The sequence below is a fragment of the Vipera ursinii genome (genome assembly GCF_947247035.1).
Source record: "Vipera ursinii genome assembly, chromosome: 9".
NCBI classification, from domain to species: domain Eukaryota; kingdom Metazoa; phylum Chordata; class Lepidosauria; order Squamata; family Viperidae; genus Vipera; species Vipera ursinii.
The window spans coordinates 13,654,325-13,942,682 of NC_139523.1; the positions used below are offsets into that span (position 1 = coordinate 13,654,325).

General features: G+C 43.4%; 5 protein-coding genes and 1 long non-coding RNA gene across 12 annotated transcripts; all 6 read right to left on the minus strand.

Moving 5' to 3' along the window:
• Window positions 1–15: 15 nt before the first annotated feature.
• LOC310644659 lies at window positions 16–20,795 on the minus strand. 3 transcript variants are annotated; one of them, XR_014493335.1, is made up of 5 exons: window positions 20,709–20,795; window positions 17,143–17,248; window positions 5,243–5,363; window positions 4,327–4,430; window positions 16–235 (listed from the first exon to the last, which is right to left on the minus strand). It is a non-coding gene; the product is annotated as an uncharacterized lncRNA (long non-coding RNA). The 3 variants fall into 3 exon arrangements; XR_014493336.1 differs by lacking the exon at window positions 17,143–17,248 and having other exon boundaries at window positions 20,709–20,788; XR_014493337.1 differs by lacking the exons at window positions 17,143–17,248; window positions 20,709–20,795 and adding an exon at window positions 15,239–15,314.
• A 3,541-nt stretch (window positions 20,796–24,336) lies between these two features.
• TCEA3 (transcription elongation factor A3) lies at window positions 24,337–52,017 on the minus strand. 3 transcript variants are annotated; one of them, XM_083369952.1, is made up of 13 exons: window positions 51,412–52,010; window positions 46,257–46,319; window positions 44,033–44,138; window positions 43,218–43,341; window positions 40,471–40,542; window positions 35,250–35,306; window positions 33,764–33,844; window positions 33,296–33,373; window positions 31,661–31,821; window positions 30,501–30,563; window positions 29,494–29,642; window positions 28,104–28,322; window positions 24,337–26,258 (listed from the first exon to the last, which is right to left on the minus strand). In XM_083369952.1, exons 1-13 carry the CDS (start codon window positions 51,478–51,480, stop codon window positions 26,250–26,252), a joined length of 1,251 nt encoding a protein of 416 aa, XP_083226078.1. In that variant the 5' UTR covers window positions 51,481–52,010; the 3' UTR covers window positions 24,337–26,249. The 3 variants fall into 3 exon arrangements, with proteins under 3 accessions (XP_083226078.1, XP_083226079.1, XP_083226080.1); XM_083369953.1 differs by lacking the exon at window positions 24,337–26,258 and having other exon boundaries at window positions 28,226–28,353; window positions 51,412–52,017; XM_083369954.1 differs by lacking the exon at window positions 24,337–26,258 and having other exon boundaries at window positions 28,270–28,409; window positions 51,412–52,017.
• Window positions 52,018–57,331: 5,314 nt separating this feature from the next.
• ASAP3 (ArfGAP with SH3 domain, ankyrin repeat and PH domain 3) lies at window positions 57,332–139,450 on the minus strand. Of its 3 annotated transcripts, none has more exons than XM_083369848.1 (27): window positions 139,316–139,450; window positions 138,928–139,092; window positions 121,468–121,540; window positions 118,060–118,205; window positions 111,414–111,488; window positions 104,762–104,811; window positions 102,823–102,949; window positions 90,512–90,597; window positions 89,411–89,486; window positions 86,690–86,776; window positions 83,649–83,758; window positions 82,078–82,147; window positions 80,297–80,384; window positions 78,091–78,139; window positions 76,420–76,607; window positions 75,243–75,376; window positions 74,198–74,292; window positions 73,264–73,444; window positions 72,514–72,599; window positions 71,444–71,559; window positions 70,698–70,765; window positions 70,209–70,310; window positions 69,020–69,248; window positions 68,272–68,545; window positions 65,968–66,139; window positions 64,994–65,116; window positions 57,332–63,925 (listed from the first exon to the last, which is right to left on the minus strand). In XM_083369848.1, the coding sequence occupies exons 2-27, from the start codon at window positions 139,051–139,053 to the stop codon at window positions 63,851–63,853; spliced, it is 3,006 nt and encodes a 1,001-aa protein (XP_083225974.1). In that variant the 5' UTR covers window positions 139,054–139,092; window positions 139,316–139,450; the 3' UTR covers window positions 57,332–63,850. The 3 variants fall into 3 exon arrangements, with proteins under 3 accessions (XP_083225974.1, XP_083225975.1, XP_083225976.1); XM_083369849.1 differs by having other exon boundaries at window positions 73,282–73,462; XM_083369850.1 differs by having other exon boundaries at window positions 73,264–73,462; window positions 139,316–139,440.
• A 15,262-nt stretch (window positions 139,451–154,712) lies between these two features.
• On the minus strand, window positions 154,713–196,891 carry E2F2 (E2F transcription factor 2; the record flags this gene model as incomplete). The annotated part of the gene is made up of 7 exons (XM_083369869.1): window positions 154,713–155,005; window positions 157,168–157,315; window positions 157,863–157,972; window positions 158,817–158,998; window positions 161,681–161,900; window positions 163,787–163,892; window positions 196,607–196,891. 7 exons carry the CDS (start codon window positions 196,889–196,891, stop codon window positions 154,758–154,760), a joined length of 1,299 nt encoding a protein of 432 aa, XP_083225995.1. The 3' UTR covers window positions 154,713–154,757.
• A 1,277-nt stretch (window positions 196,892–198,168) lies between these two features.
• On the minus strand, window positions 198,169–224,334 carry CATSPER4 (cation channel sperm associated 4; the record flags this gene model as incomplete). The annotated part of the gene is made up of 17 exons (XM_083370110.1): window positions 198,169–198,391; window positions 202,613–202,699; window positions 203,384–203,424; window positions 203,515–203,589; window positions 205,050–205,097; window positions 206,679–206,711; window positions 208,036–208,110; window positions 209,189–209,351; window positions 211,965–212,179; window positions 212,400–212,592; window positions 214,781–214,914; window positions 216,234–216,354; window positions 217,282–217,379; window positions 219,100–219,201; window positions 220,443–220,586; window positions 223,543–223,626; window positions 224,308–224,334. The coding sequence occupies 17 exons, from the start codon at window positions 224,332–224,334 to the stop codon at window positions 198,169–198,171; spliced, it is 1,863 nt and encodes a 620-aa protein (XP_083226236.1).
• Window positions 224,335–264,459: 40,125 nt separating this feature from the next.
• Window positions 264,460–268,297, minus strand: ID3 (inhibitor of DNA binding 3). The gene is made up of 3 exons (XM_083369032.1): window positions 267,826–268,297; window positions 266,628–266,698; window positions 264,460–265,884 (listed from the first exon to the last, which is right to left on the minus strand). The coding sequence occupies exons 1-2, from the start codon at window positions 268,147–268,149 to the stop codon at window positions 266,639–266,641; spliced, it is 384 nt and encodes a 127-aa protein (XP_083225158.1). The 5' UTR covers window positions 268,150–268,297; the 3' UTR covers window positions 264,460–265,884; window positions 266,628–266,638.
• Between the last annotated feature and the right edge of the window lie 20,061 nt (window positions 268,298–288,358).

Below are 288,358 nucleotides of genomic sequence, written 5' to 3' on the forward strand. Positions count from 1 at the left end.
TAATGAGCCACAGACTCATTAATTCAGCTTCTTGCTTTAGCACACGGTCCAAGCTTGGCCAACACAAGTTCAATGGCAAGGCAAATGTGTGAAAAAATGTCTAAGCTTTTGGCTTATTAACACCACTGCTCCCAAGATGTCAGGTTGAGCTTTACTGCTTTGATTTCAAGTGACAGTTTGGCTGATTGATGCTTCTGGAGTTTTTGCCAACCCAAGACTTGTGTTTCATAGCTACCTGATAAAGAAGGGAAAGAAGTTTTTAAACATTTAGATGCTGACATGAGCAATTCTCTAGTTCATTTACTACGGTGTTATATTGCTAATGTTCTGTTATCTCAGCAAACTTTGAATGAAAGGACCTATAAATTGCTCCAGATGAAGTTCCTTCCCAGTAATTACAAAGAAACCTCAAAAACCAGGAGAATAGATGAGATCCACTTTGTTTTGAGGAGGTAGGGAAGTTGATGCCAATGAACATCTTAAGAGAATATCTTAGTCTTTCAGTAGAAGGGACTATTTGTAGCTCAGGGATGAACTGTGGAGTCCTTGGTGCTCTCTGAGGGCTGTTTTCTTGGAAATGTTTCATTACCCAACTAGGTAACAACATCAGTGCTAGGAGGGAGTGGGGGTTTGTGGAGTGGAAGAAGGAGAAGGAGAGAAGGTGGAGGTGAAGGAAGAGGACAGTAGGGTACTCTATGAGCTTGCTTGTTTTCTTGCAGACATTTCATTACCCAACTAGATAACAGCATCACCATTGATGTTTCCAAGAAAACAGCAAAGCTCAGAGAGCACCAACGACCAATTTATATTTTCAAATGCTGTTTAAAATTATTAAAATGTTATGAGGTTCCCAAATCTCATAGATCTTAGTATGCCTGCCTTAAATTTGGTGAAATCTTAGGCCAGAATACCAAAATCTTATCAGAATTGATGACATCATGAAATTTTGACCATGGAAATGAAAGCATTTTGTCTTGTTATTTTTATCCACAATCAGAAACTATCTGCATTGGTCCAGAAATCCATTGTTTTCAGATCAATGTTTATTAAAATCATTATTCAGAGCTGTAGAAAAGAAAAATAATATCCATCCATTCACATTTCAGTAAAATGTATATTGAGTTAAAATAATCAGTATAACTGGTGGTTCCTGGAATCCTAGGGGGATTTGTTAATGAGAAACGAAACCTTCTGTCTCCAGAAGATGAATATATATATATATATATATATATATATATATATATATATATATATATATATATATATATATATATATATATATATATATATATATATATATATATATATATATATATATATATATATATATATATATATATATTCACTCCTCTGCTTCTGTCTTGCATTAATCTCAGACATTACTTTAAAAAATGCATTCCCCCGCCAATTACAAAAAAAGGTAATTATTTCAATGTATCTTTTAAAAACCATTTTTTCCCAGAGTACACATCTTTAAATGAGTTTTTAAATAGCTGAAAACTACATTGGAATAACTGAGAAATCCAACAATAGGGAAAATGCAAAGGCTTAGAGACAAATTCTAATTTGCACCTAACTCTAGGTCTCATTCACAGAATAACAGAGTTGGAAGGGTCCTTAGAGGTCTTCTAGTCCAACCCACTGCTCAAGCAGTGGGTCCTTTGGAGAACAGGTTGACTCCCTCTTCTTTGTGGCAGCCCCTTAGATATTGGGACACTGTTACCATATCACCCCAGTCCTTCTTTTCATTAAACTAATCAAACCCAATTCCTGCAACCATTCTTCTAGACTAGCACTGATGATGTTACGTAGTTTGGGTCATGAAACGTCTGCAAGAAAACAAGCAAACCAAGGACCCCTCCTGTCAACCCGGAGCTACAAATATTCTCCTCTATTAGAACCGTTCTTCATATGTTTTAGCCACCAGACCCCTAATCATCTTCGTTGCTCTTCTCTGCATTCTTCCTAGAGTCTCTATTCTTTTCTATATCGTGGTGACCAAAACTGCATGCAAAAATCCAAATGTGATCTTACCAAGGCATTATAAAGTGGTATTCTCGGTCTCTCTCTGTGGGTATGTATGAGAATGAAGATGTGTGAGGCGAGCACGCCATGGACCACCTGCGCAATGATATAATGTGTTTGCCTGCCCTGTTCACCGCCCTGAGTCCTTCGGGAGAAGGGCGGTATAGAAATATTAATAAATTAAATTAAATTAAAATCCAAACAGATTGTCCAGCCCTAAGCTTAAAATATGCCTACGAATTCCCAGCAGTTTAAGTCCTCTACATCCAGGTTTCTTACGTTCTTTTTCAGGAGACTCCATTCCACTCCTGCTCCAATCACCGAGTTTTTCATCTCACCCAAGATACATTTAGCGTTTTTTACAGATACTGAACATTTTTATTAGGCTTATTTTGAAGGGGGGGAGGGAGAAAAAAGACGTTCAAGTAGCTCAAGGGCTCATTCACTCAAAGTTCAAGAGATTGCCTGATTAACCAGGATGGGGGAAGAGAGCTATGCGCCCTCCTCCATCTGCGCATTTCTTCTTCCCCCTGGCAACCTGAATTGCCTGTGCAGTGTTCGGAGTGTAGCCAGTGATGATACATATGCAAAATGACAAATGAGTTGCATGGCTTTTCTTAGGGGGAAAAGGAGCTTTGACCATGTCACTTTAGGCCATGAGCACATGCTAAGAAAGTCAAGTTGATGCCCTAGGATGAAACTTCTTGTGCTCACGTTTTAAGGGCTGGAGGTTGGGACTTCAGATTGTAACTGATCTAACTCTTGGCTCTAAAAAAGGAAGTTGTAAGAGCATGTCGAGGGACGCGGTGGCTCAGTGGGTTAGGACACTGAGCTTGTCGATCAGAAGGTCGGCAGTTTGGCGGGTCGAATCCCGAGTGCCGTGTAACAGAGTGAGACAAATGGATGTCGGAAACGACTAGCACACATGTGCGGGGGAACCTTTACCTTTACCTTAAGAGCATGTCTCGGAGAAGCGTGATCATACCTATAGTCCAGGGGTCTGCAACCTTGACAACTTGAAACTATGCTGGCTGAGGAATTCTGGGAGCTGAAGTCCACAAGTCTTAAAGTTGTCAAGGCTGCAGACCCCTAATCTAGTCAAACACCTCCAGGGGCAACGGGCTTCCCTCAAAGCTTTCAAATTTAGTCAAATGGACGAAGCAAGGTCACCACTATAATAGTTTTGTGAGCAGCTGTTCCTCCCTTATGCTCTTTCATTATTTTTCTCCTCTATCTGTGTGCCACCCCCGCCCACAAATATCTATGCTATCAAATGGAATAATAATAATAATAATAATAATAATAATAATAATAATAATAATAATAATAATAATAATAATGTTGGAAGGGACCTTGGAGGTTATCTAGTCCAACCCCCTGCTCAGGCAGGAAACCCTATACCATTTCAGACAAGTGGCTGTCCACTTTCTTCTTAAAAACTTCCAGTGTTGGAGCATTCACCGCTTCTGGAGGCAGGTTGTTCCACTGGTTGATTATTCTGTTAGGAAATTTCTCCTTAGTTCTAGGTTGCTTCTCTCTTTGGTTAGTTTCCATCCATTGCTTCTTGTCTGGCCTTCAGGCATTTTGGAGAATAGCTTGACTCCCTCTTCTTTGGGGCAGCCCCTCAAATATTGGAAGACTGCTATCATGTCACCCCCTCGTCCTTCTCTTCATTAAACTAAGGCAAAGGTAAAGGTTCCCCCGCACATGTGTGCTAGTCGTTTCCGACTCTAGGGGCCGGTGCTCATCTCCATTTCAAAGCCGAAGAGCCAGCGCTTGTCCGAGGATGTCTCCGTGGTCATGTGGCCAGCATGACTAGACGCCAAAGGCGCACGGAACGCTGTTACCTTCCCACTATAGTGGTTCCTATTTTTCTACTTGCATTTTTATGTGCTTTCGAACTGCTAGGTTGGCAGAAGCTGGGACGAGTAACAGGCGCTCACTCTGTCACGTGGCACTCAGGATTCGACCCGCCAAACTGCCGACCTTCTGATCGACAAGCTCAGTATCCTAACCCACTGAGCCACCGCGTCCCTCACTTCATTAAACTACACATACCCAATTCCAGCAACCATTCCTTATATGTTTTAGCCTCCAGTCTCTTGATCATCTTTGTTGCTCTTCTCTGCACTCTTTCTATAGTCTCAACATCTTTTGTACATTGTGACCAAAACTGGATGCAGTATTCCAAGTGTGGCCTTACAAGGCATTGTAAAGTGGTATTAATGATTCACGTGATCTTGATTCTATCCCTGCTTCCAGGGCTTACAATAGATTACAGGTAATCCTTCATTTACCCACCAGAATTGGGGCCAGAATTTCTGCTGCTATGCAAGACGGTTACGAGAGTCACGCCCGATGTGGCAGTCTTCTTTTTGCCCCAGTTGTTAAGCAGATCACTGCAGCTGTTCAGTGAATCATGTCGTCATTAAGCAAATCTAGCTTCTACATTTGATTCTGCTTGTCGGAACCCAGCTGGGAAGGTGGCAAAGGATGATCATGTGACCTTGGGGTTCTGCAACCATTGTAAATACATGCCGGTTGCCAAGTGTCCAAATTTTGATCATGTCACCATGGGGAGGCTGTGAGAGGTCATAGGTCATTTTTTTTCAGTGCTGTTGTAACTTCAAACTGTTGCTAAATTGTTTAGTCAATGACTTCCTGTATATGCATGGATGAATATCTATATCTATCTATATCTCTATATCCATATCTATCATCTATCTATAATTTATATCTCTATATCTATTATTTATCTATCATCTATCTATCATCTATCTATATCTCTATATCTATATCTATCATCTATCTACATCTATATCTATATCTATCATCTATCTACATCTATATCTACATCTATCTATCCAGATATATTTATCATCTATCTATCTACATCTATATGTATATCCATTCATTCATCCATCACATCAATCCATTCAGTGGTTTTATATATGGAATGAAAGTTTATCCCTCCTAGGGGAAATCTAATGCTTTGATTACCTTTTCTTTAAAATATGTGGAGGAAAAAGCGGGGGGGGGGGGAAGCTTCAATTTTTAAAGTCCTTGGATCCCATTGATCTTTCCCTGAATCAGACAAAATCCTTTTTTAATGTCATTGATTCTAAATGTAAATTTCTCCTTTTCCTAATGAACCCTGATATCCTGCCACTTTTAACTGTCTCAATCAATTAGGATGGGTCCTTCGTAAATTTCTTACTCCGACTGCTAAGACACTGGGGATGCTCCGTCTGTCTTGTCTGCTTGTTTTCTAGGCAGCATCTCTTCTCCTCCTTCCCCCAAGGTCGTCCACACATCCCATTTGCATGCTATTGGTAAATCTTGAACGAAGGCAGTAGAAAAAAAAGGGGTGTAATATGGACTTAGTATTTTTCTCCTGCCATTTTGGGTGTTAGAGAATCCAGTTCTTACACTATTTTAGCACCGGTACTAAACTAGTCAGCAACTACTAGACCCAAAGCTGCATACTGCCCAAAAAAAGTCTTCCTTTTTTTTTACAGCCTCTAGATACTGCGTTTTCCACTTTTTGAAACACACTGAAGAGTTACAGCGTTTGGCTTTTGAAGAGCAAAAATGTAAACCAACATTAGGCTTAATTCAAAAAGATAAGCAGAAGCAAAATATTTAGCCTTATCCCGCTTTAAAAAAAAATCCTAGGGGGAAAAAAAAATTAAAAAATGGCCTTGCCACCTTGGAGCAAATTGCCCCACCCACTCTGCAATCATCTTCTTCTTTACAAATCCTCAAGGCCCATGGAAGCCGTTATATGCCGCTAGCCAGTGTAGATATCTTGATTTAATTCACTGAATCTTCAAGCCTGGACTGACAACAGATTTACCTCTCTCTCTCTCTCTCTCTCTCTCTCTCTCTCTCTCTCTCTCTCTCTCTCTCTCTCTCTCTCTCTCTCTCGAGAGAGAGAGAGAGAGAGAGAGAGAGAGAGAGAGAGAGAGAGAGAGAGAGAGATTGTCTAGGTAAAGTGTTCCACTGCAGAACAAAAAAAGTATTCTGTAAATCAATACATAATAATGAAGGTAATAATTCCTATCTTGTCTGTCAGCTCACCAATAAATCCAAGGAAAAAAAAGGGAGGCTGGGGGAAGGAGGAAAGAAATGCCTCTGCAGCCAATGAATGCTGCCGTTGGGATTGAATTAGCATGTTTCACATCAAGAGTTTTCGTCTCGCCTTAATATTACAAAAGCACTTGTAAACTGTTCCTTGTTCTGCTTACACCCAGCAGAGACATTTGCTTGATTTAATACAGGGAGAAGAGTGAAGGGGAAAAAACACAAAAATGAGAAAAGTAAGGAGATGTGTGTGGAGAGGGTGAAAGCAAATATTTCAGATACACTCTCCTTTTTTTATTTAAATCGGAGTTTCTACAGAAGCCAAAAGCAGAGGACAGTAGGGGGACTAAGAACCACACACACACACCCAAATGTTGCAAAATTAAAATTATTGGGATTCCTATCACTGACCATGCTAGTTGTGGCTACTGGGAGATGTAGTTCAGCAGCATCCGGATCAGTGTTTATCAGTCTCAGCAACTTTTAAGACATGTGAACTTCAACTCCCAGAATTCCCTAGCTAGCATGGGGCTGAGGAATTCTGGGACTTGAAGGCCACACATCTTAAACTTGCTGAGATTGATAGAGGGGAAGGAAGGAAGGAAGGAAGGAAGGAAGGAAGGAAGGAAGGAAGGAAGGAAGGAAGGAAGGAAGGAAGGAAGGAAGGGGAAATGAACATTGGCCTTTGCCTTGGATAGGACTAGTAGTTTTGGCCTACAAACATCTAGACATTGCAGGCTCAAACATTCTTTGTTTTAGAAAAGGGAAAAAAATCTCCAGTAGTTTTAAAAAATAAGATGGATGATGCCATCTCAAAGGGGCCTTGCTCTTAATCACACCTTGTCACCTTTGTTTGTTCAACCTCCTCCTGGGACAGACTATCTCAACTTGAATTACAAACCTTCTTCCTCAATTAGGAAGTCCAAGATTAAACGTTTTGAAGCATCTCTCTAGAAAACTTCAGATATTAGCTGTTTTCCCTGATAGACAGATTGTGATAGGACATTTGATGGGGACTTGCTAATTTTTTTTAAAAAACTCTGTTGAAAAACTCTGTTGACCATCATCAAGCTAAGCTGGTTTTATCATTGCTTAACACGGTCATCAGCAAAGACTATGTGCTCATCTTGGTCAGCTTTAACCCTGGATTGCTTTCTGTGTCTCTGCAGAAATGAAGCCTATTAGATCAGTATATAATTCAACACAGTGTGCAAATTCAGAAACCGGGTTATTTCAGGGTATGTTGTATGCTATTCCAGGATTCCAACCCTCTCCCTTTTATTGGACCCAACTTGGCATCTCCAGATGTGTAAGGCTTGTCATGAGTATGAAGAATACCTTGAAGGACAGAAGGAAGATCCATTATGAAGGCAACTAGCAGACAATTGAAACTTAAGCCCAGGCCAAGAAAGTGGTTTATGAAAATGCTTCAGACAGCTCACCTCTTGAATTCACATGAAGAAAACTGCCTCCAGAAGTTGAGGGTGCTCCAACACTGGAGGTTTTTTAGAAGAGATTGGGCAACCATTTGTCTGAAATGGTATAGGGTTTCCTGCCTGAGCAGGGGGTTGGACTAGATGACCTCCAAGGTCCCTTCTAACTCTGTTATTCTATTATTATTATGTTAAAATTCCTTCTGCACCAGAGACAACTTCCTTGTGAATCTAATCGCATTTGGCCAAATAAAGCATTCAATTCAATTCAAAGAGAGGGAATAAGGGAAGCACATTTTTAAATTAGTAACCCCCTTGTTAAGTGAATCTGGCTTCCCTATTGGCTTTGCTTGCCAGAAGGTCGCAAAAGAGGATCACATGACTCTGGGACACTGCAAACGTTATAAATATGAGCCAGTTGCCAAATGTCTGAATGTAAATCACGTGACCACGGGGATGTTGCAGCAGTCTTAAAGAGTGAAAAATGGTCGTAAGTCACATTTTTTCCAGTGCCGTTGTAACTTTGACTGGTCACTAAATGAACTGTTATAAGTTGAGGACTACCTGTAAAAGGAGTTTTAGGTCTACACCGTGTCCGATTCTTAGTTTGGTCTACCTTCTAGGGCTGACAGAGCTGCAACTTCTAAAATATGCCAGTACAAGCAGTCTCGACACAGCTGGGAGCAGTGGTGTGCTGGAGCCAGCTTGTATCACCTCCTGAGAGCCAATTATTAAATTTTCTGGAGTTTTGTGAGCCTGTGGAGTGCTGAGCTGTGCCACAATTCCTGGCACGCCCATCAGCTGCTTGGTGGCTAGCAGAGGCAATTGCGCTGACAGCATCCATGAGGACTGGAGGCCTGTCTGGGAGGTATCAGGTTGGGGAAAGCTTTTCTCTCGAATAAAACAGTACTGACACATCTGAACCGATTCGGTAATACTAAATCAAATGCGGATGTTCCCTGAGGCTGCTTGTTCATTTGGTGAAATGCTGCTAGCCCAGAGTTCATTTAGCCTCACAATTCATGTTGATTGATTCTTTTTTTTTTCTGGGCTGCTGTTCATTTCCGCCACTTTCCCTCCTCTTTACTTTCCTCTTCTTACTCAAAAAGGCACAACAGGAAGGACAGGTACCACTGTGGGGAGGGGACCCCTCGTGGTTTCTCCCTCCCATTTAGCAGGCAGCTTCTGCTCCAGAGCTCCATCAGAAGAAACATTTCGTCCGGATCTCATATTTCAAGAATGCATTGGCTTAGGACTCTCCTCCACTGATTATTCCTGCCATCCTCAGAAAGTGCTCTGTCTCTGGCTGGAAATTATTTTTACCACCTCGGTTTCCAATTAATCCTTCTGTGGCTCTGCCCTTTTCATTCCTCAGTGCTCGGAAAGAATGTTTGCTTTCTTCCAAACAGCCCCCCTACCTTTTATTTCCTAACGCTGTTTTTATCTCTGTTGTAAATCAGACAGCTGTAAGGATAAACAGTTGGAGTTTATGCTAATACCCTTCTGATGATAATCAACCGTTCTCTGGCGGCAACAGAAATGGAAGGGCAGGAATCTCTGCTGCTCTAGCCAAGCCCCTGGGAAGCCACATCTACCTCCTTAGAAGACCTTAATGATGCCTCCAAGTAGATTCCATAACCATGTCTCCTGGGATCTCTTGCTTTTCTGCTAAATACTATTTGATGGTAACATTCCAGCTAAAAATACGATAGTACCACACAAACAACTCCAGATATGGAAGAAAACAGTAATAAAATCTCACCATCGCCGCAAACCGAGGAGGATAATTTCCATGATACCCATGGAACTGATGATGCAGAGAGAGACGTATGTCCTTCAAAGCAAAGCAGCATTCATAAAGCCTGTGGCTTCTACTAGTGAAGCAGCCATGTTGTTCTTTGGAAGAGCCTTGTCCAGTTTAATCAAATGCACCATACATGCCCAATGCAGGCACAGAAGTGTCTCATGGGCAGTGAAGTTGCCAGAGGAGACATTAAGGAGGCATCTCCATTTTGGAAGTAGCACCAGCTGACTAAAAAAGGCAGCAAGGAGTTTTGGAAGGAAACTTATACGGTTGTGATCTGAGAAAGAGATACTGCTTGTCTATAGGCCTTAGGATAGGGGTGTCCAACCTTGGCCAGTTTAAGACCTGTGGACTTCAACTCCTAGAATTCCACAGCCAACCATGAATTGAAGCCCACAAGTCTTTAAATTGCCAAGGTTGAACTTGGTTGCCTTAGAATTTCAGCCTATTACTACATTAATTAGAGTTTCCGGCACACACATTTACAGAAAAGTGGTTTTATTTATGAATCACTAAACACTAAAAGATGGAGGTGCCTAATCATTTTATATAATTTGTGCTATTTAATGAAACTTTCATTTCAGATGCATTCTTTTTAAATAAAATAAAATATCAGTAGGCTTTTTGCCCAGACTTGCTATGAGGCAGAGATGAACCCCACCACACACACACAAATGTCCCCCTCCCCAGCTGAAATAAGAAGTGCTAGAGTTTATCCATCTTAATTTACATTTCCACAAATGCCTTTCTGTGCCATCTTTTCTCATCTATGGAATTGCTGGGTGGTTAAATATTAATTTTCTTATATTATGCAAAATGTTTTTGAAAGCTTCTACTTTATTTTTAGTCAACATGCTGAATTTTGCAAAAGTCCAATTAGCTCCTTGTGACATGAAACCATCCCTCTCCTTCTGTTCCCATCTGTACCATTTTTCTGTGTTGGTAGCAAACTAGATGTTACAGCTAGTCCTTGACTTAAGACTGAAGTTACAAGCAACCAAAAATGGGGATTTTATGAAGTTCTGACAGTCAAAGTGCTTTGCAGTCCTCTGTAAGTGGTTTATAAAGTCAGCATATTGCCCCCGATTTGGCTTCTCATTTTACTGATCTTGGAAAGATGGAAGGCTGAGTCAACCTAGAGCTGGTCAGGATCAAACTCTTGGCAGTGAGCAGAGCTAGCCTACAATACTGCACCAATTCTAACCACTGCATCAATATGGCTCTATAACTTGAAACATGGTTGCAACTGTGGGAAGAAAGGAATAGCTAAGCTATTGGGAATTTAAGACACTGCAATATCTGGCTAGATTCCCAATTCCCAATGGCTAAAAGCATTACTTTCTTTCCCCTTATTTTTATTTTGTTAATTTATAACTGTCTTAGGTATAATAAACCAAACCTCAGAATGTATACAAATTCAGCAGTGGAAACAATGAAAAGTTGCACAGGCTGAACCCTTAAATGGGGCCAGATGTTTTCATGGGTTTCCAAGAGGGACCTATGATGGGAGATTTTTCAACTTCATGGTCACATAAAACTGCAAAATTGGGACACACAAGCTGCAGAAGGCTCTGATATTGTTCACCAGGATTCCAGCAGATGCTCCTTCAGTTCATTGAGTGGGACATATGTTGACATCCTATCCTGAAATACTACCTTCAAGATTGATAGCTGGCATTGGAGCAGTTCCAACTTTAATTAAAGGCATTTTTATTTAAGCCCTCTTGAGAGAAGTTCGTCTAGCTGCTAGAACACAGCAATCACTAATGCCTTTTTCTGAAATCCAGAGGGAGATATTCCATGCAGAAGCAGAGAAACCCAGAGGACCATCCTAAAAAATTGTAATGTGGGTTGGTGGCGAACCTATGGCACGCATGCCAGAGGGGGGCACTCAGACCCCTCTCTGTGGGTATGTGTGCTGTTGCCCCAACCTCACCTCCCCCCCGCAGCCCCCTCCTCACCAGTAGCCCCCCCGGAGGAGAGTCATCCCTGGGCACGGCCCACGCAGAGCAGCGCATTGAAGGACATGGCAGCCAGGCAGCAGGGAGAAGGCTCTGCCTTTGCACCCCGTCATGTGTACAAGATGCTGTGGGGTGCGGGTGGAGGGCATGGCTGCTATGGTGTTGCAGGGCCACCTGGGTGATCTGTGGCAGGTGGTGGAGGTGGTAGGTGGCTGGGCGGGGCGGGAGCGGGGGCAGAGCAGGTGGGTTGGGGGTGGGCTGGGGGGGCGGTGTTTGGACACTCAGTTTCTAAAAGGTTTGCCATCACTGGGATAGACTTACCATACACAGGATGCAATAATGTAAATGGCCATTGGGGGCAATAAAGAGTACTGGCCACCTAGAGGTTCTCCGAAGTACTGCAGCCCCTATAGAACACACCTTCAAGTAACCCGCTCCATTCTAACCAACTAACCAAATGTGTGGTCAACCAAGTTTAGATTGGTGCGTTTCACAACCGATATGGACCACCTTCTCCTTAACTGTGATGTGCATTATTCCATTTACATCAAAATGCTTTAATCCGGTTTTGTTTTGCTTACCGTACACAACTGCACAACCGGTAGTCCTCAACTTTTGATCACAACTGAGCTCAACATTTACGTTGCTAAATGGAACATCTTTTAAGTGAGCTTGCCCCATTTTACGCCCTTTCTTGCCCCAGCTGTTAAGTGAACCGTTGCATTTATTAAGTCAGTAACATGGTTGTTGAGTGGATCTGGATTCCTCATTGACTTTGCTGGTCAGAACGTTGCAAAAACTGATCAAATGACCCCAGGACACTGCTGCCGTCATAAATATGAACCACTTGCCAAGCATTTGAATGTTGATCCTGTGACCATGGGGACGCTGCAACAGTCGTGTGAAAAATGATCATAAGTCACTTTTTCCCCTGCCATTGTAACTTTGAACGGTCCCTAAATGAACTAAAGTCAAGGACTACCTGTATATTTACTTTCCACTCTGCCTTTCCAGCCAGCCAGAAGGATCAAGAGGGAGGATAGCCTTTTAGAAATCCGAAGGTGAGATAAAAGCCAACTGATTCACAGGTTCTCTGTAGGTGCATAAAAGCTAAAATCATCAGAAAGCAATTCAGGAGAGCAGGTGGCCACATTTCCCTCGCAGTCAAGGTCACCTGATTTACAGGTAGAGAATTATTTGCTGCAGTTTCTTCATGGGTTAGTTGAACTGGTGAGACATTATGATGGCCTTTCCCCCCCCCCAAACACGCCGTTTTACTGGGGTGACTTGCTTTCCACTTTATCTAAATATTTCTGATATTCATTTGCACTTACAGGTAGTCCTCGACTTACAGCCATTTGTTTAGTGTCCATTCGAAATCACCACACCACTGAAAAAAGTGCCTTAAGCCAGTCTTTGCACTTAAAACTGTTGCAGCATCCTCAGGATCACGTAATAGCATGATCAAAAATCGGATGCTTGGTAACCGGCATATATTTATCACAATTGCCCATCCTGGGATCATGTGACTGCCATCTGCAACCTTCCCAGCTGGCTTCTGACAAGCAAAGTCTATGGGAAAAGCCAGATTCAGTTAATGACCATGTGACTAACAACTAGTTTTTCACTTGAAGCCCGAGCCAAAATGGTTATAAAATCAGGACCGACTCACTTAAGAATCATCTTGCTTAGTAATGCAAATCTGGATCCCCGTGGTGGTCATAATCTCAAGGACTAGGTGGTTATATCACATTTGCAAAGCACAGAACCAAAAGTACAGGAGAATGACAAGAAAGTTCAGTGATGTTATTAGCTGAAAATTACTAGGGCCACTTGCTAACTGTAAGGCTGCAGTACAGCAATAGAAGAATGAAGTGATCAGAACAATCGCTTCCAACTGTTTATTACACGAATAAATTCTGTTTCATTCTCGCTAGACTTTCATTTCTTGAAGGTTAAAAACAAACCTCAACCACTTCAGTTTAATCCAGACCTGAATAAAAAGAATCAAGCTGTTCCATATGATTGTTATGATCTCTGGATGGGCTCAGCTGATTTCCTAGCCTACCTGAGCTGCAGGAAGCCACTCCTCACCAACACTCAAGAAAATGTTTTGGCAGGGGAGTTGTTGTTGTTGTTAGCTGCGAAGTTGTGTCCGACCCATCAAGACCCTATGGAAAATGTTCCTCCAGGACTTCCTGTCCTCTACCATCTTCTGGAGTCCATTTAAGCTCATGCCTACTGCTTCAGTGACTCCATCCAGCCACCTCATTCTCTGTCGTCCCCTTCTTCTATTGCCCTCGATCTTTCCCAGCATCAGGCTCTTCTCCAGTGAGTCCTTCCTTCTCATTAGGTGGCCAAAGTATTTGAGTTTTAGCTTCAGGATCAGGCCTTCTAAAGAGCAGTCAGGGTTGATCTCCTCTAGGACCGACCGGTTTGATCGCCTTGCAGTCCAAGGGACTCGCAGGAGTCTTCTCCAGCACCATAGCTCAAAGGCCTCAATTCTTTGGCGCTCAGCCTTTCTTATGGTCCAACTTTCACTGCCATACATTGCAACTGGGAAGACCATAGCCTTGACTATACGCACTTTTGTTGACAGGGTGATGTCTCTGCTTTTTAGTGTGCTGTCTAGATTTGCCATGGCTTTCCTCCCCAGGAACAAGCGTCTTTTAATTTCTTGGCTACAGTTCCCATCTACAGTGATCTTGGAGCCCAGGAAAATAATATCTGTCACTACCTCCTTCCCCATCTATTTGCCAGGAACGAAGAGGGCCAGATGTCATGATCTTGGTTTTCTTAATGTTAAGTTTCAACCCAACTTTTGCACTCTCCTTCTTCACCCGCAACAAGAGGCTCTTTAGTTCTTCTTCACTTTCTGCCATTAGAGTGGTATCATCTTCATATCTTAGGTTGTTGATATTTCTTCCAGCAATCTTAATTCCAACTTTTGATTCATCTAGCCCTGCTTTTCTCATGATGTGCTCTGCATTTAAGTTAAATAGGCAGGGCGACAGTATACAGCCTTGCCGGACTCCTTTCCCAATTTTGAACCAATCAGTGCTTCCGTGTCCAGTTCTCACTGTTGCTTCTTGGCCCACATATAGGTTTCTCAAGAGACAAATAAGATGGTCTGGTATGCCCATCTCTTTAAGGACTTGCCACAGTTTGTTATGATCCACACAATCAAAGGCTTTAGCATAGTCAATGAAGCAGAAGTAGATGTTTTTCTGGAACTCTCTAGCTTTCTCCATGATCCAGCGTATGTTGGCAATTTGATCTCTAGTTCCCTTGCCTCTTCGAAATCCTGCCTGTACTTCTGGTAGTTCTCAATCCACATACTGCTGGAGTCTAGCTCGTAGGATTTTAAACATAACTTTACTAGCATGAGAAATGAGTGCAATGGTGTGATAGTTTGAACATTCTTTGGCACTGCCTTTCTTTGGAATTTGAATGTTAACTGATCTTTTCCAATCCTGTGGCCACTGTTGAGTTTTCCAAATTTGCTGGCAAATTGAGTGTAACACTTTTACTGCATCGTCTTTTAAGATTTTGAATAGCTCAGCTGGAATACTGTCACCTCCACTAGCTTTGTTGTTGCTCAGCTTTTCTAAAGCCCACTTCACTTCACATTCTAGGATGTCTGGCTCGAGGTCAGTGACCACCTCATTGTGATTATCAGGGACGTTAAGCTCATTCTTGTATAGTTCTTCTGTGTAATTTTGCCACCTCTTCTTAATCTCTTCTGCCTCTGTTAGGTCCCTGCCATTTTGGTCCTTTATCATGCCCATTTTTGCATTGAATGTTCCCTTCATCTCTCCAATTTTCTTGAAAAGATCTCTAGTCCTCCCTATTCTATTGTTTTCTTCTATTTCTTTGCACTGTTCATTTAAGAAGGCATTTCTTCTGAGGGATTCTTGCCCACAGTAGTATACCTGATAGTCATCTGAATTAAATTCACCCATTCCTGTCCATTTTAGTTTGCTGATATCTAAGATGTCGATGTTCAGTCTTGTCATCTCTTGTTTGACCACGTCCAGCTTTCCTTGATTCATGGATCTTACATCCCAGGTTCCTATGGCGAAAAAATCTTTACAGCATCGGACTTTCCTTTCACCACCAGACACATCCACAGCTGAGCGTCCTTTCGACTTTGGCCCAGTCGCTTCATTCTTTCTGGTGCTACTAGTACTAGCCCTCTGCTCTTTCCCAGTAGCATATTGGACGCCTTCCGACCTGAGGGGCTCATCTTCCAGCGTCATATCGTTTTGCCTTTTGGTACTGTCCATAGGGTTTTCATGGCAAAGATACTGGAGTGGGTTGCCATTTTCTTCTCCAGTGGATCATGTTTTGTCAGAACTCTCTGCTATGACCTGTCCATCTTGGGTGGCCCTGCGCAGCATAGCTCATAGCTTCATTGAATTACGCAAGCCCCTTCACCACGACAAGGCAGTACTCCACGAAGTGGGGCAGGGGAGTAGGTCAGAGCAAAGATGGATAAAGTACAGCTGCCAGCATCTCTCATCAGTGGTCCATCTGGGATTGCAGGGAATTGTAGTTTCTGAGTGGCCACATGCATCTTATGTATTATTCTTGCACAGTGGGTCTGTGCATATAACTACAAGTCAACTGCTGCCTGGATGTGTCCCCGTAATTTTCTTGGCAAGATTTTGTAAGTGCTTTGCCACTTTCTCTTTCCTAGGGCCAAGAGTGTGTGACTGGCTCAAGGTCACCCAGCTGCCTTTGTGCCTATGGCGAGATTCGAACTTAGGGTATCCCAATTTGATGCTTTAACCACCAGACCAAAGTGGCTTTTGCATGGACAGTGTTTATGGTAAAAATCATCTGGATCTTTTTTAGAGGGAAGGCAGACCAAGGGGAAGCAGGACGACTGACTCCGAGGAGTTAGGGACAGGCTGTCAAATCAGAGCCACAAAATGTCAACTCAGCAGTGAAATTTTCAACCACTAAAAAAACATTCGTTTAGCTGACGTTCGTGCAAAATTACAAAAGCACTGAAAAGAAAGGACAGGACTATTTTTTTTTCCACCTTACAGTAATGATCCTTGCAGCGTATCTCTCTCTGGTCACACGTTCAAAATTCAGATGCCTGGTAATGGACAGTCCTATTTATGAGAGTTGCAGTGTCCCGGGGTCATGTGATCATCTTTTGTGAACCAACAAAGTCAGCGGGGAAGCCAGATTCACTTCACAGCCGCGTTACTAACTTGACTGCAGCCGTTCACTCAAGAACTGTGGCAAAGAGATTGTTGTGATTCAGGGTCAGCCTGTGGGTTCGGCAGTTGGGACGGATGACTCAGATGAGGGGGAGGAGGGGGGTGTTGAAGAACTTGCTGATGATGGCTTTGAGGCTCCGCAGAGCCCCCAGCCAGGCCCCTCCCACCTGGTGGAGACCCAGCTGTGTGAGCCTGACAGCGTGGATGAAGATGACCCACAGCTGGCCCTGTTCAAGGACGCCCGACGCAGGAGGCAGTCAAGTAGGAGTAAACAGAGGAAGGCAATGGGGCTTCTCGGAAGGAGGGAGAGAGAAGCCACGCCCTGAACTCTTTATAAAGGACTTGTGTGGGGAGGGCTGGTTTGCTGAAAGCAACCGCTCAGATAGTGTTTCAAAGCTCCTGTATCTTGGTTCGTGTCTTGTTTGTTTTTGTAATAAATTTGGCAGACCTCTTGCCGTCTGTAAAGGGGTTGCCTTTTCTGCAAGGCCGGTAGCAGGCTGGTACAGAACAGAGATGTCATAAAATCGGGCAACGTTCCCTTAACTGTCTTGCTTAACAACAGAAATGCTGGGCTCACTTCTGGCCGTAAGTCGAGGACTTACCTGTATTAAGAAGTTATTCCAAAGAGCTGTATTTTCCAACGAGAAGAGCAAGCTCCTGGTTCTGAGCCATGTTCTTGCCATCCTAATTTTGAACATCAGGAGGTACCTAAAAGACAGGTCTCTGAGGCAAACATTCCATCTGGCTGGCTGATTGAGTTTGGAATGAGATGCTGACACACGGCAGGAATTATTTTCCTGCCCTGTTAACCTCTCGGGCAGCTTGGCCTGGTGGCGAAGGCCACCTGAAAAAGCTAACAAACTTCCTTTCATTTGTGCGAGTTAGAATCACCAGCTTTATACCGTCTGTAGAATAAAATGCAAAATATTTCAGGGAAAACACTGCATTTAAAGCCGCAGCTGCTTCTGCCCAGCCCTTTGTAATGTTGATAAAAAACTACGGATAGGCTTACGGTTTTATGACCTGCCTTGAGAACAAGTGAACTGATTTACCACAGCTTCTTCGTTTGATTCCCTGCCTGAATCTCATTAGGCTGCAAACCTAAAATGAAAGGAAATGAGAGAATAAAGAATTCTAAGGGAGAATAAAGTCTACCGGCTGCCTTCATACCTTTCAACTAGCTGAGATATAAAGTTCTCAAGGTTGTATTGTCCAGTGTGCAAAGCTGGATGAGGGTGAGGCTAGCTTGCTTTGTGCCTTAGTGTAGCATATATTTTTTTTAAATTCCATTTATATCCCGCCCTTCTCCGAAGACTCAGGGCGGCTTACAAGCTTAGCAGTAGCCTTCATTCTATGTATATGCCTGCTTATTAGGGCTTTCACCCCCAAGCGGCATTATTACAAAGTCAGCTTATTGCCCCCAACAATCTGGGTCCTCATTTTACCTACCTGGGAAGGATGGAAGGCTGAGTCAACCTTAAGCCTGGTGGGACTCGAACCTGCACTAATTGCAGGCAGCTGGTGTTACTTAAGGAGGCATTAGCCCACTGCTCCACCAAGGCTCTATTGTGCAAATCCAATTAAGTGGCCCCTTAATGTATGGTGTCATCCTAGAAAATTGAGTTGATTTTTGTAAACATGTTGTAAAAGTACAGGCCAGGATAGCTACCAGAATCAGCCACCCTAATTTTCTAGAGAAAAATAAGGACTAGGGTTGACATGATAGCAATATTCCAGTTTTTGAGGGGCTGCCGCAAAGAAGAGGGGGTCAACTATTTTCCAAAGCAATGGATGGGAACTAATCAAGGAAAGAAGCAACCTGGAATTAAGGAAAAAACTTCCTGAAGGTGAGAACAATTAACCCGTGGAACAGCTTGCCTTCAGTAGCTGTGGATGCTTCATCACTGGAGGTTTTTTTAAAAAGAGATTGCACAGCCACTTGTCTCAATCTGTATAATAGGATCTCCTGCCCGAGCAGAGGGTTTGACTAGAAGATCTCCAAGGTCCCTTCCAGCTCTTTTCTGACTGATATGCTTGCAGTAGAAAAAAAAACCCAACACAATGACCCAATGCATTTAGGTTGTTATTAATGAAGTTATGCCATCAAGTCAGTGTCAATTCTCGGGGACCATAGATTTTCTCCACAATTATCTGCCCCTAACTTGGTCTTTCAAGTCTTCCAGTGATGAACCCACCACCTCTGTAACTAAGTCCATCCATTCTGCTGGTGATCACCCTCTTCATCTTTTCTCATCACCTTTCCCGGCATTGCAACCTTCCCCGCAGAGCTGGGTTTCCTCCCTAATGGATTTGGAGTATGATCGTTTGAGCTCAGTTGCTTGTGCTTGGAGTAAGAACTCCGTGTTGATTTGGATCGGATGTGGGATTTTTTTTTTAATTAATTTAGCAAAAATGACTCATAATAAAAAATCGAATTTGATGAGCAATTGCATTATTAAGTTTATATATAAATAAATTAACGATAGCACTTGCAGATAGATAGATAGATAGATAGATAGATAGATAGATAGATAGATAGATAGATAGGTAGGTAGGTAGGTAGGTAGGTAGGTAGGTAGGTAGGTAGGTAGGTAGGTAGATAGATAGATAGATAGATAGATAGATAGATAGATAGATAGATAGATAGAGAGATAGAGATAGAGAGATAGAGATATAGATATATAGATAGAGATAGAGATATACACACACACACACACACACACATACCATTGCCTCTCTACAATATGAGAATTCTCTGGAAACAGCAGAATTGCAATTACAAAACTAAGCAGTGAAGGGGGGCAAAGAGCTCTTCCGATGCTCGGCTACGAGTTGAACGGAGAACTTTATGGGGGTCAGCGGGTGCTAGGCAGATATCCGCCGCCCGTCCCCCCCCCCCAGGCCAAGTTTTCTCCTGCTCCGTTGGGCGAAATCGACAGCCGTGCCAACGTGCAGCGGCCCTCTATCGCCCTCTAGAGGCCAGAGCTGGGAGAGTTCCTTATGACGGAGGGAATGGCCAAAGGTCGGGGTCTCTGGGTGGGCGCAGGTAAAGCCAAACTGTTGGCCGGGGCGCTGTGGGGGAGGGATATGGGGCGAAAAAGCAGTGCTTCGCGAACCGGAAGGATACAGGCACTTCGCGCAACACTCGCATAACGGAGCGGGACTTAGGATTCTTCGTGCAAAATGAGAGAGCTGCTTGCAAACTTTAGCAGAGGATCCTGGTTAGTATAGCATGTGCTCTCCAAGATCGAACCCTACCATTTAAAATTCATGGGGGGAGGACGCCGTAATAGGTCAATGTTGGTTAATCTAAGGGAGATAAGTGGTTCCAAAATGTGAAAAGTAAAAATAAAATCGGGGCAAGGACAGGATTCAGGGCTTCAGCCCAACTGGGCTATGGTACTCTACAACTACAGTACTCCTTTGACAAAAGTAATAGAAGTTGGTCATTTCCAGACTAAAACCCCTGTCTCAGAGAACAGAACATCACATAAGCACGGATTCTGTGATCTATTGAAATGGAAGAAACTAAGACCTACCATCAAACTGGGATTCATTGCAGCCCCAACCAGTTTTTTGTAGGTAGGAGTTGAAGTATCTCATCTCTAGATTCTATCCCTGAATGCACGACTAAAGAGACCACACTTACTAGAGGACCAAGAGCAGACTTATTTTCAAGCACAAATCTTAATAGCGCTAGTATGGAACAAGGGAGATGCTTAGCCTGGCTACTTAATTAACTTGTTTTCTAGGTTCTTACAGTATGCATTGCCAAACCAACTTAACATGCAACACATGGAGTCACTAAAAGGCTATCCCAACTTTAATCAAACTCAACATGCCCCTGCCAACTTAGCCTGCTGGTAAACCCATATAAAGACAAATCAAGGCTTACAAAGTCAATGGCTGAGTTCACAAACACACTTAAGTCAGGGGGACTTCAAACTTGGCCCTTTGATGACTTGTGGACTTCAACTCCCAGAATTCCTCAGCCAGGAATTCTGGGAGTTGAAGTACTCAAGTCATCAAAGGGCCAAGTTTGAAGACTCCTGCACTAAGTCAAACCACTCACAGCTCATGATGGCTTAGTGTGGAGCACGAGTTCGTGTTTCCTCAAGATCAGCAGATTGTTCCTTCTACAAAAGGTTTCTCCAACCACAAGTCTTACCTTTCAGGGTGTCTGCAGAGAAATCCTCCTTTGACTTCATGTCGGGTAGCTCACATGGATATTCCATCTTGATGAAGTTTCTTCCAGGTAGAGAAGCAGTAAAGGAGCTGAACCAGAAATGGGGAAGGCATAAATTCTAAGCCTCCCTTTGACATGAGACCCAGGTGGGTGACTTTAGGCCAATCTCTCCCTCTCAATCTAACCCAGGGGTAGGCAACCTTGGCTCTTTTATGACTCGTGGACTTCAACTCCCAGAATCCCTGAGCCAGCACGGCTCAGCTTGGAAACCTCTCCCTTTCCCCTCAGCATGGCTGGCTCAGGAATCCTGGGAGTTGAAGTCCACGAGTCACAAAAGAGCCAAGGTTGCCTACCCCTGTCCTAACCCATCTTACAAAATTGTAATTGTGGGGACATAAATGGAAGGAGCATTGGGTATACCACCTTCAGTTTTATAAACTAGGCAGGATATGAGTCTAACCCAGTGTTTCTCAATCTTGGTAGCTTTAGATATGTGGACTTCAACCCCCAGAATTCCCCAGCCAGTCATGAGATGACAATTAGTTATATTTGCCCTAATATTATTAAAGTAGCCTAATTACCCTAGTTAAAAGGAACATGTGTTAACCAGGCAGACCAAAGGACATGAAAAATGTGTGAGTAATATGCTTGTAAATGTAAGAGCAATACTAGTTGATGTCCAATATTTTGCACCAACAAAGCCAAGTCAAAGTTCATTTGCAGGAAGCAAAGAATGAAATGGGGGAAAACTCAAGAGAAGGTACCCTTGGTTGCCCAACATTTTCAAAAACAGACCCAAATCCAAGTTGTACCTTCCCCATGTGCCTCTACTCACAGATCACATTGTTGCTGCAGTGTGTTAGAGCATCAACAGCTTTCTGCTGTTATCAGCAGTTGCATCTTTGATGAGGACCAAACTCAGAGTTATGTTCTTAGAGAGACACCAACCCCAGATTTATTAACTTATATGCCATCAAGTTGTTTCCAATTGCTAGTGGCTCCACAGTTTTTCTCTGTGATGTTCTGGTCCTAACCTGGTCCTTCAGCTCTTCCAATGGTGCCCCCATCATCATTTTAACTAGATCTGTCCACTTTGCTGCTAGTTGTCCTCTTCCTTCCTTCCTTCCTTCCTTCCTTCCTTCCTTCCTTCCTTCCTTCCTTCCTTCCTTCCATCTTTCCCAGCATTGCAGCCTTTTCCAGGGAGTTGGGTCTTTGCATAATTGCTGGAGCAGTGACAGGTGGTGCTAAGTTATGACACATTACACCAATGGAGGCACATTTGACAAGCTACTAGGAGACAAGAGGCCTTGAGGAACAGAATAAGCAAGCTGAGAGGAATACAAATTTTGTCCTTCATCAATGGTATTAAATTGACCCAAGGATGATTGCATTTATTTAGCCTATTAAGAGAAATATGGACATGGAATTTTCATTCTAACCTTTAGGTTTCACCAAATTGTCAAAACACTGCAGGTGTACATAGTGAAGTTTTACCAGGGTTCTCAAATGGATTAGAACCTAGGATTGGATTAGATTAGGATTGGTTCTCATATGGATTAGAACTAGGGGTTCTAGGTAATACAATTCTTAGTGCCTGTAACTTTTATTGCTGGCTCTCCCAACATTGTCTCCTGTCAGACTTCAAGATTTTCAGCTCCCAGAATTCTCAACAGTGGCTGGGTTAGTCCAAGGCAATTCTGGGATTTGGGGAATTGCTACTCTACAAGAGGTGAACTTTGCAGTCTGTTCCAGTTTTGAATGTAAAACCAGTGAATAAAAGAAACAATTAACTGAAAATTCAATTTTCCCTACAACGGAGGGAAATTTTACTTTCCCCATCCTCCCAAAACTTCACCCCATACTTTTTGAGTTGAAGCAACAGTGATGTCCTCCTTAGTTGCTTTCAGGAGACAGAACTTTGGTAATTAGAAGACTATTTTGTAACGATCTCAAGGCCCAATTGTTACAAGGATAAGCATGCAACAAAACTTGTAAAACAAAACAAACCCATTCACAAAATGGCTGTGTCTAACAGCCTCTCCCTGCTTGCTGCTTTCCTGCTACAAATTGCTGTAAGAGAAACACAGAAGTACTTTTTTTCCCCAAAAGGCAACTGGACTTTTTCAAATTCCAGTTGCCTTTTGAAAAAAGCACCTTTGGGATAATCATGACCTAATGACTGAGAGTCTCCATAGATATTTATTGCAAGAGAACTGACTTGACTTCTCTCTATAGGCTGAGCATTAAATCTTTGAGCTGCAACTCAACATATGGTCCTCATCCTTTGAGCCTCTCATTAATTTAGTCAGCTAATTCAATACTAGATTGGTGCCAAGATAAGGGTGAATGGAATTCAAGGGTAGGGCTTGGACCCTTTGTGGCAATGTGAGGACTCTAAGTTATCTCTGCCCCTCCCCCAGCTCTGCCTGCTCTTCTCCTACAATTACTCATTTGCTTGCCCAGTTTGTTGCAGCTCAACAGCAGAATCCCTGTTTTTTTATGGAAAAGGTTCCAGCATTTCAAGGTTGAGAAATACCTCTGCCTGAAACCTTAGGACAGGGGTCTCCAAACTTGGCTACTTGAAGACTTGTGGACTTCAACTCCCAGAATTCTGGAAATTGAAGTCCACAAGTCTTAAAGTGGCCAAGTTTGAAGACCCCTACCTTAGGAGCTCAAGCTGCCAAATAGCTGGTGTTTGATATTACATGGACCCAATCACTTTCCTTTGTTCTAAAGGGCCTTGAAAAGTTTGGAGTGGAGCAATAGTGAGGTACACAAATGGTTAAGCACTCCTGTCCAGATCTGATTCCAGTGTAAATTAAGCCAGAAAGTTGCTTACGTACATTTGCATGCAGCATTTAAGTAGTTCTCAACATCCAGTGGTTTTTTTTTTCATGTCTGCCCCTCTAGCTTAGCTTTATCTCTGGTTTCTTCCAAATTAAAAGGGAATTCTCAGCTGTAATATCACATCAGCATACCTTGAAGATAGAACCAAACCATTTTGTTGTTAATCATTAATCAGTGATTAATCACAAACAGTGGAATGACCTCCATCCAGAAGCTGTGGGTGCTTCAACACTGAAAGGTGTTAAAAAGAGACTGGGAAACCATTTGTCTGAAGTGGTATAGGGCAGTGGTTCCCAACCTTTCCTTTGCCACGGACCCCCTTTAAATACCTTTTGTGGCCATGGACCAGCAAGAATTAACTCAGAATTTACACCATAACATTTCTTCAAGCCTTTGCGGACCCTTTGTAATAACATTGTGCCCTTCCTAGGGGTCCACACACCACAGGTTGAGAACCATTGGTATAGGGCAGGGGTCAGCAACCTCGGCTCTTTTATGACTCGTGGACTTCAACTCCCAGAATTCTGGGAGTTGAAGTCCATAAAGTCATAAAAGAGCCGAGGTTGCCTACCCCTGGACTATAGGGCTTCCATCTTGAGCAGGGGATTGGACTAGGAGACCTCCAACATGCCTTCTAACTCTGTGGTTCTGTTGGAGTCCCTGACTTCAGAACCACAGATATCATAACACCTGTACAGATCCCTGTACCGATTGGAGCAACTGGCATAGGAATTCCCATGTCCCAGAATGGATAGAGCCACAATGACAGGTAAGCATCAGTTTACTTCTTTTCATTGAACATTTGGTTTGGACAAGTCTAGCACTTGCTCTATCTACATGGCACAAAGTCATTTGAAAATAAGAGAACAATAAAACATTAAAGTAACAAAAGAGGACATTCCTCATCGTGCAACAGCTGTACACATTTCGTTACTAGTCCTGTTTCTCCTAGGTAGAGGCAGGGCTTGAGCAAACTTGGACAGCCCAAACACTCTAAGCAGGATTCACCTGTTTGCTGAAAATCCTTGATAATTGCAATGGCAAATTTTTAACAGGGAACGTATCTGCCATTTTGAATGATTTTACATCCCCATTACATCTACTACTGCTTCTCAGACCTAGCTCCCTCCCTACAAAAATAAATGTCCATCTTACCCCAATTTAACTGACCCCTAGAAACAGGAATCCAGAATCCCCATGCTAACTAGGGTACTCTGCAAGCCCACATAGCAACTGAATGCCCAAGATGGAGAAGGCTGATAAGTAGATGAAACTAGCCACAGATCCACACGGATCCATTGATGGAGGATTCATAACTGCCTTATATCCAGTGACTGACATCCTTTTCTAAAAGAGGTATCGCAAGAACAGTTGCCTATTCAAAACTAGCTTCGCAGTGTTCTTAGATGACCCTGAATTTATCATGGCTAACTTCTTGTTATTTGCTTTTGCCTTTACAGGGACGAGGAACAGGAAGGGGACCAGCCGTGTCATCCCTTGCTTTACATGCAGTTTCAGCCGGTGCCTATCGTCTCATATAAAGGATTCCAGGAAAGCAGCTTTGGGAGAGTTTGGAGTGACAGTGCCAACACAAAAAGGTCAATGCTTTGATTTAGCCTCGGTGAAAGTCCACAGGATAGGAAACCAAACATTTTGGTAGCTGAGAGCATAGTCAGCAAATGGGAAGAGAAAATACCTGGGCTGGTGGTCTTTCCTTTAAAGGTCTCTCTTGCCCAAAATATGCACCCCAAACCTAACAAAATAAATAAAACAGGGGTTTCGGGGTCACTGTTGGGCCAAACAATGGGTGGAAATGCCAAGGGGATCAACCATTCCAGCCAATTAAAGGTCACACCTCTATGAACTTTGTAAGAGAGGCCATCTCTGGTAACATAGGAGAAGTCCAAGGCACGGGTCCTCAACCTTGGCAACTTTAAGACTTGTGGACTTCAACTCCCAGAATTCCTCAGCAATGCTGGCTGAGGAATTCTGGGAGTTGAAGTCCACAAGTCTTAAAAGTTGCCAAGGTTGAGGACCCCTGGTCTAGGGTATCTGACTCCAAATTACAGTCAGAACTGTGTCTATCCCATCCTTCCTTCTTCCCTTGCTGTTACAGATGCCGACTTTAAAGGTTACTTTCAATCTGCCTTAACAAACTATACTTTGTGATTTAAATAAACTGTTGATCCCCCAAGCGAGGCCTTCCAAATCCATGTTCTCATGACCTCAGAATCTTCCTCTGCTTTGGAGACTTCGCTAGACGTTGCCCGCGCAGGCACTGCCAAACCAATCTTTGCAGGCTTAAGAATGGAAAATTTACATTTCCTCAAACAAAAGCAGGGAGCAACCCACAATCTGTGGCTCAGTGTTAATGTCTGCCTTTGCATAATGTGACTGCAGAACACACACAGCCCTCCCGGTGAGGGGACCAAATATATCACCTGAAATAGTACAAAAGGCAGAATTCCATTTTAGTAGTTCATTCAAACCTACTGCGTTGTTTTTTTTTAAAGAGATATCTGATGAGAGGGGGTTGAAACGTCAGCATTTCAACCTTGCAGGCTGTTGTTCTTTCCTTGCTTTATTTCATCAGTGAACAGTTCAAAGGTTCTCTTATCTTTGGCTGCAACAGGTAGCAAACATCCTCATGTCACTGGCATATGGGTGCAAAGAGCATCAGCAGAACTGTAAAACAAAATGTTTTCTCTTTAATAATGCAGGAAATTGCGATCCAGTTGTTTTTCCACTCTGCACCAGAATACTAAATTCTGCACCAGCAGTTAACACAAATTGGGCATAAGCCAAGCTCCCGATGAAATAAGGAAGGTGTAGCACCATCACACGTAAGGAAACATAGTGCCAATAGAAGAGAATATTTGTTGCTCAGGGTTGAACTTGTGGGACCCTTGGTGCTCTCTGAGCTTTAGGGTTTTCTTTTTTATATATAAATATTTTATTAATTTTCTATTTTTACAAACAAGTGCTTAACAGACAACGTGTTGACTGGGTCTGTTCATAATTCTGTGGTACATAATAAGCTTCTTCTAACTAAATCCAATATTACACCATACAATATCTCCTCTCTTCTTCCAGTAATAAACATTTTTCCACATTAAGCAAATACAATTCTTACTGTTATTAATAGATACACAGTTATGTACAGTTTATGGTTTTCTTGCAGATGTTTCATTACCTAAATAGGTAACAACGGACGTTGTTGCCTAGTTTGGTAATAAAACATCTGCAAGAAAACCAGCAAATTCAGAGAGCACTAAAGACCTCAGAGAATGTTTGGGTGGAATTGTGGGCTTGTGTGATGATGCATCTCTTGGTGCCTCCTTCAAAGAGCTGCCTGTTTGTCTTGAGATTACACACTAACACAACAAGACACTTCAGAAGAGATGTGTGCGTGCTTTCCAATGCCGAGATATTTTGCTGGGATCGCACAGCCACTGCACACCCCATGGAAAAGGTGAAATTTCTGGAAGGCCTTACTACCTCCAAAGTGCCACTTCGCACTTTGTACAATGCAGACACAAAAAAGAACAGGGGTTGCGTTGCATTGGCACAGTGCTATTTGGGTCGCTTGCTCCCCCTTCCAGAACCTCTGAGTCTGGAGATGAATTACTGAATTTTTAAACTTTTTATCTATCAGATTTAGGGATTACTCATCTCACTTGGCTGGTGGGCAGTGGACAGCTAAAAGCATAAAAAAAACCATAAAAACATAGGTAATCCTCGACTTACACCACTTCACTTAGGGACCATTCGAAGTTACAACAGCACTGAAAAAAGTGACTTGTGACCATTTTTCACACTTAGCAACTGTGGCAGCATCCCAGTGGTCACATCATCAAAATTCAGTGACTTGGCAACTGACTCATATTTATGACGGTTGCAATGTCCCGGGGTCACGTGATCCCCTTTTGTGACCTTCTGACAAGCACAATCAATGGGGAAGCCAGATTCACTTAACAAGCCCATTACTAACTTAACAACTGCAGTGATTCACTTAACAACTTCCACTGTGGTGGCACAGTGGTTAGAATGCAGCACTGCAGGCTAATTCCACTGCCAACAGTTCGGCAGTTCGATTCTCACCGGCTCAAGGTTGACTCAGCCTTCCACTCTTCCGAGGTTGGTAAAATGAGGACCCAGATTGTTGGGGGCAATAGGCTGACTCTGTAAACCGCTTAGAGAGGGCTGTGAAGCAGTATATAAGTCTTAAGTGCTATTGCTATTGCTAACTGTGGCAAGAAAAGTTGGGAAAGGGGCAAAACTCACTTAACAAATGGCTCAGCAGCAGAAATGTTGGGCTTCATTGCGGTCATAAGTTGAGGACTGCCTGTACTGCTGCCCTTGGAGGTCTTCTGGCCAAAGGGAAGATGCATTACCTCAAATTTAGGGATTGCCCATCTCACTTCACTGAACAACTCTGGGCAGCGTACAGCGAAAAGCATAAAAACCATATAAAAATACTCAGGCGATGCTAATCATCTGCTTCAAGCATTTACTAGCAATTGTACAAACCTTCCAGCGATTGCCGCACTCATTGCAGAGCACAAAAGTCGTCATAGGCTCGTCGGCGCTTCGGGTTTGCACCTGATTGTAGGTGCAGTTCTTTTTCTTGCACTTTCCGCACTGGAAGAGGTCGGTGGCAGTACCCCCTGTCTTTGCCATCTGGTGCTCTCGGATAGCTTCTTGGGTCATGGCGTTTCTTAGCTCCTTCAGTTCATCACTCGCCATTTCCTGCAACGCACAGCAGCATTCACTGCACCAACTGCAGCAGCGCCCGTTTAGTTAGGCAGATGTCATCAGAGTTCAGTCTTGCTAGCCCTGTTCGGTTGCAAAGCTAGTGGGAGCACTGGCACACAAGGCTCTCAATTTGGTTTTAACCTTGGTTAGGAGTTTTTTTTGGGGGGGATGACTTTATCTGATAGGTGAACCTAGTTAGTGAGTTATGCAATCCAGAAAATGCTTAATTTAAAAAGCTTGAAAGCAGGGTAAGGACACAGCCACAAGTTGCTACTTTGAGTTGAGAGATTAAAAGACTTGGATCAACTGGGCAGTAGGAAAGACCAATGGCTGAGCTAACCCATAATGTAGCCTGTTTGGTTTTGGCTTCAATCAGTTGCTAAACTAATGGTTGTAAAGTCAAGGACTACATATATACAGGTAGTTCTCAACTTACAACAGTTTCTTCAGTGACCGTTCAAAGTTACAACCTTTGCAGGTTGCATGAGCATTTTGCAGAGTTACAACCTTTGCTTGGCAACTGGCTCATATTTATACGGTCCAGGGGTCATGTGACAAACAGAATCAATGGGGAAGCCAGATTCCCTTAACAACTGGGATTACTAACATAACAACTGCAGTGATTAATTTAACAACTGTGGCAAGAAAGGTCGTAAAATGGGACAAAACTCACTTAACAAATGTCTCACTTAACAGCAGAAATTTGGGGCTTAATTGTGGTCATAAATCAAGGACTACCAGTACCAGGGTTACACTATGCTATGCTGTGCTAATCTATTTAGCCAACGACCAGCATAAAACTTGCATAAACCCAGATATGCAATAACTGTTATATATCATTAAAACAGCTGCTATATTTACATTTAAAATGCAATTAAAGACATAAATTAAGGTAATCAAGCTTAACAAACAGATACATTTAAGATCTGATGTGCCAGATCTCGATGCAACAGACTTTGCACGCTATAAAGCCAATCACTGTGACATTATCCAGCTTTTGCAGAGCGACACCATCATTCAACCGAAGCAAACTGCCCTGGTGACATCCTCTCTCATTTAACAGACAATCAGACGTTTCCTCCCCCCACAACTGATTTGTTAAATTCAAATTTTATTTGTATTATACAGGCCAGAGAAAAACAATGTACCGCCTCTTTCTACTGACCTCTGCCGTCATCTTTGCAATTAGGGCTGGCAGGATGGTTCCACACAGCACGTTGCGGCGCAAGCCAGGATTCTTGGGGTCCTTCAGGTTGCTAATTCTGCTCCTCACTCGGTTTCGATATTTCATATCTGTGCTCTTCAGTTCTTGGTAGATATGTGGCAGCATTAAGGAATAATGTTTATTTTAGTCTGGACTAGTTAGCTTGGTCTGGTGATTAAAATACCAGGCAAGAAACCTGTTGTGCCTTAGGCGTGCAATTTGGCTGAGTGACTTTGGGCCAATCCCCAGGAGACGGTGAGTTCTAGTCCCACTTTAGGCATGAAAGCTGGCTGAGTGACTTTGGGCCATGCCCCCTCTCTCAGCCCAACCCACCTCACAGGGTTGCTGTTGTGGAGAAGAGGAGGAAAAATTATTAAGTATATTCTTTGTCTTGTGTTGCTGAAGGGATAATAAAGGTGAGTTAAAAACTAAATAAATATGTGGAAAATGAAGAGAACATGCAAAAAAAAAGCATATCTAGGAATTCTTGGGGTTATTTCTGCTTTCTCATCTCACCCTTCTGCTCCAAGGGGTTCCCCCCATCCCTGAAGGTTTTGATTTTTGTTTTTTTGGGGGGGTATTCCTGCAAACCTGGGATCTTGCTGCTTCCTCCATCTCCCACACAGACAGAACAATCCTGCCCAAAGCAGAGACTGAGGATTGCCATTAGGCCTAAAACCTAGCTATATCCTTATATATTCCCATTACTCTCATTTTTAACAGTGCCTAATTATATTTCCAGAAGAGCGCACTTTCTGTCTGAAGCAGTAGGCAATTAGTTGCCATACAAAATTTGGACCCATCTTTTTGTCCTCCAAACGTTTAGAAAAAAAAATTTAAGAAAACATCTCCTGAATTTATACAATTCAAATGGCTAAAGGCAACACCTGTCCAATCTTAGCATAAGCCTTTCCCAGTCTGATGCATTCGCCACCCATACTAATAACCAGCAGACCCAAATGTCAAAAAGATATGATCTTCAATCTCAGCTGCCATCTTATCACAGTTGACCCCAAATTCTTTGTAATCATCTTTGACGGTGATGAAGAAGAGAAAGAAATGAAGACGGGGACAGAAGAAAAAGAATTGTTCAGCACAACCAGATGAAATTCAGTTTTGTGTCCAACCCAAAAAATTGAACTTCTGTGCTTAGATCAGGAATGTCCAACCTTGGCATCTTTAAGATGTGTGGACTTCAACTCCCAAAATTCCCCAGCCAGCGAGTTAAAATCCACACATCTTAAAGTTGCCAAGGTCGGATACCCCTGACTTAGTTTAGAAAAAAATAAATGCATAAAATGAATAACTAGTGCAAGAGCAACAATAAAAAAATTATAATTTCCTAGAGAACACCTCTTAATATCAATAATGCAACAAACAGTAGCAGCAGCAGAAAATAATTGTTTACTTCTGAACGTGAATTTTTTAACTGTGGATTGTAGTTTCCACTCTATTTGAACCAGGAGCATTTTCAGGTTCTGATGCTTTCATTAAAATGGTAAGCAGCCAACATCCATAAGCTCTGTCCCTTCCACACCCACATTTAATGTCGTGACACACACCCAAAAGGGCAGAGCTTGCATTGTGATGCCTCCATGCGAATGCCTCTGGTTTGGACTCACTTTTTATTTTATTGTTGCTCTTCATTTTATCTTCTTTTACCGACTGTTTTTATTTCTCTGCATTGTCTTTTATTGTCCTTTCTTTGGAATCTCTATGTGCTGCTGCCACGTGATGTGGCACCATAAGTAAAATCGATTCTATTGGTATTATCAATCAACTCATGGCACAGAAGTTAGAATGCACTATTGCAGGCTGGCTCTGCTTACTGCTAGGAGTTCAATCCTGACCAGCTCAAGGTTAACTCAGCCTTCCATCCTTCCAGATTCACTTAACAAGCACATTACTAACTTAACAACTGCAGTGATTCACTTAACAACTTCCACCGTGGTGGCACAGTGGTTAGAATGCAGCACTGCAGGCTAATTCCGGCGCCAACAGTTCAGCAGTTCGATCCTGACCGGCTCAAGGTTGACTGAGCCTTCCACCCTTCCGAGGTTGGTAAAATGAGGACCCAGAAGTTAACTTCTGACCCTCCCACCACCCAGGATGTTTTTTCCCCCCTCACCATCCATTTTCAGGGCTGCAGAGACCATCTCAATACACTTGTCCCTAATGGAATCTCCGGTCAAGTAGCAGGAGGGCAAGAAGCAGACAGAAGTCCCAAATGTTGGCGTGACAGGGCTGGCAGGCATCCTGGGCACCTCACTTCGAGATCTGTCATTTGATCTGAGCAGGACATCAAGTGAGATTTTTGTTTTAAATGAAAAATGCTATCGCGACGACCACTTTAATATAGCCTCTAACCCAAGACAGAAGGCCATTTGGGATCATAGAAGTCGAGAGCAATCAAATGATTTTGACAGCCAAACTATGCTACTCACCTCTTCCTTCCCTAGCTGCAAAAATCCAATAGACAGACATCAGAAAGCTAATTATTTGCTTTTTTTCCTTGAACCTCAGGTTGAACAAGCCGGAGCCTCTGCTTAATGGCAGGGCCTGTCCCAAGTTCCAATCTGGCCTGCTACTTACACTGATGTGATTAATCGGCATGTTCATACAGCACGCTTAACCAATTAGGAAGATTTAAGAGATGTATTTGTACAACTTTATGACTCTGGTTAACATAGTTTTCAGTTCAATCTTTGGTGCTTAGCTTACAAATCCAGCCTGACTGGTTGCATTGGTAAACCCAGCAAAAGGGATAAATGAATCTCCGGATTACAAGCTTTGTATGAATGCAGCCAACTTTTTTCAAAGCCAGTATTGTATGAGATGAAAGCTATTTCTTTTGTCTCTCACACACAATATTAGAACTTCCCATGGAAAACTTGTGCAGAATTCATAAGAAGCAAAAAATGAAGGCTACACAAGAAGTCATATGCCAACAGCCACAGGGCATATCCTTTCACAAAAGGACAGTTCTCTGTTTGAACATGTGCTGTTTAAAAAGCTGCCAGTTCATATTCTGGCCTATGGGAAAACACCTATAAGGAGGAGCAGCCAGGGATCTTTAAGGAGTTTATCCTACATAAAAAACTGGCTATCAAACTGAATAGGTACTCAAATTATTTGTTCACATAATGAGATATTTCATGTTCCTTTTAAAGTATTGGTATTATTTTCAAACATAAATCTTTACCAGAACTGCGCACCTCATACCCTGCAAATATGCCTGCAATTCTCATGATTTATGACTGGGATAGTGGAAGTTGTAGTCAAAGATATATGCGAATTGCCCATCTCTTATACAAACTACATGTGAAGCCTTTTTCTGTCCACTCTAAACAGTTGCGGTGAAGTTGATGGCTTAAATGCCTTTCAAGAAATGTCAGATAAAAACATAGGGAAGACAGGAAGGCCTGGAGGAATGTTGTCCATGGGGTTGTGATGGGTCCCACACGACTTCGCAACTAACAACAACATGTCTATTAACAACTATTTGTTTTAGGGTGATATATGACACATCCAGTTCTAAAGCACTGTGACAGTGAACAGCAGCTCCTGCAGAAGCAACTGAAGAAGGGATATTGTCTGCACACTCCTTTGATTGATCTGTTAAACAATGCCAATTGGCAATTGGAGCCACTTAAATTTTTTGGTCCTGCTCCATTCTTATGCCTCAAGGTTTGGCTGTCCTCCTCCATGTAGCTAATTTGTTCTGTTTTTCCTTTGGTTTGGAACAGCCCCAGCCCAAAAATACCTTTCATCTTTGCTATCCTCTTTGCTTTTATGAGATCCAGGAGGTGAGGCTGCTGGGTTGGAGCTGGTAGAGGTTCTCCTAGAGTGGATACAGAGAGGTGTATCATAACAATTTCAGTTCAGGTCATGATAATTCAAAGCACAATTTTAGGTCTTTTTAAAAACAAAGATGCAGCACAGATTCTCTCCATGCCAACATATGTGATCTTATCTCCTCTAAGGTAGGAGTATAAAAAGAGTTATTCCATCAATTTATCAGTGGAACGACTTGCCTCCAGAAGTTGTGGATGCTCCAGCAATGGAAGTTTTTAAGAAGAGATTGGATGACCATTTAACTCAAATGGTATACATTTCCCTGCCTGAGCAGCGGGTTGGACTAGAAGACCTCCAAGATCCCTTCCAACTCTTGTTATTCTGTATCTTGCTAGATCAGTGCGACCAATGTAGCAGAATTAGCACAAGGGCTTACCTGTCAACTGACAGTATCTTGGGAGAGGAAGTAGAGGAACCAGCAGTAGAGCTGGAAGATCTTGAATCTTTGGAATCCCTCCTTTATCAGGGGAAAAAAAGGGGGATGAAGAATATTGGCAAAGATGCATACATCGTTAGACCTCCTTGCCATAAAACTGAGTCTAACTGAGCCTAACGTTGATAGGGCTCGCAACCTGGGCGTCCTCCTGGATTCACGGCTCAATTTTGAAGACCATATAGGAGCCGTGACCAGGGGGGCTTTTGCCCAGGTTCGCCTGGTGCGCCAGTTGCGGCCCTATCTGGACCGAGATGCCCTATGCACAGTCACTCATGCGCTCGTGACCTCCCGGTTAGACTACTGCAATGCTCTCTACATGGGGCTGCCCTTGAGGACCACTTGGAGGCTTCAGCTGGTGCAGAACGCGGCCGCGCGAGTTGTGATGGGAGTTTCCCGACACTCCCATGTAACACCTCTCCTCCACGAGCTGCATTGGCTTCCGGTTGCCCTCCGGGTGAGATTCAAGGTGCTGGTGATGACCTATAAAGCCCTAAATGGCATGGGTCCAGATTATCTCAGGGAGCACCTGCTGCCAGCATCAATCTCCCATCGTCCTGTGTGCTCTCACAGGGAGGGCCTCCTTAGGGTGCCGCCAGTCAGTGAGTGCCGGCAGGTTATCCCTAGGGGGAGGGCGTTCTCTGTGGGCACGCCTGCCCTGTGGAATGACCTGCCTGTGGAACTCCGGACCACCCCTGACCTTCGTTCATTTCGCCGGGACCTAAAAACCTGGTTGTTTGATTTAGCTGGCCTGGACTGAGGGGTTTTAAATTTTAAAATTTTAAATTAAATTTTAAATTTGGGCTAACGTTATTTAATTCTATTTTAATTTTAACTGTATTCTAACTTTTGTACTGTTTCAACTGTTTTTAACTTTGCCCTGTAAACCGCCCTGAGTCCTTCGGGAATAGGACGGTATAGAAATCTAATAAATAAATAAATAAACTCAGTTTACGACTGTAATGACTTATAACAGAAGTTCTGGTCCCCATAGTAGTCATAATTCAAGGGCTACCTGCATCCTGTCAGTCAGAAAGTGCTTTGCATGCAACACTCCTATTCGCTCCCTGAAAGCTAAGGATGCTGTGGGCTACCGCATTAAAACCCATTAATTCTGGTTACAACGGATGGGGAGGGCAGATGGCCATGTATATAGGATGCAACATCATTACTGCATAACGGGCCAGCCCTCATTTGTAGAAAGCTGCACTGCAATTACAAACTCATTTATAATGCAACATTTGCATACACAAACAACAAGAATCACGGGGGGCTTTTGTACTGATGGCGGTGGGGGGGTGCTCCATAGATATGAATTTGCCTGCAGTCATCTGAAGAACGGTTCTCCTTTTTTCCTTTCTATTTCTTTACATCTTTTAAGAACTTTCACTGGTCAAGGGAAGATCTCTCCAGAGCCCGGAAAACATACCTCTCTTTTTTGAGCTCCACGTGTGACTTTTGGGAAGTAGAAGCATCTTTGGGATCTCTGCATAGGGAGAACAAATGTTAGACTGTGTGACATCTTGACTCCACAATACTCAGAGGTGACATCTTGATGACATAATAAATAACTGCTGTCTCAGCTCTGTAATTCACGACCGTAAGTCATTCCTCAGTCAATTTTCTCTAAACAGGATAATTACAGAATATCTGTCTTCTAATGACAAACAAAACAAAACAAAACCACCCACTGAAGCATAAGATAAGGACACTCAAACTTTACAGATAATTCGTCGACTTGTAACCGGTCACCTAGCAACCATCTGAAGATACAACAGACCTCCCTGGGGGTATTTAAAATCAGGTTCCAAAATTCCGACGCCCCAGCAGTCGTGTGACCAGGTTCAGCTGCCAGCCTGCATTTGTTGCCCATTTGCAGCACCCCACAGTCACATGACCAGGTTGTCAAGATTGACTCGTAATGCACCTCTACTTGCAGCTTGGCAACAGAGACAACCTGGGGGGTGGGGGTGGGGAATACTTGGAATCTATTGGGAGCTGGGAGGGAGGTGAGGAATGTATGTGAGCCTTTGTCAGCCTGAGAAAATCCCAAGACTTCAAGGCCGTGCAGCGGGGACCTTCTGAAGGCACAGACTTTTCCCAAAACAAAGCGAACGTCCTGGATTGGTGGACGATTGACAGGGGGTGCCCCAAATGGGGAAAAGGGGAAATTAATTATGCTGTTTTTTTGCACGAAAACCTCAGCGCTGACTTCGCTTCTTCTGTGCCCATATGGATCTATCAATAAAGCTATACTCTTGGTAAAAAAAAATGTCCTAAGAGTGTTTCTTCCGCTGCATATGCCAATGGGACGGTTGACACAGGTTTTACAATGGCTTTGCCAAAACCCAGCATTTCCTTCCAGTTTTCAGCAAAACTGGCCATAGTGAACAATTGGTTCATTTAATGACCACGGCATTTGCTGGAAAAAAAAAGGTCACAAAATCAGGTCAGGTACGTGGGTGAGCCATTTTGCAACCGGGCTCCATTACAGTCATAAGTTGAGGACTACTTGCCGTGGTGGGATTCAGCCAGTTTGCACCACTTTGGCAGAACCAGTAGCTAATTTTTTGTTGCCCAGGACCAGAACAGACTTCCAGAAGCAGCATCCACACAGAGAACCGGTTGTTCACATGTTTGAATCCCACCACTGACTACTTGTATTTCTTCTTCTTGCTCAGCTTTCTCCAACCTGATTCCCAGAGCGAAGTAGATTTGAGTTACGTAAACTTGTCAATTGCAGGCTTCCTGTTTCAAGGAAAAGGCCCATTTTTCCACTGGTGTACAAGAAGGCTGTTAGAACAAAAATCACAACATCTCCACCTAAACGTACAAGGGGATTAATTGGTTCTAAGTGCAAAAGCTGAATTTGCTTCCCTGTCATCTCAGTCAGTCTTGCTTGGAAGACTTACTGTCAGTTTGAGGCAGCTGCCAAGGAACCTGAAAATAAACAGGGTTACAACTAGGATTCCCTGGGGGATTTCTAAACTAAACTTGTGGAAGTTTATATTAAGTTTATAAAGTATCTGAAGGACTGTCTTGTCTTGTCCTGTCCTGCCCTTTCATCCTGGGAAAGGCGGCTGGAGATTTCCCATCTACCTTCCCCATCCAAGCAGAGGCAATTATTTCTGTGTGGTTGTCCCTCCCTTCCTTTAGAAGAGCCCCTCCTTCAACAACACCAACTTTTCCCTTGTTTAGAAAACCCATTAAAACAATGCTGTTTAATAGATCTCCCAGGATGTGAAGGTTATCAGAGAGATTGAGAGTCTATTGTGAATTCTGATTTCTTTTTTAACAGAGTTTATGATCTGCCATTTAAGAAATGGAGGTAGTGACAGATTTTATTTTCCTGGGCTCCAAGATCACTGCAGATGGAGACTATAGTCAAGAAATTAAAAGACGCTCGCTCCTGGGGAGGAAAGCCATGGCAAATCTAGACAGCACACTAAAAAGCAGAGACATCACCCTGTCAACAAAAGTGCGTATAGTCAAGGCTATGGTCTTCCCAGTTGCAATATATGGCAGTGAATGTTGGACCATAAGAAAGGCTGAGCGCCAAAGAATTGAAGCCTTTGAACTCTGGTGCTGGAGAAGATTCCTGCGAGTCCCTTGGACTGCAAGGCGATCAAACCGGTCAGTCCTAGAGGAGATCAACCCTAGCTGCTCTTTAGAAGGCCAGATCCTGAAGTTGAAACTCAAATACTTTGGCCACCTAATGAGAAGGAAAGACTCACTGGAGAAGAGCCTAATGCTGGGAAAGGTTGAGGGCAAGAGAGGAAGGGGACGAGAGAGAATGAGGTGGCTGGATGGAGTCACTGAAGCAGTAGGCATGAGCTTAAATGGCTTTTTTTTCTGGATGTGGAAAGACACAATGAAAACTGCGTATGAATAAGGCAAAATAAGTAAGCCTGCCGGTAAAGTACCTGGAAGGGGGGGAGGAGGGAGAGAAACATTTCTCTAGAACTGAATGTGGAGTTTAAACTTTTATGAGGTTACAAGTCAAGTGAAATTGCTAAAAAAGGAGGCAATAAAACATACAAATAAATCAGAGAGCAGAGGCATTTTTTATCTTTTAAGCTCATATTTACAGAAGATCCTACACTTTGCTTAGAAAGGGCAATCTATATTATTTATGAGTTTGGGTAGTAAGGCAGCTGAGAGATGAACACCCCGTAAGCAAGAAATGTACTGAGTCTCTCTTAATTTTGAAGGCAGCTGTGGGCCAGCAATTTTTTTTAATACAACTGCCACTCAGTGAGGACCTATTAATGCCATCTCTCTCTGCCTCAATAAAGTGCCACACTTCAATAGATTGTTTCTGCCATTGCCAGAGAAGGAAGAGGAGATTAAAAGGTCAGGTGGATGTTATCACCTGGCACAGCACAAGGACAAAGCTGTTGTATGCTGCTTTTGTTAAGGAGAGGTAACTACCATACATGGCCAACAGATGGCAGCACCTCTCAAGGCAGCACCTGATATGAAAAAAGCTAAGCAGGGACAAATGTGGCTAGGGTTTGGATGTGTTATCCTGGGGCTAAAAGATAGACCAACTATTTTCAAACTGTATACTTGATGGCATTCCATGAGAGACAGGGAAGGAAGGAAGGAAGGAAGGAAGGAAGGAAGGAAGGAAGGAAGGAAGGAAGGAAGGAAGGAAGGAAGGAAGGAAGGAAGGAAGGAAGGAAGGAAGGAAGGAAGGAAGGAAGGAAATCAGTTGAACACTGTCAATATTCTATTATTAGAGCTTTGCCTGGGAATTCTTTTTTATACAAGTTTCCACATTCAGCTTAATATGCTATTTAATTAAAGAGTAAAATGATATACAAATGTAAATGTGTTGATTTATATAAAAAGCCATCACTGAATAAAAAAGGCACAAAATTAATCTGAAGGAGAAAAAATGAAACATTGAAGGAACAAAGAAGAAGGGAAGAGCCATTGGGATCTACATCTTGTACCACCAATTCTATTACAGAATTGAAGAATATTCAATAAAAATTGGCCTCTTTTTACTCAGCTATATATATATATCCATCAAAGCAGAAGATGTGCTGCAGACTTCACTTAATAAACTTTGGAGGAACTTCCCAAAGCCATCAGCTCAGCTCACCTCTATCATCTTTCAAGCCGTGAGTTAGCCAGAGTCCAGGGACAATATCTGACTCACTAGCACTGAAGTGGAAAGTGAAATTAAAGAGGCTCTCCGGCAAAATAAAACTGGCATTTCACCAAGGACAAACAAGATCAAGGGAGAGACATTTTTCATCTTAAGAAACCTAGAAGCTGACTCCTATCCTGAGATAAGAATGGCGCTGAAGGCCTAATAATATTCTTTTAATTCAAAAAGCTGGTAATTACTTTTAAAGCTGTAAACCAGAAGGCGATAATCTTTTACAGACTGGAAGCTACGTTTCAAAACTACTATTTGCAGCTGTAAAGACTGTAATATTATTGGATGAGCAGAAATATTTTGGCTTTTTGGGGCGGATTTGAGGAGAGGTAACTATGTCCATTGTGTTGAAAAATTTCAGTAATCCCAACTCATGGGGGGAGGGGTGTTAAGGAAAGTAGTACCTTTTTAAACATGTATCAGGCAAATGTTGGAAATGTAAACACAACATAGGTACATATTACCATATTTGGTGGACATGTGATAAGGCTAAAGCCTATTGGAGAAAAATACATGTTTGGCTAGAAAATATACTAGGAGAACATGTAGCATTTAATCCCGAATTATTTTTATTAGGTATATTAGCAGAAAAGACTGATAAACAAAATACATACTTGGTTCTACATATCATAACCGCAGCAAGAATAAGCTACGCACAATGCTGGAAAAATGAACAAGGACCATCAGAAGAAGAGCTAATAAAGAAGATATTGGAATGCGCAGAGATGGACAGACTAACTATGAGACTAAAAGACAAAGAAGTAACAGAATATTATGAAAGCTGGAATTTACTTTATAAATGGTTGGAAAAAAGAACCAAAGAGTGAGATTTGTATATGTATTAATGAATTATAAACTCAGTTCACACGTTGTTTGGAAAATTAACATATGTATGTAAAGAATAAAAATTATTTATATAGTACCTGGCCAGCAAATCTTGTCATTTCTTTCTTAAACGGATCTACCCGCTGTAAGGAAAGTTGGCAGAAAGGGAAATTCTTACTTTCTCCCCCACAGAAGCTTGCAAGTAGGGAAAAAAAGGTCTTTGGATATCCAGTGAGGAATCAAAATGCAGGTTCCAAATCATCAAGTACAATATCTGTACTATTCATTGTTAAGAGTATGCACCAAAAATAACAGTAGGAAACATACCCCTGCAAATGAAGAGATGCACTCATATTTATGTATTTCAGAAAGGAAAATAAGGCATATTTATAAGTAATAATGTAAACAGATCTCAGGTTACTTCCTGCCCTCCTGTTAGAAAAAAACATTTGCATCTTGAGGTTCAAGGATTGCTGTGGGAATTGTCTGATACACTCTTGAGTTGCAAAGACACATTCCTTACATCTTATCTATCAAACAGTCTCATTCATCTGAACACTTGATCTCTCCCCCACCTCAAAAAAAACCTCTTCCAGGTATATCTCATTCCTTTCACATCTTTTAAAATAATTACGTTTCCAATTGCAGAGCATACCTGTCTGGTTTGGAGACCAAGGAAGAACTACTCTTCAGCATGACTTCATGTGAGGTGGATTTATTCAGTTTCCTAGAAAGGAAAACTAGATGCATGATCAAAGAACAATTATCAACCTGTGGATGAGGTCAGAACTTAGGGATTGAACAATCTTGCTCTTCAACTTGAGAAATTCACACTTCTCTTCCAGGTGCCTCTGTGAAGCCGCAGGCTTTCAAGTTTTTCTCCCAAGGCTATAACAATAACTTATTGATCAAAACCAGAGAGTGCGCTTTCTGTCTGAATTCAGATAAATCAAGATTGGCAACGGTTCTATGTGACTTTGAACACTTGAAACTGTCAATCAACAAGCAAACAGAAATCAGCAATCTGCTCCACCACCAACCCTGGAAAAAAATCACCTTCACCCATTTTTGTGATTTTTTTTAAAAAAAATTATTGTGCAATGCCCTGCTTTTTTCCAATTCCCCCATCAACCATAATTTTCATTTAATCATAATATCACCATTTACTAACCAAAATTATCCAGTTCTGTTTTAAGGCGAGACAAAGACAAATATCCAGCTAACTGAGTTTTTTTGTTTTGTTTACTAAAACTGTAAGATCTAGCAGTCAGATGCAAAAGATAAGTGACATTTAGGAAAGCCTGCAATCCCCTACATCAATTCTCCCCATTTAGGGAGTCCATTTCAGCACAGCCCAATTCTAGAAATTTGATTTCTGCACCAGAATTGAGCTGGAGACTTTAAGTATTAGTTAAAGCACTCCATTTCTTATACGTGTTCTTTCTTTCATGGGTTTTAACAGTCTGACGTAGGTGGAAAAATATTTTGTGGTCAGAACTATCCAACAGTGAAGAGATTTATGATCCATTACAAATAACTCACAAATCTACTTGTAAAAGCTCTTCTGATTTCAAGAGGCTGTCTTTGCTGTGAAGGGGATGGATGCCCCCCACAACTGCAGACAACCCTGGGAAAGAATGAACTGCCCCAATTTGTGCCCTCCATGCACTCTGAATCAAACCCAAAGCAACGCTCATCCTTATGAAATGCCTTCTCTTAACCCCTTTCTACTTTAAGCAAGTATCTCTAAGCCTTGCTTCAGTGATTCCCCTCCACCTCAAAAGATGTCTCTTTTCCAGTCTGAGCAGTCCAGATACACTATAGCAAGTGTTTCTCATCCTCAACAATATTAAGATATGTGCACTAAAACTCCCAGAAAGCATGCTGGGTGGGTAATTCTGGGAGTTGACGTCCACACCTTAACATGGCTGCGGTCGAGAAATACTGCATTAGAATGCATATCCTGTAAAACACACTCCGTTGGGAACTGCGAATCTTCTATGTCAGAATATCTTTTCTTATCCAGTTAAACTCAATCCCAAGGCAGTCCTTGACTTACTATCACAACTGGGACCAGAACGTCCATTGCTAAGCAAGATAGGTGTATTAAGAAAGTTGTGCCTGATTTTATGACTCTTTTTGTCACAGTAATTAAACGAATCACTGCAGTTAGGGGAATTATGCATTCCTTAAGCAAATTCAGCTCACTCTATTTGATTTTGCTTATCTGGGAATATTGCAAATAATAATCACACGATTTTGAGTGACTGCAACCATCCATAAATACACACATCAGTATGACTGCCACATGCCTGAATTTTGATATTGTGACCGTGGGGATGCTGTGATGGTTTTAAATGCGAGAACCAGTTGTAAGTCACTTTTTCCAGTGCCGTTGTGACTTTGAACAGTCACTAAACAGATGGTTGTAAATTAAGGACTACCTATGTAAGTCAAGACTTAAGCATCCAGGCCAAAAGTACCTGAAAAGGTTAAATCATGGCAACTGGACCAAAGTTTATTAAACCGAGACATTTCGTTACTCATCCAAGTAACTTCTTCAGTCAAAATGATGATTTGGCCTAGATGCTTGAGTCTTCATTTACATATTGCAATACATTTTGGGGAGAAACCCATGCAGTTGGTATGGCAAGGATTACTACAGTCCAACAGTTCTCCGACTCTCTGCCTAACTAAATTTTTATTTTAACTGAAGAAGTTACTTGGATGAGTAACAAAATGTCTCTGTTTAATAAACTTTGGTCTAGTTGCCATGATTTAACATTTTTAGATACTGAAGGACTACCTGCATTCGATTCTGCTCTCTCAAGTTTACCCATCACAGATAGATAGGTAGGTAGATAGATAGGTAGGTAGATAGGTAGGTAGGTGAATGGATGATAGATAGATAGATAGATAGATAGATAGATAGATAGACAGACAGACAGACAGACAGACAGACAGACCTTTAATGTCATTTTTTTTACTTTGGGCACAATGGCACACATTAAAAATGAGATTTTGTTGCTTGCTCTCAAAGGTATGCACATACATAGCACACATTTAAACATGCTATATACAATATAGGTATAAACCTACACACTTACATATAAATAGTAATATGAATATTAATCATTGTCCATCTTGAATACATAGTGGAAAGAGGAAGCTTGAGAGTTCACAAGGTTAATGCTGTATGGAACGAAACTGTGGCTGAATCTAGACGTTCTGCTTCAGATACCACGAAGCCCCCTCCTCCCGGAAGGTAACAAGGAAAACAGGTCGTGAAGAGGATGTGTAGTGTCCCAGGCAATCTTGTGGATTGTATTGCAAAACAGTGTTATTCTAGCTATTCGTTGCATGACTGACAGATTTGTGTAAACAGCTTGAGTATGCCAATACCTGTCTTTCTGCTTTTCGTCAGGACTTTTGCAGACATCCACAGAGTTGGGAAGTGCCCCTTCAGCTTTCCAGCCGGAGAGAGCTTTATCTTTCTCTTTTTTCCCTTTTTGTGTCTCGGATGACTCTGAAAGAAAAAGGGGGCATTCAGGTAGAATTGTAGCCAACTGAACAGCATAAGGACACCACACAGTCACCATGAAAAGTACCACAGTCACCCAAGACCTTGGTATTCTTCCTTAGGTTGGATGGGTGAGGATCAAAAACTTTAAAGTAAATTTCTTGTCTTTGAGAACAGGGGGTTGCAATAAAAAATCTGACTCCCCAATACTAACTCCCTCCCCACGTTGTGCCATTACATGCCATTCTACCTGTCAAAGGGGGGAAAAAGTGGAATTAAGGGCAAATGTCACTTATTTCTAAATCCCTTCTTTCATACAATGATTTACATTTGTGCTATTTTTGTCCTGCATATTCACAGTTAAAAATAACAGGCAGGGGTGCAATACATTGAAAAACTAGTTGCAATAAATAAGGTTAAATTTTAAAAATAAGTTACACTATTTTTCAAAATTATTGTAGACAGATCATCTTTAAAAATATGTTACAGGTTATACCTAGTTTAAAAAAACGCCAGGATAAAAGGACCACCAAGGCAAACAAGAGGAAATGGGGCAGATTAAAGCAAACTGCAAAGCGATTTTGTATGTATCCAGGATGCCAGTCCATCATTCCCTTCACATCTAAGAATTCCCCAGATCTGCATTGGCTGGTTGGCATTTCTCATCACCCATCATAAAGAACAGCTGGATTCTTACCTAATAGCCTCTTCCAGTTTTTAATAAGAAGTTTAGCCAGAGCCACCACTTCCTTGTCTGAGCAATGCTTACGCACTGTGTTGACAGCCACACCGATTTTGGTGGTCTGAAACAAAGCAAAGAAGGATTTGCACTACTGGAATCTTTTGTGGGGAGAAGAATCTCAGTATCCCCATTTTCAAGTCATCGTTGCAAGGGATGCCAAGACAGAGAAGACCTTTCCCTGTTCAAGATGCTGCATTTCCTTAGTTCAGGGGTAGGCAACCTCGGCTCTTTTATGACTCATGGACTTCAACTCCCAGAATTCCTGAGTCAGCTGCTGACTCAGGAATTCTGGGAGTTGAAGTCCATGAGTCATAAAAGAGCCGAGGTTGCCTACCCCTGCCTTAGTTCTTCCTCACCTCCAATGAAAACAATGAAAAGTCATGTGTCCAATTTATTTATTTACTAGTTTGATCCATTTACAACCCCACCCTCAACTGCCAAAGTGGTGACAATGCATTAAAAAGATCCACATGTATCAAGGGGGGTAGTGGATTGTCAAAATCTGAACAATCGGGTGCAACTATTATGAAAAAGAGATGGGGGTTCATTTTGACATCATGCAGATTCTGGTGCTCCCTGGCAAATAGTCCTGACTGAAACCAAGCAAAAAGAAAATGATAAACTATTGAACAAAACCAGAACAACAAGAGTTGGAAGGGACCTTGGAGGTCTTCTAGTCCAACCCCCTCCTCAAGCAGGAGACCCTTTACCATTCCAGACAAGTGGCTGTCCAGTCTCCTCTTAAGAGCACTCACAACTTCTGGAGGTAAGTTATTTCACTGATTAATTGTTCTGTCAACAAATTTCTCCTTAGTTCTAGGTTGGTCCTCTCCTTGATTAGCTTCCATTCATTGCTTCTTATTCTGCCTTCTGCCTTTTCTAATCCTGGTAATAACCAGTATTACCACATTGGGTAATGGGGAGAAAACACCTTAAATAAACAAGGGTCAGACAAACTCTGACCCAATTCGTTGCCACATTTGAGAGATGTGATCTTCAAGGGAAGAAGGGACACAAAATAAGTGTTAACACTCTCCTCAGGTTTTCCAACCATCCACCAGACTAGAACTGAAGGATGGCTGATGGACATCAAACGCTGGATGGCACTGGATCACTTCTCTTCTCTTCGCCTCCCTCTCACGGCTGTTGAGAACACAAAGTAGATACGTGGAATGAGGAAGTCCCCCTGCACTGCCTCTGCAGTTCCTGCAGGAAAGCTAAAATTAACCTAACAGAGGCTGACGACAACCGTTAGAGATGCCTCTCTCCCAGGCTGATTTTGCTGCCAGTAATTTGCACTATCCTTACCACGGGCATATCAAGCATGTAACAGTGTGCTTAACAACCATGCAGTGGCAACAGGAAGTGCTGTAACTGCTGTCACTAAGTGGCACAGTAACATGACATCTTGCTTTACAACTGTGTTGCTTAGCAACAGAGTTGCTGGTCCCAATAGCCATTGTTAGGTGAAGACTGCCTGTTTTAGTGCTGAAACACTGTGGAATGCTTGGAGTTAAATGGGCCGTGAAAAAGGTTTCAATCTACATTTCCCAAGACAGGGGTCTTCAAACTTGGCCCTTTAATGACTTGTGGATTTCAACTCCCAGAATTCCTCAGCCAGGCACGCTGGCTGAGGAATTCTGGGAGTTGAAGTCCACAAGTCATCAAAGGGTCAAGTTTGAAGACCCCTGGTTTAGGTGATGCATCTTAACTGAGAAAGGGCCCTGCAGGTGAGGAATGAAGAAGTCCCTTAGCAACTGCATCCCTTGGCAACAGCCACCTCTTTGCTCGCTTGATTAATATTTTGAAGAGTCTTATAACTTAAAAAAAAATAGACACCAAGCTAGCATGCTGAGAAGCTCCAGCTTCTAGGCATTATATTTATTTCCTGCATGGCTTTAGACAGACGTCAAAAATAAAAATGGTGTTTGGCATCCTGGCTTCGATATTTCTTTTTATTCTTTAAATTCCAACAAAAAAATAATAACAATAGTGGTAATAAGTGTGTGTGTGTGTGTGTGTGTGTGTGTGTGTGTGTGTGTGTGTGATGCAAACAGATAGCTTCCAGGCTTAATGGGACATGCTGGCTGAGGAATTCTGGGAGTTGAAGTCCACAAGTCATCAAAGGGCCAAGTTTGAAGACCCCTGTCCCAAGAGAACAAAGCAACCCCAGCCTTACCTGCAGCAACTCAATGGTCATGGTGCAGCTATTCAATTTCTTCAACAAGTCCAGGGCACCTTCCTAAGAGGGGGAGTGGGCAGAAAGAGCACAGAAGGCATCATTTAGACTTCGTTTTCTGTTTTTCTATCTTTTTTTCATCCAGGGCAAGTCCTTTAAAGGTTCCATGAGAGCAAAACGTGCTAGCTTCTGAAGCAAAGAGAGGTCGCAAATGCTCTCGTAAAAACGCCTCCCATCTTGAATGCAGCCGGTCACAAAACATTCGCTTTTAATTTCATTTTTAGCCCACCTTTATTTTATAAGTAAGTCAAGGTGGTGAACATACGTAATACTTCTTCCTTCTCCTATTTTCCCCCAAAACAACCCTGTGTGGTGGATTGGGCTGAGAAAGAGAGGCTGGCCCAAAGTCACTCATTTGACAGCTCAATAGCGCCTCTAATGGTGGTGGTGGAAAACTCCTCTTCCATAGACTCCATCCAGCGAGGAATCCTCGGTGCTCTCTGAGCTTGGTTGTTTTCTTGCAGATGTTTCATTACCCAAACTGGTGCAGTCAGTGCACTGATGATGTTACTTAGCTTAGATCCGTGGTGGCACAACTATGGCATGCGTGCCACAGGTGGCACGCAGAGCCCTCTCTGTGGGCACGCGTGCTGTCGCTCCAGTCCTAGGCCTTCAGATGGGTTTTATAAAACCTTTTTGCCTTAGGCCTCTGCCGCCGTGTGCAAAAAAAAAAAAGGTTCAATCAATCAATTTCAACTTCTCGCAAAGTTGGAATTGATTGATTGAACTTTTTAGTCTCACCCAGTCTGCCGTTACCACCGCAGCCACGCCAACCCAATGGGCCACGCCTACCCAATGGGCCACGCCCACCCAATGGGCCACGCCCACCCGGCACCCAACGATACATAAGTGGGTTTTGGGTTGTAGTTTGGGCACTCGATCTCTAAAAGGTTTGCCATCACTGGTTCAGATAATGAAAAGTCTGCAAGAAAACAGCCAAGCTCAGAGACAGCCAAGGACCCCTCATTTTAACCCTGGGCTAGAGAAATTCTCCTTGTTTTTTTGTACTCCATCCTGTATTAAAACACCGTAAGTAAAAGAAGTGGTAAAAAGCTTTCATAAAGTACTGTATACATCCAGATATCTTTTCCGAGCCTGCTAGTAAGTAAGCTCTGTTTCAACAATATCATCTCCCATCTGAATGCCTTTGAGGGCTAAAGATAAATCCAATATATAATTTTGCCATCTGTCTCTTGCATAGATTTAATTCCCAGCAATTGCCAATCTTCTACTCATTTGGAAAGCTAAGGAAGAGCAGAAAGGAGGGGGGAGTGGAGGAGGAAAGAGAAAGAGAAAGAGAGAGAGAGAGTGATAAAACATATGCTTCTTTTTGTTCTTGTCTTCATGCTGTAATGTATGGATATCAGAAACGGAAGGGACATTACACTGGGCCATTTTGGTCACACGATGATCTAGAGCAGGGGTAGGCAACCTTGGCTCTTTTATGACTCATGGACTTCAACTCCCAGAATTTCTGAGCCAGCACAGCTGGCTCAGGAATTCTGGGACTTGAGGTCCATGAGTCATAAAAGAGCCAAGGTTGCCTACCCCTGATCTAGGGATAGGTAAAGTTTCCTCGGCTAAAGGCCACACATTATTCATTCATTCATGCCTCTGTACACCACCTACTCCATATTTCTATGGAGCACACAATAAAACCGTTAAAGCATCAAGAGACAAAACATTTAATACGTCGTCGTGTGCTTGCTAACTCCATCTCCTTGGTGGTGTAGAGTCAGCAAATGGTAGACCCCCGCAAATGGCTTCCCCACCAAGACTGGCTGGGGAAACCAAAAAATAGCCTGGAAGAAGGCAGTGGCACATTAAAAACCCAAAATGCAGTGGTGGGATTCAAGTATGTGAACAACCGGTTCTCTGTGTGGATGCCGCTTCCAGAAGTCCGTTCTGGGCCTGGGCAACAAAAAAAATCAGCTACCGGTTCTGCCGAAGTGGTGCAAACTGGCTGAATCCCACCACTTCCAATATGCATGTGTCCATGACATGATCAAGAGCCAAGCTTAACAGGACGAGATTTTTGTTTTTCTACAAAAAGCAAAATGGAATGAGAAACATTGACAACACTGCAGTTGGGACACGTTTCAAAAATGAGCAGCATGTTTGCTTTATTGTCATCCTTATCCCCTTTGGCTTATCCTTTTTATTCCAGAAACATATTGAAGCTGAAAGCTTGCAGCCTTTTCAAGATCCACTGGCTGTTGCTTAATATTGAAGAAAATTAGTGGCCTGTTTCACCCAGGCTGGCCTTCCCCAACTCAAAAGTTCTAGTCCTGCTCCAACATAGGACGTCCACCTTTGTAATTGAAGGAGATCTAGGAAAATAAGATTAAAGAAGTTGTTTGTAGTCCACCCAGGCTAGAACAAAGTTTGCAAGGGAAGTCAAACATTAACCTCCAAGTCTAATCTTGCTGTGGAGAATGCTCAGTGCTTTTCATGCTTACATTTCTGGGATTTAAAGGGCTAAAGCCTCCGATTCTAACCAAATGTGCTGCTTCTGCTGGCAAAAATATATCGTTCAGCTTAAATAGGTTTCTGGAGTAAATATCATAAACCACAGGGGATAAGGATGACAGTGAAGCAAAGATGATTCTCATTTTTGAAACGTGTCCCAATTAAGTGACTAGCCTTTTCACCTTTTTTAAAGCAGGGGCACCTTGCAAGAACAGAATAGCTGATAGAAGCAGCCCCCATGTAAGAATTATAAAATACTACAGGTGGACAAATTTTGTTCACTTGTCGAAGCATCAATTAGTCTTTTTTCTGCTTCCAGATTCAAGACTTCTTTTTAATTGAACCTTTGAAAATGCTCAATGTGAGCGTTTCAAGTCAGATGCTTTACCATTTTAATCTAGTATATGAATTATACATCTCTTTGGGGTTTCTGTACAGCATTGTTGTTGCTCTGTTAGGTCTGCATAGGTTCCAGAAGCCAAGGAACACATTTCAGGGAGGGGGCACCAAATGAGACAGACCACATCACATATATAGGAGAGAGTTGATTTTTGGAAAGGAACCGGATTTACTTTTTAAGTGTCATTTGTCTATTTGGGGATTTATTCTTTTTCATATGAAAAATGGTAGAAATTGTCTTGCATTTTCAACAATCATGCCTAGTGCGACTTCTGAGAGACCAAAAAGGAAAGATGAGGATCAGGTACAGTTCTTAAGCTACAATTAGCTTACTCTAGTTTAGGCAGTACAACAACAACAACATTGCTACCAGCAACAAAGTAACCACACTCACTATGAACAGAGGTTGGCCAGTTATAGAAGAGTGAGTCACTTTGGTCTAGTGCAGAGGTCTTCAAACTTGGCCCTTCTCTGACTTGTGGACTTCAACTCCCAGAATTCCTCAGCCAGCATGCCTGGCTGAGGAATTCTGGGAGTTGAAGTCCACGAGTCATAAAAGAGCCAAGGTTGCCTACCCCTGGTCTAGTGGTTAAGGCACCAGGGTAGAAAGCATGAGACCATGGGTTCAAGTCCCACCTTAGTCATGAAAGCTAGCTGGATGACTTTGGACCAGTCACTCTCTTTCAGCTCACCTCACCTCACAGGATTGTTGTTGTGGAGAAAATAGGAAGAGGAAGGTGTGACGGATATGTTTGCCCCCTTGACGTATTTGTAAAAATAATAAAGGCAAGATATAAACAAATACAAAAAATATCAATATCAGCAACAAAGTAACCATGAAAAGAGAGGTTGGGCAGTTGTAGAAGAGTTGGCCCTGGAATGGATTTGTTGAACCAACTTGAATACTGCCAGTGGAAAAGTCTACATACAGCCAAGGTCTGGCAAACATCTGATGAAGCTGAAGCATGTACTGTTGGAAGAAAAGCAGGACTGCCTCCTTCCTACCTGCTGGCTCAAATCAAAACAGATTTTGTAGCTTAATTATACACCTCTTAAGATCTTGTTCCCTTCTCAACCTCCAAGAGCCTTTAGCTGAGACCTTGAATGTGGTCAATAAATAATCTAGATTAACGTCATAGTTGCCAGTAAATATCTACTTGCCTCCAGATGTTGTGGGTGCTCCAACACTGGAGGTTTTTAAGAGGAGACTGGACAGCCATTTGTCTGAAATGGTATAGGGCAGGGGTAGGCAACCTTGGCTCTTTTATGACTCGTGGACTTCAACTCCCAGAATTCCTGAGCCGGCCATGCTGAGGCGAAAGGGAGAGGTTTCCAAGCTGAGCCATGCTGGCTCAGGAATTCTGGGAGTCGAAGTCCACGAGTCATAAAAGAGCCAAGGTTGCCTAGCCCTGGTATAGGGTTTCCGACTTGAGTTAGGGGGCTGGGCTAGAAGACCTCCCAGGTCCCCTTCCAACTCTGTTATTCTCTCATACTAGTAGGAGAAGGACTCTTCCTGCTTCACAAGGGTGCCATTGGCCCCTGGTGTCTTCCAAAATTTCAGGCTGGGTTGTGTCATGTTCTGTTTAAGAAATAGGGATGTGGGCCAAACCACCTTATTGAAAGCAGAGAGTGTACAGGGGCCCCTTCCCCTTTCCCCTCCTCCTCCTCCTCCTCCTCCCCTGGTATTTCTACTTCTCCCAGACTATCCCTGCCTTAGGAGCCCTGCCCAAAGATCAAATTTAAGAGCTCCAGCCTTTGCCAAGCACCTGTTCCCCCAAAGCCTTCCCTTCCTCCGTCAGGAGGGTCTGGGTCTCAACGTTGACTGCAACTCAGATGCGACTTCTGCTTGGTTACACACGGGGGGAATGGGGGGGGGAAAGAAAAAGCTGGAACTGAGAGGAAGTAGATAGAAGAGGTCACCGAGTGACTGGGTACTGACTTAGCCAAGGTTACATGAAGGTAACCCCCTTCTCCTTCCTCCCCTCCCCTCCCCCGCGCGTGTTGCAAGATGCACGCCTCTCTCTGCCTCCTGAACAGTTTGCAAACCCACCGAAAGCAGGAAGCGCTTGAAAACAACAACGGCGGATTACACAAACTCCAAAGCCTGCAAAAGCCCGCCGCGGTTGTGTAGCAAGCGAAAGCGCAACCTTAGCCGCCGCCGCCGCCGCCGCCACCCTCCCCGAGCCAACGCGGACACAAGGCGTGCAAACGCGAAGTTTTCGCTTACCGTGTTCTTCCTAGACACCATCTTCTCCAACTTTTTGGCCATCCGGATTAGCTCCTCCGCTTGCCCCATGGCTTCGGCCGTCTAAACGGGCGTCCAACAACGCTTATCCCCCTCCGCCCAGGTCCAGAGATACGTGTTGGTTGATGCACACGTATGGATCAAAACACAGCTCGGGGCGTTGGAGGGGGGGGAGAACGACCCGCCGCCGGGTCTGTTTTCATAACACGTCTTAAGGTTTCGGGGCTTCGATTTGTTTATTTAGGGAGGAAGGGGGGGGGAAGTGCTTGTGGCGTTAAAAAGAGGGTGGGGAGAAAAGAAAGGAAAAGTTTTTCGCGCTAACTAAACTACAAGTTGGACCAAGGGAAGAGAGAGCAGGAGAAAAGGGGGGAGTAGCGACCCAGGGACTTATAAACGACGGCCATGCAGTCGAAATACCACCCTGGGACTAGCTAAATATAGGAGCCAAGGATCAACTGGTGGAAGAAAAAAAATTGCAGGCAGGGCGAGATGGGCGGCGATTGAGACCACGTGCGAAGGGATGTGCTGAGCTCCACAGGGTGGGGTTAAAGCAGAGAGACCTTCCGGAGGAGCTGTTTCAGGGTTTGAAGGAGGCCCAGCTGCTTTGCGATGCTATTGACGCCCCTCCCTAAGGCAGGGGTCTTCAAACTTGGCCCTTTGGTGACTGCTGGACTTCAATTCCCAGAATTCCTCAGCCAGGCACGCCGGCTGAAGAATTCTGGGAGTTGAAGTCCACCAGTCACCAAAGGGCCAAGTTTGAAGACCCCTGCCCTAAGGCAGTGTTTCTCAAGTTTGGCAACTTGAAGATGGGTGGACTTCAACTCCCAGGCAACTCAGAAAAAAAAAAAACTCTGCCGGCTGGGGGGATTCTGGGAGTTGAAGTCCACACTCGTCTTCAAGTTGCCGAAGTTGAGAAACACCCGCCCTGAAGGGTAGGTCTTCCAGGTGACCTTTAAACTCCCATTCAGTGGAATGGGGGTCCCACACGGCTCCCCAAATCGGAAGTAAATTCCCTCGCCCCATTTTGAAGTTAAGTTATAGCCTGTTGTAGTACCAAGGGATCAAGTGCTGTGGCTTTGTGAGGTTTTGGTTTTGTTTGTTTTGGCCTCGGGTGTGTTAGCTAAAAGTTGTGTTATACAATCTTAGAAGGGAAATTGGCACCCGACTGGTAGCAATGGGTTGCTGATACGTTTTGACTGTCAACATTTGAATTGGATTTGGGGGAGGTGGGGAGAGAAAGAAGGAAAGATTAGTTTTGAACAATATTGTTCAAAGTGTGGAGTCATTCTGTTTATAACCTAATTTGACACACCCTGTTCTCTTAATTATTAAAGCTGAAGGTACATGTTTTGGTTGACTGTGCTGAACACGTGCATACTTTTCTGTTGTTAGTTCAGCACTATTTTAAAACCAAACAAAATATGGGGTTCATCAAGGCCTCTTTGACCTTTGGTCACTGTAGAGACACAATCTTGATCTCCCCTGGACAACAGCCTGCAACACTTTTAAGGACATTCTTTTGATTCCACCTATTCATCTTATCTGTCTTCCTCCCATTCCTTGCCAAATGTAATCCTTTTTTTAGTCTAGTATCCATTTGCATGACAGACTCAAGGTTTATACATTTCATCACTTCAAGAGCCAATCAATCCATGGTACTTTCAGTAATCAGGTCTGCATTCATTTGAGGATATCTCTACATCTCTTCATTTTCCTTGGCACTCTTTACAATACCACTGAAAAGGCTCTCAATAAAATTGTTATCTTCTGTTCATTGAAGTGCCCTTGTTCTTCATGATCTTGGCTCAGTCTGTGTCTCTTTTCCACCCGAGAATTCATCTCTTCTAACTTCTCCGGCACAGTAGCTTTTATCTCTTGTTCTCCTATCTTCATCAAAACGTTAAAAAGAAAACTTGTTTTTAAATGTTTTAAAAACATTAAAAATTAAGGGGAAGCAATTCCCCCCTTTCCACTGGAAGAATGAGGCTACAGCTTTGCTTCCCCACCTCATACCACAAAACCTTGGCCTCATTTTTCTGGTGATACCATCACTTCACAGGAAATGCCCCTGGGGTGCTCCAAGGTTTTATTTTAGGGGGGAAATGGGGTCACTTTTCAGTCATGAAGAGTTGGGACAATACAGTAAGTTCCAATTAAGAGGGTTTATTGCTCATGCCTATACAAAACAATTAAGTCAAAAGTTAGTATTAAATTGGTGATAAAAGAGAATCCACAAAATTGAAGAGGGGTTGGACTTAGACATTTGTAGAAATGTAAGGATTCTAGACTGATTACTTGCTTGACTCCATCTCTAAGCTCCGCCTGCTCTTCTCCTACATCCTTTGCATTATAATGTTGGAGGTGTATTTTGCCTCATCTGACAATGGCTCTATAGGGAAACACACAAATGAATTCTCCACAATATGATTCCTGACTGGGAATTATGAGAGGTACATTCAAAACTATTAATACAGAGCCAGCAGTATAAATATATTCCCCAAGGATTCCAGCCATGCCCACTCTCGCCAAAAGCAAGGAATGTCCTACCACACTCGATTGTCCAAAACTTTATAGCCAAGTGAGATCAATATGTCAAGAGTCGTGTTGTCTTTTCCTGTTCGCAAAGCCTTCAGTCTCTTAATACAAGGCTTTTCAACCTTTTCACCCATTGTACCACTTTTAGGATATGGCAACATCCGAGTACCACCAGTTTCCCAGCAAGGTGTCAAAAACTTGGTGACCAAAAAAAGGAAAAAAGTGACTTACAACAGTTCGCTTAGTGACTGTTCGAAGTTACAATGGCACTGAAAAAAGTGTCCTCCCAAGCCACAGCCGAGCAACACACCTGCCTGCCTGCCCGCCCGGCGGTGCTCTTCCTCCTGTCCAAGGTTTTCATTTTTATGAGCATTTCTGTTGAGGATTGGCAGCGGGGGTGGGGTAAATGGGGTGTTTGGTTTTTATTCCCCCCGTCTCCTGGGTGGTTGCAGCAGGTTTTGGTCACTTCACATGACCCTGGGACACTGTGACCGTCATAAATATGAATCAGTTGCCAAGCATCTGAATGTAAATCACAAGACCCTGGAGATGCTGCAACATTCCAGCGGATCGGTGCTTCTTCTGGGCTCAGAAGTGCCAGGATCAGTGCTGAGCTCCAGCTGGAGCCTGGCGCTGATCCTGGCGCTTCCGCTGAGCCCTGACAGCCCTGAAGAAGCACTGATCCTGGTGCTTCCGCTGAGCCCTGACAGCCCTGCAGCTCCAGCTGTCTCTCGCTCAGGCTTGTGCGGTGCTGCCACCGGTTCAGCTCATTCCCCTCCCCTGCTACCACTTTTCTAGGATGGTCACGTACCACCTGCCAGGTGCCAACGTACCACAGGTGGTACCAGTACCACTGGTTGAAAAGCCCTGTCTTAATAGACTTAAAATGGAAGATGTAATTCCTCTCTGATTACTTTGAAATGAAGGTAGAGTTCCAAAATCTTTTTCCATAAAAAAACAATACTTTTAGGATCCTGGAGAACTTTCTAGCTGATTAATTAACTGTATCTTTCAGTAGAGGTTACTACCCCATTATCAGAGAAGAGATTGGGCAGACCCACAATAACTGTATCATATGGAACCATAGTGTTCAATTTCTTCATTGCACTTCATTTAATAGTCAGGGCTCTGCTAATCTTCTCAATATCCTTCAGTTATCTTTCACACTTTTAAAGACAACACACCATTAACATCAACAGAAGCTCCCAAAGCATCACATTGATAAGTCAAAACAAAGACTTTTGAGCAGAAAAGGAAATGCAAGTGTAATAAATAATACTACACTTTTCTGGAAGTTTAAGAATAGTGTGGGAAACTGCAGCAACATGAAAATTTCACCAGCTCATATTAATGTAACTTGGAGTCATGTTTTGCATGCTTACAACAACAAAAGCATAGTGGTGAGTTATTTTACCTGGTGCATTTCTAGGTGTGGATGTTACCCTTAAAAGTTGTTGCCAGAATCCTCAGGGCTGGATTACTAGGAACAACACACACACACATACACACACACACAATCAAACATGCATACACACAGAGAAACTTCAGCAAATTGGCAACAGTCCATTATTTCTGTCTTTCCCAAACAGCCAAGTTTGTCTGGAAATCCTCATTTTTTCCCTCTCCAGAAGGAGCCCGTCTACAAAATACCATTGCAAGAAAGACGTTTGCATACATCTCAGAAGCAATAAAAACTGTTTTCTTTGGAAAAAAGAAAATATGCAACCTTTGGACCCCAAGGCCAAGTTAATGACATAAGAGATTGCACCTTCCTACCGTTCCTGTCTCTATGGCTCCTCCTAAGCCTCTGAAACATTCCCTCTCTAGTCTACATCCTGGAAGGAAGTTTGTCTGATTGGTTCACTCAACAGCCTTTATGACAGAGCTTCTCAATCTTGGCAGTTTCAAGATGTGTGGACCTCAATCTCCCAGAATGTAGGAGAAGTGACAGAGCCTGGAAGAGGAATCAGCCTGGAGTCCTTACGTTCCACTACTAAGCGATCCAAGTCCAGCCACCATTGAATTTGGTTAACTCTTTATGTAGTGCCAATTTAGTGAGATTAATGTCAGGGTGGGGCATTAAGTTCCAGTTAAGATGATTTATTGCTAATTAAACACAAGAATCTAGTCACATTGTCAATACTAACTTGGTGCAAAATAAGAGTTAACGGATTCCAGGGGATGCTGGTCGTGTTGCTTGTGGGAACATAACTACTCCAGACCCATTCCTCTCTTGACTCCGCCTCCAAGCTCAGCCTCTTTTTCTCCTACACCGAATTGTCCAGCCAGCATGCTGGGAGCTGAAGTTCAGGTGTCTTCAAGCTGTCAAGGTTTATCAGGTTAAATGCAAACCTTAACAGGCGGCCCACATTGCTAAGCTAGGTCTTACTAGGGATATACTGTACTTCAGATCCAAAGGTAAAAAGATCCAGGGGGAGGTGAGTGGGGAGAGAGAGCAGCTGTCAGGACTTCCTTAATTCAAAATGCCCGTTCCTGAGATCACATGCTAATCAGGTGAACCTATGCAAGTTGCACCTTCTTTAAGGAGGTATCTGTCCCAAAACACCTTTTCAACTTCAAATCCCACATGCTGAATGGGTGGGGGTGGGGTGACTTAGCACAAAGGGTTTATTGGTTTATTGTGCAGGCTGTGTGAATCCAGAAAGGGATTTAATTTAGTAACCAGAGTAAGGAAGGTTCTGAGATCCTTCAAATGGAAGACTGACAGAGGATGGCTTGGGGCCTTTTGAATGCAAAACAAACCACACCACTGGAATTATGGAGGACCTCCTTCCCAATGGGCAACCTGGATATTTCCCCAGAAGTCTTAATGTTCATCCTAGACATCTCTGGTACATATGCCCAGTGGTGGGATTCAAATATGTGAGCATCTGGTTCTCTGGATGCCACTTCTGGAAGTCCATTCTGGATCTGGGCAACAAAAAATTAGCTACCGGTTCTCCTGAACCGGTGCAAATTGGCTGAATCCCACCACTGCATATGCCCAAATGCTATTAGCTGTTTCCTAAAAGTATAAATCAGCCAGAGACACACTTTCTACATAGAACTGAGAAAGTAGAAATCCTGACTTCAAGCAGTGTTTTTGTTCCAAAACAGAAGTATTTAAATGCAATTAATTCAAATAGCTAAATAGATCAAACATCAGTGATTAAAAGTGAGTTCTGATCATTTACCCAGAAAGCTCTCTTTAAACTTGTGATTTATTTATTTTTTTGTGTATGTGAACATTGGGAACGTAGCTATTACTTGCTTATATTTATCTTCAATTTTATACAGAACCCAAGTTCAGATACAAAAATTTTGAATGAACCTTTGATAATGGACCACATAGCACCACCACTCTATATGTTTTTTAAAAACTTTATTAGAAATGAAGGACAAAAAGGCATTTTTGTTATGACACATTCAGCAATAAAAAAGAAAAAAATGTGACTTTTTTTTAAAAAATGCATTAATACCACAAAGTTGCTGTTTGTTGTAATTTGATTTTGCAACAAGAGATAATTGAGTCCAGCAAACCGATCATAGTACCAAAATCTCTTTTTCAAGAAAATCAATATTCTTGCAAGTTTCCAGTCTGAATAAATCTCGCACTATACATGAAGGAAATGAGACACCCTCGTTTTTAAGCATTTGCAACTAGTAAATATAGAGGTAAAAGCCCACAGCTGAATCAGAAAAACGACAATGCTAATTGTATTAACAATGTACTAAAAATCTGCCTTTCATTTTTTAAGTGTTCTTGCCTGTTGAAAAGGCTTCTGTTTCTTCTCATCATAGGAAAGCTGTTATTCATTCATTCATTCATTTTTGTTATTAATTTTTTATGCCACCCATCTCCCCTACAAAGTGACTCTATTCACGGGAGCAAAAAATATCAGGAAGAATCCAGTATCAACATTGCTGATTAACAAATCTTATTAAAAGACATAGGATTACATGAGTGCATGGAAGGTGATGCCTGATGAAGTCTGTTAGCCAGAAAAAGGGCTACCATTTTCCTTCTACCTTTTTCTTTATTTTTGGTTTGTTTCCCATGCAGAAATTATTGAGAATTTCTTTTGAATTTCTCAGGTATGTTTGAGCCGGCTTTGTGAGCGAGAATGCAACTATTGTTGAAACTGTTTCTTATAATATAGATTTGTACCATTCTGTAGCCTTCCTGGCTGCTCACCCTTCCCAAATCTGGGGAAAAAAATCTCACAGGACTTCTCTCCTGACGTCCTTCCTTGCGGCTGAATCGAAGTATGGTGCCAGAAGTGGGAATGAAATGAAGTAGACACTGGTGGGATTCAAATATGTGAACAACCGGTTCTTTGTGTGGATGCTGCTTCCGGAAGTCCATTTTGGGCCTGGGGCAACAAAAAATTAGCTACCGGTTCTGCCGAAGTGGTGCAAACTGGCTGAATCCCACCACTGGATGTAGACCACTGGCTCTCAACCTTTTCTTCACCATGGACCTCTTTTAAAAACCATTTGTGGCCATGGACCACCAAGACTTAATTCAAGATTTAAATCATAAGATTTCTTCAAGTCTTTGTGGACACTCTGTGACATCACAGCCTCCCACAAGGAGTCTGCGGACCGCAGGTTGAGAATCACTGATGTAGGAGATGATCAGGTTGAGGCGGTGTCAAATGTGTCATCAGTCATGAATCACTTCACACCCACAAAAGATCTAAGTCCAGCCCTCCTTGAATTCCTTCTACTCTTATCTCCCGCTAATTTCCCTTGGCTGTTGGTAGTTCAGATTCTTGTAGAGAGCTTAAGCTTGCAATAAATCTTTACACCGATTTGAACTGTCTGGATCTCTTGATTTTCCTGGTGCTCCATGACAGAAGGTATGTGGATGAAAACACACACAGCACCAGTCACACTGAACAATTGCCAGAATTGCATACTTTACCAAGGAAGAATTTGAGAAGTCCCTTTATCTTTCAAAGCACATTTTCTTTCCAGAAATTCCTACTAGATTGCAATACCTTTCAAAGGCTACTAGCAAATAAATCTCCGCAAAAGTGATGGGCAATCTTAAAACAGCTGTTGTCATGGTGCATTATTATTAAATGCTATTTGTAATCTGTAATTTTACTAATAAAGTAAAAGGAAACATATCTGACTCTTGGTAACATCCTAGACTTTTCTATATTATTTTCTCACAAGATGGAAGTGGTTTGCTATTATCTTTTTCCAGGACACTTTTTCCCCAAATTCACATCTAGTTAAGAACTCAGCGGTCTCCCATTAAAGTATTAACCTGGCCTGACTCTGCTTAGCTTCCAAGCCCAGACAAGATGAATCATGTGCTAAGATGAAAGTGTTTAGTTGACCACATATTTTAATGAATTGACACTGGCAAGCTAATGCCCTCCAGACATAAGGGATTAAAACAACTTAAATTCTCTCAATTCTTACTTAAATCTCTGACCACATTTAATCCACGCTTAATTGAAAATGATGGATTTAAATTCCTCAACGCTGGGAAATTAAAATATATCTCTGATCTAAACAGACAATAGTTGTAATTTTGGACAGCCTTATCTAGGAAAAGCAGTGAATATAGGAAGGTTGATTTTTTGATTCATAGTGTCGCTCAGTTACACTTTTGTCTCCAGGAATATTTATATGGGAATAAGGACAATTCAGGATCCAAGCACAAGGACATTTCATTAAGCCTCAAGATAATAGAATAACAAAGTTGGAAGGGACTTTGAAGTCTTCTAGTCCAATCCCCTGTTCAAGCAGGAGACACTATACCATTCCAAACAAATGGTTGTCCAATCTCTTCTTAAAAACCTCCAGTGTTGGAGCACCAACAACTTCTGGAGGTGAGCTATTCCACTGGTTAATTGTTCTCACGGTTAGGAAATTTCTCCTTAGTTCTAGGTTGCTTCTCTCCTCGATTAGTTTCCATCCATTGTTTCTTGTCTTGCCTTCTGGTGCTTTGGGAAATGACCCCCTGTTCTTTGTGGCAGGCCCTCAAATATGCAGTTGTCCTATTGTGGACTGCAGCTTCATCACAGCATTTGGAGCTAAAATGGCACTTCATGCTTGAGTATATTTAGTGGTGGTTTTTTCCCCCCTCTAAAATTGCTGAAGATAGCCAGAAGTCATTTTTAGAGCAAAACTAATGCTATTTGAGCTGCTACCCCAGATTGTGGAACAGAGAAAATCTGATAGAATGGGTAAAATGGGGCTTTCATTTTCCAGATAAATGCATGCTTTCAAATGTGCCGTGCTCTCATCAAAGGTTTCATCCCTCTGCTTTCATTAGCATGTTAGCAGGAGACAAGAAAATAACTGAACGTACAAATTCTATAATAAGCAGGAACGCTGATCTCAAGATAGCGAGAACCAAGGCTGCTGGTAAAAGTTACAGACCTCAAATATGGATGAACGTCTAATGCCATCCAATTGCACAACATGGCCATCTGACATTGTGTACAAGTCACAACTATAATCGGGGCTACACAATACAGGCAGGCCCTTGCCTTACCACCCCAACTGAGCCCAAAATTTCCATTGCTAAGTGAGACATTTGTTAAGTGAGTTCTGCCCCGCTTAACGATCTTTCTTGCCACAGTTGTTAAGTGACTTGCGGCAAGTGTTAAGTTAATAACACGGTTGTTAAGTGGCTTCCCCATTGACTTTGCTGGTCAGAAGGTTGCAAAAGGGGATCACGTGACTCCAGGCTGCTGCAACTCTTAATAAATATGAGTCAGTTGCCCAGCATCTAAATTTTGATCACACGACCATGGGGATGGTGCAACGGTTGTAAGCATGAAAAACAGTCTTAAGTGGCATTTTTCAGTGTTGTTGTAACTTCAAATGGTCACTAAACCAACTGTTGTTCAGTCGAGGACTGCCTGTAGAGCTATCATTCCTACAAGCAAAAGTCTTCTGCACCCAGAATTCATCCATATCTTTAAAAAAAGGGGGAAAAATCACCCACAGAATCCCAGATATATGATTAGGAGGGGTTAGGGTTAGGGTTGACTTCTCACCCACAGCAATTAGGAAGCCATGAAATGCCCCCAAAGGGAAATGTCATTTGTTATTTAAGAATCTTGCTTATAGCCAGCATCTCCTTCTCATTCCTCTTTCTTTAAAAGGACTAATGTTGTAAAAGAAACAAAAACTTTTAAGTAAACAGACTGAAAACCCAAAGCCAGCCTTTGTTATGTATGCTTTTTGTACTCAGACAGCCCTCTGCCTTTCGGCGTTAAAATATTTCTTCATAATTCTTTCTTCCTCTTATTAGTATGCACAAGTGCATTTCTCTCTAGGCTTTCATCTTTTGCCTGAAAATGTATCTGAACTGCTGGACATTTCTATATCACGATTAATTCTGCATGAACAAGAAAAATGGCAATTCCTCTTATTCATAGGACCTGAAGTAAATGGGGATTAAGTGGCACTGTTCTTAAGACACACCTTTCATCCATCGAATTTTCTATCCAGCCCATTTAACAATGTTCCTGATTATTGTTTGTTCAGGGAGAATGAAAAAAAAAACTTCAGTTGTTGCCATGGCTAAAAAAAAAAATTAAAATCATCTTTGTTGAGATCATGTTGTACCGTAAATTCAGCCTCTTTCTGTTTTAAAATCAGCAAGCATTCACTGTGTCACAGTATTTTTCTCTCTGTCTGACTCTTTTTAATTTTGCAAATTTCAAATAAACCTACAGGCTGGCTGGCTGATTTTGCAAAAAACCTGACACTGAAAGGTTTGCACAATCGTGAATGGAAAAAAAAACCCTATATGTAGATCGACTCTTTAAAACTGGTCAAACCAGACTGGGAAAATCCGACAGACAAATAGATTTGACCTCTTAAGGTTATATTAGAATTTTTTCATGACCACGTAGTCACTTTGCATGATGGCATATATTCCAGGACATTTGGTTAACATCTAAAGCTTTGGGTCAGCTGCACATGTTCAGAAGTAACATTTGGGGGGAAATACATACACCTGTTTTCATTACAAGGAGCCCTCAATTTACACCAATTCATTTAGTGACCATTCAAGTTACAACAGCACTGAAAAAAGTGACTTATGACCATTTTTCACACTTATGACCATTGCAGCATCCTCGTAGTCATATGGTCAAAATTCAGATGCTTGTCAACAGACTCACATTTATGACAGTTGCAGTGTCCTGGGGTCATGTGATCCCCTTTTGTGACCTTCTGACAAGCAGAGTCAAATGGGAAGCCACTTAACAACTGTATTATAACTTAACAACTGCAATGATTCACTTAACAACTGTGGCAAGGTCGTAAAATGGAGCAAAACTCAGTTAACAACTGTCTCACTTAGCAACAGAAATTTTGGGCTCAATTGTAGTTGTAAGTTGAGGACTATCTGCATCGGCATCCTTGTTTTTAAAAACAAAACTCTTAAAAAGTAATAGTAAAGTTTCACTTTAGTGATGGCACTGGAGAGGTAAATTTGGGTTATCATGCATGTTAGATGGATATTTCTTCATAGCTGGATTTCCCCTGATGGATTTTGTTTTCACTTAGCCAAAACTTTCCTGCCCTCTCCTTGAGCTCAGGGAGAAGTAGAGAAATCTACTTGAAGTTATATTCGGCATTTTATGAAAAAGGCTGAATTCAAATGAAGCGAGTTGCATTTCACTCCCAGTGGATTCAGAGAGGATGTGTCAGGACTCAACCCATAAATTTCATGGAAATCTACATTGTTTTATTTAATCTAGATCCAATCACGATGATGAAGCTTGGGATAGCAGTACTTTTTTTCTACATCAGCAAGACCATTGAAATGTTTCCAAATTTCTACCTATTGAAAACTGGGATTTTTATTGGCTCTTCGTGTCACAAGCCCCTTCAAATTCTAAACATATAAAGTTCAACACTGAGGAGATAAAATCATAGCTGAGGACTACAAGCAAGCTTGACGGTGCTGCCTCAAAGATTTTTTTGCAGATTTCTTAAATGGCCCCTTGTCCCTTTCAGGCACTAGTTGTTGCTTGCAGTATTTGCAAAACAACTTTGCGCAGCAGGGATTTTTTTACCCAGAAAGGTAGGTTGTTTTTTTTTAATGAAGTTGTTTAGAAAGACTTTGTTTAGAATTGTCCTAGAAGGGAGGCAAATTCTGATGAAACAAGGTGGCTTTACTCTGCTGAGTAGAGATCCATTTGGCTGGAGTTAATAACAACGTCAACCAGACGGAGACAAAATCCAGAATCTTCTATCGCAGGGAATCATTATTCTGCAATAGATGAATTATATTTCCCCATGAACAAGACACGAAGGTGACTCATACAACTGGAGCAAGGATTGCAGCAGCCCTTCCCAACCCCCAAGGCTTGCCAAACAATCTTCAGCATTGATTTCCCACCCACCCCCGCCCACCCTGCAAAAAAAAACAAACTACTTTCTAAATACTTCTGCTCCCTCATGGCTGTTGACATGGAAACTGAGAGTGGTATAAAACCAAGTGGTGCACTTGAGAACTTGGATCCATTCTTCCACGGCTCAAAGTGGGCACAGGACACATTGAATGAGATCCGATGGCAAGGAGTAGAGTCTCCACATTACACAACGAATGTCACATACTACCTCCCCCCCCCTGATTAAAAGGACAAAAAGTAGCCCATCGAGTCATATTGACATGTATGTCCTTTGTCCGTGGCCCCTCCCCTTTCTGTCTACAAAAATGAGCCTCAAAAGCCAGATTCCACCATTTCTTCCTAGCCACATTCTCATGGAACCGAATAAGGAAATGATATCCCATGGAAGACCAGCTTCTGTGGAGATCCAGCAAGCCTCCACACCTTGTCCATCTCCAGAGCAGATCATGCTGCCTCAATATTTTCAGAGAAGACCAATCTGAGTCCACTCAGTCTTGCAATGGTTGGACAAAGTTGGAAGGAAAGACACCTGTCCTTGTGCCATTACCTTCAATGAATCCAACCTGGAAGGAAAACATCTCATGAAAGTGAGAAGCTACAAATAAAAAACAGAAGCACGTTAGGCTCCAATCCCAGTTTCTTCCCAAAGGAAAAATGACAAGAACTTGGATGTGAAGCAATCCTGCTTCATTAGATCTGCAGCTGTGTAAAAGGTCTGCTCAAAATCTCTTTTTTTTGAACAGAGGACAAAGGCTTGGAAAAAGCAGGTGGTATCAAAGGCTTCCCTATTTCCAAAGAGGATTGTACACCTCAGTTCTCAGTTGCTCGGGGAGGTTTTGTTTCATCCTCTCGTTTCATTTATTATTGAGTTCACATTTTCCAAGCTGGCACCTTCTAGTTACATTGGGAATTCTAGTTCCAACACATCTGGAAGGTACCAAATTAGGATTGGTGGATCAAAGTCTAATAGAAAGGCTGAAGAGGGCCAAAGCTGGCAGGTTGTTTTCATTTGCCTAGTAAAATAATGGCTCTAACACAGACCCACCCCCTAAATGAGAATTTTGGTAAATTCTCCAGGAAAGCTGGAGAACCACTGTCGATTAGGTAAACCAGAAATCCACTTTGCAGGAAAGCTAAAACTATTTTTAATGAGTTTGGCTATTGCAAGAGAATCTTGCAAGCCTGATTGTGCTCAAGCGCCTCGACCATCTTATAGATTAGTGAATTAGGGATGTGCCACTTCCAAATGTAGTCTGGACCTTGAAATTGCATCCCCTTTTGCCTAGCCAACAGCTTGTGCATGTCTCTATCAAGGTCATTTTCTTTACTCTCTCTGCAGGTTGAATTTTGAGCTCTCCTTTCTCCCAAAGTGGCTCTTAAAAGTGAACTGCTCTACAGGTAAAGATAAAATGGAATTCTCCTACATTAAGTCAGGGACTGCGTGTAAGCAGGAGATCAATTTTGGAGGGGAAGATGAACCAAAACCACAATCTAGACTAGAACTTGAGTGTCCTCTGCAAGAATGCTTCCCAAGTGGTTTCCCTAAAGAACAAGCTTCTCCTTCTCTTCTGAAGCTGAAAGGAAAATTGCGCCCTCATCCTAACCCCCTGAGGCAAAGCAGCAAAACTCACCCAATTTTGTTCGTCTTCTTCCCGTGTTACTACAATGACTTCGCCCTTGGAGAAAGTCAACTCCCGGGCCTTGCCCCCTTTGCAGTCCGCCAAAGCCTTGACTCGCTTTAACCGTCCTTTGGCCTGTGAAGGGCAGAACGGCCATTATCAGTTTTATGACAAGATCCTTTGCTTCCCCAGATGGCTTTTACAGCTGAAGAGGCGCAGAGAGGTGACAGCCGTGCTGGGTGTAAACAAAGTTGCATGAGGACCAGCATGGGGCGTTCTCTGCCAGAATGAACCGTCACCAAATCTCTCTAAGTTGCTTTGATCACACAGGGCACCCACTTGGGCAATGTATGGACTTTAATTCCCAGAATTCCCCAGCCAGCATAAGCATCGCTGAAAATTCTGGGAGAAGTGGTCTAAGTCTTACTATAGGTGTAATTTTTTAAAAAAACAAAAAACCTGGCTCTCATTTTTGTCTTTTAAGCCCTCCCCCTCCTCCTCAATAATTTTGGCTATAAGGATACTCATAGTATTTTATATGCAGAGAGATAAATGAACAACAACAATTTTAGCTGGAGGAGTCATTACTTTAAAAATGGAAAACTGACACATCCTCATATGTGTCTAAATTGACAGGGAGGCCTTTCAGATCCTGGAACCGTAACACGAACGGGCATTCAAAGGCAATTGCTCTCGCTTGCCAGCACAGTATTACTCTACACCCGCTACGGTCTACAAAACACATGGTAGATTCATCACTGCCTCTTATTTTGAAACTTGGAGGAAGATGCCAACTACATCTCCCCCCGTCTTAGATCGCTGCCATCAGCTCTAAGGCTGAAATGGACACCTATCTATAACCAAGCTCAGATTGCTGCCCAGTAATACTATGGATAGCCTAATGCTAGAAAGGAGATCCCCAACTCCAGACCAGGCTGCTCAAGCTATAAAATATCACGACCTCTTGCTGTCTCTCCGCAACTCACTGGAGCAAATCTTCTTGGCGTTGGCACAGGCAGAGGCGTTGGCCCTGGCATTGCAGTCTTGCACAAAGGCCCTTCTTCTGGGCAACCGGGGCTCTGCGGGGAAAGCGGGGTGCCAGAAAATTTACCCATCGAGCTGCTACTAATCCGTCGATAGGACCTGGTACTCTCTGAGCTGTAGGAGAAAAGAAGCTGTCTCAGAAATCATTCCTGGTGGTGGGCAGTTTCTTCTCGTGTGACTGTCAAAAGGGAGACCTGTTCAGCATGTGGAATAGACTGCCTAAGCTCACGGTCCATCTCACCTTCATGGTAAGAGTGGCTTAAGGCTTCCTCAGAAGAATGACTCAATGGCCATTTCTCGGGGATGCTCCAGTGGTGGGTTCCTCCACTGAGCAGAAGGGTAGACGATCTCCGAGCTGCTTTCTAACCCTTCCATTCTCCAATAGTCACTTGGCCAAACACAACGATTGGGGTTCTTCTGTTGAGTTGAGCTGTAGCGTTTAATCTTGTTGCACGGAACGGGTCCCAGGATTTAAATTCAGACAGAATGCTATGCCCTAAGCACTGACTTCCAAGCCATGGGAGTCTGAACACCACGCAAGGAGCCACACTGTGGCTTAGCCTGACATAGGAATCCTGCCAAAGTGTGGTGAGCTCTAAGGAAGACATGCAGCGGATGGAATCAGGAAGTAGGAAGATCAGGGAAGACGTGAAACAGCAAGCCAGGAGCATGGTAGAATATGAAACACTTCAGTGGAACAAATCAGAAAATGCACAGCAAAGTATAAGAAACAGTCATTGCTGTTCAGCCTTGCCACTGTTATTACTGTTAACTGGATGGACAGGAGAGCTGCTTCATCACAGAGTGATGGTGTCCTCCATTTCTTCTTTTGCAACCCATTCCCATCATAAATCATCATTGCAGAAACCCCCAAACATTAAGAATTGATTCCTAGTTTGTTTTTCCTCATGTTCCTTTTCTTTCCTCAATCACTTTCCTTTTTAGGCTTGCTCAAAGATTTGGTCAAACGCCTATTTTGTTTCTCCTTGCCAATTTATCAGCAAAACCTAGAGGACAAAACCCACATCTGGTACAGATGTTACAATAATGAATGTGTGCAAGCAGGAAGAAGGGGGAGGATATCTTCTCCAGTTACAATTTTGAATTAATATCTAAACTAAAAATAAGTCCTACTTTTTTGAAGAGAGATATTATGCTTTTATAGATATGAATGCCTAGAAGGTGCAAGCCTAGATAGATATAATAGATACTATTAAAAGGAAGTAATATTAGAAATGACGCACGTGTGGCCTAATTTTGGATCTATTTATATATATAGCTTTTATAGTGGTGTTTGACTACAGCAAGCTGCCAGATTACTGAAGATTTTCTTCAGTGCCCCTCCTTTGCAAATACTGTAAAAATATTACAGCATGTTTGTTTATTTGAGGAATTAAATACTGGTCATCTTCATAGGGAAAACTATCATTGCGTCAAAAAAGGCAATGGATTCAAACATGTGAGCAACATATGAAGCTCCACACCTGGCCTGGATTCTCCACCAGCTAAATTCATGTGACACCTGATATGTAAGCAAAACAACCATGCTATGGAAGGCTTAATGCAATAGCCTGGTTCATGCGACATGCAGGGAAAATGGCTGGGTCGCAAACACAGAGAACTAGAAATTATTCTCTAAATTAGACAACTGCCAGACTACATACTGCACTAATTCATGGTCTGCTTACTCATTCTATATTCAATAAACTCCAGTTGCCTGCCTCCTTACTTGCTGAGCCACTAATGATGGTTTACAAACTGTAGTGGCTGGGTTCTCATTAGCCTAAACCATTACATGATTGGCTTGCTCTGGCTTAATCAGAGACAACAGAAGAAACCCAAGTCCTTCCATAGATTTCAGCTGAAAACTATACAAACATGGTAAACTGCTGCTAATAATAGCAGTAACAATTGCACTTAGACTTATCTACCACTCCACAGTGCTTTACAGCGCTCTCTGAGCAGTTTACAATGCCAGTGTATTGCCCCCAATAATCTGGGTCCTCATTTTACTGGCCTCAGAAGGATGGAAGGCTAAGTCAACCTTGAACCTGTCAGGATCGAACTCCACGTTATGGGCAGAGTTACCCTGCAGTACTGCATTCTAACCATTGCACCACCAGGGCTCAACTTACTAAGCTGCTCAACTTACAACTGATTGATTTTTATTTTATCAATGAGATGTACATGGCCATCCTTCTCACACACAACATGCAGCAATCTGGTCTGATAACTTCTGGTCTCACCTGAACCTGACTGGGGGCATTTGTCCTGGCTCAGGAGAGGTTCCAGGGGAAGGCTGCAGAGCTATCATCTGGACAGGTTCTGATCTTCGCCGTTGTGAGGCACCCTCGGCATCAGAGCAGGTTTCCCAATAGGCTGTGCCTTTGACTTCCATAGAGTTACGGAAGTTGGGTGATTGCCGGAATGGGCTGCCCTCCAACGCACTGGAGATGGTGGAAATGGATGAGTTCCAAATGTCGGGGCTGTCTGGTGAATGGGGTAGTAATTCAGAGGCATCTGGAAAGCAAAGGAAACAATCACTCATGGGAGCAGCAGCTCTAAATCCATGCTAGCTGGGGAATTCTGGGACTTGAAGTCCACAGGTCTTAAGGATGACAGGGATGGACATCCCTGCTTTAAATAGTTGCTTTATCCTGGCAATGAAGCCAGCCATTTGAAGAGTAATGGGGAATTTGTTGCCCATTGAGATTTCACGTATTATCACTTCACATCACTGGTCATTTGGACCCCAGTTCTTGAGCACTCTAGTTCAACCATACTTTCAAGATCATACATTTCTCAGCCCTGAACTGGAATATATCAGTCCAAATTCTTAATACGTATTGTAAAAAATCATTGAGTGTACAACCCGGAAGGATGCTACAAGCATACTGTTGGAATGAATGGGACAGCAATGCACAGCTTCACCCATGAAAAGAATAGCAAGCTTTGACATTTCCCTTGGTTGGCTTGCCAATATTTTTGCTTCACCTGGTTTTGGTTTGCTGCTCCCTTTGGGGGGCTTTTTGAGCGGCAATGGTGGTGGGGTCTTCTCGCTGGTTGAGTTTCGCTGACCAGACTGCAAAGGGATCACAATGGTCTCGTAGGTCTTGTTGCTAATATCCATGCCAGAGGAGCCCCACCGATTTGAAGAGAAGAGAGTGGGCTGGCCGGTGGTTGGAGATGGTGAAGACCCAAAAGATCGCTGCAGTGGGCTAATCTATGTGACAAAGCAGAAGATGTCATCAACACCTGTAGCCCTCTGTCACTTGCCCTGTATATCTCCTGCTTCTCCTTCATCCATTCCCAGCACTCTTATACCATCCAACCCTTCCCTAAAGAACTGAATCCAATAACTCTATGGCACTTGATACCCTCCAGGCTACTAAGACTGAAAATAAGGAAACAAATGAATAGGAATAGGGCAAACATGAAGGTTGGTGGGACATAAGCAAGCAGATACCAGAAAAACAAAGCTAAGAAGAACATGGTAGGATCAGGCCAAAGATCCATCTAATCCAACATCTCATTTTTCATTGTGACCAACTAGCCTAGGGTGAATCCAGGGAAAATATGAAGCCAAATACCCCACTGTTGCTTGACAGAGCAACAGGTGTGTCCTCTAAACTGGAGCTTGCAGAAAGTTGGGTAGAAGTAAGAAGACAAAAGAAATGCAGAGAGTTAGATGAGGAGAAGATGGGGACCTTATTACTGAAGCAAGTGTCAATCTGGCTAAGTTCTCACAACATGCTAAAGCAGGCCAGGTGCTGATGTCATCATCTTCTTTGTCTGATAAGATTTAGCAAATGCACTTGTACAATATACGGAGCTTGTTTAGGGGGAATCTTGGTGGCTTAGCTTGTGATGAAAAATCAAGCTTATTTGGTCATTTTATGGTTCAGTAGAAAATGGGTTAATTCAATCACCAGCTTAAGCACATTGAGGGAATGCAGCCAATGTGTTGAAGACCTCCATAAAATCCTTCCTTGTACAGCCTAAGGTCAACCAACCTTTTGGCGTTCCTTTTCACAGCCAGCTAGAGGAAGCTGAAGGAAGCTACAGACAAAGCTTTAATATCACTGCCATGTTTCTTGATAGAAAGGAAAACTGACACGGGACTGTCCCACCTGGAACATTATATGATGTGACACAAAAACAAATGGAGTTGTTATCCCAGCACCTTTTCATCTAGCTCATCTTCACTGTCATACGAGAACTCCTGAGAAGTTTCCCAGTCGTAGTCCACATGCATAGCCAACTTCCCAGCCTGGGCCTGCTCCAGCTATCACAAAAGGATAAAAGAACATCCTTGATCAGTTCATCATCTAAGAGGTTCTTCTATTTCTTCAAAGGTTATGATGTCATTCTCCAGGCTGACACCGTGCAGAGGAAATCCTCTGCCTTAGACAGCAGTCTGAGAAAAGCCCACCTCCTTTGGAGCTCCCATCCAGGGTCTGATTCCCCCAATATCTTGTTCTAACCATTCAATGACCTTGAGACTGGTTGCTCTCTCCAACATCTCACACTATGTACTCCTCAAACTGAGACCTTCCTGCTGTAGGAAAGTTGTCAGTGCAGCCTGGTCAAGAGGACGGCCATTGTGAAGTAACATTATCTGGAAGGCACAATTCTCCCACCTAAGGTCTTAGGCCCCCTTACCTCCACCTACCAAGTCTTTGCATTCAGCATTCTTGAGTCTTCTTGCCATATCTACAGGCGTTTCACCAGCTGCATTTACTGGAGAAGAACCAAAAAGACACACCAATCTGAATCTGGAGATTTTCAAACAATGTGCTCCACAAACAGCTGGGACAGGTGCATCATAATTCTGTGGGGTGTGTAGACATTTGCAGCTCATAGGGATTATCACATTAAGCTTATTATATATTTTAATGGAAATATGATGGTATTACATTCATCAAAGCCCAGCCACCCAACCTTCCTGTATTTGCCACCATATTCTTCAACTGATCAAAGAAAGCATTTCTTTTTAAAGAATCCCCAAACTTTTCCATGGAAAACAAAAACTTTTCTGAAACTACACTTCTACAAGATGTTGCAAAGGATAATATTCTCATCCAGCCTGCAAAATTCCATTGACAGGACCTAACCAGACAGGTATATTTTATTTTTATTCCAGTCCTGGCAATGGGCTCCAATCTTCTATCATGCTGAGAACAGTAGGCAGGTTTGGGGCCATAAAACAAGCTTGGCATACACAATTTATCCTCCAAGAAAGCAAGAATAAACAAGAAGCTCAGGAGGAAAATGTATGAGGGTTGCTTCTGGCCATCTGCCATCCAAGCTGGTTGCATCGCTCTGCCTTATGGTAGGATCGGCGGCAAAATCCTTGGCAATAAGACTCTGAAGTTACCAATCCTTCTCTCTCAGTTTCCAGCCAGGTGGACATCCTACCTGCATTTGTGGAAGCCTTCCCTTTCAGCAACAACTTGATGCAATTGGGCTGATTATACTGGACTCCATAATGTAAGGCTGTGTTCCCATCTATAGTGGGTCGATCCAGATTTCCCCTACGTACAGATAGATAGCAAAGTGGCAAATTTCAGGTTTTTTTTATATATATGCTTTTATTTAGTATCCTATTGATTTATTCATATTAATAAATTAACAAAGCTAAATATTACTTATTTAGTAAGATTGCTTTTATTTAGTATGTTATGATTTATATTGATTGCTTATTTAATATCTGATGACTATCACTGAGTGTTGTCTCTTTTGATTTACGATGATTGTATTTTATGATTATGGTCATAAGTTACCATGTTGCTTGTATGTACACTGAGAGCTTATGCATCAGAGACAAATTCCTTGTATGTCCAATCACACTTGGCCAATAAAGAATTATATTCTGTTCTGTTCTGTAAATCAGAGATCCCCAACCTTTTGGGCACCGGGCACCGGTTCCGTGGAGAGAGGTTTTTCCACAGACCGGAGGGTGCGTGGTTTTGTGTGCTGCCTGCATTCCGCAGATGGGGCTTTGCTTGTTTGTGCGGCCCGGATGCAGGCATGCCGCAGCTCGGTACTGGTCCATGGACCTAGGGTTGGGGACCCCTGCTGTAAATCATGGAAAACCTCAGTTCTTGAAAAGGACACAAGACACATTCTGCACAAGAGTTGTGCTTCCAAAGTGAAGTGCAAATAGAAACATAGCTTTCTTTGAACAACCACCCCTTTTCTCCCCAGCTCTGCCAGTGCAATCTTCCAATAGGATTTACAACTTATACCTCTGAAGGTTGCAAATAAATTTGGGGGGGGAGAAGGAATTAAAATGGGCAGCATCTATTGCAAACTGCATCAGCAGTCTAAATAAGTAGAGATGCTTGCTGCTTTGAAAGCATGTGGCCAGGGCTAGAAAGTTTAATTCTTTACTCTTCCCTCAACACAAATCATACTACGAGCAGAAGGAGACTTCCCAGAAGAGGCCCCAGAGTCCAGTAACAAGAATCCTTCAAACTAAGATTTACCCGTTCTGAATAATGAAATCCACCAACGGAAGGGAGGTTTTGTTGGCGTAGCGTACTGCCCAATGCAAGGCTGGTTCACCTTGTTCCTATTAGAAAAAAGAAGGAGAAACACCCTGCAAAACTTTCTACGATAAGAGGTCAAATTGAAATAAAAAGAAAACATGAACCACAGACATCTGAATTATATTACATCAAGTTGATAGCAATAGCAATAGCATTTAGACTTATATATACCGCTCCGTAGTGCTTTACAACACTCTCTGGGCAGTTTACAAAATCAGCACATTGCCCCCAACAATCTGGGTCCTCATTTTATTGATCTTGGAAGGATGGAACGCTGAGTCAAGCTTGAGCCCATCAGGATCGAACTCCAGACTGTGGGCAGAGTTGGTCTGCAATACCTCATTCTAACCACTGCACTACCGGGGCTCTTTAATATCCTAAGTTGATATTAAAGGAAAGCCTCAGAGGTGTCAGATGTGAGCTTTTGTTATAACACCTATGCCATACTGAGCATTAGCCAGATAAAACTGCAAAAAAATGAAGTTTATAAAAATAGCCATTATTAAAATCCAAACCCTCAGAAGATTCGGATCACTGTAGTGCCCAGGAACAATAAAACTTGCCTGCTTTCAAGATGAAAACTTTAATGTTAAAAAACAACAACAATCTAAATAAAAATCAGTTTCTCAAAGCAGCCATGTTTTTGCTAACTTCTGTTTCTTGGACCTCACGCTTTGTCCCACTTACCTGACCTTCAGGACTCACAAGAGGTTTGGACAGATCGTGGCCTTCAGCAAAAGCCTGGAGCAGTGCCAAGAGATCCCTGCTTCGGATAGCTTCCCAAACTCGGTAAGGATCTTCCTTTGTAGCTTTGTGGACATACTTGCGTTCCATATACTTTGCCATGATGAATTCCTTCCTGGTATTCCTGCATTTGGGAAAAGTTCTCCAAAAGTGTTTTTTTTTTAGACCTTAGAGCAGGGGTGGGGAACAATAGCCCTTTGATGACTTGTGGACTTCAACTCCCAGATTTCCTGAGCCAGCCATGTGAAGGAATGGATGTTATGTACAGAGCATCCATCATTAATTCTGATCTATGGCTAACAGGTTGCTAGATCTATGGCTAATAAGATAGTCTTGATAGACGACAGCTGGTAAAGCATTCAGCTGGGAAAGCAAAGGAGCAGATTTCTAAATATCAAGAGTTAAATTGCAAAGTCACACTTATTTGCTTATTTATTACATTTATATTTATTAAAATTGTGCACAGCTTGGGTAGCAAAATTCAAGTTTTCCTATTGGTAAAAGCAGATTTTTTGTGTGTGTGTGGTGGTGGTGGTGGAAATAAATGTAGGAAAAATAGCAAGACTAAGAATCTGGTGAATGTTTTTGCAGTTTTTCAAATTTCCCTGGATTCTTCTTTTTTAGAAACAAGGCTGTGCCCATGCTAGGCAAAACCACAGACCCAGGTCAGGACCTTGTTTATTGATTTATTTAGAGAACTCATGTGGCTGCCCATTCACTCTCAGTGGCTCTGAGTGACTTTACCCTTGTTTCTTCTTCTGGTATGCCAATAGAGATGGAGCCTAATCCTCTGTCCCAAGCTTGTCCTCATCAGATGTCTCCAAAGCCATCCCCCATCCCAACTCTGCCCCCCCAAACCAATGCCCATATCACTTACATATCGCTGCTCAAAGAAGGTTTGGGGCTGTTCTGGATTGGCAAGGTGGCTTCCATGACTTCATTAAACTTGGCATTTCCAATGCTGACTGCCAGCTGTGAGTGAGACAAGGGCATTGTGTCACTGGCAGGATGGAGAACCATTGTATCATATCAAGAGTCAAGAGCAGGGGTCTTCAAACTCGGCCCTTTTATGACTTGTGGACTCCAACTCCCAGAATTCCTTGGCCAGATACACTGGCTGAGGAATTCTGGGAGTTGAAGTTCACAAGTCATAAAAGGGCCAAGTTTGAAGACCCCTGGTCAAAAGCATCCACAAGCCATTTTGGACTATTTATTTATTTATTTATTTAATACTATTTCTATACCGCCCTTCTCCCGAAGGACTCAGGGCGGTGAACAGGGCAAGAATAAAAAATACAAATTACAAAAGTTAAAACAAGATTAAATAAATACTCACATACTAAAATACATCTTTAAAACCAAATAAAATAACACTTTATTGGACTAGCCAATAAAGTAAAAATGAAGGCAAGAGGCTGAGAATGAACACTTGGGGTGCTATTTTATACCCATCTCCATTTACAATCTAGAAGAAAGTTTGGCCAGTGTGGTAGAAGAAAATCATTACTATGGTTTGTCACATAATCTGCCAGATGTTCAGACTGAAATTGGCATTTTTCTCCATCTTTCGAGTTCTTCCAAAGGACCTGGGATAGGCAGATGTGGATGCTTGATAGTGTTAGAGATATCATCGCAGGATATAAGCTGTTCCAAGTAAAGCTACCTTTAATTATTATTATTATGGTTAGTTGCACAGTCAGCCAGATGTTTGGAAGGGATTTGTTGTTATTATTGCTGCCTTTTCTCAGGAGGTCAAAGTGAGATATTCTGGCTTGAAAGAGAATGACCAGTTCAAAAGTCAGTTTCCATGGTTGAGAGTGGACATAAACCTTGATCTCCTTCCCTTAAGTCCTTAACAACTATGGATAGTCCTCAAATAGCAGAAAGGACATGTTCTCTCCAATCTGAGAGTTAGCACTTACCAACAATTCCGATGTGCTGAGCACGTCTAGTGTCAAAGATTGGATGCGGGAATAGTGAACCCCTAACTCACGGTGAATCCCTGAGCACTCAATACATGTTAAGATGCCAAGGTTGGTGGAGAACCAGGTGGGATCTGCAAGACAACAACCCAGGAAGAAGCTGAGATATACACATAACAACACATCCTTCCCTTACTCATTCTGCAAACAGGCATTTCTTTCCCAGCTCAATGAAACACATAACATGCACCAGTTTTCTAATGCAGATGAGATGCTCTTCACAACCTATTGAGACATTCTGAAATTTGTCCTTTAAGCCTGCTGCAACAGTTGCAGTCTAGCATGCCCTTGGCCTGGATTCTACAGTTGTGCCATTTTCCATTCTCTCTCCCCTGCCCTTTACTACACTGAGCATTCTCTGCCCACTGATTTCCGGGTGATTTGTCAGTCAAATCATGTCAGGCCACCAGAGTGGTGGGGAAATTATCCTGCTCTCTCAAGCAGAATCTGAACTGATCCAATCTCAATCCAATCTCATCAGTCCCAAGTCCCCTAAATTTACAGGGAGTTCTCAACTTACAACCATCCATTTATAGTGACTATTCAGAGTTACAATGGACCTGAAAAAAGGGACTTGACCCATTTTCACACTTATGAACGTGGCAGCATCCCCACATTCATGTGATCAAAACTTGGGCACTTGGCAACTGGCATGTATCTGTGACGGTTTCCCTGTCCTGGAGTCATGTGATCATCCTTTGTAACCTTCCCAGCTGGCTTCCAGTAAGCAAATCAATGGGGGAAGCCAGATTCGCTCAATGGCTACACAACTCACCTAACAACTGAAGTGATTAACAACTATGGGGAAAAGGTCATAAAATGGGGCATAGCTCACACAACAACTTTCTCGCATAGCAGTGGAGATCTGGGCCTCAATTGCAATCTTAAGTCGAGGACTGACTGTAAGCAGTGGTGGGATTCAAATAGGACAGGTGAACAACCGGTTTGCTGTGTGGATGACACTTCCGGAATTCCGTTCTGGGCCTGGGCAACAAAAAATTAGCTACCGGTTCTGCCAAAGCGGTGCAAACCAGCTAAATCCCACCACTGCATGTAAGTGCTTGGGCACATGGGAGCCCTTGCACGAAAAAGGATGCAGTGGGGTGCTGCAACCCACCTGGAGCTCCACAGTCACAGCACCATTGATTTCCTGGCATGTTTTTCACTTCATCAATGATCAGCTTGGTGAGTTCTTGCAATCCGCTGTTGGCCATGCCTCCCGCTGAAGACACGGAACCTCCTGGGTCGCCCTGGAAAGCATTGCTAAGGGCTTCATCCTTACTGTTCTGCAGCACCGAAACCCACCTGTCCAATGGAAGAGAGCACCAACCAGGATGCAACTGATTGAATGAAGGAAGTCAACATCTATGATGCAAGTGTTTAATCCAAAGGCCACAATTCACATCAACGTATGTATTATGCGTGGGCTTGTACACAGTCGGCCAAAAAGGGATTTTGTCCCATGCTGTAATCAGCCACTTTGGAATGTCAGATCCCATAAATATAAGAACGGGTGGATGAGAGTCAAGTATTTACCTTCCTGAATTATTTGTCGTATTCCTTCTACAACAACAGCAAGCATATTAATTGTGCTTAATTGAATAAATTGCCTATATACTGTATATAGAACACTTACCCTATTCTTTGGAATTGACGTTTTTTAAAGTAAACGATAACTTATATGTAATTTTTTTTAACTCCTCAAACCTTACAAAATTGACTATGTATTTCCATCATATGTGTGCCATAGTATTATGCGCTCTTTCTATATAGTTGCATTATTGTTACCCTTCTGCTCTGTACTGTACGCTAAATAAATAAATAGCATGTATATTATCCCTGGCTGGTAAGTTAAGTTCCTTTTGGCCACATTCCCTCCCTGTGAAGTCATCAGAAGAGCATTACAAGGAAATGGACCTTGTCCTGCTTCATTATAATGTAAATACATTTCATGAAGAGCGCCAAAGAATTGAGGCCTTTGAACTATGGTGCTGGAGAAGACTCCTGCGAGTCCCTTAAATGGACTCCAGAAGATGGTAGAGGACAGGAAGGCCTGGAGGAACGTTGTCCATAGGGTCGCGATGGGTCGGACACGACTTCGCAACTAACAACAACACATTTCATGAAAGGCCTTGTCTTAGCAAGCTAAGCACATGTATTGGCATACCCACCAAATGTGTGGACTTCAGTTGACAAAGCTGGCATGGTGAATCCTAAGAATTTTGCGGGTTGAAGTCCATATGCCTGGAAAACCTCTAGGACAGCGTTTCTCAACTTTGGCAACTTTAAGCTGTGTGGATTTAAGCTCCCAGAATTTCCTAGCCAGCATTGCTGTTTAGACTTCAGCTACCAGAATGCTGCTGGGGAATTCTGGCAGTTGAAGTCCACACAGCTTAAAGTTGTCAAAGTCGAGCACAGCTTTCCCTGTGTCTCATCTCAGCTGCTGGATAACCTCCTCTATTTGGTAATGTCCGTGCTAGATTAGTTGTACCCCACCTTTACAGTGGCCTCTGCTATTGATAACTCCTTCCTGCAGTGACTTTATCAAGATATTTCACCCTTCCATCTGCCTTCGCTAGCCCATTGGCTTGCTCAATGAGTCTGCAAATTTGGCAGAAAGGAACTGTTGATTCTCTGTAGTGTCCAGGTCTTAAATTTATTACACAAATATAGTAGACATAAGTAAAGTAGAAGACATATTCCATTACTTCACTCCTCAAGTAATATTTCTAGTTCATGGCTTTCCCATTCAAAAATGTGACAAGAGACTGAGAATCCTTAAACTTACGCTATACAGTCCTGCTCTTCTTCTGTTTGGAAGTGGTATGTTCTATTGTCTGCAAAGAGAGAGAGAGAGAGAAGAGAAACAAGAGAATCCTTTCAAGATAAGAAATGGATAAGTAGCAGTGGTGGCACTTTAAAAAAATAATCTTTATTGTTAGCGAGAAAAGCTGGAGAGAGTACAGAGATAACATAATGAAAGAAATATTAAATATGCAAAGAAGTCTGCGCTGGTTTTCCCCCCCAGCTTTTTACACACACACACACACACACACACACACACACACACACACACACACACACAGTGGTGCATGGTTAATATGCCTGTCCTCTTCCCCATCAGCAACTGCAGAAAACCCAAAATTATGTTGTAAAAACTCAGCAGCAAAATTCCTTATTTTTGGCAGCATTATTTTGTATAGGCTTTAAATACGAATAGTTATAGGCCGGGGAGCTCTCCAGAGACCAAAACCCTTGCTTATTTATACTAAAGTATTCTTGAATCATGCAACAGGATTTTGGAAATTTTGCCTCTGAATTTTAGTTATACAATTTGAGGCTCTTCTGGGCACAGTCCAGAACTCTGTCCTAGGGATTCATACCTCATAAAAAAAATAACTATATCCAGAGGGTGCTTATTAATACAGAGGGTTTCCCGGTGACACTCTATACAGACTTTGAGGTAATTAAAAATAAAGACTATTGTCATTTTTTACATTTGATGTTGAAGAAGCTTCTTGAAAACACCAGGGATAGCCAAACAACCACATGGATCACACAGCACAAGCCAGAATTGTCACAAGGCTTTGATATGATAATTATGTGTTTGTCATGTTTTGGACACAATATTTGAAGACCTAACTCTCTGCAGCAGTCCATAAAGCTCAGAAAAGTGGAAGGAAAAAGAAAAAAAGGACAACGATGGATGGGTTCTATTGAATCAATGATGAGGACACCACTGGAAGAGCTGAAGAACCAGGCTGAGGCCAGGTGACCCTGGAGAAAATCTGTCTACATAATTGCTAAGAGCTGACACCAACATAATGCTGTGTATCTATTACAATCATATCAAACTGAAACATTTAAACTGAAAAGACTTTCTATTGACTCTATGGTTCATCAATGACTTAACTGAATGATGGAGCAAATTCTTATCCAATCTTCACAAATAGGAATAATTAACATGTTCCAACATTATCAAAACAAAGTTCTACATTTCAGGAAAGTATGTAATAGGACTTGAAATATGCACAGTGGTGTCTGCAAAAGAGGCAAGATGGTGGACATGGTAGAATGTTAGAAGTTATGTTTCTTTTGTGCGTGGACCGTTGACATTAACACATGTACCAAAGAGTGGGGCTTATCTGTGTCTCATCCATAAACATGCTTCTTTTTTACCTCTTCTTGGAAATGTTGATGGTTAGATAAATTGTAACCTAAGAATGGTTTGGCAGTGCAATGCAAGTGCAAAAAAAAAGTGATTTTAGGCACTGTTAATAACAACCTAGTCATGAGAATTAATTATTCCAGTAGTCAGTCAACAGAGCAAAACTCATGAGCAGTGTAGACAGAATGAGGACTGCTATTGGCAAATAGATCATAGTTCAGACATGTCAAACACAAGGCCCGGGGGCCGGATCCGGTCCGCAAAGTGGTTTCATGTGGCCCGCGAAGCCATCCTGGAAACAATGAGGGAATGGCCCAACTGCCTTGGCCCTGGCCCAGAGACCCTCCTCCTGCCAGAGACCCTCAGATCTGTCCCACTCCTGCCCAGGCCCCCATAGGCACCCTTGATGCGAACGATGTAGAGCTGGCCATGACCACCCAGTAGGCCATACACACTCTAGCCACGCCCACCCAGTAGGCCACGCCCACCCTGGCCATACCCACCCGGCCCCCTGAGGGCAACCGCAATGCTGATGCGGCCCTCAATGAAATTGAGTTTGACACCCCTGTGGTTACTCCTACATAGACTCTTGCATATGTTTCCCTGTAAAAAAAAAATCTCTACATTTTGTAGCCATGAGTAGGCGGCGATAACAATTTCTTTTCACTTTGATCTAGTTCCAATAATTTCAAATAACTGTCTCCAACCAATTTTAAACTTAACATGAAAGAAATGTGAGAAAAAGCATTCTATTCTGAGCTATTCCAGTACAAGATATTTAAAGAGGACAACGCAGCCCAAGTAATATGATAAAATATTTACTTACGGGTCACAAGATCAAACGATTTTTTATCCTCTGGATGAGGCCTCACTTGGCAAGTCAAGAGATTTAACTTTACTGGTGGACGGTTTATCTGTTCAAGAAAAGATGGGATGATGAACCAGTATCACCTGTCAAATACAAATATTCCAGGTAGTCCTCAACTTACTACCTCAGTTGAGGCCAACATTTCTGTTGCTAAGCAAGACATTTCTTCAGTGAATTTTGCTCCATTTTAGAAGCTTCCTTGCCACAGTTGTTAAGTAAATCAGTGTAGTTGTTATAATTTAGTAACATGGTTGTTAAGTGCATCTGGCTTCCCCATTGATTTTGTTTGTCAGAAGGCCACACAAGGGGATCACGTGACTCCGGGATACCGCAACTGTCCTAAATATGAGTCAGTTGCCAAGCTTCCGGATTTTGATCATGTGACCATGGAAATGCTGCAATGGTCGTAAGTGTGAAAAACAGTCATAAGTCACTTTTTCCAGTGCCGTTGTAACCTCGGTCACTGAATGAACTGCTGTAAGTTGAGGATTACCTGTGTTTCCTAATTTGTTTATCACATTCTTGGATTGAGTAATAATGGACAGATATTACCAATAAATCAAATTACAGACATTTACTATAATTCTATATTAAAGATATTTATTTGCCACATGGCACAGAAGGACACAGCCAGATGTACAGCAGACAATATAGTCAGATAAAGACTGAAAGACTGGAATTATAAAGGAGTTCACCAAAGTTCTCAGTGAATCAGTTTCTTAAAACCTGCCTGGAAGTTGCTATCGCATAAATATCTCAGTGGATTTGCGTGCAATTCCCAAGGTTTTTAAATACAATTTAAATAGCCATCTTTTCCACTTTTTATTCCATTTCTCTCTAAACTTTACTCATTCACTTTCAATTTTCATGAATGGCTGATTTTTCCCCCCCTAAAGTTTTGTAGCCAAGGCAAGCCAGATAGTCAGCAATGTTCATTTGCTACCATCTCTTCAGAGAAATCTACTTTGCAGGGATCCAGTCTTTCAGTGTCAAAGACAGCCATGATGGATTACATCTTTAAATTCCTCATGTGAGAAGACCTGGGGCTTACCACAGCACATTCCAAGAGAATATGATACATTCTCATTACAGAAAACAGTACTTTGCACCCTCCTTGGAGGCCACGATCAAATAAAAATGCAGGACCTTTTTCATTCCATTCTCGTTGGCTATGTTCAGGCAATAGGTTTAATCAGGTCATTATAAACAGAAATGTGCAAAAGCCCTCATTCTGGGAACAGAAAGTTCTGGAGAAATCTAGAATGTTCTGTTTATTTCCAGAACACACCGGAACCTCTTTCCAAACTACCGTATGCTGGGCTGGGGATAGTCATGTGGAATAGCTTATCCAGAAGGAAATGGAGTGTTCTGGACAAGCCTATCGGCTATGTTCATACAACAGACTTTTAGTTCTTTTGTCCAGTCTTAGCATCTTCTTTGCATCCACCCTGCTTGATTGATGCATGGTTCAATGTACTATGCAAAACCAAAACATGGATGACACCAGAGCCAGGTTAAGCATATGAAGAGATTAGTTTGAATATCTCCCAATGGTACATCAACACAAAGCAGAATAGAACAGAATAACAAAGTTGGACAGGACTTTGGAAGTCTTCTAGTCCACACAAACAGACCCCCGCTCAAGCAAGGGACCTTATATAATTTCTGACAAGTGGCTGTCCAGTCTCTTCTTAAAAGCCTTCAGTGATGGAGCAACTTCCACCCTCCACCCCACTTACTGTGCTGTGAGAAATAGTGAGACATCCGTATTTCACCCCACACTTTCTCTTCTGCCACACCTTCCGAATTCTAAGACAAGCAAAGAGGAAGGACAAATGAACACAATACTGACAATTAGCCTGTGTCAGAGGCCATCAAATGGACATGTTATAGTTCCTGTTTTTATAGATCTGGGTTTGCCACCCTCTGCTACCAGAACATCTTGTCAGGAATGAATCTGTCTGCCAGTCTACTACTAAAGGTATAGGCTGCCCAAATCTATCATGAAGCAAACAAGGTAGTGGTTAAAAAAAATGAGTAAAATGCTTTAGCACTGTAGAAGCCAAACAGGAATGTGCCAAGTATACCATTTAGAGAATTGAAATTTCCAGGAAACAGAAGGATGTTGGTTTTTTTTTTGGCCTTCCAGACAATGTTAGTCCTTGATGCTCTCTGAGCATGCTTGTTTTGTTGCAGACGTTTCATTACCCTAATTAGGTAACATCATCAGTGCTCATGTAGTTACCTGGTTTGGATAATGAAATATCTGCAAGAAAACAAGCAAGCTTAGAGAGCACCAAGGACCCCTCATGTCAACCCTGAGCTACAAATATTCTCCTTTATTAACGTCAGTCTGGCAATTCCAGGGCTGATCCAACATGATTCGTGGCGTCACAGACATGGTCTGGCAACAGCACGATCCAGGGGAAATAAATGAGATTCTAGTATTCCTGAAACAATTCCATTTCTGAAAACGATAGCTTTTGTACCCATCCTCACCTAACATTTTCATTGTAAGGCAAACTTTCCCGAGCAAAATATCATAGGCCTACTTTCTCAGATGTAAGAAATGGGATAGAACTAGATGACAATCCTTTTTGGGAGCTGTGCCTAAATCTCTAATTTCTGAAAGATGTTCTCTTGATGAGATGATGACAGCTTTGGGAAGAAGAACTGAGGGTGGGCAATCTACAGGTTGCCCTTGAAAGCAGGGGAAATGTTTGATCTCTCAGAAATAAATGGGTCAATTAAAATAAAACGTTGATAAGGCATTTTGGAAGATGCTGTCTTCCTTTCAATCCGTGGGCACTCCCATTTTATGTCAACTTCAGATCTCTGTTTCTGCAGAACATTGGCTAGTTTTCAGATCTGGGTCAACTTTATTTTATTTTCTAGCTCCCATGGTAGTTTATTTGAAATCAGAGCAAAGCCAGGGTTTCTTTACAAGTTTGCAGTCTGTGGGCAGTCCTTTCCTCCATTTGCAGCATAGATATAGATAGATAGATGGATGGATATATAGATACACAGAGAGACACAAAACCAAGCAAGTACACTTAGCATAAGTATGTGGTTTGGAGGGAAGAGAGTGGGTTGTAATCTGTTTATTTTATTTCCCTTTCAGGTGGTGAAGGAAAAAGGACATGTTTGTTCTCAAATATCTGTAGTGGTTCGGAAAAAGGTCATGATTCTTTGACACGTAACATCTTCCACTTGCACAGAAGGACTGGGAATAGAAATAACCGTGGCTTACACATGCCTGCTTCCACCCATCCCACCCTGTGATGCAGCACAAAGAACCCTGAGAACTTACCCATCACTTTTCTTATATAAGAAGCCAGACTTCTCAGTCCCGTACTGTTTATTGCCTTGATACTGATGGATGCTGTACCCACTGCCAGAGTTCTTTCTGTTGAGGTTCTCCTGAATGCAAGAGAAATAAATTTATTTCATAGGCTAACTTGGGCATCTCCCAACATTGTGTCAGCACTCTGAAGATTTCGATAAGAGTTATGGGTCCCCTGGCAAGATGGCTACCAGTGGCTCACAAATTCGTGCAACAGAGAATAATCCTGGTTTACCATCTTGCTATTTTAACCCATCCTTTATCCCAGCGTCTCTCAACCTGAACAACGTTTTAAGATTTGTGGACTTCAATTCCCAGTATTCCCCAGGCTAGTGTGGCTGGATGGAGAATTCTGGGAGTTGAAGTCCGTAAAAGTTGCTGTGGTTGAAAAATACTGCTTTAGCCTCACCTTCATAAATGCTCTCCATTATTCTGGCTTCTTGCTGTCCATTTTGGAATGCCAGGTAGATGCATTTACCCAAGAAAGCCTTGGGATATATGCAATTACTTATTTATTTATTTGTTAAGTTTATATGGCTGCTCATCTGATGAAAAAGTAACTTTGGGTGACATAATAAAATTCATAAAGCAACTAATATATAAAAAAGTTATTTTTTTAAAAAAAATAAAAACAGAAGGCCAAGAGGAAACAGGAGCTGTTAATAACAATGGAGCCACCTCATAGACCATCTCACTGGACCCCTGGAGACCCCAGACCTGATGGCATAACCAGGTTTTGAGTGAGTTCCAGAATATCAGCAAGGATGGAGCCAACCTCACTTCAGGGACAGAGGGATGACCCATAGGGCAGACACCACAGCAGAGGACACCTATCTTGTGAGACCCACCAAATGTAGCTTCCTAGCCAACAGGACCCATAGCATACCCCAGATCTGATCGGACAGGCTGATATAATTTGGGAGAAGGATCCCTCAAGCAATCCAACACATGCCATGATGGGCTTTTAAGATCAAAACCAGCACCTTGATTTGGACCTGGGAACATTTCTTTTATTTATTTTCTAAGAAAGCTAATAGAACTTATTTGAGTCCAAGCGACCTAGATAAAAATAAAGCTGGAAGTTGGCAAATAATTTCCTCTATTAAAAAAAATTAAATGTATTTTTAAAAGATCTCTAACATGCCAAGGAGCTAAGAACTGGTAGGCACCAAGGCAGAAGTCCATACTTCTGTTGGCACCCACTAGGTGCCACAGAACAGATCCTAGGCTATTTCATGGCATCTCGTGATGCAGCTGCTACTGCTCGAAATCCTTTTTTGAACTATTTGATGGCTTCCTTCCACATACCGGCAGGCCAAAGCAAGCTATTAGAAATCCAGTCTGGCAGACTGGACTTGTTTGAGCTGAAAAAAGATAACAAAATAAAAATATTCTTGGACAGTTTTATAGATGCGCAGCCTGTTAATTAGCATTGCTGAAAGAGCATACAAATCAGGGATGATGGGGAACAGTTGGATTCAAAAACACTCTTGTGTTTCTCCAAAAATAAAACCAGGTCTTATATTAATTTTTGCTCCAAAAGATGCATTAGGGCTTATAAAAGGTAAAGGTAAAGCTTCCCCCGCACATGCCTGCTAGTCGTTTCTGACTCTAGGGGCCGGTGCTCATCTCCGTTTCAAAGCCGAAGAGCCAGCGCTTGTCCGAGGACATCTCCGTGGTCATGTGGCCGGCATGACTAGACGCCAAAGGCGCACAGAACGCTGTTACCTTCCCACCGCAGTGGTCCCTATTTTTCTACTTGCATTTTTATGTGCTTTCGAACTGCTAGGTTGGCAGAAGCTGGGACGAGTAACAGGCGCTCACTCTGCTACGCGGCACTCAGGATTCGCCCCGCCAAACTGCCGACCTTCTGATCGACAAGCTCAGCATCCTAACCCACTGAGCCACCATGTCTCCTTAGGGCTTATATTCAGTACTAAATGTGTCTGTTTGGCTGATGATCTTAACTGGGGCTTATTTTGGGGGTGGGCCTTATATTACAAGCATCCTGAAAAATCATGCTTATTTTCCGGTTGGGTCTTATTTTGGGGAAAACACAGTATCTAAAAACAGGTTTTTTTTCAAACTTGGCAACTTTAAGATGCGTGGGCTTCAATTCCCAGAATTCTCCAGCCAGCTGAGTTCTTTGCTGAGCTGCCTGGGGAATGCTGGGAGTTGAAGTCCACACATCTGAAAAGTTGCCAGATTTGAAAAACTTTGAGCAACTAATCAATACATTTAACTTTCTGTGGTGTAGATGGATCCTAGAAATCAGAATTTAAATATTGAAAAACAAAGGATAAGAGAAATTCAGGGAAATTTCTTTGCTTTTCAGCTATTACACCCTTTTCTTTAGTCAATTCACAGACACACATATATCCACACACATCACACCACCCGGATCAACACTCCTGCATTCTGGTAGACCTCAACTTACGACCAAAATTGAGCCCAAAATTTCTGTTGCTAAGCGAGAGAGTAGTTATGTGAGTTTTGTCCCATTTTGCAACGTTTCTTGCCATAGTTTTTAAGTGAATCACTGCAGTTATTAAATTAGCAACAGTTGTTAAGAGACTCTCGCCCTCCCCACTGACTTTGCTTATCAGAAGATCACAAAAAGGGATCACATGACTTCAGGGCACTGCAACCATCACAAATATGAACCAGTTGCCAAGCTCCCGAATTTTGATCATGTGACCATGGGGATGCTGCAACGGTTGTAAGTGTGAAAAACGGTCATAAGTCCCTTTGTTCAGTGTCGTTGTAACTTCGAACAGAGGGAGCCAAAATGTAGGCAGTGCAATCAAACTGCAACACCCTGATTTAATGGAATAGATTAATATGCACAGTGCAGTGCTCAGACGATCCTTCAAAATGCACGACCAAATTTTTGCAAAAAAGCAAATCACGACCTCCATTGCAATTTGTCATAGACCCCAGAAGTCCTGATTAAGCAGACCCCCATTTCACCCTCTTCCTGCCCTCCCAAAGGACCCTTGAAGCTTTACCCCTTTGTTCTCCAGCTGCAGGATGCCTCGGAGAGAATCACGGATGCGAGTCAGCTGTTTTACCTCTTCTTCTTTAGCCTGACGAAGCTAAAAATAAGATTAGAAATGGCTAAGGATGAGCAAGTTGGAGCTATCCTATCACTCTAAGGCGCTCAAGCATCGCTCTCTTCAGAGACAAGATCACAGGATACAAAACAACATCAGGCCCTACAAGGAGCCAACGTACAGGTAGTCCTTGATTTATGACTACAACTGAGTTCAAAATTTCTCTTGGTAAGCAAGACAGTTCTTAAGTGAATTCTGCCCCATTTAACGATCTTTCTTGCCACAGTTGTTAAGTGAATCACTGCAGTTGTTAAGTTAGTAACACAGTGGTTAAGTGAATCTGGCTTCCCCGTTGACTTTGCTCGTCAGAAGGTCGCAAAAGGGGATGATCACGTGACCCCGGGACCCCGCAACCGTCACAAATACGAGTCAGTTGCCAAACGGCTGAACTTTGATCACCTGACCATGGGGATGCTGCAATGATCGTAAGTGTGAAAAATGGCCAGAAGTCCCTTTTTTCCAGTGCCATTCTAATTTTGAACGGTCACTAAACGAATTGTTGTCAGTCAAGGATTGTCTGTACATAGGTTCAGTAAATTTGGGGGAACAGAAAGTGGTTTGGAACAGAAAGTGGCTCACGTAACAGAAAAAAAATAAGGTTTCTTCCTCATTTGCCTGTATGGAAATTGATTTTTAGGTAGACAGCACCATCTACACCAGACATGTCAAACACAAGGCCCGGGGGGCAGATTCGGCCCGCGAAGTGGTTTGATGTGGCCCGCGAAGCCATCCTGGAAACAGTGAGGGAACGGCCCCCACTGCCTTGGCCCTGGCCCAGAGACCCTCCTTCTGCCAGAGACCCTCAGATCTGTCCCACTCCTGCCCAGGCCCCCATAGGCACCCTTGATGCAAACGATGTAGAGCTGGCCACGCCCACCCAGTAGGCCATACGCACTCTAGCCACACCCACCCAGTAGGCCACACCCACCCTGGCCATACCTACCCGGCCCCTTGAGGGCAACTGCAATGCTGATGCGGCCCTCAATGAAATTGAGTTTGACACCCCTGATCTACATAATGTGCCAATTAAATCATACTGTTCCCCCCTTCGCGTCATTCTTCCCCAGCTTCTCATCACTGCCAACCACCATTCTTAATTCTTCAGAAAGTGAGTCAGGTAGTAGAGAACTGTTCATCTTTCCAGATCTCCTTCGGTTTGAGGAAACAAAAATTGGTCTAGGGTTTTATTTCAAGAGAGACAAAAAATCCCAAAGAAATTATCCTGTGGGAATACAAGACAGGGCTTGTTTAGCGACAATTTTGGCAAGGGAAGTGCTTGGCTCTTCTCCTTTCCAAAGAATAGTCTTTTCCCCAACATTCTTGTAATATTCTTGGCTTGGATGAAATCTCAAAAGGAGACAGGAGGCAGGAGCCCCTTCCGTTGTATTTTCGGAGTTGCAATGCCCCTGTTAAAAGAAAAGCATCTTGTCCCTGGATAATTTCTTGTTCTGCAGTCGAAAATGCAGGGGAGAAATAATTCACACCAGCTTCTCCACTGGGCAGCTTGGTGGAGTATTTCAAGAACTCATTTGCAGTCAGACTGTTTCTCAACCTTGGCAAGTTGAAGGTGCATGGACTTCTCACATTCAGGGAATAGGCAGAAAAGAACAGAAAACCAAGTTCTGATGTGGGGTTTGAAAGAAACAAAGGTGACGCTTTCATAGAAGGAGCACCATGCATGGAGAGGAAACCCAGAAGAGAATGGAAAGGGTATAAGCATGGTGTTGAATGGGTCAGGCTAAGCATGGGGGGGGGATAGCAACAGCAATAAGTACTTAGACTTATATACCACTTCACAGTGTTTAACAGCCCTCTCTAAGCGGTTTACAGAATCAGCCTATTGCTCCCAATAATCTGGGTCCCCATTTTACTAACCTTGGAAGGATGGAAGGCTGAGTCAACCCTAAGCCCAGTGAGACTCAAACTGCCTAACTGCAGGTAGCCGGAAGTCAGCAGAACTGCATTCTAACCACTGCGCCACTACAGCTCGTGCAGCTAGTCCTCGACTTACGGCCAGAATTGAGCCCAACATTTCCATTGCTAAGCAAGACAATTGTTAAGTGAGTTTTGCCCCACTTTATGACCATTCTTGCCAAGTTGTTAACTGAATCACTTCAGTTGTTAAGTTAGTAACAGGGTTACTACATTCCGGTAAAGGTTCCCCAAGGATGGGTTCCAGCACGAATCTGAAAGCTCAGAAGACTAAACCGCTGATTCTGGTGACCGGCCCAGATTGGATCCTATCAACAGGGTTGTTAAATAAATCTGGCTTCCTCATTGACTTTGCTTGCCAGAAGGTCACAAGCGGGAAACACATGACCCTGGGATATTCCAACCGTCATAAATACATGCCAGTTGCCAAGGTCCAAATTTTGATCACCTGACCATAGGGATGCCACAATGGTTGTAAGTGTGAAAAATGGTCATAAGTCGCTTTTTTCCAGCACTACTGTAACTTCGAACAGTCACTGACTTACAAACTGTCATAAGTCAAGGACTACCTGTGCTTACTCAAAATCTAGCCACCCGGTTCTTTTCGTAGCTAAGAAAGCCATGCTTGCAAGTCAAGAGCTGAACGTGAGTTCGTAGCGAAGTGAAAATCCAGTGACAACTTACTGCATGTAAGGAGACGGCTAGTTTTTCGATGAACGGGTAGAGGTTCTGAGACGCCTTCCAGCCATCTTGGAAGAAACTGGAAACATTTTTAAATCAGCCGAGAAGTATTGAAAAGCCAAGGATGGAGAAGGAAAAAAAAAGAAAACGTGGAAAGGTTAGCTTATGGGCTGCCACAGAAGCAGGTGTTCAGCCACATTTCATATTGTTTGAAACAGCCTCGAGGACTTATTTATTTTATTTTATTTATTTATTTAGATTTATATACCACCCTTTCCCGAAGGACTCAGGGCGGTTTACAGGATATTTAAAAGAAAATCAATACAAAAGTTAAAACAAATTAAAGAAGATTAAATGAAACCCTGAGAGAAAATAAAAGCCCAGTTAAAATTAAAAATTTAAAATTCTCAGCCTGGGCCAGAGAGCTTGAAGAGCCAGGTCTTCAGGTCCCAGTGGAATGAACGGAGGTCGGGGGCAGTCCTAAGCTCCACGGGCAGCTGGTTCCAAAGGGCAGGCGCACCCACTGAGAAGGCCCTCCCCCTGGGTGTTACCCACCGGCAATCTTTAACCGGCGGCACCCTGAGAAGGCCCTCCCTGTGGGAGCGCACTGGACGAAGGGAGCTTGATGCTGGCAGCAGGTGTTCCCTCAAATATTCCGGACCCTCGCCATTTAGGGCTTTATAGGTCATCATCAGCACCTTGAATCTCACCCGGAGGGCAACCGAAAGCCAATGCAGCTCGCGGAGTAGAGGTGTTACACGGGAGTATCGGGAGACCCCCATCACGACTCACGCGGCTGCATTCTGCACCAGCTGAAGCCTCCGGGTGGTCCTCAAGGGCAGCCCCATGTAGAGAGCGTTGCAGTAGTCTTCTTGAGCTCTACTCAAGAAGCCCATCGAAAAGAGTCGTGCTGACAAACTGCAGACCCAACTCTGCAGTACGCTTACTTACACAGGAGCTGAAGAAGCTTCTTGGATGAGAAGCGAAACGTCTTCAAAGAAAAAACGAGGAAGTCCAGTTGCCTCGTAAAGAAGCATCTTTGACCTTGGATAACTATGACCTGGATGGCTGAGAATCTCCATCGACATTTAGCTATACACTTACTTATGTTGCGCATGATAAAACTTGATGAGACTCTGCAGAAAATCTGGCCCTTGCTTCATCTGGCATTCGTTGGCTTTCAGAAGATACTGGCCAAGAAAAAAGCAGATGAGAACAGCAAATTACAATCCAGTGACAACAGCTTCTTCAAAATGTCAATAAGTTGTTATTAAAAGAGCTACTCTGTGAGCCAATCTATCTGTTGTTCATTCACCATCTAGTTAGAAAGTAGAAGTTAAGAATAATTAGGGTTAGAAGAGACCCAGGAGGTCTTCTGGTCCAATCCCCTGACTGTCCAGTCTCTTCTCAAAAACCTCCAGTGATGGATCCCCCACTGATTAATTGTTCTCTGTCACATTTTTCAGTGCTGCTACAACTTTGAACAGTCACTAAACGAACTGCTGTAAGTTGAGGACTACCTGTGTCATGAACCACAATATAAGTACTTAGCCTGACCAAGATGCTGCCTTCATATCCTGCATCCTTTCCTGAAATAATTTCTCAGAAGTATGAACATAGAAATATCAGTTATACTGATATATGTAGTCCAGGATGAGTGTAGAAGTACCACTTAGGTTGAGTTTGTAGAACATACCACTGTTGTGATTCAGGGTCAGCCTGTGGGTTCGGCAGTTGGGTCGGACAATTCAGAGGAGGAGGAGGCGTTTGGAGAGCCTGCAGAGGACAGTTCTGAGGCTTCGCAGAGCTCTCAGCCAGGCCCCTCCCATCTGGTTACTACGCAGACCCAGCTGTGTGAGCCTGACAGTGTGGATGAAGATGACCCACAGCTGGCCCTGTTCAAGGACGCCCAACGCAGGAGGCAGTCAATCAGGAGTGAACAGAGGAAGGCAATGGGGCACCTCGGAAGGAGGCAGAGAGAAGCCACGCCTTGAACTGTTTAAAAGGGGAATGTGTGGGAGGGCTGGTTTGCTGAAGGCAACCGTTTGAATAGCTCCTGTTTTAGTGGTTCATATTTTGTTTTGCTCAGTTTGCTTTGTTTTGGATCTGTTTTGTGTAAATAAATTTGGCGGGCTTACTTCCAGCCTTTTGCCTTTTGTAAAGGGGTTGTCCCTGCCTTTTCTGCAGGGCCGGTAGTAGGCTGGAACAGAACAACCACACCTGTTGTTTTTTTTATCACTGCATACATTGTACTCCTTGGTTTCCAAAGGCTACGGACTACAATTCATTTTTATTGTATGTGTTTTTTTTAGAATGTAAAGTGCCAAGGGTCACTAGGAGTTGGGCATTTTTAAAATGGGTGTAAATAAGTAAACCAATAAACATTATGCAGATTTTTTTTCCCCTATGAGTTTTCATTCAGTTAGCAGTTAGATGCACAATCTTTTCTGCAGCTCCTTGGCTTCCCATGCTCCAATTAAATCCCAATGGAAAACATGGAAGGGTGGATTTTTACCTGGAGGTTCTTTAAGATTGCAAGGTTTTAGGTAACTAGGAAGATTTCAGAGCAGTGGAATGTCGTGTAACAAAAACGACTTCCTCAGTACCTCCACGCTTACACAAACTTTAGACAACCATCAAGACAAATGAAAAACCAAATCTGAGCATTAATGCGGAATGCACAGCATACAATGGATCAAAACTGCCCTTTGGTCTTTCACAAGGCTGGGATCCTTTTTCCCATGGTAAAATGCATTCTCACAGACACGTATCCATGGCAAAGAATCCATGCCCCATCTGGTCAGTTGAAACATGCCAAGTCTTGTGAGAAACCAGAGCCATTTTAGAGTCGGACACAGCCCATTGTGCTTTCCCACCACAACTATCACAACCTCTCTCCCTTCTTTAGAATGCAACCAAATGTTTCAGCTGGGGGGGGAGATGTCACAGGGGCACAGTGAAAAAGCACTCGGCAAAGCTTCTGCCAGATGCCCCCAAATGTTGCAGTGGGGGTCTTCCAGAAAACCTGACGAGCAAGACTCGGTGACATCCCACAGGGGGAAGTGTTGGGCTTTGAAAAAGCTTCAGAGTGTTTTCTGTACAGCAGAGCTTTACAAGCTAAGACAGCAACAATATTTATGTCTTTCCCTGTCTTCCTGCCAACAGTGTGAGTAAATAAGAGCCCAGAGAATTGGAGATTCAGAAATATTAGAGCCAGAGTAAGCCAAGCAAAAGGCTAAGGAAAAGGAGGGGTGTTTGGGAAACTGACTTATTAGCATGGACATTCAATAGCTCTCATCTGCATTCTACTGTAGCACTTAACTGGAGGAAGACCACAACAGTATAATTTTGTTTAAACTTAAAACATAATATGCGACTGAGTTCTTGGGGATTTAAAGCTGGGTGTATGCGTGCATGCATACAATTTCTCTGATTTGCAAAAGCAACCAGTGACCAGGCCAGCTCATCCATATTGCCCCAAATATGGCTTATTTTATTACTTATATATTACTATTGACATTAATGCTAAGCAGAGAATTTTCTCTGCATTTCTTTGAACCAGCTGTGTCCAATCCAGGGCCCATGGGCCACATGCAGCCCTGGACAGCTAGCAATGCGGCCCCACAAGATTGTAAACGTTTAACATTACGATGTGATTTATGTACATGAGCTATATATTTCATAAGCGGCCCAAGACAATTCCTCTTCAGTCAATGCAACCCAGATTGGGGCCCCACGCTTTACACAGTTCTCACTTTTCTGGATTGAAATAAATTTGCTCGCAACCTCTCGTTCTCAGGAGTAGAGAAATACAAAGCGTGTTCTTGCCCTTATTTAATAAAGAGGTGTGTACAAAATCCTGCTGCTCATTGTAACATCCCTGTCTCTGGTGTTCTGTGATCAATTTGGCTTCCGAATGAAGGCAAATATACATGTCCCTGGATAATGTTGCAGGATCCAATCTGGGTCGGTTACCAGGACCACAGAGGTTAAGTCTTCCGAGTTTTTGAATTTGTGCTGGAGCCGTCCTGGGGGAACTTCTCTCTTACCAGAATGTGTGCTTAGGGCTATTCTGTTCTATTCTTATTATATTCAGTACAAAGTCCGAAAGATGGGAAGATTAAACCTCTGGTCCCCGTGACATCCAGATTGGATCCTGCAATTTGGCTTCCAAATGTAAGAATTCAATCTCAAGGGCACACATCACAAAGGAACTCCATGGGGCTGCTTCCTTATTGGTGCCAAATAGGTAGTCCTTGACTTACAACGGGTAGTTTAGTGATGTTCAAAGTTACAAGGGACCCAGAAAAAGGTACTTAGCAACACAATTTCGAAGTTCTGCCACCCCTCCTCCACAGTCACGTGATGACATTTTGAGTCCTCAACAATAGAAGGGGTATTTATATACTGCTATATTTTATTTATTTGCCCATTAGCGGTATCATGCGGTCACTTGACCTCAATTTATTATGGTTTCTGGCCAAAAAAAAAAAAGCCCATTGCAGATAATGGCTCAGTTAAACACAGCATTTGCTTAACGACCACTTTGATTCACTTAACAACTGCTGTCCCAAAAATATGGTCAATCACGTGATGACTAGCTTAATGACTGGCAATACCTTAAAGACCATAATTCCAGTTATGGTCATAAGATGAGGCCTGCTTGTAGTTTTCATAAAAGCAAAATAGGAGAAAATATAAAAAATAAATTCAGAGAGATTTCCCAATTTGAAGGAGTATTTCAAAAGGTTGTTGGCACCCACCTTTAGCATATATGGCTAAAGGCTGAGGATTAATTTATTTTAATTGGGGTTTTATTTATACAGGGATAAATTTAATCTTTTTTAAACTTGGTTTTTAACTTTTGTATTTTTGGTTTTTAATTACCCTGTAAACTGCCCTGAGTCCTCCGGGAAAGGGCGGTATATAAATGTAATAAAATAAATAAATAAATAAATATAATATAATATATGTCATACCTTTTTGGTATATGGTTTTTTTTTCTCTCTCTCTCTCTCTCTGGTCCACAGGGAAAAAACTCTCTCCACGGAACCAGTCCCTGGTGTCCCGAAGGTTGGAGGCCACTGCTCTAGACCACTGTTTCATAACCTTGGCAATTTTAAGAGGTATGGACTTCAATTCCCAGAATTCCTCAGCCAGCTTGCGGAGTCCATACATCACAAAGTTGCCAAGACTGGGAAACATTGCTCTAGGCCAGGGGTCGGCAACCTCGGCTCTTTTATGACTCGTGGACTTCAACTCCCAGAATTCCTGAGCCAGCATAGCTGGCTCAGGAATTCTGGGAGTTGAAGTCCACGAGTCATAAAAGAGCTGAGGTTGCCGACCCCTGCTCTAGGCCAACCCTTTTTTATAGCAAGAGGAAATCCGGACTTTCCCACTGCCTCTTAAGATGATGACTCCTTTCCTGATTCTTGATGGGAGGCCAACCACAATTCATACTGTGCTTTATTTGGTTTTCACTTAGGGCACTGAATGCAATACATATTGAAGAATTCAATGATCCGTGGCTAACTGTTAACCAAACTGAGTTTTACCTCTATCACCAAGGCTAAAAAGCACACAGCTGAGCCAGATCACTCAACGCAACATGACACTTGTTCCTAGTTCCTCTTGAAACAGGATGTCATAGAGACATTGAGGAAAGCCAGGCCAGAAAGGAAGGGTGCAAAAAGTACACAATACAGCGCGACATGGGCCAACCAATGGCATGGCTTAACCTACCGCTTGCTTCCTACACTTAGAATGCTTCCTACAGTTAGAATGCAGTATTGCAGGCTAACTTACTGCCCACTGCCAGGAGTTCGTTCTTGACCGGCTCAGGGTTGACTCAGCCTTCCATCCTTCCAAGGTCGGTAAAATGAGGATCCAGATTGTTGGGGGGGCAATATGCTGACTCTGTGAACTGCTTAGAGAGGGCTGTAAAGCACTGTGAGGCGGTGTATAATTCTACGTGCAATTCCTAGTGCTATTATTATAATCATGGGAGCTGCCAAGCTAGAATCTGGTATTCCTTTACTTTACAGTAAGAGTTTTTACTCATTTTTACTCAGCTGCCCAGAGTCACCTTGTAGGGGAGAGGGTAGCATAAAAATGTAATAAACAAACAAAACAAACAAATGTAGTCTTCGACTTACGACCACAATTGAGCCCCAAATTTCTGCCACAGTCATTAAGTGAATCACTGCAGCTGATCAGTTAGTAACAGGACTTGGTGGAGCAGTGGGCTAATGCCTCCTTAAGTAACACCAGCTGCCTGCAATTAGTGCAGGTTCGCATCCCACCAGGCTCAAGGTTGACTCAGCCTTCCATCCTTCCGAGGTAGGTAAAATGAGGACCCAGATTGTTGGGGGCAATTAAGCTGACTTTGTAATAATGCCGCTTGGGGTGTGTGTGTGAAAGCCCTAATAAGCAGGCATAGACATAGAATGTAGGCTACTGCTAAGCTTGTAAGCCGCCCTGAGTCTTCGGAGAAGGGCGGGATATAAATGGAATTAAAATAAATAAATAAATAAATAAATAAATAAATAACAGGGTTGTTAAGTGAATCTGGCTCCCCCACTGACTTTGCTTGCAACGAAGATCGCAAAACCGTCATAAGTATGAGTCAATTGCCAAACGGCTGAATTTTGATCACCGGACCATGGGGATGCTGCAATGGTCATAAGTGTGAAAAATGGTCATAAGTCATTTTTTCCGGTTGGTCACTAAATGAAATGTTGTAAGTTTAGGGCTACCTGTAAGTAAATACATTTTCCTTCCTTGTTTAAAGAGCTAACCCTAAACCTGGCCTTAAAGCAGGCGTGTCCAACCTGTAACCCACAAGATAATAAAAATATCTTTAAAATGAAGCTTGCTATCTAAATACGTTAACTATATTATGTGCTTCATACGCCGCCGGAAACAATTGTCTTTTCACTCAATGTGGCCCAAGCAAGCCAAAAGGTTGGACTAAGCTTTAGTTGAACAGTAGGTGGCAGCACTCAACCAATCATATCTCAACTAAGCAAGTCAGGCCCTGATCTAGGTGACAGTCATTCAAAAAAGTCAGGATTACAGACTAGACCAAGTTTAGAGAAATGTGCTAAAAAAAGACAATGATAAACCATGTCTTTATTACCGCCAAGGAACATGTCTCCATGAAGTTATTAAAGTTAAGAAGATTTTACCTTATTTTTTCCAACCTACCATTCAATCTAGAATCCAAAACCAATGTGCCCGATGACTGGGAATATGGGGAAATATAGTTCTAACTCATTTAGCATATGCTACATGAAAGAAGGCTGATATACACCCTTCTCTTCAATGGCTGGATTCCATTAGAGTTCATGTATGACTTCTACTGGGGTGCCTCTCCCACTGCAAAAATCCAGCTGCCTTTGCACTCATCTAAGTCCTTTACCTGAGTTGGCCAGATCTAATCATTTGGGAGAGAGACAGCCAGTTCAGCGTAGTGGTTAAGACATCAGGCTAGAAACTAGGAGCTTATGAGTTTTAGCTCCATCATAGGCATGAGGTCAGCTGAGGGACCTTAAGCCAAGCCCTTTCACTCAGCCCTAGAAAGGAGGCAAACCACTTCTGGGGCAAAACTTCCCAAGGTGTCCAGGCAGTCTCTGAGAATTAAATGTGATTGAACTGGAGAGGGGAAAAATCATCTGGGGACTGGTATATTTGAGGAACCAGACCTTTTTTGCAAACATGTATAGGCTGGCAATTCTTGCCCAGTCAGATCTGGAGGGGTAAATGGCTGGGAAAAGCTGATGACATGAACAAAACAATCCAAGATTGAACTATTATCCTGATTTTTACAGGCAAAGCTGTCTGGAGGAATTAGCCCTATGAGATAGATCACTCAGCACACAGCCTTCCCAGATTTGCTGAGCTACAACTTCCAGGTGCTGATGTACTAGATTAGTAGTGGAAGGCTATTCCCAGAGAGAGAGGAACAAATGCCGGACTCCAAGAGAGATGCTGATCTCCTCTGAGTTCCCCTATCTGTTCTGCTAGTTGCAAGTGAATCCTTGAGTGCTTCCATGTGCTGTTATTTAACAGTGAAGCTATTCAAAGAGATGACTCACACTCTGGCCCAGCCCCAATCCTTCCATAGAACCCAGAAGAAGGAAAACACACACACACATACACAAATGGAAATCACCACCCGCCTGGCATCACAAAACTCTTTAACCCTATCTGGAACGCCCAACTCCTGCCAACGCTTCCCTAGCAGTCACAACTCTTTTACTTCTGTACAAAGTTGGATCCCTTACCTTGGCAGACTGAGTACCTCTTTAAAGCCAAAACATCCATTAAATCTGTATCAGGCAAACAGTACTGCAATGAGAATTGGGGTGGAATATCCCCCCTTTCTGTGATGAATACTATAAACCTTTATCACAAAAACACATCTGAAAACTGCATCCAACTATTTGTCACTTGCTGTGATAAAGGTAAAGGTAAAGACAAAGGTTTATGGTTCCCTTGGTTAAGAAACCACTTCCATGGTTATGTGGCCACTTCCAACCACTTCCACTTTCATGGTTATGTGGCCAGCATGGCTATATGCCAAGGCGCACGAAACACTGTTACTTTCTCACCAAAGTGGTACCTATTTATCTACTTGCATTTGCATGCTTTCAAACTGCTAGGTGGACACAAGTAACAGGAGCTCGCCCCATCGTGTGGCACTTGGGTCTCAAAACTGGGCTGCCAGCTTTCCAGTTGAGCAGCTCAGGATCTTTAAACACTGAGCCATCAAGCCCCCAGCTTGCTCTGATAATCATGTTAATAAGCTCTTCTCACATGAAGGACTACTACTAAACATATTCCACTCATAAATTATGCTTTCTAAAAACAGGGAGCACCTTCAGAATTGTGCGGAACCTGTATAAGAGTCTCTTCCTCCCACAGTCACTGAAACCACCATTTTGTGCTTTCCACAATGCATCATGAACGGCATTCTGGGAAATGGAAATTGGCCACTTCCTACAGCAAGACATTCTGAAAACTTCCCACAGGGTGGTAGGTTTGAATGTGGCAGATGCTGATGTGGGCATATCAGAAGACTACATTAAAGAGAAAGGTCCTTTCAGCTAAGATATTTCGGCATTGACTATGTCATTCTTTTGTCAATAGGGAGGGCAAAATGTTTTGAATTCCAAACACCCTACTTGGAGCACCAATCGCTCTGTTTCACTCTGTGCAAAATAGAGTGTTTTAATTATTCTGGAGGAGTTTTAAGCTGATTTTATAGCATTTTGAACCTGAAACTCTTCTAAAATGATCGAAAGAGTTTTTCAGGCTTGAAATCAGGTATTTCTGCCTCAAAGAGAGATTTTTTTCCAATTCAGATCCCTTCTTATTAAAAGGAGACCGCAAAAATTCTCTCACATTTTCTTTGACGTTTTCATAAATTCATTGGAGAATTCTTAAAAGCTGTTTGCATTCAGTTCTAGTTTTAAGTGTCTGCATAACTCTAGTGCAATTGTTTTTCTTCTTCTTCGCCCATTAACTAACGTATAGCTTTCACTGCTTTAAGTATTTCAAAACATTTTCCAACTTGCTTTAGAGAACTGGGGCATATTAAAAATAAAAGATATAGTAGTTTAGATTTCCCCTTTTTCCTTTCTGTTGTTTCTCTGTGTAAAGGTAAAGTTATAGGTTCCCCCACACATGCGTGCTAGTTGTTTCCGACTCTAGGGGCCAGTGCTCATCTCCATTTCAAAGCTGAAGAGCCAGCACTTGTCCGAGGACATCTCCGTGGTCATGTGGCCGGCATGACTAGACGCCAAAGGCGCACGGAACGCTGTTACCTTCCCACCGTAGTGGTCCCTATTTTTCTACTTGCATTTTTACGTGCTTTCGAACTGCAAGGTTGGCAGAAGCTGGGACAAGTAACAGGCGCTCACTCTGCTACGCGGCACTCGGGATTTGACCCGCCAAACTGCCAACCTTCTGATCGACAAGCTCAGCGCCCTAACCCACTGAGCCACTGCGTTCTATGCGACAGCCCCTCAAATACTGGAAGACTGCTATCAAGTTACCTGTAGTCCTTCTCTTTGTTAGAGTAGACATATCTATCGTGTTTTCCCCAAAATAAGACCCCTCCCCCCCAGAAAATAAGACCTAGTATGATTTTTCAGGGTGCTCGTAATATAAGCCCCGCCTCCAAAATAAGCCCCAGTTAAGATCATCAGCGAGACCGTCACATTTAGTACCGTATTTCCCTGAAAATAAGACCTAACCGGAAAATAAGCCCTCATGTGTCTTTTGGAGCAAAAATTAATATAAGACCTGGTCTTATTTTTGGGGAAACATGGTCATTCCCTCAATCATTCATCATATGGCTTAGCCTCTGGACCCTTAATCTCTGTACTCTTTCCAGTCTCAACATCATTTTCATATCGTGGTGACATTGAGTCTGATTCTCTCCAATATGAAATTCAGGGGCTGCACATGTACTCTGGGACATGTATTCTTGCCCCAATGAACACTGTAGTGCAGTGTTTTTCAACCTAAGCAAATTTAAGATGTGTGGACTTCAACTCCCAGAATTCCAGAGCCAGCATGCTGCTACAAATACAGATAATCCTCGACTTACAACAGTTCATTTAGTGACTGTTCAAAATTACAATGGCATTGAAAAAAGTGACTTATGGCCGTTTTTCACACTTATGGCCATTGCAGTACGACCATGGTTCATGTGATCAAAACTCAGCCTCTTGGCAACTGACTCATATTTATGACGGTTGCAGTGTTCCGAGTTCATGTGATTCCCTTTTGTGACTTTCTGACAAACAAAATCATTGGGGAAACCAGATTCACTTAACAACCATGTTACTAACTTAACAACCGCAGTGATTCACTTAACAACTGTGGCAAGAGAGGTCATAAAATGGGGCAAAATTCACTTAACAAATGTTTCACTTAGCAACATAAATTTTGGGCTTGATTGCAGTTGTAAGTCGAGGGCAATCTGTAGTCCTCACCTTACAACCACAATTGGGACTGGATTTCTGGTCTTAAGTCATTACAGTCCAATCCAGTACATTACTTACATCAAAACACATGATCGGATCCAGTTTTTTTAAACATTCTTTACAGCAGTCGTTAAGCAAATTACTCTGTTCATAATGTGAACCTTTTGCAAATGGACATTTCCTGCTGGAAACTAGCAAAAAAAAAATTGCAAATCATGGTTATATGACCATGGAACACTGCAACCGGTCATAAGGGTGAGTCATTTGCCAAGCAACTGAAATACAGCCAGTTGTCAAGATTCTTTAATCCCCAATTCCTGGAGGTAAAGCATATTGGAAAAAGAGCACATGAACCTTGCTTCCTTCATCATGTTTTGTAGCTAAGGGGTTTGGCTTGCTTGTAGCCAGAAACTGTGAACAAATATATAAATATAGCAAGTCCCTTTTCACAATAACTGCACCTACGTGCTGTAATGAATCTATTTTGTGTGCAATAGCTTGGGCAGCAAGCTGAACAAGTCTCAACGCATAGACCCAAGCAAGGTTTTGTAAACCACCAGGAAGTAGCCTTAATGTGCACAATATACAAAACACTCAGCCTATTACAACACACACACACACACACACACACACACACTCACACACAGGCTCCTTGGCCTATATCAAAGGCATTTTTTGGCAATAGTACAGATCAGGTGCTCCCCATAAGTACACACAAGTCATCTTGCTCTGCAAAGCAAACAGGATTTGCAGACTGCAATGGGGAAAGTCACGCCACAGCGGGGGAAAAAGGAATAAGATCGAGCTGTGTTGGCTGTAAGATCCAGTCCCCCAAATATTGGGTTCAGCTATTCAATCAAACGAGCTAATACACTTTTGGGAAACTGTGGCTTTATGCAACGGATTGGGAGAATGCCAGGAGCAAGCATGGAGTGTATGCACAGCAATCCGAAAATGTTTCCAGCTGTTTGAATTCTTTCCAACCAAGAAGGCCAATTTTCCATTAGCCTGATTTCATCTCCATCCTATACCAAATAACAGAATTGGAAGGGACCTTGTAGGGCATGTAGTCCAACCTCCCCCTCCCCCCTTATTCATCCTGCTGATTTTTGTTTCTCAGACTCCTCCTTTAGATTTTTTTTTAGATTTGTTTGTTTGTTAAGATTTTTGTTTTATATTTTTTTAGCTTTTTATGCAATTTTACTTTTGTAGATTTATGTTTTTAAATTCCTTGTACCTGGCCCTCCTTATGCTGCTTTCTGTAATAAAGATAGATTTTGATCATACGACCGTGAGGATGCTGCAACAGTCTTAAGTGCAAGAACTGCTCCTAAGTCACTTTTTCACTGGGGTTGTAACTTCGAATGGACACTAAATGAATGGTTGCAAGTTGAGGATTCACCTACACTCCAACCCTACTGAAGTTATATCAGCATTCAGGGCAAAAATAGAAACAGCAATATAGCACTTAGACTGATATACCACTCCATAGTTCTTTAAAGCCCTCTCTAAGCAGTTTAGCAAGTCAGCCCCCAACAATCTGGGTCCTCATTTTTATCTCGAGCTGGTCAGAATTGAACTGCTGGCAGTCGGCAGAATAAGGATGGGATGGGATGGGATGGGATGGGATGGGATGGGATGGGATGGGATGGGATGGGATGTGGAGTGGAGTGGAGTGGAGTGGAGTGGAGTGGAGTGGAGTGGAGTGGAATAGAATAGAATAGAATAGAATAGAATAGAATAGAATAGAATAGAATAGAATAGAATAGAATAGAATAGAATAGAATAGAATAGAATAGAATAGAATAGAATAGAATAGAATAGAATAGAATAGAATAGAATCTGGAAGGGACCTTGGAGGTCTTCTAGTCCAGCCCCCTGCTCAAGCAGGAGAACCTATACCATCTCAGAAAGGTGATTGTCCAGTCTCTTCTTAAAAATTTCCAGTGATTCTAACCACCATTCTGACCACTGCAACACCACAGCTCTTGGAATACTAGAGTTTCTCTAGTCATCTCTGAAAGCAAAATTAAAATAACTAATTAATTGCACATTGACTCTTTCATGACCACCAAAACCCACCACTTGAGGCAGCCAATCCCCTCTGCCTCAGAGTAGGGCCAGCCTTGTCTGCTCTGCTCCAAGTGTGACTCCTGACTTCTGGATGTGGCTGCCATACACAATGGGAGGAAATTCAGGCTAATGAAAAATTTCTTCCCATAGCTAACAGCTCAGCTGTTATGTGTGAACAAAAAAAAAATCACTGCAGGGTCACCAAAGTGTTAAACAAGTTTGTTGATGACTGTAAGCATGCAGAGGGGTTGCTTATTCCAAGGCAACGAAGTTATTTGCTGGGCCAAAAGTTTCTTTCCCCACCTTAGAGGGAAACTAAGGCACGGCTTAGAAGAAGCCATTTTTTACCTCGCACATCTGCAGCTGGAAAGTACGGCGTTCCTTCTGCAGGTCCTCCGTGATTTCCGTGGCTGAAGGTTCAGTCTGGATGACTCCAGATATCTTGGCTCGCTCCTTCTCCTTCTCCAGCTTTGCTCTAAGGCAACAGAGAATCCCAGCGGCAACATGATGGACAGATTCGGAATAATTTGTGAGGTACGAACGGTGTGCGGGGAATTCCACAGGTGGATGTTGCTGCAATCTGTCTGTACTCGTGGTCATATTTTAATACAGGTTGCAGTACGGGAAAAGGCCTTAGGTCTAGGGCGCACCGTGATCTACTTGGCTCAGTCCAGAACACGAGACACACTGGCAGCTGCTGCTAACTGGCTTTCTGGAATGGAGGCTTTTCCTCAAGCTGAGGCATTTTGCAACAATTACCTGCATTCTTCTGCTGAGCTCTATAGCTCAAAGAAGATTCCAGCTTTTTATAGGTAGTCCTTGCCCTGCAACCACAATTAGGACCAGAATTTCCATTGCTGAGCAAGGGGGTTGTTAAACAAGTCACAGTCGGTTTTACGACCATTTTTGCGATGGTTGTTAAGAGAATCGTGTAGTTGTTAAGTGAATCCACCTTCCCCATTGACTTTGTTCATCAGAAGCTGGCTGGGAAAGTCACAAATGGTGATCAGATGACCCCAGCATGCTGCAACCATCACAAATACACACCGGTCACCGAGTGCCTGAATTTTGACCACGTGGCCGTGGAGATGCTGCAACAGATGTAAATGTGAGAGCCGGTTGCAAGTCACTTTTTCAGTGTTATTGTAATTTCAAAAGGTCACTAAATAAATGGTTGCAAGTCTAGGACTGCCTGTACGCCTTAAAGAGTCAATTTCATCAGGAACCTAGGAAGCTGCCCATACCAAGCCAGACCTCCCACCCGTATTGTCCATACTGAGTTGCAGTATATATCTCAGGCTTTACGCAGATATTTTTCCCAGCTCATTTTCGAGATCCCAAGTTCAGCATGCAAATGATGCCTTCAATTTCGGCTATGCACTGATTTGGGTTCAAAAAGAAAAAGATGGTTAGCTGAGTGCCCTTTTGTGGGCATTCTCCTAGGCCAGAGGTCTCCAAAATTGGCAACTTTAAGACTTGTGGGACTTCAACTCCCAGAATTCCTCTGCAGTAGTTCTGGGAGTTGAAGTCCACAAGTCTTAAAGTTGCCAAGTTTGGAAACCCCTGGCCTAGACCAAGGGTAGGCAATCTTGGCTCTTTTATGACTCATGGACTTCAACTCCCAGAATTCCTCTGGAGGAGTTCTGGGAGTTGAAGTCCACAAGGCTTAAAGTTGCCAAATTTGGAAACCCCATTCAACCACTCCTTGCAGCAGGAGTGAGGATTGCGTGGCTGTCTTCCAGAACTGCAGTGCCATCCTGAGAAAATATGTGGCATTTGTTAGGCACAGAGGTACAACTTCTTAATAAAAAGTGTGTCTCCAGGAATTGCCCTGCAGCTGCAGAAGACAACATTGCAATCTCAGAAAAAGAAGCAGCTGCTTTAAGAAGTGACTGACAGGTATTAGGTGAGCTCCAAGTGCCCGTCAAAGCACTTTTTGCTTTTGGGATCCATAGCCCTTTACCACTACAGCCAGAAAGATACCGGACAGCCCAGAGGCACATTATAAAGCAGGAGTCACCAACCTTGACAACTTTAAGACTTGTGGACTTCAACTCCCAGAATTCCTCAGCCAGCTTTGCTGGCTGAGGAATTCTGGGAGTTAAAGTCCACAAGTCTTAAAGTTGCCAAGGTTGAGGAGCCCTGTTATAAAGGACACTCTGGTTGGCGGGTTGACCCAAATCTCACAAGCTCCCTTGTAGCTTGTCCACAACAAAACACTTTTGTTTAGGAGAAGATGGAGGGAGAAGCCCACTCCTGCCAGAGGCAGCAGGGGTTGGTTACTCACACTTTGGTCTCGTAATCCTTCCAAGCCTTTTCAATTTGCTTCCTGGAATCCTGCCCAGGGAAAGAGAAGAAAGCAGAAGGAATCAGCAAGAGAGTCACTGGAGGCTAAGAACACAAACACACAAGCACCCTTATCACTGGGCAAAGTTCCTCCTGACCCCAAAATCTGCAAACACATACTGTTTCCCTGCACTGAGGGCCAATATTCGAACCATCTCCATGGGGACTGGAGGCTGGAAATCTGGGTTTCTCAGGCATCTTCATAGCAATATAGCGTTTCAGGCTTACATTATAACAACAATAACAATAATAAAGTTGGAAGGGACCTTGGAGGTCATCTAGTCCAACCCCATGCTCAGGCCAGAAAGCCTGTACCATTCCAGACAAATGGCTGTCCAGTCATTCCTTAAAAACTTCCAGTGTTGGAGCATTCACAGCTTCTGGAGGCAGGTTGTTCCACTGATTAATTGTTCTAACTGTCAGGAAATTCCTCCTTGGTTCTAGGTTGCTTCTCTCTTTGGTTGGTTTCCATCCGTTGCTTCTTGTCCTGCCTTCAGGTGCTTTGGAGAATAGCTTGACTCCCTCTTCTTTGTGGCAACCCCTGAGATACTGGAACATTGCTATCATGTCACCCCTCGTCCTTCTCTTCATTAAACTAGACATACCCAGTTGAGATTATCTTCAATTAGGCGTTCCTCTGGAAGCAACTTGCATGTTTTTCTTTATTGCCTCCCCCCCCCCCCCCAATATGGTATCCACCAAAGCATTTATCCTAATTTTAAATTGCAGGAATTTTTCAGGTCAAGCATGGATAGGAATAATAATAAAAAAGAGCTGATCACAGAAAGGGCCAAAGGTGCTTCTTTTGTTTGTTCCGCTTGTGCTGAGGTGGGAGAAGTTCTCAGCATCTTTTGCACAATCCCAGAAAGAGATGTGACTGCTTTAATGAGTCATGCACAGCTGCTACAGTCACAGCCCCAGGTTTCAAAACACCTCTTTCTGAGTCAAACCTTTCAAAGCATTGCACAGCACTAATGCATAAAGTGTTATTTAATTGGAGTGCAATTTCTGAATATGAAGCTACATCCATCTACAGATGGAAGGCATTTAGTTTGGTCTCCCATCCAAGGAGTAGCCAGATTCATCCCTGCTTAGCTTTTGCGAGACCAGCTAGGGTAAGCTAGAAGATCATTCAACAACCAAGAAGGCAGGTTAGAAAATATTTCCAAGGAAAAAAATCAATCAGCTATAAGGTTTATCAGATGCCCTTTGGTGGATCAGGCCCATGGCCCATCCAGTATAGCATTCTGTGTCTCACCTACAATGGGATTATTATATAAATTTTATTCATAAAACATGAAATTCAGTCAACTGAACACTCAAATTGACTGGCACTAATGGTTGACACGGGTTGCTGCCAGCATCCTAGGTATCAACCAGTTATCTCCTTAAAATGTAAGATGTTCCGAGTAGCGCAGTTTTTTGTAGCTTTGCTGGAGTTATTGCAGGAAGCTGCAATTTCTTGATGTATTTTGCAAAGTTTTGGGACATAGTTCCCAGTGCCCCAATGACAATGGGTATCACTGTTACGCGTTTCATCCATAATCGTGCAGTTTCGATGGCCAGGTCGTGGTATTTCATAATTTTTCCAGTTCTTTTTCTTCAACTCTGGCATCTCCTGGTACAGCGATATCAATCAACTGTATGCTTCGGTTCTCTATGACTACAATATCTGGTGTGTTGTGTTCCAAATGGCGATCTGTCTGTATTCAGAAGTCCCACAGGATCTTCACCCTCTCATTCTCAACAACTTTTTCCACCCTATGTTCTCACAACTTTTCGGACACAGGCAAGTCGTATTATTATTATTATTATTATTATTATTATTATTATTATTATTATTATTATTGTTGTTGTTGTTGTTGTTGTTGTTGTTGTTGTTATATCCACAATAATGCGAAATCACCCCTGCTGTTTCTTTAGCTGGTGTTGGCCTCCATACAACTGAGTTCTTCTCAAGGATCTAGTGCACGTGCGGATCCATAAATTATTAATAAATAAATTATAAATTATTAATAAATAATAATAATAACAATGTGCCCTTTTGTAACCGACAGATGGAAATGTTGTCAGTGCACAGATTTTCGAAGTACCATTCAAGATTTTTTGCCATCAGTCTGTTTATGCATAAAGCAGGATTAGAACTCACAGTCTCCCAGTTTCCAGCCTGAATCCTTACCCATTACACCAAACTGGTTGTCACAGTGGGGAATAGCATGCATTTATTTATTATTACATTTATCTGATGCAATAGATAAATTATATTACATTTAGATTGAATTTAGATTCGGATTTGGAGTAAGATTAACATTAGGATTATTATTAAATTGACTACCAGATTTGTATCCCCAGCAATTAGAGACGAATGGGCCACTTACTATAAATCAAAAATCAAAGAAGAAAAGAACAAAGCAACCAGTGCTGTCTTCAGGGTACAGAAAGTCAAGGAAGTCAAATAGAACAGCAATAACAGCGTTCTCAAAGCTCTTTATCTCTTTTACATGCATTGCACATAAATTACAGAGTTTCAATCACACTCTCGCAGCCATTTATTGGACAGTTTTGACTACACTGACTGCAGGCTCTCCTGGAAACAACCTTACCCACCCCCATGCACTTCAAAATCTAAGGCTCTCCAGAATAATTCCATTTTTAATTATGCACGAAAAGCCAACAATGTAGGAGGCAATCAAATCTCCAGGGTGCAGTCATTCTACAACACAGGCACACCAAGAGGAAGACAAGGCCAGTTGACTTCCAGCCCTTTTGCCACGCCAAAGTGGGGAACTGCTAGCACATTTTCTCAGGACATACAAACCAGGCAGGTTAAAACTGGCTAGAGCAGAGGTCGCCAACCTTTTGGGCACCAGGCACCGGATCCGTGGAGAAAGGTTTTTCCGTGGACCGGAGAGTGCGTGGTTTTGTGTGCTGCCTGCATCCCACGGATGGGGCTTGCTTGTTTGTGCAGACCGGCTGCTGGCATGCCGTGGCCAGGTACTGGTCCACGGACCAAGGGTTGGGGACCCCTGGGCTAGAGCATTTGAAAAGCTCATAAATCTGGTTTAGAAAAGAGAATGAGAGACAGACAGAGAAACAGACAGAGCCCTTCCACTGTCACTTCCCAGAATTCAGCATTAAAGCAAGTTGCCCTTGACTCACTAGTTAGCAAAAGGGTAAAGATTTCCCTGTCCAGTTGTGTCCGACTTTAGGGAACAGTGCTCATCTCCATTTCAGCATTGTCCAAAGACATTTTCAGTGGTCATGTGGTCAGTGTGGCTATGTATGCCAAAGGCACGCTGAACCCTGTTACTTTCCCACGGAAGTGGTATCTATTTATCTACTTGCATTTGCATGATTTCAAACTGCTAGGTAGGCAGGAACCGGGGCAAGTAAAGGGAGCTCGTTGCACAGAGTTTGGATCTCGAACCTGGGCTGTCAGCTCTCCAGCTGACAAGCTCAACATCTTACATTGCTGAGCAACCCACTAGTTAACAAGCAACCTTTAATGCCGTCAGCCACCATATCCTGACACTTCGTGAATCTACCCACTCTCCTTTTAAAACCCAACAGGCTGCCTTTATCACAACAGACAGCAGTGAATGCTGCAATTTAATTATGAACTGAGTAAAAAGTATTTCCTTTAATGGTCGCGGGTCTCTCTGACATCTGCCAGCAGACTCCTGGAAAAGGGGTGGTCAGCGGAACACATTCAGGTATTGCCTCTTAAGTACCGTAGTGAGGTAAGCAGCCTTTTTAGATCTACTATTCCCCACCCAGCCTGCTTTGCTTAACCCATTGTGATCTGTTAAGTCTCACTGGTTGGCATCCCCCTAAACAAAACCCACAGCGCTACTAAAGAATGGGTTCCTTAGATGCAGCACACAGGGAACTATTTGATGTAAAGAAATGGCCTGTAGCAATGGGAAAAAAATCTTTCCCTCTGCCAGAAAATAAAACACCACAGAAGGGCCCGCAAAGAAAACAGAAAACTGAGTGAGCCTGTTTTACAGAACAACGCTGGTTTTCCTGTTTAGCCAGTTTACAATGGATTAGGCATCAGAGGAGAAGGCATAGAAACACAAAAAAGAAATGGAACAACCCGGAAGATTTGTGCTTGGTTTTTAACTGTGTGCACACAGCCATAGTGCAAACCCTAAAGAATCATGGTTCTGTAGATAAAGCAACTGTGTTATGCAACTGCAGAAGCTTGAAATGAAATGAAATGAAATAATGAAATGAAATGAAATGAAATAATGAAATGAAATGAAATGAAATGAAATGAAATGAAATGAAAAAAGCAAGTTACTGGTTGTCCGATATGAGATAATTCTGAGTTTGGAAAATCTCAGAATGGAATGGGAAGTTAACAAAACTTAGAGTAGAGCAAAGTTAGCATTTTCTATTACCCTGAAATAAGCCTCTATTCTTGGTCTATCTTATGTTGCAAGAGGTGTTGTAAGCATTTTTGCTAGCAGGAAAAAAAACAATCTTTCCACAAATTAACATACAAAGCAATGATGCAAATGGGTTGAGTAATTTATATCAGTTCCTACAAAGGTGCCACTTTCTAAATCAGAAGTCATGCATCCCTTCAATCCAAATTCCAGTTAAAGAAATAAACTTGCAGCCTGCCAAAGCTGCAGTATGGAATGAGGTAGCTATAAATAAACATTCTCCAGAGTTACTATGGCCACTTGCAACCTGCTTCTGAATATAAATACATAAATCAAAACATAAATAAATAATCATGCATATAGGAAAGTCCCACGGAGTTTAACAGAGTTTGATTCCCCCACAGAATTGCAGACGACAGCAAGCCTTACTAAACATGATATGATAGTTTTGTGCAGTTCAGCTCAATGGACACTGTCAGGATAATGATTTAAAGGCTAAACAGCTTATGTAATGATGTAATGTAACATAAGGTGGATGATGCAATAATAGGAATGACTTAGCAGGGTCTGTGTCTGTGCCTTTAAGAGTCTGAGTATGAAAGGGAAGGCTTTGCTGGAGTCTTTCTCTCTCTCGTGGTTTCCTCCTGTAATTGCTGTGTATTGGAATTTGCTGTTTCACCATGTGTATGTATTTTGTTCTGAGTGTATATTGTAGATAGTGTAATATAAACCACCATGTAATTACAAACCACTGTTTGCTGTATTTACTCCTGGGTTACCTCAGCGCAATAAGACTGTGCATGCTCTGACAGAGACCTCTTTACAGTGATTTAATTTTCCAAGTTTTTTTTAAAAAAAGGATCTTCCTTTTCCATGATATCAGAGGAACTGAAGAACTATCTGAATAGCATTTTTTTTTAAACGAAGCTAAGCCACAAGCCAAAAAAAACACAGGAACTCATACGCTACTGTTTGCAAATCATGGGTTTACCATGCAATGTGCTGCATAAATTAAAGCATCATAGTGAGTTCAATAAATCTTTGCATGAACCAAGGTTATCAGTTCAGGTAGTCCTCAACTTACCACCATAATGGACTCAAAAATTCTGTTCCTAAGTGAGACAGTTATCAAATGAATTTTGCCTTAATTTACCACCTTTCTTGCCACAGTTGTTAAGTGAATCACTGCAGTTGATGTTAGCAACATGGTTGTTAAGTGAATCTGGCTTCCCCATTGACCTTGCTAGTCAAAAAGTGATCATATGACCCCAGGGCACTGCAACCGTCATAAATATGAGTCAGTTGTCGAGCATCTCAATTTTGATCATGTGACCCCGGGGATGCCGCAAAGGTTGTAAGCGTGAAAATTGGACATAAGTCATTTTTTTTCAATGCCGTTGTAACTTTGAATGGTCACCAAATGAACTGTTGTAAGTCAAGGACTCCCTGTGTTGTTTTCTCCCATGGTGACTCACTGTAATCTCAGTTCATGACGAAACACAAGAAGGGTTAAGCATCTTGGGAGAATGTTGGGGAAGGAAACAAAAAAAGCCAAAATGGTGTCCACAACTCACCCCGCCCTTTTTTATATGTGTATTACAGTGCACATAAAGAGGAGCAGGACTTTGATAATGCAATTGCAGTCATCATCTCTTTTTTTGACAATCTACACACACACACACACACAAGCTACTAGGTAGTAGAGCATTAAGCCAACCATCTTTGGTCCAAGATACCTCAAAAATAGGCCATTTAGCATAGCAATAGCATTTAGGCTTATATACCACCCCATAGCAAAGCCCTCTCTGGGCACAGGCAGCACATTGCCCCCAACAATCTGGGTCCTCCGTTTTATGGACCTCAGAAGGATGGAAGGATGAGTCAACCTTGGCCCCCCTCAGGATCGAACTCCTAGCTGTGGGCAAAGTTTGCCTGCGCCACCAGTTCTCTCTCAAATATATGTCTGCCCAATTCCAAGCCTGCATTTCTCTATGTAAATCAGAGGTCCTCAACCTTTTGGGCACCAGGGACCAGTTCCATGGAGGAAGGTTTTTCCACGGGTGCAAATGGGGCTTTGCTTGTTTGTGCGGACCAGTTGCTGGCATGCCGTAGCCCAGTACTGATCCATGGACCCGGGGTTGGGGACCTCTGATGTAAATGATTCCCAATTCCTTAAGAGGGGAAAAAAATCAAACCTACCAGCCGGGTGTCCTTCAGCTGCCCTTTCAAAAGATTGTCCAGAGGAAAGGAGACTATATTGTTCAGATTCTGCACCTGGAAAAGACAAAAGAGGAGACTCACTTACACACCTCCAAGCAAAGAAAAAGCAATCATCACATCTTCCCAGGCACATCGGTATTTGTTACGGCCAGTTTGCAAATGGCTGAAAATAATCCCAGTTTGTAGGAAAAAAATTGACTGTTAAATTCAAAACGGCATTAAAAGCTACAGTCAGAAGAGCAGCAAAGAAAACTCTATGTAGCCTTTCTCAACTGCTTTGTATTTAAAATCATATCAATGAAATAAAGTACTGATCGTAACGACGGAAAGAGCGTGCAAATACTACAGGTAGACTTCAATTTGCAACCATTCATTGAGTGACGGTTTGAAGATGCTGCTGAAAACAAAAGATTCATGGCCAGTCCTCTCACACTTATAACCATTGCATCATCTCAAGATTTGTGCAATCATGATCTGGGTTCCTATTTACGATGGTTGCAGCATCCTTGGGGGGGGGGTATTTCACATAATTGCCATTTGCAACCTCCCCAGCTGGCTTCTGACAAGCAAAATCAATGGGGAAGCTGGCAGGGGAGGTCCCAAATGGCGACCCTGTGATTTCTCACATAAACGACCACACCATTTAAAGAAAAACTTTCCAGTTCCAGTTGTGGTCATAACAAAGGACAACCTGAATAGATTCCACCAAAGCTTTTGTGAATTTTGATGTCCCAAGATGAGAGGTGGGCCATAAGGCTTTTGCAGCCTCTTTTTCCTTTACGGCTAGAGAAGCTTTTCCCCTGTTCCAGAATTTTCAGGACGGCCTCAGAAGAATGTCGGCAGCTGAATCCTGCCGCAAACCATCTTTCCTCTTCAGCCATGCAAGCAATCAGCCCTTCCCCAAAGGCCACATTCTAAAACTGGGGTGGAGATTCCCAAAGCTCCAAATCAAAAGATGCCAAAAGGCAGAGAAATCCATTCGATTCAGCCAGAAGTCTGAAGAGCTGGGAGAGGAAACCACAACTGCAACATCCAAGTCTCCAGCTAACCTGCATGGGAAAGAAGGAATGGGTTTGGAACAGAAGAATTGGAATGGGGGGGGGAGCAAAGCCACATCATCTGAGCCCAGATGGCTGCCCCCCCTCTTTTTTTAAAAAAAAATGCCACCCACAGGCTTTGAAATAGACGGAAGCTGTGGGATAGTTTTGATCAGGTACAGATGTGCTAGAGACACTGCTAGGAAAATCAAAGCCTCCAGCTAAAAGTGGCTTTTTCTACTGAGCAAGGAAAACATAACAGACTGGGTATCCAAGAGGCATCAGCCATTTCATGAAAATGACACAAATGCTATAATGTGCAATGAGAGCTTATGCACCAGAGACAATTTCTTTGTGGGTCCGATCACACTTAGCCAATGTTCCATTCTATTCTAATGTGCAGCCTGAGGCCACAACATACAGTTCCCAACTTATGACCACAATTTGGACCAGTCTCACTGATGCTAAGCAAGATGGTCGTTCAGTGTGTTGCGCCTGATTTTACAACCCTTTCCCCATGGTTGTTAAGTGAAGCACAATAATTGTTAAGTGGATGAGGCGGTTATTAAGCAAATCCAGCTTCACCCATTGATTTTGCTTGTCAAAAGCCAGCTGGGAAGGACTCAGATGGCAATCACATGACCCCGGGATGGTGCAACCATCACAAATACATGCCAGTTGCCACGTGTCTGAATCATGTGACCTGGAAATGCTGTGAGGGTCATAAGTGTGAAAAATGGTCATAAATCCTTTTTTTCAATAACTTGGAACAGTCACCGAAGGAATAAGTTGAGGACTGCCTGTACTTGATATAATTCACACTTCCAACCAGGAAGCTCCAGCAGCTTCATATTAACTAAATAGACAACAGCAGCCTTTCCTAACCTCATGGGCTGCAGATGTCCTTCAGATGCAATTTCCATTACCTTCTTCCAGCAAAGTCAACAATCCTGCTGGTTAAGGATACTGACAGAGAAGAGCAACAAAGATGATCAGGGGACTGGAGGCTAAAACATATAAGGAACGGTTGCTGGAATTGGGTATGTCTAGTTTAATGAAGAGAAGGACGAGGGGGGACATGATAGCAGTGTTCCAATATCTCAGGGGCTGCCCCAAAGAAGAGGCAGTCAAGCTATTCTCCAAAGCGCCTAAAGGCAGGACAAGAAGCAATGGGTGGAAACTAATCAAGGAGAGAAGCAACCTAGAACTAAGGAGAAACTTCCTGACAGTTAGAACAATTAACCAGTGGAACAACCAGCCTCCAGTAGCGGTGAATGCTCCAACACTGGAGGTTTTTAAGAAGAGACTGAACAGCCATTCGTCCAAAATGGTATAGGGTTTCCTGCCTGAGCAGGGGTTGGACTAGATGACCTCCAAGGTACCTTCCAACATCATCATCATCATCATCATCCATCATCATCATCATCATTATTATTATTATTATTATTATTATTATTATTATTATTATTATTATTATTATTATTTAGTATCCCCCTTATTTTTATACCTTAAGGAGAAAAACTCCCCAACTCAGGATGGAGGTGGCTAGTAGAGGACCTCTTCATGCCTAACGGATTCATGTGTGTGGAAGAACTTCCCACAACTTACAACTTACAAAAATGAATCATTCAAGATCAGTTAAAAAGATGTGGAAATCACCCTGAAGCAACCCCCTATTTTTGAAGCCAGCCATCACAGACTGTAAACCATAATTAGGGCTTAGCGTAGCAGGAAGATTCCAGGCACGGATGATTCTTCAACAAGTCATGCTTCAAACAAACCATGGCTGGTTTACACATCACGCTAAGTCAACATTTGGGTTTTCAAGAGAGGATCTGCAAAGGTAGCCATTAAATGTGGCAAAGCATAACTAAATCCACCACCTAGCCATGGGGTTGGAAGGGATCATGGAGGTCTTCTGCTCCAAATCAGTAAGGATTTATTCCAGAAGCCAAAGTTAATCAAACCATGGCTTACAGCATAGCATGAGACCCGTTCAAGTCTTCTTCCCAAAATATGGACGGATGGGACATAGAGGTAGCAGAGAAGATGACTTCTCATATCTCTTGCGAGACTTTCAAAAACAGATATGGTACTTTGTTACCTAGGGTCAGAGTTAGTCATTTAATTTGTCTGGTTGCTTAAAAAACTCAAGGGGTTCGTAGTCCCCCGGATCTTTCTCTTCCTCTTTAAAATCCATTTGTTCTTGAGCTACCAGGGAGCTGTGGACATGGGTGATGGTGGTGCTAAAGGTAGCTTTGTTAGAGGCCCCTTCTGCCTGCCTGCTTTCCTCTTCCATTATCCCTTCCTTAGTGGCACCCATGGGCAGCAGGTGTTGCATGAAAGCACCTGCCATCAGTCAGCCTGTATTGCCACAGCCGCACCCCATTTGCAAAAGAAATAATTCGTTGAACTATGTGGCAAGCAGGAGAAGGTCTGTGAAGATTATCTGGGACACTACACCTCCTCTTCACGACCTTCTAGGAGGAGGGGGCTTCGTGGTATCTGAAGCAGAACATCCAGATTCAGCCATAGTTTCATTCCATACAGTATTAAACTTGTGAACTCTGAAGCTTCCTGCTTCTGTTACGTATATGTAGGGGTGGGGGTCTATACATATGTTGAGGTGGGTGTCATGTATGTGTTCACTTTGAGAGCGGGGCAACTAAATTTCATTTTTGATGTGTGCTGTTGACTCCACGGTAGTAAGAAAAAAAATGACAATAAAGGTTATCTATCTAAGATGTGGGAGGACAGCAGGCTCCGATGCCTGCCCAGTGGCCATGAAACTGGAAATGTGACATCACTCTGGACATTTCAGACTATTACTCCTCTTAAAAAGATGGGTGGTTGCTTTTTGTCTTGGATCAACTGTCCAGCAGGCCCTCATCTCTGGTCTGTGTGTGTGTGTGTGTGTGTGTGTGTGTGTGTGTGTGTATTTCTGGATCACAGGAATCCAGAAGCTGCTTTGCAGAGTGAGATTATTTATTCCATAAATAAGTTTAAATAAATAAATAAAGAGCAAAGCTACCTCTTCTCCAATCTGCCTCTGTGGTGCTTGGCTCTGGGGAAGCGTGCATTGCACAAGCTCCCCCACCACACACAACCAGTTCCTTTAAGATCAACATGATTTGCTTCACTCGTTCATCCCCCAAAGTAATTCCATTACATCAGCCTGTCCCAGCGGCTCAGCCACTGGTGCAGTATCTTGCAGACCCTGTCTGGCAGGGTCTAGGAAGAGAGGCTTCCCTGCCATTGCCCCCACCTTATGGAATATTCTTCCCCCAGAGGTGAGGGAGACCCCAATCTCCTGGCCTTCCCAAAAGGAGTTCAGACAGAGGCTCTGCAGCCTTATGTTCAGAAGCCCAGGGGAGCACACAGCCATAGGGCTGGTTCATTCCCTGAAAGCCCTCCCTTCGCCTTTTAAGTAATTTTAATCTCTTACCTCTTCTTAAAAGTTTTTTTTAAAAAAACAAAACCTTTATATACAGAAAGTCCTCAGCTTACAACCACAATTGAGCCGCAAATTTCCATTGCCAAGCAAGACAGTTATTAAGTGAATTTTGCCCCATTTAACAACCCTTTTTTTGCCAAGTGATTCATTGTTAAATGAATCACTTGTTAGTTTAGTAACATGGCTGTAAAGTGAATCTGGCTTCCCCATTGACTTTGCTTGTCGGAGGATTGCAAAAAAGGGGATCACATGACCCCTGGACCCTGCAACCGTCGTAATTTCCTACCGGTTGCCAAGCGTCCATTTTGATCATGTGACCACGGGGATGCTGCAGCAGTCGTGTGCAAAACGGTCCTAAGTCCCTTAGTTCAGGGCTCTCGTAATTTTGAACACTCCCTGAACAAAAGATTGCAAATCAAGGACTATCTGTATACTGTTTTATATTTTAACATTTTATTGTATACCGCCCAGAATCCAACTTTGTGGGAGTTGGGCAGTGCAGAAATATGAAAAATAAAAATCCAGATCAATGGCTGTTTCCCCAGAAATTGTATCCAGGTGTTTCCAGCAGCATGATGTTTCTACTTCCCACTACCACCCCAGCACCCAGTCCTGATTTTGAGAAATATTTAAGACTGTTATTGCAGGCCTCTCTTCAGGCGTAAAGTCCCAGCTGTATATTTGCAACGCCATTCATATTCTCTCTCTCTCTCTCTCTCTCTCTCTCTCTCTCTCTCTCTCTCTCTCTCTCTCTCTCTCTCTCTCTCTCTCTCTCTCTCTCTCTCTCTTAATATACTGTAGCTGTATTAGACATTTTCTATTCCTCTCTGTCTCTCTGTGTGTGTCTCTGTCTCTGTCTCTGTCTCTCTGTCTGTCTGTCTGTCTCTCTCTCATAATATATCTTTATTAGACATTTTACAAAAATACACATAAACAGGGAAGGAAAAACGAACCAAAAACAGGGATAAAAGAGTAGGCTACAAATGAGTCAACAAGGGATTTGCAAATATCATGGAGACTATAATTTTCTAGCATGCTGTGAATGATTGTGAATAACTGGATACATCATATCATTTCAAAAGCTTGACAACTGCTATTAAACTATGAGCAAAGCATAAATACCCGGAACCAAGGTCAGCATAGTATAAATCATAATTCTGTAAATTGCAATAAATCCTATCATACTACTAAAAGATGATTATTTGGGAAGCTTTATAACATTAAAATACAGGCTTCATGTGGAGAGAAACCCAAATGTTGGACACAGTACAAATGCAATTGCAATTCCATTCCTATGCAATTTCTTCAACCCCAAACCTCAGGCTTGGAAACTTTTCTTCTCTTCTTAGCAAAAATCCCAGAGAATACAGGGGGGTGAATTTGATAGGCTTAGCATAACTTGTCCTCTTCATCTCCAGATTTGCACCAAACTGGGCTGGGGACTTTTGACCTTGGTGCCCATGACTGCTATCCAGGCTGCTTAAAGACCTCTCCAGAGCAGAGTTTCTCAAACCTTAGCAACTTTAAGAAGTCTGGACTTCAACTGCCAGAATTCCCCAGCCAGCATGCTGCTGGGAGAATTCTGGGAGCTGAAGTCCAAACCTCAAGACTGAGAAACATCACTCCAGAGAGTTAGCCCCAGAAGGAGCGCATGGGTTTTCTGACGCAGGAAAGGCTCAACAAATGCTAAATTGTGCCCAGTTACTGAGCAGGAGGGCTGCACGTAACCCAATTAAACCCCAGAGACTTCCAGCTGTAAAGCAAATCTCCTCTTATCTTACTCCTTACCCTCCCATTCAACAGACCACCTTGAAGCAGCTTCTCGGTGATCCCTCGCTGGCAGTCGTTCAGCTCTGGGGAATTGGCAGCCTGCCAGGAAGGAAATGGTGCGTTTGGGATAGCAGCGGCCAAGCTAACATAGGAAACCGTTGCCCACAATGAGGCAGGCTTTTTCGTGACTGCCTCGGCAGGAATTAACCATCATCCTCGTTGCCTTCTAGAGACTTTGTCTTGGCTATGCTTACTACTTTTTAACTGGGGGAAGCTGTGCCCAGGGGCCTCCAGCTGACATTTGCATGTTTAAAAAATAAATAAATCAGCAAACCCACACTCCATGCCCAGCTCTGCCCCTTACCAGGTTTTTGAAAAGAGCCGTGACTTCCCTGGTGAAAACAGCAAGGTTGAGGAAGCCAGTGGAAAGTTCGTGATTGTTCTGAGATAGGTGGTTATTGCCAAAGTGCTCCAGAGTTTCGCTGTATTGTTCCTCATTCTCCACGTGAGCTGAGGGAATAATCAGGGCAGAGGAAAATAAAGGTGAGGATGGAAGATCTCGGCAACTCCGAGATCCTCCTCAGCAACGGCGTAAACATGAATTTAATGAATTGCAACAGAAGAGCCAGCCCATCGGTTTTTTTTACTATGGGTTGACCACCGCCCTTTTAGGGCAAGAAGTTCCTACTGGTGGAAACAAATGGCAATGCATAAATGGCTTGATTCCCTTTGCACAAATTGCTTGTTGGAATTCTTGCGAGTGTTTCTAGATAAGTCAGGGCTCTTCAAACTCGGCCCTTTTATGACTCATGGACTTGAACTCCCAGAATTCCTCAGCCAGCGTGCCTGGCTGAGGAATTCTGGGAGTTGAAGTCCATGAGTTATAAAAGGGCTGAGTTTGAAGACCCCCTGAGATAAGTGATCTGATAAAGCAGGGCTCTTCAAACTTGGCAACTTTAAGACTTGTGGACTTCAACTCCCAGAATTCCTCAGCCAGGGCTGGCTGAGGAATTCTGGGAGTTGAAGTCCACAAGTCTTAAAGTTGCCAAGTTTGAAGACCACTGTGATAAAGCAATCCCTTGGTATTTTAAAATAAGGCATACAAACTACAGAGAGTCCTCGACTTAGAAAGTTCATTTAGTGACAGTTCAAAGTTACAACAGCACTGAAAAATGTGACTTATGACCGTTTTTCCCAGTGACGACCTTTGCAGCATCCCGATCGTGTGATCAAAATTCAGACGTAAAATGGGGAACCAGATTCACTTAACAACCGGGTGACTAACTTATCAGCTGCAGTGATTCACCTCACAAATTGTGGCAAGAAAGGTCATAAAAGGGGGTAAAACTCCCTTAGCAAATGTCTCACTTCACAACAGAACTTTGGGGCTCAAATTATGGTCATAAACTGAGGACTACTTGTTATGTCTGAAAAGAGAGACTCTGAATCAACTCCTTGGTTTGCGATACCGACTTTGACTAGTGCAGGGGGCTTCAGAGTTGGCCCTTTGATGACTTGTGGACTTCAACTCCCAGAATTCCTCAGCCAGCGTGCCTGGCTGAGGAATTCTGGGAGTTGAAGTCCACAAGTCATAAAAGGCCCACGTTTGAAGACCCCCTGGGCTAGTGAATCATAGCAGACCAACATTGTTAGCCCTGAAGCGAGGCTAGGTATCGCAGGCCACTTATGAATCCAACCCCCAATTTAACGTAATCTGAGAGAACAAGCAGACATTCTTGGCTGCTGAGGAGGAAACCAGCTGTCAAGGAATGTTTATAAATGGTGTAGCCGCTGCAAGAAAAGCAGAAAAGTGTGAGGCGTCTAGAGAGGGGAGGCAATAAGCAAAAAGAAAAGGACCAGGGGAAGTCTGTGAGACGGAGAAGGGAGGTCCATTGGCTTTAGTTGAACCTCAGGGTGAATCAACATTTAATGGCAATATTTAGATCAGTGTTTTTCAAAGCTGACAACTTTAAGATGGGTGAACCTCAACTCCCTAATGGGGAATTCTGGGAGTTGATGTCTACATCTCTTAAGTATGAAAAACACCGATCTAATCGATGAGATACACATACTCCTTCGATGTTCCTTCTATAGAGCTATTCTGAAAAAAACATATCCTCCCCATAATTGATGGGTATCCTGGTCATTCGGAAAGTATTTATCTCCAGTGGCTGCTTAAGGACGAGCAGGCAGTGGCCACAGTGTCGATGGCTAGATTCTGCACAGCAGCATTGGGGATTCGCCAGAAACATCAACATTTTAGATCGTTTTAATAATCTTTTATAATAAATTTTATTACATCTTTTTATCCAGCACTGGACTACTATACTCAGCGTATTTTTATTGTCAGGTCAGTATGATTCAGTTTTTCTGAAGGTAGCTAGGTTTTGTTATACTGTCTGTAAAACTAGGCAGACCTTGGTCACCCACTGATTACATCAGACATGTCAAACACAAGGCCTGGGGACCGGATCCGGCCCACAAAGTGGTTTCATGCGGCCCACGAAGCCATCCTGGAAACAGTGAGGGAACGGCCCTCACTGCCTTGGCCCTGGCCCAGAGACCCTCCTCCTGCCAGAGACCCTCAGATCTGTCCCACTCCTGCCCAGGCCCCCATAGGCACCCTTGATGCCAACGATGTAGAGCTGGCCACGCCCACCCAGTAGGCCATACACACTCTAGCCACGCCCACCCAGTAGGCCACGCCCACCCTGGCCATACCCACCCAGCCCCTTGAGGGCAACCGCAATGCTGATGCGGCCCTCAATGAAATTGAGTTTGACACCCCTGGATTACATCATTAATTGTAATACATTGCTATGTCTTCTTGTGTTGGTACTGTTTAGTTTTGTTTTATTTGAATGTTTCTATGTTGCCCTTTGGCTGTAATAGTAAATGGATTGATTGAAATCAATTGATGCCTTTATAAGTCTTTGACTTGCAGCCATAATTCAGCCTGGAATTATGATCCTTAGGCAGGGCAGTTGTTAAGCAAGTACCACATAATCACATCCAATTTTACAATCTGTTCTGCAGCAATCATTAAACAAACAAAGTGATGGTTAAATGAACCCATTTTCCCCAATGGTTTTTTTTTTGGCTAGAAACCAGAACGAAATGCCAGAAATTAGTGAGAGAGGGGGAAAAAAATCACTATCGTGTAAACTCAGGATGTTGCAAAAGGCTGTAAACATAAAAGGTTTTACTTTAGAGATTCTGCTTGAGGGTATGAGAGTTGTAATTATTCTCCTCCTCCTTGGTGGGGGGCAGTTTTTGCCTAGGTCAGGGGTAGGCAACCTTGGCTCTTTTAAGACTCGTGGACACAGCACAGCTGGCTCAGGAATTCTGGGAGTTGAAGTCCACGAGTCACAAAAGAGCCAAGGTTGCCTACCCCTGGCCTAGGTCTTGTAGATGGCTTGGATCAGTGTTTTTCAACCTTGGCAATCTTCAGATGTGTGGACTTCAACTCCCAGAATTCCCCAGCCAGTATGGGACTTCTAGTGCAAGGTTAGGCAACCTCTGTTCTTTTATGCTGACTCAGGAATTCTGGGAGTTGAAGTCCATGAGTCATAAAAGAGCCGAGGTTGCCTACCCCTTTCCTAGTTGAAGTCCATACACTTCAAAGCAGCCAAGGTTAAGACACACTGGCTTTGGTGCATACAGCTTAACATACAACTGCTTTCAAACTTGTATCTACAAACCCACAACACGGGCGATCAGCCAGATGGCCTCTTTGGCTGATGCACCAGCTGATAAAAGAGCATTAACTTACTGAGCCCAGAAACATGAATCGCTTTCACATATTTCCTGATCCGCTGAAGAATGGCTTGGTCTCCATCCAAATTCTGAAATACAAAAAGGGGGGAAAAATTGCAAAAGCTTTTAAATGTTGGGCTAATGTAGCTGATTTAAGCCCCCTTTCAAAACAAAAACCAAAACCGTGATGTCCTTTGGAAAACTGTATGTCACAAGTATTCTCTTAACCAGTGGCAGAGTTTATACAAAATAAAACTTTGAACCACTCCAGCTGGTTAACGCAGCTGTGTGCACCTGTCACCAATTATGATTAATAATTGGCATAAAGGAGGTATAAACATTAACCTAGCCAGGATGATTGAATGTATGGCGACTTTGCATCAGCTGTAAAATATCTAGAACAGAAAGGGGCTGTTGTCTGCCCATCTTCAACCTCTCTGAGGACTTCTCCTTGACCATGGTAGAAAATTTGGGCGCTAAGCTACATAAACATTTAAAGACAGCTTTTTCACAGGGTTATTTCTAACCCAGACTTAAGAATCCCATCTGGCCTCATTTGTTTGTAATGCTGTTACCCATTCAAAAATTTTGGCATGAGATGGGATACATCCACCTCAAAATGAAATAGCAGACGAGTGCCTGGCTTAAATTTATGATGTGAGTCAATAAGCAAAGATTGCAGGGACAGATCTTAGAAGAATTCTAGGACCAACTTCAACCACAGAACAAGAGAGGGCAAGGCAAGGAAGGTCTACAGTTGCAAGAAAAAGTATGTGAACCCTTTGGGATTACGTGGAGTTTTGCATGAATTGGCCATAAAATGCGCTCTAAACGTCATGTAAGTCACAACAATAGAAAAACACAGTCTGCTTAAAATAATACTACACAAACATTAGCTGTTGTCATGTTTTAATTGAACATAAGATGGAAACATTCACAGTGCAGGGTGGAAAAAGTATGTGAACCTTTGGACTTAATAACTGGTTGACCCTCCTTTGGCAGCAATAACCCCAACCAAACGTTTCCTGTAGTTGCAGATCAGACCTGCACAAGGACTATACAGATAGTCCTTGACTTACAACCACTTGTTTAGTGATAGTTCAACAGCAGTCAAAAAAGTGACTTGCAACTGTTCTTTGCACTTATGACAGTCACAGCATCCCCCACAAGAACATGATCAAAAATTAGGCACTTGGCAACCAGTATAGCAACAACAAGAGCACTTAGATTTATATACCACTTCACAGTGCTTCACATCCCTAAGTGATTTACACAGTCAACCTATTGCCCCCAACAATCTGGGTCCTCATTTTACCAAACTCGGAAGGATGGAAGACTAAGTCAATCTTGAGCCGGTGAACTGCAGGCATCTGGCAGTCAGCAGAAGTAGCCTGCAGTACTGCATTCTAACCACTGTGCCACCTCAGTATGTATTTATGATGGTTGCAGCATCCTGGACTTGTGTGATCACCATTTGTGACCTTCCCAGCTGGCTTCCGACAAGCAAAGTTAATGGGGGAAGCCAGATTTGCTTAACGGCCACATGATTCATTTATCTGTGGTGATTCACTTAACAACCATGGTGTAAAAAGTCATATAATTCAGCATGGCTTAACAACTGTCATGCTCAGCCACTGAAATTCTCGTCTCAATGGTGGTCCTAACTCGAAGACTCCCTGTATGTAGCATTGACCCTGAGCTTTAAAAGGTTTTTGCCATTGCTCTAAACAACAACAGACACAAATGTACAAGCGACAGGAAAAAGATGGGAAAGGCTTGAATCAGCAAAGAGTTAATTGCAGTTTGGCGAAGCTTCAGTCGTGATAACAGTGCTGGAAAATACTTGAGGAGTGTAATCGTTGGCAGGAAAGGCAAGTCATTGTTTAGGGTCAAACAAGGGATAACATTTGCAGTGATGAATAAAAGAAAGACCGTTTTATCACTGTTGGGAAAGTCAGCTTGGAGAACTATCAGTTCTTTGACTGCCTCCTTTGATCCAATGAAATGTTAGCATTTTGCCTCCTGATTTTAGAAGTTGGTAGAGGTGCAAGGAAAAGGGGCACAATGGCTCAGCAGTTAAAAAGCTCGTCACCCCGTGATGGGGTGAACTCCTGTTCCTTGCCTCAGCTCCTAGCAGTTCGAAAGCATGCAAGTGTAAGTAGATAAATAGGTACCACTTCGGTGGGAAGATAACAGCATTCTGTGTGCCTCGGTGTATAATCATAGCAACTACATTACTACGTAAATGTCTTTGGACAATGCTGGCTCCCTCAGCTAAGAAACAGCGATGAGCACCGGGGTGGTGCTAAAGTCGGGCATGACTGGATGGGGGAAACATTTACATTTACCTTTACCTTTAGAGATGCAGGGTTAAAACTGGTGAAACCTATGGAATTCACTCATGAACCTGCCTCCTCTGGTTTAACTTATAACCATTCATTCAACAACTGTTCATAGTTATGATGGGGCTGGAAAAAAAGGGACTTATGGTCCATGCCCACAGCAATCTTACGGTCACAGGATCAAAATTTCGGCACTTGGCAACCAGCAGCATCCTAGGATCACGTGACTGCCATTGATGAACCTCTCCATGGGGCTTCTGACAAGCATAGGTCAGGAGGGGAAGCCTATTGCCCACCTGATTCACATGACGACTTTGGGGACTGGCTTAACGACTGTGGGAAAAAGGTTGTAGAATTGAGTGCAATTTACATTACCGCTTCGCTTAGTGATGGACATTCCGGTCCCAATTGTGGTGATAAGTTGAGGACTATCTGAATCTGGGATTTGGAGAATCCTGGAGGTTCTCACATTAATGGCTACCCCGGGCTTCACTAGAAGAATTTTAAAAATCCATGCCTTTGTGGCAAGGAGTCTCCTTCAATCTGAGCTGGGAATTCCATAGATGTGTCCATATCGTTCCTTGGCCATAGTAAACAGGCTGTTTTGCCACTGGCCTCTTCTGAAATGTTTTTCCCCTTCCCAATCAGATCTGTAACTTTGGATATTCCCTGGAGAACTCCCCACCCCACCCTCAAGTCCTACCCACACTTCTAGACAAAGCATTGGGTTGCAGGAGCTGTCCCATTAAGCCTGCTTGCAGAGTTGATCGTGATAACTGCATTTTTCACAAGAGAAATTCCTGGAAACTATCTGTTTGCATCACACATGCACACACACACACACACACACACACACTTATTATTACCACTATTATTATTCTTTTTGTTGCTGGAATTTAAAGAATAAAAAGAAATATCGAAGCCGGGATGCCAAACACCATTTTTATTCTTGACGTCTGTCTAAAGCCCTGCAGGAAATAAATATAACAGCTAGAGGCTGGAGCTTCTCAGCATGCTAGCTTGGTGTCTATTTTTTTTAAGTTATAAGACTCTTCAAAATATTAATCAAGCGAGCAATGAGGTGGCTGTTGCCAAGGGATGCAGTTGCTAAGGGACTTCTTCATTCCTCACCTGCAGGGCCCTTTCTCAGTTAAGATGCATCACCTAAACCAGGGGTCTTCAAACTTGGCCCTTTGATGACTTGTGGACTTCAACTCCCAGAATCCCTCAGCCAGCATGCCTGGCTGAGGAATTCTGGGAGTTGAAGTCCACAAGTCGTAAAAGGGCCAAGTTTGAAGACCCCTGACCTAAACTCTAACACCAGATTAAACTTAATGTGTGTTCTTCTGCACAAGCATTTACTCCAGTGTTTCTCAACCTTGGCAACTTTAAGGTATGTGGACTTCATCTTCCAGAATTCCCCAGGCAGCCAAACTGACTCCTCCAACTAGGAGGAGTCCAACTAGCAGGGTCTCTAGGCAGAGAAATCCTTTCCCCTCTGCTGCCAATTCTCTTTTGCCTGGGGCTGAACCTGGAATTCATTGCCTGCAAAAGATCAGAGAGGCTGTGAATTTGCCCCAAACTATCACAGTCAGACTCCAGTTTCTCCCATAGCTCACATGACAAGAGAGTTCACCTGGGCAAGTCAGACATGACAGCAGAAATCTTGGCATGCCTGATCTTGTTAAAGGAACTGCAGGCAAATCGTGGGAGGGGTGTCTCTCCCAGGTGGGTCATGTGCACAACAGAGACAGGCTGTCAGGCTGAGGGATTATTATTATTATACAGCAAGTGCTGCAAGAGGAATCAGACTAGAAGGAAGGAAACACATCATTGCAACACAGTGCAAAGCTTGCACTGCTGTTTATTCTCCTATTAGGAGAGTGCAGATAGTCCTTGACTTACATCCATTTGTTTAGCAGCCATTCAAAGTTATAATGCCAGTGACTTACAACCAGTCCTCGCACATACAAGCATGGCAGCATCCCCAGGGTCACATGATCAAACCTTGAGTGCTTGTCAAAGAGAATAGAGAGTAGAGTAGAGTAGAGTAGAGTAGAGTAGAGTAGAGTAGAGTAGAGTAGAGTAGAATAGAATAGAATAGAATAGAATAGAATAGAATAGAATAGAATAGAATAGAATAGAATAGAATAGAATAGAATAGAATAGAATATGGAAGGTCTTCTAGTCTAGCCCCCTGCTACCATCTCTGACAAGTGACTAGCCCCTTCTTAAAAATCTCCAGTAATGGAGCACCCACGATTTCTAGAGGCAAGCTGTTCCACTGGTTGATTAACCTCACTGTCAGGAAGTTTCTCCTTAATTCCAGGTTGCTTCTCTCCTTGACTAGTTTCCAACCATTGTTTCTCATCCTTCCCTCTTGTGCTTTGGAGAATAATTTGACCCTTTCTTCCTTGTGGCAGCCCCCGAGATATTGGAAAACTGCTATCATGTCTCCCCTATTTCTTCTTTTCTCTAGACTAGCCAAACCCAAGTCCTGCAGCCATTCTCCGTATGTTTTAGCCTCCAGGCCTTTGATCATCTTAGTTGCTCTTCTCTGAATTTTTCCCAAACTCTCAACATCTTTTGTGTGATATAGTGACCAAAATTGGCTGCAGTATTCCAGGTGTGGTCTTACTAGGGTTTTATAAAGCGGTAATAATACTTCGCGTGATTTTGATTCTATGCCTCTGTTTATACCCAGATTGTATTAGCTTTTTTGGCTGCTGCTGCACACTGCTGGCTCATAGTCAGATCCAATGCAGTGGAGCATCCCTGGGCACCCATCTCCAGACAAATGACTCAGCCCAAGAGATGAGATCCTGAATAAAGAAGAAAAGTAGACTCTTTTCAGAAAGAGAGAGAGAGGAAGGACATCTGCTCTGCAGCTGGAGATGTCCTTACAAAACCCCCTTTTCTCCAATTCTATTAGACCTACAGATCTTTCTGTGCAAGGATCCCATTTACACTTAGCATTCCAGAGGAGGCCTTGAAGCCCTTCCAATGGACTTTGCCAGCCAGCAAGAATCACAGTAAGCTTCAAAAAAGAGAGTCTCGTTGGAAGCATCTCTCTTTATTACATAATGGACACTAGTCAATCAATGGGTCCATTCTCCATCTTCTCATCTCAATAAAGTGGGTACCAGTTAGTACAGCATACACGCTGCCAATTGGCAAGGAAACCTGGCCCGAGAATGACAGCAATGTAATCTAAATTTAGGAGGAGCGTAATACATACTCACAAATAAACAAAAGGAAATCCTTGGGAGCAAGACAGAGACTGGCACACGCTTCTCAAGTGTGGGCAGTCTGGGGAGCTGCCATGCCAAGGAGTCCATAAACGGAAATAAGGCCAATCCATGATTATAAGCACCAGCTCCTGTCCAAGAATTACAAGATGCCAAGAATTTGCATGCCAGCTACACACTGTCCGGTCACTGGTTTTTCACCTCCAGGAATTTGAATCATCAAAAGGAAAAGCAAATATAGAAACTGTACTTTAAAGCCAGTTCAGAATACACCACCTTACTCAACTTGGCAACGCATCAAGAGACTTGGTGGAGCAGTGGGCTAATGCCTCCTTAAGTAACACCAGCTGCCTGCAATTAGTGCAGGTTCAAGTCCCACCAGGCTCAAGGTTGACTCAGCCTTCCATCCTTCTGAGGTAGGTAAAATGAGGACCCAGATTGTTGGGGGCAATAAGCTGACTTTGTAATAATGCCGCTTGGGGGGGGGGCGAAAGTCCTAATAAGCAGGCATATACATAGAATGAAGGTTATTGCTAAGCACATTGATTTGTGCTTTAGATTGTAAGCTGCCCTGAGTCTTCGGAGAAGGGCAGGATATAAATGGGATTAAAATAAATAAATAAATAAATAAATAAAATCTCTAGAGTCAGTTTGATGTAAGGCACCAGCTAGAAACCGGAAACCCTCTAAGTTCCCAGACACATTTTCCTCCCAGGAAGAATTAAGGCATGGAGGGAATTCTCCTTTCACACTTAGCAAGGCCCTGCTTCCCTCCAAAACATGAAGATTTCCTGTATATCAAGACATACTATAACTATTTCTCAGGGTACGTATGAATTTGCATCTGGACATTTCATGTAAAACAGGACCTCTTGGGGGGGGGTGTCATTCATTTTGTTTTTGGTGGGGAAATGGAGGTGGCATAAAAGTGGCTTTTTTCATGTTGCTTTTGCCACCATCACTATCCCATTAAAAAAAAACTAATCAGTATACAGTGCATTGGACCAAAGCAGGGGTCTTCAAACTTGGCCCTTTTATGACTTGTGGACTTCAATTCCCAGAATTCCTCAGCCAGGCACAATTCTGGGAGTTGAAGTCCACAAGTCATAAAAGGTCCAAGTTTGAAGACCTCTGGACCAAAGGAACAAGAATGTGGGCAGCTTCCCAAGAGGAGAAAGGAAAGAGATTCAGATAGTCTGAGGATTGCTAGTAAAACTTGATAGCCCAGAAGGTTATGAGGTCTTTTAACTTTATTGTTGGGGGTGGGGAGGAGAGAGAGAGAGACCTGGTAAATTTCCTAAACACTCTTCAGTCTTGGAATGTGCAGCATCCAGGATAAGAGCTTTGCCTCCAAACAAATCTAAGTTTAACCCACTAGGCCAATAGAAATTAATGTTTTAGTTCTAGTTCCTTCATTGGAAATGCCATTAAGTCATTCTGCAAAAGAGGATTTTGAAGAGGGATCCAAGTTAGGTTAATGTCCCTCAACTTTTTTTCATCTATTGTTCATTTTTACAATTAGGGTCAAATGGTTTATATCAGTGATGTCTAACCTTGGCAACTTTAAGCCCTATGGATTTCAACTCCCAAAATTATCCAGGCAGTATGGGTGGCTAGGTAATTCTGGAAGTTGAGGTCCACAGATCTTAAAGCTGCCAAAGTTGGACACCCCTGGCCTAAACTATAGAGCTATGGAAGAATCAAACTATTAGGAAGCACAGCCTATATTAGAAGTCCTGATGATCCATAAGCACCATACAATAGCCATATCAAATTGATCCCAGTATCGTAGAGGTCTTGTTTGTATGACATGCTTAAAGAGGTTCAAAAAGGGAAGAAGAATACAACAGCACTTAGATTTATATGCTGCTTCACAGTGCTTTACATCCCTCTCTAAGGGGTTTACAGAGTCAGCCTAGTGCCCCCAGCAATCTGGGTTCTCATTTTATCAACCTCAGAAGGATGGAAGGTTGAGTCAATCTTGAGTCAGTGAGAATCGAACTCCTGGCAGTCGGTAGAACTAGCCTGCAATACTGCATTCTAATCACTGCACCAACACAGCTCACCACGAATGTCATATAAATATCCTGATCCATTCAAAAGCAGGAATAAAAAAGGGTAGTTTTGACCCCAAATAGCTTCAGTCTTTGAGTGAAGCTTAAGTGTCTACAGTCAACCTTACCATGCAGACAAGGTTAAAGCTACCCCCAACAACAGGGTATCAGCAAGCTGTTTTTAGCACTTCTCCTGTGGTCACTTGTAATGAACCATAACTGGTTGAAGGCAGCCAAAGTGAGAAGAATAGCACAAAAACTCACAGTCAGATTAAAGTCAACATTTGTGTAGAAGAGTTTTCTTAATTAATTTAATTAATAATTTAATAATTTAATTTGTATACCGAAGGACTCAGGGCGGTGAACAGGGCAATACATAATAAAAAACAGAATACAAAAATTAAAAAGTGATTAAACCATTATGCCCGTAATAATTAATACATATTAAAATTAAAACTATTTATAAAAACCCAACCCCATCCCGTCAGACCAGGCCAGCTTGTTCGAAAAAAAAGGTTTTGAGATCGCGCCGGAAGGAGCGAAGGTCAGGGGCCATCCGGAGCTCAACCGGTAAGCGGTTCCAAAGGTCTGGCACGCCCACAGAGAACGCTCTCCCCCTGGGGGTCACCAATCGGCATTCTTTGATCGGAGGCACCCTGAGGAGGCCCTCTCTGTGGGAGCACACTGGACGGAGGGAAGTTGACGCCGGCCGCAGGTGTTGCCGTAGGTAATCCGGACCCATGCCATGAAGGGCTTTGTAAGTCATCACTAACACCTTGAACCTCACCCGGAGAGCAACCAGTAGCCAATGCAGCTCGCGGAGCAAAGGTGTAACATGGGAGTATCGGGAAAGCCCCAAGACAACTCGCGAGGCTGCATTCTGCACCAGTTGAAGTCTCCAGGTGGACCTCAAGGGCAGCCCCATGTAGAGAGCATTACAGTAGTCTAGACGAGAAGTCACGAGCACATGAGGGACTGTACGCAAGGCATCCCGGTCTAGATAGGGCCGCAACTGGCGCACCAGGCGGACCTGGGCAAAGGCCCCCCTAGTCACAGCTCCAATATGCTCTTCCAAAGAGAGCTGTGAATCTAGAAGGACCCCCAAGTTGCGAGCCCTATCTATTATGATGATCCCTTTGGAATTTAATTGAAATCTTGGAAGCCTGGGAGATATCCAAACACTTGCAATGAAGACACGATGTTCAGAAACTCCCCTCTTGGAACTATCAATAGAATAGAATATTTCTGGCTCAGGATGGAACTGTGAGTCCTTGGTACTCTCTGAGCTTGGCTGTTTTCTTGCAAATGTTCCATTACCAAACTAGATCATATCACCCATGCACTGATGATCTTACCTAGTTTGGTAATGAAATGGCTGCAAGAAAACAATCAAGCTTAGAGAGCACCAAGGTCCTTTCTTGAACTTCATCATAAGGTGAACACCAAACCATCTGCACTGGAGTTTAATGGAAACGTTTCCTCCTTCACTCAACACTTGCCCCATCCCCAAATATCCAAAAGCAATTTCTTTCCCATCAAAACTCAAGAAAATAGAATAGCAGACGACCTCTTTGGCATGCCCATAATCCTTATTAATGTTCATTCAATGTATCATGATCTCCTTCAGTTAATTGGCAGGTGCATCCAAAGAAAGCCCAGATCTTCCAACTTTCCTTCTTCTTCTTTTAGGGCCAATGCAGATTCAGAAAACAGAAAAGCAACAACAGAAGCATGTGATGTACCTCTCTGGGAATTGAAAGCAGGTAAGGACTCACCTGGTTTTTTTTTAAAGGGAACCAAGAGCCCAGGTTCTATGCAGGTAAGACAAGAGTCTTCCATTCTGAAATAAAGTATTTGATTGTCCCAAAATCTCACTCAGACTCAGTTTTCAATCAACACAATGAATAGGAGCTTTCATGATAAACAGAAATAAATATGTGCCCTGCCTCCTGCTTCTAATGAATCAAATCTTTATTATGGCTATAAAGCCAACAGGACAAGAAAAAAAATGGGGGACATATAGCAGAAGAAAAATTAATACAGAATTGCAGAATACACACAGTAATGCGAAATTGTGCAACCCCAGCTGAACAATGGTCAGGCAGGAGCAAAAAAAAGACAAAGTCACATGCTCGGCCAAGAAATTCTCTCCTGGTACATAATGTTAGTACTTGGGTAATATTTGTAGTACATTGAGAGCTGCCCAGAGTTGCTCTGGAGTCCAGCGGTACCAAAATAAAATTAAATAAATGTTCATTCAGAATGCCAAATGCCTGCTAGGCTCCCAGACTTTAACCAGCAAAAGCAAAGACCCTGTGTAGAAAGTTTCCCCTCTCCTTCAAACTGCCCCCTCCCCCTTGAAACAATGGCCTCTAAAACATGTTAAATTATTTTGGTGCAGGAGAGATCATAAGAAACAGGGTTTGCCCAGTGTCTTGAATATTCAACCACGCACAGAATCCTATTTCCAAACCAGAGACAGCAGGGTGGGACAATGGAGAGAAGGATTAATTAATTAATGACACTGGCAAGCATTGCAAACTTGAGGGAGTCTGTGTTGCAAACTTCATACAAATCTAAATCACAAGAAGATTTAGAGGAAAGCAACTTGCTTTTTCGGTATTATCTACTTCTTGGCAATTCCTGAAGTGCCCAGAAACTGTGCTGTCAAACAGTGGAAACTTTCTATCTGAAGAGCCAGAGGGGGTAAGGCCAATATTGGATCAGTTTTAACACAGCTGAGTAATTAAACATAAAAACACATAAAATCCTAGAAAATCCCAGGTCACCTGGAATCTTGCAAAACTCTCGCTGGCTCTGGTATTTGGTGACGGAATAAATATTTATCCCAGAAGTCAGTAAGTTTATCTGGCCACAGACATGTGGATTAAGGGCACCGTCTCAATGCCAAATATTGAGACTCTGAGCACTCAAAAGCTTTACCCTAAATACCAAACAATTAAAAAAGAATGTGAAATAGATTTAGTTGCTTCCTTTTCCTTAGCTCAACCTTCTGATTTCTTCAGCTGACAATTTCCAACACCTTTTCTGTGTTCTGCAAAACGCTGAATACTCTGAAATGGAACAGTGTGATAGGTAGGCATATCGGTGGCAAAGTGGAAAAACAGTCTGTGATACAAGACTTTAGATATGACTATTTTTATTCATATAGTACTACACATGGAAATAAATTGCTTTTATTCAGATACTGTCGATACGGAGGAAAACAGATCCCTGTTTCTCAATACAGGTAGTCCTTGACTTACAACAACTGAGACCAAAATTTCTGTTGCTAAGTGAGACATTTGTTGATTTTTGGCCCATTTTACAACCTTTCTTGCCACAGTTGTTAAGTGAATCATTGCAGATCTTGAGTTAATACAACAGTTGTTACCGGTAAGTAAATGTGGCTTCCCCCATGGAATTTGCTTGTCTTAGAAGGTTGCAAAAGATGATCACGTGACTCCAGAATATTGCAACCGTCATAAATATGAATCAGTCTGAATTTTTTTTTACATGATCATGGGGATCTGCAATGGTTGTAAATATGAAAAATGGTCATGTGTCAATTTTTTCAGTGGCAGTGCAACTTTGATTGGTCACTAAAGAAACCATTGTAAGTTGAGGATAACCTGTGTTACAAATAAAGGGATGTTGCAAAAGAATTCGCAGAGATCCTAATATGATTTCACTGGCTTGTGGCCCTATCTCAGGAAAATGTGCACATCTCATAAAATGATAAGTCTTAAAAAAAATGAATGCTATTATGCAAGAACTGGTAACTAGGTGCCCTACAGATGCTCTAAACTATAGCTCCCACAATCCTTTGCCATAGGTCATGTTGCCTGGAGCAAATGAGAGCTGAATCCATAATTTCCAAAGGGACATGACAGTGGAGATGCTGCAAAGGGAGAAGAGGACCAGTTGTAAATCGCTTTTTTTCAGTGGAATTTCAGTCATGACATAAATAGTTGTAAGTTGAGGACTGCATCCATGTGTATATAAACTCTTACCAGGAACAATTTGCCCTCCTGTTTAGAAACATCAAAGATGTGTTTTCCTTTTTGTTCCCTGGGGTATAAAAAAACTAAGCCCTTTACAAAAATCACCATTCTATTAATAAAGAGCCTTGGTGGAGCAGTGGGCTAATGCCTCCTTAAGTAACACCAGCTGCCTGCAATTAGTGCAGGTTCGCATCCCACCAGGCTCAAGTTTGACTCAGCCTTCCATCCTTCCCAGGTAGGTAAAATGAGGACCCAGATTGTTGGGGGCAATTAAGCTGACTTTGTAATAATGCCGCTTGGGGGGGTGTATGAAAGCCCTAACAAGCAGGCATATACATAGAATGAAGGTTACTGCTAAGCTTGTAAGCCGCCCTGAGTCTTCGGAGAAGGGCGGGATATAAAAGGAATTAAAATAAAAAAATAAATAAATAACCCAAAGGCAGAGTCGAGCAGGAGCAATTACTGAAACACAGCCACCAGAACAGGGATTGTTTCTAACACCAGAAGGAAATGGCAATTCAGTTCTTCCACTGGCCTATTCCAGCTCCTGTGTAAACGTAATGCACGTAATTTAAAGTAAACATTTGCAGCAAGAAAGCTGCAAGCTCAAGTGAAGATACTGCCACAATTTCAGACAGACCGGATGTTTTACACTCAAATTATTGCTAGAATGAAAAAGGAGAAGGGGAAATGCCATGGAGACCGTTTACTGAAGATGTCGAAACAGATGTTTCAAATGAAATCCAAGATTAAATGCTTGAGCACATTTATTGATTACATTCATATTCTACTTTTTCTTCCAGGTGCTCCGAGGGAGAGGGTAGTCCATGATGCTGCCATTTCCCTACTCTTTTGTCCTCTTCCACACAAACTTTATGGCGGGCTAAAATGAAAAATAGCAACAGCTGAATGCTAATCTCACTAGCATTTGGATAAGAGAAACTTAAGATTCAATTCTCACGTATTTCCCCCCCCCCCAAGCAATACTCAGCTGGGACAAGGAAAGTGAGTTTTATCAATGAAATTTTGTTCAAAGCCAAAGATGAATTTTGATGCAATACAACAGCTTTGCATTTATTAAGTGGCCAAGAGGTACCAGAATAATAAACAAAGTTGGAAGGGACCTGGGAGGTCTTCTAGTCCAGCCCCCTGCTCAAGCAGAAAACCCTGTACCATTCCAGACAAGTGGCTATCTAGTCTCTTCTTAAAAACCTTCAGTGATGAAGCACCCACAACTTCTGAAGGCAAACTGATCCAATGATTAATTGTTCTCACTGTCAGGAATTTTCTCCTTAGTTCTAGATGGGTTCTCTCCTTGATTAGTTTTCATCCATTGTTTCTTGTCTTGCCTTCTGGTGCTTTGTTTGGAAAAGTATGGGTTGATCCCCTCTCTTCTTTGTGGCAGCCCTTCAAATATTGGCACACTGCTATCATGTCACCCCTAGTCCTTCTTTTCACTAGACTAGACCAGGGCTAGGCAACCTTGGCTCTTTTATGACTCATGGACTTCAACTCCCAGAATTCCTGAGCCAGCCAAGTCCTGCAACTGTTCTCCATATGTTTTAGCCTCCAGGTGTGGATAAATGCCTTGCCTTCCATTACACAGCCCTTTCTCAATCTGCCTGCACCCTCCCTGCTTTTTCTATTTGTGTTAAGTTCCAGAGCAGGAAATGCCAAGGGAATTCCACCCACAAGGCCTTTTCAGACTGGGAAGTAGAAGCAGCCAGGGAGGCTGTAAAGTGGCAGACGCATCCTAGGGCAGACCCACATTTCCAATTCATCCCGAAGGCAGCACCCACACTCAGCATTCTTGGAAATATGTATGAAGTTACCCTCAATCCGCCTTCACCTCTAGGCCAGTCACTCCCCCTCAGCCCAATCCACTTGGCAGGTTTGTTATTGTGGGAAAAGTGAGAGGAGCAAGGCGTATTAGATGCGTTCCCCAGCTTGATTTATGAAAATAATAAAGGTGGAATATAAATAAACTTCTATTATTAAATAAACCTCTGTGGCGTTTGGTTTGCCTGCTGCAATTCAACCCTTTGTAAGCAAAGCTTTCCATTCCAATCAGCAAGTGTGCCTCTGATGAGAACTTCTCCCCTCCTCCTTCTCAGGGCCACTGATGGGACAATGCAACATGGAGATTTTTGGGTTTGTTTTAATCAAAGGAGAGCTAAAAGAATTTTGCCACTTTCCTTTCTAGCCCATAAAAAGAGAAAATGGTAAAAACTTCTTTCTTTTCTCTTTTTCTCTCTCCTCTTTCGTTCCCCCCCCCCCTCTCTCTCTCTCTTCCCCCTCAACCACCCATCCATCCAGACAGTTCCAACCCCCAAAGACTATGGTAAATCCAGTCCATACAGAATATCAAGCCATCGGTATGGTGAAAGCCAAGAAAAGGTTGGAAACTGATTTATTAAGGCAACTAACTTCATTTCCACCTAATTTATGCCCGGCTGATAAACAGCCAAGGTTACAAAGCAGAAATGCCCTAACGTTTTTTTCTCCTCTGGTAGTCCTTGACTTACAACAGTTCATTTAGTAAACATTCAGTTTACAATGGCACTGAAAAATAGTGACTTATCACCATTTTTCACATGACCGTTGCAGCATTCCCAGGGTCACGAGATCAAAATTCAGAAACTTGGCAACTGGTCCATATTTATGACGGTTGCCGTGTGCTGGTGTCATGTGATCCCCTTTTGTGACCTTCTGACCAGCAAAGTCAGTGGAGAAGCCAGACTCACTTAACAACCCTGTTACTCAATTAAAAACTGCAGAGACTCACTTAACAACTGTGGCAAGAAAGATCACAAAATGGGGCAAAACTCACAAATGTCTCGCGTAGCAACCAAAGTTTTGGGTTCCATTGTGATTGTAAGTGGAGGACTACCTGTACTATACCATCACCCTGCCTAACCCAAGGGTAGGCAACCTTGGCTCTTTTATGACTTGTGGACTTCAACTCCCAGAATTCCTGAGCCAGCCATGCTGAGGGGAAAGGGAGAGGTTTCCAAGCTGAGCCATGCTGGCTCAGGAATTCTGGGAGTTGAAGTCCGCGAGTCATAAAAGAGCCAAGGTTGCTTACCCCTGCTTAACCGCTCCGACCACCTACTAAACTCAAAAAAAAACCAACAAAAGGAATGTGATGGAAATTCTCAACCAGCCCGAGAAACTGGTAGACAAAGAAAAGCCCCTTTTGCAGAGGGAAAAACGTCCAAGAAATGGGAATTCTTATTTCAGCATTCTTATAAGCTGCGAGAGAATTGAAGGAAGGAATAATATGAACTTTGTAGCGAGAAAAAGGGAAAAACCGTCTCCTCCGTTCCTCCGCTGAGTCTAATAAGCCTCGTCAAATGCTGTTATGTGCTATGCAGGCAAACAAAAAGGCACCGTTTGCTAACTTGATGGAAATCAAAGAAAGGAAAGATGAGAGATAAGGAGAACAGACTGAATCAAATAAATTACAGGACCGCCTTTAGCAAAATACAAGTTGCAACTGGAAATAACTCAACTGGCAATTGATCTCTCCTCCATGCTGCTACCAGGCGTCAAATTTGATTCATTGGAATCTGGCTGATTATGACATCACCTCTTGTACCTATCACATCATTAAGCCCTGGCTAGCCTAACTTTCTCCCTTGTCCCTGGGATATAGCCCTTTTCTCACCTCCAAACCGTTAGTGAAACTGCCTTAAAACTTAAGAACCGCCTTGCGGCGAGATGGGCAGCAAGCAAATTTCATAAATTTAATAAGGTGAGCTACAAAAGTACTTTGTCCCCAATTCCATCATCACCCAATGGCATCTACATAAAATCAATTAAGCCTACCACCCATTACCTTGGAGTGAGTTCAGATGACCTCAGGGAATTGGGAACAGAGACAAGTAGGGGCAGAAAAACAATCCTAGCCAGGAATAGCAAGTGCCACGCTGGTGTTGCCTGCAGTAGATTTGATACAGGAGAGAACCGTGTAACGTTGACCAGTTCCAGAAAAGTCAGAGGAAAATATCATGCAGATGCACCAGGATTCTTGGGACCTTTTGTGAAGGACCAAAAATGAGAGCAGGTTTGGTCTTGGGGTTAAGGTCCCTGGCTAGAAAGCAGAAGGCTGTCTGTATTCAAGTCCCACCTTAGCCATGAAAGCCAGCTGGGACAGTCATTCTCTCTCAGCCCAACCCACCTCACAGGGCTGTTGTTGTGGGAAAAATAGGAGGAGGAAGGTGCGCTGGATATGTTTGCCACCTTGAGTTATTTGTAAAAACAATCAAGGCAAGATACAAATAAAACAAATGCAGTGGATGACACAATGCTAAACATGTCTCAAGCATCTCTCCATTTGTGGATCTTTGCACTCAGCCCCCCCTCCACAAACACACACACACACACATGACTTACTTCACTTTCACAGAGGACCAATGCACTGGGATAACAGAATTGGGAAAAGTTAACTTCTATGACAACGGACTACCCCCAATTTAAAGAATTTGTGATTAGATTATCACCTTACCTGAAACAGGGATTTAACTACAGGTAGCTGAATAAGCCCCAACAGACTACAAACCCATTTTAAATAAGCTCATGGCCTGGTCTACAACAGCAAAACAAACTATATCACTATGCAGCATGAGATGTAAATCCTGCAAGACAGATGAACTGCATGCACACCTTTCATAGGTTTCCTAGTTCAGCCCCAGGCCTAAAATCCAATTTCTATGAAGCTGAGAGTGTGAAGATCTCCTCAATGTACATTGCAATTACAGCAACCAGAATTTTTAGCAAGCAATCTTTTCCAGCAGACCAACTGGGAACTGTGGAGTTTAAAATCTAATGAGCTTAAAACAGAGCTCTTCAAACCTGGCAACTTTAAGGCTTGAGGACTCCCAGAATTCCCCAGCCAGCATGGGGAATTCTGGGAGTTGAAGTCCACAAGCCATAAAGTTGCCAAGGTTGGCCACCCCTGGTGTAGAGCCTTCTCCCCTGCATTTCAGCTTCATCTTCTCAATTATTTGTCCTCGGAAAGGGGAGCCCAACCTCAGTTAACTCAGCTGTGATGCCTTGCCAACTGGACAGGTGTTGCGTGGGCTCTGCACCACATGCAAAGCAGGATTTCTGACTTCCAGGTCTGAAACTCTTCCTTTACAGCTGGACTTGGGATGAAAGACATTAAAAGGTTGAGGAGGTGGGGGGAGGTTTAAGGCAGCTAAAAAAAGTTACAGGCCACGGAACATTGCCAGGTAAGAAACTTCACTCCTCTTTAACTTGGCCGGGGTCCCTAGAGAAAGCTGCCCCACGGTGAAGTTAACCGGGTTTCTGGAATTAAGCCAACGTTCCGGGGTTGCACGACTGCACCGAACCAGGCATTAACCATCTAAACGAGGTGGGGGTCAGCCAACCCGCTTAGGCTAAATTGTGGCTAGATCGTCTTTGGTTCGACAAGGCGGGGTGATCGTCTCTTCCCCCAGCAGACTTTTTTTTAAAAAAATAATAAAAAAAAAATTAAATTCCTATTAAGTGGCAGAGCGCTAAGGCGTCGAGTTAAGGCAAGGCGGCCGCAGAGCTGCTCACCTGCAAATACCTGCCCCACCGAACAAAGGGAAGGTGGCTTCCTTCCGGGTAAACAGGCTGGGGAATAAACACGGCAGCGGGTCAGGTGCGCACAGCCAGCAGAGCACCGCGCCTCGTTCCCAGCGCAAAAGGAAAGTTTTGGCAAAACAAGCGAAAGTGAACTTTCTCCCCCGGGGGCTGCTTCTGAGAGCGAGCAGCTTCCCCTTCTCGCATCTCCCACCCCACCCCACCCCACCCCACCCCCCCACCCCCGTCTCACTCACCTCTTCCAGCGCCCCCACCGCGCCCCGGCACTTCTGCATCTTGGCGGCGAAGCCGGACACCAGCGGCGAGCTGAGGTCCTCCGAAGTGACGGCCACGAACTCCGAGACGCTGAGCTGTTCGGGCATGTTGGGAGCGGAGCGTCGCCTCGGCGATCCGAGGAGCTTCTGCGCCCGAAGGGAAAAAAAAAAGGAGGTTTGGGGTGGGGTGGGGTGGGGTGGGTGGGGGGTTAGAGGAAGTCACCCAACGCTGGGGAGGGGGCGAAGCCGAGAGAGCATGAAGGAATCGGTGGGATTGGGAGCTGCTGGAAGTGGGGTGCGGTGTGTGTGTGTGTGGGGGGGGTCTCCCTCGGCGCGAGGAGCGTTGCAAAAAAAGGGAAACGAAGCCCACCTCCCCTTGTTTGGTTTGAGCTGTTGAGGAGACCCCAGCGGATCGCTTTCGCTTCACATCCCGCGCTCCGGCTCCGGTGTGCGATTGACTCGAAGCGCCTTTGGAAGTTACTCCCCTCCCTCCGCGCCTGCCTGTTCGGAAGACTTTCCTAGCGGTCACGTGAGTATACGGTTACGCCGCCCGAGCCGGAGAGCGCAACGTTTTGGACCCCCGCCCGTTAAAGGCAAAGTGCGTCCAGCTCCTTAGGTCCCGCTGTTCATTTCTCTCTTGACACACACAGACACACACACGCACACACACACACACAGCGTCTATCCACGTTCGCCCCACCTCCCCCATCGGAACGCATCCTCTCTCAAAACAGCGACGAGGGAATTTCCAGCTGTTTGTTTGCAAACTCGATTGCCATTTTGAAAGGCATCTCCCGGTGCAAAAAGCGGCGGGGAGGGTGGGGTGGCTCGATTGAAAGGGAAAACTGCCGAGGCTTTCAACTTCCTCGGAGCAAATCTTGCGCGGGACGGGGTGGGGTGGGGGGAAAGGGCATGCACGGTTGGGCCAGAGTAATCGACCCAGCAGTGGTTGAGCAGGCTCACTCTGGGGTATCCGTTTTTGGCTTTTCCAGGGTTTAGCTTGCTGTTCTTCTCTGCAGAAAATTTCCTTCAAGGGCCCTTGTGAAGGTGTCTGCGGTCGGTTTTGGGTTTTGGGTTTTGCAAGGAGGTTTTTCAAGGTAATTTCCGCACCTGTGACTTAATAGTCTCTGCATAGGATAGCCAGGCCATAGGATTCCCCAAGTGAAGTGCTGTAAAGTTAGGCTTGTTTGATCGACGCAACGACGACTGGAGGACTCGAGAAGGTGCAGAAAAACAGTTGAAAGTCTGGTGGCCCCTTTAGACGCGAACAAAAGAATCGCAGCATTGATTCTCATGGGCTGCGCGTTGCGCAGTAGACAGGCTGCGGCTGCAAAATTTAAGCCAGTTGCTGGAAGAGGTTGCTGGGATCATGATGCAAATTGTCTTGTTTATTCATGTGTAAATCCTAGGGAGTTCAATGGATTTACTCCCACATACTGCGTGGGGGGTGTCACATCAGCTGAACCCCGTCATTCAGAAGTAAAACTCACTGATTGGAGGAATCTCTTTAATGTCTAGTGCTGTGTTTCTCAACCTTGGCAACTTTAAGAAGTACGGACATCAGCATGCTGGCTGGGGAATTCTGGGAGTGGAAGTCCACACGTCTAAAAAGTTGCCAAGATTGAGAACTATTGAGGTGTTCAGTTCCTCCCATTTCCATTTTAAAGAGGTCATTGACTCATCCAACGCTGTAGCTGGAAAGATCATAGAGACTGCCTGGCCCAAACCCCCAGCCAGGGTAGGAATCCACAATAGCAGGGGGTCTTCAAACTTGGCCCTTTTATAACTTGTGGACTTCAACTCCCAGAATTCCTCAGCCAGAGGAATTCCAGGAGTTGAAGTCCACAAGTCATAAAAGGGCCAAGTTTGAAGACCCCTGACAATAGCATCTTCAACAGATGGTCATCTAGCTTCTGCTTATCTCCAGCAGAGACTACAGCCCCATCTTGTTCCTTGCTGGATGGCTTTTATCATTAGGAAACTCTTTCTGAAGTCCAAACAAGAATTGGTAGAGGACTGGTTTTACAAACAAGGAGAAAAGTTGATATCTTGCTAAGAGATCCTGCAGGAAAGGGATAAGACAGGACAAGATAACCTTTATTGTCATCTTTTTTACTGTGGGCACAATGGCACACATCAAAAATGAAATTTAGTTGCCCTCTCTCAAAGTGAACATACATGACACACACCTAAACATACAACATATGTATAAACCTACTACACCTGTACATATACATAACATATGAATATTAAACACTGTCCATCTTGAATACATAACGGAGGAAGCTTGAGAGTTCACAAGGTTGACGCTGTATAGAATGAAACTCTGGCTGAATCTGGATGTTCTGCTGCGGATACCACGAAGGTCCCTCCTCCCAGAAGGTAAAAAGGAAAACAGGTTGTGAAGAGGATGAGTAGCGTCCCAGACAATCTTACGGACCCTGCTCAAGCAACGCTTCTGTGCTATGTGCTGGATGGGAGGGAGGGAACTGCCAATGATCTTTTCGGCCATCCTCACCACTCTCTGCACCGCCTTCCTGTCCGAAGCAGTGATGCTTCCAAACCAGACTGTGATGCTTTATGACAGGATGCACAATAGGCAGGTTATCTAACTAAACCTCACAGGCCGTAGCAGCTGCCTTTGTAAAACATATACTGGTTTAGTCCTTTACTTATAACCTTTCATTTAGTGACCATTCAAAGTTATAACAGCACTGAAAAAAGAACGTGACCATTTTTCACACAACATTGCAGCATCCCCAGGGTCATGTGATCAAAATCTAGATGTTTGGCAGCTGACTCACATGACGGTCCCCAAGTCACATTTTTCAGTGGTCACTAAATGAACTGTTGTAAGTCGAGGACTACCAGTACTTTGGAGCAAGTAAACCTATGGGGCATAATGTTATCATGGCATAAGCACCGGGTATCAGGAAGGAATTTCTCAGCCTCAGTTTAATCCCATGCAAGGAAATAAATTACTTGGTCAATAGGTGGCTGAACACATTGATCAAGTCAATCCCAGATATTTCAAATAGAGTTTATCAAATAAAGTGCACAGGAATTCTGCCCTTGGAGTCTGCAAAATTTACAAAAATATAATATAGAATAGAAAAAATTAGAATAGAATTAGAATTAGAATTAGAATTAGAATAGAATAGAATAGAATAGAATAGAATAGAATAGAATAGAATAGAATAGAGCTGGAAGGGACCTTGGAGGTCTTCTAGTCCAGCCCCCTGCTCAAGCAGGTGAATGTCCAGCCTCTTCTTAAAAATCTCCAGTGATGGAGCGCCCACGATTTCTGGTGGTAAGCTGTTCCACTGGAGGCTAAATCTACCACCAAAGACAAATTGAGTGTCCAAGGCCCTAAAGGCTTCCTGTTCTTTAAGAAGTAGACAAACAAGGAAATGCTGGCTGATTTTTGCAGTATTGAGGTTGTTAAAATGTAACTGGCTAAATGCTTTCTTTATGAAACTTTCAAAAAATACCTGCGTTCTTTCCGAAGCTAAATAAATGTCCTGCACTCTGGACACTCTGTCCTGGGCAGGTATCTATTTTTTTTAAAGTTCTGTTTTACATCCTTGTCTCCTTCCTAATAATTGGTGGAATCTGTGGGTCCCAGTTTTGGGTGGGGAGAGGCAAGGGCTATTATACCCAGACCCCTTGGCAGGCAGGTTCTATATTATCCAAAGGAGTAAGTGGAATGGAAAAAAATGTTATTTAAATGAGAACTAAATATAATTAGCATTATTACTCTCCATGTCTGTAATTACCCTTATTTAAATTGTTAGCACGCATAGTTCATCTTGTTCTCTTCCTGCCACGGAAATTTTTTACAGCTTCGGAAGAACTTTGGTCGGCTCTGAGGGCTGCGCTCCCAAATTTGTGAGTACCCCACCAGCAGTTCTGGAGCCAAGGATTGTATGTGTGTCTAAGAGGCAAATTTGGTTCAGCCCTTTGTTTTGTTGCCAGCTGTTGAGGGGAAAACACCTGGCCTGACTGCTTCTGTCAACAGTGGCTGTGAATGGAGAAAGCAGCAGGCCACGAGAGAGTTCAAGGTAAAACATCAAGCGATGGTTCTTGCAAAACAAGGCATGGCTGACAGCATAAAGATAGATATTTCTTCAAGTTGAGTTTCTCCCGAGGACACACCCAGGCAGTCTGTTTGATAACAGTACGAAAGTGACTTGCCATTCTCTTCTTCCTGAGTGTTACAGGGAGTCCCTGATTTACGGCCACAACAGTCCAACGTTTCTTTTTCCTGAGCAGGACAGCTGCCTGCCATTAGTGCAGGTTCGAGTCCCACCAGGCTCAAGGTTGACTCAGCCTTCCATCCTTCCGAGGTAGGTAAAATGAGGACCCAGATTGTTGGGGGCAATTAAGCTGACTTTGTGATAATGCCGCTTGGGGGTGTGTGTGTGAAAGCCCTAATAAGCAGGCATATACATAGAATGAAGGCTACTGCTAAGCTGGTAAGCCGCCCTGAGTCTTCGGAGAAGGGTGGGATATAAATGGAATTAAAAATAAAAAATAAAATAATAAGCAGGCATATACATAGAATGAAGGCTACTGCTAAGCTTGTAAGCTGCCCTGAGTCTTCGGAGAAGGGTGGGATATAAATGGAATTAAAAATAAAAAATAAAATAATAAGCAGGCATATACATAGAATGAAGGCTACTGCTAAGCTTGTAAGCTGCCCTGAGTCTTCGGAGAAGGGTGGGATATAAATGGAATTAAAAATAAAAAATAAAATAATAAGCAGGCATATACATAGAATGAAGGCTACTGCTAAGCTTGTAAGCCGCCCTGAGTCTTCGGAGAAGGGCGGGATATAAATGGAATAAAAATTTAAAATAAATAAATAAATGAGTTTTGCCCCATTTTGCCACCTTACTCGCCACAGTTGTTAAGTGAATCGCTGCCGCTGTTACATTAGTAACACAGTTGTTTGTGAGTCTGGCTTCCACACTGACTTTGTCAGGTCGCAAAAAGTGATCACATGACCTCAGGACACTGCAACCGTGATAAATATGAGTCAGTTACCAACCTCTGAATTTTGATCATGTGACCGTGGGGATACTGCAATGACTGCTAGTGGGGAAAATGGTCATAAGTCACTTTTTTCAGTGCCATTGTAACTTCGAACGGTCCCTAAATGAACCGCTGTAAACTGAAAGTCCCACGGCCTCATGAAAAAGCATCTTGGGGACCTGGATGGCTGAGAATCTCCATAGACATTCACCAGACTATTTTGGAAATTCCCAGATCCGTGCTCGCACTGTCATTTCCTGCTGAGATTTTGGGCTCAGAGCAATTCTGCACAGATCTTGACTGGGCCCGTAGCCAGCATCTCAGGAGTGGCTCTGAACTTCAGACTGAAGCAGCCAAATTTAATCTGAGAATTCCTTGCTTTTCCCCTGCTCCCCACTCTTGCATGATGAAACCATCTGGAAAACTCAAAACGCTTCCATTTCTTTTGTCTATTTTGGTTAACCCTAAGCAAAAGCATCACCCAGCGATGGATTCGAGATGTGGTTTCCTCCCTAGACCAAGGATTGTTTTTGACATTCCACTGTATCTGAGTCAAAATGCCATCAACTCCTTTGCTCTGGTGTCATTGTGCCCAGCTTCCTGGGACCATTCCGGGAAAGATTCCCGGATGGAGGGAGCGTTGCAGCAAGCAGGGGATGTCTATGTGGATGTTGCAAGGCTAAAGGTTTGGGCAGGTTTGCTTGGCTTGGTCTCTCCTCAGCTGCCTGAAGATGCACTCCTGAGCAGAAGAATGTGAGAGGGTTGATACAAAAGGAAACATCTGATTTCATAACCATTATTTGTGGATGGTTTGCAGGAGGGCAACTGAAACAGTTGGCTGGCACTGGGAGCAAGAACATCTTCCCACCCAGCTTTTGTTCTCCACTCGCTATCCTGAGATTTCCCGTCAGCTTATCGGTTATGTCATTTTTCTCTCCGGTCCCTTGCAGGCCCTCCCCTCGTTTTGCAACGGGATGGTGACACGCCACTGTTGCAATAGCATCAGTGAGCCAAGACTGGTTTGACATGGCTGCAGTTCAACAACAACACTTGCAACGGAGACAAGAATTACTTCCTTGCTTTTATTTTATTTATTTTTATTTTATTTTAATTCCATTTATATCCCGCCCTTCTCCGAAGACTCAGGGCGGCTTACAAGCTCAGCAGTAGCCTTCATTCTATGTATATGCCTGCTTGTTAGGGCTTTCACACACACCCCCAAGCGGCATTATTACAAAGTCAGCTTAATTGCCCCCAACAATCTGGGTCCTCATTTTACCTACCTCGGAAGGATGGAAGGCTGAGTCAACCTTGAGCCTGGTGGGACTCGAACCTGCACTAATTGCAGGCAGCTGGTGTTACTTAAGGAGGCATTAGCCCACTGCTCCACCAAGGCTCTTCGCTGTTTCTCTCCTCTGCGCGTTCATTTTAACTTCATTTTCTCACCAAAAGTAAGCCCTTTGGTTTCTCAATTGCTCGGGGCAGAGATCCAGCGTTTGTATCCCATCAAGAGCCATGAGAATCCGTGGTTGATATTCATTCTGCTAGTCCTCGACTTGCAGCCATTCAAGAACCAAAAAGTTATGACCTTTGTAGCATCCTCATGGTCACGGGATCAAAATTCGGTTACTTGGCAACTGGCATGTATTTATGAGGGTTGCCGTGCTCCTAGGTCATGGGATCCCCTTTCGCAACCTTCTGACAAACAAAAGTCCACGAGGAAGCCAGATTAACAACCATGTTATTAAATTAACTGCAGTGGTTCACTTAACAACTGTGGTGAGAAAGGTCACCAAATGGGGCAAAACTCACGGCTCTCTTGCTTAGCAACAGAAATTGTGGCCTCAATTGTGGTTGTAAGTCAAGGACTACAGCTTTCTAGGAGTTATGTTCCTTTTTTTTTTCTCCCAGATCAGTGTGGTTCACATTTTTCCCCCTTTTCTGATCACAACAGCCCTGCAGGGAAGGCAAAGCCAAATGGCACCCACCAATTCCTTCTTCCACCCAGCTATTTTTCTCCCAACAAGTCACATTAGCCCAAATATTTTGTCTAGATTTTACCTTCCTTCCTTCTCTCCCTTCCTCAGCTTTGTTGTTCATCAGTGAATTCCGGTGGCATCCTTAGGACCAGCTGTAAGACCCCAACATTCCAAATTCTGGGTGGATTTCCTAATTTCTCATTCCTAATTCTGGCCTTGGGGGGGGGAAAAAGGCTTCTTGGTTAGGATCATATCCCCGCCAGTTTTTCCCTCATCTCTGCAGTCTGTGGTGGGTGGGGAAGAGAAAGAGCAGATCTCAATCTTTCATCTTCTGGCATGGTTAACAGAACATAATCCTCAGAGTTTCTCTCCTTTGCTGCTGCTAGTTTCCAGGAAAAAACACTTTATCTAAACCGACTAATTTTTTGCAGATGAATGAGATACCATTTGGGGAAACTAAGCAGGGAAGCCTAAATTCTGGGAAAGCAGTGAGGCACTCAAGATGAATTTACAGTAATTATAGGATTACCTAGCCCCCAATCCACTCCAAAATTCATATACAGATTCTACTACAACGAAAAAGGGGAGGGAAGGGAAGGGGGGAAAGAAAAGGAAAAGTTTTCTAAAAGTAGAGGATAAATCTTGGGTTAATGAAAACCCTAAATAAATGTAATAAAAATTACACTTCTTTTAACTTTTACCGACGGAATGGAGTAAACCAGTGTTTTTCAAAGCTGGCAATTTTAAGAAGTGTGGATGTCAACTCCCAGAATCCACCCATTTTTAAAGTTGCCAACTTTGAAAACACTGGATGAAATCAAGGGATGGCTACAGTGGCTGGGACCATATTTCCCCAAATTTTGGAGGATTAAAAAAAAGGTTAAAATAACTTTTAAATGGTAGAAGACCTGGTATTCAGTCCTTTATGGTTTACAAATGATTTTCAGAGGCACAAGCAAACTGATGGTCTCTGGAGGAAGGAAAAATAAAGATGACAGCAGTTTGGACCTACAGGCTACTCACTCCTGGGTTTAAAGGAATTATATATATGTGATGATGTTTAATGAGGACAAAAGCCAGTGCTGTGCAGCGCCAATCCATAATTTGCTGCGGTATCTTTTGTTTTGGAAAGTGCTTACAGTAAACAGCAATATTGCAATCAGCAGTGAATGACTGGACCAGCTTCCATCTCAGAAATTATCTTTGTGAGAGAGTTGTGTTAAGGTGACATCCAGGCTGCAGTTTTCTGAGCCACAAAAAGTACAGCGCAAGTATGAATGTTTATGACGGTTTACTTCCCTCATTCCAAAGTCCTTGAATCTTTAGCACAACCTGCGTGTGGCCTACAGCAAGGGAAGCACTGCAAAAAATCAATTGAAAGAAATTGCTGGCATTTATCCTTGTAAGCTGCCCGGAGTCACCGAGAGTGAGTTAGGTGGCCATATAAATTTTCACAAATAAATATTATAGTTATATTTTTATTCTGCCTTTTCCGATCAAATTAAAATATTGTTTTGCAGAAAGACAAATAGGGGATTCAGCAGGCTATGGAGAAGCATAAGAGATTGGACTGCTCCCTATCCAACTCTATTAAGAAAGCCAACAAGGGTCCTATCAAAAGTACATTTTTAATAACTCCCTTGCAGATTGATTGCTATTCCAGATTCTGCAATAAGCTGACATGTGGCTACGCTAAGGGACCTGTCTCCAACCACCTTTTATCCACCAGAATGCACTGGGATTCCCTGTTGTCCCTGCGGACTTTCTTAAGGAATTTAAGTAATGAGGGCTGTAGTCCCGTTTGTTTACTCTCTGCCTAGGAAACAAAGACAGGTGTGTAGTACAAGCATCTCAGTTTGTTTCCTGATAAATGGGTGTCTGTCAATTTTTCATAGGTAACTCATCTTATGGCATGCATTTTGTAACAACCATAGTTTCAAGGATGCTCAGATGTGGCCACTGGCTCATAAAAAGAGAGCCGATTGATCTTTGGGTCATGTAACTTAAAAACTAACAACCACCACAAAACAAATGTTTCTCAACGTAGTGTTGTAATTTGAGCCCAGAATTTTGGTCCTAAGTCATGGCAGTTGTTAAGCAGGTCACCACGTGACCACGGCTGATTTTCTGATCTTTTTTGTGGCAGTCGTTAAGTGAATGTGACAGTCGTGGCAGGAATGCAGCAGACGTAAAGCGAATGGTCATTAAGTGAATCCGTTATTTGAAGTGCTTTTTTTTGCTAGAAACCTGAAGTAAAGACTGGTTTTCAGAAAAAACAACAACCCTTCTTTATAAATTGCAGTCATGTAACCACAGGATGCTGCAAACAGCCATAAATATGGACCAGTTGCTAAGGGCACCAAAATGGGATCACGTGACCTGGGTGGGGTGGGGTGAAGATGTCAGAACTTCAAATCCAAGTGATAAGTAGCCTGGGGAGGTCTGTTGTAACTTTGAAGTCACTAAGTAACCAGCCGTAAGTCGAGGTCTACTTGTAAAGAAGAAGAGCTGCATACAGGAGACAATTCAGGATTAGTTTGTAAAGTTTGGGCATTTCAGTGTGGATTTCTCATGTCAAAATCCAGAATTTCCCCCATTGCATCAGATGGTTTGGCCAGGCTCTGGGGTGCTTAAAAACCTAGAACCATCCATTAGGAATAGGCCAGTCTCAGTTCAGCTCTACAATCCCAAATAAAGCATCTCCAACAAATGTTTTCTCCTGCGTGTTTGACTTTCACTGAAATGGAGTCCGCCATCTCTCCAGGTCACCGGTTCCACTGCCAAATTACTCTGGCTGTTCAGTTTTTTCCAACTTTTTTATTGGAATTTGCTTTGTAACTTAAATCCAGTATTCAGTCTCCTGCCTTCTGGGATGATAGGAAACAGACCTTTTGAGATTCTGCTAGCTAGACTTCATCATTTAGCAGTGCAATTCAAAACCGTCTTTGTAGCAGCTTTAAAATGTTTCCTCCTTCAGTCTGTCCCTCTCTGATCACTTTTGCTCATTTGACAGCCATGTACAGATAGTTCTCAACTTACGACCATAATTAATAAGGTTGGAAGGGACCTTGAAGGTCATCTAGTCCAACTCCCTGCTCAAGCAGGAAACCCTATACCATTTAAGACAAATGACTGTCCAGTTTCTTCTTAAAAACTTCCAGTGTTGAAGTATTCACAGCTTCTGGAGGCAGGGAGTTCCACTGGTTAATTGTTCTAACTGTCAGGAAGTTTCTCCTTAGTTCTAGGTTGCTTCTCTCCTTGATTAGTTTCCATCTGTTGCTTCTTGTCCTGCCTTCAGGCGCTTTGGAGAATAGCTTGACTCCCTCTTCTTTGTGGCAACCCCTGAGATATGGGAACACTGCTATCATGTCACCCTCTTCATTAAGCCTGGAATTAGTCTTGTCTTTATACTAGATGTTAAACCATGTGACCAGACCCTAACTTATCACATTTTCTGAGGAGTGTAAGAGAATCCATTATACCCAGGTGAACTTTTTTTTCTTTGCTGGAAACCAGAAATAAATGCATGAAATGTGACAAAAACATTGAAAATTGCTATCACATGACCACTGGATGCTACAGTGGCCATAAAGGTAAGCCAAGTTGTTAAGGGGCCCAGATGTGATTGTGTGATCGCGGTGTGTGGCTGTTGTAACTTTAAAATCAGGTCATTACATATCTTTTGAGGGGGCTTTGAATAGTCACTACGCAACCAGACATAAATTGAGGACTATCTGTAATGGCAGATCATATTAATGTATCCCTAAACTTTTCCAAAACAATTAGATTGAGCAGGGAGAGTATTACAGTTAATAAATTTACTAGTTGCCTCAATTGTTAAAGCAAATCTAGTAAACATTAAATAATATACATAAAAGATTAATAAGGTGAATGGCTTTGCTATCCTCCATCTATCTCCTTCATTCGAGTTAACAATGAGTAAGAATGATATTTGAGCAAAATATGAATACATAAATCGTATTGTTAAAGGAAGGTCAAGATCAAACAAGGAAATTATTTAAATAAGTAAACATGGCCCAAAGAAAGTATTTCAGGGAAATCCAAGAGTTTCCAGGAAAAATAGTGCATGGAAGATTAATTTCTGCATTAGCTCATGGAAGATGAAATTACAACAATCCAAGAGAAAAATAGAGAACAGAATAGAAAGAAAATATAGCATTATTTTTGCAGGAATCGTTTATTTTCCTTGACTGGAAGCATCATCTCCAAATACCAGATTGCTTTACTTCTAGAAAATAATTTGTATATATATATTGGCTATATATTGATCGTGTCCCTGGCTGCTCACATTGTGCCAAACTCCATATTGTTTAGCTTTGACATGTTTAACCCAGCCATTAAGGTTGATAAACACTGATTTATAGCCTAATAAGAGTCACTTTGGTCTACTAAGGCCAAGCCAAACATCACACACACAAAAAAAGCCTTAGAACACATTTTTAAATACTCTGGTTTCAAACAAAGCAAATAAAACCCACACGTGGCCGAACAAGCGTCAAAGATGGCTCCTGTTATAAATACAGTGCAACAATTATATACAACTTTTACAATTTTAAGACAAAACCCAGCAGTGTCGCTGGGTCGAATGTATTGGTAAGATTTTAAAGGTGGCTTGCACAAGAAATCTCTCCTGCGCACGCATGTGTAGAATTAAGACTGGAGCTGAGCTGCAATTCATTAAATACAAGCTCAACCCAGATTAAAACCTGTGTGAGAAAGTAGCAACAAAAAACTCTGCTAACAAAACAGCGGCATGATGAACTAATTATTCTATAAGCCTAGCTCCCAAAAACAGCCTTCCGCAAACCTCTGCTTTTATGGAGCAACAGCTCTTCAAATCCATTTGCTGTACATACAAATAATTTCATTGACGAAGAAATCCACAAAGACGTGTCTTCAAAAAGCTTATCAAATAGTAAAAAACACATAGCCCTTTGTTCAAAGAGAACACCAGCACCTCTCCCACCCACCCCCACACAGACACACACTTCCAACACTGTGTACAAGAGCCCAGAATTTAACTAAGATGAGCTACACGCTAAGACAATTAAGTAAATAACTGTAGCAGGGACCAGCCATTAGCTGAAATTGCTACCATCTCCAAACTACTACTTCTCTTTTTTTAAGCAGGGGTGGCACAGAATGGGACAGCTCGCCACAGGACAGTTCCAATTTAATGATATAAAATAATTTTTATTTTTGTCGTTCACATTTCAGTTTGTCCCTTCTTTGGCATCCTTTAGTTATTCTATTCCACTGTTTCTTCGATATTAGTGTAATTCTTGCTCCATGGCAAGTTGTCCCGCAGCAGTTAGCTGTAGCGAGTTGTCGTAGATCTGGGGTGACAGGTTATGAACCAAGGACAGAAATAGCATCGATACATGGAAGTGTGCTAAGGCTCACTCTTGGGTTGTGCAAGGCATCTGTGTCAAGAGGTATACTGTGTGCAATTCTAATGAGCATCTTCAGCCTGGCCAGCATAGCTTTAGCCACCTGGAACAAATCTGGGACACCTTTCCGCTATGGCACCTTCTGCTCCCTCGTTTCTTGCTTGAGCAAGAAAATTGAGAGCGGGTGTAGCCAGAAAAAACTACACTGGGTTTAAACTGGGGCTCTGAAAAATAAGGCAGAGAAGCTGTCTGTGAATGACCACCACCTACGTCGTGAACATGGACCCACTTCCTTGATAAATCACTACGTTTTGCACAAGAAAAGTGCAAAACTAATTTGGAATACAGGGTGTAATTCAGATTTTAAGAGCTCAGCTAAGGAAAAAGCACAGATTGAGGATTCCCCCCCCTTCCATAAGATAGGTGCCCGAAAACACTATACAGAATCTGACATCCACTTTTGAGTTTCTCACACTCACCCACGTGCATGCACAAACACACATTCATGCCTCTGGTTATTCACTACTGCAACAGCCTTCGTTCCAATTGAGATGAGATCTTTTTCCTACCGCAGCAAAGGAATTAATGTTTTGAGCCGCCCAACTATACATCTTTGCATGCAGAAGAAACAAGCATGTAAAAAAAAAGGCTAGGCTGCCATTTCATCCTGAAATCTAACTGTCCTCTGCACTAAGTTAAGATCTTCTGACTTCCTGAACAGATTACAGCCTAGATACAGGGTCCCAACTTGGCAATAAGCCAACTCTACATGATGATGTGGTTAAGGCAGACCAAAGGCCCCTTTAAAGCTAGGCTGAATTTGCTCAAGGAATTCAGTCTCATGAGTTGTGAAGAACAAAAAATCAAGGATGGGTCCAAACTGTGCAAGATTGATGGCTTAAGGATCAGACCTTAAGCCACAGGAAGATCCCTGGATCCATGTCATCTTCTATCTATTTAGCATCTGGGGTTACCCTCTATGCCAAAGGGGTCCAACCTTGGCAACTTCTAAGACTTGTGGACTTCAGCTCCCAGAATTCCCCATCCAGCATAATTCTGGGAGTTGACGTCCACAGGACTTAGAGTTACCAAGGTTGGACACCTCTACTCTACATGTTGATGAGAACAGAAACAACCCAAGTAACATTCTAGTTCCCTGAGAAAGGATGCATTTACTACAAATGGACATGTGTCAACCTAAGGCAGCTAGAAATGACAATTATACAGTTACTGGAAAAGACTTCCCCACCTTTTGATTTTTTTTCTCCCTTCCATCGTGCTATTTAAAGAAGACATGCATAACCGTTAACATCTCTTCCTTTTAAAAACCCAAGTCTAGAGCCGTTTTACCTTTCGTAGAAATAAATTAATTTTGAACTAAGTAGCCCCTTCCATCCAGCAGCAGCAAATATGCTGCCTAGCTCTGGATAAGAAAAAAATGCACTATAATTTTATTTAGAGTTGCAGGTATGTGACCTTATGGCAGGGAAACACGTATAGCCTGAGATCTTGAATAATGAATGTATTTTGGTAGACAACCACATTTGGTTATCTGATAGTTGCAGTCAAATCCAGTGTCATCAATACAGTGAAGCTCTGCTCCGAACAGTGGGGGGGAAAAATAAACAAGTATTGCTAAGGCACCAGCTTCAGAAGCAAAAGATCTGTAAGAGTACGGAAATTTTCAAACTGCAGGAAAAAATATGTGCAACTCCACCAGTAGTATAACATTCCCCTGTAAGATCACATCCGATCACATACTGTGAGGCAGAGGCTGCATTATTACACTCATTAGAATATATAAAATGGCGGATGGGTCACCATTTTTTGATAGAGAAAGACATACTTCAGAATTAAGGCTATGGTCAGGCTTAAGGGACAAACTCAAAACATCTGATCCGCTGAGATCCAAATCGTGGAGAAGTGGAGAATCACTACATCAGGTGGCATGGCTATCAAGGGGAACAAAGAGTTGAAGACTTGGACCCAACAAAGAATGAAGTTGGGTGATCAGGAACGGTCCAATTATGAGATAAACACAGCCAAGTCAAAAGACCAGACCTTTCTGGGGAAAGTGTGTTTGCATGAATTTAAAAATGTCCTCTTTTAACCTGACTCTTGGGAAAGAACGTAGCTGTCTTCTTAAACCAGGGGTAGGCAACCTTGGCTCTTTTATGACTCGTGGACTTCAACTCCCAGAATTCCTGAGCCAGCCATGCTGAGGGGAAAGGGAGAGGTTTCCAAGCTGAGCCATGCTGCATCAGGAAAATTCTGGGAGTTGAAGTCCATGAGTCACAAAAGAGCCAAGGTTACCTACCCCTGTTTAGACCTGTTTTTAGCAGAAAACAAATCAACCCCCTCTTGTTTTATTTATCCAGAGCTTGGGGCGCAACCATGATTATGACAAGCCAGGTGGTTAAATCTTCTCTTTTTCTTTCCTTTTTCAACAAATCCCTCTCCCTCACCAGGTGGACGGATGAGAAAGCCCCAAACATGCGGAGGATACCATATTGCCTCTGAGGTGGAAGGCAAGGCATTGTGAAGTTAGTTTCAAACCAGGCATGCTGGGATTTTCCGAAGTTCAGCTAGGGTAGTAAAATGTGGAATCCCCCCAGGTTCATTCTGCACTGAGCAGCCTCAGAGACATGTCTGGTTGACCTAGGCACGCTTAGATGGAGAACCTTGGCACCAGGCGGAGCTAGCCTATCTCCTTGTTCATTTCCCCCCAGAGGGATGGACTGTAATATTTATTGGGAAGTTCTTACCAAGAAGACAGCCACTTTCGACTTCCTGTTCCTGATCAGGAATCTTGCAAATCACTTCCTATTCCACGAGATTTATTTTTGGACTATCTAACTACGTCTTAAGTGCTTGGGTCGGAGTGTTTTGTGTGTGTGTGTGCGCGCGCGCATACAGATTTGTGGGTCCTCAGGGGGTGAAGAGTGCCTGAGATGGAGGCCTGAGACGTGTGGGCTCCAACAAGAAAATATACAACTGAATTAAGACTTCCTGGTTTCTCCAAGGCATTGGCAATTGTGCATGCAATTTCCCATTGGGCCTGATGGAAGAAAGAGTCTAAAATCTGATCCTCATCCGTTCCAAAAAGACAGACAAAATGCTAGGAGGAGGAAGAAAGGCGAGGCTTCCCCACAGCAGCCTATGGGGTGCTTTACTGCCCTGGGACCCATTCAAAATCCTTTGGGAAAGCCGTGAACGGGCAAGGATTTTCTACACTGAGGGAGAACGACTAAAGGAGGCAATCTTGCAAGCCGTTTTCCTTTGGACAAAATGCAAAAAGAAAAAGCCCAAAGCTTCGGAATCTGGATCTCAGTGTACACGCAGGATAGGTTACTGGTAACACCGCAGCAAGGGCCGGGGAGCTCTGGGTTCAATTTTTCAGCAAGTCCCCCAAGTCATAGGCATCAAACAAGTCACTTACACCCTCACCCTCCTCCAATCCCCATAGATAATCCTCTTGGTCAAGGGAAGGGGAAAAACTGACAAGGGGGCCTGGGTCGCCGTAGGCTGCAGAAGGGAGCTGGTCCTCCGTCTGCTGCAGGAGATGCTGAGGGGGCTCCAGGAGACCATCCTCTCCCTCCATCAGGCAGCTTGGCAGCTCCATCTTCACCAATTCCACTGGGGAAACAAGAGGAAGTCAAGATGCAACATGAGCATCGCAATAAATAAATAAAAATAAATAAATAAAAAGGTTGACTCAGCCTTCCATCCTTCCGAGGTAGGTAAAATGAGGACCCAGATTGTTGGGGGCAATTAAGCTGACTTTGTAATAATGCCGCTTGGGGTGTGTGTGAAAGCCCTAATAAGCAGGCATTTACATAGAATGAAGGCTACTGCTAAGCTTGTAAGCCGCCCTGAGTCTTCGGAGAAGGGCGGGATATAAATGGAATTAAAATAAAAAAATAAAATAAATAAAATAAATAAATAAAATGGGGGCAGAAACCACCAAATAAATGTCTCATTTAACAACATAAATTTTGGGCTCAATTGTGGTCATAGGTCGAGCACTGCCTGTACTAGAAATGCATTTTACATATAGGTGCAATTTTCTATCTGCCACAAACCATCAGCCGTTAGCTGCAACATCAGGGGAGGGCCTTCTCTGTGGTGAGCCGGCCCTTTGGAACCAGCTGCCTGTAGAGCTTAAGACTGCCCCTGACCTTCGCTCATTCCGCCGGGACCTGAAGACCTGGCTCTTCGAGGTTTCCGGCCTGGACTGAGAGTATTAACTGGGGTTTTAGTTGTATTTTAATTGGGGTTTTTATTTCAAGGTTAATGTAATCATTTTTATTGTTTTTAATTTTTGTAGTTTGCTGTATTGTTTTTAAAAACCTTGTGAACCGCCCCGAGTCCTACGGGAGAAGGGCGGTATATAAGTTTAATAAAATAAAATAAATAAATAGAGAGGGCAAGGCCAAGAGCTGGCACCCCTGGGCACCAAGTAACAGAATAACATAGTGGGAAGGGACCTTGGAGGTCTTCTAGTCCAACCCTCCGCTCAAGAAAAAAAACCCTAAACCATTTCAGACAAATGGCTGTCCAATCTCTTCTTAAAAACTTCCAGTGTTGGAGCACCCACCACTTCTAGGGGCAGGTTGTTCCACTGATCTATTGTTCTGACTGTCAGGAAGTTTCTCCTTAGTTCTAGGTTGCTTCTCTCCTTGACTAGTTTCCATCCGTTGCTTCTTGTCCTGCCTTCAGGCGCTTTGGAGAATAGCTGGACTCCCCTTTTCTTTGAGGCAGATCTGTGAATACTGGAACTTTTCTAAGTGTCGAAGTCCCAAGATGGAGCTCAACTGCTGAATTCCAGGATCTAGCAGGATCCACCAGAGTCCTTAACGTTGACACCGTTTTGCCCACCAAATGAGTGAGCAGGCTCCACATAAAGAGAAAGTGGGTACTTACACTTGCCCTGCCCCCTATTTCCTCCCCCTTTTGGGCCCAGAAAAGGAAAGAGCAGGCAGGGCGAGAAGCAACCATTTGGACTAGATCTGCCCCCATCCTTTTCCTAAGGATAACCTGGTCTTATATGAGCTTCCACAGCCAGGTGCAAGACAAGGGCAAAAGAGACTTTGGTGAGTGTGTCCTATGATGGGATTCCCTCCCTAAATAAATTTGACTGGGCACTTACTTTGATATTTCCCACGATTGGTGATGGGCAGAAGACCGATTACAGCCTCTTAGTGGGCTACACAAAGTCTGTGGGCTGGGAGGAATTCCTGCACACATTGGGGTGAATGAATCTTCTCCTTAATCACAGAATCATGGTGTTAAAGCAAGGCTCCTCAAGCACGGCCCTTTTATGACTTGTGGACTTCAACTCCCAGAATTCTTCAACCAGGCACGCTGGCTGAGGAATTCTGGGAGTTGAAGTCCACAAGTCACAAAAGGGCCAAGTTTGAAGACCCCTGTGTTAAAGGGCTTCAGAGGTCACGGAAGGTGTATTTGATGGTGCAGGAAGTGTGTCACTGCAGCAGCCTTCAACATTTGGATCTTCCAGGCTCCCACCAAGGGAGGAGAGCCATCAAGGTCACTTGGTTCCATTAATGAACCGCGAGTCTCTTCAGGAAGCTACAAGTCTGAATCATCTGATGGATCAAAGAATGATCAAAGGAGAAGTTCCCAGGCCCAGCTGTTTGATGACAGAAGCCTGTTTGAAGGGGATTTGCACTCCAAATACAGTCAGTCCAGCAAGTAACCTCGGAGGACATCTTTCAGAATGAAGTGAGTTTTTCCCCAGAAGACCATGATGATCATCCCTTCAGCGTTGCCAACATTACCTTTCACTGTTGTAGGTTTAGTAACCTCCTGGTGTGCTGGAAGAGGAAAACAGCTCTCCTTGGCAGGACTCTCTTCAAGAATTTCTTCTGGGCACAGGTAGACTTCAATGGGGCCATTGGTACTCCTTAGGTGGAGCTGGACATTCTCCTGCAGGAGGGGGAGGAGGAGGAGGAGGAGGAGGAGGAGGAGGAGGAGGAACAGATCAAGAAAGAGTACGATTTAGTACCCTCAAGCCAAGGGCACCTGTCTGGAGCAAACAATTACAGGTAGTCCTCAACTTATGACATTACGGTTGCAATGTGGTCACTCACATGACCAACTTGATCTTACCACCTTTTTTTTTTTTGCAGTGGCTGTTAAGCGAAGCAACTGTTCTCTATGGGTCAGGTTTTGCCCCCAAAAAAGTCCCCCAGAAGTAAATACTGATTTGGGGCAAAAATTTTGTAAAACACAAGTCACGTTACTGGGCCATGCTGCAAAAAGCCGTGACTGTGGGCTGGTGGCCGAGCACCCAAAATGCGGTCACGTGACCTGGTGGTGGTCACTGGAACTTCGGAACCAGGTCGTAAGTGCCCCTTGGGGATCTGTCATAACTTCGTGCCGTCACTAAGCAGCCAGCTGCAAATCGAGGACTACCTAGAGTTAACAGATTTAGCAGCAACCGAAATGAAGAATAATGAACTTCCGTTCCCACCTCACAAACATCAGGGACCTCAAGACGAGTTTCAGGGGGCGCTCTCACCACAATCACCGTCTGCTCGTTAAAATTGCTGATGGCTCGGATATCCTGATAGGTGACATAGGCTGACGTAGGACACAGAGGAAAGTTAAAGAAAACACCACAAAGACACACCAAACTCTGAATTGCGATGGGCAACTATAGCAGCTTTACAGCCTGTGGCCTTCAACTCCCAGAAGTATTGAACCAGCATATATGGCCTGTAGACTTCAACTCCCAGAATTCCTGAGCTAGCTATACTGGCTCAGGAATTCTGGGAGTTGAAGTCCACAGGCCCTAAAATTGCCATAGTGGCCCAAATTAAAACAAAATAAAGCCAAGTCGTTTTGGTTCTATCCTTGTTAGAGGTATCTTGGGGATCATAAAGGAAATTTAGTCTAGTGGTTAACACATCAAGCTAGAAACCAGGAGATTGCGGGTTCTAATTCCACCTTGGCATGAAAGTAAGCTGGGTGGATTTTGGCCCAATCACCAGGCGACTGGGAGTTCTAGTCGCACCTTAGGCATGAAAGTCGGCTGGGTGACCCTGAGCAAGTCAGTCTCTCTCAGCCCAACCCACCTCACAGGGTTGTTGTTGTGGAGAAAGCAGGAGGAAAGAGTATTGTGTCTGCTCAACAACTTCAGTTATTTATAAAAATAATAAAGGCGGGCTATAAACAAAGCAGACGCAGGGAGATATAGTCAGCGCTTGGCTGCAGCCTGCAATCCTGGGCCTTATGGCTTATATTTAAAGAGTATAACAGTGCACCTTGCCTTAGCTGATGGGGCGAACCCCAAGAATTGCCCTGCACTGAGCCTTTTGGATTCTGAACCTTTGGCCACTGGTCTTCAACACAGGGGGTACCAGGAATGAATTGACCCCCCCTGGAAGTCTGTCTCTGTCCTCTGATCCTTGTCCTCTTCACCCACCCACCCACCGCACAAAAGGATATCTTTGGTTGGGCTCATTTTCGGTCAGATGCTTTAGCTGCAGAGAGGACTCCTGGATCAGCTTGTCCAAAACCTTCTCGTTTTTGGAAAGTTCGGCTAGTTCTTGTCGCAAGACGTGTTGTTTTGTGGCCACGAAAGAATCTTCAAAAAGGCCCGTTCCCCTGGATACCGTATTAATAACAGATCAGATGAGTCCATTTGCTAAGTCAGGGCTCAAGTTTTCACTTTGAGCTCTCGTTTTCCCACCCCCTTTTTGGGGGGGAGGGGGCAGATTATAAATCCTGATACATTGTGTTATTTCAACGCAGATTTCAATGCAGTCGTATTTACGGGCTGGGATGAAAAACCATGAATATTCTATTATTCAGAAAGCTTAAAAGTATTGAAAAGAAAAGTAAAAAAAAATCTATCGGTATACGTTGCAACTTAGGCTGTCAAGTCTTGCAAACGTAAGATGGTGTGGCTTTTCATGCAAAGTTAAGCGCAAAAAACTGCTTTCGGCTCTTGGCAGGAGGGAGGTTCAAAGGGTTTTTAAGAGAGAAAAAAAAAGAGAGAGACACAGAGACGTTGATCCCAAACATGAGCGAACACAAAGGGTTTCAGCCAAAGCAGAGGGAGAAACAGACTTAGGGAGATTGAGATGAAATGTGGACATTAAGGAAACTGTTTTGAAATGTGGCTCTGCCTGAAAAAGAAAAGCAGAGGGTATTAAGAAGCAAAATCTGAGAAAATAACCTCCGCCTCGTAGGGACAGCAAGGAAAACTGTAAACCTTCAAAGCAATTCTCCGAGAAAAGCAGCGTCTCCGTTTAAGAAGAGCAGTAGCCAATTAGTCCTTGGGATGGAGTTTGAAAAGCAAAACTCATCTGTTGGTTCTGCAGAAAAATGCATCATTTTGGCATTTGGTTTTAATGCACTGCAGGCAGTCCTCGACTTACGACAGTTCATTTATTGACCGTTCAGAGTTACAATGGCAGTGCATAAACCAAATGACGATCATTTTTCCCACTTAACAACAGTTGCAGCATCCCCGTGGTCACGATCTAAATTCAGATGCTTGGCAACTGACTCACCTTTATGATGGTTGCAGCGTCCCAGGGTCACGTGAACCCCTTTTGTGACCTTCTGACAAGCAAAGTCAATGGAGGGAAGCCAGATTCACTTAACAACCATGTTACTAACTACTGCAGGGATTGATTCACTTAACAACCGCGGCAAGGAGGGTTGTAAAATGGGCCAAAATTCACTTAACAACTGTCTCACCTAGCAACAGAAATTTTGGGCTCAAGTTGTGGCCGTAATTCGAGGACAACCTGTATTTCTTGCCCGGCTGATTGCAAGGAAGGGTGAAATTTGGAACACGGGAGCCCATTTGCAATATTCTTCTTCCAAACCCATTTTCTTTCCTTGCGTGTCTTTTAGATCAGAGGTCCCCAACCTTTGGGGCAGCAGGGACCAGTTCCATGGAGAGAGGTCTTTCCACAGAACGGAAAGTGCGTGGTTTTGTGTGCTGCCTACATCTCGTGGACGGGGCTTTGCTTGTTTGTGCGGACTGGTTGCTGGCATGCCACAGCCTGGTACCGGTCCACGGACTGGGGGTTGGGGACCCTTTTTAGATTGCAAGCCTCATGAGGTCTCATTATTGACCTTATCAGCTACTCCAGGAGCCAGTTTGGGTTAGAGAAGGAGAAAACCGCTCAATCTGGATGAATGAATAAAAAGTGCTCAGCTGCAGATCCATATAAAGTTGGAGGGAGCCTGGTAAGACTTAAGATGACGTCAATTGACACAGGAATTCCTGTGGGTGAGGGAGGGGATTGTAAGGCGTGACTGCCATGCTTAGTGGCGGCACCTCCTTCAGTTTCAGTTGTCGTTGTTAACTGAATCCCATAGCCGGTCATTAGACGAGGCAACCTCCCGCCAGCTTCCTGCCACCGAAGTCACTGGGGAAGCTGGCAGGAAGTTGAAAGTCCCAGGCTTGCAAACAGGTAAAGCGGCTGCTGTGAGGTGGGAAGGAGGGAGGCACTGGGGAAGTGTGCAAAGGGGTGCATGAGATGCGACATGTATGGGGAGGATGTATAAGGGCGTGAGGGTTGCAGGAGACAGACCAGGTTGGAGAGGGTCCATGGTACATGAGAAACCCAGTGCAGATTGTGTGTGGGGGGGTGTGGGGTGGGTGCCTGTAGGGTGTGAGGAAGGTGTAGTAAGTTTTGGGGAATGTGGGTGGGACTGCCTAAGTATCCAGCAGAACACGAGTGGAGAGGGGCTGTGCGAGGGTGCATGGGTGAAAGAAACTCACCCCTGGGACTTGAAACCTTATCTGCAGCTTCCCATTGATTCTGCTTGTTGGAAGCTGGCAGGGAAGGTTGCAAACTGATCGTGTGAACACAGGATGCTGCAACCGTATGTGCAAACTGGTTGCCAAGCACTCAGATCAGGTGGACATGAGGATGCTGGGATAGCCAGACCTCCCAAAGATCTACCATTTGTTCAGCTGTGTCAAAACTTTGAACAGTCACCACGTTAATGGTCCTAGGTCTCTCTGATGAAGCAATCTAGTTAATAAAATACCTGCCAGATATACCCTTTCAAGCACAGGCTGGACAACCAGCTGTTTTTCCCCAAGCCTGATTATTCTCCAGATGTCTGGAACTCAACCTTTTCATACGGCAATGCTAGAATCCTGGGAACTGAAGCTTCTCATCTGGAGATCTTCTAGGTGGGGAAGGCTGACTTTATAGCAAACTGACATTCCTGTTCCACATTTGCTCATCATATCCAACCCAATCTAGACTGGCCCTTCTGTGCAGACATCTGCACCTGAAGTCTTTCCAACCAACTTACATCCACTGGATGTTGTTCTTAGATTTCTTGCGAATGAGCTGAATCCCTTCTAGGACGTTGGTGATATCATAGATCCGTCTTTTTTGCACCTCCAGCACCTCAGCAGCCCGGTTCAAGTCCAGAACCCCGTCTTCCGATTCGCTGAGCAGGTGGATAAACTTCATGGTCAACAGGCCAAGAGACGTGTCGTAGCGGGTCTTCTCTCCAGGAGATTTGGGGGCTAGAACACACACACCACACAAATCCATGCAACACAATCAGACTAAAATTCTTTGGGATATTCCCCACTTCTGAACCATTCTAATGGTATATGGAGGGGGGTCTTCAAACGTGGCCCTTTTATGACTTGTGGACTTCAACTCCCAGAATTGCCTGGCTTGCCTGGCTGAGGAATTCTGGGAGTTGAAGTCCACAAACCATAAAAGGGCCACGTTTGAAGACCCCTGGTATATGAGAAAGACCTCAGCAAAAAGACACCGCCAAGGGAACAATTCGGCAACAGACAGCAAAGACCACACCTGGATGGTGAGTGGAGCAAGAGGCTTAGGAGAGACCCTAATAGTTCCTCAGGCTGTAATTGAGACAGGGTGGGGTAGGATGAATTGTCCTTTCAGACTTGCAAGATTCTGTCAGTTTAATTTTACAATCAAGTAAGAATTAGTTCATCTGGCTTGATGGGGTGCAATGAAGGCCAGCCTCCTTGTGATGCACCCCAGGTAACGTGACTTTGTCACGGGTAAATAATCTACACATTCCAATTGCTGAACCTCATAAGAATCTCCCAGCACAAAGAAGCTGCATGAATACCGAGATTTGATTCCTATCTCATTTACCTGGAAGGCCAACATCAATCTTGCAAATCTAAAAGTGCAATTCCCTCACCCCCCACACCCTTTACAGCCCAAGAAACTAGGGAGAGTCTCTTTCCCTGCCCACTATCCAGATGTGGGCCATCTGTCTCTTATCTAACCATTCCTGGGAGTGGTTATGCATTAAATTTCCTGCAAATTTAAGTTTCTGCTTGAATTTTTGTTGCCTTTTTTAAAACCGTCTTCCTCACTCTAGCGCCTTCCAAGATGCGCTGGAATACAACCCCCATCCCAGGCTGGATGATAATCTTGACCAGGGATGGTGGAAATTGCAGGAAAATGAACAAAAATAATAATTTTGGTTTATTTTTCATTTTTAAAATAAAATTTGTAGAAAGAGATTTTAAAAGATGTTTCTGAAATAGGGAATCCTTTCAGCACCTAGACCAGGGGTAGGCAACCTCAGCTCTTTTATGACTCGTGGACTTCAACTGTTGAAGTCCACGAGTCATTAAAGAGCTGAGGTTGCCTACCCCTGACCTAGACTAAAAGATGGTGTTCTGTTGCCCTCTAGTGGGCAATAGGGTTTCAGTGCAGCCATGCTTGTTACGAAACCAAGATTAGATCTAGGCTCCTAAAATAACCCAACAGTATTATGTAATGTTCCTTCAGGATGTAATGTTATTCCCAGAAGTATGACAGAAGGAAAAAGAAACGACAGCTTTCTTTACTGAAAAATGCCCTTGCTCTATACAAACTTCTGTTCTTGTGGGTAAAATCCAAACATGAATGAAGGCAAATATACCTGTCCCAGGATAATGTTGCAAAATCTAATTTAGGTCAGTCACCAGAACCAGATATTTAATCTTCCGAGTTTTCAGACTCATGCTAGAGCCCATCTTAAGAGAAATTCCCTGAAGATGGGCTCCAGCACGAAAGATCGGAAGAGTATAAATCTCCGGTCCCGGCAACTGACCCAAATTCGATTTTGCAAAATCCAAACACTTTAGTGATCTAAAAGAAATAAATAAAAATAAAAACTGAGCTAAGCAGGTCATACTGAATAATAATAATAATAATAATAATAATAATAATAATAATAATAATAATAATAATAATAATAATAATAATAATAATAAAAACTTGATACCGAAGCAGATTTCTCACTTTTCACTGGAATCTGCCCCTACCCCATTTCAAGCTGATCCTCAACGAGGACTAGAAACTTAAGATAGCAACTCTAGACTCTTGCCAAAGCATCCTTTCGTTCGGTGTTTCCTCATCTAAGGCATCTTACTTTTTGGACTAGGGATATGTGGGAGCGCAGTTCCTTTGCCTTTCGGTGTTCGGAATTCTGGGATGCACTGCTGAGCGGTTCCTTCAAGATCCAGTTTTCTCTTGGCCTAAGAAAAGGAGAAACAAGAGACGGCCACGGTTAGCTTGGTGGGAAAGCCACGAGCCCACACACTTGGCTACAAACAGCTGCCATACGTCCTTTCCATTTCTCTTCAATCCACAAGGCCTTACAACATTTCATTACCTAGTCTCCGGTATTCTAATCTGGTTTTCCCATGTCATAAAACAAGACTGCCGTGCCCGTTTCTGGGTTTTAGTATCTGTCTGCATCCTCCATTCGAAGGGCTATTTGGAGCATTAAAACCTGCAGAGAAAACTGGCATGCACATATATTCCGGAGCACACCACGGGGTTCAACACAGGGTTGTTTTTTTTGCCAAAATAATAATAATAATAATAAATGTATTGCTATGCTAAACTCCCGCAGTAATCTTTCCCAGCATGATGATCTCCAGATGTGTTGAACTACAATTCCCATGCTTTCCCCCATCAGGACACCCAATGGGGAAAGCGAGCTGAGGGCCAGCATATCCATTCGCCTTGCTTTCTAACGTAGACATGAAATTCCTAGAGTGATATCATCTGGAATGAATGTACAAACGTATTTCCTGCATGGATGTTGGCTGAATGGGCCCGTTTCAGTTTTGGCTTCCTTGCCCCCTGCCAACTTTTTCACAAATGTGTTTTTCATTATTACAGTTTTTTCTTGGTTTGTTTTTTTTTGGGGGTTCCCATAACGCTAAGCAGCTTCAGTCTGTTTGCATGGGTTGCAGTAAAGAAACAGATGAAATAAAATGCAGGTCCTCTACTTACAAAAAGTACGTTTAGCGACGGAAGTTTTAATAGCACTGCAAAAAGCGATTTATAGTAATAGCAATTATATAGACTTATATACTGCTTTGTAGTGCTTTCCAGCCCTCTCTAAGTGGTTTACAGAATCGGACAAACTGGCTCCTCTTTTTATCAAATGTGGAAGGGTGGATGGGCTGAGTCTACCTTGAGCAGCTCAGAATCGAACTCCTGGAGTAGTAAGTAGTGAGTTAGCCTGCAGTACTGCATCCTAACCACCAGGGTCACCCCAGCTCTTATATCAGGGGTCTGCAACCTTGACAACTTTCAAGACTTGTGGACTTCAGCTCCCACAATTCCTCAGCCAGCTATGGGCTGTTTTGTGTTGCTTTCTGATGGGAACATAGAATATAGAATATCAGAGTTGGAAGGGACACGGGAGGTCTTCTACTCCAATCCCCTGCTCAAGTCAAACGGGGATTGACTTTCCCCAAATAAAATGGATGTGTTATTGGAGCTTAAAAATTTAAAAAAATATGTGTTATCAAATGTCTTTGCTGTAACGAGGCAGCATGCCACTGAATTTCTAGTACTGTAGTAAGATGTTGGAGCCTGTACAAGATTGGGATTGATTCAAAGAAGGAAACTTCGGTCTATAGATGGCTCACCCTTGTCCTAAAAGGTGTACCTTGTCTTTTTAAGATAAGTGTCTTTCCAAATAATTCAGCATACAGTGTTATTGTCAGACTAAACCAGGGGTCTGCAACCTTGACAACTTTAAGACTTGTGGACTTCAGCTCCCAGAATTCCTCAGCCAGCTATGCTGGGAGCTGAAGTCCACAAGTCTTAAAGTTGACAAGGTTGCAGACCCCTGTCTTATATGACCGGTTTTTTTTCCACACGACCGTTGCAGCACCCCCAAGTGATCAAAATTCAGACGCTTGGCAACTGACTCATACTTGTGACCACTGCAGTGCAGTGTCCCAGGGTCACGTGATCCCCTTTTGCAAACTTCTGACCAGCAAAGTCAGCGGGGAAATTCAGATTCGCACAGCTACTGCGTTACTAATTTAAGAACTGCAGTGGTTCTCTTTAAGAAGCACGGCAAGGAAGGTTGTAATATGGGGGCAAAACCCACTTAACAACAATCCCACTTAGCAACCGAAACGCTGTGCTCAGTTGTGCCCGTAAGTCACCTGTCAATATCTAAAGTGGGCGAGCCAAGTATCCTGGCACCTTTTTCTTTTGCAAACACATTTAAGCAGACTGAAAACCTAGAGGCCCAAAGACTTTCTCCCCCTGCCCCCCCCAGCAAGAGGACTCTGTGTGTCTGTGTGGAAATGAAGGAAAGAGACCTACATGGAATATGAAGATAGCCGGAAGACAGCTGGAATTAAACAAAGAACCGACTCAAGGAAGCCAAATATCAGTTCAACTAGGAGCTCTAGTTGCAGTCAGGACTGAGCAGTTGAGTAGCACCCAAGTAAATTAAAGAAAGAAAGAAAAGAAAAAAGAGTGAACAGATACTCACTCCTGGTTGAATGGCAGAAGGACACTGGAAGTTGGTGTTCTCCTGTGCAAGCTGCCAGCCTCCCATTTTAGAAATAAAAAATAAACTAATGAAATCAAAAGTCAAGCACAGCAAGTGGGGGGTCCGTGGTTCCAATTTCCGTCCTCTCACACACTTGGGGGGGGACAAAAGAGAAGCCCCTAAAACAGACATGTCAAACACAAGGCCCAAGGGCCGGATCTGGCCCGTGAAGCCACCCTGGAAACAGTGAGGGAACGGCCCCCACTGCCTTGGCCGTGGCCCAGAGACCCTCCTCCTTCCAGAGACCCTCAGATCTGTCCCACTCCTGCCCAGGCCCCCATAGGCACCCTTGATGCCAACGATGTAGAGCTGGCCACGCCCACCCAGTAGGCCATACGCACTCTAGCCACGCCCACCCAGTAGGCCACGCCCACCCTGGCCATACCCACCCGGCCCCCTGAGGGCAACCGCCATGCTGATGCGGCCCTCCATGAAATTGAGTTTGACACCCCTGCCCTAAAACGTTGCCTCCCACCGTAACTCTCTTTTCCTTTTCTCCAGGAAAAGGAAGGGATTCAGTGTAGCTTTTCTGAACAATTTGCTACTAAAACTGGCAAACAGCCAGGACAACATGAATGTTGCTGATCTCAGAGGAAATAGAAGACTCTGTGTATCAATGTACAAAGATACACTTTTGTTTTTCTTGCCTGGTATTTTGGGTTCCAAAGAGAGAAACTTTAGGCCAGGGCTGTTGGCAACTTTAAGACCTGTGGACTTCAACTCCCAGAATTCTGTCCACAGGTCTTAAAAGTTGCCAACGTTGGACAGCCCCGCTTCAGGCTGATGGTCAGGCAAAGATTATCTGTTGCAAATAGGAAGTTGCATCTGTAAACCACAGTCATTTCTGCATTGAACCAGCCAAAAAAAAAAGACAGTAAGAGGCAAAGCTACCTGTACAGGTAGTTCTTCCATTGCTAAGCCAGGCAGCTGTTAAATGAAACAGCCCCTGATTTTACAACCTTTTACTGCAGTTGTTAAGTGAATCACATGTTCATTAAGTAAATCTAGCTTGCCCCATTTGCTTGTCGGAGCTAACCTGCCCTTAGCAACACCTGGAACTCAGCTGGGAAGGTGTTGAGCTTAGCTGGTCACTGCTCACTGAATGCTGGTCAAGGTGAAGGAAGTGAGGTGGGACAAGCTAATTTATGGGCCTGAAGGGTTGAGATTGGTGTTAGCAGAAAAGGAATAATAATAATAATAATAATAATAATAATAATAATAATAATAATAATAATAATAATAATAACAACAACAACAACAACAACAACAACAACAAAACAACAACAACAACAATAATATAATAATAATAATAATAATAATAATAATAATAATAATAATAATAATAATAATAATAATCAACTCCTAGAGCATCCACACAGCGAAATACAGGTAGTCCTCAACTTACGACAACTGAGCCCAAAATTTCTGTTGCTAAGCAAGACAGTTAAATAAGTTTTGCTCTATTTTATGAACACTGCAACGGTCGTAAGTGTGAAAATTGATCATAAGTAACTTTTCCAGTGCCATTGTAACTTCAAATGGTCATTAATGAACTGTTGTAATTCGAGGACTACCTGGAAGGAATTTGATGGAAGATTTTTAGGAATGATACGTTTAGTGTGCCATAAACCAAAGGAATCTTCACCAACAGACCAGCAGCTATAAGATATCTAGAATCATGAAGAACGTCAACCATCTGGCAACGCCTTCCTCTTGACCAAGATTGCGCTTGTGTATTTCAAACAGCACTGAGAAAGTGCAATGTGGAGTAGTTAGTAAACACCTGCAAGGAGGTTTACCACCCAGCTGTTATTATTTGAAGATGCAGTTGAGCAGTTGTGAACAGTCCTCTGAAGCCACTCCAAAGTAGAGCAAGAATTTCTAGCAGTCCGAGAAGCCAGGTGTTCAAGCTACACAAATGTCTTTGTTCCTTCCATAAAATGCAAAATTAAGCAGACTGCTGTCAGTGCAAAAGCTAACGCTAGATACAGGTCACCAAATGCTGGTTCTCCTGTGTAGACTGGCTTTTCCTTTGGATTTTTCAGGCATCGTAGATAGGTCCTTGGATTCTGCACCTTTGCCCAGCTCAGCAACAAGCTCTTAAGGAAAATGTTTGTCGAACTCAGAACTTTAAAGTAGGAATCTGCCCTTTATGCTCAAGGCCGGTTTGCTGGCTAGGGAATTCTGGGAGTTGAAGTCCACACATCTTAAAGTTGCTGAGATGGAGAAAGGCTGGTCTAAGGCAGCGTTTCTCAACCTTGGCAACTTGAAGACCTGTGGACTTCAACTCCCAGATTATGCTGGCTGTGGAATTCTGGGGGTTGAAGTCCACAGGTCTTCCAAGTCGCCAAGATTGAGAAACACTGGCCTAAGACGGTTTACAGGACCTGACTTTCAGAGTTAAATCTGCAACAATGCCAGAGACCCGTCAAGCCCGCCCTTCACCACCAGAGAAATAGAAAGATTAACTAATGTTCCGCCTGATCTACAAAGCATCAATTGTTGGACCGAAGAAAGAAGAGAAGAGTCGTCTCTTGCATCTTTCCCAGTGGATGCTAGAGCAAAATAAGAAAGGAAAAGAGCAATCGAAAAAAGAAAGGTTTTTTTTTATTTAAAAAAAAAGCAGCTTGTGCCATGGCTTCCTGCCCACTTCCTGCCGCTCAGCCTGACAGCTCCCACAGCAGCTGCTATTCCCCACAAGTGCTTCCTTTTGGCTACTGGATCGCTTGGTGGTGACAGAAAACTAGACCGCCTGTCCTCCAGGCAGTCAGACAACGAAGGCGAGGACCCTGGCCTGCAGCCCCAACCTACAGGACGCTGTACCCCACGGGTCTTCAAACTTGGCCCTTTTATGACTTGTAGACTTCAACTCCCAGAATTCCTCAGCCAGGCACGCTGGCTGAGGAATTCGGGGAGTTTTATTTTTTTTATTTTATTTTAATCCCATTTATATCCCGCCCTTCTCCGAAGACTCAGGGCGGCTTACAATCTAAAGCAGAAATCAACGTGCTTAGCAATAGCCTTCATTCTATGTATATGCCTGCTTATTAGGGCTTTCAGGCCCCCCCAAGCGGCTTTATTACAAAGTCAGTTTATTGCCCCCAACAATCTGGGTCCTCATTTTACCTACCTCGGAAGGATGGAAGGCTGAGTCAACCTTGAGCCTGGTGGGACCCGAACCTGCACTAATTGCAGGCAGCTGGTGTTACTTAAGGAGGCATTAGCCCACTGCTCCACCAAGGCTGAAGTCCACAAGTCATTAAAAGGGCCAAGTTTGAAGACCCCTGTTTTAGAACATTGGATACCTTTCATCATTGGCTAGAAAAATGAGGCAGAGCAGGGGTGTCAAACTGCCGGCCCATGGGCCAGACGCGTCACGACGAAACCGCACCCACCCCAGTGCTGGCAATGGGGGGAAAGCTCCGATACATCACGCAACGTCACGAGTTTGACATATTTGAGGTAGAGAGAAAGCAGGTGTCTTCAAACTTGGCCCTTTTATGACTTGTGGACTTCAACTCCCAGAATTCCTCAGCCAGCATGCCTGGCTGAGGAATTCTGGGAGTTGAAGTCCACAAGTCATAAAAGGGCCAGGTTTGAAGACCCCTGCTCTACTCTAAACAAATGCCAGAAACACTGGATTTTCAGAAATAGGGTCTGCCTGTTTAGGAATCTTTCCTAGGAGAGACCAAGAATGAGATGTATACATGTAGTCCTCAACTCACAACTGTTTGTTTAGCAACAATTCAAAGTTCCAACAGCCTTGAAAAGTGACTTGTGATCAGTCCTCGTACTTATGACTGTCACGTCTCCAAGGTCATGTGATCATGATTCAGGCGTTTGTGCACCTACAATGGCTGCATGGGCACATATACATGACTACCATTTGCAACCTTCCCAGCCAGCTTCTGACAAGCAAAGTCAACGGAAAAGGCAACAGGGAAGGTTGCAAATTGCACGTCTTGCTTAACAACCGCAGCCAAAAAAAAAAAAAAGGTTGTAAAATTGGGGAATGGCCACATGATGCCTTGCTTAACATCTGCCCCGCTTAATGGTGAATTTTTCAGTCCCCGCTGTGGTGGTAAGACAAGGACTATCTGTAATATGAAAAAGAATCCTATACAATTTGATTTTGTATCAAAGATGGTGGTTGTTTTTTTTCCAAAACACAACTGGAATTTCTTGGTTTTTCCTTGAAGATGTTTCGCTTCTCCTCCAAGAAGCTTCTTCAGTTCTGCAGTCAGAAGTGAAGAAGCTTCTTGGAGGAGAAGCGAAACATTTTGAAGGAAAAACCAAAAAAGTCCAGTTGGGTTTTGGGGAAGGAAAAAAAAAGCACCTTTGGGATAATCATGACCTGCACGACGGAGAAATCTCCATAGACAAAATTTGATTTTGTAGATCTAGTGAGGTACCTCAGCCCGTCTACCCCTTAGTGTACACTCAACAACAAATGTCACTTAGGGTCTCCAGGCAAAGGAAGTAACTGGGCAAACTAGAAACCCTCCAGAGACTTTTTGAACTTCTGATGCTTAGTGTTACATCCGAACTAGAATAAACCAAGTATGTTCTCTCTTGCAAATCTAGGCATGCTCTACACTTCAAGACTGGGATGGACAATGAATGGAAGCAAGCAGGGCTAAGCTGTGCCCACTATTTAAAAATCAAGCCACAGTTATTATTATTATTATTATTATTATTATTATTATTATTATTATTATTATTATTAATTAAATTTTTATACCGCCCTTCTCCCGAAGGACTCAGGGCGGTGTACGGGGCAATAAATATCAAAATTTAAATATAAAAGTTAAAAAAGAGATTAAAAAGAATTAAATAATTATGCCCAATAATACAATACTAAAAGTGTGTTAAAACTAAATCCAACCCCAAACCCATCAGACCAGGCCAGATTGTTCAAATAAATAAGTTTTTAAATCACGCCGGAAGGAGCGCAGGTCGGGAGCCATCCGGAGCTCAACCGGCAAGCGGTTCCACAGGTCTGGCGCGCCCACAGAGAACGCCCTCCCCCTGGGGGTCACCAGTCGACATTCCTTGACCGGAGGCACCCTGAGGAGGCCCTCTCTGTGGGAGCGCACTGGACGGAGGGAAGTTGATGCCGGCAGCAGGTGCTCCCTAAGGTACTCCGGCCCCAAGCCATGTAGGGCCTTAAACACCATTACCAGTACCTTGAATCTCAGTTAGAGATTCCCTGAAGACATAGAAATATTAAACCCAAAGGATTACAATGAAAAGTTTCTGGAAAACAAACAGGTATTTGAAATCATGTATTGACCATTTCAATTGCATCAGCGTTCATTCTGAATAGGTTACCAGGCAAATGCAGGGAACAGAGAATGAAAAATAACCCAGGAGCCTCTGTTAAAGTCTTGACTATAAAAAGTTATCCGCTAACAGAGGTTTTTTTTTCAACCTTGCCAACTTTAAGGTATGCAGACTTAACTCCCAGAATTGAAGTCCACATTGTCTTAAAAAGTTGCAAATTGTGAGAAACTCTGTGTTAGAATAATCTCATGAAAAGTAAGAAAGAAATCTTCTTGAGCCAAGCAGGGTTGTTTTTTCAAAGTTCCCCAACTGGCTGGGGAATTCTGGGAGTTGAAGTCCTCAAGTTGCCAGGATTGAGAAACATTTCTTTATGATGTAGAAATTTTAAAAAGGCACAAGAATGCTGTTCCCAAATGTCTGGGTGATTTCATAAACAAATTGACAGGACTGCAGAATTGTATTTCCAAAGTGTGACTTGATTTTTTTTTTTGGGGGGGGGGGTTGTTTAAAAAAAGGAAGGAACAAGCCCATATAGATGATTCTCGACTTATGACCACAATTGAACCAGAATTTCCATTGCTACGCGAGGTGGTTGTTAAATGAGTTGCACCTCATTTTATGAGCTTTTTGCCACAATCGTTAAGCAAATCACTGCAGCTGTTAAGTGAATCACCCAGTCGTTAACTGAATCCAGTTTCCCCCATTGACTTTGCTTGTCAGAAGCCAGCGGGGAAGGTTACAAATGGTGATCACATCACACACACACACACACGCTGCAATTCAACTGTCGAAATACATGCTGGTTGCCAAGCACACGATTTTGGATCTCATGACCATGGGGATGCAACAACAATTGTTAAGTACAAGGATGAGACGTAAATTACTTTTTCCACTGTCGTCGTTGTAACTTCCAATGGTCGTTAAATGAATGGTTGTCAATGAAGAACTATCTGTAGTTGCAAAGGAATTATCAGAAGCTGGTGACACGCATTCACAAGAGCACCCAGCATATCCTGGATAACAGGGTGTGTATGTATGTGTATGTGCTTTGCAAGACCACCCACTAAGCTTCCCATGCATTCTCTGCTACCTTAATAATAATAATACTAAAGTTGGAAGGTACCTGGAGGTCATCTAGTCCAACCCTCTGCTGAGGAAGGAAACCCTATACCATTTCAGACAAATGGCTGTCCAGTCTCTTCTTAAAAACTTTCAGTGTTGGAGTATTCACCACTTCTGGAGGTAGGTTGTTCTACTGGTTAATTGTTCTGTCAGTAAGTTTCTCCTTAGTTCTAGGTTGCTTCTCTCTTTGGTTAGTTTCCCTCCGTTGCTTCTTGTTCTGTCCTCAGATGCTTTGGTGAATAGCTTGACTCCCTCTTCTTTGTGGCAGCCCCTGAGATACTGGAAGACTGCTATCATGTCACCCCTCATCCTTCTCTTCCTTAAACTAGACATACCCAATTCCAGCAACCGTTCCTTATATGTTTTAGCCTCCAGTCCCCTGATCATCTTTGTTGCTCTTCTCTGCACTCTTTCTAGTCTCAACATCTTTTTTATATCATAGTGACCAAAAATGGATGCAATATTTTGTAAAAATGCCGCATGGGGGCCCCCGAAAGCCCTAATAAGCAGGCATATACATAGAATGAAGGCTATTGCTAAGCACATTGATTTGTGCTTCTTAGGTTGTAAGCCGCCCTGAGTCTTTGGAGAAGGGTGGGATATAAATGGGATTAAAAAAAAAATATTCCAAGTGTGGCCTTACCAAGGCATTGTAAGGCCACCTTCATGCTTCCTTCAATCTTTCTTCTGATGCAATTCCCACCTGCCATCAAAACCCTTGTTTCTAAAATTAGGTAGGTGCCTAAATTTTAAATAAAGTCTGAGAACTGACATGGCGGGTTGAGAAACGCCACCCAGGTTTGCACAGAGGTTCAATCCGTGAAACAGGAAATGCGGACACACACCCCTCCCCTCAATTCGGACCCTGTGTTTGGTATCTGTGCGGTTAAAGGCAGCCACATGGGAAACACCTGCCAAACCGTCACCGCAGTTGGCCAGATTTGCTACACCTCTACAGTATCTGTGTTGTTTTTTTCCCCTCTTTTCATTTTTGCAACAGAGCCAATGACAGATGAGGATCCAACGGGGGCTCCAGTTCTCTACCCTTCCCCAAAGACTGCATCTGTCAGTCATCAAAAGAGGATGGACAGAGCAGGTGGTCTTGAGAGCACCAACTACTCAGGGAGGGGTCAAGTAGGCAGCCAAGGCAAGATGGCAGGGATCCTCCCCCAGTGCAGGGTTAGATAACATACTCTATATTCTTGGGTTGCTGGAACTGGGTATGTCTGGTTTAATGAAGAGAAGGACTGCGAGTGACACGATAGCAGTCTTCCAATATCTGAGGGGCTGCCCCAAAGAAGAGGGAGTCGAGCGATTCTCCAAAGCCCCTGAAGGCAGGACAAGAAGCCACGGACGGAAACTAACCAAAGGAGAAATTTCCTGACAGTTAGAACAATTACCCAGTGGAACAGGTTGCCTCCAGAAATTATGGATGCTCCATCACTATAGGTTTTCAAGAAGAAATTGGACATCCACTTGTCTGAAATGGTATAGGGTCTCCTGCTTGAGCAGGGGGTTGGGCTAGATGACCTCCAAGGTCCCTTCCAACTCTCTTATTCTGTTCTCTCCCTTTCTCTCATCTCCCTTCTTGCTGGTAAGATTATTCACATGGTCCAGACATTATCTTTGGCTAGGACTCAATGTGAATAAACTGCAACAGCTTGGCTCATATCTAAATTCCAACCAACAGGCCACAACAGGGCTTCAGGGAGCCCCATTGCTGTGACTTACGAGTCATAGTTTATGGCTTAGCATTGTTATAACCACAATGTTATGGTTTGATGAACAAATGGTGGCTAAGAATGGTGTATCAGCCAGAGGGTTGGCTAGCTAGATCAGAGGTCTCCAAATTAGGCAAGTTTAAAACTTGTGAACTTCAACACCCAGAATTCCTCGTTGCAGGGTTGAGAAACACAGATCTAGGCCAGGGGTAGGCAACCTTGGCTCTTTTATGACCCGTGGACTTCAACTCCCAGAATTCCTGAGCCAGCCATGCTGAGGGGAAAGGGAGAGGTTTCCAAGCTGAGCCATGCTGGCTCAGGAATTCTGGGAGTTGAAGTCCACGAGTCATAAAAGAGTCAAGGTTGCCTACCCCTGATCTAGACTAAGATTGAAAAAAAAATGTAGCCCTCAACTTAAAATTATTTGTTTAGTGACTGTTAGAACTTACAATAGCACTGAAAAAATGATGTATAGCCATTTTCCCGCACTTACAACGGCTACAGCGTCTCTATGGCCAGGTGATCAAAATTCAAATGCTTGGCCAGGTGGCTCATATTTATGATGGCTGCAGTGTGCCAAGGTCATGTGATCACCTTGTGACCTTCTGACAAGAAAAATCAGATTCATTTAACGACCGTGTTACCAACTTAGCAACTGCAGAGATTCAATTAACAACTAGGGTAGGATCGTAAAATGGGGCCAACTTCACTGAGCAACTGTGTCGCTTAGCAACTGAAACGCTGGGCTCAATTGTGGTCGTAAGTCGAGGACTATCCGTAATGAGAAGTCATTTCTAGACAAGTCACTGTTTCCCTCCTGAAACCCTCTGCATTGACATTATCATGACATCACCAGGAGTTGAACTCAACCTGAAGGAGACTTTTTATAGCTTTTCCGTTTTCTTCACTGGAAGCAACCACAAAAAATTCAAAATCCACCAAGCACAGAAACGCAACCATGGCCACAGGGCCCAGACAGCAGCGTAAGAGGCGGCTGGGTCGTTCAGACTTAAGGAGAATTAAGAGTTTAATTGGCATCAGCATCAGAAGATAGGAAACAACTACAGCACTGCTTGCTTGCTTGCTTCCCTCTCTTTCTCCTTCCTTCTTCCTCTCATTCTATTTTTCTTTTTCTTTCATCTTTCTTTCTTCCTCCCCTTCCTTCTTTCTCCCTCATTCTATTTCCTCCCTCCCTCCCTTCCTTCACCATCTCATTCTATTTCCTTCCTCAAAACTGCTGATCTGCACAAAGCAACCACAGAGGCAATCGCCTGGATAGCTACATTGGACATCCAGTTATGAGCCCACTGCCATAGCCCTGCGTAGGTTTTGTATAAAATTATGTGGATGGGGTGTATATGTTTACTTCTCTTCCATCATGTTCTCATCATGCACTAAATAATAATAAACTGCTGATCAGAAAGTCCTTATAATAAGAATCATAGGTCTGAGAGGGACCTTGGAGGTCTTCTAGCCCAACCCCTTGCCCACGAACTTATTCCATCCCAAACAAATGGCTGTCCAACCTTTTCTTGAAAACCTCTAGCAATGGAGCACTCAGAATTTTGGGAAGCAAGCTATTCCACCGATTGTTTCTGTTCTGATTGGATAATACTTCTTGTGTCCTTACACATTTATCCAGGTTTGGATGATTTACCCGGGTTTGGAACACCCTGAGGTGGAGCCTTTCACACTACTGCAAAGGAGAAATGGAATCCCTGCATTCTCCCACCTCAGGGGATCCAAAGCGCCTGAAAAAGCTACTTCCCCAGATACACACCATCCACCTTTCTGAGATCCCTACGATAGGTAGCTTTGCGCTGGTCACATCCTCACATGCAAGAGAAAAGATCCCATTTTTAAGCCCACTCTACGCAAAGACCTGCAGCTCATCCCGTCCCTCTGTAGTAAAAGCCCAGGAAAAAAGATTTGTTGTTGTTCTTCAGTCGCTAAGTCGTGTCTGACTCTGCAACCCCACGGACCATAGCATCCCAGCCCCCACCCCTCCCGTCCTCCACTGTTTCCTGGAGTTTGCCCAAATTCATGTTGATTGCATTGATGACACTAACAAGCTCATCCTCTGCCATCTCCTTCTCCTTTTCCCTTCCATCTTTCCCAACTTCAGGTTGTTGTTTTTTTCTTCCCCCAATGAGTCCTCTCTTCTCATTTGGTGGCCAAAGTATTTGAGCTTCAGCTTCACTCTCTGTCCTTCCAAAGAACAGCCAGGGCGGATTTCCTTTAAGTTTGACCAATTTGATCTCCTTCCAGTCGAAGGGACTTTTCTCTTTGTCGTATTTTTCCATTTGCCTTCTAGTGCAGTGTTTCTCAACCCTGCAATATGTTGGGAGAGATGGACCTCAACTCCCGGATTTCCCAGGCCAGCGTGCTGACTGAGGAATTCTGGGAATTGAAGTCCACTCTTCTTAAGAGTTGCTGAGGTTGAGAAACACTGCTGTGGGGCACCCTTTGTAAGGCATCAAAAGCCAGGATCAGTGCAACAGCTTGCCTTCCAGAGGTTGTGTGTGCTCCATCACTGGAGGTTTTCAAGAAGAGATTGAAATTGAGTTTCTCTGGAATGGGACAGGGTCTCCTACTTTGAGCAGGGGGCTGGACTAGAAGACCTCCAAGGTCCCTTCCAATCCTGTTATTCTGAGCCTTCTCCAATGCCACAATTCGAAAGCGAAGGAAAAAGATTAGAAAAAAGGTAAAAAGAGAACTCCGCACAAACACACACACACCCAACTCCCTTCGTCTGCAAGAGGGGAGGCCAAGCTTTTGAAAAAAATCTCCAGCCTCCACAGCGTGTGCCCAAGACAACAGTTGCCAGCCCCTCCCTGCCCCCCATCTCCCGCCGCCTGCAAGCGGAGAGTAGCCGTCCATTCACACACTACACACACACACACACACCCCTGGGTGCCAGGATTGTAGGAAAAAAGCGGACAAAAGGAAGTATTCGGAACAGTCCCCGGAGCAGCTGTTTTGTCTGGCCCAGTGTAGCGTGATCATGTCACTCCCTCCAGCACAGGCCAGATTAGCCTCTTGACAGCTGGCTAGCCAAGCTGCTGCCTTGATAATGGGACTGTGGGGAGGGGGTGGGAAGCCCCCCCCCTTTTCATACCCTTGGCTTTCCAGACTCACAGCAAGGCCAAGAAAATGGGGTAGGAGCCAGGGAGACTGGGCAGCCCCCTCCCCAAACAGCAACAAGACTGAAGGCGGGCAAACTGTGTTGCATGAACAAGGCCTTTTTTCTGAACCGAAATACATTTATGTGCATTAATTTCGCTTGCAAGCAGTTCAGAGAATTTGGGGAGGGGGCAGTGGAAAGTGAAAGTGGTCTCGGCTCTCGTTACAATGACATTATTAAGAGATTTCTCTAACAGAGCCTTCACCCAAGGGGGGGGAGGAACGGGAGGGGGGCTTGCTAATCTCCCATAATCCTTTGGGAATGGGACAGAACCCCCAAGAGCCCATGGGGGGGTTAAAAGAGATTGTGAATCATTCCAGGTCTTCAATTAATGAAATCCCCCCCCCCAAAAAAAACACACAAGACTGTTAATTTCAGCAGCTATGACATCCCAGGCAGATTGCAATTAAGTGAAAGTTCACTTTTAAATACCCTGTAAACCGCCCTGAGTCCTTCGGGAAAGGGCGGTATATAAATCTAATAAAATAAATAAAAAATAAAAAGTGTGACAGTTGATTTAGTGGAATTTGTAAGTAGGGTGTGTTTTGTGCAAGGCAAAATTTAGTTAGTCCGACACTAGTTTGTGCACATTTGCTCTTAGGATTTCAGACACTAATTGTTGTGTCTCTGTTTGAGGAAAGCTCAAAAAAGAAATGGCTCCTTTTTAAAAGCTTACAGTTCATCATCAACTTATGATCACATTTCTTTTCCTAAACAAGGCAGTCCTTAAGTGAGTTGAGCCTGATTTTACTGTCTTTTTTGCCACTGTTGTTAAATGAATCACTGCAGTTCCTCAGTGAACAGCAATAGCACTTAGACTTATATACTGCTGTGCTTTACAGCTCTCTCTAAGCTGTTTACAAATGTCAACATATTGTCCCCAGCAGTCTGGATCCTCATTTTACCGACCTTGGAAGGATGGAAGGCTGAGTCAACCCTGAGCCGGTCAGGATCAAACTGCTGGCAGTGGGCAGTTAGCCTGCAATGCTGCATTCTAACCATTGTGCCACCACGGCCCATGCAGTCATTAAGCGAATCCGGCTTCCCTTATTGGTCTTGCTTATCGGAAGCCAGCTGGGAAGGTCCCAAATGGTAGTGAATATTTTTCTGGCTTAGCATGTTGTGTGATTTTAGCCTGCTTGGTATGTTTATGGTTCAGCTCACCAGGCAAAGCCAGAAAATGTTTGCATGACCAGACTGAGCAGGTTGTAATGAAGACAAGCTCTGTGCACGTGAGAGTATTTAAAGAAATTCTGGGGAGTGCTCTGCATATAGGTCTTTTCTTACTCCCAACTTTGCTGAACAGATGCGTCTTGCCCTTAACTCAACTTCCCCCATTCCTCTAAAATGCAGACACAGACACACACCCTTCTCAGGGTGTGGGAACACTTCTGCTCAATTATCACACAACACCGCATGGATGACGCACACCCTCCATGTCTCTTTCTCACGCACCCACCCCAAACCTACCAAGAGCAAGCCCCCAAAGGCTGGCCACCACATTGTCCTTCTTTTGCTCTCCTTTTGGCCCTAATGTCAGCACAGGGAGTCACCCTACTGCATCCAGCAGACCAGAAAGATCTGTTGATGGGGTGGCAACTGTCCAAAGATGACAAAATGGTTGGACAAAATTAGTCCCCAGGCTACAAATACTGACACACAGTTATCAGCCTGCTCTCTTGGGCAAGATGCTTGATCCCCATGTGACTTGAGACGTTCATAATCTAATCAAGATTACATTATCTGGATCTGGTGGTGGCTTAGTTTTGTATGAAAGCTGCTGAATGATCTAGGAAGAGGCCATTAGTGAGGCCACTAATCTGTTTTGGCTTCTCAGCAGCTTCGGATAGCATAAATTCTAAAAGTCTTAGGAGGAACACGGGATTCCGCCAATTTTATTTATTTTGTAAAATTTAATGGCTGCCCATCTTATCTCAAGGTAACACTGGGCAGCTTGCAATCTCAGATATTGTAATATTTCCACTAGGAGGGAGGCCTGCAAAAGTGGTTGGGTGCTGATCCCCAGGCCATCTGACTTTGCTGATCTAGGGTTTCCCCAAGATTCCCTTTTATTCTTCGATCTTCAGCACTTCCATGAAACTGCCGAGTGAAATCATACGGGGATTTGTGGTCCAGCCATTCATTGTCAAAGCTTTTTTTTTCTTCCCCTTCTTGCTCGGCTTTTCGTATTTAATCCAAGGGCAGACCCTCTCCTTTCCCCCCCCCTCAATGGGCTGAAACAGAGGTGGGCAACTTTACAACCTGGGGATTTCAACTCCCAGAATTCCTGAAATTTTATGGTTGTCCCGCGACCACGATTTTTAACCATTTTTTTTGCCGGCTCCTGGTATTTATATTTCTGGTTTCTGGCAAGAAACGAGCATTGGATAAAATGGATTTGCTTAATTTCTGTGGCAGTCACCTAAACGACTGCAGCATTTACTTAACAACTGCCACACAAAAAAAATGCCAAAAAAAATGAGTCTGGTTATGTGGCGATCTGTTTAACAACCACAACGACTTATGACAGTAATTTCTAGCTCAATTACGGAGATAAGCCAAGAACTGCCTGTAGTTTTTTCCTGGCTGGAGATAACAAAGTTTTAATTAATCCAAGGAAATTATGGACCACGACTGGAGAAAAAAGTCCTTTTGGTCATGCTCAGCTCCAGGGCATTTTGTGGGCACATCTGTGTAACAAGATAGAGCGTGTCTGTCATGATCTTCGTGGGAGATTCTTTTTAACTTCCCAGTTTAGTTTACAACTCTAGGGTGATCTTCCACCTTAGTATTAACCCAGGATGACCCCGAATAGCTTTTCAAGGGATGCTCAGCCATTAATTCTACAAGATTAACTGATCAATTACTCTTGCAGGCAAGATAAGACAAAGATTCTAAAGCAATTCCCTTCCTACATACTGTGTTTTTAGGGGATTTACAACTCTATTATGTCACCAACCTTTTATAAGGAGCATTCCCTCCAATGACTGAAAGAATGAAAAAAAAAGTCTCTTTCAAGATGATAAATGCTTGCAGGATTTTTTTTACCCTTTTGATTAAGTGTTTTGTCTTGAGTAACTTTAGGATTATTAAATTTACTCATAAATTTAACTTGTTAAACCTCTAACTCAACTCTTTATTTCATGCACACATGCAGACGCAGATATAAATAAAGGGCGGAAGAAGAGGAATTGAGGTTTTTTTTGGGGGGGAAAGCAAAGCAGAGAGTTATTAAGTAGCACAACAAACAGATGGTTTTTAAATAAAAGTATCTTTTTTCTTTAAAATTAAAAAAAAAGATTTGCATCTACCCTTCCTAAAATGCTATTTTAGAACAACAAAAACTCTGCAGGGAATTGAATCTTCCATCTTAAGGTCCTCCTTTTCTACATGATCTGAACTTTCCTGATCAATCAGTAAGAAATTTATATCCCATTGTATCCCACTGTTATTTTCAAAGCATTGCATGTCATACTCCTGTCTGCTCTTTTCCTCACAAAGCCAACCCTGAGGCTGCCCAGCAGGCTTTCATGCCAAGAGAGGACTACAAGTGGTCCTTGACTTACAGCCATTTGTTTAGTGAACGTTTGAAATTACAACGACACGCTTATGACCACTGCAGCATCGTTGTGGTCCATATGATCAAAATTCAGCCGCTGGGCAACCGGCCTGTATTTAGAAACAGCTGCAGTGTCCCAGGGTCACATGATTGCCATTTGCAATCTTCCCAGATGGCTCCCCGGTCAATAGGCGAAGCTGGATTGACTAAACGACTGTGTGATTCATTAGACAACCATTGCAAAAAAAAAAAAAAGGGTTGCAAAATTGGGTGCGACTTATTTAACAACCGGCATTATTTAGCGATGGAAATTCTGAACCCGGTGGTGATGGTAAGGCAAGGGGCGTTTGTAGCTCATAGATCAGGGGTGGGCAACTTTGGCTTTTATGACTCGTGGACTTCAACTCCCAGAATTCCTGAGCCAGCCATGCTGAGGGGAAAGGGAGAGGTTTCCAAGCTGAGCCATGCTGGCTCAGGAATGCTGGGAGTTGAAGTCCACGAGTCATAAAAGAGCCAAGATTGTCAGACTTAAGACACTTACTACACCTTTTTAAACACACACACACACACACACACAGAGAGAGAGAGAGTTTACTTTGGCTTTGAACCCTATCCCATTTTAACAGGGAAGCTCTCCAACTGCTGAAAGTTGCCCCTCCCTGATCTTGGGGTTAGGATTCTTCCCCCAGTGGTGCCATTTCATAAGAAAAGTCTTTGAAACCACGTGGCTTAGGGCACCGATCCTGACCACAAAGAAGCCATAAGCAGCCTCCGGGCTGCTGAGTAATGATTAAGGAGGCCTCTGCCATGACCAGAATGAAGACTCACTACAAGGATGGCAGGAGAATGTTTCAAGATGTCCTTAGATGGTTGTTTTTTTTCCTCGTTATCCCACCCTGTGAAAAATATCTCCTGGCCAGCCCACAGCTTCCTCTTGCAGAGACCGATAAGTCACAGTGTCTCGGAAAAAGGCAGCTCCTGTTATGCAACCCGTGTGTTGCAAACCAAGGGGTGAAAAATGGGTTTTCATTCTGTGGACTCCCCTCATGTGCTACAATGCTGGCCTCAAGGCAAGAAACAAGAGACAGGTTTTCAAGTAGACCAAGGTCTCCAAGATGGGTAGCAAAACACAGGAATGAGCTTCATTACATTATACAGGTAGTCCTCCAGCTTACAACAGTTTATTTAGTGGTTGTTCGAAGTTAGGACAGCACTGAAAAAGTGACACAAGTATTTCCCACGCTTACGACCATTGCAGCATCCCCGTGGCCACATGGTCAAAATTCAGACGCTTGGCAACTGACTCATATTTGATGGACACGCGATCCCCTTTTACGACCTTCTCACAAGCAAAGCCAATGGGGAAGCCACTTAAAAACCGTGCTATTCACTTAACAACTTACAGTGGTTCACTCAAGATGGCGAACACACACACAGTATTCCTTCCTCCTCCTATTTTCCCCACATCAACAACCTTGCGAGGTGTGTGGGGCTGAGAGAGACTGGCCCAAAGTCACCCACCTGGATTTCATGACTTGGGGTAGGATTAGAACTCACAGTCTCCTGGTAATTGGCCCAAAGTTACTCAGTCAGTGTTCATACCCAAGGCAGACCTAGAACTCACAGTCTCCTGGTGTGGCTCAAAGTCACCCAGTTGGCTTTCATGCCAAAAGCAGACCTAAAACTCACAGAATCCGGGTGACTGGCCTATAATCACCCAGTGTTCATGTCTAGGGCAGGACTAGAACTCCATCTCCTGGCTTCTAGCCTGATGTCTTAACCACTAGACCAGGGGCCTTCAAACTTGGCCCTTTTATGACTTGTGGACTTCAACTCCCAGAATTCCTCAGCCAGCATCCCTGGCTGAGGAATTCTGGGAGTTGAAGTCCACAAGTCATTAAAGATCCAAATTTGAATACCCCTGCACTAGAACAAACTGGCTCTCTTAAATTATATATATGTTCATGTTTGTCACCTCTGGGAATTAAGAAAAAAAATAGCAGATGGAAGCTGCAAGGTGGGAATCCCCTACAACTATAATGTGGCCTTTGGGAGGCATGACCAAGGTCCACTATAGATGCCCATGCTTCCAAACCTTTCCCTCAACTCGCCATCCAAGCGCAAAGTGGGATGGAGAAAGGAGAGGCACGTGGCAATATGACCTAAGTTCTCAAGTACATCGTGTTCTCCCAGCCCTTAGAGCATGGCTCAGGTGCAAATATTCGATTCAGGGATCCACGAACAATCTGATCCAATCTCTAAAGTGAATCAACTTCCCCGAAGTGGGTAATTAACTCAGACGAGGTTCGTAAACTGAATGGCTGATAACTGAATGGTACAAAGGCAGAAAAGCATTTCCTCCTTGCATTAAAAACAACGGTCCAAACCGGGTCAACTTAATCTGAAATTTCAGTTAGGAACTCAAAAGCTCTCTACTGTACTTTAATCTCTTAATCAAGACAACAATCTGTCACAATCTACACACCCTGGAAGATATAACCTGAGGTCTACTGGCATTGCCCACAATAGAAACTCTCTTCTTGCAAAGATCTTTGTGATTTCACGAATCACTGCGGCATGTGCATTACTTCCGGTTTTGTTCATGTCTAGAACCAGCTCCAGAACCTTCATGGATCATCGATGGCCTTTAGATGCTGGGCTGAGAACTACAGGTAGTCCTCAACTTATGACCACAATTGAGCCCAAAATTTCTGTTGCTAAGCAAGACATCTGTTAAGTGAGTTTTGCCCCATTTTGTGACCTTTCTTGCCACAGTTGTTAACTGAATCACTGCCGTTGTGAAGTTAGTAACACGAATGAATCTGGCTTCCCCGTTGCTTGTCGGAAGGTCACAAAAGGGGATCACGTGACCTCTGGGACCCGCCAACCATCATAAATATGAACCAGTTGCCAAGCGTCTGAATTCGGATCATGCGATCCTGGGGATGCTGCAGTGTTTGTAAGTGTGAAAAATGGTCATAAGTCACTTTTTTGTAACTTCATTGTAACTTCAGTCTCTAAATGAACTGTGGAAGTCGAGGACTACCTGCGCTGGCCTAAATCCAAAGGCACCCGTGCAAAAGCAACCCATGGTAGAGCCCGGTGTTTGGCTTGGGGATGCTGAAGTTCTGTTTATTTACTTTTTTTAATCAAGTAAATGGTTGCTTTGTATCAAAAGTCAGTCACTTGGGCAGTCTGGTTAACGTGAAAGAGATGTGGGGTCCTTTGTTCTCTTTGAGTTTGGTTGTTTTCTCGCACATCTTTCAATACCCAAACCAGGTAACATCACCAATATCATTTCTGCTCTTACCTAGTTTGAGTAACGAAACTGCAAGAAAACAGACAAACTCCGGGAACGCCATGAACCCCTCACTCCAACCCTGAGCTACAAATATTTTCCTTCGTCATTTTCATGTTTTTCAAACTACGGGGCAGGCAGGAACGAGGCAAAGATGGGAACTCATCCTATCGCACCATGCTCGGGTCTCAAACCTGGACTGTCAGCTTTCCAGCTGACCAGCCCAGCATCTTAGCCACTGAGCCATCGCTACACCCATTAATTCCGCCAGTCATCCCCAACAAGAACCTTCAGATGAACGGAGGATTACAATACCCAGAAGTCAGATGTAGTGGTACCTCGGTTCTCATCGTTAATACAGGTAGTTCTCAGCTTACAAGTTTGCTTAATGACTGTTCGAAGTTACAACAGAATTGAAAAAAAGTGACATGGTGGCTTTTCACGCTTACGACCATCGCAGCATTCCCTGATCAAAATTTGGCCACTTGGCAACTGACTCACACTTATGATAGTTGCAGTGTCCCAGGGTCACGTGATCCCTTTTGCGACCTTCTGACAAGCAAAGCCAATGGGAGAAGCCAGATTCACTTAACAACCGTGTTACTAACTTAACAACTGCAGTGATTCACTTAACAACTGTGGCAAGAAAGGTCGTAAAATGGGGCAAAATTCACTTAACAAACATCGCCCTTAGCAACAAAAATTTCCAGCTCCATTGTGGTTGTAAGTTGAGGATTGCCTGTAGATTCTGGGAGGCCAGATGAGTACAAAAAACGATGAGTACCAAACAAATTTTTTCCCATACATAATAATGTGGCAAGTCACAAGGCAGCTGACATCGACAAGTTCTGGCTTGTGTGGCAAGTACCAAGAAACGACAAGTACTAGGGCAAAATTTTCACGTCAAAATGCATTACCAGATTCGATGCGTTTCAAAGCAGTTGAGTACCAAGGCACCATTGGATTCTCTTAAGCCAGGGATTCCCAACCCCTGGTCCATCGACTGGCACCAGTGTGTGGCATGCCCACAACTGGTCCACGCAAGCAAAGCCCCATCCGCGGGATGCAGACAGCACATGAAACCACACCCCCTCTGGTCCAGAGAAAAGCCTCTCTCCAAGGAACCAGTCCCTAGTGCCCAAAAGGTTAAGGCCGGCTGTCTTAAGGAAGGAGGGAGAAGAAATAAAAGGCCTGATGCCCACACTGGAGGCGTGTCTCCTATGAGATATTTGAAAAACAACTGCAGCTGAGAGCAGATGCTGCATTCTGCCACCTGAACGCTGGCAGATCAACGGAGCCTTGTGTTTTCCCAGTTCCTCTGCAACGATGAAATAGAAGCGTTCTTCTTAAGACGGGACTCCCCCAGGGGACCATGATGTTGTGCCATTTATCTAAGCTGTGCTTGCACACTCATCCTGCACATATGCAAAACACACAGCTTGGGTAATGAGTGACAAACAGCCAGCTCGTCACTTCAAAGAAAAGAGACAAAAAAACAGTATCCGTAAGGCTGTGTGTGCCATCCTCCAAACCACATCCATCCTGCCACCAACTCTTTTTTGCAAGTCAAGTGAAGTGACTTGCATGTCAAATACTGACCAGTTTCCTGCAAGAATTGTATACGGCCAGCGCCTGTGAGTCAGGACATCCAAGTACAGTCCAGAATGAAAAGAAGTGGAGTCAAAGTGCAAAATGCAGCCATAAACCATTTAGCGCCTCCCTTTTCTTGAATATGTTCTAGTGCAGGGGTCTTCAAACTTGGCCCTTTTATGACTTGTGGACTTCAACTCCCAGAATTCCTGAGTCAGCATGGCTGGTTGAGGAATTCTGGGAGTTGAAGTCCACAAGTCATAAAAGGGCCAAGTTTGAAGACCCTTGTTCTAGTGCAGAGGTAGGCAACCTTGGCTCTTTTATGACTTGTGGACTTCAATACCCAGATTTCCTGAACCAGCCATGCTGACTCAGGAATTCTGGGAGTTGAAGTCCACAAGTCATAAAAGAGCCAAGGTTGCCTATCCCTGTTCTAGTGAATAAAGAGTAACTGAGCAATTTTGCATTTGCACACCAGCCCAGTCAATAAGGAATAGGACAGAGGAGAGTGAACAGTTCCATTGCTTTGATATGCTTAGGAATAGAACAATCCTTCTACTCCATCTTAACTTGAGCATCTTCCACATGCATGGACCAATTCCCAGAATCCCCTGGCTGTCACATCTATTGACACCAGCCCTGGGGAAATGTCAGAGAAGCTTTACAAGCGTCACATCTCATCAAACTGCATCAAACACACACTGACCTTCTGCAGTTCTGCGGGTGTGCCCCAAAAGCACAAATGGTAATAATTGATGCAGCATTTGACTTCATAGCATAGACTGCTTTCTTAATACTTCCCTCTTTTTTGTGTGTCTAAAAAAATGGTATTTCTAGCTCTAGCACAGAAGCATTTGGAAATGTTAGGGGCAATGCTAAACTCTCAGAAGCCTTAACAATTGATATGTGGATTTCTGCTTCAGGCAAAAAATATATTCATGAGGAAAGGCTCATTCATGACCCCTACCAAAGAAGACATTTTCTTTAATATACTAACCAATGCAAGCTATTGTGGAACACGCAAGGAATGAGCTTACCCTCCTTAACAGGGGAGTTTCCCAAATGCAAAAAGAGTGATGGACTTAGCCCAAACAGTGCTTTTGGTTGAGATAATGGGAGAATAGTTAGATGTCTAAATCTATAGGTGTGTAGGGGGCATGCATGAGAGACTGAGATACACCATTCAGAGAGCGCTTGAGCATTAAAAGGTCAACTTTTCCCAAACTATTCATTATAAGCCAGCTTTCCCTAATTTTCCTCCAATATATTGGAACTACAATTTCCATAACTCCAAATTAACATAGCCACGTGAACTGTAGCTCCTGGAATATCCAGAGGACCCCATGTTGAAAAACAGCAGCTATAAACTATACCCAGAAACCAAAATGGTTGGCTGGATTCACGCAAACAAGCCACAAGCAAACTACATTAAAATTGCCTGTGATTGTGCGAACCCAGTGACAGAATTCAAGTTGTTTGTTGACCTGCTAAGTGTTTCCAGATTATAGCTCCAAAGTCTGAGGGCATGAAGCTGTGGGTGATAATCTCAGTTTCATTACCTTGTTGAACTGGGAAACTTCTCAAAGGGCAATTTAAGGCACTAACTAACCCATCAAAAGAAAGAAAAAGCAGAGAGAAATAGTCGTGACCCGAGAGAAAATCTGACCAGTTGGGCAAAAATGGCATGCAATCCACATTAGATCCACACAGAGCTGCTTAGTCAACCAGGAATTTCAAAAACCAGAAAAGAGAGGAAAAGTGAGAGTTATGTCTACACTAACAGGAGGGCATCTAACTGAAAGTTCACACCTGTTGGGAGGCATCAAACGTCCATGAGGAAAGAAGCTGGTGTATCTCAGTCTCTCATGCATGCCCCCTACACACCTATAGATTTAGACATCTAACTATTCTTTAAACAGAGGATAAAGTTTTGTCCGCAACTTTTTTTGTTGGGAATAATTACAGATGCTACAGTTGTGGACACCAAGCTGATGTTGCACTTAATTACGGCAGCAATTGATAGGTCAGTATTGGAAGAAAGAGGAACTGCCGACCATAGAAGAGTGGACTTTAAAGGTTTCCAACCTGGCAGAGATGGCGAAGATTTCGGCCTATTTGAAAGATCATTCGCAAGAACGTTATATTATGGAATGGAGAAAATGGATTGAGTTTATCCAGAACAAGTATAGGGTTAAGAAGTTTTATGTAGCATTCGAATAAGTCTTCTTTCGTTTTCTTTTTCTTTTTCTATTTTAGTTTTTTATATATATTTAATATTGCTAAGGTTTGTTTTATCCTATATAAGCTAGAGTGATGGATTTTAGAATTTATAGTTGTTAGTATATGGTTGTTTATGATTGCTTTTTTATATATATATATACCTTGTATTTAGCTCTGGGAAGTCGGGGGGGGGAGGGGGGGAGGTAGGGGGGGAGGAGGGAGGGGGGAGGGGGGGAGGTAGGGGGGAGGTAGGGGGGGAGGAGGGAGGGGGAAGGGGGGCTTTTTAAAGAAAAACTGTATTTTAAAACTTTTCAATAAAAAAAAAAAGAAAATGTCTTCTTTGGTAGGGGTCATGAATGAGCCTTTCCTCATGAATATATTTTTTGCCTGAAGCAGAAATCCACATATCAATTGTTAAGGTTTCTGAGAGTTTAGCATTGCCCCTAACATTTCCAAATGCTTCTGTGCTAGAGCTAGAAATACCATTTTTTTAGACCAGGGGTGTCAAACTCAAATGTCTTCAGCAGGAGATGGGAGGGTGTCCAGGAGGGGGGAGGGAAAGACTGGTGGGAAGGGAGATCCAGGCCCCATTTTACCATCTTTCCTGCCACAGTCGTTAACTGAATCACTGCAGTTGTTAAGTTACTAACACGGTTGTTAAGTGAATCCGGCTTCCCCATTGATTTTGCTTGTCAGAGGGTTGCAAAAGGAGATCACATGACCACGGGACGCTGCAACCGTCCTAAATACGAGTCAGGTGAATTTTGAATTTGAATTTTGAACATGTAGCCATGGGGATGCTGCAATGGTCCTAAGTGTGAAAAATGCCCGCAAGTCATTTTTCCCCCACCACCGTTGTAACTCAGAACAGTCACTATATGAACTGCTGTAAGTTGAGGACTACCTTTACAAAGTCAGACCCCCAAACCAGGGGTCTTCAAACTTGGCCTTTTTACGACTTGTGGACTTCAGCTCCCAGAATTCCTCAGCCAGCATGCCTGGCTAAGGAATTCTGGGAGTTGAAGTCCACAAGTTGTAAAAGGGCCAAGTTTGAAGACCCCTGGCCTAAACTCCACATCATCTGTAATATTGACTTTTCGCAACCTGGGGCCTTTTTGATGTATTTGAATTGCCTTTCCCTGCATCCCTGGCCAACATCTGTATCAGGGATGAAGCATCTATTATACAAGGGGTGGGGAACTTGGCTCTTTTATGACTTGTGGACTTCAACTCCCAGAATTCCTCAGCCAGCATGCCTGGCTGAGGAATTCTGGGCGTTGAAGTCCACTAGTCATAAAAGGGCCAAGTTTGAAGACCCCTGATCATCATCTACCACTGACCGTGGGTCTTAAGTATGAAGAACAGTTATAAGTCACCTTTTTCTGTGCCGTAGCAACTTGGAATGGTCACTAAATGAATTGTTCTTAAGTCAAGGATTACCTGTATATTGGACAAGAACAATATAGAAACAAGCTAGAGGCAGATGATTACATGACTATGGCAAAAGGATCGTTTTACATTACACTGAATGAATGAAGTACTCCTGCATTTTACCAAGAAAAACACATGGACAAACAAGATGAAGTGATTGGCCCATCGAGTTCCAGACAATCAACTTCTCAAATTAAATGCCCCACATCATTTATTTATTATTAAATTTATCTGCCACCTATCTCATCATGAGGATACTCTAGGGTCCTCAACCTTGGCAACTTTAAGACTTGTGGACTTCAACTCCCAGAATTCCAGGAGTTGAAGTCCACAAGTCTTAAAGTTGCCAAGGTTGGAGACTCCTGTTCTAAAGTCTCTTGGATGTTCACATATCTAGTTTATAGAATTTCAATATGCTCTTTCCTGGCTGGCTGAGCAATTCTGGGAGTTGAAGTCCACAAGTCTTAAAGTTGCCAAGGTTGAGGAGCCCTGCTCTAGGCACCTTACAACAGTAAAAAGGAAGAAATGAAAAGTGTAAATGCAACAGAAATCAAATAAACAATAACCTGAACAATGAAAAAGAAAATGAGAATATATCAGTATTATAACAAAAAGATGGACAGGTTAAAACAGGGGTCTTCAAACCTGGCCCTTTTATGACTTGTGGACTTCAACGCCCAGAATTCCTTGGCCAGCATGCCTGGCTGAGGAATTCTAGGAGTTGAAGTCCACAAGTCATAAATGAGCCAAGTTTGAAGACCCCAGGGTTAAAACATGCTACTAAAGGGGAGAACTAATGGTATTTATAATACAATGAGATTAAATTTTCACAAGGGAAGAGAAAATATGAAGCCGCAAAAGCAGAATGACAGGTAGTCCTCGACTTACAATCACAATTGAGCCCAAAATTTGAGTCAGACATTTGTGAAGTGAATTTTGCCCCATTGTACGACCTTTTTTTTGCCCACAGTTGTTACGTGAATCGCCGCAGTTAATTTAGAAACACGCTTTAGTGAATCTGGCTTTCCCATTGACTTTGCTAGTCAGGAGGTCGCAAAAGAGGATCACGTGACCCCTGGACACTGCAGTGGTCATAAATGTGAGTCAGCTCCTGTCTGAATTTTGGTCACGTGACCGTGGGGATGCTGTGATGGTCCTAAGTGTGAAAAAAGGTCATAAGTCACTTTTTCCAGTGCTATTATAACTTCAAATAGTCACTAAGCAAACTGTTGTAAGTAGAGGACTACCTGTAGAGTGGGAACATGGCGTGTATAACAGAACAACGTAACAGAGTTGGAAGGGACCTTAGAGATCTTCTAGTCCAGCCCCCTGCTCAAGCAGGAGACTATGTCATTTCATACAAATGGTTGTCCAGTCTCTTCTTAAAAACCTCCGGTGTTGGAGCACCCACAACTTTTTGAGGCAAATTGTTCCATTGATTATTCTGTTGGAAAATTTCTCCTTAATTCTAGGTTGCTTTTCTCCTTGATTAGTTTCCATATATCGCTTCTTGTCCTTCCTTCGGGTGCTTTGGAGAATAGCTTGACTCCCTCTTCTTTGTGGCAGCCCCTGAGATATTGGAACACTGCCATCATGTCACCTTTAGTCCTTCTTTTCATTAAACAGTGAAAGAAGCACCCACACAGCGAAATACAAAATAAACTAGCTGCTCATTTAACACCTCAGGCATCAGTGATTTGAAACGGACTGACATTGGACCCAATCAGAAGATCACGCTCCAGACATGGAAAACAAAGAAAGAACTGCACTGTTTCATCGTCAAGAAGGTACAGCAAACAGGCTATTTGGATATCATGCAGATAATGATCAAATATCAGTTAAACTTCACAGACAGTCCTTTAATGTGACATTTCTCCAAGATAATGTTCTAAACCCTGATGCAAAAGAGAAAGTTTCACGCTCAAGTTTTACGGTCAAGTTCAGGAGACATTTTTATGGTCAAGTTCAATCACAAATCAACAGAACATGCAAGCAGGACGTGTTGTTTGCGATTGCAAACTGGAATGCCAAGGCTGGAATCGTAAGGAAGAAAACCTAGTTGGCACTATATTCTGGGAAACAGAAATGAAACAGGAGAACAACTTATCTGTTTTAGTCCATCCAACAATTATTGCTAAGACAGACTTTGAGCAATCAAACTGGCTCTTATTTACATGGACGTAAACAGAGCGCATAGAAATAAACTATAGTATCGGTCTCAGGAAATAAGAGAGCTCAGTTATAGCTGTGTGAGGGAACAGATGGAATAGATCACAAGCAAGTTCCAAGCTCAAGTGGTAGAACAAACAGCAGTTCCCACCATAAGATCTTCAGCCATTTTTAAGAATACCAGGGATCTCTCTGAAATCCTAAATTTCACCGATAAGGAGCCAAAGGAACTGTAGAATGAAATCAAAGACGTTATTAAGGACAAATGTGAAAGGATTCTTCCAAAGGCCAAAAAACTGAAGAAAACCAGACTCAAGGTTGACTCAGCCTTCCATCCTTCCGAGGTAGGTAAAATGAGGACCCAGATTGTTGGGGGCAATTAAGCTGACTTTGTAATAATGCCGCTTGGGTGTGTGTGTGTGTGAAAGCCCTAATAAGCAGGCATATACATAGAATGAAGGCTACTGCTAAGCTTGTAAGCCGCCCTGAGTCTTCGGAGAAGGGCGGGATATAAATGGCATTTAAAAAAACAAAAAAAAACCAACTGGATGTCGGAACAGATGGTAGACATTTTCAAGTCAAGAAAAAAGCAAAGTTCTTAGGAAGAACTGAAGTTCTTTTGATAATTTCAGAAAACTGTTGTAAGACAAAAAACAGTACTACAACAATATCTGTAGAGGCAGTGAAGATGGAAACAGATACAGAACAACGAAAAAAGAAGACAAAACGCAAAGTTTTAGGAAGGAATTTAATAAAGAATTTTAGAAAGCTGTTAGGAGACAAGAAACAATATTTCAATACCTGCACAATATACAGACACTGAAGGATAGAAACAGGCAGTAAAAAACAAGAAAGGTCTTTTAAAAAACCCGTTTTTTTTTTCAATCGAAAAAAGAGGTTCCAACCTGGTATGCTAAAGGATGCCAGCGGACAGAACTGATTTAAAAAAAAATGGAAAAAAAGTTGCCAAGGTTGGGGACCTCTGCTTTAGAAGATATTCGCTATCTTCTAAGAACCTCTATTGTTAGAAGATGAAGTTAGAGAAACATTCTGGCAGTCACCAGACTGAAAGGCTACAGCACCTGATGGAACATCTACAGAAATACAGCAGACGGAAGGATCAATAAAGGCTCTAACCCAGCGGTCTTCAAACGTGGTCCTTTTATGACTTGTGGACTTCAACTCCCAGAATTCCTCAACCAGCGTGCCTGGCTGAGGAATTCTGGGAGTTGAAGTCCGCAAGTCATAAAAGGGCCACGTTTGAAGACCCCTGGCTCTAACCAAACTATACCGGCAAATCTGAAGGGACAAGAGTTAACAGGACAGAAAAAGTCTCTCAATACAATGTGCAAATGATCATACGGGATCCTTAATTCCATGTGCTCGTAAAATAATGCCTAGGCCCGAATGCCAATTAGAACCTTACTCGGAAAGGAAAATACTAGAGGTTTAAATTGGTTTTAGAAAAGGCCCAGGAAGAAGAGACATTTTTGATGCACCCTGGGAAGCCAAAGGATACCCGAAAGAAGTGAATGGGTGCATCACTGGCTGTAGAAAGCTTCTGACTGGGTGACCATGTTAAACCCTGCAATATCCTTAGAAAATGGGAATGCCAGGACATGTCCTTGTCCTTGTGCAAAACCTCTATACTCAGGACGAGAAGTTAAAATCCAGACAAAACACGGTGAAGGTTGGCAAGGATGAGACAAGGCTGTATGCTCTTCTCTTTATTTGTTCAACCCACATGCTCAATACATACTGAAGGAGGCTAGGTCGGAAGGAGAAGAAGCAGGTATAACCTCTGCTATGCTGATGATGCTACCCCGATAGCCAATAAAGGGAATGCTCCAATAAGTTTGAAGTTCCCATGCAGAAAGACCTCACTTCTGTTCAGGCAGCCAACACAATAGCTGTGTGCCTGGTTCACGCAACATCTTAAGATATGGAGCTTAATTGCATTTGGCTTAGCCTAGTTCAGTGGTACCTTGGTACCCATTGTTGATTCATTCCAAGAGGCGTGAGTACCAAACACGATAAGTACCAAATTTTTCCCGTAAGGAATAATGTAGTGAGTCATAAGGTAGGTTTTCATTGACAAGTTCTAGTTTTTACTTCGAGTACCGGAACAAACTTTGCATGTCGAAATGCGTTGAGTTTCAAAGCAATTGAATATCAAGGTACCACTACATAACCGAGTTCTGTAAATTCCATCACAATGGTTTGCAAACTATGTTTTGTTTGCTTAGCACGATGAACTCAATTTGTCGCAGGGGTCACACACTATGTCAAGTATCATGAATTACAACAATCATGAGTCTAGATGGCTTTCAAATGTTGATGAATAAGGTTCTTGAATAAATCACAGTAGGCTATGCATAAGGGACGCGGTGGCTCAGTGGGATAGGACGCTGAGCTTGTCGAATCTCGAGTGCCGCGTAGCAGTGAGCGCCTGTTACTTGTCCCAGCTTCTGCCAACCTAGCAGTTCGAAAGCATGTAAAAATGCAAGTAGAAAAATAGGGACCACTACGGTGGGAAGGTAACAGCGTTCCGTGCGCCTTTGGCATCTAGTCATGCCGGCCACATGACCACGGAGACGTCCTCGAACAAGTGCTGGCTCTTCGGCTTTGAAACGGAGTTGAGCACCGGCCCCTAGAGTCGGAAACAACTAGCACGCATGTGCAGGGGAACCTTTACCTTTTTACCCTATGCATGTACAAGTCAAAATCAAGGCAACAGCATAGTTGCTTGATACAATATGTAACTCTAGAGTGGATTAAACTGCTTGCTTCCAAGAAGGCCACCTGTCCTTCTGCTCCAGGAACCACAGCTTTGTATTGGTCAAGTCCCTTGGTGTCTTTCAGATCAACCACTTAGGTAGAAACCCATGTTACATTTCTAAGATAAGAGTATTTACTCTCAAAGGAACTGTGAGAAATGGGGTGCCTTGCCAGCTATGATTGGACTCAAAGCTCTACAATCCCAAGCCAGCCTGGTTAATAGTCAAATATGAGGGAAGCTGAAATACAACCACATATGAAGAACCATGTATGGCAGTGGTTCTCAACTTTTTCTTCACCACGGACCCCCCCCCCGCCCCTTTAAATACTTTTTGTGGCCAAAGAACATGGCTACAGGCCTCCAAGATTTAACCCATAACATTTATTCAAGCCTTCACAAACTCCCTGCGATGACATTGTGCCCCTTCCCCAGAGGTCTGGAGACCACAGGTTGAGAACCACTGATGTACGATATCCTTTATCCCTACTTTAAATAAGTTTCCCCATCCATTTTCTGGGATAATGCATCCAGAGATCTTATGGCTTTTAGACCTTGACAATTAGCAGTACTACGGTCTTGAAAATAAGTTGGAAATTCTTTAGAAAGCTTACATGTAAGCTTTCTTAGAACCTCTGACTGGCCAATCCAGAAAATCAGAAGAGGATCCACCAAGACCTTGGCCTCCTCCAGCATCTGTTCTGGTCAGCTTAACACTAACACCTTTTGCAGCACTAGGTGAACTGTATTCCATGTTGCTGTTCTTCTGATGTTCAAATGTAACCTCATTCCAAAATACAGTAGAATGTCAGGGTGACCTGTTCTTTATCGCTGGGCAAATCCAGACAGTTGAGTTTGAGAGCAGGCAGCCCTTACCACTTGCCCAATTATTTTAGGGTATTAGCAACCTCAAGTCTTTAATAAATGGGGGAGAAACCAAGCTTAGATGTTTGGCAAACTAGAGAATCTGAACAGTCTGTTTTTTGTCTTTCATTTTCCTTTCCTTAGACCAGGGGTCTTCAAACTTGGCCCTTTTATGACTTGTGGACCTCAGCTCCCAGAATTCCTCAGCTAGCATGCCTGTGAATGGCACTGTCGGCTTAATATTCTTCTTTGTATTTAGAAATAACCTTTCTTCCCTGGTATGTATGTATATATGTATGTATGTATATATGTATGTATATATGTATGTATGTGTATATGTATGTATGTATGTATATATGTATGTATATATGTATGTATGTGTATATATATATGTGTGTGTGTGTGTGTGTGTAGATCTTTGGTCATTCAGGTTTTTTCCCACGTGTGTGTGTGTGTGTGTGTGTGTGTGTGTGTGTGTGTGTATGGCAGAATTACAAATTCCTCTAATTACAAATTACAAATTCCTTTTGAATTACAAATTCCTCCTCAAAAAGGAGAAGCAAATACATCTTTTTGAGTATTTGCACTGAATGCTTCCCTATCTCCCTCTTCTCTCTCCTCCTCCCCACCAGCATAAACCCACAAAGGATGAATGAATGCCCCAACTCAGATTTCTACAAGGTGGTCTCGACTTTAAAACCGTTTTGATAAGGCCCTGAACTGCAGAAGGACACAAGAGGGGGTCTTCATCCAACATCTTAAGCCAGGCTGAATTCACCCGGAAAGCTAAACCCTAAAGGAGGCTTTTACAAGCTTTTATAGCTGGGCTCCAGCAAAAGCTTTGTGCCGTGAAACAAGCCAGCTCAGTAGATTGGGTCAACCTTATGGTTGACTGGGTTGAAGCATTACGCCAAGCCATGACTTATTGGTGATTTGGGAGCATCCCCCAAATTGAATGGGGTGACCCCAGGCAATCCCCCCAAATCAAATAAATTACACCATGGCAAACAGGGCTTGCACGAACCCAGGCCCTGTTTCTGGATCTGGCCAGGTTGGCATAACAGTTTCCCACGGACTCCCCCAAACTCAATCGCCCCACCCCCAAAGGAACAAAAATTAGTGACAGTTTATCAAACAGAGGGCAGAAAAAAAAAGAGAAATTACCGGCAATTTTCCCGTGGAGGACGATGGCATGCTTTTGATCTCAGGTCCATGAGGGGTGGCATAAAGGCAACCGCCTCGAGGTAACGGAGCGACCACCGCAGTTTGGGGGTACACCTGAGCGAAATAGGCTGCGGGGAGAGCCCGCATCGGAGGGCTGGCGAGGTCGGCGACCACCAGCTCCGCGGAGCTGTCGACAGACATGCTTTTCTTTTGTGACTGGTGGGGGGCGAGGGAAGGCGCCCCTCGGCCGGGGGCGGAAGGCCCAGCTTTGGGGAGTCTCAGCATGGCCTTCCTCCGAGAGGCCAGGCGCAACCAGGAAGATCTTGGAACTCCAGCAACGCGTGTCGGGACCGACCGGGAGAGGTACAATGGGAAAAGTCCTCCTAGCCATTTAAAACTGCCATGGGGGGTGGGGGGGGACTACCCAGGATCGGCCCCCTAGGATACAGAAGGGGGAGCAGAAAGAAGAAAAAAGGAGAGAGGGGTGGGGGAAAAAAAAGTCCCAACGAAAACGAAGCGAGGTTGCAACGTAGCGTGGGAGGCTTCGTTCACACAGTCCCGGGTCTCTTCATCCACGCGGCTGGCCGAAGGCTCTTTTTTTCTTAAAAGAGTCAGCCATCGGGGTCCCGGGCTAGTTCCTCTGCCTTCCCCCAGCCAGCCAGCCAGCCCCACCGCCTCGTCTTCTCTAACCACGCCGGTTGGGCCCGGGCACCCCAAAACAAAAAGCACCCCAAGATTTGCGCCTGGCTTTTCCAGAAGGGACTTTCCCGGGAGTTCGGCTGCAAAGTTGCAACTCGGCCAAGCTCATGCCCGCCACCCGCGCCTCTCCTGCAAAAAAGCTTATGTGGCGGCGGCGGCGGCGGCAGAGAAAACGCAGCGTCGGATTGAAAACAAAAAAGCTCCGGGGGCCTTTTTTTTTTTTTTTGCAAAAGGGGTCGGGTGGGCGGCGGGAGGTTTCGCCCCTGCCCTCCGATCTCCGCTCCTAACGTCTAGCTGGCAGGCCGGCAAGGCTTCGCAAGCACCAACCGGGCAGGGATCAAGCACCAGCCCGGGCCCTGAACCCGAGGGGGGCCCTGCTAGCGCCTTTCACGGACTCCTTCCAACTTGCAATGCTCCTTCGGACTCCCGGCTGGGCTGCTGCAAGTTTTCCGGGCTCGGCCAAAGCTGCCGGGGCCAAGGATGGATCTGGATTGGGACAAGAAAAGACCCGATGGCTGCCCAGCCCTTTCTCTTTCCGTTCCTCCTTCACTCGCTTTTTTTTTTTTTTTAAGCGCCAAACTACGTGCCGCGAAATTCGGATCTCCCGCGGAAAAGGCCGCGCTCTCATTGGCCCGCGCGACACCGGCGCGTCCCCGCCCACCGGATTTGATACATTTTGTACCGCGAGGAGTAAGACCGGAGGTTCGGCTCTTAAAGGGGAAGCGCGGCGTGGCCCCGGCGCGGCACGAGGCTCCAATGGGCCTCCGCCTGCCTTGCCCCCCGCCCGTCGGGGAGAGTGGGCGGAGCCAGGCAAATACTGACCCTGGGATGGCCCTCCTCGCACGCTCTTTCTGCTCTGTGGCTTAAAGCAACGCCCGGGGAAGCGGAGGAGCCTGGCTTTGGCAGGTCCTCCGGGCGTGACCCGGCACCGGAGATGGCGTTGGGCGGCTCCGGCTGCCAGACACCGTGTACTGGGGTTCGTCGTCTCTTGTGAACGGGGCCAGCTGAGCCTCTTGGTCATCCTGTGATCTTGGAACAAAGAAGGAGCCGGCGTGGAGCCATTCTTGGATGCATTCAGGCAGCGCGCTAAAATGCAGAAATCTAACTTAATGTGGGTTAGAAACAACTCAGCTTCGTGTGAATGCACTTATTGCCGTTCGGTTTTCTGTTTTGGGGTACGGTGGGTTTCAGCCCAACGCCAAATCATGCTTTTGTCTGGGGACCCAGTTGAATTGCTGCCCTTCCCCCTAATAATAATAATAATAATAATAATAATAATAATAATAATAATAATAATAATAATAATATAAAGTTGGAAGGTACCTTGGAGGTCATCTAGTCCAACCCCCTGCTCAGGCAGGAAACCCTATACCATTTCAGGCAAATGGCTGTCCGGTCTCTTCTTATAGGCTGCTATTATTTGCTGTACCCTTTCGGTAGCGTGTATTCAATGGAGCCCGAGGGGACAGTTCCCTAAGCTGAACATTTGGCTGTGTTCATACAACGTATTCATCTTGGTTACTTTATTAACCCATTTAGAGCAGGGGTCCTCAACCTTGGCAACTTAAAAGGCTTGTGGGCCTCAACTCCCAGAATTCCTCAGCCAACTGCTGGCTGAGGAATTCTGGGAGTTGAGGTCCAGGAGTCTTAAAGTTGCCAAGGTTGAGGACCCCTGATTTAGAGAACAGGGTAAGTTAAAACGGATCGATGGATGGATAATGTGCTGTCAACTTATTTTCAATTCTTAAGGACCACACAGATTTAAGACAAAAGACGCTCCAACGTTTAAAAAGTAGACTGTGCTAATGCCAAATGTCTATGGAGACTTTCAGATACCAGATCTTGGTTCTCCCAAAGGTGCTTTTTTCAAAAGCCAACAAGACTTTCTTGGTTTTTTTCCTTTGAAAACATTTTGGTTCTCATCCAAGAAGCTGCTTCAGTTCTCAGAAGAAGCTGAACTGAAGAAGTTTCTTCAATGAGAACCAAAATGTTTTTAAAGGAAAAACCAAGAAAGTCCTGTTGCCTTTTGGGGGAAGAGCACCTTTGGGATGTGCTAATGCCACTGCTTTCACTATTACGTGTATTGTCTGAATAGTTTTGTCAGAACAAATGTGCCACCAAAATCTACTTATTGCAAGCACTTGAAAAGAGGAGCCTCTTTGCAATGGGACGAGGACTGACGTAGAAGGTTGAAATTTATCTAATATATATGGCCAGCCACCTCATATATATGACTGGGCTATTAAAATTAGGATAAAACCACCAATTTTTTTTTTAAAATTGCTTCAGTTGCATGGAATAGCTGCCAAGAACATTCACAAGATACAAATCAATCTTGGGATGGGCTCACCCACACGGCCATATTGAGCATCGGAAGAGAATCTGCTTAGGAACAGCATTGATCAGGAGTGTCAAACTGCCGGCCCACGGGCCAGATGCATCATAGCAAAACCACACCCGCCCCATTGCCGGCAATGGAAAAAAGGTTGTGATACGTCTGGACACTGCGATTTTGACACTCCTGGCATAGATTCATCAGTGTTTCTTCCTTCTGCCGCTAAAGGGTTTTTTGGCAAAAGTGTTAAACTCTGACCCAGTTAGGTTTTAATAGTTTTACTCTATCTTGAGTAATTCATATTTGGGCTTGCACAACTATTACAGAAATCGTAGTTTGCAAACCTCAGCATCTGGCTTCATATACAATCCTATGCTGGCATTAAACAAACCATATTATGTCTTAGTGCAAATGTGTAAACCTAGTCTAAGACAAGCCAGAAATCTAGAGATGTTACAGACCACATCATAGCTCCTAAGCCCAATTATTTTCTCCGTGAACTGGTGTAATTCCCTTTGGGTGCTTTCCTGGGTCTCCTGTAGTCCTTATTAGGACTATCCATTCCATGACTTCATCAAGCTATTATAAGGGTAGAGATGTGGATGAAGTGTTAAATCTCTGGATGATATGGAACAGCATTAAGAGGCCCAGTTTGCTCTAGTGGCTAAGGTACCAAGCTAGAAAGTGGGAGACCCAGAGTTCAAGTCCCTCCTTAGCCATAAAAGCCAGCTGGATGCTTTGGGCCAGTCACTCTCCTAGCCAAACCCACCTCACAGGGCTGCTGTTGGGGGGAAAATAAGAGGAGGAAGTTATATTGGATACATTTGCCTCCTTGAGTTATTTGTAATAATAATAAAGGCAGGACATAAAGAAATTTTATGTCATGGAGGAAATGCAATTCTTTCCCTAGAGCAAGCAAGCACTTTTCCCTGTTAAACCTCATCCGGCAGTTCCATACCATAATTGGAAACGTTTCCTGGGCATTGGTGCCAAGCCAAGCAAAACAAGATGGCCACTTTTGGAAGCAGAGCTTGGAGGGGGTCTTCAATGCACATGTGACATATAAAAAAAATAGGCATGGCTGCCATCTTAACTTTTATTAAGCACAAGCTGCAGATGCTTGTGTGTGTGCGTGTGCGCGTGCTGTTTTGCAAAGTCCCAAGCATCAATCCTCCAGAAATTAGCCAATTTTGATAACTCTCCCTGGCCCCTAAAGATGGTGCAAGAGCTGGCTGGGAATTCTGGGTGTTGTAGACCACACATCTTAACAGTTGCAAAGTTTGAGAAACAGTGATGTAAATAACCTGGCAAACATCACAGGCTAAAATGACATTGCTGCCCTCTGCTGGATATTTCAGATCCCTGTCAGACATGGTCTCCAGAGAGCACAGCTTCCCATGACTGCTGTCACTTTTCTGCTTCCCCCACTTTTTCAATACCAGGCTGAATATTGTCTTTGATACCTTTGGAAATTGTTTATTGGTTTTTTTTAAAAAAAATCTCCAAGTTAATTAATAACTTAACAAGTACCTACTTAGGTTTATCCTTTGTTTTTAGTATGTTGCTGCTATGTTGTCCTTATTATATATTAGATTAGAAGTTATGTAATTTCAATTTGTTTTATTCCATTTTTATCATAAATGTATCTTTAGCTGTTAAGGCAACTTGCAAGTTAGTCAGATAAATCAGAGCAAAGCAATTAAATGAAACTGAAATAATACAGTGAATTGAAGTCTTCATCAAAGATGTATCTCTTCTCAAGCACCAGTTTTTCCAGGATACTGTAGGTAGTAAGAAATAAATTATGTTAGTCAAGAAGCTTATATAATCTTAAATGGATCCATAGACTAATAGATTTCCTTCGATGAAATAATCTAGATGACCTCATTTCTAAATAGCTACAGAAATATATTTCCTAATATCAATTTGCCATGATTTGAGTTCTCCAGGAAAGCTCTGACTAAATTGGGATAGCCATTTTTGAGTAATCCTGTTTTAAAGTCGTTAAAGCTTGTTTCACTAGGTCCGGATGCCACCTAATTAACGAAGAGTGAAAGATGCCTTTAATAGCATATATGTAAACTGACGTCAGTGAATCAGGATGTGACCTGAGAATCTCCCCTAAATTGTTTGATGATTTTAAGAGAGAAAACCGACCCCATTTACACAGTATTCTTAATCTAGTAGCTGATTTAGCCTATTGGTGTTTGCACAAGGAACTGGATCATAAACTTTACTGGAAGGGCTAGATTAACATAACATTCACATAAGCCATAAAAGCCAACCAAGATTAAAATTAACCCAGCTTCATATATGGACAAATACTTGGTAGGACTGCGATCTGAAAAAAACCATGTATGCAAAGACATTTTGATTGTTAGGAACTTCAGGGATGTGCTAATGTGGATACATATAAAGAGAGTCCTCATCTTAGGACCACAGTTGAGCCCGAAACCTCTGTTCCTAAGCGATGCAGTTCTTAAGTGAACCTTGACCCATTTTGCAACTTTTCTTGCAGCAGTTGTTAAGTGAATCGCTGCACTTGTTAAGTTAGTCAAATGGTTGTTAAGTGAATCTGGCTTCCCCATTGACTTGGTTTGTCAGAAGGTGTCTGCAAAAGGGGATCACATGACCCCGGGACTCTGCAACCGTCACAAATATGAATCAGTTGCCAAGCATCAGAATTGTGATCATGCGACCCTGGGGGTGCTACAGCAGTCGTAAGTGTGGAAAATAGCCATAAGTTATGAGACACTTTTCTCAGTGCCGTTGAAACTTCGAACGGCCACTAAAAACTGTTGCAAGACAAGGACTGCCTGTATCTACAGGCACACACAGAGACACACCAATGTATCCAACAAAGTATAAAGCTTTGAAGTTTTTATAGCAGAGTAAAGCTATTTGTAGTTTCCATTTGTTGGTTTCCAGTTCATAGACAATACAAGCTCAGCTTGTATTGACATTGCCAGTACCATGCCAACATTGGTACTGACAGGGAAAGAATTTCCCGCTTTTCTAGAAGTTCTTGTTCAATTTGTGGAAAGAATTTTCTCAAGAATCTAAAGACAATTTTTGAGCAATCCTCAATCAGAATGGGCCCATCTTATACTTGACTAGATACAAGGTGGTCAAGATATTCTACATCCTATACTGTATTTGTATTTCAGTCTGTTTAGTTATAGTATTAATATTATTTTCCACATTCGTAGGGAATTTGGAAACTGAGCATGGTTATGCCCAGGGCTTTTTTTGTCATAGAACCCCCAGAACAGAGTTCCGGCACCTTTTTTGGATGGAACCTTGTAGGGTAGGCAAGGCGGGTTGTATGATGTGTGTGAGTTCCAGCACCTTTTTTTTAACAAAAAAAGCACTGGTTATGCCCAACATAAATTCTGGGAAATAAGATCATTGTTCAAGCTAGGACTGTGGGTCTGCATGCCTGGCTGAGGAATTCTGGGAGTTGAAGTCCACAAGTCATAAAGGGGCCAAGTTTGAAGACCCCTGGCCTAGAGCATATGGTCTCTGAGTCTTCAAAATTTTGCTATACTACAATTCCCAGCATCCCTCATTGTCAGCCCTGCAAGGATATAAATGCTGGTTTCTCCAGCTAGGTTTTAAAGCTTTACCTGGGTCACTCAGGCTTCTGCTCTGGATTACTTGCTAGCTGGTGGGGGCTGAGGGTGGGGAGAAGAAAACAAAAGATAAATTATTTGGCCACTCTGATTTGGAAAGAAATTACTTACTGATGCTTTCTGTACTGATTCTTGTCTTCGCTACTTCCAGACTGGCGGGGGGAAATCAAAAAGTACAACATAAGTGGGAAATAGGATTTTAGGTAGTGTCAACTATCTTCAGTACCCTTCTAATGTCTTACCAGATTGTCTGGGTATCTCTGGCTTTGATCTGTAGACCTTCCATTGTGTTGGCCAGAATCCATAGGACTTTCAGTCTAAAGAAGGACAGACAAAGAAGAAGATACAAATCAGGTGGTGGTTCTAACCTGGAGGATGTACGGGATCGGGGGTGTCTAACCTTGGTGAAATTTAATAGTTTTAACCATGAATATGGATGCATTATTTTAAGGATTACTTGTAAAAGGGCAAAAATCACCCACAAACCCCTCCTTCCACACAGCCATAAAGGTGGCCCCATGTCTGATGACTTCCTCCTATTGTCAGAGGATAATAAAAGCCGTGGTGGGGCAGTGGTTAGGATGCAGTATTGCAGGCTAATTCTGCAAGCTGCCAGGGGTTCGATCCTCACCAGCTCAAGGTTGACTCAGCCACCCATCCTTCCAAGCTTGGTAAAATGAGGACCCAGATTTTTTTTTAAAAAAAACTATTCCCCTCATACAATCTTACCAACTTTGACTTCAAGGTATCTCGGTGAGTCATTCCTGCAGGCTAGCAGAGAGAAAGATGGGGGGAAATAGTGAGTAGGGAAACTTGAGTTGTCAAAGAATACCTGTTGCATTGTAATTGTGTTACAGTATCCCTTTGTCAACACTTTCCCCACCCCAGGTACTCAGTGCGGAAGAAAGAATCGTGTTTATAACCAAACATTGGAGATGGCCCCGTTCACAGGTCCTTGGTGCTCTTTGAGCTTGGTTGTCGCAGATGTTTCATCACTTTGCAGATGTTTCATTACCAAACACCAGTGCCTCTCTTGCTAGCTCCTTCTCCTCTTTCAAGATAATGAGCTTTCTCTTTTTCAGCCAATGATGTCCCTAGTATTCCGCCATCTTTTGGGGGATTGTGTGGTTGTTTACTATCTTGGACATCAACGAAAACACTATTCAATAGTATATCCAATTTCAAAACCCCGCTTCAAACATGCATAAGAGGAGCCAAACAGCATTAAGAGATTTGCAGAGAATAGACTGGATATAAGATCCGTATAGTCAAAGCGATGATTTGCCCAGTAATAATGTATGGCTGTGAGAATTGAATCGTATGGAAAGATTGGTGCTTTAGAATTGTGAGGTTGGAGAAGACTCTTGAGCGTCCCTTGGACTGCAAGGAGTTCAAATCGGTCGATCCTAAAGGAAATCAGCCCTGAGTGTTCTTTGGAAGGAGAGTTACTGAAGCTGAAACTCAAATATTTTGTCCACCAAATGAGAAGAGAGGACTCCTTGGAAAGGACTCGGATGTTGTGAAAGATGGAAGGCAAAAGGAGAAGGAGACGGCAGAGGATGAGATGGTTAGATATTGTCATCAATGCAATGAACATGAATTTGGGCAAACACCAGGAGACAGGGGAGGACAAGGGGCCCTGGTCTGCTACAGTCCATGAGGTCATGAAGAGTTGGACACAACGTAGAGTTTGCACAATAAAGATTGTATATGTGTGTGGGTATGTACCTATTGAGGGACATATACATGCCTAGATATAGTGCTATTATCTCCTTACCGAAGTTGTCCGACGAAATTGGAGCTTTTCTGGATAGCTTTCTGTCACCTGGAAAAACAAAGTGTCAAGCATCACAATAAAGCGAAGGCAGTCCTCGACAAACAAACATTCACTGAGCACTGACTTACAACCGATCCTCACAGTTAGAAACATCACAGAACCCCCACGGTCACCTGATGAATATTCAGCCACTTGGCAACCAGCATGTATTTAGGACAGTTGAAATGTCCCAGGGTCATGTAAATGCCATCTGCAACCTTCCCAGTTGGCTTCGGACAAGCAAAGTCAATGGGGAAGCTGGATTCTCCTTAACAACTGAGTGACTCATGTAACAACTGCCGTTATTAGCTTAACAATTGTGCCAAAAAAGGTCAGCCAATCAGGCACGACTTACATGAGCACCATGTTGCTTAGCAATAGAAATTCTGGTCCCAATTGTGGTTGTACGCTGAGGACCACCTGCATAGCTGTGCTACAGTTGGGATAGATTGTCTTTTGTTGGACATGATATACTTAGCTTTAATCTTGGGTACATTTTTAGTGTGTTAATGCATTGTGCAAATCAGTAAAACAGATCAACTTTTTAACTGGGTTAAGTGCACTCTATGAACACAAATGTTAAGAGTAGAAGCAAACGAGAGAAAAAGAGGAAGGGATGTTATGTCTTTATCAAGAAAGCATCCTCCATATCGAAACTAAGGATGTTGGGAATTATCGTCCAACACATCTAAGAAGGTACCAGCTTGGGAAGGCAGATGCAGAAGAGAAGTTTTCTCCTTTGGTCCTTCTTCTCTGTCCACTATATACAGTGGTAACCTGGTACTCAACTGCTTTGAAACTCCAAATTTGGTGGTCAACACATTTTGACACGAAAACTTTGTCCCCATACTCATCGTTTGTTTGGTACTCAACCCACAAGCTAGAACTTGTCAGTGGCAGCTGCCTTGTGACTCACTACATTATTCCTTATGGGAAAATTTTGCTTGGTACTCATTGTTTTTGGTACTCATCATGCTTCCCGGAACCAATTAACAATGAGTACCGAGGTACCATTGCACTTGAGAATGCTTTCAATCCATGTCTTTGACTTTTGGCACGAGTCTGTAAAGCAAAGTGCATATCTGAAGAATCCAAGCTCCATGTGAACCCCTGAGAGCCTCTGTGATGCCGTTAGGTTAGAAGCGAGAAGACCTGGGTTTTAGTCAGCCTCAACCATGAAACTCATGAATGATTTTAGAGAGTCACTCTTTCAATTCAACCTATTTCACAGCTGGTTATGGGAGGGTTTAGGACTATGAAGCCACCTTGAGCTAGAAAGCTAGAAAGCTAGAAAGCCATAGGAGGTGGTGGAGGAGAAATCCCTCCTCACCCCAAAGCACCAAGTAGGGACCTTAGAGCTCCTCTAAGAGGCCAAGGACAGACCTTATCTTTTATTCATAAAAGATTTAGTGAATCAATGCTCAGTGTTCTCAAGGTAGAGTCAATGAAACTCAACAAGTTGAAAAATCCCTGTGTCATCATGAACATGCACGGAACATCTATTTTGAGAGACTGCATTTCATCTAGACCTAAGCATGGTGCGTCTCTCCCAGAATGACTGAAGGGCGAGCCACCCCGTGAAACTCTTACCGAGTTCCTCTGCTGTTTGTCGAATTTTGCTGGCTAGAGAAGAGAGAAACAGTGAAAATGAAATTGACAAGTGGCAAAGAAGAATGGTACAAATGAGACTTTTCTGGAAGGATGAATCCAGGGCCTAAATACTACTTCCTATTTCACCTCTTTCCCAGGTTTACATGCACATTTTCTAAAATCCATCCACTCGTATTCCAAGTGACTTACAAAAATCTAAAATTGAGTAAGAAAAACCAGCAGCAACCGACCAAACATCCATTCATTTCTTATGGAAGAAGGATTGGCAAAACATGGGGGAGGGGTGAAAAAAGGGCTTAGCCTAGAATCCCTACATAGCCACAAGCAAATTAAGTCCAACCCTCCCTTTATCTAACTGTAACCAGTGCTAACTGTTGAAAAGATTCCTGAGCAATAAATCAGCTTAACTGAACCTTCATCTGCCTTTGGATGCAGAAAAATGGACAGCTTCTGATCTGCTGTGTCACCAGCTTCATTGGGCTTTTTGCAGACCAATAGGAGAAAGGCAGAAATAGCCCAAATGTCAGTCCAATATTCTTACCAAAGTTTGTCGGCGGCCTATTGTTACAGATTCGTCCAGCTGCAGGGTAGGAAAAGCAGAGAACACGAGATGTCAGGACTTAACGTGAAGTGTATCATCCTAATGCTCTCCACATACTGTTTGGTGAACAGGACCTGGATGAAACCTTACACACACTAGGCACGTACAGAGTCCCGTCTCCTTTTGCAACCCACAAAAGCTCCTTCTGACCACAGTCATTCATCTTTCCCATTGTTTTGAGGCACAAAATACAACATCTGTAAATGCAAGCACTGCAGTATATTCAACATGGTTTAAAAAGAGAAAAAATATTCCCCCCTCAAAAAAAAAACCCTACAAGTGCATTATTCACTTTGAATTATTTCCCCACTGATTGTGACCTTTGCCAGAGGTATCTGTAGACGCCAAAATGTGATCATGACACAAAGTGTCATGAGCTGCCCAGAGTCACTTGATTGAATTGGGCAACTATAGAACATGAATGGATGGATGGATGAATAAATAAATAAATAAAAAATAAAATATAATATAAAATAAAATAATGTGAAGTGAGGTGATGATACATGTGACATGAATTGTCCCCTAGAAGATGCCCATGGCCTTCCTTCTCCCTCCAAAAATAAGGTGTAACCCCCAGGCACCAAAGGGAATTTCATCACTGCTTTAGGAACTGAACACAAAGACGGAGTCATTATAGAATTAGAGAGTCCTGGCCACCACCCCATAGGCTGATACACATTAGCCTGTGCCAATGTGAATTGAACCCAGGGCAACCAAACCCACTCTTCTACTTACTGCAGACTGTCGCAAGGCTCTCATGGCTGCTGATTTTACCTCTCCTTTCTGGTACTCTCTATCAAGTAAGTGTGACTGTGCAAGAAAGATACCCAAGGGGGAAAAGGTGAGCAAGGGATCCAAGATGATATAAGTGATGCATTTATGAAAAAATATAACTGCATTTTTTATTCTGAAGCCCCAATGGTTGTGTTCATGCAACACACTGAGCTCCTAGAAACTATATAAATACAGTACAGTATAGCACGGGTCCCCAACCCCTGGTCCGTGGACCAGTATCGGGCTGCAGCATGCCAGCAACTTGTCTGCAAGACAAGCAAAGCTCCATCTGCAGGATTCAAGCAGCACACAAAACCACACACCCTCCGGTCTGTGGAAAGACCTCTCTCCACGGAACCGGTCCCTGGTGCCCAAAAGGTTGGGGACCTCTGCAGTATAGGACAAAATATATATATTGAACCAAGTAAGATATAAACCCAGTGCCTACATTAGCACGTTATAGCTGGTTAGCACTAACTAGGGAGGTAAATTGGAACAGGCAGTCCTTGACTTATAACCATTTCTTTAGTGCCTGTTCAAAGTCACAGTGGCACTGTAAAAAGTGACTTGCAACTGGTCCTCACAGTGTCTGTCTAGAATCCTTCCGATCTCTTGATCAAAATTCAAGTGGTTGGCAACCAGCATGTATTTAAGATGGTTGCAATATCCCAGGGTCACTTGACTGTCATTTGTGATCTTCCCGGTCAGCTTCCAACATACAAAGACAATGGGGGAGTGGGGGTGGGGAGGGAGAAACAGATTCACTTAATGACTGCATGATTCATGTAACAACTGCAGTGATTTGCTTAATAAGATGACAAAAGTAAAATTGGGTAACAATTCACTTTACAAACTCCTTGCCTAGCAATGGAAATTCTGGTCGCAATTGGGGTTGTAAGTCAAGGACTTTCTGTATATCATGTGAATTTCCAGTTGCAGTTTCCCAACCCCCTGAACTCGTGTGTGGTACAATAGATGCACACATCTAGAAGCTGAGTTACTTCAGTAACTAGCTGTAGGTAATGTGTAGTCTCAGTTGTTAAATAATGTTTCTTGACCATGGGTAAATTACTTGCTCCCAATATAATCATTTGACATAGGATTGAAACTCTACCTTCTCCAGGTTCATCAGCGTAGAGAGAACATCACCAGTCTTTGCATAAATGGTATTGTTGGCAAACATTGTTTCTGAAATGTTTGCCCCACGGATGTTTCGTAGAACAATCTCCTGCTCCTGTTCTACGTTGAATTTGAGGGACCTCACCTCCTGGACTATTCTGTGGAGATCAAAATCCAAAATCAAATAAACCTGGGGATGATTTCCATGAATTACTTTGGCACCAAGCAGATGTACCCTTGAGCAATGCTTTGACATTTTAAAATAGACTTGCATGTCTAGAGTAGACCGTCTTATCCCTCTCCTATGACCCATGACCACCTATGTAACATCCCTCAGTTCCATTTCCACTGCTAAGAAGAACTCTGATGTCAGTTGGAATCAACAGTGTGTGTGATAAAGCACGTGCTCCTTATAATGTGAAGATGTCTACAAAAGAGACAGAATTTGAGCAACAGAAATTAATCTTACCAACATGACTTCCAATCAGTTAATTAGAGTTCATGGCAAAAAGAATACAGCAAGCTTGTTCGGCAGAGATCTGGCCTGAATATTCACATATGGAGCTGGCCGTGGTCCTGTTCTCCTTGGAGCAAGCTCAGATGCATGTTGAGCCTTCCCCAGACCCCTCACCCCCTAGACAAGAGGGATTCATTCCCATCATGCCAGCAGAGGAGGCATGCTATGGGCCCCGTCAGCCCAATTATTCCGGCTGGTGGGGTCCAGGAGGAGGGCCTTCTCTGCTGGCGCTCCTGGCCTCTGTAACATCTTACACGCACCCCATGGAGGTTGGCCCCAACCCTCCTTTCCTTCATAAGAGTCTCAAGACCAAAGGGGAACAGCATGGTGAAGGGAGTTGATTGTCCCCTCTATTTGTTCTGGGAGCTAAAGGGCAAAATTAAAAGATTAAAAACTCATGTCAAATCTAGATTATTGAAAGATAGATTATCATCCTACGTTTATTTTTCTGCCATTCCTTCCTTGTGTGTAGTAGCAAAGGGGAAGTATTCATCTCATCCCTAGAAAGAAGGCGGCAATGGCCAATCACTTTTGGAATCTTGTCCCCAAAAGACATCAGCAGGGACCAGTCCAGGTAGCTGCCAGGAGTCAAAGGCACAAAAAAACTTGTAATATACCAAGGCGTGCCCTTTTGGGAAGGGGAGGGGAGGGAAAGAAGGAAGAAAGGAAGGAATTTTAGATAGAAAAGATTAAATGACCAGTAATATATTTGGAAATTACTGTTATTTTTTTAATTCATGTCCCCATTTTGGAGGGAGGGAGGGAGGGAGGGAGGGAAGGAAGGAAGGAAGGAAGGAAGGAAAGAAGGAAGGAAAGAAGGAAGGAAGGAAGGAAAGAAATTTTAGATAGAAAAGATTAAATGATCAGTAATATATTTGGAAATTACTGTTATTTTTTTAATTCATGTCCCCATATTGGAGGGAGGGAGGGAGGGAGGGAGGGAGGGAAGGAAGGAAGGAAGGAAGGAAGGAAGGAAGGAAGGAAGGAAGGAAGGAAGGAAGGAAGGAATTTTAGATAGAAAAGGAAATTAAGTGCCCAGTACAGTTATATGTTTGGAAGAATATTACTGTTATTTTTTTCCCCAGTTCATATCCCAACTTCCTGCCATGAAGGCTAATGGTAAAAATATTAGATAAAATTAAACCTAAAATCTGGGTTTACATAAACTGAGCTTCATGTTGTGATTAACTAAATATAACTACTGCATTTACAGGTCATGATATGTCCAGTTCCACAGATCTCAATGTAGTAATCAAGTTGTGGCATGACTGCACTATAGATAACTGTTGCTAGCTGGCTACATTAGAATACCGTATTTTCTGGCGTATAAGACGACTTTTTAACCCATGAACATCTTCTCAAAAGTTGGGGGTCGTCTTATATGCCCAGTCGTCTTATACGCCAGAAAATACTATTCACCTCTCTGATCTTTTCTCTTTTCTGCTGGACGGCGGGATCGCTGGGTGAATGGAGGTAGGTGATGGCGACCCGTGGTTAAGCGGCCGATGGCGAATGGGTGATGGAGGGCAAACTCTCGTCAGCTCCTGGGGCGGCTACTGCAGCCACCGCCGTTGCTCTCTGTAGGACTGGCCATGCTGGCGCTTCCAATGCTGGCTGTCAGGTCCCCAAAAAGAGGAGGGGCAGGCGATCCCCAGAGGCGCGCTGCTCGACAGTAGGAAGGGAGCACCTTTGCTCCTGCTGAGGCACCGCCTGACCCGCGACGACCGGAAGAATCGCTTGTCCAGTCACGGAGTGCGGAACAGCGGTACATGGTGCCACTCTTGCCCGCAGACCATGCAGCGGCCCTCGCCAGCCAGCCTCGGCATGGCCACCCCAAGCCCGGCTCTCTAGCGCGTCTTCCAGGCCTGCCTGGCCAACCGTCTCCTGGGCAGGGCTTGGCTCCAGACGCGGCGGCTGCTCCGTCTGCAAATGCTATCTCAAAGCCGGATCGCGCTTGGCTGTGCAGGCTGCCGAAAGGCGGGGACTCAGAGTTCCCGCGGTGGTTGCTGTTTGCAGAGTCTGGCCTGGAAAAGCGCGTGGCTTTGCACCATTTGCATCAGACGGGGCTGAATCGGGCTTGTGTTGGACACTTGGCAACTGGCATGTAAGTATTTTCCGGCATATAAGACGAAAAATCTTGAAAATCTTCTCAAAAGTCAGGGGTCGTCTTATACGCCCATTCGTCTTATACGCCGGAAAATACGGTAGCTTTCATTCTAAGGTGGAAAAAACGCAGAGGAATGGTAGGACTTACTGGTCCAATTCATCCCTGACCATTTGATATTCCTTTAAGTTCTCATGGATCGCTTCCAAGACAAGGCAGAGATCTTCACAAGTTGTCTCATTCAAGTTGGCCAAATTGCCAAAGCTGAGCAACTCCTGATGATGGACCATGGGTGTTCCCTGAATAACTTCCTTTATATGCACCGCTTCTGACTGGGATGCAGTGTAGTCATCATCGGTGCCATCCTGCTCAAAAATCCATACAATTAGGCAGCCCTCAACTCACCCAAACACCATAAAGTACGGCTGTCCCTCTATTGAGTGAGCAGCTTCTACATATAATTTTTTGATCTGGCCGTTGCAAGCTTCTGTGCCATTTTCCGGGCCCAGAGACTAGGCATACTGCCATACATGCAGTGCTTTTTCTTCCACTTGGCTTCCCCAAGTCTTGACATTACAAACTCACATCAAATCCAGCAAAGCTTCTTAAGGAAGGGAAATTGGCTTTCAATTGCTTCTTCTCATGATACGCAACCATAGATTGTTCCAAGTTGGTTGTCACCACAGCCACCAGCAGATTTGCAAAGATGAAGGCCCCAAAAGTGATGAAGATAAAGAAGTAGAGGGCCCCACCTATCTCTAAGGCTTTACCTTCATTTCTGTGAGGGAAGAAGACATGCAGTCATTAAAGGAGCCTTTTGTAACTATCTCAAGGTAATATGGCTTTGAGTCAGGCTTGTTCATCCCTCCTGGGGCCCAGGACCAGCCACATCTTTATGGATAGGGAGGTGACCAAGAGTTAAGGCTGGATGGGGGGCTATACGTATGGCCACAAAGGCCCTCCTTTCTGTTGGAGAAGAAAGTTGCATATATCAAGTTGCACTTGATTCCTTCAGACTAAATACATTGGCTGACATCAGACTAAATAAATTTAATCCTTAAACTAAATTCTCTCCCATTCTGGTCATTATGAAAGCCAAAAAAAAAAAGTTGGGCCTCTAAAAGGAGTGCAGAGAAGAGCAACAAAGTTGATAAGGGGCCTGGAGGCTAAATCATAGGATGAACAAAACTAGATGTGTCTAGTCTAGCAAAGACAAGGACTAGAGGGGATGCGATAAAAGTCTTCCAGTTCTTGAGAGACTGTCACAGAGAAGAGATTGTTCTTCCAAGTACTTGAGGGCAGAACAAGTAACGGGTAGAAGATCATTAAAAGAGAAATCCAACCTACATTTTTCTGACAGTGAGAACAATCAATCAGCAGAACAGCTTGAATCCAGAAGTTGTGGGCAAACTGGAGATTTTCAAGAAGAGATTGGGCAGTCATTTGTCTGAAATGGTATAGAGCAGGGGTCCTCAAACCTGGCCACTTTAAGACTTGTGGACTTCAACTCCCAGAATTCCCCAGTGTTCTGTCCCAGCCTATGTGAATCCTTGTTAACTCACAAGGACAAACCCCTCTTTTAACAAGTAGGCTGGAAATGCAGGAAAAGCAAACCCCTTTCGTTATTATTTACAGACCTGCAAAATGTCCCAAAAGCAAAGGCAAACAAAACACGATTCAAATGGAGAATTGTCCAAAGGCAAACAGAACACAATTCAAACAGAGAATTGTTCACAGGCAAGGCAAACAGAACATGATTCCATGAAACTTGAGTCCTTTGTGAATAGTTGCCTTCAGCAACCGGCACCGCCCACACTTTCCCTTTTTATTATGCAGCCCCAAAGCATGGCTTCTCAATACCTTCTCCTCCTCCTCCTCCCTTTGAGCTACCCCATTGCCTCCCTCTGTCCTACTCGTTGCCTGTCGGTGTTTGCGAGCATCTATGTTGTCTTCCAGCTTCCCAGCACAGCTGGGTCTCAGCCTGACCACGAGTGGAGGGGCCAGGTTCTTCATCAGATTGTAAGTCTTGGAGCTCATCAGAGCCTTCCTCCGACTCTGATAGCTCTCCAGGCCCCTCCTCCTCCTCCTCTGATTCCCCAGACTCAGCTGCCGGGTCCACTGGCTGCCATGGAATCACAACATGGCTGGTTGGGGAATTCTGGGAGTTAAGTCCACAAATCTTAAAGTGGCCAAGTTTGAGGCCCTCTGGTACAGAGTCTTTTGCTTGAGCAAGGAGTTGACCTCTAAGGAGGTCCTCTAAGGAGTTGACCTCTAAGGAGGTCCTCTAAGGAGGACCTCTAAGGTCCTTTCCAACCCTGTTATTCTATGTTCTGTGTTCTAAATCCAGTATGATCTTTCCAAGGACTGCACAGCAGATGCAAAAGGTAGCCATGTGATCCAAAAAAAAAGATGGAAGCTTGGTGAGAATTTATTCCACATACTAATCTTGGTTAAATGTAATCTTAGGTAAGGGAGTGCTAGCCAGCCAGGAACACTGAGTCCTTTGGGGCAGTTTTATGATTCAAAGGCTACTTGAGTCATGTTTAACTTCACTTTCATTCAACCACTTTATCCTTGTATTCATCTGGTTAGCAGTCATATCTGAAGTGATGACTTCAGCAGAAGCTTGTATTTCATTTGATCTTTTGACATAAGTGCTCCAAGTTGAAACCATTCTGTAATTCGTTTCTCCAACTTATAGGAAGTTGTCTGAGGTGTGTGTGTGTGTGTCTAATTATAGAGACCCTATTGTGCCATTAATGACCTCTGCAAAAAGTGTCATAAAATCAAGTCAGGTCACAAGTCTTAACTTATGACCACAACAACCTGTGACCAGACCAATTATAGTCATAAGATGAGGACCATCTGTAATGTGTGAAAATATGATGAAGATAGATAGACAGACAGAAAGACGGACGGACAGACGGACGGACAGATAGATGGATATAGAAAAAGATTTTACTCACTCAAAGTCATTATAAATATTAATCCATCCATCCTGGGTGATGCAGATGAAAAGGGAATACAGAGCTGTTGCCAAGTTCCCAAAATGCTTTGGAACAAGAGTGCCAAAGAGAGTCACTCCAAACACAGAGAAGACCTGCAAAAATACACAGTGAGAATGGTGCAATAATATCTGTTGTCTGGGACACAGCTTCCCCCTTGAACTGGAAAATCACAAGAGAACATTGTAGACCAGCGGTCCCCAACTTTTGTGGCTTCGCAGACCAGCACAGGAGGGAAGAGGGAAACCGGGACACATGAGTGGCAGGCTGATGTGCACATGGCACACAGCTCAACTTGCAAAAGCCCAGAGGTGGGGCTTGGGGGGCCACTGATGCAGACTGTCTGAAATAACCATATCATTCTTCAGACTACTTTCCACGCTAGGAGAAATAGATTTTTTTCTGCTAAGGACTGCATTGTAGGCAGAAGGAAGCAACTAATAGCACAGTCAGAACCATTTTTTTCTCCCCCTCTGATACCTTCTGTCAGGTGCGAAGAATCAGGATCATATATTAAGTTGTTCAATTAATTACATTAAGTAGTTCAGAAGATTTATTGGTCAAGCCTACACACAAGAAGGGACGCGGTGGCTCACTGGGTTAGGACGCTGAGCTTGTCGATCAGAAGGTTGGCAGTTTGGCGGGTCGAATCCCCAGTGCCGCGTAGCAGAGTGAGCGCCTGTTACCCGTCCCAGCTTCTGCCAACCTAGCAGTTCGAAATCATGTAAAAATGCAAGTAGAAAAATAGGGACCACTACAGTGGGAAGGTAACGGCATTCCGTGCACCTTTGGCGTCTAGTCATGGAGGCCACAAAAAATAGGGACCACTATGGTGGGAATGTAACAGCATTCCGTGCGCCTCTGGCGTCTAGTCATGCCGGCCACATGACCATGGAGACATCCTCGGACAAGCGCTGGCTCTTCGGCTTTGAAACGGAGATGAGCACCAGCCCCTAGAGTCGGAAACGAGTAGCACGCATGTGCGGGGGAACCTTTACCTTTACACACAAGAATCTAGTCAACTATAGTTCAATACTAAATGGGCACCAGATAAAGGTCAATGGAACTCAAGAAGAGTTGGACTTAGACCGTTTGTTGGAATGTAACGATTCTGATGACTTATTTAATTCTGACCCTTCTGAAGGCAAATCATTCCACTGATTGTTCTCCCTGTCAGGAAATTTCTCCTTAGTTCTAGGTTGCTTCTCTCCTTGATTAGTTTCCCTCTGCTGCTTTTGTCCTGCCTTCAGGTCCTTTGGAGAATAGGTAGACCCCTTCTTCTTTATGGCAACCCCTTAGATATTGGAAGACTGCTATCATGTCATCTCCGGTCCTTCTTTTCATTGTCAGTTCATTTCTAAACAAAAGAATTTAGCTTGGGGTATGGAGAGGAGATCTGATAAAGGCATCTTACCAGCATGATGGCAAAAAGTAGGATCATGATATTTGCCATGTCAGGAATGGACTGCAAGATCACCTGGATCATTCTTGCCAGGCCACTAACCAAGCTACACACTTGTATCAGCCTCATGACTCTAGAAGGAAAAATAGAAAATGCGTCCATATACATTTACATAAAGCTGACAGCTCCAAGGAATGGCTGGTCTTAAGCCATTTTTTCTCAATCCATTGCCCTCTGGATGTTCTGGATTTCAGTGCCCATTGTCACAACCAGCACAGTCAACGGACATATTTCAGAATCCAACCATTTAGGTGAAACTGGCTACCAGGACAATGTTAGGGAAGCACAGACTCTAATTTAACAGAAGGTGTGGCATTAATATTTCATCTAATCTGGGGCGCACAGTAAATCGTTCACTGAAAATCACACAATAATATTGTCACGGTTCCGATAGATGAAACCCATTAAAAGAACTTCAAGGCAAAGATTTCTTCCTTAAGGAACATTTTATTCAGGAAACAAAGTATGGGCACTTACATAGCTGAACCCAAGACTAAAGTTCCCTCCCCTAGATACCAAGTAATAAGTTGCAATTCCCACCTCAGAAAGGCTGTCATAAATCACATTCACCAATTAATCCAAAATGCAGGCTCTCCTCCCAACTTCTCAGCCCAGCCAAAACTTTATCTAATACTGGCCTTGAGTTCCCACACAGCTGCAATTGTTATGGCTAACTGGAAATGCTCAAACATTCCCCTCTACCCCCCCTTCTACATCTAAAATTCCAAAAAGCAGAAATAACCACAATGAATACAATGGCTACAGTTTCATCAATTGTCGCAGCGTTGACAAATATATTATACTGCGCTGGAGAAACTGGAAGCTGACAAAACCTTAATTACAAGAGTATCGGTTAAAGAGACCATTCATTTTTGTGTCTGTCCTTATGAATTTCCCAGATACATTGAGTTGAGCATTGGATGACACAAAACAAGGACTAAACAAAACTTTGGCCTGATCCAATAGCACCCATCGTACCTTTTTTATTTTATGTCCTTACCTGACCATTCGAAAAAATGTCTCATTCTCCAATAGAGGAATAATCAAACCGATGCATAGGTACAACACAATACAAAAATTGATGATATTCCAGCCATCCTGTTTAGGGGAGAGAATAAACTCTTGAGAGACAAGGAAGGTTAGGTATATGGAAGGATGAAGTTTCTCCAAATTCTGTAGTCCGGGAGTAAGGCAATTTTAGGAATTTCTGATCCAAATTGGAAGGAAGGCAGGAGTAATCCAACATAAGGGATCTAAATAGAATTTCCTAAGAAGACCTTAGGGGAGTTGATTCATTCCATGCTCACATCCAGGAGGCTACCAAATGTGCAGAATTTTCTTTCTCTGCACCAAGACTCTATTCCATATGGGTTACATCAGAGCAAATATCTTATATGTCAAGGTAATAATTTAACAGGTAACCAGCTTGTATAATGTGAGATGTATGATGTAATGTAATATAAGGTGGATGATGCAATGATAGGAATGACCCAGCAGGGCCTGTGTCTCTTTAAGAGCAAGCAGGGTCTGAATCCCTTTAAGAGCCTGAGTATAAAAGGGAAGGCTTTTGCTGGAGTGTCTCTTTCTTCCGTTTGCTTGCTGTAACTGCTGTGTTGGATCCTGCTGTATTACCATGTGTATGTATATTGTTCCTGCTGTATGATATTGTAGACAGTGTGAACCACCATTTAATATAGACCACTGTTTACTATGTTTTCTCCTGGGTTATCTCAGTGCAATAAGACTGTGCATGCTCTGACGTTATATATACCATCAGTAAAATTTTCAAAAAGGGAGAGGAACATTAAGGGTAGTCCTCAACTTACAGCCATTTTTTTCAGGACTGTTCAAAGTTGCAACAGCACTGAAAAAAGGTGACTTGTGACCATTTTAATAATAATAATATAATAATAATAATAATAATAATAATAACAACAACAACAACAACAACAACAAAACAACAACAACAAACAACAAACAACAACAACAACAACAACAATAATAATAATAATAATAATAATAATAATAATAATAATAATAATAATAATAATTTTATTTGTATACTGCCCTTCTCCCGAAGGACTCAGGGTGGTGAACAGGGCAAACATATAAAAATACAAGAATACAAACATTAAAAGAGATTAAACAAGTGCCCAGAAACTAACAACAATGAATTAAAATACATTAAAACAATATTAAAATCTAAACCCATCACCCATCAGGCCAGGCCGGCTTGTTCGAACAAGTAGGTCTTCAGATCGCGTCGGAAGGAGCGCAGGTCGGGCGCCATCCGGAGCTCAACCGGCAAACGGTTCCACAATTCCGGCGCGCCCACAGAGAAGGACCTCCCCCTGGGGGCCACCAGGCGACATTCTCTGACCGGTGGCACCCTGAGGAGGCCCTCTCTGTGGGAGCGCACAGGGCGGAGGGAAGTTGATGTAAGTTGACTCTTACAGCATTCCCATGGTCATGTGATCAAAATTCAGAGGGCAACTGGCTCATATTTATGTCCCAAGGTCATGGGATCTGCTTTTGTGACCTTCTGACAAGCAAAGTCAGTGGTGGAGCAAGTTTCACTTAACAGCCATGTTACTAACTTACCAACCACAGGGATTCGCTTAACAGCTGTGGCAAGAACAACTCTGGCAAGAAAAATCATAAAGTGGGGCAAAACTCACTTAAGATGTTTCGCTTAGCAGCAGAAAAATTGTGGGAATAAGTTGAGGACTACCTGTATGTATCTGTTTGCACAAAGTTTCAATGCCTGAATGAGGCTTCTTTGGATGAAACCTTAAGACAAAACCCTTGGCCCCCTCACCTTCCAGTACAAACAGAATCCATAGTACCAGTTGAGAATGACCTCACAGATCAGAAAAGACAGCACAATCGTGTCAATGGCGGAGAATAATCCAAAGTACTTCTGTGCAAGGAAAAGAAAAACAAAGAGAGATTTGCGTGCCTCTATTTTTTTATAACATTCTTTTATAGTTCTCATACTTTGCCTTTAATGCTTAGGTATTGACCTCATTTGCACGATAATGCTTACATCTGGAAAGAGCAGTAAGCTGATTATTTATTTAATTGCTAAATTTATTTGCCACCCATCTCACCACTGGGCTACTCTGGGTGAAAATTGAAGACAACTCAGCATGCCCAGCTCACCGCTGTCAGCTCACCACCACCGAGTCACCTCTGCCAACTCACTGCCACCAAGTCACTGCAGGACATCTCCACACAACCAACTCACCACGGGGACAACTCTCTGTGGGCAGCCAGAGGGAGAACCGGGCGGGCAGGTGAGTGTGTGAGTGGACAGATCAAGGAGCAACGATAGCAGCCAGGCGCTTCCCATTTTCACACCTGTCGCCACCATTTTGAGCTCCAGGCCACCCGTGGCGGGTTGTCCCTGCAGCCAGTTGGCCATGTGGGGTGGTCCTGCAGTGACTTGGCAGTGGTGAGTTGACCACGCTGAGCTGGCCACGCCAAACTGTCTCATTCCATATATAGCGGAATATATTTATAACATATTTATAACAGCAAAATTACTGATAACGGTAAAATGGGGAAAAAAATAATTTTAAAAATGTACACATAACAATAGCAAAGCATTGAAAGAGTGAAAATACACGAGGGGAGTACAATAATATAAATTAGAAGATGGGCAGAGGGGGAGGAGAAAGCACAGGGAGGAGGAGGGGGGCAACTAATTAGTCACGTCCCATCCATTATTTACTTATTGCAGGGGCGGGCACTACTTTTTACAGGTAGTGAGCACATTTCTGAACAGCCTGCCAGGGGGGCAGTGGATAAGATTTTCCTCCCACTCGTGGGATCCATGTGTTTTACTATTTTACTGTATTACACTGGAAAAGTTATAAACTTCTTTTTAAAAAATCAAAATAAACATGCCAGGTCTTGAGGAGGTTTAGGTCACCTATGTTGAGTCTTCACGAAACATTTCAAACTTGCAGCGCTGAGAGTGATCTTTTGCTATCAAATATCATTTGTGGCCCCCAAAAAGGGGCCGGGAGGGTTTATGCAGCCCAAGGACCATCAGAAGACACAGAACAATCCCTGGAGAAGCACAGGTGTTCTCCCACCCACACCCACACCCCACATTTTAGCAGGAAGCAGTTCTCCTGCCAGGCACAATATACCAACCTCTTCTAGTGTTGGCTCCGTTCGGAGAGCAATGACAATGGCGTTGCCAATTACAAGAGTCGCCAGCAGAATCTTGAAAGCTGGATGATGCAGGAACTTTCCCATGTAGGTTTTTGAGATATACTCTTCCACATCCCAGTCATCCTGTTGGAGAAAGAGTGGTGTGGTTCTCTGATTATTATTTATTTTAGCCTACGATGAGAACATGTCGAAAGAGAAATAAACGTATATACGCAGTCCACATAATTATAAGTCAGCTGAATGGTAAAAAATATAAAGATGAAAAAGATGCTGAGAGAGCAAAGAAGAGCAGCAAAGATGATCAGGGGGATGGAGGCTAAAACATATGAAGAACGGTTGCAGGAACTGGGTATGGCTAGTCTATGAAAAGGACTAGGGGTGAGATGATAGCAGCATTCCAATATTTGAGGGGCTGCCACAAAGAAGAGGGAGTCAAGCTATTTTCCAAAGGCAGAACAAGAAGCCACGGATGGAAGCTAATCAAGGACAGAAGCAACCTACTGTAGAAATTTCCTATTGATGAGAACAATTCACCAGTGGAGCAGGTTGCCTTCAAAAATTGTTACTGCTCCAACACTGGAGTTTTCAAGAAGAGATTGGACAGCCATTTGACCAGAATGGTTTGGGGTCTCCTGCTTGTGCAGAGGTTGGACTAGAAGACTCCAAGGTCCCTTATCATGCACAGTCCAATGGTCTTATGGAAAGGATGAAGCAGACAGATTGCTAAGCACATTGATTTGTGCTTTAAATTGTAAGCCGCCCTGAGTCTTCGGAGAAGGGCAGGATATAAATGGGATTAAAAAAAAAGACTCTATTGGGTATGCTCAAGAAATATGCAGGGCTTGACCCAAAACATTGAGATACATGGCTGCCTTTTCTACTGTTTGCCTATGGGGAAGTTCCTCAGGCATCCACAGGATTCAGCCCTTTTGAATTACTATATAGAAGACAACCTTGTGGTGTTCTAGACATTGGTAAAGAAAGCTGGTGTGGAAACTTAGAAGGCTAAAAAACCTAACTGAATCGTCCTAACGCAAAAGAATAAGTTGAAAGCCCTAGCATAGGGGTCCCCAACCCTCAATCTATGGATTGGCACTAGTCCACAGCATGCAAGCAACTGGTCCACAAAAACAAGCATTCATGGGATGCAGGCAGCATGCGAAACCCCGTCCCCTTCAGTCTGGGGAAAAACCTCTCTCCATGGAGCTAATCCTTGGTGCCCAAAAGGTTGGGGGAGGTGCTGCCCTAGGACACATTTGCCCAGGAACATTTAGCAACTGCCAGAGAAAGCCAGAAAAAAAAACATTAAGATCAAAGGCGGAAGGTGAAGCGATTTAACATAGGAGACCAAGTCCTGTTACTCCAGACCAGGAGTCCTCAAACTTGGCCCTTTAATGACTTGTGAACTTCAACTCCCAGAATTCCTCAGCCAGCATGCCTGGCTGAGGAATTCTGGGAGTTGAAGTCCACAAGTCATAAAAAGGCCATGTTTGAGGACCCCTGACCTACAGAGTGATATATAAGTCTAAATGCTATTGCTATTACTATAAGACAGGGGTCTTCAAACTTGGCCCTTTTATGACTTGTGGACTTCAACTCCCAGAATTCCTCAGCCAGAGGAGTTGAAGTCCACAAGTCATAAAAGGGCCAAGTTTGAAGACTCCTGCTACAGACAGTCCTCAATTTACAACCATTTGCTGAGTGACTGTTCAAAGGTCATAAAGTGGGACAAAACTCACTTAACAACTGTCTTGCTTAGCAACAGAAATTTTAGGCTAAATTGTGGTCGTACTTCGAGGACTTCTGTATTGCCTAGGTGATAGTGTCCCTACATAGGAAAGAGAAGAACTGGCCCAGTGAAATTACGAAACAGAATTGAGAGACCGGCGGGGGGAGAGACAATATATCCTGCCAACTTCCTAAGGGAATGGCACAATAGAGTTAAACCTTGGATGGCTTTGTTGATGTTAAAAGAAAGGCATCAAGAATTATTGGATCAAATTTAGGATGTGATACACAACAATCCCAAGGAAAAATACTCATAAATTCTGAGTTAGAAGATAGTTAAAAGGAAGAACTAGAACAGGGGTAGGCAACCTTGGCTCTTTTATGACTCGTGGACTTCAACTCCCAGAATTCCTGAGCCAGCTGGCTACCCCTGAACTAGAACGAATGGTACTCTAGATTTATGTGTGCCGTACAACTTGGTGTGACTTTCTTGGAGCCTGGGTATATGTAAAAGAACACATAAAATTAAGTTGTCCTCCATCACAGCAAATCAAAGAAAGCATCCCAGGTCTACTCAGACAGGAAGTGATATTTTTTTCTCTGTTTTGTTCCTTCACCAATCAAAAATCTCTTTGCTCGTTCTTATCAAGAATCAGGATATACCCTGAAATATTCTTAGAGGCCTTCCCCTTTAGTATATTAATAGAGGAGCATATTTGTAGCTCCGGGTTGAAAGGAGGGATCCCAAGTGTTCTTCGAGCTTGGTAGTTTTCTTGCAGATGTTTCATTACCAAACTAGGTAACATCATCAGCGCTAATTTGCTAACATCAATAGCTTTTAGACCGCTTCACAGTGCTTTACAGCCCTCGCTAAGCCATTGACAGAGTCAGCCTTTTGCCCCCAACAATCTGGCTCCTCATTTTACCGAACATGGAAGGATGGAAGGCTGAGTCAATCTTGAGCCAGTGAGAATTGAACTGCTGGCAGTCGGCAGAGTCAGCCTGCAATACTGCACAGATGTAATGAAACTTCTGTTAGAAAGAAAGAAAGAAAGAAAGAAAGAAAGAAAGAAAGAAAGAAAGAAAGAAAGAAAGAAAGAAAGAAAGAAAGAAAGAAAGAAAGAAAGAAAGAAAGAAAGAAAGAAACCACCAAACCCTCTTAATGTGTGAATGCTCTCTTGTGTTGTCTGGATGAAAGCTACCCTCTTGAGCCTTTCACCCCTTTAGGCTTAGTGTCAGTTGTCTGTTTTCTCCCTCTACAACTTTCCCAAATCCTGTTTCCATCACCAAAACACACCAAGAAAGAAGGAAAGAGCCCTTTGAAGGAAGCCACAAGGGGAAAACAGCATACCTGGGCCCGAATGATGTCCTTGCAGCTAATCAGAGGCGCTTCCAGTTCATTGAAGGAACTCTGCCGAGGATACTGCTCACTCTGCTGTGGGAAAGAAAACTTTCACTGTTTACATGCTGCAGCCCATTCTAAAAATTTGGGGTGCAGGGATGGTGGAGGAATTGGGATCCTTATTACCTGGGAGCAGTCCCTAAATACCTTCAGGCGAGCCAGTTTGGTCTAGTGCAGAGGTAGGCAACCTTGGCTCTTTTATGACTCGTGGACTTCAACTCCCAGAATTCCTGAGCCCAGGAATTCTGGGAGTTGAAGTCCACGAGTCATAAAAGAGCCAAAGTTGCCTACCCCTGGTCTAGTGCTTAAGGCGCCAGGCTAGAAACCAGGTGACCTTGAGGTCTAATTCCCCTTTAGCCATGAAAATCAGCTGGGTAACCTTGGGCCAGTCTTTCTCTCACTCTTTCTCTCTCTCTCTCTCTCAACCCATCCCACCTTAGAGGGTTGTTGTTGTGGGCAAAACTGGAAGAGGAAGGTGTGTTGGATATGTTTACCGCCTTGAGTTATTTGTAAAAATAATGAGGGTGGGATACAAATAAATCAACCATGTGGCATGGCAGCCTATGGACCGTTTAGAAGTGAGGTTCCCAAACTCTTCAGCTCATCAACCCCTTTGTGAAGCTTGAGTTTGTTGCTATCACCCAAGGAAGGAGAGGATGCGCCCATCCACCCCCACCATCACCCCATTTGAGAATTCAAGAAGCAGCCTCTAACCAGCGAGCCCTTATAAGGGTTCTCCATCCTTTTTCTCCTTGCCAAGCCCACCGCCTCTACTGTCTACTTGAACATCCCACTCCTGTAGAATCTGGTGAGTGTGACCTCACAGACATCAGAACTCCCTTCAGTGCAGGTGAGCCGGCAAGATGGCGAAAGAGAGAAGGGAGCAGGTGCCAGGAGGAAAAAAATTGAGGAGGAAGGGGTTTCCTACAAACATTTTTCATACATAGAGAAGGAGAGGTGGGATTCTGCCTGGTGAATAAGTCAGGCTGTGACAAACCAAATTGAAGCCATTTTCCTTTTGTCTTCGTTGCCACATATTTAGTTAGAAGAAGGAGGGGGTGGTGGTGTAATTCTCAGTTAGCCAAAAGAATTCATATGCATGGGAACCAAGGTCATTGCTGATAACATTTTGGCGGATTGGAGAGCTTGCCCCACCCTCAAGTATTTCAACAAATAACAAAGGGAAAAGCTATATTCTATCAAAGATCAGCTTCTTATAGTACTCTCCGCTCTAAAGAAAACAATTATAGCACGGAACAAAGAAAATAAACCAATACAGAAAACGTTCATCAATCTTTTTCCAAACTCATATTAAAAAAAAGGCAAGCTGAACTACAATCATATATTTTAAAGAAGAAAAATGACTTATAGACCAGCTCATGTATGCCTAGCTTTCGTATCATACTTATTATAAGCATCTTCACATGAAAACCTTATCTACTTACCGTCAAAGAGCTTCTTAGGTAAAAGGCTTATTCCTAAAGGTAATTAGTGCAGAAATAGCTTTCTGGGTGGTTGTTTTTTTCCTCCAGTTCCACCTGGTGCTTAACTCACTTCAATCAGCTTAAAACGCTGACCAAAATTATAGCTGCAAATTACTGAATGTATTCCATTATAAATCAGTAATATAATGCCACCCATGTTTACTGTGCAGAGCTGTGATGAAAAAAAGAGAGAAAAGGCTTTTAGAAAGGAATATCTTAATGTATTTATTTTTATACAGATATAGTGGGGGGGGGTGGTTTCCTTCAAGAGCTCCAGGTGACAGCATCCCGCTCTTCCAATTTTTCTCTTCAATAATCCTTTTTGAGAGGTTGGCACATGCACCCACAGGGGGTCTCGCAAAAGTCAAGATGGTGCTCACAATCTTGTGACCCAGGTCCCACCACTTTCTATGTGGGTGGCACAGTGCACATAAGGAAGGGGGGAGCTTTGATTAGTTGATAATGCTGCCATCTTGGCAAGGTAAATTGGGCCCATTTTAAATTTAACTTCATATCAGGGTGCCCATAGAAAAAGAAAAAAAAGAATAAGCACACTTGCTTATTCACACATTGGCTAACGTGACAGGCATGGTCAATCATGAAGCATCCATTACCCGGAAAGATAAGTAATTTCCCAGTTTTACTATTGCGGTTGAGCAAAATTTCAACCTTGGAAATAGTCCAAGCGTGCTTCCCAAACCTGGGGAAATTACTCCAAATTGAGTAAAAGTGGGTTTTCTTTGGGTAGCCGCACACAAACTCATTACCCAATCATAAAAAGGATATTTAAATAAAGAATTTCTGATCAGCAGTTTGGGGGTAAGGAAGGAAAAGTTTTGGGAAGTACCATCTTAAAACTGTTTTTTTTGTTTGTTTGTTTTGGGGGGGGTTTGCAAATATTTCTTCCTTCTGCACTCAGCTAAAGCTGCACTGATGCCTTTTGACCACACAGCGGTGGTAGGGAACTAAGAAACAGGATGGATGCCACTTTTGTAGTTATGGCTGGGCCTTCCCAGGTTAGCCCGCACAGTCCTAATCAAGCATGGAAAAAGGTGAAACCGAAGTCCATGGTACCGCCAGTCTGGATTCTACAGTATGAAAAATAAAGGGCTATCTATTTCAATTTCACCAAGTGGAACTCTTCAGAAGAGTTGAGATGATCACTCCCCAGATGTTCAGCTAAATTACACCTATTTTTAGCAAGTTTATCAGTATGAATCTAGGATGGGACCTTTAACGTTAGCACTAAGCTTGGCAAGTTAATTGCGTAGGAGTTATTCCGAGACTGCACAGCCTATAGGCTATTGTGAGAAAAGCTGGTCCCCACTTAATAATCCAAGTTTCTCTAAGTGGTTGCAGCTGAAAATCAAAAGCCTTTGACAATAAGTCAGGAGACATTCTGAAGAAGGGCCAAGGGGGCCTTATAATAATAATAATAATAATAATAATAATAGAGAATTGATAAGTTTAGCAGTTATTCAAACAATCAACAGATTTATTTATTTAGAACATGTATATGTATCTGCCCATCTTATAACAAACTCTGAGTGATTCCCAGTCACGCAGAGACCTCAACCCATCTTCCCAAAGAGATAAGCCACTTTCCTGTTGCCCCCAAAGTACCCAAGGAACAGACCACAATGTTGTTGCCTAAGGTTGCTTATAGAGCTACAGGTAAATCCTCAACTTACGACCACAACTGAACCCAAGATTTCTGTCACTAAGTGAGATATTTGTTAAGTGAACTTTGCCCCATTTTACGACCTTTCTCGCCCAACGTGTTCAGTGAGTCACTGCAGTTGGTGTTAGTGACACGGTTGTTAAGTGAATCTGGCTTCCCCATTGACTTTGCTTGCCAGAAGCTCACAAAAGGCGATCACGTGACCCCGGGAAACTGCAACCGTCCTAAATATGAGTCGGTTGCCAAGCATCTCAATTTTGATTATGAGACTATGGGGAAGCTGCAACGGTCATGTGAAAAATAGTCATAAGTCACTGTTTTCAATGCCATTGTAACTTTGAACAGTCACTAAATGAGCTGTTGTAAGTCAAGGACTACCTGTATATACACAGATTGCTTCATTTGAAAGCAGGAGACTTGCTGCAATTCTTTCAAATCTTAAGCTTCATTTTCAAAAATATCACTCATCTTGTCTCCTAGACTCTGTGGGTGCACCATTCCCATTCCATATTACTAGCAAGGAAACCTGACAGTTACTAAGAAAATTACTTTTCATTATGTGGGTTATTCCTATTTGTTCTGCCAGAAATCAATTAACATTCTCCTTTTTTTTTAACCTTCTGATATGAGACGGACTATAAATACATGCCATGCACTGTGCCCAAGTCAAGAATGTGCCTGCGCATATTCATAGGTCCTCTGTAATGTTCATGGAATGCCCGAGTCCTCTCAGCATGCTGGTGAGGCGCTCTTTGAAACAGGTGTTCAATCGGGAAAAATCAGCACGAGTGATCTGATCAGAGAAGTTAATTGAAGAAGAGAGGCCTGTGAGGGACACGGCTCAGTGGAAAAGCACAAGCTTTGCATGTAAAAAGTTGTAGGTTCAATCTCTGGCTTTGCTCAACAAGAAGGGATGCTGTCTAAAATGCAGCAAATACACACATGCACACACACACACACACACAGTGCACCCACAGAGCAAAAGTCTAGGAGCCAAGATGTGTGTGTGAGAGAGAGAAAGAGAGGTGGGAGAGGGAGGGAGAGAAGGGGGGAGAGGGAGAGGAGAAGGAGAGGAAGAGAAAGAAGCATCAAGGAAGATGGCACCCAAAGATGAGCTGCTGAGAAAATGCCCAAAGCAACAGCAATTGGGGGAGGAAGATCAAGCCGAGGAAGTGTCACAGCAAGACACTTGCTGTGTGTGGGGACATACCATGAACAGATACCTGACGTGGCTGACACTGGGAAACCCTCCCACCGTCTGGAAAGGCTAGACTAAAACAGAGCACTAAGGCATTGCTCCGAGTAACACAAGAACAAGCATTAACCACCGATCCGTAGAATCAGGGATCTACCACACTAGACAGGGCCCAAGGTGCAGGCGATGCAGAGAGGCCTCAGAGACGGTCCAGCACAAAATGGCATGGGGTAAGATGCAGGCAGGAACAATATGCAACGAACGGCACAACCAAGTAGCTGGCATTGTGTACCGGAACATCCGTACGGAATACGGGCTAAACTCTCCAAGGTCTAAGGGGAGTTCCCACAATAGGCTGTGGAGAATAAGAAAGCTAAGATTCTATAGGACTTCCAGATCCAGACAGACAGGCAGGGACTGGCCAATCAACCAGACATCATGCTATAGTAGATGAGAAGACAGCAGTAGTGATAGAAGTAGCGGTGCCAAGAAAAAGCAACATCAAGCGGAAGGAATATGAGAAGCTGGAGAAGTACTAGGGCCTGAAGGAAGAACTGGCAAGGATGTGGAAAGTAAAGGCCAATGTAGTCCCAGTGGTGGTAGGAACACTTGGGGCTGTGACTCCTAAGCCTGGAGTGGGGCTCCAACAGACCGCAGGAAAGTCAAAGCTATTAGTTTAGAAAAACACAGCACTAGGAACAAAATACTGTGCAGAATCCTCAAACTCCCAGGTCTTTGGTAGAGGACTTGCAGTTGAGGAAGACACATACCAACTTGAGGGAGTCAAGCGATTCTCCAAAGCGCCCGAAGGCAGGACAAGAAGCAACGGATGGAAACTAATCAAGGAGAGAAGCAACCTAGAACTAAGGAGAAACTTCCTGACAGTTAGAACAATTAACCAGTAGAACAACCTGCCTCCAGAAGCGGTGAATGCTCCAACACTGGAAGTTTTGAAGAAGAGACTGGGCAGCCATTTGCCCGAAATGGTATAGGGTTTCCTGCCTGAGCAGGGGGTTGGACTAGATGACCTCCAAGGTCCCTTCCAACATCATCATCATCATCATTATTATTATTATTATTATTATTATTATTATTATTATTATTATTATTATTATTATTAGGGTGAGTAGGGAATATATATATATATATATATACATGTGGGCGGCGCAGTAGCTCAGTGGTTAAGATGCTAGGCTTGTTGACCGGAAAGCCAGCAGCGCAGGTTCAAGACCCAAGCATCACACAACAGGGTGAGCTCCCATCCTCACGCCAGCCCCTGCCAACCTATCAATATGAAAGCATGCAAATGGGAGTAGATCAATAGGTACCATTTCAGTGGGAAAGTAACAATGCTCCTTGATGTCATGCTGGACACATGACTGTGGAAATGTCTTCAGACAGCACTGGCTCAATGGCCCTTGAAACAGAGATAAGCACCATTCCCTAGAGTTGGCAATGACTAACAAGAGTAAAATCCACAGGGGACTCCTTTACCTTTTTATATGTATATGACCCTATTTGTACATGTATCTTGTACACACACACACACTGCATATATTATATTAGGAGACAAAGATAGCGAAGATCCATTTATAAAGGACTGGGGCAGCTCTTAACCGTAGATGCGTTTAATCCCATCTTTCCCAAAGAGACATGCCACTTGCCTGTTGCTCCCAAAGTCCACAAGGAACAGACCAGGATATTGCTACCTAAGATTGCTTATACAGGTATATACACAGATTGCTTCACTTGAAAGCAGGAAAGAGACCGGCTGCAATTCTTGTGATGTAACTATCAGCTTCCTTTTAAAAAATATTACTCATTTTGACTTTGAAGGCCTTCAAGGTGCTGACTTGCCCCATGGCTGTCTGCTCCTCATTATGACTCTTTTCACACAAGCCTAGCTCCAGGTATGAATTGCTCCATCTTCAGGGTTTACACTGAGCCTTAAATTACAGTAACCAGATCAGTCTGGGCTGCATTAACAGAGGGATAGAATCAAGATCAGGTGAAGTGTTAATACCACTTTATAATGTTAAGACCATATTTGGAATACTGCATCCAGTTTTGGTCTCTCTCCACGATGTAAAAAAGATGTCGAGACTCTAGAAAGAGTGCAAAAAAGAGCAACAAAGATTATTAGGGAACAGGAGGCTAAAATATATAAAGAACTGTTGCTGAAATTGGGTATGTCTAGTTTAATGAAAAAAGGATACTAGGGTGACATGATAGCCGTGTTCCAATATCTAAGAGCTTGCCACAAAGAAGGAAGAGTCAGCCTATTCTCCAAAACACCTGAATGAGTTGTCTCCAGAAAATGGGGGTGCTCCAACATTGGAGGTTTTTAAGAAGAGATTGGACAACCATTTTTTCTGAAATGATATAAGGTTTCCTGCCTGAGCAGGGGGCTGGAATAGAAGACCTCCAAGGTCCCTCCCAACTCTGTTATTCTGTTCTGTTATTCAGATGAGTTTATTCAGCACCCAGAACTACTTAAAACAGTCAAAGCTTAGCACATTAGATCAGACATGTCAAACACAAGGCCCGGGGGCCGGATCCGGCCCGCGAAGCGGTTTCACACGGTCCACAAAGCCATCCTGGAAACAGTCAGGGAACGGCCCCCACTGCCTTGGCCCTGAGACCCTCCTTCTGCCAGAGACCCTCAGATCTGTCCCACTCCTGCCCAGGCCCCCATAGGCACCCTTGATGCGAACGATGTAGAGCTGGTCACGCCCACCCAGTAGGCCATACGCACTCTAGCCACGCCCACTCAGTAGGCCATGCCCACCCTGGCCATACCCACCCGGCCCCCTGAGGGCAACCGCAATGCTGATGCGGCCCTCAATGAAATTGAGTTTGACACCCCTGCATTAGATAGTAAAACGCCCCCAATAAAATAGAAAACAGCTGCAATTGTGCAATGATCTCTACAGTTTTATTCCATCGAGTGTCCTCCAGATATATGGACCATAAAGCTCCAGGTGTCAGTGTATCGTGCCTATTACTTTTTAGGCAGTTCTAACACATTAGCAAGGTTACTGTAATGATCCCTAATTCAGTTTTCACCAACCAGGTGGCTTGCAGCTGGAGAGGATTACCACCCCCATCTTCCCCAGCCAGCAGGGACACTTACAGGGACTGTAGTTAGATAAACCTGACTGAGGGAAAGGCAGCTTTGTATGCTACAATTTGAAGGGTTTATTTAAAAAAAAACTCAGGGATTGGTTGTTGGTTCCCATTAATGCATTCTGAGACTCACTGCTTAGGGAGACATCTGTTTCCTGCAATTACTATCAACAAAATGCTTTTTTACATTTTTCTTCCACAAGGCTCTTCTGGTTTAACTACATTGGGGCAGAACATCAAAATACTGAATACCGGAGTTGGAAACTGCAGTGACACAGAGAACTGGACTCAAGCGCCTGTAGCTGTAAACAATGCAACTATGCCCAGATTTTTATTTTTATTTTTTGCAGGGGGGGAGGGAGGAGAGAGTTTGGGATTAACTGAAGGAAGGGAATTTGCTTAAATAAGGGGGTGAGTGGGTGGGGTTCAGTGTTTATTTCCCATTCCATTAAAGGTATGCCAGAAATCAATGAGGTCTTGTTCAAACTTGGGTTTTGTCTCTGGAGCCAAGTCCAATGGAGCAATTACACAATTATTAATGAAGCAACTAGGTAGGTTGCTCAGCATAACACACAGCAGTATATACGTCCCACCTCAAGCAACATAAAGCCGAAGAGCTTGCAATGGAAGAAATAAGACAATGTTGTACCATACTAAGATAGCCAATTATTTAATTGTATTTATTTATTTATTTATTTATTTATAAAATGTATTGGCCGCCCATCTTACCACAGGGTAACCGGGTGACTTCAGAGAAATGTATTTATACATGTATGTTAAAATCAGTGGTGGGATTCAAACATGTGAACAACCGGTTCTCTGTGTGGATGCCGCTTCCAGAAGTCCGTTCTGGGCCTGGGCAACAAAACATTAGCTACTGGTTCTGCCAAAGTGGTGCAAACTGGCCGAATCCCACCACTAATTAAAACATAAATTGAAACCAAGCATTAAAATCTAATGACACTGTGTGTGTGTGCGCGTGTGTGTGCACGTGTGTGTGTGCGTGTGTGTGTGCGTGTGTGTGCGCGTGTGTGTGTGCGTGTGTGTGTGTGTGTGTGTGTCAGAGGCAGAACAGAGAGAGGCAGGATCTGTTGTTACTTGATCAACCACCTCCACTCCCCCATTGGAGCCCCTAGTCCTTATGGGGTAGGAAGGTTACGGCTGAGTATTTACAGAAGCCCTCTTGTACATCTGCCCCAAGCAAGGCAGGTAGTCCTCAACTTATAACCATTCATTTAGTGACAGTTCAAAGTTGCAACAGCACTGGGGGAAAAAAGACTTATGACCATTTTTCACACTTACGACGATTGTAGCATCTCCACTGTCAAGTGATCAAAATTAGGACGCTTGGCAACTAGCCTGTATTTATGACGGTTGCAGTGTCCTGGGAGGGGGAGGGGGTGTCATGGGATCGCCTCTTGCGACCTTATGACAACCAAGTTAATGGGGAAGCCACTTAGCAACTGCAGCGATCCGTTTAACAACTGGGGTAAACCAGGTTGTAAAATGGGGCAACATTCACTTAGCAGCTGTCTTGCTTGGCAATTGAAATGTTGGTTTCAATTGTAGTCGCAAGTTGAGGACTGCAATACTTAGGGATGTTGGGAGTTGTCATCCTTGGGAAGTGACTCGTTTGTTCCCTTCTGCCTTCCAAGACTGGGGATTTCTGGTTGATGTGGCACCTCTTCCCTTTGTACTGCAGAAATTAAATCAGAGTTGCCCAAAGTGACATAAAGAAGAGAAAAGTCCTACACCCATTCAAATCCAAAGAAAAAGAAATACAGGCCTGCGGACAGACAGAAAACTAAAATTCCCCAAGAAACGTTTGGGTTGCCTTAGCACTGCCCCATAGTCAGCAATAAATGAGGAGAGGAATGTCCTAAATTTATCTTTCTCCCACCTTCAAATGGAGATCTGTGATAAGCCCTCCCCTCTTCCTAAAAAATCAAATGAAAGGATATTGTCTGAAGGACAAAGAGAGGCATCAATAGTCTTTAGTACTGAGCTGAAAATTCAGGCCAATGCTTTGTCTGAACATCTGTGAATCCTTGAAGAGGACACAAAGGGCTGAGTGCACCCCTGTCCATGCATCTCTCCCAACATCCTGGGAAATTTCTTTCACTATTTCCATTGTCAGCAGTATGAATGGGGTGAGTTGGGCAGAAGGACAACCCATGCATATATCCTATCTATCCCAAAGCTCGTTTGAGGGCATCAGGACTTCCCCCTCAAATTGCTCAGATCAGGGAAGAAAGGCATTGATGATATTACCTAGCTTGGGTAATGAAAGGTCTGCAAGGAAACAACCAAGCTCAGAGAGCAACAAGGACCCCTCATTTCAACCCTGAGCTACAAATATTCTCCTTTGTAAGAAAGGACTTCTGCCTCCTGAGCTATCAGCAGTGAGCTTAACAGAATAACAGAGTTGGAAGGGACCTTGGAGGTCATCTAGTCCAGCCCCCTGCTCAGGCGGGAAATCCTATACCATTTCAGATAAATGGCTGACCAATCTCTACTTAAAATCCTCCAGTGTTGGAGCATTCACAACTTCAGGAGGCAGGTCCTTCCACTGGTTAAGTGTTCTCACTGTCAGAAAACCTCTCCTTAGTTCTGGGTTGCTTCTCTGTTTGATTAGTTTCCATCCATTGCTTCTTGTCCTGCCTTCGGGCGCTTTGGAGAATAGCTTGACTCCCTCTTCTTTGGGGCAGCCCCTGAGATGTTGGACCGTTGCTATCATGTCTCTCCCAATCCTTCTTTTCATTAAACTAGACCTACCCAATTCCAGCAACTGTTCTTTATACATTTTAGCCTCAAGACTGCATCTGTGTTACCATACTGTAGAAGACCCAACAGGGCAAGCTTCACAGATATTTCAAGGAATGCTTCACCCCCAGTCCCTTTATTGCAACCCAACATTTTGGCCTAGTCCAACCCTCCTCCTTCTTTGCTCAAGATTTCATAGCTAGCCTGGTGCGATTTTTGCTGCTGGGAAAGGAAATGCAGCTGGGGTGGGGTGATGTTTAGGGGGTAGGGTGGGAGAGAAAAAGAAGAAAAAGTAGGATGCTTTTCAGAAGGAACTTTTGCAAATTGTTTTCAAGTGAGCAGGAAAAGGCAGCCAGCCTGTTAACTTGGGTGGCACAGCCCTCTGCAGCTGGGACACTATCCAGACTTATAATTATCTCTAATTCCTCCCCTGCTGCTGCCACTGTGTTAACGATGCCCGCAGCTGCATGCTGAAGGGGCAATTAATTGCCTGGTCCATGTAACCGTGGTTACGGGAGGGATCCAGCGGGTGGGTAAAAATGGAAGGCAATTGATCTAAAACAGGACCAGGGGATGGATGGTTGCAAAGGAAAGTTTGTGCTGCTGCTAGTAGCTTGTGCTATAATTTATTTGGTGTCCACCATATGGTATATCCTCTTACTGTAAGGCAGCAGGGGAATGGGGCTGAGATTACATAGGTATGTGTGTATAAACACACGCACACAAATATATATATAGGTGCAGAAGTTACATAGTGTTTTAACCAGACTCTTGAATTCCACTGATCCTAAACAGATGTGAAAAAGTGGCTTAAAAAAACACAACTTTGGCCTACTGAATTATGTCACCCAAGCCATTCCAGTTTTTAAAGTCTGATGTATGGGCTGTGCATGATCCCTAAGCCTAACTCACAAGGGCTAATTCACTACAGGCGGGTTAAACAAACCACTATCTGGCAGGTGCAGAGATTATTTCACTGTGATTTTGACTTTTCTTCATGCAAAAGCATCTTAGCTTTTTTCCACATTATTTTCCCCCTCAATTGTTTAATCCAACACAGGTTTTTGTCTTTAGCTATCTGGGACTGAATCCCCCCCCAAAAAAAGCAAGGAATTAGATTAGTAGTAAATGGGGTGGGGGGAGGGAATGCCTGGATTGTTTTATGGGAATAGGAATATTCTTTGTTGGCCAAGTGTGATTGGACACACAAGGGATTTGTCCCCAGTGCAGAAGCTCCCAAGGTACATACAAATAACAGGGTGGTAAGTCATATCTCATAAATCATAAGATACAATCATAAATATTTTATGCCCATTTTACAGATGATCAGCTCAAGACCCAATGAAACTACTGTTATCTTATGCTGTAAAACAATCACCTTAAAAGAGTGTTTCAGAAGGAAGCGACCTGTACAGTCTATCCCCCACAAGACCCTTAATAAAGTTTTTAAAAAAACAATGTCTCTTTCTGAAATATTGATCTAAGGGTCGCTATTTGTTTCATCCAGTAGATGGTGACAAAGAGTTACACTTCATTCCCATGCAAAGATCCAAGGGGCCAAATTAGATTTAACATTTTGCAGTTAATTGACCTGGGAAATTGGACCCTCCAATTCCAGTTGACTAATTAATACAGAGAGTGCCCCAGCTCTATCTAGAAGCAAACTTTGTGTAGAAAGTGGTCAAGAAATATAAAACTCCTATGGGTTTATTTGGAGAGTAATTAAAACCAGGGGTATCCAACTTTGGCAACTTTAAGACTTGTGGACTTCAGTTCCCAGAATTCCATGGCCAGCCATCCTCCTCCCCTTGCTGGTTGGGGAATGCTGGGAGTTGAAAGTCTTAAAAAGTTGCCATGGTTGGACATCCCTGGTTTAAACTTCTAAGCACAGTCCAATCACTGCTTCCAGCCATGAGGATAAAAATTGGGGGGCAAAAAATCCAGTCTTATTCAGTCAAACAAGTAGAAGTAGCTCCCCCATGAATCCTACAAACTATGATTTACACAACAAATTATAAACCAGGTTAACAAGTTACAGTGGTTGGGTTTATGCAGAATGATCACCCAATTAAATAAACTATCTTGTGGCATCATCATCATCATCATCATCATCATCATCATCATAAAGGAGGTCATCTAGTCCAACCCCCTGCTCAGGCAGGAAACCCTATACCATTTCGGACAAATGGCTGTCCAGTCTCTTCTTAAAAACTTCCAGTGTTCACAGCTTCTGGAGGCAGGTTGTTCCACTGGTTAATTGTTCTAACTGTCAGGAAGTTTCTCCTTAGTTCCAGGTTGCTTCTCTCCTTCATTAGTTTCCATCCATTGCTTCTTGTCCTGCCTTCGGGCACTTTGGAGAATAGCTTGACTCCCTCTTCTTTGGGGCAACCCCTGAGATATTGGATCATGTCCCCCCTCGTCCTTCTCTTCATTTGTGTGATGGTTTAGTTCACACAACTAAAAAAAATGGTTTAAAATTGGATTTAAGTATTCAGAGTCCTCAGATTACCTTTATGCATCACCGAGCATAACAGCCTTCCCCACACCGACCCCCTTCCCAGAATTCCTTGGTTAGCAAGGCCATTATAGAGAATTCTAGGAGCTGAGGTCTTCACATCTGGAGAGTACTCAGGCTCAGGAGGTCTACCCCATAGCCATTTGCACTGCATTGAATTTCTCCCATGGAACCCTGAAAGCCTTATATACAGTAACATCCTTTGGGAGAAAAATGTGCATCAACTGCCAAAAATGCCAACGCAGTGCTGGGCTGCATCAACAGAGGGACAGCATCAAGATCACAAGAAGTGATAGTACCGCTTTGTATTGCACTTAGTGAGACCTCAGGGCTGGCTGAGGAATTCTGAGAGTTGAAATCCACAAGTCTTAAAAAGTTGTCAAGTTTGGAGACTCCTGTTATACACCACAATGACGGACAGAAGAAATGACGCTGGATAAAAAAAAATGGAAAAAAATCCAGGTTGGCTTTAGAAAAACAAATGGCTGCAAGTGGCATGACAGGTTATGTCCTCAGAGCCAAGATTTTCACCCCAAACCTTGATAAAAGAGGATTAAGGGAAGGATTAAGATACTTTATTTCATTTTCTTTAAAATTATCGGGGATGGTAGGGAAGGTTTCCTGTTTGGGTGGCTTTAAATCAGGGGTGTCAAACTCAATTTCATTGAGGGCCACATCAACATTGCGGTTGCCCTCAAGGGGCCGGGTGGGTATGGCCAGGGTGGGCGTGGCCTACTGGGTGTGCGTGGCTAGAGTGTGTATGGCCTACTGGGTGGGCATGGCCAGCTCTACAACGTTCGCATCAAGGGTGCCTAGGGGGGCCGGGCAGGAGTGGGACAGATCTGAGGGTCTCTGGCAGAAGGAGGGTCTCTGGGCCAGGGCCAAGGCAGGGGGGGCCGTTCCCTCACTGTTTCCAGGATGGCTTCGTGGGCCACATGAAACCACTTTGTGGGCCGGATCCGGCCCCCGGGCCTTGTGTTTGACATGTCTGCTTTAAATGGTGTCATAGGCCTTGGTTTTCCACCTTAAAGCTCGTTCCAACCCCTGAAGCAAGGGGGGAAAAAGAGCAAAGATCGTCCCCACCCACTCTAAAGGAAAGTTGCACACCTTAGAATTTCCCCAGTCCCTATTCCAAATGTTGAATTTCAATTGCCAATTTCACATTAGAATGACCTTTCAGTTTTACAGAAGGAAGCCTCACTACCTTGAAATTACTCTTGAGGTATAGCCCGCATGTTCTCAGTTTACGCGTATTATCTTGGTTCCTGAAACAGCTCATTTTCTGTCTCTGAACAACAGCTTACAACTGAAGTGTAAACTGCCATGGGCTAGGTTCATAGAGGTAGTCCTCAAGGTATTAGTCATTTATTTAGCCACCGCTCAAAGTTACAACGGCACTGAAAAAATGTTAACGGCCATTGCTGCATCCCCATGGTCATTTAATCGAAACTCCAGCGCTTGGCAAGCCAGCATGCCTTTATGATGGTTGCAGTGGTCCCAGGGATGCAATTCCTCTTTGCAACTTTCCCAGCTGACTTCTGACAGGGCAAGCTGGATTCACTTAATGATGGTGTGATCCATTTCAATTTCACTTTAACAACTGACGCAAACAGGATTGTAAAACCAGGTGAAACTTCACAATGGAAACTTTGGTCCCAATTGCGATCGTAAGTCAAGGACTTAGCAGTAGAAGAATACTGCTCTGTTTAGATTCATACTCTGAGCTGGTATGACAGCATTCTATGACCTTCAGCCTGGCTAATAAGGGCGCTTCCCTTCCACTTACCTTCAAAAACTTTGCTTCTAATTCCGCTCGCTTTGGGCATGGAAAAAATGGTGAACTACAGGCAGTCCTTGACTTACAACAGTTCATTGAGTGACCATTCAAAGTTACAACAGCAATGAAAAAAGTGTCATGATCCAGATGCTTGGCAACTGGTTCATATTTATGACAGTCCCCGGGTCATATGATCCCCTCTTGAGATCTTCTGATGGGAAAACCAGATTCACTTAAGAACTGTATTGCTAACTTCAGTGATTCATTGAACTGTGGCAAGAAAGGTCATATAAAAAGGGGCAAAATTCACTTAAGCTGTCTTGCTTAGCAACAGAAATTTTGGGCTCAATTGTGGCCATAAGTCAAGGACTACCACTATGGGTAAGCACCAAGGATGGGAGGTGTTATTAGCATCATTCTCTTGCTCTCCAATTATCAATACCCCAATATTCCCTGATATTATTATAACAAACGTATTCTTGAGAAGTAAAGAAGCACACTGGCTGAATCTCATTTTCTAAGCATTTCTCTTCTTCAATCTTCTGAGTTCAATCTCAGCTGGGTTCACACAGCACATTAGGCTAAAATAGGATTGGCTACTTTGTGACTCAGTGGCTCACAACATGCTGAGCTTGCTCAAGCTGTCTTCCTTTCTTTCTGGTGGCACAATTCATTGGGTGGATGAAGACATCTGGAGAGTAGGCAATGACATTATTCTAGCCTAGCTAGAAACTACTAGCCTAGCCTACTGAAACTTCCAAACTGGGGGATGAACCAGGCTTTTCACACATTCCAAAACTCTCTTCTCTTGTGCCGATTGTACACACACACACACACACACACACACACAAACGTGCAGAGACAGCAGAAAACAAAAAAACCCTTTTCTGTCTAGTTAATTATTACTACACCCAGAGGAATAGCTGACATTCCCAGAAGCATTCCCCCCCTACACACACACACACACTTTTTTTTTTAATCCTCACCATCCCAATCCCAGTAATTTTTAAATGGAAGAACTGGCCCGTTCACCCTGGGAGCTGTGTAACTCAGGATCTGAACTCAGACCCAACCCACCAAACCAGAGTAACCGCTCCATTCAAATGCTTTTAATAGCACATTCCCACCTCTTCAGGCCCCAGTTCGAGCAACTGTTGGGAAAGCAAGCCAAAAAGCAACAAAGGACCAGCCCACCCACCTATTTATTTACACATACACATCAGTCCCTCGCCATTCGCTGGAGATGCAGCAGTGGGAAATGCTCTTTATTGGAAGTTCATCTTACGCAGCTGTCAGAAGACGCAGCATCTCTCTCTGCCAAGGGTGGAGGGGGAAAAACGTAATCGCCACCCTGTTTAACATATATTTCCCCCCCCCCCCTTCGATCTTCTTGGAAATGATTTTAAATCACTTAAGGGCTGGGCTCAGTCACATTTCCCCACCCCCACCCACCCCCTTTGCTCTTCCCCTTCAGCACATTTTTTTAAACAGCGATTAAATTAAACAGATCCTGATGCACGTGGAAACTGGAATCACCCAGCCCGGATGGTTTTTCCTTCCTCTCTGAAAGATTTGACGGGAAGGGAAAAGGAAGGAGGAAACCCGAGGGGAACGGGGGGGGGGAATTATTTCAGTCCCCTCGGTCCAAATCGAGAGAGAGAGAGAGAAATAAACAGGGAGCGGAAAGGCCCCCAAAGAAGAGGCGCCTTTCCACCTCTTCTCCCCCCCCCCACTCCTCTCCAATAACCCTGCAAAGAAATGATGATTCCGTTGTTGTTGTTTTTTTAAAAAAAAGGAAAATTATAAACGCAAGCCTTTGCTAGGGATTTTGCATTTCAAGAATAATTGATGGCCTTTGTAATGAGGCTATTAAGGGCTAGAAGAGAGGGAAAGCGGGCGGGGGGGGGGAAGGCGGCTGGAGGCTTCGCCGGCCCCATTCTCTTTGAGCCCGGTTTGCAGACGTGTGAACGCGAGAGAGAGAGAGAGAGAGAGAGAGAGAGAGGGAGGGAGGCGCATTGAAAGTTGGAAACCGAGAGGCTGAGAGCGGCGGCGGGCAGGGCGGGGCGGTGGAAGGAGCAGAGACTGGGAGCTCAGACAGGCTGGCGCCAGCAAACACCTGCAACAGCTAAGAGGAACACAATGGCAAACACAGGTGGGGGAGTGCTGTCAAACGCGGCCTCTCCCCACTGTTAATCACGGCTGATTGCATCAGATTCTACCGGCTGCCAAGACCCACCAGCAGCGCCGGCTGGAATTGTTCTGTGTGTCAGGATTTTTTGCTAATTTAAAGCAACTTTGCATTCATTCCTCTCCCTCTCCCTCTCCCTCTCTCTCTTGTTGTGTGTGCGTATGTATGGGTGAGCTTTCCAGCACAAAAGAAGAAGGGGGGGGAAACAGGTGGGAGCAGGCTTCAGCGTAAGAGTCTTGGGTTCTACACTGGGGAGAATAAAAGCTGAAGGAAGAAGGGCTGGGATGGGTGATTGGTTCATGCCCTCCTATCTAAGCCCTTCCAGTGGAGTTGGAGCCAAGGGAAAGGTGGGGGGTGGGGGGGTTGTCGTTGGAATCAGCTTGATTTGGGGTATCTTTCCCCACCAGGAAGCGCTTCCAAATGGAATCACATAAAAGCGAGCCGGTGGCTACATAAATCAGATAAATGCTTGGACAATGCCAATGTATCAGCAACCAGGTTTGGCCCCCTCCTGAAGGCTGCCCTCTGTGCTTTTGTTAAAAAGGATTAAAAGTCTAACCTGGACCAGCATTGGCCTAGCTGCCATCTTGAACTCCCACAATGCTCTGTTAGAGCAGCTTATTTTACTTTTGGGGAGAGTGAAATGCAGTATTATTCAGTGCTGATGTTAAACGCAGCTCAGAGAGAAAAAAGGGGATGCAGACTAACTTTGCTCAGATGTCTCTTCAAACATGGACTGTGCCTTGCCTACGGAAGAGACCAGATTATTATTCTTGCTAAATTCATTATGGTCAATAATTTCACAACAGCTTTTAAATATCCTTTAATATCCTAAACGGGAGGCATTTAGCCATTTTTTAAAATAACACTTAATTTTAAACATGATAGTATTGCACTTTTCACTGATTACTCCCAAACTGTAAATTGCTTGTTTTGAAATTCTTTGGGAAGAATTGAGAAGGTGATGGTATCTTTGGGATTTTATCTGGGTTTCCTTTGACGTTCTAACAGTCTGGAATGAATGGGCAAATCTCCTAGAGAAAATCCTTGTCTGCTACTGCTGATCTTTCTTGGCAATTGCTGAGTTCGCACAACACATTGACCCACAATTAGCTTCCTTGAATTGACTCGATTGCCTAGGTTTGTGTAGAACACTGAATCATAACTCTACAGACAGAGTGGGTTCATGCAAGAAGACTGAGCCAGTAGACTAGCCAAACACATCTTAGCCCTGTGATGGCAAACCTATGGCGTGGGTGCCACAGGTGGCACGCACGCTGTCGCCCCAGTCCTAGGCCTTCAGCTGGGTTTTATAAAACATTTTTGCTTTAGGCCTCAACCACCGTGTGCAAAAAAAAAAGGTTCAATCAATCAATCCATTTCAACTTTGGGGGGAAAAAAAGATCTCACAAAGTTGGAATTTATTTATTTATTATTTATTTTATTTTATTACATTTATATACTGCCCTTTCCCGAAGGACTCAGGGCGGTTTACAGGGTGATTAAAAAACCAAAATACAAAAGTTAAAAACAAATTTTAAAAGAAATTATATGTGTCCCTGTCTAAATAAAACCCCAGTTAAAATAAAGTTAATCCTCAGCCTGGGCCAGAGAGCTCGAAGAGCCAGGTCTTCAGGCCCCGGCGGAATGAATGGAGGTCGGGGGCAGTCCTCAGCTCCACAGGCAGCTGGCTCCAGAGGGCAGGCGCCCCCACTGAGAAGGCCCTATCCCTGGGTGTTACCTGCCGGCAATCTCTTACTGGTGGCACCCTGAGAAGACCCTCCCTGTGGGAGCGCACTGGACGAAGGGAACTTGATGCCGGCAGCAGGTGTTCCCTCAGATATCCCGGACCCAAGCCATTTAGGGCTTTATAGGTCATCACCAGCACCTTGAATCTCAATTGATTGATTGAACTTTTTAGTCCCACCCAGTCTGCCATTACCACCACAGCCATGCCCACCCAATGGGTCACGCCCACCCAATGGCCACACCCACCCAGCACCCGACAATACATAAGTGGGTTTTGGGTTGCAGTTTGGGCACTCGGTCTCTAAAAGGTTTCCCCATCACTGTCTTAGCCTATCAAGTGAACCCAACCAAACTACAATCTGAAGCAGCATTTCCTACAATTAGTGGGTTTTGTTTGCTGGTTCACTGATCTAGCCTGCAGGGGAATAGCCTTGCCTCAGCTGCTAAGTTTCCAAGCCAACCTTAACAGTTTTCTTTGCAAGTCAGATTTTACAGGGCCATGTTGCTCGCCACTTAATAATTGGCCCAAGATCCTCATATGATCAATGACCTTGCTATTGATCTGGAAATGGGACGCTTGCCTATCAGGGACAGTTTTGCCCTGTGGGAAGTAGTGCAAAGTTACAATAGGGTTGTAAAAAATCACTTACAGCCATCCTTGTGCTTACAACTGTCACTGGCATCCCTCCAGTCACATGATAAAAATTGGAGTGCATGTACAGGTAAGTCCTCAGCTTACGACCACAACTGAGTCTAAAATTTCTGTTAAGTGAAACATTGGTTAAGTGGGTTTTGCCCCGTTTAACCACTTTTCTTGCACAGTTAAGCGAATCACTGCAGTTGTTAACTTAGAAACCCGGTTGTGAATCTGGCTTCCCCATTGGCTTTGCTGTGTCACCTCGGGACACAGCAATGGTCATAAGTATGAACCAGCTGCCAAGCATCTGAATTTGGATCACATGATCATAGGGATGCTACAAAGTTGGTATGTGAAAAATGGTCATAACTCACTTTTTCAGTGGCTGTTGTAACTTAACGGTCACTAAATGAGCTGTTGTAAGTTGAGGACTACCTGTATTTGCAATGATTGCAGTGTCCCAGGGACCTGTGATCACCATTTGTGACCTTTCTAGCTGGCTTCCAGCAAACAAAAGTCAATGGGGGAAGCCAGATGTGCTTAAGGACTGCATGATTCACTTAAATGGAATGGAAATTCTCATCCCAACTGTGGTTGTAAGTCAAGGACTATCTATAAATACTGTATGTTGTGTAAACACCACCTTAAGTTCCCAGCAGGGCCTTCCGCTTTATGGTCATTGCAGAATAGAACTTTCTAGCAGGCAATTTGATTCCTGGGCCTTTTCCATAAATCAGTGCAATGTTGCAAGTGAAAATAACATGAATCTTGAGACTGGACTCTTTCAAGGCCCACAGCCCTGAGTTAAGCATTGGGATGCTGCCTAGAAATACATGGTTGACCTTTACTTCGCTCCACCAGGCCTTCAGATGGCAAATCTATGAAGGCACCAGACAAATCGTACTATTCAGATTAACCACTGTCGCCCCAATGTCTCTTCTCACACAACACATCAAACCCTGATGCACTTGTTGCCAACATAATGTGTGAGGCTTGGTGTGATGTGCAACCCAAGACACAAAGCGAGTTCAGCTTCGTGTCTTGTTCAGTTAAAAAACATTTTGGCTTCTATTCTGTTCTTTCTGCTGTTTATTCCATTCGTTGAGTTCTTTTCCTTGCTTAGGGGAAGATGCTCGCAACAACTGAGTAAAGTAGATGAGGGAACCAGAAGGCTTGACCTCAGCTCACCTGATCAACTTCAGAGATATAATCCAAGATTTAAATTCCCCTCTCCTGGTCCAAGCCAGGTGACTTTACAGGGTGTGATTAAAAAGGCCAAAATGGCAACACAACAGTGCCAGCCACCATATTAACTTCTTTGAACACACCCTGCAAATCCACACCCTGCAACCAAGCATGGACATTATCAAGCCTATTGTCTTCCTTTGATGAATTGCTTCTTATTCCCATCATCTGGACCTAGCAAGCCAACTGTCAAGCAATAACATTCGATGTTAGCAGCAATGCCTAAACAATGCCTCAGTCGCTTGAAAAGCCCATACGGCGTCGGAAACTTGACACCAACCTGCATCAAAAACATCCACTTGGAGAAAAGTGTTTCTCTCAACCTCAGCACCATTAAGATGTGAGGACTTCAACTCCCAGAATCCCCCAGCCAGCTGTGCTCTCTGGGGAATTCTGGGAACTGAAGTCCACAGGTCTTAGAAGTTGCTCAGGTTGAGAAACTGTGCAGTCTAGCCTATCAAAATGACATAGAAAATATCTGGACACAGACTTTAACTGCCCAAAACTCTCTCTCACTTTTTAAAGGTAAGTCTCAGTTTGTGTCTGAGAGCTGAGGAAGAAGCACACCTTCTCCGTCATCGAAGAGGACAGGAATGTATAAAAACTTCATGTATCGTTCCCAAAAGCACACTGAGAATCTTCCCACTCAAAAGCTTCCACTTTTGACTGGGATCTGAATCCCACTTCTCTATTCCACAATGCAGGAAATAGGAAGACGTTCAGTTTCCTCTTTATTTCCTGGGGAATTGCAAGTCCTGAATCGATGCTGGGATGCATGCTAAACCACTTTACCATTTCGAATCTCGCTCAATTGTGCAAGAACATCGGAGAAGCATGACAAGTTATTACATCCCCTCGTTCCAGTTGGAGGAAATGTCTATGCTGGGGGGTGGGGTGGGGTGGCTTGTCTTCATATACAGTCACTAGAAATGCTGGTGGCAAAACAGGAGCAGCTTTTGTGCACCAGAACAATACTGATTTTTTTTTAAAGCAGGGCAAAAGAGATTAAAACAACTGTTTTAGTGTGTTCCTTCCACTCTCCGTAGGTTTGAAAGTTCCTTGTTCATTTGGACATACCAAAATCACCCCAGGAAGAAAACAGAAGGAGAAAGAGAGCAGAGCATGTCCAGGATAATGGGCTTTTCAGTATCCAAAGGATGCTATTATTATTATTAGATCTAAAGCAGGGGTAGGCAACCTTGGCTCTTTTATGACTGGTGGACTTCAACTCCCAGAATTCCTGAGCCAGGAGTTGAAGTCCATGGGTCATAAAAGAGCCAAGGTTGCCTACCCTTGATCTAAAGGGAGCAGCAACAACAACAACAAAACTGAGACAGCACGTATGTCAATCATCCATGCCAAAAAGTATTTAAAAAGATTAAATCATGGCAACTGGACCAAAGTTCGTTAACAAACCTTTTAGATGCAGAGACACCACCTTGTCGATTAAAAGTCTTTATAATCATGCTGGCTGGGAAGTTCTGGGAGCTGAAGTCCACACATCTGAAAGCTGCCAAGGTTGAGAAATACCACTATACCATGTAGTAATTGCCTTTTGGAAATGTCTACTCCAGAGGTCCCCAACCTTTTGGGCACCAGGGACCAGTTCAGTGGAAAGAGGTTTTTCCCCCGGACTGGAGGGGGTGTGGTTTTGTGTGCTGCCTGCATCTCGTGGATGGGGCTCTGCTTGTTTGTGCAGACCGGTTACTGGCATACTGCGCCCAGGTACTGGTCTACGGACCAGGGGTTGGGGTCCCCTGTTCTTCTCAGCCTGGTGCTCACCCAGCTAATACTTCTGCTATTTGCCATCAATCAGTACATACATGGTGGCAGGATCAGAGCCCGCCTGGCAGGTGGGCTTAGCTGTTCCTAGCCATCATAGCAGGCCTCAAGAGACTTCTTCCCACCAGCTCTAATTAATATCTCCCACATGTTACCTTCAACTAGACCTGGATATTCAGGGGGTTCAAAAGAGACACCTGTGAACATAGATCGCTGCTGTAAGCTAGGAGGGTGTGATAATCTACAGGAGTTCCCATAAATCCTTTCTGTTACTTTTACTTACAGATTTCTTTGCATGTCTCAGAGAAAGGCTAAAAACACGAAACAAAACCATGCATAACCTTTTTCAGGAATTGGCTTTTTTTAAAAAAAAATCACACAGGTACTGAATCTTTATAGAGGAAAGCCCTGAAGATATACGGCATTGTTTATTTTTTAACTGTGGCTCCTTCAAAAATGGAATTCTTAACTACCAAAAGGATGATAATCAGAATGAGGCTGTTGGGGAAATACAGGTAGTCCACAACATACCACCACAATTGTGACCAAAATCTCTGTTGCTGAGCAAGTCATCCGTTAAATTTAAGCTTTGCCCCATTTTATGACCTTTTTGGGCCACAATTGTTAAGCCAATCACTACAGTTGTTAAATGAATCATTTGGTCATTAACCAAATCTGGCTTTCCCCATTGACTTGTCAGAAACTGGCTGGGAAGGTTACAAATGGTGATCACATGACCCTGGGACAGTTCCACAATTGTCATAAATAAATGCTGGTTGCCAAGCAACCAAATTTTGATCATGTGACCGTGGGGATGCCGCAATGATAGCCTGAAAAACATGTCACTTTTTTCAGTGCGTTGCAATTTCATACAGTCACTGAATGGTTATAGGTCAAGGATTGCCTGTAAAGCTGTTTTTTCCCCCTTCTCTTTCTCTCCTTCCCTCTTTTTAATTCAAATTTTTGAAACATTGACTGGGATATTTTAAGGGCATGAGAAATAGGGACAGATAGTCCTCAACCTACAACTGTTCGTTTAGTGACAGTTCAAAGTTACGACATCACTGACAAAAGTGACTTGCAACCATTTTTCACACTTACAACCGTTGCAGCATCCCCCTGGTCACATGATCAAAATTCAGACGCTTGGCAACTGAATCGTATTTATGACGGTTGGAGTGTCCCGAGGTCACGTGATCCCCTTTTGCGACCTTCTGACAAGCAGAGTCAATCGGGAAGCCAGGTTCACTTAACCGGATTCCTGCATGGTTGTTAAGTAACACTGCAGTGATTCACTTAACAATTGTGGCAAGGAAGGTTGTAAAATGGGACCAGAATTCATTTCTCTACAATCTCACTTAGCAACAGAAATGTTGGGCTCAATTGTAGCCCGTAAGCCAAAGACTACCTGTACTACTTTCAGCTTCTCAATCTTAGGAAGCAGTAGGAAACCAATGAAAAACGACAGATTTAAAAAGGTCTCTTGTTATCTCACGATAAAGTAAATTCCCTATTTCTTTGTAAATGATTAGTAGAAATTTGGTCTCCGTGTCCCACCCAAACAAAGCCTTTGCACAGCAGCAGCCCCCCCCCAACACACACACACTGTTCTGAAGAAGACCGATGACCTCATGGGATAAAGAGCTGTGTATTTGACTCAATACAGTATGAATCTGAACTACCAAGGGTATTTTCAGGCTTTCCTGTTCAGTTCAGTGGGTCAAACACATTAATACAAAATGCAAAAGGTTAAGGCAGAGGCTCTTGTTTGACTAATTACTCTTATATGAGTAATCTTATATACTTACAATGAATTCTATGAATTCTGTTCTTACTAGGTACTTACTACAACAAGTCCTCACCTGACGACCACAACCGAGCCCCACATTCATGTTGCTAAGTGAAAAATGTGTTAAGTGAGCTTTGCTCCATTTTATGACTGTTCTTGCCACAGTTCTTGAATGAATCGCTGAAGGACTTCAGTTAATAACATGGCTGTTAAGCGAATCTGACTTCCCCATTGACTTTGCTTGTCAAAAGGTTGCAAAGAGGGTTATGTGACCCCAGAACATTGCAACTGTCATAAATAAATGCATACGTAAATACATACATGCATAAATAAATTCAGTTGCCAAGTGTCTGAATTTCGATCACATGACCCTTGGGAATGCTGCTATGGTTGTAAGTGTGAACGGTCATAAGTCACTTTTTCCAGTGCCGTTGTAACTTCAAACTGTCACTAAATGAACTATTGTAAGTCGAAGACTGTCTGTATTCCATTTGCATTGTTGCACATGTGTCTGGATCACGTTTCACAGCCTTGGCAACTATAAGACGTGTGGACATCCACTCCCAGAATTTGCTAGCCAGCATGTTGAGTAGCATACTTTTACCTATAATAAAAGTACGGTGTTATTTTTTTATAGGAAGTAACAATGTAACAATGAGAGCCTTGGTGGAGCAGTGGGCTAATGCCTCCTTAAGTAACACCAGCTGCCTGCAATTAGTGCAGGTTCGAGTCCCACCAGGCTCAAGGTTGACTCAGCCTTCCATCCTTCCGAGGTAGGTAAAATGAGGACAATAAACTGGGGGCAATGAACTGACTTTGTAATAATGCCGCTTGGGGGGGGGGGCAAAAGCCCTAATAAGCAGGCATATACATAGAATGAAGGCTATTGCTAAGCACATTTGATTTGTGCTTAGATTGTAAGCCGCCCTGAGCGGGATATAAATGGGATTAAAAAAAATGTAGTCAGTGCATACCACATTCCCCCCACCACACACACAAGGATTTGTATCCAAACTGCTTTAATAGACTATTAACCAACAAAATAACAAAAAAAAATAACAGGACCAACATTCTATAAACCTAGAATTCAATAACCAGTTCAAATGAAGTTAGAAACAGCACTGCATAACATAAGTGCCAAGGGAAGCACAACATTAATATCTGCAATAAAATAGATAGACTAATAATCTATCAGCATCACCTATTTAATCTCTAATATATGTCACTCAGGGTTGAACAGGCAGGTCCTTGATGCTCTCCGAGCTTGGCGGTTCAGCTGCAGACATTTCATTACCCAACTAGGTAACATCATCAATGCTGTACTGCAGGGGTGTCAAACTCAATTTCATTGAGGGCCGCATCAGCATTACAGTTGCCCTTAAGGGGGCCAGGTGGGTGTGGCCTGGGTGGGCGTGGCCTACTGGGTGGGCGTGGCTAGAGTGCATATGGCCTGCTGGGTGGGCGTGGCCAGCTCTACATCGTTCGCATCAAGGGTGCCTATGGGGGCCTGGGCAGGAGTGGGACAGATCTGAGGGTCTCTGGCAGAAGGAGGGTCTCTGGGCCAGGGCCAAGGCAGTGGGGGCCGTTCCCTCACTCTTTCCAGGATGGCTTTGCGGGCCACATGAAACCACTTCGCGGGCCGGATCTGGCCCCCGGGCCTTGTGTTTGACATGTCTGCTGTACTGTAACAAAAGATCGATAAACAAATAACCAAGTTCAGGAAGCACCAAGGACTCCTGTTTAATCTTTTTAGTCAAGTAATCTAAGTTCATAGGGAAGTGTTTTATATCAGACAAAACTTATTATGTCTTCCCAATTTCCATCACTATGGTGGCCATCCAGGGGTGGGATTCAAATACCTGAACATCTGGTTCTTTGCATGGATGCAGGCCTGGGCCTCCGAGGCCTAGAATGGACTTCCAAAAGTGACATCCATGCACTTCCCATGAGCTGTTCTAGGCCTGGGAGGCCTCCTCCAGGCCTCCCAGGCCTAGAACAGACTTCCGGAAGTGACATCAATGCACTTCCGGTGGGCCCTTCTAGGCCTGGGAGGCCTAGAACGGACTTCCAGAAGCAGCATGGGTTCAGCCTGTTCTCCAAACTCAACCAAATTTAGCTACCATTTCTACTGAATCAGAGGGATGTGGTGGCTCAGTGGGTTAGGACGCTGAGCTTGTCGATCAGAAGGTCGGCAGTTTGGCGGGTCGAATCCCGAGTGCCACATAATAGAGTGAGCGCCTGTTACTCGTCCCAGCTTCTGCCAACCTAGCAGTTCGAAAGCATGTGAAAATGCAAGTAGAATAATAGGGACCACTACGGTGGGAAGGTAACAGCGTTCTGTGCACCTTTGGCGTCTAGTCATGCTGGCCACATGACCATGAAGATGTCCTCGGACAAGCGCTGGCTCTTCAGCTTTGAAATGGAGATAAGCACCGGCCCCTAGAGTCGGAAACGACTAACACGCATGTGCAGGGGAACCTTTACCTTTACTGAATCAGTGTGAACCAGCTGAATCCCACCACTGTGGCCATCATGATATCTGCTAATATCTGGAGTCAGTTAAGGTCACAAGTTTGCAGGTTCTCCATTCCTGTATTCTCAGGAAGAGAAGTCTTTCTCTGGGACTGTTCCAGTATTGAACGATGATCTACATATAAAACCATGGCCTCTCACTAATGTAGGCTATAGTCCATCTCCCTAAATAGCTAGGTGACCATCCTTTATCTATGGGATTCTTAGTGCTCTCTGAACTTGGTGGTTTTCTTTCAGACGTTTCATTACTAAGCTAGCACTGATGATGTTACCTAGTTTGGTAATGAAACGTCTGCAAGAAAACCACCAAGCTTAGAAAGCACCAAGGAACCCTCATTTCAACCCTGAGCTACAAATATTCTCTTCCGTTCTTTACCTACATATCTAGGAATAAGCTGCACTTGAACACCATTAGATTTTCTTCTCATGACTTGTAGATTACACGGTTAATAACAACAGTTTGTAAGTATCTTAAAGATCGAAGAATGTGTTTATTGTAGCAGAAACATGAGGTCATGGGATTTGAAGCAGATTCATACCTAGTTGAAATGACTGAAAAAAGTCTAGGTTGGCACTTCATAAGATGGCTTGATCTTAGTTTATGGAATAAACCAAAACTGGTTGGGTATATATATATATATATATACACCACATGCTACATTAAACTCCAACAAATCCTGACTTACTGTATTGTGTTACTCTGATTTATCATGGGATGATTTCCAAGAAATTCCATAGTCTACCTGACTAAAATAGTTGCTTGTTTACCATTTTGTAGACAAAGAAAGTGGAGATTTTTTTTTAGCTTACAGAAAGTTTCTTGTGGATTACTCTAGCAATCTTTTCCACAGAGGTACTGATATTCTGTTCTTATTCCCCCCACCCCCAATGCTTTTTAAACCCAACAGGATGCTCCAGGCTGACTTGTGACATCTATAAAGAATTGTTTCACAACAAGCACAAAACAGCTGTGCAGCTGGGTGTGTGTAGGTGGCTGAGTTCACGCTTGCTATTCTCTGCTTAGCTTCTGGGAATCGGGCTTATTAATTATATAGGGCTCTTTTTACAGCCCTTATCTCTGCTTCTCCTTTTCTGAGTTAGGTCACTGGTTCCATGTGACATCCAGGGGTACTGAAGTTAAGAGGCAGGGATTTGTACAAGGAAACCTGGAGAGTTAGTTGCTGAAGTGCGATCTGAGTTCCAAGCTTGGATCCTCAAGAAAGCTAGCCCCAAAGGCCATGATGGGAATTCTAAGAAGGTCTTCTTGCAACTACCAGAACAGTGTTAATAGAAAAGAGAAAATTCCTTTGAGGAAATGTTGGATGATGTCCAAAGAAAATATGGACCCGGGTCCAGCACAAATGAAGAATGAAAGACAATATCTTGTTCTTTAACACAGGACTCTATTTATTCTTTTTAAAAATTAAATGTATATAACCACCCAATAGACAATACAGTTCAGGGTTCCTCTTAATTGTGCTGTTGTATTGAACCAGGCCTAAATAGATCCACTTACAAGGAGAGTTTGAGAAGATGAAAGAAGTCAGGCTGGATCAACCTGGTTAGAATCATGGTTAGAATCCTATTCCCATGGTAGTGAACCAAATGCCTTTTGCAAATCCAAGAAGTACCTTCCAGTTTGTATTCTCCAGTTGATGGGTTTCAGAGTTTGATTCTGCCTCTAGTGCAGAATCAGAGGAATGTATAGTCCTCATGATTGTAGCCATTGAGAATCTAATCTTCAGGGTTTAAGGAGTCAGTGGCCATCTAAAAGTTGCTGGATTACAACTCTCAGCATCCCTTACCATTGTTCTTGCTATTAGAGTTTGGAATTCAGCAGCATTGGGAAGATGAATGGTTCCTTCCATGATTACTGTGGCACCAACAATGAAAATCCAATGTTGGATGAGAAACAAGCATCCATCCAAATACCTCCCATTGTCTTATTCTGGGCCATTGTTCCTCAACAGCAGCCAGTTCTTGACTTGAGCACTGAGTCTTGATTTGAGAACCTTCTTGGACAATGCTTAATCAAGCGAGGTACCCTCGTTGGCTGACTAGATGCGGTGCCACTGGTGTGGCAGAGGACCAGCCTTTAAATTTCCCAGTCGACTGAAATGAACCCTACACAGCAGGGACATAATGGGACACAAATATGGTCACTTCATTCTGATGCTGAGAGCTCCAATTAGAAAGGGAAAAGAGAAGGACAGGTATCAGCAGTGGGTCCACCCAAGGTGCAACTGCCTGGCAGGTGCCCAAGGATGCCAGGTGTTTGTTGGAGTTGGCAATGCTTTAAATGGACATAGATATAAGAGATGCCATGTGAAGCAGCAGCAGCAGTCATGGTGAAATGGCATGATTCTTTTTCCATGCCTTCCCGTGAGACATTTGACTGTATTAGCCAGGAAGTCCTGTAGCTGTAGGTGCTGATGATGAATGTGTAATAATACACAGCTTGTCAGCAACATAATCATATATTGGTGGCAGTAGTCTTTCAGTCCTGCTAATGACAGCAACAATAACAATCTGTCTGGATTCTAAAATAATGTATTAATATTTAGCCATTTGATTTATACTCTACCTTTATAGCCTCCAGTGGCTAACAACAATTCTCCGCCCAAAATCTGGAACCTAAAACTAAGATCTAGAACATGAAATATTTATATTGTATATTAAGATTTAACACTAACATTAATTCACAGTTAAAAGGATAAATGTCCTTCCCAAACAAATCCAGTCAGAAAAGGCAAGGTTTTAATGAGAGGTTAGTGGATTAGGGCATTCAAGTCAATATCAACAACTTTATCTAGGTTTGTAAGTATTTAAAAAAGCACCACTGCATATAGGTCAAGGGTCTACAACCGTGTTGGCTGGGGAATTCTGAGAACTGAAATCCACATGTCACAATGTATGTCCTGAATCAGGAATGAGGAGGCCCAAATTTCAGCCCAGGAACCACACTGCTATGGAGCTTCAGTTGCTGAACCAGGACCAGGAAAACCCAGATTGAAAGCTTACCTTCAATCACAGAAGTTCTGTGGTCTCATAGGATTATTACTGGTGTGTGTGTGTGTGTGTGTGTGTGTGTGTGTGTGTGTGTGTGTATGTAAGGAAGGAAGAGGCCCTTTGCATGATGCTATTGGGCTCCTGAATGAAAACCAGGATATGAATATCACAAATAAATAAAATTGGCATCCAGGGACAATTCTCTTCTCTGAAAACTTCTTCCATCCGAATGGAGGCAGAGGTTAGTCATGGAAGGCTTTCTGGATAAAAATTGATCCTGAACCAGTGTTATTGGTTAAGTATCAGGCCTAAGTCTATTGATCACTCTCAAGATTTTAAAGATATTTGATTTTCATCTGTGGTTTTGCTTGCTGCTTGCCTCTGAGCACAGAGTCTCTTCAAACTGTGCTTCTTCGTAACTATGGCAATGCCCTAAGACAGGGGTAGGCAACCTTGGCTCTTTTATGACTCCTGGATTTCAACTCCCAGAATTCCTGAGCCAGCACACTCGACACACAAGCAGCCCGCATGCACCATTTTAATGATTTTGCTGCCGACCTACTACGCTTGACAGGGCGATTCAGGTCCACGTGGACCAAACATCAAAATTTCAAAAGTTACTTTTAAAACTTGGAAAATCCATCGAAAAAAGGTGCCGGAACGCTGTTCCGGTGCGTTCTATGACAAAAAAAGCACTGTTTATATCTATTGCTGTGTGCCAAGGTCATGTGACAAGCGATCTTCTGACAAGCAGAGTCAATGGGGAAGCCAGATTCACTTAATCGGATTAATAACTTATCAACTTATTCACTTTACAACTGTGGCAAGAAAGGTTGTAAAATGGGGCAAAACTCATTTAACCAATGTTTCACTTAACAACAGAAATTTTAGGGTCAATTGTGGTCATAGGTCGAGGATTACCTGTACCTCACACACCCAAGCAACTTGCTTCCTCTCAGCACACCTTTGGCGAAAGGGGCAAGCTAGCTAAGGGTTGAGGCCTACTATCAAACAGAGCTAAAGTCATCTATGCTGCATCCTGATGCTGGACTGCCTCTTATCTTGACAAGTGCCCAGAGTCATCCTAAACAGCAAGATGGGTGGTATATAAATTAAACAAACAAACAAGCTGTTTAATGAATTTTTAATACTGTAGAGAAGCTACTCAAAGGAATCAGTGCCCAGTGTAAGAACAATAATAAATAAAATAAAAAAGAACTTTTAGTTGTGTTGAGAGACCACATTGTTTCCAAGATAATCTATTGGGGCCAGATAGCAAGTAGGAGAGAGAGGGGGGGAGGGAACGAGGGAGGGAGGGAGAGAGAGGGAGAGAGGGGAGAGAAGGGGGGGAGAGAGAGAGAGGAAGAGGGAGAGAGAGGGAGAGGGAGGGAGGGAAAGGGAGAAGGGGGAACTTTTTTTTCGTTTGTTCTGACTCCCTCTCATTCTCTTGCCCTCATTCCTCCAAACAGCAGGTTGCAGAGATGAGGCAGATAACATTTCAACCAGTGGTCTGAACTGATTGATCCCTTGCAGAGATTTTTTGGAATTAAACCAAGAGCTATACAGGGCTTGGAAAACGACAGACCTGACTTTCTCCTGGGCTGAAGAGCAGGATGAACAAAAGTCTTATTTATTCAGATATGTAGGTCTGACGCTGTTATTTCTCAAGAGAGGTACAGGAGAGGCCTAACAAGACGTTTAATTGAATAAATAAACCACCACACACTAACAAGAACGAAAGAAAAAAGAAAATCCATAAAAGTATTTATGGGTCTCCAAAATAAGTTAAAACAGGGCACTGATTTTTCTTTCCAGATTAATGGGCACAGGGTGCAAAATTAAGGTGTAAGCGCTTTGCTCTTTAAAGCTCCCATCTTTGCAAAAAAAAAAAAAAGAACAAGCTGCCTTAATTTGCCACAGGGAGCTTGGTGATGATGTAGGGTATGGAGAAATTGGATTAAATCTGTAAGAAACCACCCACTTGGACCACTCAATGCTCCTCATCCATTATGCAGCGCAAAACAAAGTACAGATAAAAGCATTTTGCTGTTTCCAAGCTGCCTCAGAGACATAAGATCAAGGTAACCAGCTCTGTGGCTGCATCTTCACCACCACACCTGTGAGGCAGGCTGGGCCTCTTCTCTACGTCACCCTTGATGCCTGATGCACTCACATCTCATACAACCAAGAACCTTGCTTCCCCTTGGCCTACATTTTTGTCCACCCACACTGTGGGGAGTGGGTTGTTCTATAGGGCTGGTGGGACTGAGAGATATTTATTCACCCTCAGCCTGCTTCTTTCACACAAAGATTTGAGTTTACCCAACAAGCCTTGTAGAATCAGTCGACTCTTTTTCTGGATGGGTTTGTTAAGTTTGTTTGCCACCCATCTCAACCTGAAGCAACGCTGGATGGCTTACGATATTAAGAATGGTAAAAACATGTATGTACGTACTGTACTGTACTGTACATACAAGGGCGTGATGGTACAGCTGTCAAAGATGCAGAACTTGTCAGCTGGAGAGCTGGCAGCCTGGGTTTGAGACTCAAGCTCTGAGCAACAGCATAAGCTCCCATTCTTTGCACCAGCTCCTGCCAGCTCAGCAGTTCAAAAGCACGCAGATATGAGTAGATAACTAGGTACCACTTCAATAGGGAGGTCACATTGTTCCGTGTGCCTTTGGCGTATAGTCATGCTGGCCACATGACCACAAAAAAGTCTCCGCACAACATTGGCTCCCTTGGCCACGAAACAGAGATGAACACCGTGCACCAAAGTTGTGCACTAAAGTCGGCATTGACAGGGAAACCTTTAAACCCACCCCCCCACTATTAACCTTTACACACACACCCATTATTAAAAGCTGGGAGGGGAGAGAGCAAGATGTGCATGAGGGAGGTCTACTATTAGTCCATCAACCACCTCCAGCATGATACTCCTCCATTAGGGCCCCAGGCCAACTGGCAGAGGCAGGTCTTCAGGCTCTTACAGACGGTTAGGAGGGTGGGTGCAAATCTCACTGGGGGGGAGGGACACAAATATTCCAAAGGGCTGGCTCAACAATTAACTAACCAAATGGCACACACAAAATGTGATGCCAAAAAAAGAAACCAACCAAGTTGAACATGAATTGAACTGTACCAAGGCAGCTACCTAACAGATTCGGTTAGCAATACTGTGTGAATGCAGCCAGCAATGTGATGATGGGCTGTCCTCCTTCAGATATATGGAATCCAACTCTCTGAATTCTCACCAACAGCCACACTAACTGGGGAATTCTGGGAGTACAACTCTTGTGGAGGCACTAGGCCAGGGAAGCAATCTGTATCAGAGGTGAAGGTGATTTAGAAGTCACCGGGGGTGGATTTAGTCTCCTAGATAATGGCAGATTATTTTGTGGGAGGAGAGTTGTTCCAGGACCAGCCATTCTGGTTCTGACGGAGACCAGTCAAGACTTCGAGGTTCTATCTAGTTCCAACCAGGTATTTGTGTCACTGACTCACCTTCATTGAAGCCTGGAAACTGAAGCAACACAGAAACAGTCACAGAGATATCTTCAGCCAAACCACATTCCTTCAGAGCAAGAGGCAGTTTTTGGATTAGACCAGTGGTTCACCCAGCAGGGCCACCCTGCTCGACTTGTCTTCTACCTTTTCCTTCTGGACACAGGAAGAGAACAGAGAAGATAAGCAGAGGTTGTCCTTCCTTCTCCTTAGCCCCAGGGTCTTGAGCAACTGTTCCTGAGTGAGGGAGACCACATCTCAACTGGTGGATGGGTATGAAGCAAGGGGTGGGCAAGACGAGAGCCAAAAGTGGATGGAGCTACCCTTTCATTTAGGAATCCCTTTCTCTCTGCCCATCAATAGTTGATGGGAAAGAGGCACACCACTCTTGCAAAGGTCAGAAGAATTGCCCGCAAGGGTGATACGTATCTGCAGGGCTGTAGATTACTCATCTCTGCTTTAGGCATCATTGCTTACCCCTAAAAGTCAGCAGAACAGAGGTAAGCAAAGAGGGCCAGGAGGTTCCAGAAGTTAGCAATGAAGCTCCTGCTTGAACATGTAGGTCTTGCCTTCTGAGCACCTGAAGATGCTGGCCTTGCTCCAGGGAGAAGGAATCTCACATTAGTATTCCTTGTAAGATAGATTTCCAGGTGCAGAAAGAGACTTATGGAGAAGAGATGTGTTATGGGCTTAGGAAAGGCCAATTCTATTATCCACTGAGGTTCTGGCCTTACTTCCAGATAAGACATTTTTGACTGGACTTTTTTTGTGAGCAAAGAATGGCTTGGTTAGCCATGTAGATAGGATCAGTCCCGCATTCTACTTTTAAAAACAAATCAGGCCAGTTCTCTCTCTCTCTCTCTCTTACGCATACACCTGTAATAAACATCCATCCTACCCTTTCTTCTAAATGGCCCAGAAACTTGATTGCTCATGGAAGAAACTATACTGTATTATTTTTACGGTTAAGCCCCTGCTATATGGAGCTGCCTTTGCCATTATGGTGGGGGTTCATATCTGTCTCTAAGCCATAAGGTGATTTATTTGATGTTCATTTGAATATGAATGAACCCTTTGTAGTTTATAAACTATGGTTTATGTCTAGGGGGAGGCTATTTATGGCTATAGTTCAAGATGCATCATATTATGTAACCTGTTACCTAAGTTCAAAATTCTTCTCCAGAACATTGGCTCAGATGCCTGACGAAAGAAACACCTATTCCCTATAATAGTATTTCTCCACCTCAGGAGCTTAGGATGTGCAGTCTTCAACCCCCAGAATTTCCCAGCCAGCATAGTTGTCTGGGGAATTCTGGGAGCTGAAATCCGTACATCTTAAAGCTCCTGACGTTGACAGATACACGGCCTTATGGCCTGTAATTTGGAGGAGGAAAGAGAGAGCATCAGAAAGCTTTTTTTGTTTTGAGGTGGGTCAAGAAGAAAATGAAAATTTCTCCCACTTGCAGCATAGCCATGCCTCAATCTCAACCTCCATGCAGCTTCCAACATATTAACCCTGAGGAACTTAATACATTTACCTGAAGAAAATTGCCCAATCTCATGGCGTTAAGGTGAACAGGACTTATAGTTTGTACCACAAATTACATTTCAAGTCAACTGTAGGATCGTACCATTTTGAAGCAGTAGCTATTTTGAAGTGCTTCTATCTGGTCCACAGGAGCCAGTTTGGTCTAGGGTTAAGGCACCAGGATAGAAAGCTTGATACCCATGAGTTCAAGTCCCACCTTTGACAGGAAAGCCAGCTGGGTGACCTTGGGCAAATAATTATCTCAGTCTGATCCATCTCAAAGGCTTGCTGTTGTGGGGAATACAGGAAGAAGGCGTGCTGGATATGTTTGCCACTTTGAGTTAGTTGTAAAGTAATAAAGGCAGGATACATGTAAATAAAAATAAATAAAAGATAATTGACATTGACCTCATCCTGTCCTGCTGGTGTTATTTGAAATGACTACTTGCTACTTGAACCCTCATTTAGATTTCTCTGAAGTAGTTTGTCCTAAGGAGAAATACAGCTGAATCATATTGATGAACAAAAAATACCAAATTTGAATTGTGAATCACCTCCAGAAGAGTCATCTTCCTATTTGCTACCTATCCTCCTTTGGCAAGGGACAGGCCCCACTTTCTGCCCCAGTTTAATCATAGCACATTTTGTCACGAGGAGGGGATTTCTTGAACAAAACATAACAAGTTCAAGTTGTACTAGTTTTTGCCCCTTTTGGGTTTTGAAGATCCCACCTAAAAAGCTTAAGTCAGAGATGGCATTTAAGTGAATTGACTGTGACTGAGATTGCTTTTTGCTTAGAATTATATATCCATTCAGGCATTATTGCTTATTCAAAGAACCTACTTTATGATATGGGAATTCTACTGTAGCCGTTTCAGAAGCCAACACAATACAACTAATCAATGATTACATGTACCTCAAGTTGCTGTCTACAACATTCTTTCTGCAGCTGTAATCTCCAAGAGCCATGTGACCTCAAGGATGATCATCTATGACAGGGGTCTTCAAATTTGGCCCTTTTATGACTTGTGGACCTCAACTCCCAGAATTGAAGGAGTTGAAATCCACAAGGCATAAAAGGGCCAAGTTTGAAAACCCCTGATCTATGAGTTGTGATCTTATTTGAAGGCCTCCCCAAAATCCATTCTCCTTTCGAGGGTGTCTTCCATTTGAAAAACTTCCTAACAAGATCTCTTAACATTTTGCATCTGGTAACAAATTGGAGACAATTCACAAGATACCTGGTGGATGTCCGGCATGAGTAGACTACATTTCTCTTTTGAAGTAGTTTTCTCAACTTCAAAGGGTGTGGGAAGTTAGCTCTAGCTCCCAGAATTTCCCAGCCAGCATGACCGCTGCTGAGAATTCTAGGAGGTGATCTACACATCTGGAAGAATAAGACATTCTACTATAAAATATAGTTGTATTTCAGATGTATAAATTAGCGTATGAAAACATTATCTAGATCAGGGCTTTTCAACCAGTGGTATGGGTACCACCTGTGGTACATTGGCACCTGGCATCCTAGAAAAGTAGCGGAGGGGGGGAATGAGCTGAACCGGTGGCAGCACCACACAAGTCTGAGAGATGGCTGGAGCTGCAGGGCTGTCAGGGCTCAGAAGAAACGCCAATCAGCTGGAATGTTGCAGCATCTCCAGGGTCTGGTGATTTACATTCAGATGCTTGGCAACTGATTCATATTTATGACAGTCACAGTGTCCCAGGGTCATGTGAAGTGACCAAAATCTTCTGCAGCTACCCAGCAGATGGGGTGAATTAAAACCAAACACCCCCACCCCACCCCCGCTGCCAACCCTCAACAGAAATGCTCACAACAATGAAAACCTCGGACAGGAGGAACCTCAGACAGGAGGAAGAGCGCCGCCGGGCGGGCAGGCAGGCAGGTGTCTTGCTCAGCTGTGGCTCAGGGGGCACTTTTTCAGTGCCATTGTAACTTTGAACAGTCACTAAGCGAACTGTTGTAAGTCGAGGACTACCTGTACTTCATCACTTTTTTCTTCTTTTTTTTTTTTGGTCATCAGGTTTTTGACACCTTGCTAGGCAACTGGTGGTACTCGGATGTTGCCATATCCTAAAAGTGGCACAATGGGTGAAAAGGTTGAAAAGCCCTGATCTAGATCTCACTTTCTTTTTTAATAGAAAACACTCTGGGCTGCCATTCTTGGGGTACATCAGGCCAGGTGTAAACTTGTAGCACCAAGACTTTTGCCTTCTACATTGGCAACAGCAATATTTACTGATCTTAGAAAAAATGAAATAGAAGGGAGGAAATTCTGCAGGAGGAATAGGCTATTCAGTCCTGATGAGTTCAAATGAAGTGGTGGCAATAATAAAAGTCGGTTGTACCATTCTCTCCAAAGGGGGCAGGAAACACATGCCCTCTTCTTGTGGCATGTCCTTTGCTTCTGGGGGCAGGCTGCCACAGAGATTAAGTTTTCTCCATTCACCTGTTTTGAGCAGAGATTGGAGGCGAGAATGTTCCCTCTCTACCCCAGCAGGCATCCGACTGATGACAGGAAGACAAGAGTTCAAAGTTACAAACATCTGCGCCCGGGAAACAAATGACAACGTTCACGCCTCCGTTTGGGGGAAGTGTGGGTGGAACAGTGACTCCACCACTAAATCAAGTTAGAATGTTTAGTCCCCAAACATTTTTATGTATACTATTTTATATAGTCACTTGATAGTGAGCCAGGTGGCATATCAATTTAATAAAAAAATAGAATATCCCTCAAGGTTTGTTCCTGTATAAATTCCAGTCGTACCCAAAGGCAGCTTTGCCCAACTGTCTCAAACTACTACATCTAAGCTGCAAAAATGTGGACAATCAATAGAAGGCAGCCAGGAGATAAAATATATTCAGTCCATGTTGCCACCTGGTCGGCATCTGCAGTTCTGCAATCCTAAATTTTGTATCCTCAAGATATCTATTGAGTGGAGAGGACACATTCTCCTCTCCAATGGTTTAGATCAGGGGTCTTCAAACTCGGCCTTTTTATGACCTGTGGACTTCAACTCCCAGAATTCCTCAGTCAGACATGTTGGCTGAGGAATTCTGGGAGTTGAAGTCCACAAATCATAAAAGGGCCAAGTTTCCCTGATTTAGATTCTGTGACCCTACCCTTCGTTAAGCTGTTGAGGGCCCACTTTCTCATGGTCATATCTCCTTCTGTATTGATATATAGCAGTTTTCAAACTTGTAGCATTGCAAGCTTATTAACCATCCTCTCTTGGAGATATAGAATTGTTCTTTGGCTACACAAGAATCAGCATTTTTTTTACTTTTTTTCAGCTTGTCTCAACTATGAATTGAAAAATTAAGCCAACAGCGTCTGTCTCATGCTGAAGGAAAAAAAGGTTCTGAACTGAATTGCATCATCTGCAAGTCTTGGTATTCTTTAAAGAGGACAATCCCAATTCGGACAAAACCCAAGAATGGTATCACGAAATTTCCCAAATCAGGAAAAAGTGGGAATTTACTTCTTGAAATAAAAATATAAAGCGATGGATAAGTTGATGGGTCAATAGGCTGAGAATTTTTTAATTTTAATTTTAATTGGGTTTTTTATTGTTCTCAGGGTTTTATTTAATTTTTTTAAATTTGTTTTAACGTTTGTATTGACTCTCTTTTAAATACCCTGTAAACCGCCCTGAGTCCTTCGGGAAAGGGCGGTATATAAATCTAACTAAATAAAATAAAATAAATAAATAAATAGAATAATCAATTCATCAATAGGTAGATTTTCATAACATGCTTATTAAACCTGGTTACTGAATTAATCCAATTTTCTAAATTACACAAGTCAGGAATAAATTTATCAAAGTAGTCTGGCCTCACAATGCATTAATCTATTTAAAAATCAATACAGCTGCTATGATTGAAATTGGCCTGGCTAAGAAGTGTTTCTGACTATAACAGCCAGATAATAATTGGATGTGACAAGGAGGCTGGCTTTTAATTTCATGCAACCTCCTAAGAGAAACCCAAACAAACCACCATATGGCTTTGTGCTGTTACTGTTACAAACTAGTTTTTAGGATACAATCTCCAGTGAAGCTAAAAAAGGAACCAACTAGGTTCCATGATGACTATTAGCCGAATGTTAGCAGAGCAGAGATTCAAAGCATGGGACTAAGCAAAGATTGTCAGCAAGACTGGTTAACATATCTGACCTTTAGCCTGTGATACTAGAGAACTGGCAGTACCTCAAAACATAAATAACAGCTTGAGGAATTGAAAAAAAAAGAAAAGACAACCTGACTGCATAAATCATTTGTCCTGAGACAGCAACTTACAACACTTTGCCTCGTTGGAAAGTCTCATGCATGAAGCTGGTGTGAATGCTGGAAGAGGCATTATCATATTGGCTGGTGTTTCATATTGCCAATGTTTCTCAATCTTGGCAACTTTTAAGACCTGTGGACTTCAACTCCCAGGATTCCCCAGCCAGCCAGGATTCTGCCCCTCTCATCTTTACAAGTCCCAGCATAATTTCTATTAAACTGCAATTTCCCATGCCCTCTCTTCTTTCTCCTTAGTAACAAGGCCATAAGGCAGCATTTCTCAACCTCTTGCAAGTTGGGGAATTCTGAGCGTTGAAGTCCACAAGTCTTAAAAGTGGTGAGGACACTGCTGTAAACCAGTCAGTAATATTGGCAGGGTGAGGCTGGAGAAAGTGTTCAAGCCTTCTTATCCTCTCCTAACATTACCAAACATTTTTTTAACTATTGTATGCATAAATTCTTTCTTTGCAGAGTTTTCTGGGAATGCTTATAAATCACACTACAGTATTTCCATTATAAAGACAACCAACATAGCATTGGACAGTTTCATATTGCAGTAAAATGTTGTCCTCTAGTCTAAACCAAGCAAGGGTCCCCAAACTTGGCAACATTTAAGACATGTGGACTTCAACTCCCAGAGTTCCCCAGCTAGCAGGGGAACTCTGGGAGTTGAAGTTCACAAGTCTTAAAAGTTGCCAAATGCTCTAAATCAATTTGGGGGCAAATTTAAAAAAAACAACAAAAAACAGTATGGCATCCTTGCTGGGTTTTTACCACTCCAAGATGTTTTTAACCCAGAATCTGTAGTTCACTTTCACCACAGGGCATTTAGGATCCTTGGCAACTGGTATCACACTTGCACTGAATGACTCTTTGTAGCTGGTTCTAACAACTCCTGGCCAAAACCAAACATAAATGGAAATTAGATGTCTTCAGGCATCTTCAACTTATTTTTGTAGCCTAATATATGCAGAACCTTTCAGAAGTAATACTATAGATGTGGCCTGTTCACCCATCATATGCTCCTTTTATTGAATAAACCACAATCGTTTGGATTCACTGAGGTACGCCGTAACTTTATCCTAGGTGCACTGCTTTAAAAGCAACTCAGTAGGCAACATCCCGTCATCTGCCTTGTCCATCCTATTGCACCATTACTTTAAGCATCATATAGCTTTATTACTGCTCTAAGCTTACAAGAGGATGAGGAAAAAAGAACCAGCAAATATCCTGGCATTACCATTTAAGAAAGACCTGTTGAATACTAGCCCACTTTGTAACACAACTACGTATCACATTTTAAATGTAACCTCTACTTCTCTACCTGTATGGCCCAGATCACAGATCACACTATACTACAATATTAATTAACATTTCTACCTCTCCTTTTCTCTGGAAGCTTATGGGGCAGATTCTGGGTCCTGGCCTATTTTAAATGCTATACAGGTAGTCCTTGACTTACAACAGTTCATTTAATGACCATTCAAAGTTACAATGGCACTGAAAAAGTGACTTATGACCATTTTTCACACTTATGACCATCACAGGATCCCCAGGGATTCAGATGCTTGAACAACTGGCCCATATTTATGACGGTTGCAGTGTCCTGGTGTCAGGAGATCCCCTTTTGCGAGCTTCTTACAAGCTAAGTCAAGGGGCAAGCCAGATTCACTTAACAACCATGCTACTAAATTAACAACTGCAGTGATTCACTTAACAATTGTGGCAAGAAAAGCCCTAAGTGAGAAACACATTTCTCACTTCACAACTTAAAATTATGGGCTCAATTATGATCATACCTTGAGGACTACCTGTACAAATCTGCAAGACCAAACTGGAGACTGAAAATCCTCTACACGTTAGTGAAGCCAAATCTCCAAGTAGGTTTAGCATTATATAGGCTTGCTTCACTGTGGTTCAATTAAGCCAGGTTGCACATCATACCATAAAACTTTTTTCCCTCACATCTGCCTTCCACTTTCACATTAGCAACACCAAATTTTTTGGGGGTGTGTGTGGAAATCTTAAACACAAATGCCCTGCTCAACTTCTAAATCCAGATTTGTTGCTCAATATTGGTTGACAAATTTTCAGCCTGTTCCCTAGAGAGATCATGTTATTTTCTAATATTAGAGTACTTTATTTGCCAATTTAAGTTTGCAAGAAGCTGTATTTGGCAATTACTCTAATGCCCTAATAACACAAAGTGATCCTCCTTGCTAAACATCCTCCTTGCTAAGCGTCTTTTACTGCAATCAGCAAAAGCTGAAACTGCTCCAAATCTTTTCTCAGATTGGCTGCCTCCCAATTTTAAGGCCAGTATTTTAAAATTTCAAATCATTTTTAAAATAATTGCCAGTGGAATTATAATTGATCCAGGAAGTTACAGTGATTATGGTGCCTTTGAAACATCTCTTCTTCAGCATCCAGCACAACGAAACAATTGCACCACATTAAACTTACACATCAATGTGAAATATTACGTGACCAAGCTATATTTGGATGTGTCCATGCATGTTAAGTTAGTCTTTCCTCCCTCCCAGAAAAAAAACCCTGTAAAAATTTCCAAGAAATTAAAAAAAGTTTAAAATTTATTAAGAAACTTTTATAAAAAGTTTTTTTGGTTGTTTTTTTTTTTACAAAGCAAGTACAATTCTCGGAAACAGAAATTCACCTTCCTGCCAAAAAAGGTACATATGTCATCTCTATTATAGAGTTCAACAATTTTAACTCATGAGGCTCAACCAACCTCAAGTGAGTTCAGTTTTCATAGTCTTACATCCCCTTCCCAGCCCCCACCCCAAACTGACGTTAAAAAACTATAATCCAAAATATACAAACAAGCTTGAGTTTATCTGCAATTTTTTTTTGCTTCATTTTTTTTTAAAAAAAGAGCAAAAAAACCAGCTCTCTCCATAAATCTCTACACCAAAGCATTGCAACTGTGGAAGAATGAAGTCCACATTCTTTTAGCTCTCTTCAGCCCAAACAATGGGCAGTTAAGTACAAATCTGATGGCTCAAGAGGTTTTTTTTTTCCCTTTTCTTCTACCTTTGCCAAATAACTGCTTTAGGATACCGAATTCCTTCTTGTGCAATGCAGCAATCCAATGAATGAGTAATTTGACAATGAAAAAGGCAAGATGCTTTCCCCGGCACCCCCAACTCCTGGGCCTGCAGAGTTTCTTGTTTTCAGGCTGATGTAAGATAAAAGTAACACAAGTTTTGTTTTTTTGTTTTTAAAAAAAAGAGTTGTTATTGGAAGACCCAGTGGAGAAATTGCCTTGGGTGATGATCTGGTTCCACAGTTTATCTGGAAGATAAAGGCGGGAGGGAGGGAGGTCCCGTCCATTAAGGATGCCCAAGTTTTTGGAACAGCTGATTCGTTCCTCCAGTCAAGGTCTTGTTTTTCCTTCTTTCTTTTTTTCCTCCCCCTTTCTTTCCGCTGGAGAGAACCCAGTGTCAGGATCCCACACCTGCAGCCTGAATGGGTGGGGGAAGAAAAAGCTCTTGTCAGTTTGAGCAACAGATCAGAGGCAGGTCTGCAGACAGCCTGGCGCCTGGAAGGAAACTTTTATGTACCTCCAGCTGATAAGGAATCAGCCGCCAATACTCAAGCTGGGGGCTGGCTAATTGGCGCCAAAACAACCAAAAGGAAAAAAAAAAAAGGGGGGGGGGAAGGAAAGCAGGAGGGGCCAAAAGGCAAGAGAGCCACAGGCTTTTTTTTCCTCTTTCGGAACTCTCTGCAGATGGATCTAAAATTACAGATTCCAGCCGAGGGGGGGGGGGAACAACTGTAGAGCTGTGTCTTCCTGACTACCAAAGGGTGGGGGGGGGGAGAAGAGGAGAGAGAGAAAGCGGGCGAGTGCAGAGTGCCTCTTGATTCACTCATTTCAAACAGGGCTGTTTAAGCAGCTGCAGAGACTTAAAGCTATTAAAAGAATGACATTGTAAAAATAATGACTCCATTTACAGGCAAAAAAAAAAAAAAAAGCTCAAGCTGCTGCAGAATTGGCAGCAGGAAGAAGGGGCATAAAAGACACATTCTCTTAGCATGAGAGGAGTCATATAAGGCTACTGTGGGTAACCTAGTTTTCCAAGCCTGCAAAGCCCTTAAAACAAGGCTTCAATCCTTTTGTAGGATTTCCAAGAGGTTTTCATGGCTCAAGGGAGGAGTTTGGAGAGGGGATGGGGTACCTAGGAGGTCTTATTCAAGTTGGCCATACCTGTTAAGCCTTTAGTGGTGGCAAAGAGTTCTTTCCTCCTTTGAGCAGAGTTCCGATGCAAGCTCAGCTGCCTTTGGAGAAGAAGAGAAGAAATATTGACTAAACATTTAAATATACCACCAGGTTCTTCAAAGCTCAATCTCCAGACCTGTAGGCCTTTTTTTTTTCATTTCTCCATTGCTACTCTCTCTGCCAATAGCACCCATTTGCTACAGGCTTTTGAAAAAGGATCTAGGATTCTAGTGCTCTCTCACTCACTCTCTCTCTCCTGGATGAACCTACTGGTTGAATGGAATCAGTATTTCAAATCCCGTATTTACCTTTAATGAACCCATTTGGAAGTACCGCAAAAGATCCTGGATTCCAAACAAAGGATAGTGACATGGGCCAGTTTGTTTGAAAACATCTAGATTTTTTTTAATGGGGCTTCCTACCTAAGGAAAACATGACCAGTAATCACTCTCAAGGCGTCTTACTCTCAAGTAAGTCTGCTTTCAATAAGGTCTATTCCTTGGAACCAAATTGTGTAAATCTTTGGGCTTTTTGCTAAACATTTTGAGACTCAAGATCACAAAGCCAGGTTTGCTGTTCTTGTACTTCCTTCCGCAGGGATCCACCTTTCTGAGGGGCAAATTTTAATCCAATTTCTGATGGGATTGCGAGTGGCTCCCTCATTTCCACCTCCCCACCCCAGACAAGACTGAACGCTGAAGTTGCAACTTTTAATATAACTTATCAAAAATTCAAGGCAAGTGGGAAGTTCCTCAGCACCTTTTTCCCCCTCGCCCAAATATAAACTCCTTAGAGCTTTTGTTCCAGGACAAGCCCGGGATAATGAAGCTTCCCCCCCCCCGACTCCCACCACCAACGAAGCGGCTCTTGACCCAGTGGCGCGCACGGGGAGCGGCGCAAAGTGCTGCTAGAAGCCGTTCAAGCTGTCATCTGACGGCGTCAGCGAGGAGCCCAGTGGACGACCCCACGTTATAGTACAATTGTCCATCCTCCCGAGGACGATGGGTGTTGTAGTTCGACGAGCCAGCGTGATGGGTAGGAAAGAGCGACAAGGTGGAGGAATGAGGAGTCTTGGGCGCACTCTTACCCTTAACGGACGAAGCCTCCACTCTCCCTAACCTTGCGTGGGTCTTTTCTATCCCCCTTCCCCGCCACCCTTGTAGGGTTGCCCGCCTGCCTTCCTTACTTTTAAGGAGAGCAGAGAAGCCTCGGTCGAGGGATCCTGCCCTTTCTTCGCCTGCTCCTCCAGCACGATCTGGAGATCGAAGATGTAATCGATGACGTGTTGCAAGATTTCCACCTGGCTGACTTTACTGCCTTGCGGAATGCCCGGCACCAACTCCCGCAGCTTGGAGTAGCAATCGTTCATGTCGTAGAGAATGCTCATCGGTTCCTCCAGAGCCGGGCTCTTGTTAGTGCTGCCCCGGGCGATGGCCAGGCTCTGATCCGAGACGCAGCACACGGCTTCGTAGCAGCTCCTGACGGACCGCACCGGGCTGATCGCTTTCATGCTTGGATGGGGAGGGGGGGAAGAAGGACGGGCGGCGGGAGAAGCGGGGCAGGCGAGGAAACGCTTAACAGGCCACGGCCCCAACGAGGCGGAGGAAGGTTGTCCGCCGAGATCTCCTACCCGGAGCCGCTCTAAGTCACTTTTTTTTTCCCCCAAGCAAAGCGCCAGCGCTGACAGCGACGCTTTTTGTCTCATCTGGCTCCCCGGCCCCTCCTCTTTATGCAAATGAAGCCGGAACGCCCCGCCCCGGCCCCGCCCCCTCCGATGACAGCGAAAAGGTTTGGAATGGAACGTTTCGCAAGGCGGCTCAAAACAGCCAAACGGCTTTCTATTGGCTCCGGCGGACACCACATAGCGAAGGACATCAAAGGAATGAGGAAGCTCTTGATTGCAAAGGGGGCGGGGCTAGCCATCAAACGGCGCTTCCCTCCTTTCCCCCCTCCCCCCTCCCCACGCCGCTTCCATTCAGCGAAGTCCAGCGATGTTCAAAAGATACGGCGATCGCATCTTCTTCCCCCTTTCCTTTTTCATTAAAATAACGATTAGGGGGTGGGTGGGGGGGGTGGGTGGGGGAATGGAGCAGAGAGGGGCGCCAGATAGTTAAAAACCATAGAAAACGGACAGATTTTCCCCCCCCCTCTCTCTCTCTGCCTTCCTCTTTTCGCCTAATCTTTCCTCGTTGAAAAGCTTATAGCGTTTCCCAAGGTTTTGCATCTCTTTCCCCCCCCCCACCCACTCCATCACTGGGGGGAGGCAAACTTGTACGGACTTAGTGCCGCCTTGTTCCTCAATTTGCTACTCATATGACCTCCAGACTTTCTGGCGTCGGGAATTATCTTGTGACCAAGTTTTTTTTTTTTTTGTTAAAGAAAAAAAAAGAAAAGAAAGAAAATTAATTGCCGGGAAAGCTGAGGTTATGATGGAGAAAACAGATTGGGTCCCAAAGTAATGATAGTGGAAACATGAGTTTCTGTGGTGTGAGAGTGCAGTGAAAGTGGGAATGGCACACAAAAATCTTTTGTTTGACAAATAAATGCCCCAAGGGGAGGAACGGCTAAGAGATTTTAGCTTTTAGCAAGCGGCTTTTAGCAACCAGCTTTTTTTTTTATCCTTGGGGGGGGGGAAAGTGATAACTATAAAATGAACTGGAAAATAATCTGGCACAAAATAATCTGACACAAATAGTGAATCTAAGCCTCTTGCCTATATTTCTAAATAATACACATGCATCCTTTCCCTGATGCCCCGTGATGCATGCTCTGATCACCCCAATCATTTCCAAGTACGCAGATAATTTTTTCTTTACTTAGGGATGATAACCCCTCACACACCTATCAGGTGGCCAAATATCTTCACCAAGTTATACAACTTTTTATTGTCCTATTATTTTTCCCCCTTTCCCAATAACAAATTATTGCCTTAAACTATTTCTGTTTGGTCAAATACCATAATAGAGTTTCTTGATTTGATTTGATTTGATGCATATGCCAATGAATTATCACAAATTATGAATTATTTGAATATAGTGGATATAATGAATAGTAGATGTTTATTTTGAAACAAGCTATTGTCTATTTAACAAGCCATAACCCTAAGCCCGCATGGGTGATTTCATACAATAGGGTTCCCCAAAAACATTATGGTTAAGCTCTAGGGTGGTTTGAACAAACTATGTGTTCAATAAATCAGAATAGAGCTGAAAGGGACCTTGGAGATCTTCTAGTTCAAACTTACACAGTTTGAGATAAGTGGCTGTCCAGTCTCTTCTTAAACACCTCCAGTGATGAAGCACCCACAACTTGTGAAGGCAAGCCATTCCATTGGTTAATTGTTCTCAATGTTAGGAACTTTCTCTTCAATTCCAGGTTGCTTCTCTCCTTGGTTAGTTTCCATCCATTGTTTCTTGTCTTGCCTTCTGGTACTTTGGAAAATAAGTTGACAACCCCCCCCCCCCGCCCCTCTTCTTCTTTGTAGCAGCACCTCAAATACTAGCCTATTGTGATCCTACTGTTTTTAACCAAAGCTAAGTCAGCCTTTTGCTTGTAAGATGACTGGAGTGTCATCAGAAGTGAATCATTCTAATGGGGGGGGGGAGATTGTTGGGGGCAATTAAGCTGACTTTGTAATAATGCCGCTTGGGGTGTGTGTGAAAGCCCTAATAAGCAGGCATATACATAGAATGAAGGCTACTGCTAAGCTTGTAAGCCGCCCTGAGTCTTCGGAGAAGGGCGGGATATAAATGGAATTAAAATAAATAAATAAATAAATAGCAACTTGGCAAGCTAATGCTGGACATCTTTTAAGTCATCTGTCAGCCCACTGGGTATTGTGTACAGTAGCTCATAGTAGCTCATATTCACACCCCACAGTCCACCAGATATATAGGATTTTAATTTCCATAAACCCCAGGAACTACCATGTAGGTGGGGCATCATAGATGATCCATCACAGCTAGAGGGTACCAGGTTGGGAAAAGAGAATACAGGAGTCTGCAAAGATAGTTGGTTTGCTGTCAAGCTAAAATTGCATTGATCAATGCTCAGTTTTTTAAAAAAATACAACAATCAACCGCAAGCAGACTTTTGGAATTTTATGTATTTGTTAGGGACTGTGACACCCACCGCTGACTGGGAGATTGTTTTAATGCACATGTTCTTTATGATAGGAGTCGCCAACCCAACTGGTGTGGTGGACTGGTACAAGTGTGTGGCCTGTTAGGAACAGGGCCATGCAAGCAGTGGGCAAGCGAGCGAAGCTTCATCTGCGCATGCGCAGGATCTAACTTGTGCATGAAAACATCCCCTCTGGGTCTTTCATGAAAGAAGTGTCTTCCATGAAAGAAGTGTCTTCCATGAAACCGGTCCCTGGTTCCAGAAAGGTTGGAGACTGCTGCTTTAAGTAGACTTAAACCTCTTGAGCATCATCACTTTATTTCAAAAAGGGATCTGCTGACTTTAAAAGCATGAAAACCCTTTTCCTACTCTTTCCTTATGATTGGGAATTTAGAGATGTCATCTGTGACCCACTAGACCACAGGTCCTCTGCCATGTGCAGTCCAAAAAAAAAAAGTGGGACTAAAAAGTTCAAGCAATCAATTCAAATATGCAGGGTAGGTGCATATCTCGCCTTGCCTCCACTCTTCAGTCAAACCCTGTTCTGTGCATGCGTGCATGTACGCACATGTGCACACATTTTTTGCGGCTCCCAGTTTTTCCTTTTGTGAGGGAACCGGTTCCGAGTGGCTCTTTCACTGTTTCAGGTTGCTGAGCCCTGCACTAGAAGGAAGTCTTCACCATGCTAATACTCAGCCTGCATTGTAGGCCCATTTTCTGGATGGGAAAAATGAGGCTAAATTGGCAGGTTATGTTTCAGGAAATTTGGAAACTTGATTGCCCTTACAGGTGGTCCTCCACTTACAACAGTTCATTTAATGACCAAAGTTACAATGTCTCTGAAAATTAGTGGCTTTTTCACACGTATGACCTTTACAGCATTCCCCATGGTCACATGATCAAAATTTGGATGGTTGTCAACTGATTCATATTTATGACAGTTGCTGTGTCCCAGGATCACGTGATCACCTTTTGTGACCACCTGACAAGCAAAGCCAATGGGGAAGCCAGGTTTACTTAACAACCGTGTTACTAACTTAAACAACCGCAGTGATTCACTTAACAACTTTTCTTTGTCTTTTAAGGCCAGATGTTGAAACCCATGTTGTGGGTTTGTACAATGCATTGAACCATAAATTAATCAAAATTCTTTTGATTCAAACTCCTTGTACACACAGACATACACAATGTGTGTGAATGCAGATGGGTTTGTATCTCACCTGCTTGAACAGGATGCTAAAATGTAATTAGTCAACAATTTATAAATCCAATTGATTATTGGACTTTCCCACCCCCACCCCATTTGTTTATTTGGAAGTGAAATAAAGAGTAAGACTGCATTCCTATTTACTTGGGAGTAAATTCCATTCAGCTTAATGAAGTTTGCTGCCAAATCCGAAGGTATGGGTTAGCATGCACAAAGCTTGCAAGGTCTTGTTTGGTGTTATAAACAAAACAAAATGGCATATAGTTTAAATAAATATGCAATTACAGCAGCATTTGCTGCTGTGGTGATTATCCAGTCTCAAGTGTAATTTTGAAACAACTGGGGTAGATTATTGCTGCCCCTCCCCAGAAGAACGTATCCAGCCTATCTACCCTCTATTAATTCTCTCCTCTTCCTTCTTGTCTACCACAATTTCTCTAAATAAAGCTATTTTCTGGTCCTTACTTAAGACTTGTACCGTCTCTTTCACTATCTCACCACACTGTGATATCATCCTTTTCCAAGTTTGCCCCCCCCCCACACTTTACATTTCTCAAGTTTTAAAAATCAACTTTTGCTTTGTGGATACTTTGATACACTGGGGGGGAAAGAGAGACACACCACCATCCTTAAACGATTCCAGTCCATGTTACTGGGGGAAAAAATGTTTTAAAGAAGATTGAGTATGCATGCTTGTTATTCAAACCGGTTGAATGGTTTAAATTTGAGTAACTGCTCCATTCTTCCTCCCATTCCTTTCTTTGGCTGGCCAATTTTCACTGCTAAGCAAAAAAAAGGCAACTGACTAGATTGACCTGAGGGTAACCTCCATTTTTTGCAAGGGAGGGGGGGAAAAAACCCAACTTCCAGTTTTGTAACTCTCCCTGCTAAGTTCACTTTGAACAAAATCACCTTCTGCGGCTTCGTGAGAGCAAAAAAACATGCTATATATAAATCAATGTAGACATCCACCAGTCCATCCTTATATAGGTAGTCCTCGACTTTCAACAGCTCATTTAGTGACCCTTCAAAGTTACAACCACACTGGAAAAAATGACTTAGGACCGTTTTTCACACTTAGGACCTCTGCAGTGCCCTTCGTGGTCACGTGATCGGAATTCAGACACTTGGCCGCTGACTCATATTTATAACAGCTGCAGTGTCCCGGAGTCATGTGATCACCTTTTGGCAAGCAAAGTCAATGGGGAAGCCAGATTCACTTAAACCAGTTGTGCTACTCACTTAACAACTGCTGATTCACTTAACAACCGTGGCAAGAAAGGTTGCAAAATGGGGCAAAACTCACTTAACCGTTTTCACTTAACAGAAACACTGGGCTCAATCGGGGTCACAAGTCAAGGACTACCTGCCTTTCGGAAGTACGTACAGTAACCCGATTTGGGTGAGGCTCGCTTCAAAATCGGAAATGGTAGGGATTTTCAAGTTAACTTTTCAAAACTACGCACCCCAACCAAGTTAGACTACCCTGGAATGATTGCTCCCTCCATCTCCCACCTTCCAACCCTGACTATAAAAAAAATTAAAATAATAAAAAAAAAATCACATTATCCCGAATGCGAATGCGGCAATTCCTATACATCGAAGAGGAACGCTCGCTTTTAAGAAATGTGCAGTCCGGTCCTAAACGCATTTGCTATCCTTTGGATCCATGAGTGCGCGAAGGCAGGCAGGCAGGCAGGCAGCCCACCCAGGGAAACTTTCCCTGCACAATTGGAGCCCCCGCAGCGGGCGACGGAGCCCCTGGATGCCTCCAATTGCGCTTCCAGGGTTTAATCTGGTTTTTTTTGGGGGGGGGCTAGAGTCTCTACCAGTCCTGCAATCAACTCATGCAAAAAAAGCAGCTCAAGGCCGGTTGCAGCGCCCACGCTCCCCCCCACCCCCACCCCTCCCGTTCCTGAGCCACTTTTTTTGGCTGCCCGATCTTCCCGGGCCGGGAGCCGTTCAGCCAGGCCGCCCCTCCAAGCGCATCCCTGCGCTTTTTTGTTCCCAACTCCCTTCTCCCCCCCCCCGCCCCGCACAAGTCCTGCAAGCGTTTTTTTTTTATTTTTTTTATGAAAGGATGTCATTAAGGCTTTTGTTTGAACTGTTTTTGTTTAAGTACTTTTCTCACAATCCTATTTTTTGTTGAGGAATCTGCTCCCTTTGCCCAGCTGTGTCTCTGCCCCTCCAGCTGTGTTGATCTAACTCGCAGCTCCAGACAGCCTGGCGCCAGCTTTGCGAACGTCATGCATTCACACAGGGATGGGTGACCAAGGCAACCTTTCCGCCGGCTCAGGCCCCGAATCCTGCTTTCCCGGATTGGCCAATGAGGAGGGGGCGGGGCGGGGCCTGGAGGGCCGAGGGGGCGGGGCTTCGGGGAGGAAGAGGGAGTCCTTGCCGCAAAGTTTGGAGGCGAGGCGTTGTTTTTTTTCAAGGGCGGCTTTTTTTTTTCTTTCTCCCCCTCCCTTGCTAAAACTGGGCACTTCGTTGAAGTTTTAACGAAAAGCATGGAAGGCTGCTTTCTTTTGCTTTTCTTAGTTTGGAAGCCAGCCCCGTTCCGGAGCCAAAAAAGTAAAAAAAAAAAATAAAAATAAAATAAAATAATCAGAAACAGAATCGGAGTATCATTTATCACGAGCAAAATTCAAGCCAAGTGGCTTAAAAAGCATGAATGTTCGCTTTTTTGGCTTTCGAAGTGATAACCGATAGCCCCCTCCTATGCCCTGGAGTTTGAATCCAGCCTCCCATTCCCAAGGAAAGGCCTGGTATTGTTTTAAGGTCTGATTTGTCCAAAACTGGTTTTGAACGAGCACCCGCGAACGAAATATATAATGCAACATACATTTTTTTTGTGGTGGTGGTTGGGGAGGGGGGAAACAATCTGGCTTTCATTTCTCCATCCCTTATCCAGCTTCATTCTCCAAAGGATTTTTTTTCCCTGGTAGTTTATTCTCCCATTAATTTATCTACTTCACTGCTTTTCTTGGCCTCCTGGACAATTTGCCCTAATCCCCTCTGTTCCTGCCCACAAGGTTTGTTTTCTGCTTCAAAATAGCCTGTACTGTTGCTCCTTTATGGGAATTGATGATGATCCTATTATTTTGTTCATTTGGTTTGAAAAAATAAAACACGACTTCAAAGCTACCAGCCAAAATAAAGCTGAGTTGTGGTTTTTTTTTTTAAAAAAAAGTACTTTAAAACTTAATAATGCATACATAAAAAAACTTGGGGAGAGGAAAAAAAACAAAGATTAAGGTGTTTAGTACAGAAGTGGCAAGACAGGAATACTGTATAGTCAAAGAAGAACTTTTATAGATGCACTTTCTCCCCCCCCCCCTTTCTAATCTACCAAAATGTGATTTTGGAAGACAGATTTGGAGTGGAAGGTAGATGGTGCAACAGTAAGGGCAGCAAAGTGGAAATGCATTTCTTGAATAAATGTTGATCATACCAGGCTAACCTCAAACTCTTGGAAAAGAATGCTGGCTTTGGGGGAGGCGGAGGGAATATCTCCGGCTTCCAGAACTGGGATTCCTGGCAGCTTTGCAATCAAAGAAATGATGCCATAGACAAGTGAGAAATGGTTCCAGCCCCAGCAAGTTCTAAACAGGGAAATTCTTGAGAGTTAATCTTTTTTTTCTCTCCAAATCAAATGCCTAATCTTTTTAAAAAGTACTCTCAGCTTTGAATGATTACTGGTTCTTTTAAAACAGGATGGAAATGAGGGAGGAGAGATTAAATGACTGGGCCAAATAATTTTATTCTCTTTGTTGTTGATAGGTTCCTTTAAACCAGTGGTTCTCAACCTTTCCTTCACAACAGACACCCCCCCCCCTTTAATACCTTTTTTGTGACCACGGAGCATTAAGACTTCACTCAAGATTTAAATAGTAAGATTTCAAGTCTTCATGGACCCCTTGTGATAACATAATGCTCTTCCCCCATGGGTCTGTGGACCCCAGGTTGAGAGCCACTGTTTTAAACCATGGTTCCCTACCTTTTGGCTTTCCTGGGCTGCATGAATTGAACAGGAAGCGTCTTGGGCCACATATAAAATATATATTATGCATATAAATAACAAACTTTATTTTTTTATATTTTTAATTGTTCCATGGGAACACAATTACTAGCTGACCAGGGCTGTAAGTAGGGCGCCAGGTAGACTCACCTGCTTTAAACCATGCTTGAATTTTGCACAAACATCCCAAAATGACATTGTCCCATCAGTTTCGCACCCAACAGATTTAAAAATCGATTCCGGCTACAATCAATGCCATACCAAACATGGGCAAGACGATGCCATCCTGCGCACAGCTACACAAAAGTAAATCTCCCTAACAGTTGTGCAAATCTAACTGATAGAAGAAGCCTGGCTACAGTTAAAAGATCTTTCTTTGGATGGCTTAGCATTGGGAAGATTTTCTGCAAGCTGGCACCTCATTTCTAGGAAGTAAGGTTCATTAAGCCCAGTGCTGTGTTAACATGTTCGCGGACCGAGCCCTTATTTTTCATCCAAAGTATATTAAAGCATATATGTCACTCCTGTTAAGTGGGTTCTCAAAAGAGCTTCACATCTAGAGGAAATAATGGGAGAAAAATGACTTTTTAGGGAATTGGTGCAGATCAAAGCATTGTCCAGCATTCTGTTCCCACAGTGGTAAATTAAACCAGCTGCTTGTGGGAAATGCAAAGCACTGCTATGTGTTCCTCCCTCCCTCCAGCCCGCATTTACCAGCCACATTTACCAGCCGGTGCCTGCCCTGAAAGACACTGGCTCTGATATAGAAGGTGATCAATATTGGGACTGTGCAGGCTTCAAACAGGATTCAGAAAAGGACTTTGGCTTTCATGCGAGTCAGTGCATCCTCTCTGTTACTCATTAAAGGGATCTGTTTTTTTAAAAAAAGCAGCCTTTGCATGCCTAAAATCCTATCAGTGCTGTTGCTTTAACAGTTGTACTAACTTTGGCTTCCTTTATGGAGGGGAGAGATTAACAGAATTGGTGGGGATCTCTCTTCTGGGTCAATGCATGGTCAAGCTGGAATGTTGTTCCCATTTTTTCCCTGCCCTTCCAAGGCAATTGTGAACTAGAATTCAGTGTCCTTTCCCCATCTAAGCAGGAAATCAAGCCTAGTCATCTCATTTTTGTCTCGTTATTCCTGGGAAATTCAGAGTACAGGTAGTCCTCAGTTTACAACCATACATTTAGAGACTGTTTGAACTTACAGCGGCACTGGAAAAAGTGACCTGACGATTTACGACTTGCAATATCCCCATAGTTGTGGGATCCAAATTTGGACATTTGGCAGCTGGCCTATATTTACAACAGTTGTACTTACCCAGGATCATGTGATCACGCAGTTGTAGCCTTCCCAGCTGGTTCCAACAAGCAAAGTCAATGGGGTGGAAGCCAGATTCGCTTAATGAACACATGATTCTCTTAACAACTGCAATATTCACTTAACAAATATGGCAAAAGGTAATAAATTGGGGCAAAACTCACCTAAAACCCACTTCACTTAATCCTGGAAATTTTGGACTCAATTGTGGTCATAGGTTGAGGACTGCCTGCGTACGCTCTAGTGTTTTTTCAAATTTGGACACTTTTAATATGTGTGAACTTGCCCACACCACACATCTTGCAAGTGGCCTGGCTTGAAAAATACTGCTGTAAGCGCTCCAAGGTTTCCAAAGCCAAGTGAGGGCAGTGTGAGCTTTGCAGTTCAGTTCCATGAAGCAACTAACCTGCACGGCCTGAATTAATACGTAGATGGAAATCTAGATCCCCTTTGGTGTACATGCAATTCCCTACTCAAGGTTGACTCAGCCTTCCATCCTTCCCAGGTAGGTAAAATGAGGACCCAGATTGTTGGGGGCAATTAAGCTGACTTTGTAATAATGCCGCTTGGGGTGTGTGTGAAAGCCCTAATAAGCAGGCATATACATAGAATGAAGGCCACTGCTAAGCTTGTAAGCCGCCCTGAGTCTTCGGAGAAGGGCGGGATATAAATGGAATTTTAAAAAAAAGCTACGTACAAATCACTATCTAAATATTAGAAGAAAATTGCAGAGAGGGGGAAATAGGACAGTTGTGTGTCATTTTTAATGTATTGGAGAAAAGTGAGCTGATGTCTGCAACAGTCAATATGGATTTATGTACGGCTTAATAAACCGATTGCAGATTTGATAGAGACTGTAAGTAGATCAGTTTTGATGCTCTCCCTAATTGATGGTAAACCTAGATCTAAATATAAGTACAGGAAGTCCTTGACTTGCTACCACAATTGAGCCCAACATTTCTGTGGTTAAGCGAGACATTTGTTAAGTGGGTTTTGCCCCATTTTGCGACATTTCTTGCCACAGTTCTTCAGTGAATCACTGCAGCTGGTAAGTTAGTTGCTAAAGAGGATCACATGGCCTTGGGATACAGCAGTGGTCAAGTATGAACCGGTTGCCAAGCATCTGAATTTTAATCCCATGAGCATGGAGATGCTGCAAAGGTCGTAACTGTGAAAAATGGTCATAAGTCACTTTTTCCAGTGCCATTGTATTTTTGAATGGTCACTAAATGAACTGTTGTAAGTTGAGGACTTGTCTGTAGTTGTTGATTGCTAGTTGCTGAGGCACATTTCTTGTAAACCTGATTTTAACAATGGAAGGTTTCTTTGACAGCAACTAAAGATTCTTTATGAAGGCCTGTCTTAGCTCTTGGATCAAAACTTACCGCAAATCACACTCCTTTACTAGCACTGATGATGTTAATTGTTTGGGTAATGAAGCAAGAAAATCAAGCTTAGGGAGCAGCAAGGCCCCCTGATCAAAGCTTATTAAGTTTCCTGTTCAAATCTGAAAATGGTCAAATCCAAAAGAGAGACTTTACAGGAAAGAAATTACTCTGCAAATACGATTTTTAAGTTGCGTTCATGTAGTACCCTTAACTCGATTCTTTTTTTTATTAAAGAGTTTTACAAAAACAAAATTTTACAATATATCCCCAAATCCCTCCCACCCCAAACCCACCCACTTCCCCCCCACTTCCCAGAGCTAAATACAGGATTATAGATACAATAATCATATTCTAAATAAAAATTATGCATAATATACAATTAACCAAATTCATAATGCGCTTTAACTCTCTTTTAACATAACTACAAACAACGTACCAATAACAATATCCCACTAAAATCTACTCATAAGCTAAGTGGAACTTTTTAGTCCCATATTTGTTTTGAATATAATTTATCCATCTCCTCCAAACTGAAATATATCTTTCCTGTGAATGATCCTTCAGATAAGCAGAAATCTTAGACATTTCTGCAAGATTCGAAACTTTAAACACCCATTCTTCTACAGTGGGCAAACTATCCTTCTTCCAATATTGTCCCACCAGTAACCGTGCTGCCGTTATCATTTTCAACATCAAGTTAGTTTCTTTAACATCACAATCTACAACAATACCCAATAAAAACAATTGTGGGGAAAACTTTATCTTTCTCTTAAAAATCTTTTGAATGTTCCACCAAATTTTAATCCAAAAAGCTTTTATATTTCTACAAGTCCACCACATGTGAAAATAAGTAGCTTCTAAACTACCACACCTCCAACATTAACTCGATTCTTAACATCCATCCATTTTGAATGATTACTTAGTACACTGAAGCCTAAATCCACCCATTGGTCAAGATTCACACAATAGACCAAGCCACAAATGATTGTAATTATCACCACCACCAAGTTTAAAGGCAGTTAAGCCATTGTGCAAATACATCTGATTAATTTACTTCTCCTGTTGTGCAATTGGTGGCCTTAGATGGCCTCACAGCTCCGGAAGGGGGTTGATGGATAGAAGATAGGAGGAAGAGGAGAAGGCGAAAGGAACTTACCTAAAAACAAAAAGACTTAACGTAAAGACAAGTACAGAAGATGGGAACTAGAGCAGCAGCCATCTCAAAGGAAAGACGTGGACCGTCTCTCAACTTTGATGATGCCTCCAGGCCTATATACCCTTTTATGCAACAGAAAACATTTTCCAGGGATCATGTGCAAAATTCTCCTTAATCAATTCTGCAGACAATAGGACAGAATCAATATCATCAATAACTCAGAGCCTGGATGATACAATTGTACAAACCTTTTTGCTTCAGTCGTTAAGCGAGACCTCACAAGAAAATAGCTTTTCCCTATTGATTTCGCATGGCTTGGAAGTCACAAAAGTGATCATGGGACTGGAGGATGCTGCAACAAAGTAATTGCCAAGCATCTGGACTGTGATCATGTGCCTGTTTGGGGATGCCTGGTTGTAAGTGTGAGCACCAACTGTAAGTCATTTTTTTCAATGCCATCATAACGTCAAATGGACGCTAAACGTATGATTGCGAGTGGAGGACACTCTGTAACAAAAAGATCAACCAGGACCTTGTTATCCAGGGCTGAGATGATGATCAAACAGCACAGAGTGTTGTTGGCACTGTCTACTTATGTGTCTGGAGTTTAATTACTTCCCTATAGAAATAACAGTGTTCCGTGCGCCTTTGGCGTCTAGTCATGCTGGCCACATGACCATGGAGATGTCCTCGGACAAGCGCTGGCTCTTCGGCTTTGAAACGGAGATGAGCACCAGCCTCTAGAGTCAGAAACGACTAGCATGCATGTGCGGGGGAACCTTTACCTTTACCTATGGAAATAAAATCCCCCAGTGGGTGGATCAATGTTTCCTGCATTGCAGTTTCCCAGATTTGGCAATTTGGGATTTCAGCTCGCAGAATTTTGAGCAATGGCAATGTTGGCTGGGGAATTCTGCGAGGGGACATCTGTCAATCTGGAAGTTGCCACCGTTGAGAAACGCTTCTCTAGTGCCATATCTAGATAAAAGGTTCACAAACACCTTCAACATTGAGGCTTTGGGCAATACAGGTCATCCTCACTGACTTGGCTTGTCAGAAAGTCACAAAAGGGGATGACATGATCCCAGGACACTGCAATTGTCCTAAGGACATGCCAGTTGCCAAACGTCTCAATTTTGATCACATGACAGTGGGATGCTGCAGCGGTCATAAGTGTGATTAGTCGTTTTTTTCAGTGCCATTGTAACTTCGAACTGTCACTAAACAAATGGTTATAAGTCAAGGAATATCTGTCATTGTATTAGTAGATATATTTCACACTTTCAGTAATGCATTTCAGAATTTACTGGCTTTCAAATCATTACAAAGCAGAGCTACACAGAAGAGTCGCTGCAGACATAGCTGGGAGAAGAAGAAGCTTTAAACATGGGTGAGTGAAGCTTGTGAATTGATTCTTTGTCTGAGAATTGGGGTATAAACAAGCATGTTTCAGTCTTCATCTAGGACAGGGCTCTGCAACCTTGACAACTTTAAGACTTGTGGACTTCAGCTCCCAGAATTCCTCAGCCAGCTGGCTGAGGAATTCTGGGAGCTGAAGTCCACAGGTCTTAAAGTTGTCAAGGTTACAGAGCCCTGCTCTATGAGATATGGAAGAGTATATGATTGTGGGCTTGAATCCCAGTGTGCCTTGGTGGGATAAGCTGCAGATGGTTCTTCATCATTATTCAAACTTGACCACTCCGTGTGAAATTCACCTCCCAGAATTCCCTGGATGGTGCTAGCTGGGGGATTCTGGGATGTACAGTCCACGCATCTTAAAGCAGCCAAGTTTGAAAAACAGTGTTCTACATTATCTGGAACCAGAATTGTGACTTCAGCTAGGTCAGGGGTCTTCAAAAACTTGGCCCTTTGATGACTTGTGGACTTCTGGCTGAGGAATTCTGGGAGTTAAAGTCCACAAGTCATCAAAGGGCCAGGTTTTTGAAAACCCCTGACCTAGGGTGATTTCTCATTAAAATTAACTCATTCTAAAATGCCAGCTGTATCTTCTGTGACATTTTTGGCTCAGGTCTGGAATACCTGCTTGCAGGTAATCCCACAATTGTTTATTTCTGGGAATATTGTAATTCTCACCTAGAGCTCAGCTTCAAGATTCAAAGATCGCCTGCACTATGAGATTATTCATACTCTCATCCCCTCCAATGACAACAGGTGCTCAGGGAGTTGTGCGGTATGAACATTACAACACAAAGGTAAGGTGCTTCCCAGTAGTTGTTACTCAACGAAACCCAGAAGTTATGTATTGCTATTATACAGGTAGTCCTTGACTTATGATCATAACTAGGAACAGAATTTCCATTGCTAAGCAAGATAGTTAAGTGAGTTGAGAGTTTACAACCTTATTTTAACCACATTTGTTAAGCAAATTACTGGAGTTATTAAATTAACCACATGTTCATTAAATGAATCTGGCTTCCCGCATTGACTTAATTTGTCAGAAGACATCTGGGAAGGTTGCAGATGGCCATCACATGACCCTGTGATGCCACAACTGTTGTAAAGGCATGCCAATTGCGAAGTGTTCAAATACTGACCACGTGACGGGGGGGGGTTGCGACAGTCATAAGGTTGCGAATCCTGATTGTAAGTCACTTTTTCCAGTGCTATTTTTTTTCTTCAAATGGTCGCTAAATGAATGGCTGTAAATTGAAGGCCAACTGTACTGCGGATTATCATCCTGGATGGCAAACTTTGGTCAATGCAACCTGTTTGAGGTCATTTTAAGGGGTAGCTCTCAGTGTAGCTGGTGGCAGTAAGTTCCATAAATCAGCAACGTCTGGGTGAAAAAGTATTTCTTGTCAGGTTTTGGAGATGACCTGTCAACTCTGTTGAAATGGATTATCAAAAGATTCAACACCTCTCTTTGATTATTTAGATTGATTGTGTTATAGCCGGGGCAGTAAAAGCATATTCCGGAAGAAGGAAGGACACGTTGCCTTTGTCTTGCCTTATCCCCAGTAGGAGCTGGGTCATAAGTAAACACCTAGTGGAAGATCTGGAAAACTCAAGACTTACATTGTTGACAATGTCACCTTTGTCCATGGGAAATAACTTACTGAACAAACCAAAGTCAATAATGCGATTGTCATTTCCTGGAGAAATCTGTCAAAGATTGTCCTTCAAAGCTTTGGCTTGGCTTCATTAGACACACCCAGTGTTCTTTGGAACGAGTGAAGATTCCCTGAGGTCCAGTCTTCTCATGCGTTTGCTGGCAGATCTCCATTTATTTCAACGTCATCCTTTCCCACTTTATACCGGTTTAGTTGGTAAGGGGATCAGTTCATTTTTTTGTCACTCTTTCTAATGTCTTCCTTCTCTTTAAAAGTTCCTCCTGACTTCTCCTGTCATTACTCCTTGACAACTCAACCACCTGCCTCCTTAGCTTCCTTGTCATCTGACTGCTGCTGTGTTGACTCCACAAGAAAGCCGGAAGGCAAACTAAACAAGATAGCCGAGACAATTGGATAGGGATTAAAAAGCTCCAATGCCAGATGGGGAACTAACTATATCCTCCCTGTGACCTGTTGCAATGCAAACACCCTGTGGCACCAAGAAATGTTTGAAGGGCCAAATGATGGGTTCTTCTCCCTTCAGCTGTTAGGGAAGGAGAGTTTAGGCTGCAATTCTAGTCACCCTTGCAATGTCACAAGGGTAAATTAAAGCCAAGATGGACACCTTACTTCTCCTCCATAGAGCTTACAAGAAAACAGGTTGGCATTTCATCAGTAAAAATAAAAATTAAAAAAACGATTGAGAAAGTTGGGAAACATGCCATTGACGGACTGTAGGAGAGCTGGATTTACTAGACCAGGGGTCCCCAATCACTGGGTTGCGGCCCAGTGCTGGGCCACAGCCCATTCGAAACTGGGCTGTGGAAGTGGTGGACGAGCATGCGCCTGTGAAGCTGTACTTGTGAAAGTGGCACAGGCACATGTGAAACAGTCTCCTCCCCTCCAACCTTCTGCCGCCACCACTACCACGTCCGCCAGTCTGCCGAGCCGAAAAGGTTGGGGACCACTATACGTAAGACCACTTTTTTTGGAAGCATAATTTCCTTCCCATTGGTGGTGGGAGAAGAAGATATCCAAAAACAAGAAAGAGTAAGAGAGAAACGAGCCCTCCACTACTCTTCCTTTTTTTCTTCTTCAGCCTCTTGATGCAAACCCAGCAGAACCATAGAATAGACCCCCCCCTGCTCCTGATGATCAGCCATGGATCTGCCAGGGAATCCATGTGGACGTGTTCTTTGCCAGGGCTGAGCAGATTTCAAGCCAGTTGCATCTATTCTATTTTTTTTAGTCTGATTGACACTGACATTTGCTTGGTAAACTCAAGGACAGAAGAGCTTCCCAAACCACCACTTTGAAAGGTACACATGGTGGATAAAGAATGACAGTCACAAGGGCCGTTCAAGTGTTAATCTATCTTTTGCTATCCAGGTCTGGCTTGTTGGCCTCTTCTTTATCTGGCTGTAAAGTCAGGAAGTCCATGAGTAGCATTGGTGCACTAGCTGCCAACAGGAAGCTGGTGTACATGTTCAAGAATTTGAGATTAGTAACCAAACCAAGCCACCCATGTCTTTTCCCATTAAAAACTACTTCTGATTCCACCTTCCGAGTTCTTTTTCCAAAAACTAGTTTACAAGGGGGAGGTTTACTTGGAGGCATGGCTAACCCACCGAGACTCATAACCACCCACTGACTTGTTACAGATCTTCCTGTAAAGCACAACTTGGTGTGTCTTCAGTTCGCAAAATGTGACTCTGCACTTGTGCACAATGGGGGCAGATGAGAAATGGGTAATTTAAATTACCTTAGGTAATTTATTGATCTGCAGGTAGTCCTTGCTTAATGACTGGTTATGATGAAGTTATGATAGATCCCAAAAAGGTATTTACAACTTGCCTATGTTGTAAGTGGTTTCCCCTCCTGTGGTCACATGACCACATTTTGGGTGCTTGGTAGCTGGCTCATTTATATGGCCAGTTGCAGTATTGTGCAGTAATTTATGAAGTTATGCTGGTTTTTGGCCTTTGGAGCCAGGTTCCAGTAAACAACGCCCATAGAAATGAACGGACTTGCTTTATGATGGCGGTGTTCGTTTTACAACCACCACATTCACTTAACAACTGCCTTAAAGAGGATGTAAAATTGCACAATGGTTATGTGTGATGACAGAAATTCCAGGGTTCATTACAGTTGTAAGTCGAGGATTACCTGTACTAAGGAGGTAGTACCTGAGGCACGTGAAGTGAAACCTCAAGTCCCCATTGCAAGCTACAGTCTCCTCATTGTTAGCATTGGAAAGGGAGTCTCCACCTGGTGGGATTCAGATGGGGTGCCTTTTCTGTTGTGGCCCCTCTCTCTGGAACATCTCCCGCCACTTTCAAGATGAGATTAGCCCCGTCTCTCTGAGCCTCCCAGAAACCCTTTAAAACAGGTTTTTTTCACCAGCCTTGGGGATCCCAGGAACAATTTACAACTTGGCTGTATAAGATTAAGTGATGTTTGTCTTCCTGTTTTCTTGGGTTTTATCTCTTTATTTGTTTTTTATTATTATTATTGCTTTTAGACTGTTAGGGAGCTTTAACTGTTGTTGTGTTGTACACTGCCTCAAATTCCAAGTTTGTGAGACAGGCAGCTATATAAATCTGCTGAATGAATTAAAAAAAATTCTATCCGTCCTTGAACCCAAGAACACATTCAGTCTAATAATCTCTGAAAACCACAACTCCTTTCAGTAACTTTCTCCATCACTGGACAGAGAATTATCCCCTCTTCTGTTGCCCCGGAAATGAAGAGAGATGGGTCCTAGGCATCCAAGATTTTCATTTTTTATTAAAAATGGATCAGTCACACATTTTTAAAAATATTTTTTTAATCTGGCCTTTAATTATTTTTCATAAGTAACTCAAGACAGCAAACATACCTAATATCCTTCCTCCTATTTTTCCCGCAACAACAACCTTGTGAGGTGGGTTGGGATGAGACCAAGAGTGATTGGCCCAAGTTCACCCAGCTGGTTTTCCTGGCTAAGGTGGAACTAGAACTCACGGTCACCTGGCTTGTAGCCTGGCGCCTTGACCATTGACCAAACTTGCTTTTTTAAGCTATTCCGTGACTATTCCCAGGAAGTAAGGATCCCAGTCCCCCCACCAGCACTGCACCCCAAATTTGAGAATGTAGATGTAAACAGGTAATACAGGCAGTCCTCGACTTACGATCACAATAGATACCAACATTTCTGTTGTTAAATGAGAGATTTCTTAAGTGAATTTTGTCCCCGTTTTGCGACCTTTCTTACCACAGTTGTTAAGTGAATCGCTGAAGTTTGTTAAGTTAGAAACCCGGTTGTTAAGTGGATCTGGTTTCCCCATTGACAATGCTTGTCAGAAGGTCGCCAAAGTTGATCACACGACCTTGGGACACAGCAACGGTTGTAATAAATGTGAACCCGTTGCTGATTGTCTGAATTTTGATCAGGTGATTATGGGGACGCTGCAAAGGTCATAGCTATGAAAAACGGTCGTAAGTCACTTTTTTCAGTGCCGTGGTAACTTTGAACGGTCCTTAAATGAACTGTCGTAAGTCGAGGACTATCTGTGATGGAAGCTGTTCTTTTCCCCAGATGAGTAACCGGTATTATCCGTTCCAGTAACGGAGTCAAAGCCCCTTGCAATCAACTGCAAACAGCCTGCACACAAGTTTTTCATCCTGAACGGTTGATAGCTGGAAATCTCAGACCAGCCGCTGCGCACTGAACGAGAGTCCTTCTGTCTCCTTTCCCCCCCCTCCTCTCCTTTCTTTAGGGGTGGCTCAGCTCTCTTTATGATGAGCCTCCTCTATTCCCATCCTTGTCGCACAGCTGCATCCACTCTTGTTATTATCTCCCCTGGGCCCAAAACGATGGTCAAGGCTACCCGTCTCTGGGAAACCCGGAGCCAGCCTCGGGGAATGTCAGATCTTTTCCCAGAGAGAGTTTCAAGCAGATTGTTTAGAGAGGGGATTAACCCTTCACAAAACACTGGTGGGGTGGAGTGGGGTGGGGGAGTGCAGGGCTGGGTGGAGGGACAAACAGAGAGAGATTTTAGATGCCGTTAGCTTCCCCCATCCTTTCCCACTTTGGGCCGCTTCCATTGAAAGAGACCTAAAAAGCAGTTCCAGGCGCTGGTGTCATCTAGACAATGGTCAGTGGTCCCAAATTAAGGGCTTGAGGATGGAATCGGAGGGCAAGCTCAGCTAAGGACACCTGGCTGGCGGGCTCCTTTAAATGCAAGTCTCCCAAGCGCCAATCTGTTTTCATACGCTGTTTCTGCAACCGCCAGTTCTCTAGTGTTTTGTTTATGTGCTTTTATAGCGGCTCGCATAAGTGATTGCCTCCAGCTTTTTCTTGCTCTTCCCATCACCATTTATGTTATAAGCTGGGAAGCTTTCCTGGTTTTCTTCGTACACAGAGAATGTGGCCTGGCCTTTCCTCATAGCTTCTTCTAGTAATGAATACTGTTTCCTTCCTTCCTTCCTTCCTTCCTTCCTTCCTTCCTTCCTTCCTTCCTTCCTTCCTTCCTTCCTTCCTTCCTTCCTTCCTTCCTTCCTTCCTTCCTTCCTTGGAATTATTGAGTGCAGGTTCGAGTCCCACCAGGCTCAAGGTTGACTCAGCCTTCCATCCTTCCGAGGTAGGTAAAATGAGGACCCAGATTGTTGGGGGCAATAAGCTGACTTTGTAATAATGCCGCTTGGGGGTGTGTGTGAAAGCCCTAATAAGCAGGCATATACATAGAATGAAGGCTACTGCTAAGCTTGTAAGCCGCCCTGAGTCTTCGGAGAAGGGCGGGATATAAATGGAATTAAAATAAAATAAATAAATCTGTATTTCATTAACTGTCTGGTTTGGTACAGCAATCAAACAGGACAGATACAGACTTCTGCATGTCACATCCTGGGCATCAACTGTGTCAACCTCTTCTCTCAAGAATCCACTATAGGGCATTGCATGCCAAAACAACTAAAGACAGGGAGGTTTTTTTTCTCCTTGCCATAACTCTGCTGAACACCTAATCCCCATTTATATCTATATTTAGCCAGGTTGTATGGATGTAGCATTTTATTATTATCCTTCTCATCTTCTCTACTATCCCCTTTAATTGGCATCATATTAATATTACTACTCCGTTGCTTTGCATGTACATTGAGAGCTTCTACACTGGAGACGTGTTCCTTGTGTGTCTAATCACACTTGGTCAAATAAAGCTATTGTATTCTGTTCTGTTCTGTGTTCTGCTCTGTTCTATTCTTTCTTCCCTTCCTCCTTCCCTCTTGTCATTATTTTCCTTCCTCTCTCCCTCCCTCCCTCCCTCCCTCTCCTTCCTTCCTTCCTTCCTTCCTTCCTTCCTTCCTTCCTTCCTTCCTTCCTTCCTTCCTTCCTTCCTTCCTTCCTATTATTGGCTAAAGCAAACTCTGACATTGCCAACCAATGTGGTTGAATTATAA

What these genes read in the sequence shown, in the direction of transcription:
- TCEA3 (XM_083369952.1), bottom strand. Translation starts at nt 51,480, where the DNA reads ATGGGGCAAGCGGAGGAGCTAATCCGGATGGCCAAAAAGTTGGAGAAG. An exon ending in TGCAGCCCTGAAAATGGATG is followed by an intron (nt 30,564 to 31,660) that starts GTGAGGGGGGAA and finishes TCACCGTCAAAG; the next exon opens with ATGATTACAAAGAATTTGGG. An exon ending in TGAGATTGAAGATCATATCT is followed by an intron (nt 29,643 to 30,500) that starts TTTTGACATTTG and finishes TGCCACATATCT; the next exon opens with ACCAAGAACTGAAGAGCACA.
- ASAP3 (XM_083369850.1), bottom strand. Translation starts at nt 139,053, where the DNA reads ATGCCCGAACAGCTCAGCGTCTCGGAGTTCGTGGCCGTCACTTCGGAG. An exon ending in GAAGGCTTCCACAAATGCAG is followed by an intron (nt 70,766 to 71,443) that starts GTAGGATGTCCA and finishes GTTCTTCTCCAG; the next exon opens with TAAATGCAGCTGGTGAAACG. An exon ending in GAGCAGCAAACCAAAACCAG is followed by an intron (nt 68,546 to 69,019) that starts GTGAAGCAAAAA and finishes TTTGCTTTCCAG; the next exon opens with ATGCCTCTGAATTACTACCC.
- ID3 (XM_083369032.1), bottom strand. Translation starts at nt 268,149, where the DNA reads ATGAAAGCGATCAGCCCGGTGCGGTCCGTCAGGAGCTGCTACGAAGCC. An exon ending in CTTCTCTGCTCTCCTTAAAA is followed by an intron (nt 266,699 to 267,825) that starts GTAAGGAAGGCA and finishes TCTTCTCCAAAG; the next exon opens with GCAGCTGAGCTTGCATCGGA.